Source organism: Diadema setosum, chromosome 4, assembly GCF_964275005.1.
Source record: "Diadema setosum chromosome 4, eeDiaSeto1, whole genome shotgun sequence".
Classification (NCBI taxonomy): Eukaryota; Metazoa; Echinodermata; class Echinoidea; order Diadematoida; family Diadematidae; genus Diadema; species Diadema setosum.
This window is the reverse complement of record NC_092688.1, coordinates 25,925,991-26,214,348: the sequence shown is the minus strand read 5'-3', so window position 1 is coordinate 26,214,348 and position 288,358 is coordinate 25,925,991. Positions and strand designations below refer to the sequence as shown.

At 38.2% G+C, this 288,358-nt stretch overlaps 4 protein-coding genes and 1 pseudogene across 7 annotated transcripts in view; 1 reads left to right on the top strand and 4 right to left on the bottom strand.

Annotated features, from left to right (window-relative positions):
- Positions 1 to 9,448, bottom strand: part of LOC140227051 (TBCC domain-containing protein 1-like) — a 19,800-nt gene extending 10,352 nt beyond the window's left edge. The window contains exons 1-8 of the mRNA XM_072307484.1: positions 9,336 to 9,448; positions 8,485 to 8,609; positions 6,007 to 6,098; positions 5,124 to 5,232; positions 3,789 to 3,852; positions 3,270 to 3,439; positions 1,294 to 1,360; positions 419 to 539 (exon numbers count right to left, since the gene is read on the bottom strand). Coding sequence (XP_072163585.1) covers positions 419 to 539; positions 1,294 to 1,360; positions 3,270 to 3,439; positions 3,789 to 3,852; positions 5,124 to 5,232; positions 6,007 to 6,098; positions 8,485 to 8,609; positions 9,336 to 9,428 — 841 coding nt within the window. The 5' untranslated portion in view covers positions 9,429 to 9,448. The remainder of the gene's footprint in view (positions 1 to 418; positions 540 to 1,293; positions 1,361 to 3,269; positions 3,440 to 3,788; positions 3,853 to 5,123; positions 5,233 to 6,006; positions 6,099 to 8,484; positions 8,610 to 9,335) is intronic.
- A 14,814-nt stretch (positions 9,449 to 24,262) lies between these two features.
- Positions 24,263 to 39,086, bottom strand: LOC140227050 (TLC domain-containing protein 2-like). Its single transcript, XM_072307483.1, has 4 exons — positions 38,899 to 39,086; positions 32,538 to 32,620; positions 25,563 to 25,645; positions 24,263 to 24,761 (listed from the first exon to the last, which is right to left on the bottom strand). The coding sequence occupies exons 1-4, from the start codon at positions 39,084 to 39,086 to the stop codon at positions 24,372 to 24,374; spliced, it is 744 nt and encodes a 247-aa protein (XP_072163584.1). The 3' UTR covers positions 24,263 to 24,371.
- A 12,379-nt stretch (positions 39,087 to 51,465) lies between these two features.
- Positions 51,466 to 76,752, top strand: LOC140227049 (uncharacterized). The gene is made up of 20 exons (XM_072307482.1): positions 51,466 to 51,655; positions 52,464 to 52,630; positions 53,694 to 53,867; positions 55,039 to 55,104; positions 55,815 to 55,919; positions 56,352 to 56,462; positions 57,332 to 57,514; positions 58,351 to 58,516; positions 59,749 to 59,804; positions 60,342 to 60,441; positions 61,276 to 61,327; positions 63,120 to 63,297; positions 63,739 to 63,963; positions 71,540 to 71,634; positions 72,174 to 72,358; positions 72,904 to 73,204; positions 74,063 to 74,304; positions 74,800 to 74,889; positions 75,395 to 75,535; positions 76,448 to 76,752. Exons 1-20 carry the CDS (start codon positions 51,466 to 51,468, stop codon positions 76,522 to 76,524), a joined length of 2,904 nt encoding a protein of 967 aa, XP_072163583.1. The 3' UTR covers positions 76,525 to 76,752.
- Positions 76,753 to 92,356: 15,604 nt separating this feature from the next.
- LOC140227048 (galactosylceramide sulfotransferase-like) lies at positions 92,357 to 265,569 on the bottom strand. 4 transcript variants are annotated; one of them, XR_011901013.1, is made up of 6 exons: positions 265,468 to 265,569; positions 242,147 to 242,201; positions 239,020 to 239,204; positions 225,216 to 225,352; positions 224,320 to 224,466; positions 223,194 to 223,580 (listed from the first exon to the last, which is right to left on the bottom strand). XR_011901013.1 is itself a non-coding variant. In XM_072307481.1 (4 exons), the coding sequence occupies exon 4, from the start codon at positions 93,934 to 93,936 to the stop codon at positions 92,866 to 92,868; it is 1,071 nt and encodes a 356-aa protein (XP_072163582.1). In that variant the 5' UTR covers positions 93,937 to 93,967; positions 239,020 to 239,204; positions 242,147 to 242,201; positions 265,468 to 265,569; the 3' UTR covers positions 92,357 to 92,865. The 4 variants fall into 4 exon arrangements, 2 of the variants coding, with proteins under 2 accessions (XP_072163582.1, XP_072163581.1); XM_072307481.1 differs by lacking the exons at positions 223,194 to 223,580; positions 224,320 to 224,466; positions 225,216 to 225,352 and adding an exon at positions 92,357 to 93,967; XR_011901012.1 differs by lacking the exons at positions 239,020 to 239,204; positions 242,147 to 242,201; positions 265,468 to 265,569 and adding an exon at positions 227,949 to 228,017.
- Positions 265,570 to 282,604: 17,035 nt separating this feature from the next.
- On the bottom strand, positions 282,605 to 284,975 carry LOC140227766 (zinc finger MYM-type protein 1-like; annotated as a pseudogene).
- Between the last annotated feature and the right edge of the window lie 3,383 nt (positions 284,976 to 288,358).

The window sequence follows — 288,358 nt, the reverse complement described above, 5'->3', positions numbered from 1 at the left end:
CCTCAGGAAAAGGTCCATTAGATTCCTTCTTTGCACTCAAACAAAAATGTTCCCCAATTCCTCCATCCCCATTCCTGCTTACAGACCTGAGTTACTCCTATTTGTTGTAGCAGGAACTACCATTATTCCATGTATTTTGCAAGTACAATACTTTGCATATTGGGACTTGTAAGATAATTTTGCAAGTGACCTAACAATCAAGAATTACACTGAAGAAATGAGAAAGAATTATTCCTCAGTATTTCTCTTCAAGAGAAAAAGTTTGCAATTTCCAACCTCTGCGACGATAATAGGTGTCACATACAAGCAATTCGTAAATTTTGCCGCAAGTGGTTGACCTGCTTATCTATACCACATATACAGTACTCATACATGTACATTTAAGTCCTTATTGCTCTATATGACTCTTGATACTGACCTGCTGTTGACCATGATAGTCTGTGTCCTGACTGGATGCAGCCTGTGATTCCAAAGGGATTACTGCCAAGACTACTCCTCACCCACGACTCAAATGTCTTGAAAGAGAATGCCTGGGTTATCTGCTCAACACAAAGACAGAGAAAACAATCGTATCACTTATATTTATTATTGTGAAAGTAGTAATACGAGAAAAAGAAGTAGTAGTAGAAATAGTAGCAGCAGGAGCAGTAGTAGTAGTGGTTTCAATAATAGCGGTAGTAAAAGTATGAAGGATAATGATTATTACCATCAGCAGCAGCATTATAACCATTATAACGAATATTACTAGTATCATAATTTATTCCAGGTACTGTCGTGCTGTTATTTTTGCAAGGGTTTAACTTTCGCAAATTTCGAGAAGTACTGTTGGACCGCAAATTCAACAACACACGAAAATGTCACAATGCACTAGGGTTAGAGTGCACGTACAATAGCCTCGGTGTCAATTCGTGAAAACACCTCGCAAAAATGTCTGTGACATCCTTATGGGTGCAAATATCTGTAAGCAAAAATAACAACTTATACAGTATGCAAGCTACTCACATCAGTGTGCATTTTTCATCTCATTTATCCTATTATATTATAAGTAAATACATATGATTTTAAATGAATTTCATACCGCTCCTACAATAGGGATAAAACAGAATGAAAAGAATAAAAATATTTCACATAACCAACACATCCAGTTAAAATTGTAACATCATTTCAAACATACACTGGATTTCTACATAATTTTTACAATATGGATAAAGCAGAAGAAAAAGTACTTAAAAATAATTCACATATCTAGGACAATAGGGTCAGACTATTTAAAATCTAAACTGGATTTATCACCTTAGAATATCCACTCCTTGACTGCATCTGCTGATGTAGAGCTATCTGATGCACAGGTTGGATGGTCCTTGGGATAAAAAACAAACAAACATTCACCTGATCAATCTCTTTCATGTCTGAACACCTTTTTTCCATCAACTTTGTGCAGCCAGCTTCGGAATATATCTTCACACATTGCTTAAGTGACGTGCTCAAGCTACAACTGCTGATGCCTTTGACATATGACACTTTGTGTCACCATAAAAAAATTGCCAGCAAGATGGCATCCTTCTTGGTTTATTACATCACAAACACATGGCCAGTTTATGACAGGGCAATATGACATTGCAAATTTGACTTAACAATGCTATGTAGAGTTTGTCAGCACATCAGTGAAATATTTCCCTTATTTCCTTTGATGTATTTGGGATAAGATAAATAGTGATTTCAATCACTCTTGACACACTTTGCAAATATATTCTAAAATATAGTCCATGGATTATGCAAATTTCATCTGCATCAATCCATGTTACATGGTGCCTATGCCAACACAAATACAAAAAAGAATGCACACTGACATACATGTGTGTGCAAGATATGCGTACTATAAAGTGGAAGTTTTTGCATGAGTATTTTTTTTTTTTTTTTGCACTTGGCCTTGCAAAATAAAGTTCGAGTATTCTTAACTATGCGGAATCAAAATATAAATCAAAACTAGATATATCGCTACGGCTACTGATATGCCTCCGCCATAATGCATGGTTCTCCTAATAGGTCTATAGTACAATGTCTTGACAACGTGTGATGACAGTTTCACACAATTGGCAAAATATTAAAATGACAGGTTTGACACAAATGTGCTGAATGTTCACTTTCTTAGAACTAGGTTCAATTGGATGAATGATTAAAATGTCAGAGTGCAGGTATTTGGGGAACTGATGATATTTACTTGACTTTTGACCCTTTTATAAGTTTATGCATTGAGTAATTTTCAAGGTATTGAGAAAAAGTATGATTTCAGTATCAAATGGGAAAATAGCATTATCTAAACCTGGCCTTTGACCTTTGACCTCACAGTTCTAAAGAGAATCACTGTTAGGTTGAACATGCATAAATATGTAAGTTTCATGATGATACCTTGAGTTACTTTCGAGATATGGAGGAAAAAGTGCAATTTAGCACTTTCACTTGACCTTTGACCTTTTGACCTTTGACCTTTTGGCAAGAAACTTCCCCAAAAATATATATTGGGTAATACATGCCATACATCAAGTTTAAAAAAACAAACAAACCTTCAGGCATATTGCATTTTAAGGAAAGTAGTGATGTTTTGAGGAGTTGACCTTGACCTTTGACCCCCCTGACCTTTGACCCACGACCCCCAACTTCCCTAGATAATCACTGCCCAGCGGTACAAGCATATATACTAAGTTCCATGAAGATACCTTGAACCATTTGCGAGATATGGAGAAAAACATGAAATTTCAATTTTTTTCCCGTAAAATTACCTGTGACCTTTGACCTTTGACCCTGTGACCCTAAAATCCACACAAAGTATTATCCCCCAAGGATATACCCTCATACCAAGTTTGATGTAAAACCACCACAAGGTTCTTGAGATATCGACAAAAACAAAACGGGACGGACGGACGGACGGACGACCCGAAAACATAATGCCTCCGGCCACTTCGTTGCGGAGGCATAAAAATTTTGCCTGTTTTCATTGTTGGACTAGTTTTATGTCGTGCAAAATGTGCAATAATTTCCGCATTTACAGTATTTATTGAAATCCACAAGCAACTTTACCTCATGGATTTGTTTTGATATGAGGTCCACCCTGTGTGGCTTAATGGAGTGGGTTGTTTGGACAGGGTGCATGGTCATGACGTTTGTGTGCAATGCTCACATTAACAATCATATCATGCACAGCCATGCTCTTTGGGAGGAAAACAGCTGGAATTAAACTACAGCTGAAATTAAAAGATGGTACGACTCACTTGTTTTTGTTCGTGGTCCCTTCGAAGAGAAAACTCAGAGCCTCGACCGACTGGACCGAGAGAAGGACATCATTGGCCGTGCTGGAGTAGGAGTCCGCTTCAGCCAGTAGGGCTAGGATGTCGCTCAAGTAATTCAACACAAACACAAGATGGTTGCTCTCATCCACATTCTGTGGTAGAAATCATAAATGAGGCATAATAGGGTCTTTCATTTCTTTATTTTGTTTTCCAGCAATTATCAAACTGTATTCATACAAAGAAGAGAGACAGGAAGGTTACAGAATGAAAGAATCTGCTTGTCAGAGTAATCCTGTGAGGAGAATACAGTTTATGTATGCATGTCAGGTGTATAGTACTGGGACTTTTTGGTTCTGAATGTCGGTGGAGCACAGCATGCCACACACAACATTCACAACATCTCATTCATAAAGTCTCATAGCCTTGTTCTGGAAGGTTCCAGCACAGCTAAAACAAAAAAAAAAGGCACACGATCATCACACAGATTTCATCAACCCTGACCTTTGTTGATGACCCTGGTGATGTTCTTCCATCAATGTCCGGCGATCTTGACCTTGAAGGCCATCTGAGTTTGTTTGGTTAAGGTTTACATTTAACTGGATATGGAACATTCAGTCATGTATAATGCCTCTAGCATCATTGCATAGTAAAAAAAAAAAAAAAAAAAGTTTAACAAATATTCCTTGAAATAACTATCAATTCATATATATCAAGGCTTGTCACTATCATTTGTTTTAGGGGGCTTGTTTGTGCCAAAAGAAAAAAAAAATCATCAAATTTCATTTTTGGTGCCCCCCCTCCCCCCCCCCCCCCCCCCAGCAAGGAAAAAAGAAAATTAAGCAAAACATAGAAATTAAAATCATACAATTAAATATTGAAATACTATAAAGATAAAGCATTTGGCAGGTATGATAAAATGCTTCAAATAGCACATACTGTGACTACAAAGAAGTAAGAAAGAACATTTACAGAATGAAATAAATGTAAAAAACATTCAAATTATTTAAATACATGAGAGTTATGTGAAAATTGAGATATGATAAAGGGCTTCAAATATCACAAACTATGAAGAAGTTTACAATTAAATTGTAAAATATATTAAATGTTTGAATCGAGGCATAAACATGATTTTCCATGTCATTGCAAAATTTAAAAAACAAAACATAACATTATTATATTCATTTTAGGGTACACCTATGTAATTCCACTATTGGATAGATAGAATTTGGCCATGAAATGTGGCAGTGAAAAAAAAACAACAACATAGTCTTGCAAAATTTGGCCGTTGGTGGCTGAAGTTACTGTAGGTATCAAGCACAGAACTGCAAGTTATACACCATTATTCTGGATGAGAAAAACACATTCAAACAATGTGCACACTCGCTAAAAATTTGTGTCCTGACTGGGCCACCAAAACAGAATTTCTTTATGTGATTTCTTTTAGTGATAAGAAGATATTGGGGGTATCACAGTGGATAACTACATTCTATAATGAAATAGTCACAGTCATTTTGGACACTTTCATACCACCTGTGGGTTCTCTGTTCAGGCACCCACAGACACCACAGGATAGTCATGGGCACACAATACTACCTCCTTGCAGAGATGCCAATGTGATGTTTTTTAAATTAGATGGGGCTGCCTGTTGGCAAATGCACATGAAACAGGCCAAGTGGTAAACAATATAAAAATACACAGATACCTGGTGGATGTGTATAAATGTACCCTCAAGTGATTTTTTTTTTCTTAGATCTTAAAGCCTCTACAAAGACACAGAAGTTTATACTTAATGAAATCTAGGTTGTAGATTAAAAGCCACTCATGACAAAAGGATACTCTTCACCAGCCACAAGCGATGACCTGAGAGATATCTTGTGGAGTTGTTGTAGGAAGAGGTAGAGAAGAAACTGGAGCGTGTCCACCGACAGTGAATTCCTCCACACATCTGGGTGATCAAGAAAAGGTAAGTTTGCTCCACTGATCATCTTATTCACAACAAGAACATGGAGTCCATTGGAAGTTACAATGTAAACATGTAAGCAAAACACAGTTGTTGTTTTTTTCTTTTAAAGATATATTCAAATAATTCTTGAAATGACGTCTTTTTCTTAACTTAAAGATTATTTGACATAATCTATTGTCATTTGAGGTAAACTGCATTTTTCATGAATGTAGAGATCAAAACTGTATTACTCCTGCAGCAATATAACTAAAACTGAAGTTTTTCTCACTCCACATCTTCTGATACACCGAACCTAATATAATGCTTCTATTCCTATAGGCTATATCACTGATGTTTGACATACAAACATAATATCCTCATTCTAGCACAGGCTACTTAGAAAAATCTGTGTCATTCTCCAAAAAGAGAGAAGGAAGAAGAAATAAAATGGATCTCCTTCATGAAAAACAAACAAACCTAGATATTCCTTTTCCTATTTAACAGGGGTCGCACATAACTTTTTTTTTAACTAGCCAGGCGGACTACTTAGAATCAATTTTGACACTGAAGCAATATTTTGGCTAGCCAGACGGACTAGTAACTTCAGAATTTTTCGATTTTTAGCTAGTCCGACGTGATTTCGGGTGGCCAATGGCCAGCAGTCCATCGCCAATTCCGAACCCTGTTTAAGGTCTTCACAAACATTTCTGACATATCTTTGTTTGGTTATGTGTCACTTCCATTCTTGTATACAGAAATAATATCATTCAGAATGACCTATTGCCTTTGAGTTTTGCACAGCCCCCTCGTGGTACTGTAGCCTCTCCTCCGGACTGTGTTCGGTCAGCAAATCAAAGCCCTCAAAATACCTGTTAGGAGAAACAGTAAAACAAATTCCAATCACTATGTGCTAATGACATTGTAAACATGGTAATAGTCCTCTTGTGGAAGTTCACCCAGCTGTCGAAACTTATTGCGGCTAGGAGGCAATGGTTTTAGAATGTGCTTTGTTTTGCTATTTTTGATAAAACAGCAAACTACTATATCAAAATGTGACACAAGCACTACAGTTCAATGTAATTAAAATGCTAAAGGTGTCTCCATATTACTGAAGAAATTAAAAACACAAAAAAAATCAAAAGACCAAGTGAACTCATTACCTCCTTCTGTTAATGTTACATGCCACTGAATCTAGAGATACATGTACATTTACAGTGTACCGTATGTCCCAAAAAAAATTACCCAACGCGGCCCTACACAATGATATCTTTAAAAATATTGCATCAATCTAAATACAAATTCAGGGTATGAAACTATAACTCATTGCCCACATCTTACAGAAAACCCCATTCGATTTGCTTCAGTGGTCAAAGAGAAATGAGGAATTTTGTAGAGGATGTCGGGAATCTCTTTTGTCCACTGAAGTTCTGTCTATTGTTCACACACAAAATCATCGGAGTGCTAAACTCGGAAGAATCAGACTCATGACATGCTTTACTACAATCCCCATCTCTCTGTGACCGCTTAACCAAATCGAATGGGGATTTCTGCAAAATTGAGCTAGGATGTTATATTTTAAGACCCTGAAGTAGCATTGAAAAAAAAAAAATCATATATTGGATGTTATCAATGCGAAAATCTGATTGTAATTTTTGTGGGACATACTGCAGTATGTCCCTCAAAAATTACAATCAAATTTTCGAATTGATAACATCCAAAATGTCCGACCTGTCTAAGTGCTACTTCGGGGCCTTGAAATATAGCATCTTAGCTCTATTTTGCAGAAAACCTCATTCAATTTGGTTAAGCGGTCACAGAGAAATGCAAATTGTTGTAAAGCATGTCATGAGTCAATTTTTTCCAATTTTAGCAATTCAATGCTCTAGTGCGTGAATAATAGACAGAACTTGGACAAAAGAGATTCCCGACATCCTCTACAAAATTCCTCATTTCTCTTTTACCAATGAAGCAAATCGAATGGGGTTTTCTGTAAGATGTGGGAAATGAGTTATAGTTTCATACCCTGAATTTGTATTTAGATTGATTCACTATTTTTAAAGATATCATTGCGGGGGTCCCGTTGAAATTTTTTTTGGGACATACTGTATGGTACATTTGCCAACAAGTTGTTGTCTAAGTCACAATAAAAGGGAATTTCCATAAAAATTGAAGGTTACTACCTTCAAATTGCCATGCTGCTGGCAATTTCAAATTACTTTAATTCATACAAACAAAATATCTTTTGGAATAAGTCCCTGTTTTTGGCCCTTATCATAATTTGAATCTTTGTAAAAGTGTTCTGTGCTGGAATTTAAAGGACAAGTTCACCTTCATTAACATAAGGATTGAGAGAATGTAGCAATATTAGTAGAACACATCATTGAAAGTTTGAGGAAAATCAGACAATCCGTTCAAAAGTTATGAATTTTTGAAGTTTTTGTGCAGTCAACGCTGGATGAGAAGACTACTGCAGTGTATGATGTCACATGCGTACAACAATATAAGGAAAATATAAAGAGAATTTCACAAAATTTCATCTTTTGAAAAAAGTACACATTCCCTCGACTTGTTACTGACATATGTTATGGGTAATATTATTCCAATTGCCATTAGAAAGAGGCAAGTCAAGTGCTCTTTTATTATGCGAAAAAAAGTGAAAATATGTTGAATTTTCTTTACATTTTCTTTATACTGTTGTACTCATATGACATCACGAGCCTTAGTAATCTCCTCATCCAGCGATTCCAACACAAAAATTCTAAAAATTCATAACTTTTGCATCGATTGTCCAATTTTCCTCAAACTTTCACTGATGTGTTCTACTAATATTGCTGCATTCTCTCAATCCTTATGTTTATGAAGGTGAACTTGTCCTTTAATCGATGATATGACACGCTTATTATGATAATCATAATATTTGCTTTATGACAAGACGCATCCATGGTGTTCATACCATTCTTACACTTTATCATAGCTTCGATTACTATACATTGTAATTCAACCTCACCCCGACACATTCTACTCTCTAACAGCTTTCAAGGCAGTCCCAGGTGCACTCACAGTAAATCCAGTCATAATGTCTGTGACTTCCCACAAAATACCCATACATCAGGGCAATAGGTGAAAGAAAACATTGTGGATAACAATTAAAGTATTTTGCTACTGGCTCCTCCCCCCGCCCCCCAGCCCCCCAGCCCCCTTCTCTCTCTATTTCTTGACTGAACATTTTTCAGTATTGCAATTATGAAATCTTACATCCACGCCAGGTCCTCTAGTAAACCCAGCTTATTGCAGGCGATGTGCTTCCATGTTGGATAACTCAGTCTCGGACATCCAGCCTTGCCTTTATTACGAGCATAGTTCGCAATCTTCTTTAGATACTGCAGAAAATGAAGAATGAATAAATAGATAAATAAATAGATAGATAAATAGATAAATAAATAGACAAATAAATAAATACATGTTACAAATAAATAAATAAACAAACAAATAAATAAATAAATAAATAAATATCTTTTTTTTTCTAAAGCCTCACCACTGCAGTTTTCAGATGCAAACTTTGTTTTATTGATACAGAACTACCGGTATGCCTCAGAATGTTCATGTGATATGCACAATTTATGGGTGCACAAAATTTATTAGAGTTGTTATTCTTGTAAGAATTTGATCCACACCTTGCTAATAACAAAATGATAAACGCAATGACTCATATGATACTAGTACTACATACTCTCTCAGCTAATCATCAGATTGGACTGTAACATTAGGAAGAACCTGTATTCATTACTTGCTATGCTTATTAACACACAAACTCTTTCAAGCAAAACTGGTGCATTTGTATCTGATCATCTTAATGTTAGCAAAATACATGTAAGACTAAATCTGTTGGCCTGAAAAGGAGAGAAAATAATTGAAACATATGTGATTATTTTTATAATATCTTTAAAAAAAATGTTTGTCTCCTTGTGAGAGCAGTATCAATTAAATGAAAAGATATATATATATGAGATATATTTGTATTTGATGGCCATATTTTAGCAAATTTGAAATTGACATACATATTGGTTTTAGCATATAAACCCAATCTTCATGAACAAAATACTTACATGTAGGCTGAGCTTTGGGTGAGGAGGGACAGGAAGAATGCCTATGTTGAAGGAGTCAAACTTCGGCCATAAGTTGGCAGTTGGGTGAGCCATGCTGAGCGAGACCTAGGCTCTGCTCGTGGTGCCATTCATGTTTGGAGGGAAAAAAAAAAAAAAAATATATATATATATATATATATATATTTGCCGTATTGTTAATTTGTAGCAAATTTACAACTGTACGCAGAACAAAATTAAAACATCATATTACATGAGATGACAGAAAAAAAAAATCATGTTACCCTATTACATTAAAGAAATCTTGAATTGTTTACAATATATGCCCATACTTGCATTATACAAATTTGTTTATTATTATATGGGCCTTCAAGATGACTGATCTTTAATTCTTGTTTCAGGTAAAAAACCTGCACGAAGGTTCGATCTCCCATGTCAAAATTCAACAACACGCAAAAGCACAGGTTAAAAAAAACAAACACACCAACCAAACACCAAAAATAATCTTATTATTTTTTTTTTCAACACAATATCTCAAATTCTGACCAACAACCACACGCGTGTGTCTTTACCATCCAGCCACACGAGTGTGGTTGTAGCCATGGCCCTAGTTGCTGGATACAGCCACACTCGTGTGTATAATGTACTGTACTATGTACATATCCACAAACGCGTAGCGGGAATGTGTGTGTGGCCGGCCACATCAACACGCGATCATGCACCACTGCAAAGCAATGAACATGAACCTGCCTCCTAGATTAATCCCATTTAATATTATCACACCATCTAGACAAATTTACTTTTTTTTTAATTTTTAACTTTATTCTCATTTTCTTGATTTGATGAGGTAAATTTAAAGTTATAATTGATTTTGATACATCGTGTCGTTATTGAGACTTCGCCTTCGTATCGTTCGTTCGGGTACTCGCAAATCGCGCATCCACGATCCAGCGAACACAGGCAGCCGGCGCGCGAGTCCGGGTCCCTCCTGGGGCAGGCGGCACAACTGCGCTGGCTAGGCTGCAGCTGCACTGAGCGATCGCTAGCACACCACCAGCAGTTTAGCGATGTCAATCCAAAGTCCCCCAATTTAGCGGCAGCTGTAACTTTGCTATTAATTCTAAACCCATCATATCAAGCAAACAAGATGAGAATGGAGCGAAAAATGTATTTGTAAAATAGCAATATTAAAAGGTATGAAAATGAGGTTACTTTCATCACTTTGTGAGCAAGCTGATTGTGTGGCGTTTACGTGTTTGACATGCACGCACGGCGATCATCTTCTCCGTACCGTGTGTGTACATTGTATCCCTATGTACATGTACATTACACACAAGTGTGGCTGTATCCAGCGACTCGGGCCATGGCTACAACCACACTCGTGTGGCTGGATGGTAAAGACACACGCGTGTGGTTGTATACACTGCCATTCTAAAATGTTGACCCAAGGTTGTCTAGTCAGTAGTAGGCCTAGGTCTAGACCTAACCATTACTTGGTTTTCTTCTTTTTTTAAGACACTAACGTTAAAATTAAGCGTTAGATTCTATCTATATTGTATTACTATACATTCAAAACCATCAAAATCAAAATCCTATTCTTCCAACTCCACAAAATGTTTCTGCGTCACACTAGTGAGTGTCTGTTAGTGCTAGTAGTAGTGACACATGACACTATAATTTGCAAAATGATGTTATGAAAATGTCAAAAACATTAATTACGCGTATGTTAATCTTGTCCTCGATGCCGAAAACATAAGATAAGATGAACTCCATGATCGACAGCCTAAATAAACGCGCTTTACCATTTACAACACCAAGTAGAAATTGGTGGTTACCACAAATTATAGTGAACATAACCAGCTGATAACAACAACCTCAATATGTGGGACTGTTAAAAATGTGGTAACTACCTATAAACAATTGAATGCTTCACTTCACACACATGCGACAGATAAAATCGATACTGATTTGACGCGATCAGAAAGATAAATCATTTGATGCATCTTTATATTTCTCACCACACACACTTAGGCCCACACTTACATTTTTTCCACGAAGCTCCGAATGTAATCCGCTGGACTACGGAACTGCTATCTCCTATCTCATAATCTACTCGGATCCCGATCGCGATACTCACTCGCGCTCATGCCAACTGCCAGATCAATCGTTCACTCACATGAAGTGTATCTACTGTGATAGATGTCGATCCGCCCACTCGTTTGACACTACCGGTACTGCGCGACACCCCACCCACGGCCTAGGAGTGCAGTGGAGCTTGCTGGGCCTCCATTCGTAAATCATATTATGGGGAATGAATCCGAAACAAAATGCAGCATGCAGTGATACTAGTGAAACACATCAGCAAAGTTTGAGGAAAATCTAACAATCTGCTAAAAAGACATTTAAAGTTTGGTTGCAGCCAGGTGCATATTACTGGATGAGAATACTACACAGTCCGCACATCACTGTACAATGATATGAAGAAATATACGAGATTTCCACAAAATGTTCTTTTTTTATATAAAAAGTACACATTCATCCCTTGATTTCTTACTGACATATTACTTATTTAAAGGGCAGTATAATTCCCCCTATTTTTGAAAGAGGAAGTAAGTGCCCTTTCACTATGCTAGAAAAGTGAAAATGTGTTGAATTTTCTCTCTAACATTTTCCATCAGGTTTTCCATACATAATAGGTACACATAAAATGCTGTCATAGTCTCCTCATCCAGTGATGGCTGCATGAAATATTCTAAATTCATAACTTTTGAGGGTCTGTCTATAATTTTCCTCAAACTTCGCTGATGCATTCTAGGGCATATTTCTGCATAATTCACATGAACTAGATTTGGGGGTTTCATCATTCTTCTTTACAGTCAATTTCCACATTGAAAGATATCAACATCAGGGCTGCCAACATTGGAAACTAGCTGAGAGTGAGACTCCCATAGGCCAATGCTATAATTTAGGAGTCAAAATGAGTGAGATCAATAGAAGTGCATGCAAATGAAATAAAGTTTCAGAGTGAGAAAGGACCAAAATGAGTGAGTCTCACTCTCAATGAGTGAGAGTTGGCAGCCCTGCAACATCAATCAAATATTTCTTGGATTTTATCATTTTAAGGCATAGGCCTATATGAGAAATGCGTATTATTGCCCATTTTGCTTTTCATTTCCTGACTTTGTTGATTTTGTTATGTTTGAGCATCAATGGTTTTTCTAGGCCTGATTTATACCTACTCTCTGTCCCTTTATTTCAAATTGCAACACCCACTCATTGAAACATATTCATAGTGCTAGCTTTTTTTTGTTGCCTTATTGATATAACCTCGCTCATTTCACAAATTGAACGTGAATATCCACTCATTGTCATTTCAATATATTTAAATCCATTTCCCTGACAAAACAAACAAACAAAACACACACACAAACGAAAAGCTACCAACACAGACTAAACAAACACAAAAACTGTTATTATAATATCTATTTAAGTGAGTTACAGGCTATCAGAGGGCAGGCTATTAATTGATATGCAAAAATGAAATACATGTGTATGTCACACCAAAGTTATTGAAATACCCTGTACCTCGCTGTAGTAGCCCGACCAGACGTCGTGCAAAGCACAGCCTCTGCCGTGGGTAGCACAGCGACAGGGTTGTGTATACAGTTAACCCTGTACATGAATCTTTGCACTATCAGGCAAGTCCCTTGTATTCATACTTTCTGAATTTAAATAGAGTATACTAAAAGTTATATTCATGGGTATATGTATGCACTTAGAGCCTAAATGAAACGGTATCAATTCTTGAAATTTAATACTTTTTTTTTTATTCAGTACCAGCTGAGAGTCCTTGTGTGTGAATATTTACTTTGAAGTTAGAATATTAGAAAATGCATCATCATTCAAAGCATAAAAAAAAAAGAAATCATTACCAATACTACTGTAAGCACCAGTCTGCAAGAATCTTCAGGCTATTGAAGGAGGCAGACTTAACCAGAAGAAGAAGAAGAAGAAGAGAAACTCACATCCTCCAAGATGCCTATTATGTATACTAAAAATAACAAAATAGGCCAACCCAAATAACCACTATTTTTTCTATCAAGTTCCAACAATCTTTATCCTGTGATGTAAATTTCCACGGCAAACTCTACATCGCATCCACTCACTTCCACTTGCTACATCACGCAACATATTGGACACAGCTGCACAGAAGTTTTACTCAGTTTGTTTTTTATTTTATTTTTCATTCACAGAGGAGAAGAAGATGCCATGCGTTTCACTGAGACCTTTTCCACATCATTCGTCACTAGAAATCACAAGGATGCAAAACATGCAAAAGTGGATGTAAAAAAGAAAGAATACACATCTAATAAGAATTTGCATTGCAGTAACCCTAATGTAAGAGCAGACAAAGGACAGAAAGGAAAAATTCCAAACAAATATAATTCCATCTCGGATGGATCAAGCTACCAGGTGCTTCAAAACAACAATGCTTGACATTACTATGGTATTATACAATCACTCACATAAAAGACAATCAGTTGTACAATAAAACTATGGTACAGTTTACAAAATGATGATGATGACAATGAAGATGATGATTCTTCCATAACTACAGCTAATAACAAATCATACATGAATATCTTTCACTCATCATTTTCTTGGTCATCAGGGCAGTCTGGTATGTTGCAAGTGAAGAGTTGTTCTACTCTCTCAAGGTTGCCACCACACTGTGCCATCATTAACTCAAGAATCCAAGAAATCCACCTCGTACTTAATCTCTCTCTCTCTCTACAACAGACAAGCAAATCACATAAATTACCCAAACATTTCTTGTACAGACAGAGACTTTTCTCTGTGAATGCTCATACACTGCACACAAGTATTTCCAAGGCATGATATTACACACTTTTGGAGTAAATAGAAAAATATCCATGCAAATTTGAAAAAAAAAATAAAAGAACAAAATCTCTTCAGAAGCCTAGAAATGATGTAACCACAAAACTATTTATAATGTTCTGTGCAGAGCAAATCAGCTGCATCATGCATTTTTTACCACTTCAACAGCACATATTGTCCAAATTCCATGATGATTGAGTATGACAATTATAGTAATAATACTAAGACTGCCAGTTATAACATCATTGCTTTCATAAAAATTATTCACACGGGTGCAATGTTAAAAATTTCCAGTGAACACAGTCACAAGAAATCCATTACAAAATTTCACCTTTTCAAAACTAGGACACGTAAATCACCAATCCATGCATACCATGAACATGTTCAAAACAAAGCAAAATAATTTATCAGATATTATGAAAATACTCCGCAACATGCATTTGATTGCACACATATTGTCACTTCAAAAAGGATCCATGCAAATTTTCTTCTCTTTTTGTTGTTGTTGACAAAGTACACATTCTCAGAAATAGTGATTTGTGTATCTTCTCTCCATCTCCACACTAGCCTTAGAACAGCATCTGGACTCATCACACTTTGTATTGCAGGAAGAAATTTTGACTCAACCAGATGCTCAGTAAAAACTCTTTGGAGTAGTTCAGTGGATGTGAATAAAAATCAAATGGACTAAAAAGACAACACAAGAGATGTCTTAATCCCTACCTTCCAACTTATAAAAGCATATTTCCACATCTCAAGGTGCTAGAGTTTCATATATTCATGCAAAAATGCTTTGGATATTAACACTAACAGTTTTCCTTCAGTAAATAAAAAGCAAGACTTTTTTTTTTTTTTTATTTATGTTAGCAAGACTTTGTTTTGTTGATCACTGGCACTGCTTTCCTGATTCCCACAAAATACTATAAAGGACTTATGACCTATGTGCACTTACAGCACTTATCCTGTGTCCCCAAACATTCTTTGTAAAAAGCATATTATGTGTTTACATGACTGTGTACTGTAACAAGAGCGATATGATCACCTGCAAATTTACTACAAATCATTCATGTTTACACATACAGCGTCATTTCAGCAAAAAATTCATCATGGATGGCAGCTTCTGATACATAGTAGATACATGTGTAACAGCACAATCATACGATTAAACAGAAAGCCGTGATCAGAACTTGTCCAGACAGAAACAAATTCATACAAAGGTACTCAAGATATTTTCAATTTGAAAATAAAATGGCAACTCTTTGTTTCTGGTGAGACAAAATGAGAAGAAAAAGATACATGTGGACAATAATGTCTCCTTGAGAAAAATGGAAGATCTTGGAAAGAAAAGAATGTTAGGGGGGAAAACAAACACAATACGTGACTTATTCATTCCCTGTTATGACCAATTTATATATGAACCTGAAGTCAATCCATGAACAAAATAGATGGCAGAAGGTGATATAACTTATCACATAACTACAAAGATTGTACTTTGAATCCACTATGACCACCACTGACCTATCACAAACAATGATTTGTACAGACATTGCCCTAAAACAAGATCATTCAATAACTGCAAACAGACTCTCTACGAGAAAAACAAAATGCAGACTTCTCATATCCCACACAAATTCTAGTCAAACCTATACTGCCCTTTTCTAGAAGCAAATTTCATAGAGAAAAAAAAATGCCAATGGAATATCACAACAAATTCCCTATCACTGAAAAGTGAAAAAATGACCCTGATACACATCCAAATCATGACACTGATAAAGGCAAAATCATACACTGCATAGCATCACTTACATTATCTGCTTATAAAGATATCTTGTGCATAAAATGACTCATGGAAGCTCAAGAACAGAAAGTTTTTAGCATTAAAAAACAAAGAAGGCAAAAAGAAAAAAAAAAGACAGATATGGCTCCATCTGTCACCATCACTCAAATTAAATTACAGACTGTATGTTAATTGGTCCAATCTGTCTGTCTTAATTTCTGCATGCATGTCACAAATCTAAATTCTTTAACATTCTGCAAAAACATTTCACCTGTATATCAGCATCTCTGAATGCAGAAAACTGAAATTTCTAGATCTGGTCAAAGAATGTACCTGCTTGAGTTTTCTACCGGTAGAGTCCACAAACCAAGGTGATATTATGTCATGTTTTAGACTCAAACAAAATAAAAATAGGACTTGTGAATAAATGTAACTCCCTGGAGTCCATCATAAAAAAACAACAACAACAGATTATAATGCTTTTCTAATGTGCAATCAGGGCAACAGAGAGCTGAAGCAAGCTGAAGCAAAACTGAGAAAAATGAACATTGTAACATCAGGAAACCACAAATCTTGGACCTAAAATGTGCTGGTATACTGACCATGTAATCACTTGTGTGGAGTTTCCCCATTTGCCATGTCGGCACAATTACAGGAAATACAGTGCACTCCCGTTACAACGAACACGGTTATAACGAAATTTCGTTATAACGAAGTAAAACTTCTGGTCCCAAAAATTATTACCATTAAAGTTTATGGTACAAAATTCGCTTATAACGAACACGGTTATAGCGAAATTTCCGTTATAACGAAGTCTTTTCCGAGCGCCACAGACAAAGAAAAACAAGAGAAATGTGCTCCGTTATAACGAAATACGAATTGCTTTCGAAAATACGTAGCAGAACAAGCATTTACAGCGTCTCTGCATGGGCGAATGCTTCACATCACTACGTGTTCGCTCCTTGTGTCACGCACAGTTTCTGAAGGGAGCGTTTAATATAGTAACACAATAATCCCAAGGCACATTTTACATAGCTTTCCAGTGTATGCTAAGGATTCACCAAACAGAATATGATATATATGCATGGTTTCCTTGTTTTCGTTATATATTGTATTGTTCGGTTATAACGAAATTTCGTTATAATGAAAGAAAACTGCCGGTCCCGAGCATTTCGTTATAACGGGAGTGCACTGTAGATCATTTTCTCAAATTTGTAGAAAGGACTTCACTTCCTCTGTTCTGAATGAAGTGAAAACTTCCTCCAAAAATCAGCCATCTTTGCTGTCTCTTACCAAAACCAGCTTTTTAACACTTTTTTAAAAAAAAACATACATAGCAGTTTAGTATTATGACCTTGCCAACCCCTGAGTTGCTAACTGAACAGCATATCAAATTAAGACTGACATTATTTAAATGGTTACATGTTTCTGAACTATTTGTCTGATTCACAAATATCCATTTATCGCTACTCTACATTTTAGGGCATGAGAATACTCAAAATTTGACTGCTGTTCTTGAAATATACGACAATATTTTCCATCAAAAGCACTCTATCACAATACAAAAGTGTTGGCTACACCGCTTTTGCAGGCATTAATTGCCTCAGTACGTACAAAATGGGAAGATTAGAAATGTATACTGACTAGGTGTGTAATTCACGCAAAATATCTTTCCCGAAACAATTTGACAATATGACTGAATAATGCTTGGTCTGCCTGATCTACACTGTGTAGGACAAAACACATGGCAGTAACCAATGAAACTTCTAGGCCCCATTTCATAACTTAGCTAAAAAAAGTATCTACATTTTGAATGGCATCATGCTGTAAAATCAATGATATATGACCACCATGTAACTTTTGAGCATACTTCTTTATCTCAACATACAATAATTAAACTCACACATCTTTGTACTCTGTATGAAACCACTGCCAATGCAAACCCTCGTATAAAAAATAAAATACACAGCAACAAAGGCAAACACATCCTTTGACAGTAAATGAAAGCATGCACACACAGAGGATAATAATGGAACAAAGTTCCAGATCCACAAAAATGGAAAAATATGAAAGATCACACCCTGCATGTTGTTTGCTTGTTGTAAACATGAAATAATATAGCCAGTTCAGAACAGAATGAATTCGGCTATAATTTCTTTTTATGACATGTAATACATAGGTTCCTTCTTAGTTGGACACAATATTCCACAGCAAATTTGAAAGTTCTGTGACATATCACATTCAAGGTCAAAGGTCAATTCGTGGGCACTCAAATTTTTTGCATAAAGCAATGACAATTCCATTGTCTATTCCCCTTGGTGCAGACTGCTAACTTTATATAATTTCATAAATGTAGATACCTATAATCATCATGACACTGTGCTATTTTGTACATTATTTAACCCAAAATTTAGAATTTGAATGTTTGAAAAAATATTTGGCTTTTTCAAAGACATTTTATGCATTTCAAGGTTTTGTCAATGATTTTGAAAACAAAACAAAACAATCAGTAAACATATTTAGCACAGAAAGACACAAAAATATCAGGTTTTAAGACAAGCACTGACTGGTAGTCATGGATATCAACATGTGGGGGTTATAACCCACATTCAAGGTTCAGTGTTTGTAATTTCCTTTTCCCCCATTTCAAGGCAGCTGGGGGATTTTGAAGGCATGGGTTATAACTAATTGCAGGTTCAAAGGTAACAGAGAAGGTGGCAACACATGATAAATCTGTGAGTGCTTACAGCTGAGTAGTTATCAGAAACATATTCCAGCCAATCAACTTTTTTTCAAATTCTCCCTATAGCATAACAAATGTAAACATTTTGTCACTAGGGTCCTACCCTTACCAACAGACAATGTTGGTGTGTACATAATTACATGATCCCTCACATAATACATGCATATTAACATATGATTTAATAACTCAAATTATGAGTGTATATCTGATTTCATACCCTATCATGGCAACACAAGATATTCTCTGATCTTACACAAGAAAGTGATTAGCATTATCATGTTTCAAATTCCATCATAAAGATACTTTTAAAGTGCAAATACTGTCTCGTTATTAGAACTTCTACAAAATATTATACCTAGGAGACAATGGCACAAGACCACTGGCCCACTTTAACAAAGAAGACACTCTTTAAAGGTAGGGGATACCTTTTACTGACCTCCCAAAATGCAGCAAAACATTAAATATGAACCTCAGGGGACTTGCTTAGGCCACTGCTTAGAAATTTGGAAGTCAACAGTTATCTAAAATTTGAATAATGCACAAAACTCAACTACTCAGTAGTTCTGTCAGTCAGCCACACTTACGCCTTTTTGTTGCATTCTTCTGTATTTGTGATCTATAAACACAAATCTAAAAGTACAAGAGCTGATGTAATAACATATAGAGTGTGTGGCAAGAATGTACATAGAAATGTTTGTAAGTGTTGATGAACTTTCTTCACAAAATATACATGATGGACACACATGCAGTACATGGGTCTGCAAAGGTAGCCTAGTAATGTACTGGAATTTACGGTGAGCCCCGAAAACAATTCAATTCAAAATCTAACGGGCAAAAAAATGTACTAAATGTTACCTTCCACTTTCAATACTTTATGGGAGTTTCTAAAATGATACTCTCTTCAACATACCACTGTATTTATAGAACTCTTCATTTAAGGCATGCAAATGGGATTCCCTACCTTTAAATCCTAGAACTGCCATTCATCAGTACTGGAACAGAATACTGCAAGTCTAAACCATTTGCCTTCAAGAGTGAAGGATATAACCAAAAAATAGATTAAAAAAATAGAAAGAAAATGAACTATTTCCCTTCTTTGGCACTCAATTTCCCCATTACTGGCTGACATTGTCATGGAAAACAAACCTGATATGAAATTTCTGGTACATATTCTACTCTAGTGTTTGGAAGAATCATTATCAAAAAGAAAATTATGAGTGTATATAAAAACATGTAAAAGTTGGCATTTAAGAAGATTTAAGAAGTGACATATAAACTGTGCATTGTCAGTAATAATTAAAACAAGATCAAATGAGCTAAAACAAAATCTTGATATCTTAAGTATCATTACATTATTCAAGGTTTCTGGAAAGGGACACCTAAACATAACCATGGTAATCCTGTGACTAAAAATATATCACCTCTGATATTCACTGTTCATCTCTTTTGCATATGGACAGGTGAGCAGATGATTTTCACTTTGTTTGACTGTACCTGTAAGTACAATTTACTTTAATCAACTTTAGTGCAACAATAATTGGCAGTAATGTACAATGTATGCATCTGTAATGTTGTAATCACCAAAGCAAATACATCTGATGTTTACTTTATATTATTGGTCTGTTGATAAGAAATCCTTGTGGTATTTAAATTTTCAAGAATCACATTCATTATCTATATTGGAAGAAAAAAAAAATAATTCATTTATATTATCACAGAACTTTTCAGACCTAAATATTTCAGGCCATAGAGACAGGAATGCATTATTGATATAGTGCATATACTGTATGTATATATTACGCAAACTATGCATTAAGACATAATAAAGATTGTGATATTGCAAATGGAATTTCATTCTTAATCAGACAGTTAAGACTAAACAGGCTATTCAAGTAATTAATTTGAAATTGTGTCATTGACTCTCTGGAACATTCAAAATGTTAGCATTATATTGATATTCTTAAATGTACAAAAAAAATACAGTCTGTTTTGGAGATAAAGTATACCGTAAATGGGATTTTGTATTGATTTCCTGATTGAATTGGAAAGGAACACAGTTAAGATATCCTTTCCAGTCAAAGATCAAGGAGTGATTATCCTTCAATAGCAGGTAGCACCATGATTTGGAAACATGTTAACATGTTATAGGGAAGACCCACACACACACACAAAAAAAAAAAAAAAATAAATAAATAAAAATGTATCTTTCAAAGTTGTTCAAGGTAAAGCATGACATCTTGAGATTTTAAACATTTTTGCAGTTTTCGTAGAATCTGCAGGAAAAAAAAATGAGATCAAGGAGTAGCAGTAGCACCATGATTTAGAAACACTCATTTCCAGAGAAGGCCCATATACAACAAAAAAAAGAAAAGAAAAGAAGCTATCTCTTTAGTAGTTACATAAAGTGAACACAGCATCAGATTTCTCAAAATTCTACAGTTTTAGTACAATTTGCAGGGAAAGGGTAAAGTAACAGTTGAACAGGAAAAGAGATGGCAACAATGGACTAAGTGCACCATCATTGATGCATGCGTACATCTCTGTTTGTTTGTCTGTTTGTTTTGTTTTGTCGTCTTTTTTTTAATGGATTCATAGTCAACAGCTCTGTACATAACATACTAGCAGATCTTATTCACTATGTCAACCTGCTGTCAATGCTCTGATTCTTCTGAGAGGCTGAAGTACGCAGAGACTCTTTTATAACGGCAAGGGGCTAAACAAGAAAGGTTCATTTTTCTTTGAATAATTACTGGCAATTATACGACTACATAAAATGTTATACATGTTCCTCTAACTCCCTGCATCACATGTCTGTTTCCTCTCTATTTCTTACTTCCATATTCTCAAGTCCTTACAAACATTTTTCCATCTCCTCTTATACTACACTTATTTTATGTAGTGTTCATTTTCTCTGTAACTTTAGTGAATGTAATGTCACTCATTACACCAATAAAAGTAACTTCCCTCATTATGAACTTTTCTAGGCAAGAAAATATCACTATCGTCTATTACACAACCTGATAAAAAGAGTTTAACTATTGAACTAACTTCACTCTGTGCTAAATATGGCTGAAGTCTCTGTCCCTATATAAACATCTATCAATTTTGGCAGGCATGCCCCTTTATAGGTATAATGAAAGAACTGTGTAAACAATTATATTTCTATAGTGCACATTATAAACTTGCAGTGAACTCACAAGGAATATCATGCACTTGTACTTTGACTGAAATACAGCATACTTTTGAATTGTCTCAGTTACATAAAACATCACATATTCATAAACACAAACTCATGGTTACACACACACACACACACACACACACACACACACACACACACACACACTGCACAGTACCCTAATATGCACCAGATGAAAATGAGAAAAGCTACATTTAGTTGAGATATAGACCACAGGGACATCAGGCAAGGCATTTTGGAAGAGTGTGTGACTATACTATGTGTAGATGAGTATACACAAAGCTTTATATTTCCCTGGGTATATCTCTTTTCTGGCTATTGATACACATTCACTAATGGGACATTTTTCTATTTCAAACACCATATTTGTGATGATATGGCTAGATGCTATTTTAAATAGAGATCAAAGTAAATTTGGGGTGCAGTCTTTACATTACCACATCCAAATTATGTTCTTTTAATTACAAAATTGAGATGCAGCTTCTATGATGCTGTGACCTTATCACCAACAAATATGGCACTCTATGTTTCTGTCTAACTGCCGAGCAAATTCTTCTGCTATCATTGATCTTACGTTTTTGGATCAATTTTTCCTGTCTATTGAAGAATGGAAGACCAAAATACAAACAATTGCGACTTAATTCTGTAGAGCTTTCTTTTTTTTTTTTCTTAACAGGGAAGGACATCACACAGATATTTTCCTGATATGAATGTGACTCGGCTGGATGACATACAACGGCCACTACCACAGCTCCAGCATCGTAATGCTTTCATAGCTGTTGGTTCATATCCTGAAGGACCAGGCCTTGGTTATATTCCATACAAAATATGTATTTGGCACGATAAAGAGGTTTGTTTGTTTGGGTGGGTGTTTTTTTTTTTTCTTCATGCACAATTTGTCAATAAACTTAGCTTGTGTTCATGACCATGCAAAACAACACAGGTCTAGTTGCTCATAGCCTTCATTGATGATTCACTGTTATAGGTAGGTCATGGATTCAAGCCCACATTATGATACTATCTTGGGAAATGACAATACACATCTATACAGCTCCTCCCTAGAAACTTGCTAGTATATGAATGGTCACCAGTGAGGACGTGAAAGTCATTCAACACATGCCCACACACACACACATTACCATTCTTTGCCTGTCCACCCACAGCTCATATGCAATACTGCAAGCCTGGCACTAGAGATCTTGCCATAAGGTGCGCAAAGCCTGTAATGACATGACCACAGGTTACAACTTAGTTTGATACTGGGATGTAGCATCTTGTTGCTAACATTATCAATTAGTTCATGGCCACAGTGCAATGTAGGCTACATGCAGGAAAAGGCCATTTCTGCTTTTTTCTTTTAACTCCACTCTGTCAGAAAGCACACATGATATGCAGAAAGAATTCATCATGCAGGTGGCAGAGTAGGGAAAGGGGGTGATAAGTTACATAATAATTCCCAAAAGTCTGATAATTTTTACCCTTCACTGCAAACCTTTGCTTAAGAGGTCTATTCTCTTACATTTTAATTCAAATAGATCAGTCATGAGTTCGTTTTTGCAGAAATGCTCAACATACCTGTATGTTTTTACTGTAAAATATGCTGCTTTTTTTTAAGAGTGTAATTGTGTCGAATATCTGTAATGAATTTCATAGAATTGTAGCATTACACATTGTCCCACAGAACAAATGCTTTAGTTGCATACTAGGCTTTTCTGTCACATGTTATAATAAATAAATAAAATTGATGTATTCTTTACTTCTTGTCAAACAGCATCTAGAGTACTGAACCCGCACCCTGATTTGACCTTAGTGATCATCTGTAGGATTTGGTGACCTCTAAGACACCTAATGTTGTGGCAAAGCCCTTTCCTGATCCAAATTCTTTTATCCCTTGTAACTGGCTCAAAGTTGTTGAATACTAGTGCCACTGCATAGATGGTATAATGTTAATTTGGCGAAAGGAGACTAATCAATTCACTTTTTTTTTTGTTAGTTTACTCTTCAGCAGGGTCTACAGTATGGGTCACAACTGGACACGAGCACCTGGGCACCATTTCTTAAAACTCTTTACAACTACTGTTTCCATGGCAACAGCCATGCAGCAACCAATCAGATGTTAGTTTTTGAGACACTACCATAGTGACTGTGATCTCAGCAACATGTTTCATTGTACGCTCCTTTATGAAATGGGCACCCGGTCTGTGCATAATGAAAATTTGGGCTAACTTTAATTTTCCTTTCTATAGAATTAAATGCTCTGCATACTTTCCAGATTGAGGGAGAAACAGAAGAGTTGTAAGTCAAAGCTGAATTATATCACATACATGAAGAATTGATTGGAAGCATAGTGGATACCAACATTGGATAAATATGTTATTCAGCCATGCAGTGTAGTATACGCCTGTTGACGGCGACCCGCTGCTACGAATCCATGATGTCGACGTCGTGCCTGGGGGTCGCGCTCTTGCGGAGGTAGTCGCTGAGGATGAGGCGGTAGAAGAGGATCTGGTTGATGACGAAGATGGCGCCGAGGGTGAAGGGGCCGGTCTTGCGGATGATCGGCGGCACGTCCTGCGAGGTGACGATGACCCAGACGCAGAGGAACCCCATGGAGCCCGAGCGGCACACCACGTAGGTGAGGACGTTGAGGGCGGCGTTGATGCGGTAGACGATGTCCTGCTTGGAGTAGCCGTACATGAGGAGGAGCTGGCGAGCATGCAGGAAGATGGAGTTCAGCTCCAGGATCATGGCGATGTTGATGGTGGCGTAGAGCTGCCGTAGGGAGAGGATGGTGAAGCACAGGAAAAGAACCTGCAGAAATGCCAGAGAGAGACAGACAGACAGACAGATATAAATCATATCACTCAACATTACTTTCAAGCAGTATGGACATTTCCAGTTTCTTACATAATGTGATTCAAAACTCTGACTACAAGTTTAACAAATGTTTTTTTAAAATACAACCAGGATCATTTCATCATCTTTTCTCAATATGGATGTTGGTGTGTTACAGCTAGACGACACCTCATGGTCAACACGGCATTTGTTAGGATCTAGAAGTGCTTTAGATAATAAATTATGTCTATAAAACTCACAGTCCTCGAGATATGTTTGAGAACACAAAATCAAAACCCTCAACTTCCTCAAAGCAAATGGATCAATTCATTAACCCCTGTACTGGCAGATCCAGTCTTACCAATTATCAGTCTTGACAATCAAAATTTCAAAGTTGGGCATGCACATGCTACTGACATTCAGCTCATGATGTACTCCTATAAGTTTGATGCAGTATATTTGTATCAAACCACCTCTGTAATATACCATGTTTCTATGGATCTTTCCCTTGTTGTTCTTAATCTGTCAAAAATTAGTCACAAAAGTCATTAAACAAACCAAAACAAAATTAGTTTGAAATGTTGGTCATCTTACCAACAGATGGTGGGTGTGGAGAGGCCACAAGATAGATATGTTGTTATTTACCACTTTGATGGTAACTTGATTTGAGGTCTAGTATGTCATACACAAAATGTCATTAATCTTATAGTTTTCAATTTGTCAAAATTAGTCACAAAAGTAATAAAAAATAAAATTTTGAAACTTGGGTCATCTTACCACCAGATGGTGAGTGTAGAGAGGCCAAGAGGTAGAGAAGGTGTTATTGGACATCAGGTCGAGTGTGTCGTACATAAAGTAGCCTGGGGTGGAATCACACAAAGGAAACATATTAAACAGAAGATCCGATGGCTGTTTTAGCACATAATATGTACATAACTTGTTGTTACAGATCACTTTTCCCTTTAATGTACAGAGAAAAGTTGATTTTTCTAGTAAAGAAGAAAAAGCACTTGAAACATGCAATCAAAGAAGCAAAACTCAATTTAAAAAGGGACAAAGTTTGGAAACAGCATGGTTATATGCATATCAAAGCACACACTAGGCGCGGTCAGACTGGCAACAGATCGAGAAGTTTAAGATCGCGAAGTTTTGGCCATTGGTACGCGCGCAAGCAAGAGTGCGCCGTCCGATGGCTAGTGATTGTGACGTAACAATGCACATCTGTACATGACAATGGCCTCGCACTTCGGAGGCACCGCCCGCAAACAGATCGAGAAGTTTCGCGGGAAGTTTCGCAGGAAGTTTGCGGTCACACTGGCAAAACTTTGAGATCTTAAAGATCGCGATCTTAAACTTCGCAATCTTTTGCCAGTCTGACCATGCCTTATGAGAACTTTTTAACCCATTCCATACTGAATTCTGAAATGCCCATAGACTCAATACACAGGTCACCAGGTTCCCATACGAAATGGGTTAAATACACAACATTTCTTAACAATGATTCTGCTGCCTCTTTTTACTACCTGTCAAAAATGCAATATCATTCATCTAGACACTTTGCCTGTAGATGGGCACATGATTGGTCCTAGCCAAAGTCTATTATTATAGGGATTTCAAAATTCTCACAGACAGGTTAAATTCTTTGCAAGATAAGAAACAAAAAAGAAAAGGTGGTTTATGACACAATTTCTCTCTTACATAACCATATTTTATATCTTCCATTCCAGCAGGATTTCATGCTAGCATAGTATTGACACACAGCTGGAAGTTATTGTTCAAATCTCTTTCATTCTTTTTACTCTTCATCACTTGAAGATGATTTTGTTTTCTCTGCAGCAAAACTCTTGTGTATAAAATCAGCACTCATTCCAACTGGAGTTTGATCAAACCTGTCACTTTGTAAACATGGAATCTTAATCTCATTTTTTTTTGTTGATAAAATGCAGTTGCTTCAATCAATCATCTCCATTAGCAGAGGGACCCATACAGCCTCTATCTTCAAAACACCTTCTCAGCTAGCACAACCAGAGATTGTGACCTAGCATCAGACTGATCAATTTATACACATTTATGTATATGAATATCATACAAATATTCTCAGGGAACAAGGTGACAGCTGATATAGCAAGTAAATAGGATACTTGCCATCGAAGGACATGCAGGTTGTATTACAGCAAAGGCATTAATAACAGAACGTAGCGCTTGACTGATAGCCTAAGTTTAGTCATAAACTTGAAAGGATGAAATCTGAAAGAAATAACCAGTCAAATGGCCTGAAATGCACTTTCACTATCTTTTTGATTTAAACCTTTGTTTTTCATTTTTATTTCCATTCATCTGTTGAGTGTGTGTGCTGGTGTGTGTATGTGTGTGTGTGTTGGGGGGGGGGGTGGGGTTGAGGAAAGGCATGAACGTTATAACCATACACTTGACAGGGCACAACATCATTAAGACATGGCTTCAGAAACATTGTTTGCTTCTTTTCTTCAACCCATTGAGGATGGACTGATTTTGCTGCAACATACATTTCCCACAGACACCTGCCCAAGTACACTCGGGACTCGTCCTCAACAGGTTAAAATTTATGTGTACATACAATTCAACAACGACATACTGTATCAATGTGGTATAACATTTAGATCATACAAGTTTCGTAACATGAGAGTTTATAAGTATACCCTAACTACTGGAGGTCACACTAAGATACAACCATGAAAGGTTTTTTTTTTTTTTTTTTTTTTTTTTGCGTTATTTGTTTGGGTTAGTACACTTTATGCTTTGGGATTTTAACATGATAGAGCTTCCTTCATCTGTACTAATTGAATGCAAAGATTTGTTTGAGTACTTCCAAAGAGGTAAAAGGGACTGTAAACATGGAATGTTGCAATGCTGCAAATGTCAATGCTCTATTAGAAAATATGAAAACAATGACCAACAAACAGATTTGGAAATATTTAATTTAAAAAAAAAATTATAATTTGCAAAAACAAACAAGGTCATTAAAATTGGCTCAATGCTTGAAAGATGAAAAAAAAATTTGAAAGTTTCCACTTTCTGATATTTATGACTTCAAACTGTGAGCCATCAGTGCAACAACAAATTAATTTTTATGTTCTTACAGTGTAATGCTTGGCTACTGAAAGAAATACAGATTAGCTGGTTAGTTACACTGTAGATATAAAGATTGCATGCACCCTTCCTTGTTGAAAGGTTCTTGCAAATTAGTCTGCCCCATTCATACATGGATATAACCATGCACAGTGTAGCTTGATGGTCACACACCATTCACCATTCACATCATTGAAGTTTGCCTCTCCCGCCCAAACATGATCTTGTTATCTTTACGTCACATCACTGTTAAGTACTTGTACATACACCTGCAATGATTAACTAGATACTCGACCCGTGTACAAGTAGGTTGTGTACACTGGTTCCTCTCAGTAGATGCATTACTTCAGTGATTTGTAAAATAGTTCTGTTACTCATTCATTCGAACATCTGTTCCCTAATACTCTTGATATTTACCAGACATATTTTCATTATATCACATCTGCTTTTGTTCATATAGAGACCACATAGGGAGGAATGCGGTCATTGTCAATATTGGGGAAAAAATAAAGTAGAATAATGTACTGTACATCAAATAGTCACAGAAACTTTCAATGCCGACTGTTGAATTGAATCGTAGACAAAAGGGATTTTGCACATCATGCTGGTACTTCAAATATTACAGTGAACTATCAGATGATCATATTTCAGTGCTGACATACAACGTATTTGAATTCAAATGAGGCTCTTACCTTGGTACTGCTTTCATTGAGCAATGATATCAGGTTGCAATGTTCAGCATGAAAATTATATGGAGTCTCGATATCATTAAGGAGGTTCAAGCCCTGTATTTCCAACTGGCTATTAAAACAGTGAGCTCTGTACAATAAATTTCTATGGATGGATGTAAAGGAATTCTGGCAGAGCATTTGTGCCTTTGATGATCAGAGTTTGAAGCCACCGCCTCTCTGCAAGGAATCTAAAGATTCATTCTGAATTTTAACGTAATGTCAGGAATATTCTGCTTGTCAATTCATCAGTATTTAATAAATGAAATGTCACCTAATGTTGAAACAGACAGGAAATGTAAAGTCAATCCCATTAACAGAAGAATAAATCAGAGTTGTGTGTTGTTAAAGTGTTTAAAACTGCACCCTCCTTAGATGCAAATTTTTTAACTTTTTCCACTTAACACAATAAACAAAACTGACACTTTGCTTGGGTTGCAGCTAACACCAGTAACTGTAAACTTGGTGCAAATATTTTTTACTGTTTATATCCCAACCAGCTTCAGTAAGTTCATATTGAATTCAAGAGTCACTCAAACATCATTGCAAGCTACAAACAGAGATTCTCATTATTAAACTTTGTACAGATAATCTAGAGCTTTGATAAATGAGGGGGACTTTAAAACATGATATCTAATATTTGGAAGCAAACAAGAAACAGAAACCAATACTCAAGGATCACACCCACAAATATCTTGAACCCCCAATTGACAGAAATCAAACAATAATGAGCACACTGCAACCAATCTCGTTTCACATCAAGCGTGTGTTGTGATGCCCAAAACAAAGTGACTGGGATACACTCATAATCAAACATGCATTGCTGACCCACATTTAAAGGGTACATACAGTACACTCCGTTACACTGCAGTTTTGGTCGAATGCAGATTACAAGTCTGTGTCTCAGCATTCCATCTGATATCAACTTGAGCATCATTATATTCAAACTATCAATGCTACAAGAATTATCCTTTAGAAGTGCCCAGAGAAACTTTATAATTATTATGATATTGGTACAATGTATCTTTCATTCAGCATTTTTCTTGCTTGAACATAGCCTATAGATGTATTTTGTACACAAAACATTCTTTATATTTCGCAATTTCATCTATCCGATCAATTGACAAAAGGGCATCTTTTGCATGCTGCCTCTCTGCACTGGAGATAGCTAGTATTGTGGGATATTTCTATATTTATTAAATCAAATTTTGCAACTTTGATTTTCAAAGACTATTTCCTTTCATTCTATTTATTCAGTTATTACATCACTCACAATATTCAATACTTTTTGAAACAGAGGATGGAGTATTAAGGAAAGACATTTCTTACAACAAAGCAACATTATCAAATCCAAAATATAGTACTTGGAAGGGCCCAAAATTCATCTTCCATCATTTGGAATTTCCTTCAAATAAATTGAAAGGGACTACAAAGAAACTTACCTGGCTGACGTGATTAAAAGTGCAGAATAATTTTGAAAATCTGTACATTTGCCAAGTCTACAACTTTAGGGACTCCAATGTGGCCAGGGTGCAGGGCCCGCTGAAGGGCCGCGGAAGCTCTATGGTTGTATCTATGCACTCTGGTGCTAACTTAAGACATATTTTGATACATAAGGCCCGAATTCACGAAGGTGGTACAATTGAAACCATGGTTTAAACCGTAGACAAAGACCGTAGTTTTGTATGAGGCACCACATGTCGCATGGCCTATTTCGTTACGGAATCAGTCATTTTGTCATGTTAACATTTCGTAACGAAATGAACATTACGTCGACGAAATGACTGATTTTGTAACTAAATAGATCATGCCACACTTGGCGCCCCATGCAGAGCTATGGTCTTTGTCCATGGTTTAAACCATGGTTTCAATTGTACCACCTTCGTGAATTCGGGCCATAATAACAATTTTATGTTGGGTGGGAGAAAATACATCTTGTGTGGGCGAGTGAGAGGCTTTGAGAAAATGGCCTCAAAGCGGGAATCTCCCACCTTAAGCAGGACAGTTGGAGTCTCTCCTTAACTTCTTTATCACAGAAATGTCACTTAGTGTACTAAACAATTGTAATCTACACCAATTACACCTATCAGAGATTAAGGACTGCAAACAAATTCTTGGTAACTTTGATACTGAGGAGTTAATCCTTGAACCGCTAACTTGAGATAACATCAACACTTAGCAAATCTACAGTTTACATGCACATCTGCTTTGAATCAATATTGTGAAACTTGTATGCAATAGCGACTCAAAGAGTTGGGATAAATTACATCATCTTTTTGCTTCATTTAAATTCCTACTCTGTCCAAGATGCATCTTTAAAATTCTGATTTTTTCCTCCTTCCACTTGTTTGAATGATCCTTGATCACTGCACAGGAGAACTCAGGCATTATTTGCTCTACTACACAGAAGTATTTTGTGTAGACCTTGAACAGTGTATGTCATGTTTACCATGATCAGTATTCTTTAGGTTATCATATCTGTTCAAATGATACAATTGTGCAACTTGGAGAAAAAACTGAATTTTCTCCCTCTCCAATACAATGAATATTCATGTATATACTCTGTAACCTTGGCTCTGCTTGGCTAGTGTAGAGGGTGTAATAATTATGATGATCAAATGGTCAGTGCTGATTATATACAGTGCAAGTCTTGTTCCAAGGCCAACAGGAAAATTGAAATGCAAGATTTGGCACAGTCAAGTTCTGTATTGCCCATGGGAATTATACAAACAGTTGAATGTGCATGTATACTTCTGGTGCATACATTACACAGCCAACGAAATTATTCTGTACAAACAAACAAACAAACAAACAAACAAAAAATGTGTGCTACAACCTTCATCATCAGCTGTGAACATTGTCATTCAATAATTAAAAGCCTATAATACAACTGACTGGTCATCTCATATGGGGGGGGGGGACAGCAACATTTAAACAATTTTGTGAAGATATAAGTTTCAAACGAGTAGTTATTACATCTTTCTTTTGTGAAGGTATTGTGTCCACAAAATATCAAGGACATGAAAACCACAACACTTTAGCAAAGGATAGAGTCATGATTTATGATGATGATGTCATTGAGTCACAACTTGCCATACATGCATTTATAGTTTGTACATAAAATCTTGAAATTTCCTACTTTTTGTTGAAAAGCAATTACACCCCAGTCTTAAATCCTAATATATCTGACTTTACATTAGTTTGGAGTTATTCATCCTGGAATAACATATGTTCTAAACTTTTTAGTTCAAGAATTGCACTTTTGTCACCTTTTTTTTTTTTTTGTAGATGATTAATGGAAAACTGGGAGGTGATTATATTGTCAGCTCACTATTTGCATATTATGTTCATATCAACTGTTCAAGAACTGTTTTGCAGAAATGTGCAAATCTTTAAAATTTCACAACTTCCTAACTCTTACTCTGATTTTGATCAAACTTTCACTGTTATGCTTGTCATTTTTTCTTTTCTTTTCAGAATAACTTTTAGTCCATAATTCCCCTTACACAATTAATCCGTTACTGGTGAATCTGGAAACAACTATTTCCACATTCTAACTTGACTGAGGCTACTGTGGAACATACATGAACTTTTTCATGGGCTGACCTATTTCTTTTGCCCAAAATTTGTGCTAATGTTGATATGATAAACAGTAGAAGTTCACACTGCACAAAAACTCCTGAAGTGCTGAAAGGGTTGAGCAAAATGCAAACTACTTGTACGATAATATTGTACAATCAGCTTCAAACTTCAAACACATGACATTCCTGGCGGAAATATGAACATGTGACAGTATCGTCACGGTCAACGTTCATAGTAACAAACAGACTTCCTCTCATGGCCTAGTTAGTCCATGACAGGAAATGCGGTAAACCTTGTTTGGCATCTCTTAGAATGTTTGAATAGGAATACTCACCGCCAGAAAGAGCTATGATGACCTCAGAACCCAGGGTGTAGCCATTGACCAAGTCTTCTTGTAATTCTGGGTTGGAAAAGAAGCTAGATCATGGAAAGAGATGAAACAAGCAACATGATAGATTTAATAAGAAATAATCAGTTAATTACAGAGTGAATGAAAGAATGAATACTATGAACAAAAGAATATGTGAGAACATTACATGTAGTTTTTTTCTTCAAATTCATGGCATAAAGCAAATATGACGTAATTTCATATATTTCTCCTAGAGAATTAACAGACTTGGGGGAAAACAGTAACATAAGATAGGATTAATGAAAGCATTTCCACGAAAACAATATATGTATTTTCTTTCAAATTGTTTTGCTGAACTAAAACATGAAATACACACAATTTTGCATATTACCAATTTAAAGTATTCGATAGCAAAGGATAATTGATCTGATGTGAAGATTTGTGAAGAGCATGGATGAGACTTGCTGATATGAATGTCTCATTAAGCTTCTTTCCTAACTCCCCATGCTCACAAATTTCAATGACTGCTAGAATTTAGTTTTAGAATTGCACTAGCCAGTTTTTTCATCAGATTACAATCGCGTTGGTTTGACTTGGTTTGGTTTTAATTTTTGCATATTTCAACATTTCACTAAAAAATAACATTGCTGATTATTTTTCAACATTACTGACACCAGAATATACGATGTAAACAGAACTAGCAGATTTCTTATCAACAAAGACTACAATCAATGTCAAATGAAAGGAATATTCATGAAGGGAAAATGCAACACAATGCACATCGTAAGCCTAGATGCTTGAAATGACGGTGGCCTGAGAATGGGGTAGTAGAGCATTTGAGAAATAATAGCAGTAAACCTCTTTGTACATATTCTTTTCTTTCATTTTAGTTCAGTTGTGGGGGGGGGGGTTGTTTTATTTTCTGTTCTTTGTTAAATTTTTCCTCTTTCCTTTTTTTTTTTTTTTTTTTTTTGGGGGGGGGGGGGGGGGGTAAATGCCCCTGAGATGTCTTCACAGCACATGAAAACAACCTGCTTGTAAACAACATTTATACACAGGGCTACCAGCACTGAACAGGGAGTGTGAGTGAGAAAAGAAAAGGGTGGTAGACAGGCTCTTTTATTATCATGAAATGGTGTGCAATCAGGTGTGTACCCAAACAGTGAGAGGAAGAGAACATGATAAATGGGTGAAGCTATGGACTTGGCAGCCCTACATTGTACACATGGGACACAAAGCATGACAGTGGTACCTCACTGGCCTCAATCAAGGCTACATTTTCGTCACAGATTGTCTATTTTGCAGATGACTGGCTACTATATAAGTACTTTTGACCTGGATTTGAATAAAACTCAAACTGATGCACTAACATTCCCCTATGAAAATGCTGATAATACAGAATGCCTATACCACTAATACAGAATCAATCATACCACTGACCAGGGCCCATCACACATGGTGCAAGGGGGGGGGGGGGGAGGTCGCACGTCTGAATGCGATCTGTGGAGTGTCTTCGGGTTAAAAAAAATAAGAAATGACAAACCATCATCAACCAAATCTCAGCAAACTGCACTTTACACATATCTCAGGGATTGCTTTTAAACAGGAAAGAAACATGTTTCTTTTTAACCCATTGAGGATGAGTCCCAAGTATACTCTGCCGAGTATACTCAGGCAAGTGTCTATGGGAAATGCATGTTGTAGCAAAATCAAACCATCCTCAACAGGTTAACTCTTGATGTGCCACGTTCGCACCTCCGACTCAGTCGACGGCATGCCAACTTCGCATATTATTCCTCTCAAACGCACAAACCCGCCCAAACTGATCGATAAATTGCCGAATGCCACAGTACAATGAAAGTGTTTCTCACGATTATGTTCATCTCGTCTATAGCTTGCATTTTATGTGGTGATTGACTAACAAGCAGTGTTTCATACTGGATATGCCTGTAAATTCTAAGTTTCTGTCACTGCTTTGTGCGCAAAAGTCATATCATATTTATGATAAATGTAGCTACTGCGCATTTGAAAGAAAAGCAACTACATATTTGTCAAAGAATTTACATCGATGCCAAGTTTGGCATTTTCTCTACAAATTTGCTCACTTCCTCTACTATTCAACATAAATCTATCCAAGTTATATAGATTTGAAAAACAGAATGTCTTCTCAACGCATGCCTATGTTGGTGTCTCAGAATAACGTGGCACACGGTGGGTTTCCACCATGGCACATAAAAGTTAAAGATGCCTTCCCTTCGGGGGTCTCCACTTTTCATTCATCACTGATGTTTTTGATTATCCATTTCTTTGATAAAAGATTTCAAACTAAAAATCATTCTTTCCTGATATGGCTTTGACCTATAAAAATGAAAAACAAACATTGAGAAATGTGGGGACATTGCCATCAAGGGTTGCTGAAAATCATTGGTTTTTTACTTGTCATCTTTTGTTGACAGGATCAATTCCTGCTGGTTCCTCCCCCCCCCCCCCCCATGTTTGTTAAAAATGTACTTGAGCTGTTGTGATCTTACAAATTTCATTTGCACAGAGGGCCTTCAGACAGAATGAAGAAAACTCACACACATCACATCTTCCCTTCTGCTTCATAATCTAATATTGCTCTCATTTAAAATCAAAGCTTCTTCCACCCTCTATATTTGACTTTCATATAATGCTGTACAGTGGACTTTCTCACAACAGAATGGTTCTTTCACACCTCTGCTGCCTTTCTGGTGAAGCTTCAATTGGGATCACTAGGTGACAGATTAAGAAATCACAAAATGACATTCAGAAGCCACACAGCTATCGCTGAGCATGCTATTGACACTTTGGGTGGTCAACAACAAAGGGAAGGATGAAGCCTGGATAATTGACTTGGGAACCTACTTTTGGTCAAGGAAGGTCAATTTAATATAAAGAGATCTGGATCAGGAGGACTAATCCTACTTTGAATAGGGACTCTGTATGACACATTTATTGTCCCTCATCTCTTCTCCAGTGATCTCAAATGCATCACTCTGAAATAATCACTCAGCTTCAGAAAGTTCTTAGTCAACAAAAGCTAGCCTGTTGTTTAAAGGGGAAGGCTAGTAACTGATCAGTGGGAATCAGTGGAAATGCTGGGAGATGATTGTTCCAATCCTTATGGGATTCATTCAAGAGTTCATTGTATATCTATTGATGTGTGAAAATGATTTGCTTCAGAATGGTCTCATATTCAAGTAATGTGCAGTTTAATGCTTCCAGGTTAGCGTCCCTGGTCAGTGACGGAGCATTAATCTGCACATTACTTGAATATGAGACCGTTCTGAAGCAAATCATTTTCACACAACAATAGATATACAATGAACTCTTGAATGAATCCCACAAGGATTGGAACAATCATCTCCCAGCATTTCCACTGATTCCCACTGATCAGTTACTAGCCTTCCCCTTTAATCATGACTTTATCTACAAAGTTCAAGGCAATGTGGGTAGAACTTATACCAGGTCCAGCATTTCATTCAAAAGGAATCACAGGGTAAAATGTATACAGATATTTCTTGAAAACAGAATAAACTAGGTAAGTTATTGGACTCTACAGGTTTTTCCATATTTTCACAAAGCAGGAGTATCACCTCCACAAGACTAGTTTAATTTGATAATTTTCTGATTTTCTTGAAACTTCCACTATTCTGTTCAAGTTATTCTTCATTGGTTCTTTGATCCTCTAAGACCCCGTTTACAGTGCGAGGCTCGGCCGCGGCTCAGCCGCGGCCGTGCCCAGCCCCGCTTCAGTGTAAACGCGCAAAAGGCCAAATGCGAGGCCAAAATTGGCCTCGCATTTGGCCTCGCTCTGGAGGTGGTCTCGGCCGTGGCCGAGCCGCGGCCGAGCCCGGCCTTTTCTTGGTGTAAACGCAAACTGGGCCAAATGCGCGGCCAATTGCGCGGCCAATTTTAGTCTGGCTTCCAAACCCTCTGCATGTATATTTTGCTATTCAGAATATTTACCCCCTCAACGTCGAAAACTAGTATAGTTTAAGGTGGTTTTGTCCTGCAAAGGATTCTTTCCTTCGGCAAAGGCCTTTGCCCGAACGGCGACTTCGTCGCCACGGAATTCATTTGGCAAAGGGTCTGAAAACCAGACAATACCAAATTGCATTTGTTTACAAGCAGAGCGCCACTACGACAAAATATTGAAAGGTTTGAATCAAAAGCGCGGCCGAGCCCGGCAGTGTAAACAGACAAAATTGCGGGGCCCGGCCTCGCAATTGAGGCTGGGCTCGGCCGCGGCTTGGCCGCGGCTCGCCCCAGCCCCGCACTGTAAATGGGGTCTAAGTCAATGGGACTATGGAGTCAAATTGCATTTCAAACAATAGGGGAATGAAACCTGAAAATACATGTGGATTGAGTAAATGCATAATAATGGTAGAACACATCATTGGAAGTTTGAGGAAAACTGAACGATATATTCAGAAGTAATGAACTTTTAAAGAGATAGGCCCTAGTCTTGGTTGAGACCTAACTTCAGGTTTCTAACATTTTTTTTTTTTGTGTGTGTGTGAGATAATGAGAAACCTCTTATGAAATATGAAAGAGCATGTAATTCCAAGAGGGATTCAACATTTATTTCATGAAAATCGGTTTTGAAATGGCTGAGACATCCAAAGCAGAGCAATCCTAATAAAAGGTGGGTCCCACCATCCCTTTGTTTTACTTTGTTTTTGGATGTCTCTGCCATTCCTAAACCGAGTTCCATTAAATAAACTTTGAATTCCTCTTAGAATGGTATGCTCTCCATTATTTCACAAGTGGTTTATTGGTATCTCATGAACAGTTAAAAGCCTAATCCTCATCTCTACCAATACTATACCATCAGTTTAAAGTTTTGGTGCTGCTATTACTAGATGAAAAGACTATACTACAGATTGGGATGTATGGATAACGATATAAAGAAATATATATATATTTTTAATCACAATATCCAATTTCTGTTTTTCATAAAAAGTACACATTCCCTCAACTTGTTACTGATTTTATCCTGTATGGTAAGGGTAATATCATTCTCCCTGTTTTCTAAAAGAGGCAAGTCAAGATTTTTCTTTATATTTTCTTTGAAATATTTTCTATTTATATGCAAATACATGAACTGTCGTAGACTTCTCATCCAGCGAAAAATTTTAAAAATTCATAACTTTTGCATCGATTGTCCAATTTTCCTCAAACTTTCACTGATGTGTTCTACTAATATTGCTGCATTCTCTCAATCCTTATGTTAATGAAGGTGAACTTGTCCTTTAAACTTTTGAACGGATTGTCATATTTTCCACAAACTTTCACTGATGTGTTCTTATAATATTGCTGCATTCATTCAAACTGATATCGACATGTTCATTTGCGTTTCATTCCCGTAAAAGGGAAACGACAGCCAAATACACAAGTACAATAGCCGACAGCAAAGAACACAGCCACAGAACAATTCCTGCATGTCTCCTTGTCTTGTACTGGATTACATTTCAATGCTTCATGTCTACTGTTTGCCAATGCGGAGCTGTTTGTATATTGGGGGGGGGGGGGGGGAATAGGGAGCGGCAGAGCGTGGGCGTGAGGTAGTTTGTCTACTATTGTAGACATCATAAAAAAGGCCAGGTCACATTCTGGGTGACCTCCACCCAACCCATGATTCGCATGAAGAATATGTAGGCTGAATGTGTTCACACCATATTACAGGGCAATTATGTACCTTCTAATTCCTCCCACCCCCCAAATACTGGTTAGTGAGAATTAAAGGTTAGAGTAAACTCAACATGCCACAGATTAGGGCAAAGGGTTAGTCATTAGGGTTATGATTTTGGGGTTAGGGTTAGGATTAAAGGTTCAGGATTAGCATTTAGGGATAGGGTCAGGGGGAGGGTCTGGGGTAATTGTCCTATTGTATGTCCAGGGGTATTTGAACTCCCCAGAACCATTCACACATATCACATGCGAATGATATGATTGCATTGGTAATACTAAATAGTGGAATGATGTCAACATTTGCTATTCCGTTGCCATATAATTGAACGTTTCAATGTAATGTGAAACGAGTAAATTTTATCGCCAATAATACCGTCATAAGACTGAAGAGAGCTGCTGTTAGTGTTAAACACAAAGCAAATGAACACATGTTTTGTCAGCCGCATTTCGAATGACAGCATAGCTGTAAGCATTGAAAGAGCAGTCCTGGCTTAGGTACTAAATCATTCCACCTCTGTTGAAAAAGAACAACCAACACTATACTAACAGTCAGCTCAGTAACCCCTCAACACGTACACGGTGATAGATGCATAGATGCAGGGCCGCTCAGGCGAGGGAGATAACCACTTACCAGTACGTGCCGTATATTCCGACAATCAGGGCGTGGACAAGCGAACACATCGCGTTGCGCCATTTGTGTCGATTTTTGTCGGCATATTTCGCGGGTGGCGAGACATAATTCAGAGACTTGTTCAGACAGAAGAAGCCGAAAAACGACAAGCACGAGGTGGCTATGCTGACATCCGAAAGGATCATCATTTTCGAAATCGAAATGTCTTGCCCCGCTCCGTGCTGTTCCGGATGGAAGATGGTCATATTCCCACGCAAATGTTATGTAACGGAGATTGATGATCGCTGATCGCATGAGACTAAACTTCCGCGCCCGGACGGCAGTAGACGGGACGGGTGCTTTGATATCTGTCTGGCACTGGTCTGGGAGAGAGCAACGGGTGCACACCGCGTCTCTCCCCTGTTCACACTCGATCGCACACTCTCGCCTGACATAGATTGTTCGGTTTAAGGTCAAAGGATGGCGTGATCCATCGGACTCGCTGTCAGAACTGGACTGAGTGAAGTTTCCGAAATTTCGATGCAGGAAAGAGTCAAAGGGTGTTGCAAGAGAGAGTCAAAGGGTGCCGCAAGAAAGTCGAGTTGCAATCAGTTACAAGATTTGCGATTGATTTTGGGGAGTTGCAATAGATTGAAACCTTCTTGCAACATCCCCTAAGTAACAAAGTCAGATTTTGGGCCTAACCTTGATTGACCGTCCGCCCGATCACGATGCTTTCTGAGTATTGTATCTATAGGAGGGTGCTGAATCTGAATCTAATCCTGGATGATGCAACTCTTTCATTCTTGAGGACTTTTTTTTTTTAGATATAAAAAGGGATTAAACAGTTTTAGCTTGAGGTTTCCAACGTTTTACCGATGATTCCCTCCCCCTTTTTTTGTAACAGATAATGAACATCCTTCTATCTAGCATACAATTTCAAGAGGAATTAAAAGTTTATTTCATGAAAATCGGTTTTGAAATGACTGAGATATCCACGACAAAAGGGATAAAGATGGGACCCACCTTTTATTAGAATAATTTTTCTTTGGTTTGGATATCTCAGCCATTTCAAAATTGATTTTCATCAAATAAACTTTGAATTCCTCTTATAATTATCTTCCAAAAAGTAAAAGCTGAATTCTTTCACACTGCAACACAACTGCAAGCAATACTATAATTCATCCCTTCAAGATGGCCGCCAAAAACATTAAATTTCCACATCTTTCCTAATAAATGGTGAACAAATATAAACGACATGTTTGTTAAATTATGTCGGGATAATGATTAGATAATATACCACCATCGAGATTTCGGAGGTTGGGTATCAAATTTTGCTCCAACATTGTCCAAGTTCATCGTTTGACCATGGAGCTACTTTTGGTAGCTCCATGGTTTGACTGCCGGCAACCAGGGTTAACCTGGTAGTAGTGTCGGTGGCCGGAAAGCAGTAGATCACAGGTTCGAGTCCCGTGGTTCCTTTTTCCCGACATGTTTGTTAAGTTACAGATCAGCAGTTGCGATCTTACAAATTTGATTTGTTAGAGGGAGACAAACTGAAGAGAATTCACGCCTCAACCTTCGCCCCTCTACTACTCTGTTGCTTTCATTATTGTGAACCATGTGAACCAAGGGTTACGGATAGAATACAACCTTCTTGTAGATAGTTCCGAGCACGATTGGAAATATATGAAATGAAATGATCTAGGTCAGGGGCCGCAGAACGTTTTTTTTTTCTTTTTCGTTTTTTTTGTGTGTGTGTGTGTGTGTGTGTGTGTGTGTGTGTGTGTGTGTGTGTGTGTGTGTTGGTGTTGTGGGGGGTCTCTTCGGGGGAGGGGGGGGGGGGGGCTCCTTACCCGTACCCCCTTCCGCTGCGCCTGTCCATGTGAACATAACCTAGAAACTAAGCTGAGAAGTCTGCATTTTAATGGTGGTCGAAATACTTTAGTTCTTGATGTAATGATGGTTTTCTTGCTTCACAACACGATGTAATTATATGGATTAAACAAAAATCCGGCATGTGCATTAATACAGTTAAAAGTTGAAATTTTACTTCTGCATTGATAATCAATATCATGATAATGATTAACATTTGGAAGAACATATATCAGAGTACATACCTAATCTAGATTGATTGGTTGATTGACTTTACTTCATCACGGATAAAAGCCTGTTTTCACCTGTTTGCTGGTTTTGTGTGTTTTTTTAAAACAAAGTAACAATGAAAAAGATGTGATCAGAACGTGTAACACGAAAAGTTTATGCAATAAACAAAATAAATCAAAATGAGAACTGGAGAAAAGGATAACAAACAGATATATACAGAGATATGAAAAATGGGCAAGTATATGCCACAATGCAAATAGGTTAAAAGGTTTCAAAATAGCTAGTAGACTAACGTTTAATGAGACACGGGGTGGACAAATGAAACGACGAGAAAAGAGTGCAACTAAAGGAGGCAGAAAGATCAGTTTCTGTAGTATTGAACTATAATTGAAACCCTCGAATCTACAATAATGAATATGAACACATTCTATAGCGAACAGCGGGGTTTTCGTCTTATTTCGCATGAATACAATATTATCGTTAACAGTTTCTCACTATTGCCTCTTTAAATCAATCACTCCCGATACAAAGAGAATGACAATCTCTTCGATCACTCTTCACGAAAAGAGCAGCAGATAACACTACTGTACCAACACAAAAGGGTTTGATGCACCTGTTTTGTGTTCACTGCGCACCTTGACAACGTACCTCTTTGGGGGCCCCCGGGGGTGCGCAAAACTGGTATGCGGTCGCTAATTCGCTAATAAGTTCCTATTCTCCTACTAGTACAATGTATGTGTCTATCGCGAGTGTGAACTTGTTGCTTGTGCGAAAACCGCAAACTTTCCCACAGTATCAAAACTTTTGCGAAACTCGAGGATCATGGTTGCTTGCTGTTCAGTTGTCGTTTAGGTAGGTAACGGTGTCAAATGATACAAAAAATCGACAAAATATTTGTTGTTGATTTGATTGATGCGCATACTACATCTCTTGATTACTATGAAGATTTTGGTAGTAATCGCTAACTCAATTTTTATCTATGACGGTCGGTGAGTGTTGTGGTGTGACGTTGTGTAGCCCCACGCATCTAGTTCGATGGGAGTTTTGACGAGTTCGTGCATTGCATTGCCATTGCCATTGGACGCGGACATATATAACGCGAAAATCGCCTATGTAATGACATTGTTTTTTTATCAGCTGCCTATTCTGTATCCAACGATTAACAGCCGCAGTGCACAGTGCTCACTTAACGTTAAACTATTTTTTAAAATAGATTCTGAATAACTGGAATGGATTCTAATCATCACTGATCATGTTGAACTGTAAACTGCACTGTGTTCTGTGTGGGTCTTCTTGACCAACGTCATCGATTCTCATTAATCTAGACAATGGCAAATGCATATTCGACTATAACTACACGCAGCCGCTGTCGCGAAGTGACGCGGCTGCACCTGTATTCCTTCGCAGACGTTGTCATTTTTCAGCGTGGTTGTGCGACTCCTTCATGAATATCTTTATCGATCATGGAAAACTAAAATACAAGGAATTATCGTAATCTATGATAATCATTCAATAATCGGTATGCGATTTTTTGTTTAATTACGTCAAAAACTCACCGAAATTTGTGGCTGAAATCAGGTCTGTAAACGTCCTTATTGCTTCACTCCTCATCTGCGTGTTATTTGAATGGCATTCACTCTCGTATACTACAACGTACAACGTAGGTAGTTGGAGAGCTAGAGGGCGCCTCTCCGACTACCTACGTTGTACGTTGTAGTATACGAGAGTGAATGCCATTCATAATAACACGCAGATGAGGAGTGAAGCAATAAGGACGTTTACAGACCTGATTTCAGCCACAGATTTCGGTGAGTTTTTGACGTAATTAAACAAAAAATCGCATACCGATTATTGAATGATTATCATAGATTACGATAATTCCTTGTATTTTAGTTTTCCACGATTGATAAAGATATTCATGAAGGAGTCGCACAACCACGCTGAAAAATGACAACGTCTGCGAAGGAATAGAGGTGCAGCCGCTGTCTCTACAGCGGCTGCGTGTAGCTAATTCGACTAGACATCATCATCAGTGTCGGACATCAGATCATTTGTGACCCTGCACCTCAAAACCAACAAAAAGTCGCCAGACATGGATTTTTAGTTCATTAAAGGACAAATTCTAAAAGAGTTAAGAGTGGACTTTAAAGGATATGTACAGTTCTGGTTGAGGTGAGGATTTAGCTTTTAACATTTTGCAAGATATTCAGAAACCACTCTATGAGATGTCAAAGAGCATGCAATTCTAAGGGGTATAAAAAGTTTATTTGATGAAAATCTGTTTTGAAATGGCTGAGATATCCAAAAACACGGTGAAACAAAGAGATCCTAATAAAAGGCGTGGCCTGTCACCATTTATTATTTTATCACTTTTTTGATATCTCAGCCATTTGAAAACCAATTTTCGTCAAACGTTGAACCCTTCTTAAAGTCGCATGCTCTTTCATATTTCATAAGAGGTTTCTCATTATCTCACTTAGGAATTTTCAAAACATGAATCCCCACCTCAACCACTATTTATGTACAGTCCCTTTAAGTTTTTGAATACTGTAAACTCAAACGGACTCTCCTAACCTGTTTAACCCGTTGAGGACGGTTTCATTTTGCTACAACACGCATTTCCCAAAGACACTTGCCCGAGTATACTCGGGACTCGTCCTCAACGGGTTAAATATTGAAAAGAAAACACATCACATAGTTGACATAGTTTCTACTGTGCCTATGGAAAAATGTTTGCTAAGAAGAGAGGCTCTAAAGTACACGGTCTATCTCAAGTGCTTCATCTTAATACCAAGCCGTGCTAGCTGTCTGTGCAATAAATGGGACAAAAAGATGTAAAACTCCGCAGCAGCAACAACAACAATGAAGAGATTGTCGTAGTAAAGCCGAAATTGATTGTGCTTTGTATCCATGACTACGACCAACTTTCAAAGCAATAGCATCATCCTTTATAGAGTTGATAGTGAAGAGTGTGTAGAGAGCTTTTGCGAAAGGAAAAGGGAACTCTAAGTCTAAGACACACCTAATCACACTATTCTACAAAAAAAAAAGTGTAGGAAAACTGCTAAAAATGCAATTTCCCATTCATTCTATGATCCTAAACTTTACCATATAAATGTAGAAGAAGTCTTGCTCTTTCAGAAAATATGAAAAACTCAAGATTGACTAGGTTGACCCATTTCACCTATTTTGAGTCCTGACACAAAATCATTGTGTGCGACTTTTTGTTGGTTTTGTGATGCACAGTCACGTTTAGTCAAGCTATAAATAAGCCTAATGGTCTAGGTAGTCTAGACTAGTTATGATTTGCAAATAAATGTTCAATGCTAGAGAACTGCGTCTAGTCTAGATCTACATGTACAGGTACAGTACATGTACATAAACTATCCCTGATCTGGCCTATGATAGATCTGAAGCTGTAGTATTTGTTCCTCTCTTAATTTAGTCACACTCTGACTTGGTCTTATCCAGACAGTTTCAGGATCAGGCATTGTGTCACTCTGACTCTGAGTCTGATCTTTTTCTTTTTAATATTTGTGTTTTTTTTTTCCCTCATGAAAATGCAAGAATGATGTCTGACTGTTAACCTTTTACATACACTACTTACTGTTTATACACTTACAACTGTAAAGCAAAAATGCCAAGGTTTGACCTCCCCTTGCCAAGATTCAATCGCACACAAATGCATAGGTTTTACATGTAGCAGGTGGTCGAATTTTGGACGGCGTTATGATCGAATCATGGGCAGCTTGCTTAACACTTATTGTATTCTGTTTACCAATGTCTTCTTGTTTACCTAATTTTTTTTAAACACATTTTATTTACTCTTTTTTTTTTTAGCTGAATGTTGTCAGTGAGAAGGCAACATGATCAGAGAGTAAATGATGTCGTATTGTTGTTGAGACGTACACTGTAGGTCCATAGAGATTGTACTACTACTTGATATACATATTATAAGTGCAAAGGAGGTTGTCGGAAGAAAGATAAATTTTGGGTTTGGAATTTGGGAGTTGAAATTTGAGGGTTGAAATTTGGAGTTAAAGGCATAATTTACCATTTGCAGATGAAAGTAAAATGTAGTTCTAAAATGTGAGTTAGGGATAGAAACAACCAATTTGAAAATTTTAGCCAGTATAATCAATGTTAAGTATTGTTGAATATACAAAATGTGAAAAATAGTTATAGAATTTAAAATGTTTCCAGACTAAACCGTCTACAGTTACGGTTTAATAAGAAAAATAGTGATATCTCCTTACATTCTACTTGTAGGCTTTATTGCAAAAATTCTATTTGGAAGGATGTTTTGTGATGCAACTGACCTACACATAATCTACATACTATGCATCAAAAGTGATATCTTGAAAATTAAACAGGACCTTTAAAACTTGAATAAGTTGAAGTTGAATTAAATGCAATGACACAAGCACTTGGTGATGTAAACTCTGCTTTTACCAGAAAGTTTGTAGAGTGTACAGTACATGCCATTCACTGCCCATCCATTCATAGTGTATGCATACATGGTCATGATCCAGCAACAGTCTTGTTGTAAGTGCTAATTTGCTGGGATGTGTACTGATTAGATGCTAGTGACTGTGTGTAACATTCTCTTAGCCTTTATGGGCAAGTTATTAAATCAATCATGTGTATGAATGCTGACCTGTAATGTAAAATTGTTACCTAGTTGCAAAGGAAGGAAGGAAGGAAGTTTTTTTTTGTCAGGATTGGTTTGATTATTTGTCTGATTACAAAATAACTTCAAAAGTTGTGAATGGATTTGAATAAGACATACAGGAAAAGTCAATAATGACACAAGCAGCAGATGATTAGATTTTGGTAGTGATCCAGGAATTTTTAGGAATTTTTGAAGGATTTGTTTATATTTTAGCAAATAGGGTCAATGAATACATTGTGGGAGTTCAAGCTGTGCATATTTGAGGTTTGCATAGTTATACATGCGTACTAAACTGCGTGCTCTGCTCAAGGAGCTGCACAGCTGACGAGGTTTAACACAAGCTTCTAAGCTTTTGGTTTTTTTTTTTTTAACACATTGGGGGAAATTGGGCAATGTTCAGCATGTGTGTATGGTGGGAACGAGCTGCTTGGTGGAGGTGTGTGCTCTCAGAGTGTTTTTCTAGTTCTATATCCAATCTCCTCAAATGTTGTAAAAGCTGTAAATGAATTCATTTTTTTTTTCCTAGGGGGAGATTGGATGTCTTCTTTTCCATGTTAATCTGCATCCTTCAGTCTTAAAGATTCTAACTGATATCAGCCAGTTTTTGTCTGTTTTGACAACTTCATGGAAATTTCACCCTGCTCTTAGTGAGAGAAGTGAAGTGGGTTCCTTTAAAGGTGCATAGTCCCAGTAGTGTAGAGGGCGCTGTTGATGACACTGCCGATCACCGTTAGCGTTAATACGAAGATTGCCAAAGTTGAGCTGTCATCAAGAGTAAAGCGCGTAGGTGTTGCTAAGTAACATTGCCTTTGTTGTCTTCTCTGCGCATCATGCAGTCTGTAGTAATGCCAGGGTGCGTGCATATATTTATGACATCACAAAAGAAGTTTGCTAAAGCTGTCATCTCCTCACCCGAATCATGAACCGAACTGTGATCGGACCACTGGCTACAGTGGATCGGACTTCTTCGGACTCGGGGAAGTGGGCCACAGCGTAAGTGCTAAAGAGGAGTCGATAGCGTAGGTCTCTATAGGAAACTTGCACCATGCACCCGCATACGCATTTGACTAAACCGCCGGGACCATGTACCTTTAATAGGGTATAGCTCTACTACATGTATACATGGGACCAACAGCTCTTAAAGCTCGAGATCCCCCCAAAAATGAATAAAAAAATGCGAAATTTCAGAATGCCATATTATATCTTCCTTATTTCATATCCGATTTTTGCTATTTTTGTATCATTCTGAAGGAAATATTTTTCTCTTTCTCTTTAATTTTTTTTTTTTTTTTTTGTGAGGGGATGTCCCTCCGAAAGACTTGGTAAAAAAAAAAAAAGTAAGAAAAAAAAAGTGCCTTGGCAAAAGGCACTTCTGCTGGGCTGGGGCTCTAACTCTTACCAGCACTGATGCCTGCAATCCTATCTGTGCAGTGTCACTGCTCAGTTTTACATTACAATTGAGATGCGTGCTTTGTGTGATAGATTATGGCATATTGGTATTTGTTTTGCATCATCCTCTGAATGCCATCTTGTACCAATGATTTTCCTCGCCCGTTATGCTTTTACAATATACGTCATTATTGCCATGAATTTTTGATTGTTTATGTGTAGGGCCCAGTGAACCTTGAACCTTGAATTAGTAGTCCCTTGCAGCAGCTTCAGAAAATCTAACAGGGCCCTGTTTCATAAAGCTGTACGTAAAGTTACACATGACTTTACGAACGACTGGAATATGAAGTGCCAAAATGTGTGCCCATTTTAAAAATTATGTATGACTGTATTCCATGTCAAATACACTTTCAACTGAAAATGTGTGTTAACATGACTGTAAGATGAAATTAGTCATTATCATCTGCAAATTTCAACTTCAATTATATTGAAATTAACAATGAGTAGGAAACCAACTTGGCTTGCCATATTCGTCATTCGTAAAGTTGTGCATAACCAAGGAGTTATCAGACATAAACTCCTTTGCATAACTTTATGAACAGCTTTATGAAACAGGGCCCTGGGATGGTGTGTCGAACAGTGCAGACATACTGGTACAAGAGAAATAGAATTATGTTCATATAGTGGTGGGCAAATGACTACCAGTGCATGATAATTGGTATATTGGTGATGTTTTGATTTATGATGAAATGTGGATTACTTTAAGTCTGTGAAAATAGTCCTACAACACCACCAGTTCAATGTCTTATCCAAACAATAGAAGATTAGAACTCAATTCAAATAAATGTCATTGAAAGTAGAATAACCATAATTTATTTGCTTTTATGTGAAGTAGGTAGGAAAGTCACAACTTTGTGCGGTCATAGCACTATTTGGTTCCCTTAGCAACTTCTTGGAGTGAGAGCCAATCAGGAAGTAGACTTCTTCTCATTTCCATGACACTTGCCATTGTGGCAAGAGTTGCTGTCACAACAACTATCTGATGCATGGAATCCTTAGGATTTAAATGATTTAAAATGATTTAATATGTGACATGGCAATGCCGGAGTGAATTTTATGGCAGATATCTCTGGGAAAATGGTGCCTAAAGCTGTAAGTGGATATAAAAACGAAAACATTATTCACTTTTTTTTTTTTAACTTATGCATTGATTTATGGAGGTATTTAACTACAAATAATTGTATTTTCCTTTTGGAATCTACAGTTGTCAGATACAATTATACATCTCCATCTTCAAAATGTATGCTGTATCCATATCAAAGTCAAGTAATTTTCTCTGTAATAGATTATAAATATAGTCTGGTCATGATCAACCTGCTGTGTGCAGTGCCATCATACAGTGTTTTGTACATGTGGTAGTATTCAGATCACTAAGAATATATTATTGTGGACTATGGTCCAGATAAAAGGTGAAGGGGGGGGGGGGGAGGGAATCCTAAGACAATACAGTCTTTGAGTTAACTTCGAAAACTTTTTGTTCCTAATTTCATTAATTAGGAGTTTATTCAGTAAATGTCTACAACATTTGCAGTCTTTTAGTATCAATTCATTAGTCACTTTATTACAACAGGGAATATTCTGTCCAATTGTAATCTCAAGGCAGTGACATCACAAGGGGGGGGGGGGTAGAAGCAGTAAATAATGGGGGATTTGCTGCAATCAGAACTTTTTACTGCCTTATCCCCATACCACCACACAAAAGACTGTAAAGCGCTACTTTTGTGACGTTATCACCATGCAGCATGCTTGACTACACCCGCTAGCCATAGAGAAGGACTGCGAGAACAATGCGTCCCATTGTTGATGTGTTGAGCCAGCTTTTGTGCCCCGATTCTTGGAGAAAAGAACTCTGGCAAACAAAATAAATTCTGACAAAGTTTCTGTGTGCCTCATATGGTGTATAATGCATGGACATGGAGGAGTTTCTGAGATGTCATGCGTGGTTTCTCTCAATGATGCACGCGATTATAATTGCCACGTCTAAGGATTCTGCTTATCAGAAGGCAGTGAAACTATCATAGCAACCAGTTCATTGACTGAGCGAGACTTTTGGAATGAGAATACCATGGAACTCATACACTTTAGAAAACAGTGAATGATTTTTGAAAGAGCTGCTGCATCAATACCTCACTGTTCTCCTGCTTGAGAGGATATGTGCCATTGTGTTGTACAGATGCATAGGAGGCTTCATACATTGGATTTGTTATTGGTTTAGGCACACGTCTTGATACATATGTATCTTCATGTTCTCGTGTTTAGAAAAGAAGATAGCCTGGCCTGTAAGTTTTGTTGTATCACAGAATGTTTTGAGAATGTTTTCTGAATGCATGATATTGGTGATGGTGAAGTGTATCTTCATGCGAATGGATTACCATGTGCACATTGTTGCATACTTGCCAACTCTACCGCATTTGGCGGTAGACTACCGCTTTTGAAAGATTTTATCAGCATTCAAGCTAGCGCTGCTCGCATAGGCATCCTGGATTCTACCGCTTTCTCAAATGAAAATGTTGGCAAGTATGTTGTTGCATTGTGCATGCTTACAGTGTAAATGAATTTATTGATTAAAAAAAAAAGATATGATATTTCCAGTTATCTATAATGCTTATGGTTGCTAGATTTACTCAAGATTTTTCCCTTCAGAAATAACATACCAGGGCACCTTGTTAAAAATTCTCATTCTCTCTCACTATTTTTGTTATAGCAGTACCATGTATTTTGTTCATGTAGATTAATGATGGTTGACTCTTAATACTCTTTGGATATTTGTGGGGGAAAAAAAAAAATCAAATTATCATCATGAAAAATGCTGATTCTTGTTTAGGTATAGCATGTAAAAATCTGTGATAACACAGGGCAGAAGAATGATATTAAAGATTGATTTTATTACAAATACATGACATATATTGCATTTAAGATGTCAATAGTATGTATGGTAGCCCTACTACATATCGACCACCTTCTTTTAAACTGACCGCGTATAATTCGCGCACTGAACACTTAGTACGCACTTCTCTGCGTGCAAAGCACATAAAAATGGATCGGCTTTGAATGTAGATGAGGATGGTGTGGGAAAACGCGATAATTCACTGTTCATTAATGGTTTTAATCAAGGACAAAATTTCGAATGAATATTTTCACCGAATTGTAATGACAGCACAATGTAATGTCTATGGAAGTTTCTAAAAGGCTTCTAAAAAGCTTCGTACAACACGGTGTTCAATACAACTCGGTTTACGTGCATTGTCAATGCAAAAACAGCGGTCGATCCTAATAACGCGATTTACCGCGGGGAGCTGAAACGAGGCCATGCAAGTTCGTCGGCGATATTTTTGCACTGAAACTTCAAATCGAAAAGGGAACAACGGCATTTGATAGAGCTGGATTTTCTCAATCATGTAGGTCAAGTTTTTTACGTGAATTTCAGTGTTAAATATTCTTATCAAGCAAATAAACATTCGGCGGTCGATGAGTAGTAGGTCCAACCATACATGTGTACTGATCCTGAAAGGGCAAAAGAGTTGTGGAAGCACATGCTTATACATGTATCTGAAAAAAAAAAAACAGTACACATGTGATGTACTGTACAGACTTTGATTTACAAAAAAGAAGAAAGAATGCGCAGTCATGTGCTATCTGAGCAAGAGAGGAAAAAAAAATGGATTTGACCTTGTTTTAATTTCATAATGATGACAGGCTCTAGCTCTGATGACTTTTCTACAATGACAATCACATGACTCACATCAGACTGAAGTGTGAAGTGAGTTGTTGCTTGTTAACCCGTTGAAGACTAATCCCAAGCATACGGTACTTTGGCAGGTGTCTATAGGAAGTACATGTATGTGTTACATGTATAGGAAAAATGCATACTGGTCAAAAAAGAAGAGAGAGAGAGAGAGAGAGAGAGAGAGAGAGAGAGAGAAGAGAGATCTGTACTTGGTGGACCTCATTCTGTATCATCTGAAAGACTGAAAACACAGTTGAGTGATTTCATACCTTCACTGGAGATGCCAACTGTAACTTTCCTTTTTGGCTTTTTTTTTTTTTTTTTTGATGGAGGGAGGGGGCAAAAAAAAAAAAAAATCCTGTATGTTTCATGGAAAATACTGTTTTTCCCAAATTGTATCTCTACATATTACAATTGTATGTCAACCGTAGGAAAAGTAGAAATGCTGTTTTTCTACCAAAAATGCCCCCTTTTAGCCCTGTCAAAAAACTGCAATGCTATTTACAAGCTTGGCACCCCTGCTTCACATGTTCGGCTTTTTTTTTTTCTGTCTGTTCGTTTGTTTTTTGTTCATCTTGAATATCATCGTTCCCTCTCTGTCCTCTTTGTGTAGAAAAGGCAGAAGGGAGAAGTGATGCAGGTAGCAGCGCCCTCTACGGGGGACAAGACCATACCTGAGGTGAGGGGACAGGTTTCACTGGCCCACAGGACTGGTGTCATGGACTCCAGCACCTCCCTGCAGCGAGAAGTGTCCTCCCCAGCCACCCAGATCCACGCGGCCGCCGTCAACGGGCAGAAAAATGCCCTTGTGAAAGTCCTTAAAGGTTAGTCAGTGTTGTCTCAACAGTGGGCAAATTGCTGTGCACAAACCAGTACAATGTATGTATTCTAGGCACACTTGCTGACTATTGCAGTGAATGCTTGTGTTTAAATGATATTTGTCAGTTTCCCCATAGGTAATTATTTTTCCCATTTGTATGAGTTTAGATAAAACTGGTAATTTCAAAGTCTGTTGCAAACAGTAGATTTTTTTTTTTTTTCAGGAGTAAGCAAGATACATGAGACTGTATACATTGGATCTCACTTTTAGAGTCAAGGCTTGTCCACTATTGCTTCTTTGTGCTATCCTGTCTTAGAAAGTTAAGGAACATTTTCAGAAGCAGTTTTCAATATAAAATTCAATGCTGATATTGAGGAGAGTACATGATAACCACCCCCGCTCCCTTAGATGAGAAGACTCTAGAAATGGAACTTTAGAGAAATATGTGTGTGGGCATTTTTTCCCCAGGTTTGTTTTGCTATGGATTTTAAATGTGTTTCTGTGTGATAATGATTGAGTGTGTGTTTGCTGTGGTGATACAATATTTGCTCCTATGACAATTGTTCCAATCTTATTTTACTTAGGCTTAAGGGTAGGGTTGTGATAGGTTTTAGGTTTAGTTTGATGTGAGGATTAGGATTAAGGTTAGGGTTATATTTGTGGGTAGAATTTGTGTTTGGTTTAGAGTGCAGATATTTCATTGGAGCAGTTGTCGCAGGAGCAAATGTCATTGATCCGTTTGCTATAAATTGCATGGAGCACTATGTAATCAGATCCTATTCACATTGTTTATGTGTTCAATCCTGAAACAGCCTATCCCAAGCAGGTGGATCAGCCGGACCAGTTTGGGCGAACGCCCCTCATGTTTGCCGTCCTCGCTGACCGCCTTGAGTGTGCTGAAGTTCTAATCAAGAAAGGTGCAAATGTAGACACCAAGGACAATGGGGGAAGGACGGCCCTCCACTGGGCAACGTACAAGGTCAGGAGATACACTGTACACCGTACCTGTAGGCATCCCCCCCCCCCCCTTCTATTGGAGATGAGGTCATCTCAGAGCATTGTGCATTTCATTACCTCCGCTAAGGAGTTATTTTTTTTGTTTTTTGTTTTTATCTGCATTGGTTTGTTGTTTGTTTGTCTGTTTGCAAAATAACTCCAAAAACCAGGGAAGGATTTTAATGAAACCTGCAGGAAAAAGTTGATAATGGCACAAGGAGTAGATGATTGAATTTTGGAAGTAATCAGGGGAATTTTTTATGAGTTTTTGAAGGATTTTGTAGCTTTTAACAAATAGAGTCAGTGAACTTTGGAGTTCAAACTACAGGTACATGGGGTCTGCATATTTGCACTAGAAGCACATGTTCTGCTCAAGTTGCCTTGCAGCATGCAGGAACCTGATGAGGTAAATAAAGGCTTCTTTATCATGAGGAAAATTTGATGATTTTCAGCATGCACGTGTCATGGGTGGAAATGAACTGCTTGGCAGAGGTCTACACTCTCACATTGCTTTTCTGTTTTTTCTTTAATTTCTGAAGACTTTAGCAGTCAGGAAATATTTGAGAGCAATGAGCCAAACCTGTCTGTTTATGTGTGTGTCTTTCTGTCTTCTCCTTGGGTTAACTAGAATTAAGTGTATTCTTCATTGCATTGAAATAGGCACCAAAGATAACTTGGAAAAATCTGTAGTAAATTTTAGAGAAGCAGTGTGCAATTTAAATTGGTCTATATTTCAAAATGACCAGAAAGTACCCTTTAAATGAAGTTACTTTTTGTAGCATGCAATAACTTTATTACTGATTGAGAATCGATAGTATATTGCTATTTTTAATGGCTATCCTTCCTCTGTACTTTCCTTTTTGGAAGTACAAATGTAGCTCCTCAAATAACATACATCTACGTTATATGCAATATGTAGCTTATTCCTGTAAAATGCAAAGCACTACTGTGGCGTATTCGTAAGGAATTCTAAGGACATGTTCATTGTGTTTGTGACTCGTGCTGCCACCTCATTAAACTCACCTGTCATGTCGGTGGTGTTACAGGGGCTCTTCCGACTGTGCAAGCTGCTGGTGTCGAAGGGAGCGTACTGGCGGGAGAAGGACAACGACGGTCAGACGTGTCTCCACTTTGCCACCAGACACAAGGACACCCGATGCCTGGCCCTCATCATGAAGCAGCTCTTGCCCGGAGAGATGGACGAGCAGGATAACTCCAAGGTACAAAGGGAAATCAGATGATTAGAGAGCTTTAGATTTTTTGCGACGGGGATGTTCAAAGGGGAAAAAACTTGTTCTGAGCATGTGCAAAATCGCTTATCAAACTCGATCTATTTATAGCTCACGTCATCTGAGCTTTCTAGGCTATTTTTACATCCGCTCAATTCACGACGCAGAGAGCTACTTGATGGACTGATCATATGGGGGCGCCATTTTATTTTTTATAGGTTGCGTCTCTGCGTAATCTAAAGCTACTTTTCAACAAAGTAGGGAGAGAGGAGAACGTCCAATGCAATCGTCATCTCAAATGTCCACGCCGCAAATCTAAAGCTCCCTATTATTGTGTTTCTTGAAGGTATATTTCGATTTCAACCACCCGGTACACTCGGTAACTTGGGGATATCGTGAAGTGGGAAGGCTGGCCTGGCTTGGATATATTAGACAATCCCTGTAACGAATTATGTACAGGATTATCACTGATCTCTATTTAATTACACACAACCAAAGAATCTCAACTTGAGTTGACTGTTACCGATCGTCGTACACTTTGATGCACACATTCATAGACACGTGGCTAGCCTTTCGCAAAAGCAGCTTGCAATAATTTTTGGACTCTCTCACAGTGATTGCTACGGTACTCCCTACGCTTGCTATGACTGTGCACGTTCTCAAATTGTACCACCCATGTTTCCCTGTGCTAACAGGTCTTGAAGCTGTTGCTTTGGGTACGGTTTGTGCCAGCTGGAGTCAGTGCAGCTTGGTAATGTGCATGGATTTTGTATTTGCCTCACCAGATTAATTCATACAGGCCCAAATTCAGGACAGTAGTTTGTGGTTTAAGTTTAGTCCATGAACTAAAACAGACATGAAATAAGTGTACCTTTCATCTTGCTTGTGCATGTGTCGGCATGCTTTCTTTACTGGATGTCTGTTGTCATATGCATTCATTGTGTCATGCTCATTGTGCAGTCAAAATTTGCATAATCCATAGGTGAGATTACACTTTCTTTTGTTAAGTGCAGCTGAAGTGAATTATGTTCACATGTCTTGAGGAGAAGGGGGGGGGGAGGGAGGTAGGGTTCCAGTGATTTGATGTAGATACAATCAGACAGACTCTGGTTTATGCAGTAGTAGTATCATTTTTGTTTCTCCCTTTCTTTTCATATGACAGAGAACTGCTCTTCACTGGAGTGCTTCCTATGGCAATGAGGAAGCAGTGAGGATGTTGATCAAACATGTGAGTGATCTTAACTCTGTCTGTACCTCTAACAATAATACTGCATAGAAAATCAGTTGTTTATTGATGCAGGGAAGGTTTGAAGGGTTAAAACAATTCATGCCCTGAAGACAATAACTCTCAACCTCATGCCATCTTTTGTTACATGTTCTAGCATTTCACACATCCTTAGGTCCCATGGAATGAATGGTTGGAGCACAGACGGCAGTGCGGTTCATATATAGATGCCACTCTCAAAAATGATATGAATGCCTTAATATTTTATTTCAAATTATATAAAATGGACAGTGCCATCTTGTTGCCATTGATAGGGACACGTAACAGCACAAAGTGACCATTGCAGTGCCCAAAACATTGTAACTCCATACCAATATAACATATCATAATTGAATGCACAGAACCACCAGCTAGCCTTAAAATTCATCTTAATGACTAGTCAGGAGCAATCACAGTGATATAACTTCTGATAATTAAATGTTATTCTGTTCATATGACATTATGACAACTGCATAACTGCGTGTCCCCCTCACCACTTTGACAGCACAGGTATGTGGATAGTGATGGAGAGTGCCATGTCTAAACTGATGCCGAGGATAGTAGTTCAATTTTACTGGAACAATGTAGTTTGCGTTAGCTAACTGTTAAAGGTCACTAACTGTGTGACCTGTAATGTTTTTCTTCTTCTTCTTCTTCTTCTTTGTACATGCCAGAGCTCCAACATTGGCATCCCAGACACGGATGGGAAAACCCCTTTACACTGGGCAGCCAATGCTGGGGATTCTCCTACTGCCATCAGCACGGTCCAGCTGATATTGGTGAGAAAATCTATATTTTAGCAAGTGTGACTGCGAATGTGAGTTTGTAAATGTATGTGTATGTGTTTGTATCTAGGTATGTGTGCACACGTAAACAGATTTGGCAGCTAAATTTAGTGTATACCTCCTGGATGTAATATACTTTTTTCCAGGAATCTGTTCCAAATTTAAATAAAAAAGATGAGCAAACCTTTCTAAGCAGTAGTATCACAACATTCTGCATCTAATATATAGATGAAAGTTATTTACAAACCTGATTAGCAGAATAATTTCTATCACGAGGTAATTTTCATAGCTCCTATGTTGAGGTATCCTTTATGATGCACTGCTGTACAGCCTTTGATGTATGTCATAATCAGGGTCCAGTGTTGGAAAATTGAGCCAAATCTTATTTTCTTGATAGTAAATCATCTTGTATTTTATCCCCTGTAGGACACTGAACCAAGTGTGATAAATTGGCAGGACTACGAGGGCAGGACAGCGCTTCACCTTGCCGTTGCCAATGGCAACACCTCCGTTGTCCAGCAGCTTGTTGATTTCCAGGTTAGTCAGGAGCATTAAGATGGGTGTCAACATAAATGACTCCTTTTCTATAAAGAGTACATCGAGATCTGTAGTGTTGTGTTTTGAGCCTTACTTTTTTTTTCTATTTTTTGCTAAGACTGGAGACTGAGTGTAAATGAATAGAAATTACCTAATTCCCTAATCCCCATTCTGTTGTCATGGCCTTTTGTTAGGCTGAGGTACATTGCTACACCTGAGTGGGCTTGCTAACTTTTACAGCTAGGTCAAGTTTGGTTGGATTACCGAGTGCTGATAGAAAAGCTCGACAAGCTAAGCTATTAGTATCTGGGCACAAAAAGGGTTCACAGGACAGTCATGAGGCAGTGACATCATCGCCCTAGTAATTTGCATATTACAGGGACGGATTTTCCTCTTTTGTAAAGATATGGGAAACTTGAAAAGATAAGATATCATGACTTTTATTTTTCTTACCTAATTTGTGTGGAACTTTCTCTTTTCTGTTTGTTTGATTTTAATCCATGTTATATGAAAGTCTGTGTGAACTTAGAGTGGAGCTTTTCCTTGAATTCTTCATTTTTTCAATTTTCATCTGACCTGGTGGCATGGCTTGACACTATTTTTTTTTCTTTTATCAGGCAACTAAAAGCTTTAAATTTTACATTTTGGTGGCACGAAAAAAAAAAGAAATGTATAAGCCCGATAAAATGAGGAAATATAACAATCTTGGTTGCCTGATACGGCCACCAACAGATAATCTTTGTGGAAATTTGGTGGCCCGACAGCAATTTTTAGTGGCCTTGGGCTACCGTTCCACTGCTAATGTTGAGCCCTGCCTATTGGTCAGGTATTCAGTTCAGATCCGGTTACCTCATATTCCTGATTTGCAGACACCCTTGGTCAAGTGTAACATCTCCGTCCTGGACAACATGTTCCGCACCCCGCTGCACTGGGCGGCGGTCCTGGGCCACACCCACATGGTAGGCATACTGCTGGACAAGAATGCCAACTACAGCTGCTCAGACTCCAACGGCGCCACGCCCCTCCACTACGCAGCACAAAACAACCACACAGTGAGTGTTTGTCTACACCGAGAGTGAAATGCTTAATGAGAGGGGTTAATTCCATTTACTGTCGACAGTTTTAAACTGTCGACTCGCAAAACTTTTGCAAAATCTAAACTGTTTATATTTTGCAAAAGTTTTGCGAGTCATCTACTATTTGCAAATTTAAAAACAGGCGAAAATATTAACTCTTATCCTGATGCGAAAGCAACATGAACGCGTACATGTACTGGTACGCAGTACACTGTACATGAACAGGGTGCATGACAATTGCTGTACGTCATGATCGCTAATCTAACCACTTGCGAAATTGTTGGGCAGTTCTGATTAGTGAAATGATTGGACTTGCTGAACATATGGTGTATAAAGTATGTACTGGATTGGATTTATCTGTTGAGAAAAGTTTTTGTTTTGCAGTATATTTGTATACCATAAAGTACAGTCTGACTTTCTTGCATGCTTGTCTAATGTTTGATTGTAAACCATCTCTGCCAACTCCGGAGATGCCAATCATTCCTTTTTGTGGCATTATTTGTACCGTGTTTTGCCAAAGATACTGAAGGTAGCATGGACAATGATGTTTGTCCCAAATTATAATTAACTACATACATCTATGGCAGGAAAGGCAGAAATAACTGTTTTTTCACCAAAAATACAAATTTTTAGCCCTCAAAATGCTGCAATGCTGCTTACAAGTTTAGCATCTCTGCATCTCGGGGGGAAGGCTAAAAAGAGTAGCACTACTGCCATTTAAAAAACAAACAGACAAACACATCTTCTAACTGCCAGAGTTTTGCCAGAGTTTAAAGCCATATGATGTTACTCTCTCTCTCTCTTGTTGCTAGGAAACGGTGGAGCTGTTCCTCCAGAGGGAAGGCATCACAGACGAGCCGGACCTCGAGGGCCGGTCCGCCCTGATGTGGGCTGCGGGCAAGGGGGCCGATGGTGTCCTGGAGGTCATGATGAGATACGGACAGGACATCAATGCCACAGACAAGACGGGAGCAACAGGTGAGGGTTGGTGGCGAGCAGCCTGGGATTGATACTACACTACAGTCCTAGCTAGTGTCAAACTTGGTCGAGTTAACTCTCATAGACTCACTCATAAAGTGCACAGTGGGTGTATGACAATAGGTGCAAAGTTTTTGCCAAAGGGAGGTGTACACTATGTGTGAAGGGGTAAAAGTGTCAAGTGTGTTCAAGACTGTAATCATATGCATTTCTATTTGTATTATATGAACGTGTTAATGTCTGGCGGTTTTTGATATTATATCTGTGTTTTAGAAATTGAGCTGTAGAATGAATATGCAATTATGTTATCATATACATATGTTCTGTAATGTAAGTCTTTTTTTTTCATAAGCAATTTGTATGTGATATTGTTAATCTTATGTTGTATTACTGTGTAAACTACCTCAATTCGGCCTGTTTTGGCTGCCATGGTAGTTTTCTTTTAAACCATTAATAAAAGCAAATAAGATAAAAATAAAGACATTCTTCTTCCACATATCCCTACACCTAAAACAAAAAATGATATCAGGAGAGTGTGCATTTGCTTGTGCAGCTCCTAAACTTTGGAATGATTTACTATTAGAAATCAAGAAATCTCCAATTAATAGTCTTAAATCAAGACTCAAAATGCATTATTAAACACATCTTTATGCCTCTTCCTCAAAGGGTACCTGAGGCATTATGTTTTTGTTCTTTCTCTCTGTTTCTGATTATGGTTATGAGAGCCATCGAGTCATTTAGACTCAGATGTAAGAGTAAGCCTTGCACACAACCCCCCCCCAAAAAAAAAAAAGGAAAAAAAAAAAGATTGAAACCCCCCCCCCAAAAAAAAAAAAAAAAAAAATCTCAAAAAACAGAAATATTAAGGACCAGAAGTACTAATTTATCATTTGCTTATAGTGAAATAAATATCAACAAATCGCTAACATGCAAATTATTTTTTTTATCTATCCTTATTTTCAGTGAATGATCTTCTACAATCAAGCTTTTTGGCTTATCTACAATCAATCTTTTTGGCTTGTCTGAACAATCCAAAATCTATGCTGACTTTATGAATATCATGATAAACTTTTAAGTAGTGGAGATGTCTAGTGAAGTATGTCATGAATAATCGATTCAAGAACCAAACTCCAAGGCACTGCAGTGGACAGATGCAGAAGAGAATGTTGACTCCAAATTAAAAAAAAAATCATGATGATTTATCCCCCTTCTATTTGTTTTGTTTTGAACAGCTCTGCATGCAGCTGCCATGTCAGGCCATGCCAGCACTGTTGGAGTTTTACTCAGGGTTAGTAGCAATGAACAGTCCTATCACTGTTGTGTCATTTAGAGCATTACGGATTTTCTTCCTTTTCGGCTCTCTCCTAAACCCCTTGTTGTTAAAAAAAACAAACAAACCCACAAACTGTCTGATATTTGAGAATTGTCATACTGCAAGATCTATGTGGTGACATATTATTTTACAACATGTTAACTAATATTCTTGACAAGTTAAGTTTTGAGGAAATGATCTTTTGGACACAAACATCTTTAATGATTGTGCAAATAAAAATTGGAATTGATGTGTATGAATGACTCATTTCACGGATTCCCTTTTGTTTTTGGCTTGAGATATTCACTTTAATACCAACATCACCATGCTTTCTAAGTCTTTGTATTACAAGTATCCAAATTCTGTCCAACTGTACCATGGTACAGATTCCAGAGTCACAGAAATCCCAAAATGTTGGTCATACAAGAAGGAACTTCTTTCCCATTCAAAAGAGCTGAGGAAACATCTGAGTATTTTGATCCATGTGATTGCCTTTTGTTTCCAACCTTCAAGCATGAAGCTGCTGTGGATGTACAAGACCAGACGAAGCACACGCCCCTCTTTAGGGCAGCTGAGATGGGTCATCTGGAGGTCATGAGGTCACTGGCTGAAGGTAAAGTCAAGTCTTATGCAGTAATTTGCTGTTTAGTGAAAATCACAGTGAAAGATTTTTGCCAAAGTTGTAGCTGCAGAACAGCTTGCTTTGTTTAGTTTGAAAAAGTTCAAGCATAATTTTGTCATAATAGTGATTGAATATAAGGGCATCATCTAAGTCATCTATTGAGCTGTGTACTATTGTTTGTGTTCTGCTGTAACACAGCTATGCAATGTTTGCATGAGGGCAAAACTTGCTTGTTTTCTTTCAAATCAACCATGAGGTCATTGCAAGAGATATTTCTCCTGCTAAGAACACGGGCAACAATTAACAAGCAACTGGAATTCACATTACTTACCCTATGGAGAGTTTTAGCAGCCCCAGGCAAGGAAATAAGTGGGATTGTAGTACACTGTCCATCAATAGGACCCTCAATTTTTGAAAGGTGATGTAGTGAGCTGTGTGATGCAGGCAAAAACCAATCTTGATGGTAGTACTTTCTTCAAGCCATTCTGCTTTACAAGCACTTTCTCATATGCACAGCACTGTAGCTCAGCTGAGTTACAAATTATCCATATGCAAATGTGCACGTGACATCACATTCCTTCTGCTGCACCATGGCTTCTTGACCAATGCTGCTGTGGCCCATTACCATTGTAAATTTGAGTGGATGCAGGATTTCAAACTCGTAACTGTGCCAACTGCCAACATTTTCAAAAACCATGCACACTCTGACATCTGCATTACCACTGTGAAAGCTCCCTTTTTACTCAATTGATAAATGAGAATGTAAACTAAATTGTGTGCTGTTGTTGGAACTCTTCTTGATTGTTGTTTTGATCTATGCTCCAGGGGGTGCACAAGTGAAGATTGTTGACCAGGAAGGGAGATCGCCTCTCCATTGGTATGTTTCTTCATCTTCAAAATGTAGAGTATAATAATTAAAAAAAAGAATGTTAGAAACAAATAAAAAGCAAGAGAATACTAGTTAGAGGGGTGAAGGTTGAGATGTGAATTTCCTTCAATTTGTTTCCCCCTACAACTGCTAATCTGTAAATTACAGATCAGCAGTTGCAATCTTACAAATTTCATTTTGTAGAGGAAGACAACTTGAAGGAAATTTGCATCTCAACAAATAAAACCTATAAATGAGAGTATGTTGTGTCAGCAAGTCGATGTGTAGTGTAATATGAGACCCTGCATCACAAAACAAACAAAAAGTCGCCAGACATGGATTTTTAGTTAAAAATAGATTCTGAAAGAGCAGACTCTAAGCTTTAAAATGATGTATAACTCAATTTGAATGGATTCTCCTAACCTATCCAAATATTGGAAAGAAAGGACACACTCTGGAAAGTGTGAACTGAGAAAACAGGCTCTGAAGTACAGGGTGTATTCAAGCACATAATCTTTACCAAGCTATGCTAGCTGTGGGATGAATGGAACAAAAAACAGGATGTTGACCACTGGAGCAACAACAATGAAGGGATTATCAGATTAAGCTGAAATTGGACATGCTTCATTAGCACATTCTGTACATGATTAATGCCAACTTTCAATGTACTGTCATCATTCTTTCCAAAGTTATTGGAGTTGAAAGTGAAGTGTATGGACAGGGTTTTTTTTAGAAATGGGAAGAGGGTTCCATGAGAAACAACTAATCACACTAGTCCACCAAAAAGTGTTCGAGGAAAACTGCTGAAATCACAAGTTCCTGTTTGTTTTATGATTCCAAACTTTAATATAGTATAGAAAAAGACTAAGGTCTTGCTTTTTCAGAAAATATGAAAAACTCAAGATTAATTAGGTTGACCCATTTCACCTATTTTCAGTCCTCACACAAAATCACTGCGTGCGACTTTTTGTTCGTTTTGTGATGCATGGTCACATATGGTACTGAACTTGTGAAACTAATGTTCAAATTAGGATCCTGACTATGAATTGCTGGTGATTTGTCAACACCTTGTAATAAAGGTCTCGGTGATGTTACAGAGGTCGTTGACATAGAAAGCACAAGCCAATGTGCTGTTGAAGAACAAGTCCGTGCTTTATTTATTTTTCATGGCACTGCATGAAAATTGCAGTGCCACTCTCTTTAGTTGGAACAAATTGAAATCACATAATTGCACAATAGAAGATGTAAAGGAACGGGAGTGCTTTACAGAGAATTAAAATAGTGTCATATACCGTGTCAAGTTGCACTATGTTTAGACCAGCAGCAGAATTAATTGTAAAGGCCTTTTTACAGTATGGGCAGAAACTGTAATTGCAAGCTCATGGCACAACATGAATGTTTGAGGGCCTCTCTTTTCCTTGGAACAAATTTGAATCAGGTAATTGCAAAATAGAAGCTGTAAAGGAGTGCTTTTCAGAGAATTGAAGTAGTGTCATGCATCATGTCAACCTGCACTATATAGGCTAGTAGATATAATTGTGATGGCCTTTTCATAGTACGTGCAGAAACTGTGTAATTGCTGTCTCAATCGCACTGTTCAGTATGAGGAGTATGAAGTGATGAAGGTGTTGGTAGTCTTATCCAATTATTATCTCACCATTGTCATGCCTATGATGACTTTTATAGTCTTATACTTATTATCACCATTGTCATGCGTATGATAACTTTGCAGAATAATTTATGAAATGCTAATCTGAAATTTGAGACCTGCAACATCTGTGTGCTTTCCTCTCTCACCCAGGGCTGCCTTAGGTGGTCACTCCTGTGTGTGCCACGAGCTCATGCAGCACGACATCACCCCAAACGTGCAGGACAACGCCGGACGCACCCCGCTCCAGTGTGCGGCATACGGGGGCTTCATCCGCTGCATGACGCTCCTCTTAGAGCAGGGCTCCGACCCAAACCTTCAGGATAATGAGGTAACCATGGCCGTATGCCTCTTTCCTATGATTTGCTGTGTCATTTGAAATTATTTTATCAAGATGTTTTAAAATAAACATTGGCAGCATAGCTGTAGGTAAGACTTTGATGAAGAAAGTGCCAGGAAAAAGTGTGATGGGTACAGTAGACCCTGGATAGATTAATTTAGTAGCTGTTTTCACAGAATGATTTTACTGAATACGCACATATTGATTTTAAAAAAAATTGCAAGTTCACAAACCATTACCAATACTTGAAACTGTATGACTGTTTGAATAACAGTAAGTTATATAAAGGGAACATTTAAATGGCAGCTTGTCTTCATTTTTAGACTATCCTGAGACTCTGGTTTTAGGGTCTTATGAAGGCTTTCCCCCAAAAGTTCAGAAAAGTTATACAAAGAGCACAGATGAACTAGCTAGCTGGCCTTCTACCCACAGGGCATGACGGCTCTTCACTGGGCCTGCAGCACTGGCTACCTGGATGCGGTCAAGCTCCTCCTTGACCACAGGGCCTTCCCCAACCACATGGAGCTGACCGAGGACCGCTTCACACCGCTGGACTACGCCCTGCTCAACGACCACCATGAGGTCTCCCAGTACATGGTGGAACAGGGGGCCCTGTCCATCACAGGCATCAGGGACATGGCAGCCACGCGTATTCAGGTATTAAACTCTGCAACCGCAATGTTTTGGAGAGTGGAGTTTGGGGTTGCTTGGGCTTGCACCGGGATAAGAATATAATGAACATGGAAATAAGAACAATAGTCACACATGGCTTTTGTTCACTGCAATATTGTTGTTGGGAGATCATACTTACTTACTTACTGCCCGTTATGCCGATTGGCATGTAGGGCAGTAACAAAGGTTCTCCACCTCTGCCTGTCTTGGGCCATCCTTGTCATCGTTCTTCAATTTTGGGTTAAGGTCTTTAGCTCATTCTCAACCGTTTTCCGCCAGGTGTTCCTGGGCTGTCCTCTCCTACGTTTGCCTTCAGGTGTCCAATGGAGGGGCTGTGCGGGTAACATTGTCCTTTTTCTGTCTAACGACATGCCCTATCCCAGGGCTGCACACTAACCCATTTTTTCTGCCGGTCCAACCTGTCTCTGTCGGACCGGTAAATGCCCCGTTTTAACATTTTTTACCGGTCTGAACGGAAAATTTACCGGTCAACAACGACAACCTAAAAAATAAACTTATTTTCTTGTTTTTTATGGACGTACCCCCCCCCCACCCATGTACATTTTACAGATTAATATTTTTTTTTTTAACTTGCATTATCTATTGCACAAGAAATTAAAAAAAAAAATGGGAAAAACTAGAATGTTTGTTTGTGAATTACAGTGTAAAATGATAATGAACAAAATTAGATTGTATCAAATGCGTTTGTGACTTTTTCTAAACATCGGCGCACGAACTTGCTGCGTAACCTGCTCTTGGTGGTCAGTTGGATTGCGACGATTTAATGAATTATTTTAGCTGTGAAATTTTCTGATGTATGCGCTCCAAGGAGTTCTTTATTTTTCGCCCGATAATCTATTCGCATTTGTGCATGCGTTCTTGAAAGGCACACGACATGCAGGGCTGAATTTGCAATCCTTTTTGCGCCCATTTCCACCTCAAATATTAGCGGGATTGTGACGATTTCATAAATTACTTCGGCTGTAATCTTTTATGATAACGCGCCAAAATGGGTTGAAAATGTGTCCTTCATTTTTTCCCGATAAACTCTTCGAATTTCGTAAGTGCGTTCTTAAAAAGATGCACCACATGGCCGAATTCATGATACTTTTTGCGCCTATTTCCACCTCAAATATTAGCGGGATTGTGACGATTTCATAAATTACTTCAGCTGTAATATTTTCTGATGCAAGCGCCAAGAGGTTGAAAATGTGTCCTTTATTTTTTCCCGATAAACTCTTCTAATTTCGTAAGTGCGTTCTTAAAAAGATGCACCACATGGCCGAATTCATGATACTTTTTGCGCCTATTTCTACCTCATATAATCAGCGGGATTGTGACGATTTCACATATAACTTCGGCTGTAATCTTTTATGATAACGGGCCAAAATGGGTTGAAAATGTGTCCTTTATTTTTTCCCGATAAACTCTTCGAATTTCGTAAGTGCGTTCTTAAAAAGATGCACCACATGGCCGAATTCATGATACTTTTTGCGCCTATTTCCACCTCAAATATTAGCGGGATTGTGACGATTTCATAAATTACTTCGGCTGTAATATTTTCTGATGCAAGCGCCAAAAGAGGTTGAAAATGTGTCCTTTATTTTTTCCCGATAAACTCTTCGAATTTCGTAAGTGCGTTCTTTGATGCACCACATGGCCGAATTCATGATACTTTTTGCGCCTATTTCTACCTCAAATAATCAGCGGGATTGTGACGATTTCATAGATTACTTCGGCTGTAATCTTTTATGATGCACGCGCCAAAATGGGTTGAAAATGTGTCCTTTACTTTTTCCCGATAAACTCTTCGAATTTCGTAAGTGCGTTCTTATAGATGTTCCACACAGCCGAATTCATGATACTTTTTGCGCCTATTTCTACCTCAAATATCAGCGGAATTGTGGCGATTTCATGAATTACTTCGGATGTAACTTTTTGTGATGCACGCGCCAAAAGAGGTTGAAAATGTGATCTTTATTTTTCTCCCCATAATCTCTTCGCATTCCGTACATGCGTTCTTGAAAGGTATACGACACGGCGGAATTCACGATCCTTTTTGCGCCTATTTCTACCTCAAATATCAGCGGGATTGCGATGATTTTATGAATAACTTCGGCTGTAATCTTTTATGATAACGCGCCAAAATGGGTTGAAAATGTGTCCTTTATTTTTCCCGGATAAACTCTTCGCATTTCGTAAATGCGTTCTTAAAAGATATACGACACGGCCAAAAATCATGATTCTTTTTGCGCCTATTGTTTCCTCAAACTTCAACGGGATTGCGATGATTTCATGAATTATTATTCGGCTGTAATCTTTATGATGCACGGGCCAAAAGGGGTTGAAAATGTGTCCTTTTTTTTCTCCCAATAATCTCTTCGCATTTCGTACTTGCGTATACGACATGGCCGAATTCACGATCCTTTTATTGTCTATTTCTACATTGAATATCAACCGAATTGTGGCAATTTCATGAATTACTTCAGATGTAATCTTTTGTGATGCGCGCACCAACTAATAGAATGGTTGAAAATGCGTTCTTTATTTTTCTCCCCATAATCTTCGCATTCCGTACATGCGTTCTTGAAAGGTATACGACACGGCCGAAATCACGATCCTTTTTGCGCCTATTTCTACCTCAAATATCAGCGGGATTGCGATGATTACATGTATAACTTCGGATGCAATCTTTTATGATACACGCGCCAAAATGGGTTGAAAATGTGTCCTTTATTTTTCCCCGATAAACTCTTCGCATTTCGTAAATGCGTTCTTAAAAGATACACGACACGGCCAAAAATCATGATTCTTTTGCGCCTATCGTTTCCTCAAACTTCAACGGGATCGCGATGATTTTATGAATTATTATTCGGCTCTAATCTTTATGATGCTCGGGCCAAAAGGGGTTGAAAATGTGTCCTGTATTTTTCACCCAATAATCACTTCGCATTGCGTACATGCCTATACGTCGCGACCGAATTCACGATCCTTTTAGCGCCAAATATCAGCGGGATTGCGATATGTCATTAATTATTTCGGCTGTTATCTTTTTTATGATACATTCACCAGAAGGGTTGAAAATATGTTCTTTATTTTTCTCCCGATAATTTCTTCGCATTTGTGCATGCGTTTTCAAAATTATACATTGCATGCAGGGCCGAATTCGATATTCTTTTTGCGCCTATTATTGTTTACTCAAATTCCAACGGGATTGCCAAATTTTCATGAATTACTATTCGGCTGTAATCTATATGATGCAATCGCCAAAAGGGGTGAAAATGTGTCCTTTATTTTTCTCCCGCTAATCTTTTCCCATTTCGTACATGCGTTCACATTCACGATCCTTTTTGCGCCTATTTCTACCTGCAAATATCAGCGGGATTGTGGCGATTTCATGAATTACTTCGGATGTAATCTTTTGTAATGCACGCACCAGAAGGGTAAAAATGTGTTTTTTATTTTTCTCCCGACAATCTCGTCGCATTTGTGCATGCGTTTTTGATGAACAACACGGCATGCAGGACTGAATTCAAGATCCTTTTTGCGCCTATTGTTTCATAAAATTTCAACGGGATTGCGTTGATTTCATGAATTGTTATTCGGCTGTAATCTTTTATGATGCACTCACCAAACTGTTTCCTCTATTTTTTTTTCTCCTCTATAATCTCTTCGCATTTCGTACATCATAAGCTTTTGAAAGATACGACGCGGCCGGTCGAATTCATGATCCTTTTTGGGACGATTTCTACCTCAAATATGTAAGCGGGACTGCCATGATTTCATGATTTTTTTTTTCTCCGTAGTATTATCTCTTCACATTTTGTGCATGCGTTCTTAAAAAGTTCACGGAAGGGCCGATTTCGTGATCCTTTTTTGCGCCTATCTTCATTATGAGACCATTCTGAGCGAATGAAAATATTCATTTGTGAAATGACTGTGTAAAATGAAAATAAACGCAATCAGTGCCATTTACTGTATCGCTGAATATCGAATGTGTTTTTACTTTTTCTAAAAATCGACACTAGTATATTAGTTCTAACATAACTGCCACGCTGCAGCGAAGCCGGGATCGGATCGATCTTGCGTTAAAAATCATGAGTAAAATGACCCAGAAATGCGTGCGCTTCTATCAATGCTTCTTGTCTGGCATGACCGCCGATCGCAAGCAATCGAAAAGCAGTTACACTGTATACATGCTTTGCATTGCATGCAGTGCGTGAGCAACGCCAAATGCGCAAGCTAGCGCGACTGCGATAACTGGTCGACTGCTAGTGCTCAAAACTAATCCCGTTTACTGTACAAATTGCACCGGTAGACATAAACGAAAACTTGCGTAAAACTTGTTGAACAGTGCGATATCTTGCATTCTGTTTCTCCCTGATCGGGGCTGCTCTTTTCCTTTCTACTGACCCCACCAATGTTTTTTTTTTTTTTTTTTTTTTTTACTGGTCATGTCGGACCGGTAACTTGTGGATTTCCTGAAAAGTTACCGGTCCGACAGTGACTTTTACCGGTCTTTGACCGTCGGACCGGCGCCAGTGTGCAGCCCTGCCTATCCATCTCCATCGTCTTCTCTTGATAATCATTCTGATGTTTTCCATTGTGTTAATAACTTTTCATTAGATATCATGTTTGGCCAATGTATACGAAGAATTCGCCTTAGATTTTTTTTTTTTTTTGTGTGTGTGTGTGTGGATTGTCAAGAGCTTTGTAAGACCACTATCAGTCATCCTCCAACATTCTGATCTGTAAAGGAGAGCCATTAATACACAGCTTTGATACAATTTCAGTTCGGTCTTTTTCTATACTGTGATGACTGCCACACCTTGTTTAGTATCCTAAATACATTTCTGGCTTTGTTAAGGCTGTTCCGAATGTCAATGCCTACTCCTCCACCACATCTAACTGTACTTCTCAGGTAAGTAAACTGTTCTGTTGTTGACAATTCTTCTTTGGGAACATGGGTGGGTGAGGGGTTTGGAACATTTAGCATCATTATCTCAGTTTTCTTTTGATTTATCTGCAGCCCAACTTGTTGTGCATATCTACTGAGCCGTGCTGTCTTCTCTTGCATGTGTCTGTGCGTGTGTGAGAGCAGTGCTAAGTCGTCTGCAAAATCAAGGTCTTCTAGGTTAGAGAAGGGTGTCCACTAGATTCCCCTTGCGTGGTCTTCTGTTGTTCGTCTCAAGACCCAGTCAATCGTAAGATTGAAGAGTAACGATGACATGGCACATCCAGTCTTCACTGCGAAACTTAGGTTGCCATTTCCAACTCAACACTTGGAATTGCCATAGAAACTTTTGATGTAAAGAAGAACAAATTCCCCTGGGATGCCGTACATTTGTAATATTCGCCACAGACTATCCCTGTGTATACCGTCAAATGCCTTCTCAAAGTCCATGAAGGTGATGTACAACTGCCTCTGCCATTCAGTACACTGCTCTATAATATTCCATAGTGTGAATATCTGGTCTATGCAACCTCTTCCTTTTCGAAATCCCGCTTGTTCCTTTCTGAGCTCTTCATCTACTGCGCCTGCTATTCTCTGTATGATGATTTTCGCTAAGATCTTACTTGGAACTGACGGGAGTGTGATACCACGCCAGTTATTGCAGTTACTTAATGCTCCTTTCTTGGGGATTTTAACAATAACACCTTCTGTCCATTCTGCTGGTAATCTCTTTTCATTCCATATCATTGCAAACAGCTGTTGAAGTACTTCTGCTGCAAACTCTGAGTTTGCTTTAAACAGTTCTGCATTCAAATTGTCTTGTCCTTGGTGCTTTCCCATTCTTGAGTGATTTTATAACTATTACAATTTCAGCTTTGCGAGGTGGGGTGGTATCCACTTCCAGGTCAGTTTCCGCTTTCTGTATATTCTGCCTCTTCTATTGGTGGTGGTCTATCAAGGATTTCGTTGAAGTGTTGGGAGATCATGTTTCTAAGTTTTTCGTGCTGAGCAGCAAAGACAACTTCTGAAAATATCATTGTGATATTTACCCACTTATCTATTCCTCTGTATTCTCTTTGATGGAGGAGGAGGGGATCGAGAGGTGGATATTTGAAGGGATGAAGTTGGAAATTCCCCTTTCCTGATCTGAAAAGCGTACAGTATACAAATGATGCACAGGATAGAGTGCGTTAGTGGAGATGTAGAGCACTCGAGGGTATTTACAATTGTGAAACATGCACGAGGCGAAGCCGAGTGCATGTTGCACTACATTGTAAATACCTGAGAGTGAGCTGCATCTCCACTTATGCCACGAAATAATCCTGTGCATCATTTGTTTTAAAAAATGGGTCGAAAACTAACAGCATTTTTCACGTACCTTTGTGGGTCAATACCAGTCAGCTACATGTAGCACTCTCTCAAGAGTCAAGATGTCCGAAGATGTTCGTCCCAAACATTTACGCACGTCGCACTCGGAAATCCAGCATATATAAGTACTGTATTACGTATAAGAGTATACGTACGCCACACACGTTATGCACACAAGAAAGGCCGGCCGGCAGCCCGAACTAGAAGTTGTTGACAGGATTGACAGCGCGTATAGTAGCGCGCGACGCACTTGTAACAACTGATTGAGTGCGCACTGCTAGTGTAAACATTGTAACGTCAGGCCGTGCATGTTAGTGAGAAATTAATGTATGCACACGTGACTCATTTCAGCGCTTCCAATTGGCTACATTCTTGCACCCATTTTATAAACTGTGTAATTGAATGCTCATCTTACGCTCTGTGGGAGTTTGCAATTAGTTTCATGTGAGAACAAGTACAAATGCAGTATGCTTGCGTGATTGTTTATTTGTTGGTTTATTTACAAATCTAATTCTCAGTAGGAATAAATCTGTTGTCATGTTTCGTGTAGGTGTGATCTGGAACTTTCCAGAAACTTGAAGAAGATCTTGTGGACGGATGCCCGAATTGTATGCAATAAACTGCAACGACACTCTATATATATGACCCCAAGTGTGTATTCACATTATGCAAGCAATCTTGGGAATCTTAAAAGGAACCAGTCAGTAATCTGAATGGAAAGGGAATGTAAGAAAGCATGAAGCAACATGGTGTCCAGGAAGATGAGATAAATCTAGAAGTAGTAGGTCTCCCTTTTAGCTGAAAAAGATCACAGGTCAAAGGCACAGTTAGACCATAGTTACTGTGTGAAATCATGTTGTCCCTTGTTTAATGCGACCCCCCCCCCAAAAAAAAAAACAAAAAAAAAACAGCAAAAACTTACAAGTCCTTGTTGCGAGTGCATCACAGCGTTAGCACACAAGCATGCCATGTCACTACTCACAAACAGCAATGCAACAAACCCTTTGAAGTGTGGACTATATCGCACTCCTGGTAACAGGAGAATAATAATGACCCCTGCCCAGCCGTTCTGCCCAAGGTGATAAGGTAGCAGACTGTGCTACCAAGGCACAATGTACCTTTAGGCAGAGCAAAAAGAAAAAAGAAAAAGAAAAAAAAAAAGATAGTAATAATTAGAAAATAAAAAGAGGATGCCGCAGATGGACATTTTCTCCACTATTTTAAATTCTCGTTCCACAGGCCCGCTTCCGTGGCTTCTGTGTTCGCAAGACTTTCGTGGAGAGGAAGATGCTGCTGATGAAACATGAGCAGCTCCGGAAAGACGCTGCAGCCAAGTAAGAGGCTGCCTTTGGTTTTCATCATTTTCATTCATCTGCTTGCCATGTGCCAGCTGGGTGTTATTGTCAACTTCATTTTTTCGACTGTCCCATATGACTGGTTATAAAAAAGAATTATGCAGTATAAATTTGAATTGAGAGTGAAACATGCAGTTATGGTCGTCATAGTCATGATTGATTATACTTTTCTTTCCATTTCTTTTCTCCCTCACATTCTTCTTTCTTTTTCTTTTTTTTTTTCTGCTTAGTCTTGATATCAGCATTATTCATATTTTAGTATTTGATATTATTGTCAACTTTTCTGTAATTGTTTTGAATATCATTATCATTATGGATTTTTTATGTAGCAGAGAAGCAAATAGTCATGCAGAAGGGAAAGAAAATACAATATTGTGTATTGAAATTTGAGAACGTATGTATTATAAATGATAGAGAGTCAGTGATGATAAATGGATATTCAAGCAAACAATCATCTTATTATTTGTGAGTCACATCACAAAAAATTAAACCAACTATCATTTTTTTTCCTATATCAGGAAACGTGAAGAGCTGAACAAGAAGACCGATTCCCAAGATGGAAGCTACCAGGAGGGGAGTGACGGAAGGGGAGGAGGTGGCTCGGAGCACCTTACCGGGTCCACCCGGTCCTCAGTCAGGCAGAATGGATGGACAGCTGGTGGGGGCGACAACCTAAATAACAACAACAGCAACAACAACCATGGTAAGTATTAGCAACAATGCAGCTGGATGGAAGATGTGCTCATACCATAATCTTAAAGGAAACCAAAGCCCAAATATAAATGTGGATTGAGAGAAAGCAGCAAAATTAGTACAACCTGTCAGTGAAAGTTTGAAGAATTTTTTCTTTTTGCTTGTGATACGTACCACGAGGTACTGTCTTAATTCTGTGGAATTAAAGACACACAAAATTAAATTTTCCTTGGCTCAGCACTAAGAATAATTACTTTTGCAAAAATATCCACTTTTACAGTAATCAGTCATGTGGCCACTCATTAACCTGCTGGATGTTACAGTTTTTTTTGTTTTGTTTTGTTTTGTTTTGTTTTGTTTTTTCATGAATAAGAGATTACATCCGCATATGAAAACCAGCATTTGTAGATATGAGCAACATGCAACTATTTACTGCTCTGTGATGATGTACAAATCATCAGCTGTTTCCCCCACCTTGTATAGAAATATGAAGAGCTGGGTGTTACAGTCCCGTAAAGTAATTTCTCTTACACTTTGTGACTTGGACGGGTCCAGGACGTCCAGGCGGGATGGATGCTTACTCAGAAGACTTTGAGCACACCGAGTCTCTGCTGAGTGAAAACCCATCTCATGGGATGGTTGATGGAGATGGGGTTTCCATGGCAATAGCCCCGCCCCTCCTCTCCGGGAGCAGCCACAATCCGTGCTCGCAGCCGCTGACAGAGGCCGTAGGGGACGGGGACAGGGCGAGGCTGCTGGCCGGCAGGAAGGCGGTGGTGGGTCGGGAGAAGATGAGGCTGGCCGACATGAGGAGGAAGAGGAAAGCGGCAACCGTCATCCAGCATGCATGGCGCAAGTATGCATTATACTGTATACGATGAATATTTTTTTTTTTTTCTTTTTTTTAAATTTCGCGAGTCAGGTGCTATTCGCAATATTTAAGACACGCAAAAATATTGACTCTGATCCCGATGTGGATGTGACGTACGCATGTACATTTCTCTGTTCAGTACAGGACTCCACGATTGCGAATTTAACCACTCGCGAAATTGTCGGGAATTCCCAATTTGTGAAAATTTAGACTCACGAAATATATGACGTATACAGTACTTCTATTATCAAACATGCCTGTGTGTTTAGTTCTGCGTTTATGGATCCATTAAGTGTTTGGGTGTTATATGTATGTATCCATAAGCCTCTATAAATTTGGTATAATCCCAGAAATATTTATCTGCTTACGAACAAATATGATGTATGAAAATCGGTATGAACGTGATATGAGCAGTATTGTATCTACAAGATGTCTGGATAGATAAAAGAGAAAGAGTAGTAAAAGGCAGATTCAGATAATATATGACTCACTCTCGGGTTTGGGTATCTTTCTTTTTTTCATCAAACTGATGACATCTCGGGGGTAAAGATATGATGATGATGATGAGTATAATATTTTCTGTTGTTTACTTTGAATTAGTGGTAGTGTGTGCTGCAAGTATGAGGGAAACTTGTGGATGCGTGATGACCGTTTGATTTTGGAATTTTTCTTCCATAATGTGTTGTAAAAAGCCTTCATATATGTGGAGCCTTATCATTAAGCCAACTTTTTAACTTCTATTACATTTGAGTCATGTATTTGACAGTAGAGGATGACAAAATTTGCTGACCGTTGAGTGATGATGATTTTTGTCTCCTACTACCTCCTCCTCTGCCCGGTCAGCTACCGGCAGCGGAATACCAAGATGGGCAAGACGGTCAACGAGGTCCAGCTGCGGCGGCTGATGCAGCGCGACGAGAGCAACTGGGAGCGGCAGGTGGCTGCCTGCACCATCCAGCTGGCCTGGCGCCGATTCTACCGGCGCAAGCTCCTGAAGGCCCTGGGCGGGAACCGACCGCTGGTGCATACCTACGACCCCCAGGTCATGGCCCTCAGACAGCGCCTTGTCCTTCAGAGGGTGTATGGTGAGTACCAGGGTTTCCAACTGTCTATGAGTGTGTGAAAGCTTTGGAAAAAAACAACAGCAACAATCTTTGCCAACCAACAAACAGAAACAAAAACAAATATGAATGCAAAAAAAGCAAAACAAAGCAGAAAGGATGTTTTGAAAGGGTCCAGGTGGGAAATGTGAAAGGTGAAATGCAGAATGCATTTGGAGTAGCAGCATCTTGCGTACAGTTGTGTCTTATAATTATCACTTTGTCTGTTTTTGATAAATATATGTACATTATCTCATTCAGAGTTATCTTATATCTATAATTCAATCATGATAAATGGCTGTTATTCAGTGCTTGTTAATGGGCGTTATGATGGCATGCTACATTCTTTGCTGAGTATACAAGTCAAGCATACTACAACGATAAGGAAAGATGTCACTTTATAGTAGGCAAGGATCAGCTTTTTGTCTGAGTCTTGTGATAGTGAATCATTTCCTTCCTCTTGTTGGTTTGTTTGTAAAGGAGAATCCATGGAGGCGATGGAGTGGCACCCGGGGCCGCCAGAGAAGAAGAATCGTCCTGATTACATGAAGTACATCCCTTCCCCTGCAGGTAGTGGTCATGCCTCCATCTTTGCTTGTCTATGCTCAAGCCTTTGTGTCTTAATTATGTGTGCTCATATATTAAAATTACCAGGGTTTGGTCACGGTAATGGTAATAATCAAAGAGACTGCATATATAAAGGGGAATCAAACCTAAATATTCATGTGGCTTGAGTGATTGCAGCAATATTAGTTCAGTTCAGTTCAGTTTCATTTGGTCAAATACAGTATTCCACAAAATGATGTAGTATTAGTTGTCGAGTGTAATAAAAGAGCACTATACTTTCCTTTCAGAAAATGGGAATGATATTAGCCGTAATATGTGTCAGTAATAAGTCAAGGGAATGTGTACTTTCCATGAAAAGCAAAATTTACTAGTCATAGAATTCTTCTCTGAAGATAACTGCTATGAAAATGAATTTGCAGGGTAGCGCATAAAGCCCATCTGCAATGTTGTGGCACATGTAATATTAATTGCCAGTGAGATTTGTGCTTTCCTCTTGGTTCTTTTGTAGCCTTGTCCTACAACTTTGCCGTGGAGCAGTACAAACCGGCCAACCACTCCCTGGCAGCCAGCAGTCTGGACTTCATCACCCTGCCCAGAGCTGGAGGGTTGTTGCACTACGACGACTCCACTGCCGTCACAGAAATGAGAGGTGAGTGCTACTGTGACCAGGGTCTTTGTTTGTTAGGATATCAGTCCTTTGCTTAAGTAGCGACTTCTTTTAGCAACAGCCAATCCTGTTCTAACCATGACACTTGTCTTTCCAGCAAGAATTGCTTTGATTCATAACAACTTTCTAGAAAATGAAGCTCAGATCATTTGCTGTTGCAATGTGTGATGTGTGGGTATAAAAAGAGTACTGTAACGCAGCACAGAGTCTATGGAGTTGCCCCCTTTTGGCTCTCACTTGATGACTCTGCAATGGTTGCTTTTTGTGCAGGTCCTTGGTATTTTGAAATCCTGACAGTGAAAGTAAAACAAAGGAGGAAGAGGAACTGTTTGGCAAATGAAGACAAGCAATGCAGTGACAATGATGCACACATTTAACCCAAACTATGGAAAGTCACACTTTCTAACAGATTGTCCAGTTTTTTGTCAAACTTCATTGATGTGTACTACTAACCCATTGAGGACGAGTCCCGAGTATACTTGGGCAGGCAACTATGGGAAATGCGTGTTGTAGCAAAATCAAACCATCCTCAATGGGTTAATATGTCTGCAGTCATTGTATCCACATATCATGTACTTAGAGCAAATTCCCCTTTAGCCGGCACAAAAGTGGAAAAGAACAATTAAGTTCATAAATGTTTGACTAGGTAGCTGTCACAGTTCCACTAAAATTTCCCAGATAAATCTTCTTCTTCTTCCTTTCTTCCTTGCCCATAACAAAGGAGAAGAAAAAGGGGAATAAAGCAACTGCAATGTGTTACGATTTGATGGCGATAATTGCAGTGTTTTCTGATTGATTTCTAGGGATGTTTACTGTAGACGTTACAGAATATTATTCTCTTATGCTGCATTGCTGTTGATTTATTTATTTATTTATTTTTTTTTGTTTATGTAGAGATGGACTACCGGCAGCAGGTACCTGGTACTTTGCCTCAGTCTGGAAAAAGCTTCTCCTACAACTCCTATGACTAAAAGCCACTGCACAGACCGGAAGTGTGACATCACCAGCCTTGCCAGTTTTCAGTCATGTGACTGATTTTAGTTCCAGTCGTAGAGATTTGACATGTCCAATTTTTATGACCGGTCGTGGGCTTTCAGCCAATCACCCTACAGTGTAATGTGCTGAAGTCAGAATGGTTGTAAGCCCAGCTGTGTAGTCTGATCGTATAGTGTGCAGTGTCGAGTCGTGCGACCGGTTGTATGACCTGGCTTACCTCTCTAGTCGTGCGACCGGCCTCATCATATAGCGTGCGATGGGCTTAAACAATCCATGTCTAAAAGAATCAGCAGGATTTCTTTCCTTCCACAGTCCAGGAATACCGCTTCTTAGCCAGACATTAACTTCTTTGTGTTCCCAACGAGCACAGTACCAGCCTGATGGGATTTTAGTCTACACTGTCCCTCATCCAAAGCAGAGCTCGTCATCCACAAGATAAGCTGTGCGAAGAAGTTGACTTTTAGGTGATTCCACTAAATCCCCTCAAGCAGGCCTTATGGGATTTTGCAGGGTTAAGATTTATAATCAGCTTACAAATTGATGTATTTTATTTGTAAATGTATTAAGTGTTGCAGTTATTCAAGCATATTTAAGTACATTTGCTGATGCCAATAACAGCAGTGTATCTCGTGTTATATCAGGGCTTGATGCTAACTTTTTTCTCTGGTAGCCTGTGGCCATTTAACTCTTTGAATTTGAAATTTTGGTGGCCTGAAAAAGAAATGTATTGGGCTGAAATAATGGGAAATGTAACAATCAATTTTGAATGGTAGTTGCCCGATCGGAACACCGAAAGGTTAGCTTTTTGGAAATTTGTTGGCCCAACATATATTTTTAGTGGCCCCAGGCCACCAGGCTACCGCTTTTTGTCGAGTCCTGATATACATATGTACATTGTGTGTATGATACATCTTGTGGTATGATTTCTCCAAGGCCAGATACGTCTCCTTGAGTTACCTCATATGAAAAGACTGTCTTCTGGACCATCACAAAAGTATTAAGTCCCTTAATTAGACCCTGGCAAAGATTAGTGTGAAGAAATTCATATCATTATACGTATGTGATGCAGAAAAGATGTCTGCCTAGCAGTGTGTGCAGATAGGATGACTGTACATCATTTGTTCTCGCTGACTTAATTCAAATCTTTGCTTAATAGATGCAGATTAACTCTGACATACTCATTGTGTATTCCATGTCGAAGACACTTATGCACATACCAGTAATATGGCCAGACATGGTATTTTGCCAAATACTATGGTACTTCCACACATGTATATCTCTCATAATGATGAAATTCTGTAAGATTGGACTACATAGACCTATGTCACTGCGCATTAAGTGGGCCAACATTACCAAAGTGTGACACGAAAATGTAAGTAACTCACATTTTACATCAGATTTGACTGTAAATTAATCATGTTTTTACCATACAGTTTTACAGTGCACAGTAATTATCCATTGGACATTTATGGAATCATTGTTGAAATAAACATTAAATGTTATATTTTGAAATCTCATAATTTTTTTTTCTTGCAAGTATTTAAAAACACTATATTTTTACCATCTTTTCTAATAGCAAGTGCATGTTCGGAATTATGCTGGATTTTGCACTGTGCTAAAAGATAACATTATTTTTGGAGGGGTTAATGATTTTTCAAAAATCAAAGAGAATAATCCACATAATTTTTGCAAATTTGTAGCTTTCAGGACTTTGCGAGTAACTAGTGCTATTGATTAATTATCTATAATTAGCACTATTGCTCAAATTAACATCCTCTGAGGACAGAATTCAGAGCAAGGAAATGAAAGAAAACTGTCCGGTGATACAATGACACTCCTATGTATGTATGTATGATCTCTTCTCTGGTTTCTTCAGTTTGATGTCAAATCTGTCTTCAAAGGATAAAAGTCATAGTCCTTGTCTCAGCAGTCACCTTGATTAGATCCCAAGCTCATAATTACATGCAATTGAGAAGTAAACCATAATGTGTATGTGGTAATACGTTACTGCGAGACGGAAACTGAAATGTACCTATGAGCAGCATAGCAGCTGGAGTATGTGTTTGCAGAACAAGAAGTTAGATGTGTAAATTGGGAACTACAGTATGTACAATCATGTCATGTATATGATATGTATATATATAAGTCCTGTATACGCCAAATATTTCGCGAGGGTTTTATTTTCGCGAATTTCGCAAGTCGGGTGCTATTCGCGAAATTAAAGACATATATGAGAAATATTGACTCTGATCCCGATGTGGATGTGACGTATGCGTGTACATTTCTCCGTTCAGCACAGGACTCCATGATCGCGAATTTAACCACTCGCGAAATCGTCGGGAATTCCCGATTCACGAAAATTTAGACTCACGAAATAAATGGTGTATACAGTATATCGTCGCTGGGGTGACAAAACCTTGTATTTCAAATATTGGTGAAAACTATTTTTTTGGATCAATGGTCAGATAATCAGTAAAGTGATGTCCTGTCCAAATCCTAGCTGTCTTACCCCCAAAAATGAAGCCTCTATGGCATGTCAAAAGAAAGGTCATCCCATTGGATTTTGTGTTTTGGCTGCCATTTTTTTTTTCTTTCTTGAACATTTGACATTATGTAGATACGAGGTCTTGTAGCCCAAGCGATGATATCTAAGCTTTTAATTTCCAACATTGACAAAAGGCTGTTCCCAGGCAAACTGTGTGTGTGTGTGTGTGTGTCTTTGTGTGTTGGTGTGCGTCTGTGTATCGTGATTACACTGTACAATGTAATTCAAAAGTTCTACCTTGAAGAGTGCTAAAAGTACTTCTAGATCTGTAAGTGGCTGAAATTGCAAGTATTCATTCCATATTGGTAGTTCCCAACTCATTGAGATGGTATACTGAGCTAAGTCAGTTTCATATTCCTTGATGGCTCTTGACATCACACACTTATAATGTAGGTCAAGGAAATAGACAAGTGATAATGAAAGAGTCAGGCGACAGTGTTAAGGGCTGTAAGTGCTTGTACACAGCTGTGTGTATGGTTGCTGCATTACTGTCTACTTTCTTTCGATGGGAGTTGTCAGGTTACTTGTGCTGTGTGAGTTATTGGGTTTCAACGCCATATTGGTGTGCGTCTGTGTATCGTGATTCCACTGTACAGTGTAATTCAAAAGTTCTACCTTGAAGAGTGCTAAAAGTACTTCTAGATCTGTAAGTGGCTGAAATTGCAGGTATTCATTCCATATTGGTAGTTCCCAACTCATTGAGATGGTATACTGAGCTAAGTCAGTTTCATATCCCTTGATGGCTCTTGACATCACACACTTGGGTCAAGGAAATAGACAAGTGATAATGAAAGAGTCAGGCGACAGTGTTAAGGGCTTGTACACAGCTGTGTGTACTGTTGCTGCATTACTGTGTACTTTCTTTCGATGGGAGTTGTCAGGTTACTTGTGCTGTGTGAGTTATTGGGTTTCAACGCCATACTCATGTACTGTCTTCAGGCACTGCCAACTTTTGTCTGACCATGCTGTGAGATGATTCTTTTAATGAATTTTGTAGGGAAAAAAAAAGATAAACCAGATACAGGGACACCTTATTGTAATGAGGTTGCCCAAACCATCAATTTTACCTTGTTATAACCGGTGCGTCATTCTAAGTGTACTTGATATGGACCAGTTAAATGCAGTAAATGGAAAATTTAAACCACCAAATTTACCTCATTTTAAGCGGTATACTCTACCTTAGTTTCTGTACAGTGCATTCATCTCTAAAAGCTGTTTGCACAAATGTAGAATATCAGCCTCATTCAAAGAAAAAAATTAATATTGGTAAAGTATGATATTATACAGCTGTGTTTGTTGAACATGTAGATCTGTCAACATTATCCTCCAAGATGTATTCAAGATAAAATGGAAGAAAAATTGAATGAGTGCTGCTTGAATTTTAGATTTAGATTTTTGAGTACTTGTTTGAACAAGATCTCAGAATGACATGCCACTGCAAACTGAAATAGTCATCATTAACAACAGGCTGACACTTTCTATGGAGCAAGCTTTCATTTGTTACAGGCAGTCACAGCTTCCATTATTAAAAAACAACAAAAATGTTTCAAAAGAAGCTGTCTTGAAAGGTAACAGTCAACTCCACATTCAGCCAACTGCGCATCTGTCGAATGATATGCTGAACTTGGTGAAAATTAGAAATGCCGATTTATATCCATAGCAGTACGCGAGTATTCCTCTGTACACATAAAAGTCGAATATGGTCCAAGTTGAGGCGTTATTCTGTCTGCCTGTCGTTAGAGTTCTGTCGAGATCAACTTGCGCAGAGTTGACTGTATTTCCATCAAGTCTGCAAGTCAGTTTGAGGATTACATAGCTCGTATAATCCATCAAATGTCACTAATGTCACTAAAGCGAGGTCTTTTGAGTTTGAAGGCAGTGCTTTTCAAATAGCAAACTAATATTTATCAATGTGTCTAAAAATGGAAATGATTCCTTCCTTCGCATGTAGCCTGTGGATAATAATAATAATAATAATAATAATAATAATAATAATTATCCCGTGAATGTGTCTGGATGTTCACTTTCAGCATTCATTGTAGTATTCTGGTCTGCTGAAAACTGTTATGCATGAATAATCTATGCCACTTATTATATCTCTGCAGAGGCTGGTAAGAGTTATGTTTTGTGAAAACATAGTATTTTTTTTTTCATTCTGTATTTTTTTTTTCGTTCTGCATAAAGCCATGTTTTACAATGATTCTGTGTGCATTACATTCTAGCATTCTTATGTTCAACATTGTTTGGTGATGTCCGTGATATGTGTGTTGGTAATTAATTGTAGATTACAGATTTCGCATATCATGTTACCACATTTAAAGGACAAGTCCACCTTCATATACATGTGGATTGAATGAATGCAGCAATATTAGTAGAACACATCATTGAAAATTTGGGGGAAATCGGACAGTCACTGCTGGATGAGAGGACTACTACAGTGAATGATGTCACATGCGTACAATGCTATAAGGAAAATATAAAGAGAATTTTACAAAATTTTGCTTTTTAAAAAAAGTGCACATTTCCTCGACTTGTCACTGATGTATGTTAAGGGTAATATTATTCCCCCTTGCCTTATGAAAGAGGGAAGTCAAGTGTTCTTTGTTATGTGAGAAAAGTGAAAATATGTTGAATTTTCTTTATATTTTCTTTATATCGTTGTACACATGTGACATCACAAGCTGTGGTAGTCTTCTCATCCGGCAGTGACTGAGCAGAAACTTCAAAAATTCATAACTTTTAAACGGATTGTCCGATTTTCCTCAAACTCTTGCTGATGTGTTCCATTAATACTGCTGCATTCATTCAATCCACATGTCCATGAAGGTGAACTTGTGAAACAAATGAACGAGATACACGTGAGAAAACAGAGAATGAGAATGAAGGAAATGATTGAATATGAATAATACAAAGTAGGAAGTTGAAATGGTGAAACCAGAATGAAAGATGAATGATAAAGAGAACAAGAGAGAGAAAAAGGAGAAGTATATTAGGAGGAAATTAAAAGGAATTCCATGGGAAGCTGGATGGAACCGAGGTACATCTACATGGTGGTTTGTTGTTATTTTGCATTATTGAGACCAATGGGTCCGACCTGGTCCCGTTGCATAAAACTTTTTTAGCAACCTTAAAAAATTCAGGTTGGGATTTGCCCAACCTGAATTTTTTAAGGTTACTAACCTAAGAATGTAAAATCCGTTGCATAAAAACTCTGGTTGGGAGCTTCCAACCGGAATTTTGTGATTTCAACCGGAAAAAAATCCGGTTGGAGTTTTATGCAACGGGCCCTGGGCCTTTTTGCACAGAGCATCGAGTTGCAACTGATTGCAACTTGGATCAAACACTAAAATACAAAATGCACCTCGCAGTAGATCGCAGGTGGCGTCGTTTCACTTTAAAGGGGCATTCCGGACGATTTTCATAATTTCACATCATGTAGTACATAAATCGACAGCTCCATGTATAGATTTGTGGGATTTATTGTGGTCCTTGAGCAGAGAAACCAATAAATTGAAAATCTTAAACAAATTACACTGAACAGTATTGATGACATCAGAGCCTCATATATTTCAGAAATGTAGCAGTGTAATTCCATTACAATACCGCTTGCTCAACAATTTCACCTGTGAAAAATCTATGCATGCCTTCTTCTTTTGTTCTGCTTCCTTGAGCCCCAACTCATGCATTGTTATGGTGAGGCTGCTATGTCATCATCCTTGTTCATTGCAATTTGTTATCGATTTTGAAAACATTCTCATTCCTCATCCCAAGCACTAAAAATTCTGAAACTCTGTATTCAGTTTAACTAATTTATAGTTGTTCAAATGTAAAAGTCTGAAAATCACCCGGAGGTTCCCTTTAAGGGATAGATGTATACGGTACTATGTACTGCAAGGGACTTAATGCTCTATTACCCTGCCTTCCTTTCTCTCTCTCTCTCTCTCTCTCTCTCTCTCTCTCAGACACACAGACACACACACACACAGACGCACACACAACACACACTTCTTGCCCGTCTCAGTTGCAATCAATCATAACTTTGCCTTGCACGGAGTACCAGATGTCTGCCCCCAATACCACGCTGTGCATCACACCCAGGGTAGGGGGTCAGCACACTTTCGTAGTTCACTGCGTACCCCGGATGTGATGGCCTCACTTAAGCCTCGTCTGACTCATCACCGCATCCATACACAAACGCATAGGGAGTGAGGTGACTGTTTGCAGTGAAAACATTATCAACATTGACAAAGCCTGACCCCAAAAACAGAAATCAAGAGAAAACATACCAAAGTCAACAAACAAAATAAGGAAGATGAAAACGGAAGCCTACGCGCACTTCCCTATCTTTGTCCCAGGGCATTGCAGGGAGGAATAGGACATACATGAATGACCGAAAAAAAGAGAGCAAAGGTAACATATCAGTTATAATTAGACACATCGCCTCTCCACTGCAAATTAACATCTGAACTATTAAGCCATAACGCAGGTATGACTCGACATTGCATATTGTCCTCACTAGTTACTCTTGCGGTGCACGAAAATGACGAGATGACATGATAATCGTCAACGGGGGGAGCGAACTCAACGCGGACACGCTCTATCTATCTCGGGTAAATTGTTTTGTCATTGCAGCCTCGTTTGTTGTTGTTGTTGTTGTTGTTGTTGTTTTTCATGCAGGTGGAAATGCGTCATAAATCGCGACTGCGAGCGACATCACGTCATCCGGCGAATGCATTAGCGTCTCGAGTTGTAAAGGGAATCCGTGCGTTCACGATCTCAAGACGCTCGTCTCACGCGTAAATCATGGATCATTCTACATGTAATTTAAAATTCAGTCAGATTCTCCCCCTTCTCGCTTTTGCTTTCCAAAAATATTCATCTCACGCAACAGCACGCAATTATGGGGTTATGTCATACGAGTTACTTATCTTATAAACACTAGGAATATAATCAATTTCGCCTGTATGGAATATTCAAAAAGGCCGGAGAAAAATCATTCGACTCACGTGAATTTCAACTTAAGACAAATAAGTAGAAACAAGTAACACATGTTTATATTGAGCGGTAGTATTACTGGAACACAACATCGAAGTTTGAGGAAAATCGGACAATCATTTCAAAAATTATAAAGTTTTCAAGATTTGGTGCAGCCATCGCTGAATATAATGAAGACTACAACACTTTGTGAAGCCAAGTACGGAAAATGATGTCAATAAAATACAAAGAAAATTCAACATAGTAGGCCTACATTATTTCACTTTTCTGGCATAATGAAAGACTCTTTGTGGACATGATATTACCCTACACATGTCAATTAAAATAATGTCGAGGGAATGTTTACTTTTCGCTACCCCCACCCCAGAAATTAGTTTAATGCTCTTTAGATTTTTTTATATTGTTTTGCATATACGTGACGGCACAAACTGTAGTAGGTTTCTCACCCAGCCATGGCTGAAAATGCAAAACTTTCGAAAGAATTGAATTTCCTCAAACTTTGGTGATTTATCTACTAATATTGCTGCATCCACTGAACCTTATACTTATATGGGTTTCAGTCCCCTTTAATAGCGGAACATTTTGCAACGTTCTCCAACTGTGGACAAAACATTCTCCGGCCTGTTCTATGATGGGAGAACATTAATGAGTGTGTGTGTGTGTGTGTGTGTGTGTGTGTGTGTGTATGTGTGTGTATGTGTGCGTGTTGATCAAGCAGCTTGGTTACATTATGGGATTTACGCAGAAGTTTAGATCATTTTTGAAGGCATGGTATGATTTGCATAATTTTTTTTTTTTGTATATTAAAAGAAAAGAATGTGATTCGACAGCATCATTGTGAAAATGATGCTGATATTGAATGAAAATAAAATAAAGAACATCATAAAAAATGTGTGTATGTGCGTGTGTGTGTTAAAATGTTATTCTTTGTACACTTGTACATATTTCCAGTGGTGACCAATTCAACACTCCTTCAAAGTGTTTCTTGTTTTTGTTTTGTATCATTCGTATTATCTGTTACGGAAAGGTTGCACTCCAGAAAAAAAAAAAAAAAATCTTGTGTGCAAGAATGCATGAGGTAAATCGAGTTTATATCTTTATTCATTAAAACAAATTACTTTGGCCCCCAAAAGTTGGATTTACAACGACACGAATTGTGTGAGATTACACCAGGCTGCATTTGTACTTACGCGTGAAAGAACAAAGGACTGATCAAACCAAAACACCGCTGGACTATGATATGTTCAAACTTTATTCACACCTTTAAAACACAAGTTGTTCCTGACAACAAGAAAGCTTGGCCGAGCCTTGCCCGACATAGCAACAACTATACTGCTGGCAAACTCGTTCACACATGTTAAAGGGATGGTACAGTGTTGTAGGAGATGAGAATTGGGCTTTAAACTTTTTGCTAGATACCAAGAAAACACTTATGAAGAAGTACAGAGCATACCATTTTAAGAGGAACTCAAAGTTTATTTGATGAAAATCGGGTTTGGAATGACTGAAACATCCAAAAACAAAGTAAAACAAAGCGATCGTAATAAAGTGTGGGTCCCACACTTATTAGAATCGCTCTGTTTTTGATATCTCCGCCATTTCAAAACCAATTTTCATCAAATAAACGTTGAATTCCTCATGGAATTACATGCTCTTTCATATTTCATAAGATGTTTCTCATTATCTCACCAAAAAATGTTAGAAACCTGAAATTAGGTCTCAACCAAAACTATAATTGAATGACCCGTTGCTAAGCTGTGCGTGCGTAAGAGGGGGGGGGGGGGGGTCCATGAGTATTAATTGAGTACATTAGTTTGTCGGTCGGTCTACAATGCATACAACGCCTCACCAGGAATTACTGATGGTAACATTTTCCCTTCTCTTTGGACACTATACTATGGTTGTTCTTATGGATGAATCGACAACGAAAAATAAAAATGCACGTTTAACAATGTACGAGTAAACATTAGAATATAATCATAAAAACATTTTCTTAAAGAAAATACATGTGTCCGACACAACTAATCAAAATTACAGTATGAATATTGCCAATGTCAAAGGTTACACACATTCACGTTAAACATCGTCATTTGCACAAAAAAGTCAATCAATACGTCTGCATAAGCAATATTCCAGAATGACACAACACGCATGAAAGAGGAAATGTTCAATTTACTTTTTTTTTGTTTTTGTTTATCGACTTTTCACAAATAAGTTCCACAGAACCTTGATCATTAAAGTCACAGCTTGGCACAAGAATTGCAATACAACGAACATAGCATACATATTATTATGCACTGACGAAATTGACAAAAAAACAAACAAATATCTTATTTTCAAATTACGTCAAACATGACATTTTTCCTTGTTCGTCTTTGTCTCGATCAATGATTCAACTGTAAATGTTTAACCTGTAACATTTAACAAACTTGAAAAGCCTCAATATTATTGTTGATCATCAGACCTCGATAGCCTCCAATTCATCCCATTATCATTTTACAGGTATACTTCGTAAAGACGACGTATTACAGATATACAGTGGGTGATTTCAAGTTCGGTGCTAGTGCTAGTGCTAGTGCTAGCCCCCGAATAACAGCGCTAAATCGAGCTCCAACACCGACGGTCAGATTAACGAGGCGATACCGATCAAAATTATCGATCACCAGCAGTAGGTGTTGGATCACAGCACCGCGAGCTCCGCGGGAATTGCGCGACGAAAAAAGTGATTGCGCGTGATTACAGTCAAATATTAAAAGATGTAGCCAAAATTGTTTAGTTTTAGGGACATAGTGAGGAAGACAGATTAAAATGCCACAAATTTCATCCACTCCCCAAAATACAACTATCTTAATTTTGCTCTCAGGCTCAGATTTATAAAGCCATGTCGAGAGTGTTCGTGTACGTTATGTGGGCGACCACTGCATTAGCATAGACTTTGCACGTAAAACGTGCATCTATTATGGACGTGAATATGAGTCTCGCACGGCAACGCTAACACCAGCACCGAACTTGAAATGAAGGAAATGATAATCCCTAGGGGCTAGTGTTAGTCAATGGCGAAAAAGCGCGTAAATCGCTAACACAATCGGCGGAGCTCGGTTCAGCAGACGACATTCAACACCGAGCCTAGCACCAGCAACCGGAAATACGTCATAATTTTGAGGTCAACTCCCAACACCGACGTGATTTCAAGTTCGGTTTTATCGCCGGTGCTAGTGCTGATATAGCACTAGCACTAGCACTAGCACCGAACTTGAAATCACCCAGTGCACTCCTCTCATAAGAATGCGATTATAACGAAATTCAGGTTACAACGAAGTAAAAATTTAGCCCCTAAAATAATCAGCCATAATATCTTTACATAATCTAATTTTATTTGTTCGGTTATAATGAAAATTCAGTATAACGAAAGAAAACTGCCGGTCCCGAGGACCTTGTTATAACGGGAGTCGACCGTAGTAGTTGCTCTCTGGGGACCGCTTTCTCCCATTAAGGCCACACACTGCGATGCACACGTTTTGAACAGCGTTTTGCGCAGTGCTTCCCGAGACTGAACAGGGTGCTACGTATCAAAAAAACTGATAAACCATACGTTGGTTATCATCAGAACACCGCGCAGACAGTCGTAATGACTTCATCGACAGTGATGAGAATAATAAAGTTGACGATACTGAGAACGTGAGTATACTTGGAAGTGATGTAGAACGCGCTTAAGAAAAACTTGACGATGAACGTTTTTGCTCCTCTTTTTTGTGCGTTTGTCATCATCGTCTTCCTCCGCTTAGTATCATTATCAGTATCATCATTCTAATTATTCCAATTATTATCATTACTAATATTATCGTTAACTTCATTACTATCATTATTATCAATATAACAATCGTCATACTTTGTTTTTGTAGGTATTACAATATATGATTATGATTACATCAATCATGGTCACCACCACCGCCGCCACTATCGTCAGTCTCACCCCGTCGCAATCATCATTAAATATACATCTAATTAGCGTTGCTATTATCTCATTGCACTTAAATACACCACCGACTACAATCAATTCTATATATTTCAGAAGCTAATATGGGAGATCGCCTCGCAGCGGTTGGGGTGGCTCATCTCTCATTTTTAGGTGACAAACACACAAACAACAACAAAAGATCGCCAGATGAGATTTTGTTTCGTTTACAAGTTCGTTATAAAGTAAGCTTCATATATATTATATGTTATCTTATCATTCTCTCTTGAGAGGTCCACGATTCACCAGCAAAACTTTTATTGGATCTCTTCATTTCCATCGTAATTATCAACTTGTACTATGGTTTATAATTACATTTTTTTTTCATTTCATGAAGAGAATACTGTATTTCGTATGTTTTTTCTTCTTTTGCATATAATTTTTGTTACATGTGCCTGTTAAAATGATATACATTGTTCTATCATTCTCTCATGAGAGGTCCATAACTTACAAGCAAAACCTTTTATTGGATCTTTTTTTCATTTCCATCGTAATTATCAACTTAAACTATATATATAATTTTTGGTTACATTTTTTAAGCTCATGAAAAGAATACTGTATTTCGTATTTTTTTTTTTGTCACATGTACCCGTTAAAAGATACATTTTCATTGTTGATAGAAAAGAAATAAAGTTAATTCAAGATGATAATGCTGAGGGCTGATTTTTCAAAGGGGAGATTAACAGCTTTAGAATGAAAAATCACAATAGAAAATGCTTATTCTCATCAACCAGATGTATATAAATGCTGGAACATTATAAGCTCTTGGAATGTATACCAAGTATTGAGATTATGCAGGGTTTAAACTTGTGGTTAATAACCGACCTTATGGAGGCAAACAGGGAGAGACAGTGTATATTCGATGGTATAAGTTTACTCAAATAAGAGAGAAAATTGCAGCGATTTCAGATTCTGTAATGCTGACTGCTTTAAATGGAATGGAATCGAAAATTGTGCCTCGAGCAGATATTTCATCTGTAGAGAATGTTCATGAACATATAAATTTTACATCTACCAGTGTCTACGAAACATGAAATTTGAAGAGTCGAGACGAATTGTGTCTTTTCGTTGTCTTCTCCCCTTATCGGAGGAGAATTGTGTTGAGTCTCAACTCGTCACATGTACATCTTATCGAAATAATATGACATTCGACGTATGATGTTTCATGCGTGCATTATCGAGTCAGCGGCATTCTCTTACTTACTACTTGCATAGTTTAACATAAGCTGAAGCTCATTAATCGATGTTCCACCTACCACGGGTCTATATACCTTTGTTCATCTTTGTCGCAATGTATCTATCTGTTCGCCTCTACACTTGAGCTATACATTCATCTAGATCTGTCTTCTACCTGCTTCTATATTATGCCAGACACGGTTCAGCCTATCGCTCTCTCATTTCAGACATTTTGCTGTGCACACATAGGGAATGCAAGTTCTAAATCCGATCGGGTGTGTCGAGATATTGCGATCAGAAGATCGCGATCGAGCTATCGGACGGATACTTGGACGGACGATTCGCGAGCCAGCGAGCCTTGCAAAAAAGGCGCTCTCGCCCTTGCTAGCGCCGACAGTAGTCGCCGTTGACTCGGCTCTAGCTCGCGTGGAGACCCCCTGCTCGCTTCACTTGCAATTGCTATAAGGAGAGAGAGGGCCTTGACAACGCTTATCTATTAAAGAGTCACCAAAAGCACAACAACTAATGACACTGACGCAAAAAGAAATAGAGGAAAACATTTTTGTTTTTTTCCTATTATGATACGATAATATAACTTTCTGTGACTGGAAAGTCAGAGGTTTCATCTTTTTTTTTTTTAATTGAGGTCCGTCAAAAGAACTGCAGGAGATGGGGGGGGGGGAGGAGGGGGTGACGATGGAGCTACAACACACCCTTGGTGTCATCAACTGTCCGCTGAGAGGGGGAAAATCATTTCACGAGCAGCACCCCTGTTTGTGTATCTATTTGTGCGTGTGCTCAGTATCCTCGATAGCAAACGAGGAAATAACGGTAACGCCCTGTCAAAAGTAAAAACATGGAATAAAAAATGATCTGTTGTATCAATATCATGATACGTACAGGCTGACATTTGTGCACAGCATGTTAAAAAAAAAAACGAAAAAAAAAATGTTTTGCAGCTTGTGACGGCAGGCCACAATGACCGATTCGTTGGCATTATTATGATGAGCGTCGAGAGGTCCCACGAGCATATGACGCGTAAAATATTCCTATCGCATGTGAAGAGCAAAATATCTACCAGCATTCTTGCGAAGAATCAGCATAATCTATGAGCTCTTCGCAGTAATTCAATCAGACATCTTGACGTGTTCGTGACGCAACAATAGCATCTACTACTGCGTACGTCATGAACATATAACATTTTAAATATTACCACACGGAAACAACAACAACATCCGCTCAAAGGCAAATCAAGTCGGCAGCAATGAAATAAATCAATCGGTAACAAACAGTAACAAAGAGCACCTTCGGAAATCATGTCGACACTCGCCAAGAGCTATACATTATCATTGATTCCCTCATTCAGCGTATGCACCATAAAAATATTTGGCCCTTAATAAAGTGGGAAAAGCATAAAACACGCAGTAAGTTCGTATCCCGTGACTGACCATGGCTAATCGGCACGAGTATAAATCAATCCATCAATAAAATACAGCATTATAATCGTACGTTATCCACCTCACTACAGTACATTCTGCAATGACTGCGTCAAAATACTGTTCTGCATTTCTGCTATCAATATTTCGTTAAGCTCCGAAACCATGCTTCGTCAGCAGCACAAAAGATCCAAGTTTGTCCCCAGGTCAAAAGGGAATAGCTCCTTATAGTTATAGGGTTATTGCACCCATTTCAGGGGCGGATCCAGGGCCCTATTTCATAAAAAGATGTTAGGATAGCAACTTTTGCTGGAATGGCAACTTCCAATAGCAATAGCCAATCAGGAAGCTGGATTCTTGTCTATACCATGACAATTGCCACTCTAGCGAGAGTTGCTATCATATCAACTTTTTATGAAATGGGGCCGTGGAATTCCGTAAAGGGGAGGCGCCTTTACAAAATTAAAGCGGGAGCGCACGCGCCCCCCTCTGGATCCGCCACTGCATCTACTCCTTCCATGTGAAAACGAACTCTCTGACATACGAGATAATGTGTCAGGAAGAATGGTGCAACTAAGGAGGTACTTGGTGAGACTAGTACACGTGTACTTCCTTGTAGCAACTAACGGCAACCCACTAAGCATCGTCACACGGTGTCCAAATAAGAATTTTATTTCTTTTTTTCCCCTTAAGCCAACTGGGGGACGCCTAAAAAAAAAAAAATTGCTAAATAAGAATTCAGAAGGGAATTCCAAAAATTCAATTTGGATCCGTGAAAGTTTCATTCGGAAGAGACAAAGAATATCAAGGTAAGACAGTTATGGCATTTCAACATTTTACAAATACAGATTAGGCGATGATTTTCGCTTTAGCTTATGCAGAAAGAACCAAATAAAATCCCTGTTTGTTTGTTTGTTTGTTTGTTCATGTGTGTGTGTGTGTGTGTGTGTGTGTTTTTTTTTTTGGGGGGGGGGGTCAATGATATCGCAACTATTTCGAAACTATTGCAACATCACTTATACAAAAGTGGAACGATTTGATTTGATATGAAGGATATGATATATTCTATTCTGAATTTACTTTATATCAAGAAAACTATTACCCCCTTCTGGGCAAGCCAATTGAAAACTCATGAGGTCATGTTATAATCGTGATATCATGATATCGTCACCTCTTCTCACGTAGATATGTGATTTAGACATCATAGGCCTATCATTCTTTCGACCTCACTATTTCCAACCATCCAAAAGGATGGTCAATTTTGATTAGTCTTTCTCTGTTCTGTTTTGGTCATTGTACTTCAGTTATTTCTGTTAATGAGAACGTAATGTGGAGTGCCACTGTACACAGGGCAAGCATGCTCCGCCGTGAGTGAAAAACAACAACAACAACAACAACAACAACAACAAACCTGAGGGCGATTCAATGCAAACTGTCAAAGATGCCTTGTAGCGCCAAAAATCATGTTATAATAAATGGTAACTGACTCGCATTGCGAGTGGTTGCTTACATACGAGCGGCATGTTGTAAGCGAAAGAAAACGTGTTTCTTCATTTTTTTCTTCCAAATATTACTACGCAGACACCTTCTTTTAAAATGCAGCTTTTTGCGTTTCGTAGCAGAATACACAAGGAGGAAACATCAGTGAAGTTTATTATTGCAACAATATAAGAACATGTATAGTAATGAACAGGATATCAACTTTATTTGATACCTCTATACCCTCATCCATTAGACATAGTACGCTTTCTCTACTGGAACAGACAAACCAATGGCTTCAATAGCATGAACTACATTAAAGAATGCACGGTGTACTTGTTCTTTAAAGTTCTTTGGCATAGGACTCGTAGCTTTTAAAGCACTCGTTAAAAACAATCATCTAAGATCTATGGCGTCTTCTGGATTTGACGCTACAAACCGTTCTTGCAGACCAGAAGCACATTCACATATCGCCTTCGAGGAAAACGGTCATTAACGACTTCCACATTCACATATCGCCTTCGAGGAAAACGGTCATTAACAACATGGAAGTGAATAGCGCCATCTTTTGTTGATCAGCCGGTTGCAATACGCACCTATTTTTTCCCCCTCTCCTTACTGGAATTCAGGAGGCAGATTATATCTGCAACACAGTTTTCTTCAGCATGTTTCAGGAATGAAAGACAGAATAATACACGTCTCGCAGATACGCTAGAGAAAACTTTGACGAAACTTCTCCGTTCTCGCGCATGCGGTCCTGTATAAGTGACGTGTAACTGACGTCACCGCGTAGAATGTCTCTGCATCTCGAGCTCGCGTTCGATTTCGGTTTGTACCTCAGTTCTCGCCCGTCATCGACTGTCGCTGTGAAATCGATGCACTCTTGTGTCACCTCAGTCTGCATGCGCTTGAACGTGGCAAGATCCTTGTAAAAACTTGGCCCGTATTCCTGGACCTTCTCCCAAAAAGTCCTGTTGAAACGCTCATAGAGTTTAGCGTCTGCGCAATTCCAACTTCGAATCTTCGTTCGAAGCTCGGGTGAGAGCGAATACCTGCGGCTGGGCACGCGAACACCGTTTGATAAGTAAAGAATATCATCGAAATCCCAGCACAGGAGTTTTTTCAAGAGTAAGAGCGACTCGTGATAATACTCTGTGATCATCACGAGGTCGATCTCTTTGGCGAGTGTCTCAATCTTGTAATCGACCATGTATTCGTCGTCGTGGTACTTGTGATCCAAGCCCAGGTCGAATAGCTGTTGGTTTCGCATGGCCTGCCAATAGTAGTCGTACGCTCTCATATTCAGGTACGTTCGTGGTTGCTTCATGAACTCTTCAATGGGTTGATCGTACTTGCTGAGGCCGATTTTTTCCGCCACCTTGAAGTAGCTGAACGCCGACTCGAACTGCGCAACGGGTTCCCTGATGATGGTCACGTATTTGGCGTGATGCACCACGGCGTCCATTTCGGGCCGGTTGTAGCGAGCGTGGTTTGTCAGCATGTCGAAACCCTCGCCAACGTTGGAGCAGTTTTTCGAAGACAGCGCCTCCTGGTCGGCGACAACGGAGCGATCAAAGAGGGAATTTTCAGTGAGTATGTGTCCAGCCGGGCGGACGGCGAACGAGAGGTTGTGGAGGTAGCCGAAACGCTCTAGGATGGAAGCTGTGGTGCTGCTCGCCGTCTTGTGTGTCTTGACAAAGACTATACGCCGCTGCTGAGAACACGTGCCATTTGATGACATCACATTTCTCTCTTCCTTCGTTTGAATTGCCCTGGACAACATGAAAGATAGAAAAAACAACAACATTCAGACGTGACTATATCTAGGCCCCATATCGTAAAAATCACATTATTAATCATATCTTAATGAGAGGCATTATGAATGACCGAATTTCGTGCACATAAAGATTAAAGGGAAGATAAACCCCAAGAACAATGTGGATTGAGTGAAAGCAGCAACATTAGTAGAACACATCAGTGAAAGTTTGAAGAAAATCGGACAATCGATGCAAAAGTTATGAATTTTTAAAGTTTTGATGTTGGAACCGCTGGATGAGGAGACTACTAGAGGTTATGACGTATGAGTGGACAACAATACCAAGAAAATATAAAGAAAATTCTGCAAAAATCCATTTTTCATGAAAATTACAAATTCCATCAACTTGATATTGATATATGTTAAGGGTAGCAATTATTCCCCCTGCTTTCTGAAAGCGGTTGGTCCATTGTTTTTTCATAATTCTAGAAAAGTGAATTTTTGTTGAATTTCCTTTGTATTTTCTTTGTATTGTTGTCCACTCATACGTCATATCCTCTAGTAGTCTCCTCATCCAGCGGTTCCAACACCAAAACTTTAAAAATTCATAACTTTTGCATCGATTGTCCGATTTTCCTCAAACTTTCACTGATGTGTTCTACTAATGTTGCTGCTTTCACTCAATCCACATTGTTCTTTGGGTTTACCTTCCCTTTAAAGATAGGAAAAAAAATATTCAGACGTGATGTTATCTAGGCCCATATTGTAAAATTCACAAGATTAATCATATCTTAATAAGAGGCAGACCAAATTTCGTACCCATAAACCAACAGGTCATGGTATAACAGACGACACATTGCTGTCCGAACACGTAAAATTTCAAAAATAATACCATGTGTACCAAAATTGCTCTCTGATCGACGCAGGGTTTATCATAGTTTACTCCGCGCTTTTACGCACACGTTTATGCGCGCATAGCGAAAGTCGAGTTCGGCGATTTCGGCGGTGAGCGAATTATTCCATGAACTTTGTTCACCAGTGCAGGTCTTTCTTTGAAAAATAAGAAGCATGCAGTTGTTCAAGTTATTAAATACTTAAGGAAAGGGTCGTTGTGCTCACAAGGAAGTGAACGAAAAATGTTATCTTTCTAGTTCCCTCTATTAACGGCTGTTTGTAAGAGAAGTCAGGAACCTTATCCTCTCCCAGAGAAGAGGATTTGTTTTCAATCAATATAGGGATGATAAGTTGCTTCTTTATTATTACTGGGTCGTTAAAGGGGATGGCTAGTAACTGATCAGTGGGAATGCTGGAGGATGATTGTTCCAATCCTTGTGGGATTCATTTAAAAGTACATTATATATCTATTCTTGTGTGAAAATTATTTGCTTCAGAATGGTCTGATATTCAAGTAATGTGCAGTTTAATGTTTCCAGGTAAGCGTCCCTGGTCAGTGACGGGGCATTAATCTGCACATTACTTGAATATGAGACCGTTCTGAAGCAAATGATTTTCACACAACAATAGATATATAATGTACTCTTAAATGAATCCCACAAGGATTGGAACAATCATCCCTCAGCATTCCCACCGATTCCCACTGATCGGTTACTAGCCTTCCCCTTTAAAGTTGCTTGCATATATCTGTATGTGACATGCTCCAACACTAGAATGCAGCACGTGACTGTGTTATTATTGCATATGGATTCCAGTGTCCACTGGTTTGATGCGGTATCTCTTACAAGCTTTTTGTAACAAGGAGCTGTATCAAAGTAGGCCTCATATATTCTAAAACGCCAGGATGCTTCAGTCTTTTCCATAGGACATTGTCACATCTATTTACACAGCCAATGACTTCCTTTTGTGACTCATAGAATAATATACACTTCCTCATACCGCTTGTATCCCACGAGTATCCGATTTTATATCTGGCATCTTTAGTGTTCAGAAAGACGTAAATCTCGATTCAGTAGCGTCTTCGAAAGATTTCGACAATAGATTTCTACCTAAGTACGACATCTCCACAATTACAGAGACAGCATTGTTATCGGAAGGGTTCGTTCCCATCACCCAAAAGAAAACAAGATAATGATCAGCACTATTTTATGACGAAGCAAATATTCCTGAGGTGCTGTGATTGTAACAAAAATTATATTTTAGACTTAGATTATGAGCAACCATATATATAACCAAAGAAACAACAACCCATTGTCCATGGCATCAATGATCGCGGAAAAGTCCGAGCCTTGATTTACTAACATGGGAACTATAATAACCAAGCCAAACAATGCACCCCAAGTTCGGGCAGATTCGATCAGATCTTGTTGGGAAGGATACATAGACCTTTACGATGCATTCTAGGACATGACAGTATATAAATTTCTTGTTAAGCATGACACCTCCATAGAGAGACAGCATCATGATCGGAACCGGTCGTTCCCATCACCCCCCCCCCCCCCGAAAAAAAAAGAAGATAATGATCAGCATTAAGTTAAGGACTAGTGGAGTATACCCAAATATTCCTGGGGTGCTGTGATTGCACGGTGCTATATCCAAAATGGAATCTAATATCCAGATGAAACTTTGAGCAACCACGAGTATACTCTTCAGGAAATAACAATCAGCCAGTGAAACAACAACCCATCGTCCATGTCAGCAATGATCGCGGAAAAGTCCCGAGCCTTGTTTCAAGAGAAACATTGGAACTATGTCAAGCCAAACAATGAACCCAAAGTTCGGGAAGATTCATATCAGATCTTGTTGGGAAGGATACATAGACCTTTACGATCGATGTATTCTAGGACATGAAAGTATATAAATTTCTTGTTAAGTATGACACCTCGATCGTATGGAGAGATAGCATTATGATCGGAGCCGACCGTTCCCACCACCCCTCCCTCCCCCCCCCCACAAAAAAGATAATGATCAGAGATACCCAGATATTGCTGAGGTGCTGTGATTGCGCGGTGCTGTAACCAAAATGGAATCTAATCCAGGTGAAACTATGAGCAACCATAGGTATACTCTTAAGGAAATAACAATCAGCCAGTGAAACAACAACCCATCGTCCATGTCATCAATGATCGCGGAAAAGTCCCGAGCCTTGTTTCAAGATAAACATTGGAACTATATCAAGCCAAACAATGAACCCAAAGTTCGGGCAGATTCATATCAGATCTTGCCGGGAAGGATACATAGGCATTTACGTTGTATTTTAGAACATGACAACGTGGTCGCAAGGTATATTGTTCTCACAATGGCATAGTGAAACAGTTCGTAACTTCTGAGGACTGATTGGTACCAAAATGTTTCCAAAGATCAGTTGACTTGATCGATTTTAGAGCATAAAGGGATTGTATAGTATTGGTGGAGATGAGAATTGGGCTTCTAAGTTTTTGTGAGATACCAAGAAACCACTTGATGAAATAGTACAGAGCAAACCATTTTAAGAGGAATTCAAAATTTATTAAAGGAAAATCGGTTTTGGAATTGCTGAGACATTCAAAAACAAAGTAAAACAAAGCGATCCTAATAAAAGATGGGTCCCGCTCTTTATTAGGAATGCTCTTTTTTGGCTATCTCAGTCATTTTAAAGCCGATTTTCATAAAGAGAGAAACCATAGAATCCCTCCTGGAATTACATGCTCTTTCATATTTCATGAGAGGTTTCTCATTATCTAAAATATTAGAAACCTGAAGTTTGGTCTCAACCAAAACTATACGATCCCTTTAATGAAACAGGCCCTAGGGAGTTTTGTTATCATATATATATATATATATATATGTGTGTGTGTGTGTGTGTGTGTGTTATATGTTATGTTGTAGGTATGATGGAACACAGCAACAATAACCCACAGTGCAATAAAACAGGCTTATCTGTGACACGAAGAGACATGGTATGGGATACAACGACGCCGTTATGAGAAGCATGGTCATTGGTCATAATTATCATAGACTATCGAGGTTCAAGTCTCGGTTTGTTTGAGTTTGGTTTGTTTGGGATTGTTTATCGGTGTAATGGCAGCAGGGCTCCCGATAGAATGAAATCAGCAGGTATATAGCAATGTTGTTGAATTGTCATGACCCGAATGACATCCATCATCAAACCAAAGGACTTAAAGAAATATGCCTGGGAGTTTGGAGGACAGAACAATGGTGGAATGTTTGAAATCTTTGATATCCATCAGAACATGATTCCACAATACCGCGTCCGTTGTTCGCCAGCCGTTATCACGTCTAGAACGTTCAGACGTCACAGTTTAGAGAGAGTGGGTATTGCATAGCCTTGTCTTAAGGCTGCAACGAGTTGTTGTCGTCTGCAGCACAGTACTAGTAGCCTGTGATCTGTTGTGAGAAGACGTCCTATACGACCTCGGAGAGTCATGCCTCGGCTTTTCTTAAGCTGCACGTGAAATCTGTGAGAGACATGACCTCCCATATAGGGTCACGCCATTCATTCATTCTTCATTCATTCATTCATTCATTCATTCATTCATTCATTCATCCATCCATCCATCCATCCATCCATCCATCCATCCATTCATTCATTCATCCATTCATTTATCATTCATCTATTCATTCATTGATTTATTTTCCATCTCCAACTTGATAATACACAATAAGGTACGTGATATCAAGTTGCATACATTATGCACACTCGATTCGTGAACGCATTCCTGTGAGAAGTGTATGTGTGATGTGTATCTCTCAAACACTGGGGAGGCAAATTAATTAATTTTTCTTTTCTTCTGATCAATCACACAAGGATGATGCTGCTTCCGCCACCGAGTGACGGCCTTTTATCTTCTTCTTTTCCCCACAAGTCTCTAACAAGTGAAACGAGGCTTCACTGCGTACGCCCATTTCCCATTTACACCAACTGTATCATGCGTGGTTACCGCAATTAGCCTGTGGCTGAGATCACTAGAGCACGGAGATTTACATAATTGCATCTCCAGTATTTGCCGACAACAGGTAACAAACACATTACAACGACCACTTCTGTCGTGAGAAGATTATTCTGCACTTGATCAAGAATGTAGAAGTGACACCGGTCTGCTAGCTATGTTTACGGGAGGAGGTGGCCTTCCGAGAAGAAAATTTGACGGCAGAAGTTTAATTCCTGCTCTGTTAATGAAAACAACTTAATGAATAAAAATCCCCCAAACAGAACGGCAGCTGAAGCTTCCTTGATATTGCTTAAAAATAACTAAGTTAGAAATAAAAATCGTTGTTTCACCTGCTTTAGCGTAACACTATAACGTCGATAGTCACAACATTATGAAAATTATATGACTTCATCTCCTATTATAATAGCCGCCTCTCTAAACATAATATTTCAGAGTAATATTTTACTTTTATATCTTGGTACAAGTCTACAATTACCTGACTCAATCACTGATTGGTAGCTCCTATTTTGTTTTCACTGTAAACTATCAAATAAAGGGAAAATGAGTGGAGTTTGGTAGGCAGGTCGATGAGAGATTAAATTCGTGGGGCGATGATCTTACCACGTCAGCATCTTAAATTTTTGCACATCCGACTTTGACAAACATGAAAAATATCACGGTTTCCGGTAAACGTTTACCCATGAGTTTCATATCTTTTTTTTTTTTTTTTTTTTTTTTTTTTTTTTTTTAAGTGAGCTTTTTATAACCCTATGTATGGATTTTTGCAACTTAAGTACCATACGTTTCTTGTATACGATTATAATGTTTGCGTCCATCCAGATGCAATTTCACGCATATCATAGACATACATGGGAAATGCACGGTATGGAATCACTACTAGTGTCCCCGAGCAACAATATAGAAAATATACAGATAGAAGGACCTCGATTATCCGGCCATGTCAGGACCGACAAGCGTCCGGATAATCCCTTGCGCTGGCCGGATATGCTCAAATACAAGACTTTCTTACATGTCATGCTATAGGGGTAAACACATCATGTTTCATACTTCAGGAATTGATACGGAAATAAAAAGAAATATACGTAAAATATCCCTTCATTTATTGTTTGTGTGATTGATAGAGACCGACGATGAGATAAATATCGCGACTCGTCGAATACTGCCGCTGCATTGTACTGTAAGTACTGCTGTGCACTCAGTGCCAGTGACAAGAGCGGCGCCAGTCTCTGAATATGTAGCGTGATGTAATCGTACGCTGTATTATGGTTGAACGTGTGTTTGTTATGAGTGAGATTTGGCACTGTATGAAATACATGGAAACATTAAGAAGAAGATGTCAGCAAGTCGACGTCCGGATAACCGATGGCCGAATAATCGAGGTCCTACTGTAATTTATAGGAACGGAGAGCACATCGAATCTCGATTGAACGAAACACAAAATTTAAAGGAACTATACAGCAGCATAGCATCTTCATGTGAATGACTAAGGGGGAAAAAAAGTCTTCCTCTTTTCTATACTCTGCACATGCTACGTCGTATATCAAAATGATAATGATACTCAGGAAAAGGTTTTGATGCTCATTAGTGAGGTTTCACTCTTCTGGGATAGGACAATCAGTCGATATATTAAAGAAATATTTGGAATACTGAGTGTAAAAAGTGTAAATAACCCTTCCACACATGTTTCTCAAGGTGAGTATAGGGTAATGACGAAGATATATCAAATTCGACGAAATCCTAAGGTATTATATTAGAGAAAGTTTTGTTAAAACGCATAATACGAGGAAATCATTTGAATAAACAATCACTGTCAAAAACCGCACTGCCAATATACGTTCCTCAAGTCGCCATAATTGATTCCTTGTGCATTGATCACAGTGCCATATAGCCATCGGTAAGCTTTCATCAGTTGTTTGACTTTATCAATAATGTGTCCGTATTAAAAAAAAACAACAAACAACAACAACAACACCCCCGAGTCAGCGCAAAATGCATTTCTCTTTTAATGTCCAAGTGGTGCAAAGAAAAGGGATCACGGTACAAAATCCAGTCAAGGTACCTACTATGGAAAAAAAGCATACTGTTAACGTGTCAAAGAAATGCAAATAGATAGTCCCCTTCAGAATTAGACAACCGTTATTAACACCTTACAGCACATGTCAAAGAACCGCCTCAGCAAAGTACGCCAGACAATAATGACCGCCGCCGATGTCTGCATGTGACTGTGAATGCCTGATGAACAAAAAGACAAAGCCAGAGTCAGCATTCTCTCCAGAATTGACCTCCACAATAATAAAGGTGTGTCAATTATCTTTCCAACATTGAGCACTGTGCAAATTGCACACCATGCTCAAGTTGGACTTAATTAAACATTATGTTAACATGTCCAATCTACCTGAATATAACCATGGCTACATTTTCTTCCTGTTTACATGAAAATTAACCAAAAAAAAAAAAAAAAATGACACGTATTCTTCAAATCAAAGTAGTGTAGTCTTGTAATGACCTAGCAACGATGACAGTGGGGAAGGTGATTTACAATGTTGCTTCCTGTCGATTAAAAGAGAAATGTGCTTTTGTATCTTTGTGCAGCAAAATGAGCGAGTTGTTACATGATGACATCAACGCCTCTTCTCTTGGAATTTTCTCATTCAGTTGCGAAAATATGATTTCGGTGAAAACACGCGAAACTTTAAAATGACATAAACTCGACCCTGTTATCTATTTGATTTTGAAGAAATTACAACGCTGTTTGTGTGAATTTGTTGTGGTGTGGAATTGCCCATAATGGGCATCTGGGGGCATTTCAGTAGCCTTATATTTGCCATGATCAGATAATACTGATGACGTTGGGGTCATACCAATGATGATGATGACGATGATGATGATAACGATGATGATGACGATGATGATAATGACAATGGACGTCATGATGACTTCTTGCTGCTAATACAAACTAATTTAGGTTTTCCCGGCCAATTTCGCACTTTTGTCAGTCCATTTGATAAAAGGTTCATTCAATTTAGCGAAAATCCTCGTCACTGCACATTCTGTCATTCAAAATTGCAACTTGTTCGTTCAATTTAGCATTTCGATCAATGAAATTCGCACATGTGCCTTTCGAATTCGTAAAACGGGCATTCAAATTGGCACGTGCTCTTCAGTCATTCAAATTCGCCAGCACTGGCGGAAAATGGTATTTCAGTCATTCAGTTTCGCGTATGGGCAGTCAAATTCCAAACATTCAAATTCCATTCATTCAAACATTCAAATTTGCGTAATGTTATTTGAAAAGGTGAGAACCGTGATTTATTCGTATTTAAATGTGAATTTTTGTTTCATCCACTGTTAAGTACATAGTAAAGGTATCTTTGACCCTAAATAACTAAATTTTGTTGTTCTGTAACGCCCCTCTTCTTTCATTCATGTTATCAGAACTATACATGTACCAGTACCATACATTCACTTCACTTCCTTATGTCCAGTTATGGCAGCACAAGTTAGATACAGCCGTATCTCTCAAGAAGACAGGGAAAGAATCATAGAAGCATTTGAGGGTAATAACCTTGACAAATTGATGGCTAGAGCTGATCCAAGAACCTTATTCCAGTGATGATTAACGCAATATGGCACCCACCAAATGAAAATAATGAAACATGCAGATGAAAGAAATAATCACGATGTTAACTGAAATCTCCTTCTCCCAATTAATGTCAAAACAAATTTAAAATTAATGTATCTGTGAATGAAATAATGCTATCGAACATTATAAACACATACACATAACATTATCTTTCAAGTACTGTTGCAAAGATGATATCAGAATAACGAATGAATACGAATATATGAAATGTTATGATTCTTACAAACAATACCTATGATGAATGAAAATGAAAAATAAAGGAATAAGAGCATAAACGTGTCTGCTAAATTGACTGCAGTAAATGCGAAATTGGATGCCCAAGAATGAATTCGAATGAACGAGCGCAGCGTATACGTGATCACGTGACTATATCATGCTAAATTGAATGAACGATTTGCGAAATGGTGCTTGTCTTACGAATTTGAACTGAAAAAGTGCTGATTCGAATGATGTTAAAGGTAATTTGAATGCTCCAAAATGAATTTGAATGAAAAGATGATAAAATTGAAATACGGAACATGCCATCTACGCTAAATTGTGCTAAATTGAATGCAGCAATTAGGAATAAGACTGAAGAAAGTGCGAAATTGGCCGGGAAAACCTATAATACAATGAAGATGTACTGATTGCGATATCAAAATGATGGATAACTCTGATGTCAAAATCATACACAACAGAAATACACATCTCACTCTTGGCTTTCGACCTTATGAGCCCCATGCATGAGAGTGAACTAGGGTTATTCCTGCGTAGCAAATGTTGATCCCCCCCTGAAAAAAAAAAAAATGTAAGCTGATCCTCTCGCCCAGTCCTGTCTCCCATTTCCTTGACGACATGTCTTTTAATTTTCTCGTCATTCTTGATCTCTTTCTCGCCTTTCCATTTTCGTCTCGTCCATGGTAATGTAGTCTGGCTCTCACGAAAGCGTGTCTTCGGGACACGGCCCTGCGCTGCCCCCTGTGTATAAAGAGTACGAGTAATCGATCCGCTCAACCAACCCTAATCTCGCTCGCCGACTGCAAACGGGTGCGGACCTCAAAGGACCACTGTTCAGTGACGCGTTTGTGATACAAGCTGTCTCCCTGCCATATTCTGCATAGATGCCGTCCTTATCATGTGATTCCTCAAAGTTTCAACATTCAAGATTCAACTTTATTTTCACTTCCATCAAATAAACAAAATACATTGCATACTTATGTACAGGATATTTGTAATACTTGCAGAACGTAATTTGACAATGTACATGTGAAAATGAGAAGTAGATCCAATTACATCCAATTATACATAAAGCGTATAATACAAGTCAACTAAGGATGAGGATGGAAGTGGAGGGTCCCACTAAGAAGCAGACCTTGTACGATATGGGACCCTCCGAAAATACACAAGACAGCAATATAAAACAAAATAAAACGAACCGATGTCAACTGACATCAAGACGATTGGGAAGGGAAAAAGAAAAAAAAAAGGAAAAAAAAAAGAGAAAAAAAAAAGAGAAAAAGGAAGTGGAAAAAAGGGGGAAAAACTACAGCACGTGCCATCGTGGACGCAAGCAATCTAGATTCCATAATGTGAAATAAGTGATGAAATACAAGCTGGACTGAATATAATGCAAAACATTTTTTATACGTAATTATGTTGATAAATAAGAATGCAGGCGAAAAAGAGAATAGACACATCGTTATATTTAGAATACAGACAGGAACGTAATTTTATTGAAGGAGGACTTAAATGTAAAAAAGAGTGATGACTTGACTGAGATGATAAAGGGAAACTAACTCGGTTGGATGTTGTAAGATTTCAATAAAGATAATTTTAATTTAATCTTGAAGGAGTTCAGAGATTGAGCTGTTGTAATATTGTTGTGAAGTGAATTCCAATACTTTGGCCCGTCGTAGATGAATGTGTTTCGAGCCAACAAAGTTCTCAGAAATGGCAAATGGAAGTAATTTGATCGCCGTGTTGGATAATTGTGAACGGGTTGATTTCTTTGAAACATTGTTTCAAATATGTTTGGAGGATTATTTTTGTTATATTTATACATGAATTGTCCTAGATTAAACAAATACAAATCGTTAATTTTCAATATTTTATGCTCATAAAATAGTGGGTCAGTATGGGACAAAAATGCAGTATGACATATGACACGGAGTGATTTCTTTCGCAATAAAAGTAATTTATCTAAAAATGTTTTACATGTATTTCCCCGCGCGAGAATACCGTAATTTAGATATGGCAATATTAAGGATGAATATAGTACAAGCAGGGACAAAGGAAAACAAAACTTAAGCTTATTAAGTATACCAATATTACGTGAAATAATTTTACATATACTGTCAATATGAAATTTCCATGAAAGCTTATTGTCAACTGTTATTCCGAGAAATTTTACATGGGAAACATTTTCGAGTGGAGTACCATCTAAAACAATATCAACAGACAATACCTCAGTAGAATTACTAAAGAGCATATATTTTGTTTTTTGAAGATTAAGAGATAGCTTATTTGCTTTTATCCACTGGGCAACATTTTCTAATTCTGAATTTATTGTATTAACAAGGGTAAGAAGATTATTGTGTGAAAAAATAGATTTGAGTCATCTGCAAAGAGAATAAAAGAAAAAACATCTGATGATCTACAAAAATCATTTATGTAAACATTAAACAACAGTGGACCTAATAAACTTCCCTGTGGCACCCCACATTTAATATTTAACATTTGTGAATTACAACCATTTAGAGAGACATAGTGTTTCCTGTTCATAAGGTAGCTCCTGAACCACTCCAAGGCCTTCCCGCGCACTCCATAATGATGTAATTTGTTAAGTAAAATATCATGATTGATGGTGTCGAAGGCCTTGGAGAAGTCCAGGAACAAGTATTTACTCACCTATCAGATGAGAAGATTTATTGATAGCATGTGCCACTTTTTCTATAAAACTCAATAATGCATGTGTAGTGCTATGTTTCTCCCCATTACCACAACTGAGAATTCGAAAATATATGATTGAATTTAAAGAAATTAATAGTTCTTTTATAAATAATTTTTCAAGAATTTTTGACAATGCACATAACAAAGAAATTGGTCGGTAATTATTTACGTCTAATTTGTCACCTTTTTTTTTAAACAAAGGGATGACTTTTGCTTTCTTCATACTTTCGGGGAAGGTGCCGTTAAAAAGGGATAAATTAAACATATGAGCTAAAGGATCCGCAATTGACGATATTAACCCCTTTAAAAGAAAATTGCTGATGTCATCGTGTCCAGCACTTTTTTTTTTTTGGCACTATCTCCTGAGTGTATGTTGGATTAAAAAATATTGAACTAGAATTTGGTGGACCAAAAAATTCGGAAAAATGTTTTGTGGAGGGAGGAATATTACTTGTCAGGCTTTCCCCAATTGAAGAAAAATGATTATTCAAAATATTACAAATTTGATGAGGATCTTCAAAAATTTCGCCATCGAATCTAATTTTTGTAATATTTGACTCAACATTTGATACATTCATGGCTTGCTTTAAAACTTTCCATGTATTTTGCATATCATGCCTGTAAAATTGTAACTGATTAGTATAATATTTTTTCTTTTCTATGCGTATAATTTTCGTCAAAAGTATTCATATAACTAGTTTATTTCAACTTTGATTGTTGTCAAGCGCTGCTGCACTGCGTGCTGGATATCGCAGAAGTGTTGAGAAAGCTTAAATTATAATATTATAAAAGGTGTTCATGTCCCCAATGACAGAAAATTACATTAGATTAGAACAAGGCTTACGGTAAAACATTACAAAATTAAAGGCGTCCCTTCAAGAACACTTAGACTCGATCACTTTTTGTGGATTGATAAGAAAATGCCGCTTGTATTGTTTCGAGCATGCGCGCTTTACCTTTCATGCTTTCTCCTTTACGAACGAATAGATTGAATCAAATAATTCCCACATTCAAGTCTGTATTAGGTGCTGAGCTGAATGAGTTACTCGCATCTGGCGTGACGTATTAGACAAAACCGCTACCTGTTATGTGCGCACTCGTTATTCTATCGATACACCAGCGTCAGGCACGTCAGATGAACGCCTCGTGAACGACGAAGTAGTTTTGAATATCAGAATATGCTGTGTATTTGTTGGCAATTCGAAAACATCAGGGACGACTAAGTATTTCAAAGGTGGTTTGAATCTAAAACATTTTGAACAAGAGCCAGATATACCGAGACCATCACGCATCTTCACTTTCAACTTGCGATGAGACAGAAGAAATGCTTACAGGGAATCAAAGTTTAATTTTTTTCCCTGTGCTGCTACAGACCTATAATAGGTAAAATTAATGTCATCTTAAAAGCACCGTTTAACAAGGTTTCTAGGGTGAAAATCGGTCTATAATCATTCACTTTGTAAAAGTGAAGCTATATCGTGATGAAGTTAAAGTGACAGTTAAAGGCATTGAGGTAACAAGTCCCTGTGTGACTGGATTTGCCATATATCGATTTCGCAAAGACAGTACTGTTATAGCATAAACACCTTCTGTTAACACGGTCTTTTGTTCAAAGAAATCCCTTTCACGGAGCACGCGAACGATTTGCGAAGGACGCGAATGGCAAAATCCAGCATTCGTATTTTGGTCTGCAAAAGATCGCCAAACGAACGTGAGGGTTCGGAAGCGTCGTCAATTGTTCGCAAATGTTGTTTTTACTTCGGCGAAAATTTCAAAAAAGTTTGAAATTTTTTGCGAACCTTTTCCGCACACTTAGTCGTGATTTGCTCCTGAATTGTTCTCGAAAGTGTCTTTAAAGCCTCGTCATATGCGCAAGACCTTCGCAAGACACGCGCGATGTTCGCAAAATGTTCATGAAACCCCAGACTCCGAAACTTTGGAGAATGTCTCGCGTATGTTACGCGAAATCTGCGAAGTTTTTCCGATCATTTTACGACGTAATCGCAAACTGTTCGCGTACTTTTTGAGACATTCTCGCGAACGTTTAGCGCACGTTTGGGGGATGTATGACCTATATGTTTTCTACAAATAAAAATCGTAGCATACATCTAAACATCAAGCAATTATTAACAACTATAGCAACAAAAGAAATTAAAGACTAGCAAAGAGAAAGAAATGTTTGATCTACAAACAAAATCGCAGAATACACTTAAAATTAATCTAAAGTATGTAAAATTTCATTTGAACTATAGAGATTATGTGTTGGAGGAACTGCAAAAAAAAAAAAAAAAAAAAAAAATCCAGTGCTTTACTAGTGGAGATAGGTCCTAGGAAAAAACAAAATGTAGGCAAGCACACGATGGAGAAATGAGAGAAAAAGAAAGGAGAAATAGAGGAAAGAAAAAAAAAATCAACTCAAGACAGCTTCCACCTCTCCTTGGGTACATTTTCTCCTATGATGATTGAAAATTTTTCGGTTTTCGCATTTCCGTCGCGTGTTCTTCGTGTACGTAACATGCTGTACTTTAGCAATGATACACACGACATTCGCACATACGTCGTGGAAACTTCGCACAAATTGCGCAAAGAATAGTTTTCGGCTTCACTGTCGGAACGCATTCGGAGAAAAACTTTTCCGAATGTTGGATTTTGTCCTTCGCGTCCTTTGCAAATCGTTCGCGTGCTCCGTGAAATCCCACCCTTATGTGAAATGTGAGTGACCAGGGGCCCGTTTCATAAAACTTGTCATCAGTGACAAGCAACGGAAATCCTTGCATCTGATTGGCTGAGAGCAAATTTGTCATAGAAATGTGGCAGTTGTCACTGATGACAAGTTTTATGAAACAGGCCCCTGGTCGCCGTTTCTCACATCAGTCGCTTTCATGGGTGCATGAACCCTATTCTAGTGTACAAAATGACCCGATGGGGAGGCGGATATTACAACGAATGGTCGCGTAAAGTCAATTGGTACATGTGACGATTCGTTACGATTATGACTCGAAGTGGTCCATCTATCTCTGTCATGTCGCATGACGTTGCAACATGTTTAGACAGCATGACCCTCATTGCATGTCAACATTAGTTGTGTTGCACGCTGTACTATTCTGTTTTTCAGTATAGTTTCTTTCGCGGTATGCCGCCTATGCCAACAAAGGCTGTATCTGAGAGGACAGGAAATAATGTTATTTAATTCTCCTACGACAAAAATGGGCACATTGTAAAGCATCTTATTTTGCTTTTGATCTCTACACACTTTACATAGGCTTGGGTGATAGGGTGAACGGCTCAAAGCAGAATCCTGCAGTACACGGTGATTGATTTTGAAGTGCAGTTTTATACTAATTCGAAAGAAATGTTTACAATTAAACTGGCTCTCTTTTTAAACAGCATCATTTTTTTTATGGTCTTAAATGTATACAATATCAAACATGCATCATTAGATGCTAACAGTGATGTTTTCAGATAACATGTATCTCTGATAAGCATGATAGATATGCCCGATGTTCTTCGAACAAAGACACGATCTTGTGTCTAGTGATTTACTGTACATACAAAATATTATAACAGACATGAATAGATACATGCCACGGAAACAATTTTACTCTTTAGACTTAGAAGCTTAAATTAAAGAAATATTCTATTTCATGTGCACTTTGTTTAAACCCGGAACAACATATATTATATCTCAACTCAATCATCAATATACACTATTTATGTTAGCCAAGTATTTTCATACTGTTTACTGTTTAGACTGTGAAGTTTAAATAAAAAAAAAATTATATTTCATGTGCACCTTGTGTAAAGCAGGAAAAACACATTACGCTTAAAATCTCAATTCAATCATCAATTACATTATTTATGTTAGCCAAGCTTCCTCAAGTATTTTCATACCATGAATAAAAGGGTGCACTTTGTGTACCATGTGGTTCTTTTCTTTTCTAACATCACATATACATGGAATTTCTTGGTACTTTATGCCAATGTAAATACAACCTGTAATACACAATATCTTTTGATTAAGTATGACTTATGGACCCCATTGCAAACCCTAAACATTATGTGAATCATTGTATGCTGACCATTATATGATTGATCATACACAGAAAATATCTTGTGATCAAGGGCCGAAGTAAATTAACTATTGAAGCAAGCAGAAACATCTTTATAGAGGAAAAATCCTCCAAGATGTGAAAAGCAATAGATTCACTATTTAATATTAACGATTACCTTCGTTTTCTCATACTGATCATTCACTTGAATACTAGCAATATACTTGAAGGCAGACCTTGGAATAAGTTGTAATAGCATGTTAGGTTTTCGATAAAATACTAGTAGAAAGACTGCGTCCGTGCTGAATTATCCAGTGTGTTATCTCTGTTGATTTAACTTTACTAACCGCATTGGAGTCTTCAACAACTTCAAGAACTTGAACTGTTACCAACTCCTTAAAATTCTTTTTGAACCGAACTAGAACATTTCTTCAATAGGAATAACTAACGTAGTTTATCTTCCCCAGAAGCATTCCACTGTATTACGACAGAGACGTGTATGCAAATAGGTATTTGCATGATTTTATAGGTTACCAAACGCTCTTGGATGAGGGATCGAAAAAGCCATCACTATCTTTCAACAGCTTTTCTGTTTATAATGCACTGCCATTTTATACACGAATATCCTCATCACATAGGGTTACCATGAGAATGTCAAAGTTTGTCAGAGATGTGCCCGAAGGCTGTCCATGATGATAATGATGATACCGATGACATCCCAACAGGCAATTTACCTGGAAAAAAATACAATCGCTCGCAATAAGGCTCGTCATTCTCGTATTACGACGGGGAGTATAATATATAGGACGGAAACATCCATATATAGATGTATGATGAGATTGGCTGCAAGCAAGGCTACCAGGTACGATGTGCAGCGACCGGCGCTGCGCGTCAACCAGCTCCAGTTCAGGCGGTATCGACGGCGTGACGATTCGAGAAATTGGGTGTCGCGTTCCGTCGTCAGCATCGGCTGCGGCGCTGAAAGCATAATTTGCTTATCTATGCTCCATATCTACAGTATACAAAATGACGCACAGGTCTGAGTGCGTCAGTCGGAATTGTGTGCATAATGTAACTATGGAATGCTTAACCCACGAGGCGAAGCCGAGTGGGTTTTAGGCTAAATTCCATAGTTACCGCATGCACACTATATTCCGCCTGACGCACGAAAAGACATGTGCGTCATCTGTTCTATAGAATGGGTAATTTTCTTGCCAAAAACCCACTTTTCTATCGTGTTACCCGATGACAAATTTACTGGATGCATTTCCTTTTGGCTTGCCATAGACGAGAGCCCGAAAACCATGCATCAGTTTTTACTGGACGCATGTAATGGTTTATCCTCAGAACCCTGCATCCAGCACAGTGAAACCCCGTTATACCGAGGTCCGTGGGACCGGCGATATTACCTCGTTATAACCGGTACCTCGTTATAACCGTCCGCATCAAAAAACAAAGAAAAACAAAATGACGTCATATACCCATCAGTCAAACTTAAGAACATTCTTTGCGTTGTTATTACACAATTATGGATCATTATTATTGAGAGAATAGAGGGAAATTATTTGTGAATTGATACAAAAAAGACGAAAAAAGTAGGGGTTGAAATGCGTTCATTCTTTATTTTTGTTCAGAAAATATCTTCGCATAATAGTTGCACATTATGTTCTTGACAAGTAGGCCTATACAATGTATTACATTCGTGATTCTTTCTACACCTATTTCTTCCTCTTGTATTGAACCATTCTGAAAGAATATTTTTCGTTTGTGAAATACAATGTAAAATGACAATGAACAAAATCAGATTGTATAAAATGCGTTTGTTAATTTGTCTAAACACCGGCGCAAATAGAGTAACGTACATGCGTTGTTTATCGTAACTTTCGAGGTATTTTACGCTGTTGGTGCCCAGCGGGAATGCGATGATTTCGTAAATCATTTCAGCTGTAATCTTATATAATGTATGATAGTTGCGCCCGAAGGAATTAAAAATACGTTCTTTATTTTCTTCGGAAAATCTCTTCGCGTTTTGTACATCCGTTCTTGAAAAATATGCGACAGGGAATTTGGAAGGTTATGATCCTTTTTACGCAAATCTGTGCCTCTAAAGACCATTCTGAAAAAAAGAAAAATCTTCATTGTGAAATGCAGTGTTAAATGATAATGAACAATCCCAGATCTATTCAAACTGTTGAATGCGTTTGTTTCTTTTTCTGAACACCGACTCAAGTAGATTAACATGCATTACTCAACTATTTTTACGCTCATATACTGCCACCCGGCGGGATCGCGTTGATTTGATTAATTATTTCGGCTTTAATTATACACACTCATATTTACACTATCATTTGTTAAATGATAGTGAACAAAGCCAGATCTATTCAAACTGTTAAACAAGCGTTTGCTTCTTTTTCTGAACACCGACTCAAATAAGTAGATTAACGTGCGTTTTTCAAATATTTTTACGCTACTGTCACACGACGGGATCGCGGTGATCTCATTAATTATATCGGCTTTAATCATACAAATCCATATATACTAACCAGCAAAACAAGTGTAAGTCGGAACTAAAAATGGAAAGGATATAATGATGAGTTACATACGCATTCCAATTGTCCATTTTTGGCCACGTTTGTCGCTACATGAAAAGCTTTTTAATGCGTTATTTTTTTTTTCTCTCTCTCTCGTTTCAATGTGGTCTGACCTTTTATCACGCCACGTATCTCGCGAAAAAGAAAATCCAATTAGTAGGAACATCGGAAGGTATTCCTGTGTCTAATCGCGTGGGTTAGAAGATAACATGAAAGGAACGGAACTCTGCAAAACGGGAAATAGTAGAGCAGATAAGCCGAAAAATTTTGCAAAATTTGACTTAAGCATGAAACTTTCACCAGTGTTAGCACATGTTATAAGATTCATTTTGAGATCGGGAGGTAAGTCTGAATTGAATTGAAATGACCTCCAAAGGTCAATGACCTCAAAATTTGATAAAAATAGATATTTTGTGTCATTGATGAATGTTAAATATGGTAATGATGTGCCAAAAACTCATTTTTTTTTTTGTTACAGTGGAATTGTCTTCATGCTCCATACAACCCTGACAGGTTTCTACCTTTGACAACTGATGACCTCCAGAGGTCAATGACCTCAAAATATCAGAATATTGATATTTTGTCATTGATTAATGATAAACACGCCAATGATGTACTAACCCCCCCTTTTTTTTTAAACAGTGGAATTGCCTCCATGTTCCATGATCCCTGACAGGTTTCTACCTTTGACCTCTGATGACCTCCAGAGGTCAATGACCTCAAATTATCAGAATTTTGATATTTTGTGCAATTGGTTGATGATAAACATGATAACGATGTCTTAAAAATTAATTTGTGTTACAACTGAATCGCTTTCCTATTCCTCAGATCAAGGGAAATTATTTACATGTCTCTGCCTTTGACCTCTGAGGACTGTGACAGGTCAATGACCTCAAAATATGAGAATATTGATATTTGACGTATATTCAATGGTTAACTGTATACCTGGTGTGCAATCATGCATTATGCTATTAGCATTTATGCTACAATAGAAGTGTCTTCTCATTCCACAGAACATTGGTCATTACCCTGTGTATATCCGACTTTGACATCTAAGCACAATGTGAGGTCAGACTTTTAGAATATCAAAATTTGTGTAGGATTACATATATTGATGTTTGGCTTCATTGGTTTAATCCTAAAAGTTTAATCATGTACAAATCGCGCCTTGACGTTATAATCAAAGCATGTATGCATATTCCACAGAGCATTGGTTCATAGTAAAAGGTCTCAGGAATGTGAGCGGTCAATTACTTCTGAAATGAAGCTTACGTGTCTTCAGTGATGGCAGTGACCTCAAATATAAAATTTATGTTTGGGTTAGTTATGCAGCCTCGCTTGCATGAAATTAGGTGCAACATTATCCAATTTGCACTGGACAAAATTTGTACGCTTTAACATGGAAGGTGGGGAGAGGAGTACCATATTTTGGGTAGATGCTTAATTGTTTGTGAACTGGCATATGGGAAAGTCCCTTGAACTGGACGAAAGGGTGAAAGGTGCTAACCAGAAAGCAACAGGCCCACCTCATCGGGTGTATGTCACAACTCAAACAACCCAAGAGTCGTACAGCCCATGAGTTACGCAGCCCATGAGTCATACATTCTGTGACCTAAACACTAGATGATCAAGGTCCATGAGCTCGACATCAAATGTATAGGACCACAAGCTGTGCGGTCCGCAAGCTCGACACTAAAGGAAAACAAGGCCCACGGTACGAGATTAATATATGTATTTCAGAGAGCTTAATCTATTAAGTGTATGTCTTGTGGACCCCCCCCCCCCCCCATGTGTCGGACTCTTATGGGCCTGGTATGCCTATGCTTAGTGTCAAGCTCATGGGCAATGCTACCTAGTTTCGAACTGGCGGGCCTGTGTTGGCCAGTGTCAAGCTCGTGGGCTGTATGGTTCCGATGAACGATTCATGGTCCTGGAGCATACAGTGACGTCATGGACCATCTGGAAAACGACATACTGTGAGGCCTAACATGCATTCCACATGAACTACTGTTGTAATCCTGTGTCTTGCAACTTGCTATTGGTTATCCAGTTAAGTTTAGGTCATTAAGTCAGGCAACTTGGGCATTTTTGATGACATCTTTAGGTACCTCACTTCCAAATAGGAGTGGAACTACTATTTGCTCTAATTGTCTTCTTTATACTCGATACTCCTGAACAATATTGGGCCTGGCCAAGACTTGTGCCCCCATGCCCAAATATCGCTTGTTTCCAATATGGCCGCCATCCGGTTTGCATCCAATGTGTGAATCAGGGTACGCTGGCAGCGGCTAATATCACCTGAATGATCCGGTTAAAACTCTGCCAGCAAGTGATGATTCAGTGTAACCTCCTGCTGAAATTGGTCTATGATCTATACCCTCAATCTCTTTCAAGACAGGGCACCATCTGCGTCTTCAGTGAAGCATGCGGTGGAGCCAGGAGACCTCCCTGATGGAGCTTACATTGCACAGATCGGCACACAGATCTCCACCACGACTAAACTGGATAGACATCCTGAGGTCACACCATTATAGCGTTCTTACAGGTGCACAGTCACTGTATGCGATCATCAGAGTCTTCCAATGGCAATATCTACACGGTTTGGGTGAAGGCAAGCTTGTCTCTATGATGGGTGCATTGCACATAGAGTACTTGATCCACGAGATGATGTCGGAAAATGCGAGGCTGTATTGCAGGTGGCCTATTGCATGTGACCTTCAATTTGTTTTTCACATTATATTGACATGTTTAACAGACTGTAACTCACCAAGATGCCTCTTGAAATGTTTTGAAAAAACTTCTGCTTGACATTTCACATGAGCGGATGATTATCAGTTGTCTTTCTGCTATCATCGTGTGTGAAACAAAGTATACTCGGGCGCCATTGACGTGAGCAGACGTGTTCTTTGCTTGCTCTCCAAAAATCATCGTAAAATGATCTAATAGAACTTCAAATACTTAGTACTCGGATTCTGTCAAACTACAATGCATGCTGTCACATTATGAACACTATCTGGTACTCAGTCAAACGCAAGAAGGACTCTCAACAAGAATATCGGTATCTATTTGAGGAATCCAAGCCACCAACTTCACCATGCCAACTACGAGGTCCAGCCAAAGTGTGGATTCCAATGGTCCTCATTCCAATCTCGCGTCCGGCAAGTCAGTTGACCACAACCCGCCAAACGCACAGCACATAGATAGCAACGGAGGACACCGAGCCGCCTACTCAACTGGCGACATTGTTGAAGCAATAATTCAAGCTTTCAGCGACCACAAGTCTTGAGCAAGCTGATTCCAGCTCTCACCCAGGCTCTACATGATGGTTTTATCATGGAATTGGAGATAAGAGACAAAACGATCGAGAAACCAAGTACGCAAGGAAATGGACCACACCCAAGCCAAACTGGAGGAAATGGAGCAGTATTCTCGACGAAATTGTTTGGTCGTTCACGGGGTACCCTAGACACCAGGTGAAAACACGAATGCCATTATCTGTGACGTAGCAAAAAAAAAAAAAAAATAAGCAGGACATCGCCACGACGGACATTGACAGTTCCCATCGTATTGGCCAGCGAGGGAAAAGCGACAGGAAGGGAAGACCCGCAGCTCGCCCTATAGTCGTGAAGTTCAGCCGATATGATCCACGAGCGCTCTTCTATGCGAACAGGAAAGAGCTTAAGGGTATGAACATCTATGTTCATGAGAGTCTCACCGGTGAAAGGAAAGGATGGCTGAACGAAGCTCGAAAATCGTACCCAACACCTACCAACAAAGTGTGGTCACAGGATGGCAAGATAAAGATCCGAACTCAAAACAACAGACTTCTGACGGTCGTGTGTAAAGCAGATCTCAAAAAGCTGAATATCACATAGAAAATCATTGACTTACGGAACTTTGAACTCATGCGCGTTCCAATCCTAAAAGTGCATAACATTTTTCTTTCTTTGCACTTCGATAATTACTCAATCCTTGTAACCACTGTAATTATCCTAAGAAACTCTCAACTTCCTTTATTATTTGTACCTTTTTTTTTAATGTCCGTGAGCCATAATGAAATGTAATATATGTTTCAAAGTAGTACGAAACAAGAATGATAAGTACCAATGCATATGCGGCACTGTGTGCCATGAAAATTTTGTTTCCGATGTAGATGCCGAGAAATCGTCCTCTCGGACATGGTTATGCTCCTTCTGTATGGCAGCAGAGTTCCCATTTAACCAGATAGTAGATGATGATGAATTCCAGTGTACACTGGAATCTTTTTTCGTAGCAATGTTGACATTGATACCTCCAAACTTAGTGCCTCTATTGTAAATGTCCTCTCATTTGATGAAAAAGGATATTGAATCTGATTGCAATTTGGAAGATTTAGACAGTCCCTGTCACTATTAATTCAGTGACACAAAGTTTCGAATTTACAAATGCCAAACACCTTATCACTTTTTCATTTGAATGCTCGAAGTCTTGCCTCAAAATTCCACCGAGTTCAAGATTACCTCCAGACTTTAACTCATCAATTCAGTATATATGCATTCACTGAAACATGGTTTGAAGAAAATGTTGCTGCGATGTACAATTTAGCTGGATATAACTTTGTTCATAAAGCAAGAGAAAAGAGAGGCGGTGGTTATTGTATGTATATCCAAAATGATTTCGCCTTTAAAAACCGATCGGATGTGCAGTTTGATTAGGAGAATGTCGATACCCTCTTTGTTGAGATTGAACAGGCGTCCAGAAAGAATGTCATTATCGGCGTGATTTACAAAGCCCTAAAGAGATGAGTTCTCGACATGCTACGCCTGTGTCTAAGTAAAACAGCACGTGAGAATAAACCATGTTACTGAATGGGGGACTTTAATTTTGATCTTTTTAAACATTCATGCCACGGTGGTACTAATGAATTGTTGAATGTGTTTAATTCATTCTGTTTTAGACCAATCATAACCAAACCCACTCGTGTAAAAAATCATTCCTGTACATGTATTGATAACATCTTTACGAATGTAACTGACAAATTATTTTTTTTTTCTGGTGTATTATACACCGATATTTCCGATCATTTTCCAATTTTTCAGTTCACTCATGATGGGGTTAATGTTAACTTTGTTAAATCACCACGTGTTGCCACACAACTTTGTATTTCATCCCTTACTGAGGAACTTATAAAGTCAGTTGACTTTACAGCTGTTACAAACCAGTCAGATGTTAATTCTGCGTATGATACATTTATAGATATTTTTACCAGTGTTTGCAAGAAACATACTAAATCTAGATATAAAAGATAAAGACAAGAAACGGGCAAAGAAACCTTGGATCACATCTGGTATTCTCCGGTCCAAGAATACGAGGCAGAGAGAGGTATTTAAAAACAAAACAGTTGTATGATCACAAACGTTACGTGCGTTTTCGTAACAAGTTAACCGATGTTATGAGATTCTCAAGAAAGTCGTATTATGCACGTCTCCTGGAAACTAATCAAAACAATTTGAAAAAGACGTGGAATGTTCTGAAAGAGCTACTCGGTAAAAACACACACAAACCTTTGCCCTCTGTTGTTTTAAAACACAATAAAAAGTGTTCAGTGAAAATGAGATTGCCAACATTTTTAACGATTATTTCAGTCATATTGGTAAAAATGTTGCCTCACATATTGAAGCCTCAGAAGAACACTTCACATCTTTTTTTTTTTGCTCAGATAATATTATGTCATTATCTATGTATCCAACTGATGAATGTGAAATTTTGAAAGTCACCTCTTAAATGAAACTATCTATGTCCACAGGTACTGATGGTATTAACTCCAGTGTTATAAAAGATGTTATATCATTTATGTCGATTCCTATCACACATAATTGCAATTTGTCTATGTCAACTGGTGTTTTTCCAGAATCGATGAAAGTCAGTAAAGTAGTTCCTATTTTCAAAAATGGTGATGTCAGTGCTTTAAGTAACTACCGACCTATTTCCCTTCTTCCAACGTTGTCGAAAATTCTTGAGCGCATTGTCTATGATAGGCTGTACAACCCCCTGACCACCCACGAGGTCCTAACGAACAAACAGTTCGGTTTTCGAGCTAACCATTTAACTGAGTTGGCATTGCTCTCAATATATGCAACTGAATTGCTCAATTCATTTTATGATGAAAAGAAACTAGGACTGGGTGTTTACATTGATCTCAGTAAAGCTTTCGATTGTTTTGATCATGAAATCCTTCTTTACAAACTTAAACGGTATGGTGCGAGAGGAAGAGCTTTCAGTGGTTTTCAAGTTATCTTTCAAACAGAAAACAATGTGTCCAGGTTAAAGATTCTCTATCTACCTTTGCACCAATTTCAATAGGGGTCCCCCAGGGAAGTATTTTAGGACCTCTTCTCTTTTTGATCTTTGTCAATGACCTTCCGAGAGTCTCAAAGTTACTCACAATGATACTTTACGCGGATGATACTACCATCTTTTTCTCTGTTTTTTGTTTGTTTTTTGCAGATACAAGCTTAGATAGACTTTTGTCTGTAGCAAATACTGAGTTGGAAAAGGTTTCAAACTGGTTTCAAGCTAATAAATTGCAACTCAATGTATCAAAGACTAAGTATATGTTGTATAATATAAAGAATAAAACTGCCTCTGCAGATGTAAAACTGAAACTCAATAACGATGACATTTCACAGGTTGACAATGTCAATTTCCTTGGTTTAATTATTGAACAGAAATTAGCCTGGACCAGTCTAATACAATACATTTCCCGCAAGATTAGCATGAATATTGGTGTTATGCATAAGCTATACGTACCATGTTACCATTAAATGCCCTACATGCACTTTACAACACCACTATATTACCTTACTATAACTACTGTAACCTCATATGGGGTCGTGCATCTGCCTACCTTTTAAAGAGACTAGTGGTGTTACAGAAGCAGGTTATTCGTCTTTGTACTGGCTCACATTATCGTGCGCATACACATGATCTATTTCGACGCCTCGGCGTCTTATCCCTGTCTGATTTGGTTTTGTATGATAAGACTGGAATTTTTATGTATAAGTTTATTCACAATAAACTTCCATCTGTTTTTATGGATTATTTCAAACGTTGTAATGAAATTCATTCAAAAAACACACGGTATCAATCTAATATTTATCCATTTTGTTTCCGAACAACTCGTGCCCCAAAACAGTCCATAAGGTTTCATGGATCTAATATTTGGAACTCCGGAATTCTGGAAAATCTTTGAAAGCTGCCTCTGCACAATTTCAAGAAAAATTTTCGATATGCTTTTGCCTTCTCCTCATTTTAGTCAAAATAGGAAATTTGAATTACAGTTTTTATTATGTATTTTACATGTGCTGCTATCGGTAATGCTTTCTCGTACTATTAACACGTATATTTGTAGTCTCGTTCTATGCCATGTTTTGTTTGTTTTGTTTGCTTTGCTTCATGTGGTGTTACTTGTTTTGTCCTCTGTCTTAGCAAGGAGGTTTTATACATGGAGTTCCAACTGTCTGTAATTATTCAAACAGTTGTCAGATTTCTACTGATGTACAAAAGACTTCCACAGGTGCACTTGTGCCTTTGATGATCGATATTCCAAGCCGCCGTCTTGCTGAGCAATCTGAAGATATTCATTTTGAACGTTATCATAATGTTGGCCATATTTTGCTTATTTATTCATTAAATGAAATGAAATTTCACATAATAATAAAGCATGTAAAACAAAAGTCAATTCCGTTCAGAAATTTGCGCAAGAGTGTAAATCAGAGCTGTATTATGTGAAAATGTTTAAAACTGTACCATCCTGGAAAGCTGGTTTCATCACTTTTCGACTTAATTTCCCCAAATGAAACTAACAAGTAATAATCTTCAAGTATAATTCCTTATTGATAGATATATCAGATTAGTGCCCGCGTATGCCCAGTCGAGTAATTTTCATCTTCATTTCAGCATTTTTTCCTCAATTTCTGTTCGCGCATCCTCGTGTCTGTACCACCTAGCTCTTATAAGAAGGGATAGCGAAAAGTAATTACCATCACAAAGACATATCTTTCTTTGAAAGTGGCTGGTGATATATATGCGATGAGACACGAGTCAATTGTCTTCGTATCGGCGCGGCAGATCCTGTTTGGCACATGCTTCAAACATTTTTGAGCGGCGGCCTCGAACATAGATCAAAGGGAATAACTCTGTTGTTACTCCATCTCTTCAACCTCCTTGGTCTTAGTATGTTTTATTCTCTCCATGTTCCCTTGATGTTATCGGTATTTTTGTAAATTTTGATTTTGTGCTTGTTATAATATGTTTTATTCTCTCTGAGCTCCTTTTATCATTTGGTATTTCAATGTTTAAATTGCAATATGTGTATGATTTGTTTTCAAGGGTACATTCTTTTTTAACAAGCCTCCTTTTATTACTGATGCATGAATTGAATTGAATTGAATTGCTTCTCTTCAAAAGATAGCGTGGCAATTAATCTGAACTTACTGATGGTGCTCTATATAAGACATTCCAACCCACCTCCAGCATTGAAATCCGTAGGCGTTGTGATGTAGAGCGGGATCTGCGCGTCTCTCATGAAGCGAGACTTCTCTTTTCTTTTCTTTTCCCCACTAACAATGTGAAATAAAGTATTGTTTCTCTTCAAAAGATAGCGTGCCAATTAATCCGTACTTACGGTTGGTGCTCTATAAAAGACATTCCAACCCACCTCCAGCTAAGTATAGAGCGGTACTTCTCTTTTCTTTTATTTTCTTTTCCCCACTAACAAATAAGTTTAGCAGGAAACATAAAAGCATTCGCACATACTGTTTACATTTCCCATCAGATGCTTTTTTTTAACATTGGAATTTTCATGTACACATTTTCCCTGGAATTTTGCCAAGAACTTTTCAACGCAATAGATGTTCAAAAGAAACCATTTGGTTCATGCATAATTTGATTAATAGGGACCTACTTTTCACCGTCCACGTACTCGAACAGTTTTCGCTGAAGATGCAAGCATGTTTACAAGAATGCAAACAATAGAATGATTTGCCCCTTAACAAATCAGACTACATCTCTCGAATGTCTTCAAACTTAAATTAAAGTCATTCTTATATAATATATATATATATATATATATATATATATATATATATATATATATATATATAAACCTACTGTCCTTCTTTAGCGGGGGGGGGGGGGGGGGGTTCGACAAATTACTCAAATCTAATTTATTGATGTTTTCCTGGATCGGGGCGGATCTTGCATTTTGTTTTGTTTTGTTTTTTAATGAGATTGATCCGGACACCTTCACGCACAGTGACGAAATTAATCGATAACAGGCCACCGGAAGATGCCTTGAAAGATGCATTTTCTTTGAGAAAGTATACTGGATGAATAAAATCATTGAATTATATCAGGGAGGTGAGCACCTCCCTGATTATATCAACTTTTGATAACAAAGACTGAAGGTCTGATTAATATCTGACACTGTTGAAACTGATCCATCTTTATTTTTCTTGAAGTTTGTGATGTTTCTTTCTATGATTTAGTTATCAGCCGTTTACTGATCTCCAAGTGGAGACATGGTATAGTATGACGGTGATTGATGCATTTGGCAAAACTGATTATCTTGACGATCAAGCGCGCCGGAACACTTCTGGTTTTTTGGGGGCAAAATCTCAACGGGGGCACAGTGAGATCCTCGGCGCGGGAGCGAAGCGAGTGAGCGGGGGGGAGGGGGGGGGGGGGAGTGGGGGGAGGAGGGGTGGGTGGAAAGGGGATTCCCCCCCCCCCCCACTGTAGGGAGCTTTTGTAAAACAGGGTACAAAAGTCGCGTTTATATAGACCATTTAAAAACAAATTTCTAAGGAATTAAACATAGTGAAAAATAATCAGTGCGAAGGACTATAATTGTTACATACGGGAGTACATAATAATGTGATGGTGTGAGATCCTCGGCGAGGGAGCGAAACGATCGAGCGGGGGAGGGTGTGGGAGGGGGGATGCCCCCTCGCACGGTTTATAGGGACTTTTTGTAAAAACAGAGTACAAAAGTCGCGTTTATAGAACATTTAAAAGCAATCTACTATTAACATATTGAAAAAAATCAGTTTGAAGGACCATGATCTTAACATACGGGGGTATATTATGTGATGGTGTGAGGTCCTCGTCGAGGGAGCGAAGCGACCGAGCGGGGGAGGGACCCCCCTCCCACGGTGGGACTTTTTGTAAAAACAGAGTATAAAAGTCGCTTTTATAGAGCATTTTGAATCAAATTTCTGAGGAATTAAACATAGTAATTGAAATCACTGCGAAGGACTATGATAATAACTTATGAAAACTTTTCATTTTACTATAAGTACGGGCAGAACGAGCGAGCCACTTTCACTTTGCAATTTATCTGAAATGTACTCATTAAAAGCTTAAGCGTGATCGCATCGTTCGAACAATAAAAAATATTCTTATACTGCTAGAAAGCAAAGAAGAAAATGAAAAATGTAAGGTTTACTAAAGGTATGTTTCAGCGGGCATACTCGAGGACACGAGGCTACCATCTATACACTAAATTTACTCATAAGTTACTATTAGTGTATAGATACAATAATGTATGTTGTTAGTGAATTATAATTGTCGCCCCGTTAGGGGCGAAAATTTTTGCATTTTCAGTTATGAAATTACAACATTTAGACAAGAAATATGCCTTTATTGTTCATTTTGGTCTTTAAATCAGTGATTAATTATTTGTAACAGGGGGCACTGGGGGGGAGGGGGGGCAAAAACTCGTTTTGCCCCCCAACATTTTGTTTGGTGGGGGGGGGGGGGGGGGCAAGTGCCACCCCTGCCCCCCCCCCCCCCGCTTCCGGCGCCCTTGTTGACGATAACACATGTAACTGCAATAATGAAAAAAAAAAACGGTTATGAGAGCATGAATTATATTATAAGCAATATTAGTATTGAGATTGTGCTATTAGGGCCTATTCAATTATCATCAAAACAATCAAACTAATAATACCATACGTTATTTGTAAAGCTGTTATCTGTAAATGTGATCAATGCGCATCTGAGACTTCTCCCAACTGTATCTACATGTATATGGCCGGCTTGATTGCTGAACAACTCAGGCCTCGGCTGCCGACGTACATTTTGAATAAAAAACATGCTGTAAATGTAGACAAGGAGAAGCACTTGACGACAGATGGTATCTATCTGTATCGAACATCAATCTTTATTGCTCATTAAAGTACTTAAAACGGCTGAAATTCTCCTGAGGTGGAGAAGAGTTTGGTAACGATCATAAATTGAATCAAATCCCACCTCAATTAAAGGGCGAGGGGAGATAAGTCAGCGCTCGTAGGTCTTTCCCCGTAGTTCTAGACAGTTTGGCGTCACAGATATACGTACACTCAAATCGTCTCGTCATCTGTCAGCCCCACAAAATAAATCATGGTAATTACGCGACGCGCCCTGAAATGAGGTTAGACAAACGTTCGTCCCGCACTGGCGCGATGTATCGTAATGCCGGAGGGAGAGGTTCAGGAGACATCCAGTGAAAACACGTGTGAATGTCTGGTATGCTCCTCCTCTTTTCCCTGCACAGTCCCAGTGATGAGCTGGGGAAGACTGTAAGATAACCTGGGAAATTTTCATACTGGGGATTTTCGTTCATGCCTCCTCAATATTACGGAGGAAGGGCCGGGGCCGGAACACAAAGGGAGGGTGTGGATGGCGCAAGCTGCAATGATTTCAGAGTAATAAGAACCGGGTGCAGGTGAACGCAGAAGCTGCAAAATGCGAACTTCGTTGGGTTTTAATCCCGCCGTTTTGAGACGCAGGATAGAAATCCCATAAAATAAACAATTTATGGCTACCAAAGGGTGCACATTGAAGGGAACGTCCGTTATTCACAAGTACGAGGGGTGAATCCTTAAAGGACAAGTTCACCTTCATTAACATAAGGATTGAGAGAATGTAGCAATATTAGTAGAACACATCATTGAAAGTTTGAGGAAAATCGGACAATCCGTTCAAAAGTTATGCATTTTTGAAGTCTTTGTGCAGTCAACCGCTGGATGAGAAGACTACTGCAGTGTATGATGTCACATGCTGTGTGTACAACAATATAAGGAGAATATAAAGAGAATTTCACAAAATTTCATCTTTTGAAAAAAGTACACATTCCCTTGACTCGTTACTGACATATGTTATGGGTAATATTATTCCCATTGCCTTTAGAAAGAGGCAAGTCAAGTGCTCTTTTATTATGCGAAAAAAGTGAAAATATGTTGAATTTTCTTTACATTTTCTTTATACTGTTGTACTCATATGACATCACGAGCCTTAGTAGTCTCCTCATCCAGCGGTTCCAACACAAAAATTTAAAAAATTCATAACTTTAGCATCGATTGTCCAATTTTCCTCAAACTTTCACTGATGTGTTCTACTAATATTGCTGCATTCTCTCAATCCTTATGTTTATGAAGGTGAACTTGTCCTTTAACATTTCGTATCTGGCTAATTTCTCTCTCTCTCAGCTCTCTCTCTCACCTCCCTGACTGATTCTTGTTCGAAATGTTTCTGCAGAGCAGAGCTCGACTGGCGAGATAGATGCTGTCTTGTATGAACAGAAACTTGCAATAGAGTGGCGTCGAACAAGGCTGCATTCCTACTCCGACTCTCTTTGGGATCTTCTTTGCCTTGCTCCTGAAGCACGCCTTTGGCACAGCAACAGAAAGGATCTGCCCTCACCTTAGATCAGATAGCAAGCTGTTTAACCTTGCCCGCCTTAAAATCACAACAAAAATACAGGAGGCTCTGATCAAAGACATGCTACTTGCAAACGATGTATGCTGTCGCAACCCATGTAGAGCAATATAAGTTCCATGCCCCAATGCATCGTTTCTCCCATGTCTGCAAGGACTTTGAGCTGACTATCGGTCTGAAGAAGACGAACATCCTGAAGAAAGGCGCCTCCATCCATTACTGAGTGATGACTACGAGCTAAGAGCTGTGAACCAGTTCATATATATACCTCGGGTCCACCCTCTGCAGCAACCTTTCCCTGGACGAAGAGCTCGACAGGAGACTCGAAAAGGCAACGAACACTCACTCGCCTCACCACACGAGTGTGGGAGAACACTATACTTAGGTCAAATCAAAGCCTGCATACATACTGCTCCACGGGAGCAAGACGGTGACGATCTATGATGTCAAATAAGAGAAGAGACGGATCAGGAGGCTATCAATTTGAGGTGTATCTGTCGCATATACTCTACATCTCATGGAATGACAACGTGCTGAATACCGAAGACCTAAACATCTCGTGTATAGGCTTTCCAAGCATGATCATCCTCCTCAGGCAACGCAGGCTTCGATGTCTAGGCAACGTCCACCGTGTGGAGGATATGGCCGAATACCTAAATACGTCTACTATGGACAACTGGCAATTGGCGTGAGAGATACTGACCGCCCTCTGGTTCGCTGTAGAGATGTGGTCAGACGGACTTGAAGGCTTCGGAGATCAACACAAAGCTGTTGGAGGAACCCGGCACTGGCCGCTCGAGCTTGGAGCAGTAGCCTGGCTATGCGGGTGAAGACCAACTGATGACTGCAGCAGAAGGGAAGCGGACCTGCAAGAAAAACCGCTGCTACTGTGTCAACGCAGAGACGAGCCACATGTGCGACTTATGTCATAAAGACTGCCACTCGCGCATCGTCTAGCTTGTTCAGCCACTGACAGCGTGGTTCCAGCAGGAAAAGCAGCTAGGATTCGTATTCTGGTCTTCACAAACCGAAGGAGGCCTTTGTGGCACAGCACACGCTGAAACTGCTACATGACAGTCTAGGAGCGACTTTCCTGTTTCAATCTCATGAAAGTTTATCGGTGAAAGCTTTAGAGGCTACTCTAGATAAAGAAGACCATATTATCGTTATCATCATTACTATTATGATTATTATCACCTTTATCATCATTACTGCTTTTGTTGTTAATATCACCGTGAATACAATATTGTTATCAGCATCATCATGAAGTGCCATTATCATTATAGTGACACCGTGAAGAGCAACTTACCACCATCCATCGCAGACCGAAAGGGTATGTGATGGCTGGATCAAGCGATTCCTTTTGATCCTTACAGTAGAAAATGTATACGTGTACTGTCATTTTTTTTTAATGACATATTGTCATCAGTGTGCCCACAAAGAACAAACACGCTGCAATTAAATAATGCATTGCAAGCATTTGCATGTATAGTATTTCACGAATGTTTAAATGTTATTGAAGAGGAGCGAAGATGAGAGGTGTCATGTCCTTCGGCATGGTGATATTGACAAGTGTCATCAGACTACTTGTGACGTGGCTTAAGTGGCCAAGAACAATCGAGACTATAACGTTTAAGCGATCACTCCTAACCTGACGTACAGTCATGATATACGGCCACCACTTAGTTATCACAGAGTCTACCAAATCAAATCCTCAAGATATCTTTGATGTAAAGTTTGCTGACAGTTTCACTGTGCAATAACTTTGCACTTGTATTTTCTGTGTGTGTGTGTGTGTGTGTGTGCATACATATTATTTCCCTTTAACGCTCCACTCTCTCGCGAAAGAAGACACTTAAATGGTTTTCCATCCAGTAAGCGTGACGCAGACATGCACGTTGTATGCGATTCTACTCTCAGTAGCAAAGCAAGTATACCGGCATGTTTCCACACCTAGCACATGAAACCAAGGTACTAAAGAGGGAAGACAACCCTGAAATGACGACATCAAGCATTAGCCGAAGTCGTCAATGTGACAGCCGACAAACGATTTCATTACAAACGCAGGCTTGCTTCAGAAGGAATACTCTAAAGCGCGGCTTGCATGATTGTATTTAAGTGACACGGCGCCCTCAGACACTTAGAGGGATTTAGTGTGCTATTACGCGATAATTCACTTATCGAATCAAGAGACAGCATGGTATCTATCCGTGTTAGACAGGTGAATCTGTGATTTTCTTTCTCCAGCATCCAGGGTTGAGAAACGACCAAAAAAAAAAAAAAAAAAAATGCACGAACAGGAACGCGGGTCAACGGAAACACACACTGACATACACATTTTCCAATGCTCTGGCACATTCATATTCAACGCGCAAGGATGATCATATTATATATTATTCAAATCATGTTTTTAAGCATCACGCAGCATAATGCTTACCGGATATGTAGGCCTATATTTTTGGCATAAGCATCTCTTTCAATCATTTTTTTTTTTTACCTTGTGTGACAACCAAGAAGTCTACCAAAACTTAGGAGAAGCCTGCCCTGTTATTACAAAAATGCTGGAGGCAAAACAACATTATCATCATATGTCAGGGTTATCAAAGACAGACCTCTCCTTGTTGGATAATGGAGCCCTTATGTTAATTAATGGATTAGCCGGTTTGTCGCCCTTCTTTTTTCTTTCGCAAAACCTCTGTGGAAAGCAAAATTCCATTCCATGTTCAAGGTGACCCTATGAATACAGTATAGAATCAAGCAGGACGTCAGAAGTTTCAGCTGAAAATCCAACTTGAAAAAAAAAAGAAACATTATCATCATTATAGCAATATAAATTTCTCATGCTTTCATGAAGCAGCGATTGTCCGTCATAATACCACGTGTAATTAGATGAGTGTTGTGCCAACGTATCTCCGATTATATCCTCCAGGCAATTCGTCATTCAAATTCAAGTCATGTCTTCTTGAATTGAAAAGACAGCAAGGTAAAATGTTGCGAATTTGTTTCTAAAAAATTGGGAGAATTGCAGTTTAGTTGACAGTAAGTGTACATTCATACCTTATCGTGGTGCAAATTGTAGAATTATTGTGAGGCAGTGATGTCACCGTGTCAAAAATTTACTTATGAGGCTCCTGCCTATATCTATAAATGACAACATGTGAACCTTCAAAATCTAATCTCAGTCTATACCCAATTTCAATTACGTTTCTATCATTCCTTTGGGTTTTACTACATGTATTATCGTTACATGTATTTATCTATTACAGTGAATTTGAAAATACAGTGTAATGTGAATGTTTTCTTTAAACATGTCAAATCGCAGGAAGATAAGGATAGGGAGCTTACACTAAATCCCACCCAGCCCCAAGTGAAATAATTAGCATGTTTTTATTTCACATCCAAAAAAAAAAAAAAAAAGGTTCTTTTTTTTTCCTCCCGGTTTCACGGCCCCTGATAGCATAGGATTGACAACGACTGTGCAAGAAAATCATAAGGTATAAAATCAGCCGTTACTACTCTGGTAACTGGGGAGTCATGTTTGAGCCTCACAGCATTTCGGAGGGAATGTACTTCTAGGCCTGCTGTATAGGGGACCAAGACTGAACGAAGAAACGTTTCTTAACGAAAAATCTATAGAGAAAGCGACAGCTCGCTATCCTCAGAAATGTGCCTCCCGGATGTGTCTTTGTTTCACTGCCCTTATATTCACTTGTCTGATTCCCGTCAATGTGTTCAACGTTCTCCACTTTAAGTAGTCAAGTTATTTCAAATGCCTAATACCTTTTAGAATCTGTAATTTGACCTTTCAGACAGCAAGCATCATCATTGTACAGTACAATAATCATTTTTTTTTTTAATGATTCATGATTCATCATTATGGGTTGCATTCAGTGTCAGCATGACCCTTGACTTTCGACCCTCGCATTTCACACCTGACCCCAAACATGTAAAGTTTATCGTCATATTAATGAGTCTTAAGAAGACAGAATAACAGACTTTGAGTGTTATCGAAAATACATGATCAGTTATAAGTGATCATACTATCATTTCAAACTCTAGACTTGAAACATCTGATCCCTGACATCTGAACAAAAATCTTAAACCGCTTATCTTGGTGTGATCGCACGTACTTATACACCAACAAGCTACACTGAGTAGCTCTATGGCTACCATGACAACATGCAAGATATAAGCCTTCTCGCACTCACGCGGGCGCCAAAACTATACATTTCGTCTGGCACGAGGTTACTTACTATGTCGCGGAGGTATTATATGAAGTCGATTGAGAATACGAAGAAGAAAAGGAAATAAAAAAGAAATATGATGGTTGCAAAGATCATAAGCAGTGATGAAAATGTCGGAGGATCAACACAAAATTCCCTTAGGTCCCCTCTACATGTATTTTTGGAGAAACTAGGATATAACTGCTTAAACATTCTTAGCAAAGGACTTGAACGCGACTATACCATCCACCTTCTTCCCGCGGCCTAAACCTCCTAGAATCGTATAACGTGTATTTTAGTAATAATGACTCACACAAACAGTCGAAACTGGAAAAAAAAAAGTTCAAAGGCATTATCATTATCATTTTGCTGTGATCGTGAAACAGTATACAAATGTGTGTGTCAGAGAATGTTTTTGTTTGTGTGTGTGTGTGTGTGTGTGTGTGTGTGTGTCTGAACGAGTAGTTTGGCCGGGTGATGATGCACTAGAAAGAAAAAAAAGGGGGGGGGGGTGTGGCGAGGAGAAGGGTGAAATAAAATGAAAATTATTTCTAAACATTTTGCCACAAGGATGGCATGGTTGAAGAATCTAGATCAAAGTCAGAAAGAAAAAGGGGGGGGGGGGGAGTTCGTATACTCCGAATGAATTCTCGCAGTGCCAATAAAATTTACTCGAGTGAAGTACGCCTTTTCGCTAATGCTAACGGAGAACAAGCATTATTAGTACCTAAAACGTTTTAAATCAGTTTAGTCATGTTAAACAGATCTAAATGCGGCAAATTCATGTTCTTGCAATAGCTCTCAAGTCACTAAACGTTAAACATTCGACGTGTAAAATTCTGCACTTTTCATATAAGGCGAGAATTAATTTTCCAAATTTCAGCGGTTTATCTTTTACATCCTCACTAAACTTAGCGTGTAAAGAAGCGTAACGACAAAGATAGAGCCCTTAAAATACTGTCTTGACATTGCACAACTTGACCCCCCCCCCTCCAATGAAAGATTAAGTATTAACTTCTTTTTTTGTTGTTGTCTTGGCGGTAAGCGAGCCTTTCGGCATCCCGTAATAAATGCGGATAGTGGTTGTAATACGAGTCAGCACAGAGTCATATAGCTCCACACGAGGTAGGAGAATATTACTACTGACTATACGGAGGCCGGTGCTCTCTCTCTCTCTAATGCCCTCCCTTGCCCATTACATCGGACGGGTATGGACGCCAATGACGGGTGTCAAAGGTACTATGCATCGATATGCCAATCAGCTAGTGCCTTGCATGTCGATAAGATGTGGGACCATGTTGCCTCTTCCTTAGAATGCCTTGCCACGGATGTTTAATGTGACGTGGGAGTCCCCGCGGCTGCAGCAAACGGCGATGGGGAATCGCAAAGTGCAAGTGGCCGTCTTACGTTGCTGTAAGCGTATACCCCATGTCCTTTTCTTTATGAGAAATTGATTGAATTATCTTTTATTTCTTTCGATTTCGATGAAATGCTTTCCCCCGTGCCTTTATAGCATTGTCGAGGTCAGTTTATCAGCATTAAGGTCAAAGGCTGTATACATTGCGATGCGCCGAGCGATTGTCAATAGAAGTATAGATACATGCTTTATCAGATCACCATTCTCGCCGAGGAAGATATCAAATGCCCATAATGAATTCCTTTAAAAAAAAGAGAAAAGAATGAAATTTAACGAGCGATGCTGCAACTGGAAAGACTTGGAAGCTAGACAAATGCAAATGAAATAAAAACGAGCACAGCGCCCTTGTCTCGATACTTCAAACATTGCGGGGCTGTCGGATTAAGGTTATGTAGGGACGTTCGTACACTATCATCTCGTAATGATCTCCTCATCATCAGATTTAGGTTCACTAATTGTTATTGATTTGTCGGTAGTCCGGATCCTTCGGCTTTATATGAGACTATGACAGACGGCATGCTGATACTTTAATCTGGCAAGATATCTTAATGCTGGCAAGATCTCGCTGACGCAAAACCGACTCATTGGCTTTCGGCATTCTCCTTCACATTCGATGAACTCGTTGTGACAAACTAATACATTGTAACTGACGTGAAGTCGAGAATGTTATCAGAGTAATATCATTGGTTGTCGATTGAAACCCATGAAGAGTTGTGTTATTTGCGATAAAAAACAAACCCACCAACAACACCACCAAAAAACAAAACAAAACAAAACAAAACAAAGTGAAACCATACACATTCCCATAGAAGTGCTTTTAGAAGTTCTTTATTGTCATAATTATCCTGAAATTATTAAACGCATGCAAGTGACTGAATGACTTGATTTTCCAGATTTCAAATTAATGGGCAATTATTGCTTTATAGTATAACTAGACTAGAAATGTCGTTATGGCGACTGGTGTGCTTCCGCTATAATGCATGGTTCTCATATAATAGGTCTATGCTGTAGTAGGTCTTGACAATGTTGAGATAAAAATTTCGTTTCATTGGCAAAAAAGAAAGAAAGAAGAAAACAGGCAGTACATATGCACTAAGTTTCATGAATATTCCTTGAGCCATTTCTTAGATATAAGTGAAATTTTAGCATTTTCAATTGACCTCGACCTTTGACCCAATGGTCTAAAATTTTCCTCAGAGAATCTTTATTGGGTAATACATAGGTTTCAGGGAAATGTCTTGTGCATTGCATATAAGTGGTAAATAATGAAAATTTGAGCCTTTGACCTTGACCTAGCTCTTTCACCTTGAGCATGTGCAACCAAACATTTCTATAGGCATAGGCACAATTTCATCCACTCATACATAACTATACACGCCAAGTTTCATTTGGATACCTGAAATGATTCTTATAAGTTACGCTGTCCGTAAGATTCTGGAAAACATAATGCCTCTGGCGACACTTCGTGGAGGAGGCATAAAAATACTCGGACAGCAATTTTCTAATGATGGGAATCCGTTCATAACTTTTTGTAAAAATAGTTATTTTGCACACAAGCGAACAAAAAAAAAAACAAAAAACAACAACAAACCAAAAACAACCAACGCCGGCAGAAACGTAACCTCCCTGACGGAGGCGATTAACCACTTTGAGGAAACAGTTTACTATGCCACGGCATTTTTGATAAATCTCTTGAAAAGAAAGGAATAATTTGTAGATCCTTTCTGCTTAAGCGTTTCTTCATACAGTGATATGACCATCATTATGTCTATAAATCTGTAAAGTTGTTTTTAGTTGAGCCATGTCAATATCATCGAAAGTGTCTGTAATGCAGAAATGATTTTATGATGGCCAGTAAGGACACAGTTGGAACAAGGCATCCAGACTGTTTCACGCAATAATACTGTCTTCGAAATGATAAGTTATGTTTGTCATACAGAATTAGATGAGAACACGAGTTTACCGCCGCAAAGCTATTTTGAGACTAAATTATAATGAAATGGGCTTCTTAAACAAACAAATCATCAGACCGACAGACACACAAACAAACAAACAAAAATCCGACTGGCGATGGTGATATGCCATGCGACTCTATAGGTATTATAAATACTTTAGCGAAATAAGCTACTTCTATTCTGGATCTTTTGGCTTTACCAGACAGCTAATGCCTTTAGTCATAATTACTCTCATGCAATACTCCCGTAACAAAAATTGCGGAAATCCATGGCCTTCCCATTGTCGGCTTCGGGTTCAGGCAAAATGAATAATATAACATCCACTGAACGCAAAACGGATTCTTATACGATGCAGTAGGATTACAAAAAAAAAAAAAAATAGAGAAAAAAGATCCATTGCTCCTGTCATTACTGTGTGTGGTTACTCTGCATAGACAATCATTCTGGAATTTGAATACAATGCTGATCTGCTGTAGATGAGAACATACTTGTCTCACTTTTCATGTCGGGGAAAATGAGCATGGCAAACCTCGGAAAAACATGGAAGACCTTCAGGGCTTGCTGCAGAGGTCTGTGTTCAAATGTTCTTGTCAATGGAAATACTCGTGTAAAAAATTTAAATCCCGTGATAGGCGAAGCCTATTCGGTCATGAGTAAAGCACATTGCGTCTTCATAAGAGAGGGAGAGAGAGCGGGAAGAAAATAAAAACAGCCAACAAAATCGGGGGGGGGGGGGGGGGGAGGAGGAATCCATCGGTTAAGCTATGAACTCAACAGCGCGGCTGTAACTGTTTCAGTCAAACTAGCGGTTTTGTGTAAATTTGAGCTGAGACAAAATGAACACAATTTTTTAATTTGTTATCTTGTTGATGAACAAATACAATCATTTGCATAAAAATGTGAGGTGTCAATTAAAACACAGCATGTAGGTCAACGGAAAAGTCATCTTTTGAACATTTTGTGCACCGCTATCAAAGGGTGATATGCTACATCATCATTATTATCGTTATCATTGTTATGATTACATGTACTATTATTAATACTATTCATCGTTCAAACATTATTGTAAGGAAAATGTGCTCAAAGCATACCATAAGGGATGTATTCACCATAAATTCGTCGATGAAAATGAAACTGTGTGGTAAATGTTTAAGCAGATACAAGGGATGCTCCACGTACACTGTAGCTGACAAACGGAAAATATTCTCGGAGGCAGAGCACCAGTTTCTGTATGGTCCTAATCACAGTGAGCTTTTATGGTTACATCGCAAAATTTTTATTTCATCTACGTTTCAATTGATTTAGTCTATAGATACGAGGAAGGAAAGTGATCTCAAGGCGCGTATATTTGCATGTTACCGTTAGACTGATAAGAAAGTTAATAATTACATATAAAAAGTGAAAATATGCAAAATTAAAACAAGCACTGATGACATTTTATGATACCGAAAGAAATGAAAGAAGAAACAGTATCAAGCATACGTACAATATGTCAAGTAAGCTGACTCATGTCAGCTATACTCAAGAGTAAAAAACAGCGGTTCTGTTGTGAATACACCAGAATTACGACCAAAAAAAAAAAAAAAAAAAAAACCCGACTGCCAAGAAGAACGAGAAATATTGAAGCTAATTATGCGTTTTTAATGTTTTTTTATTAGATGAATAATTATCGTTGGACACGTCATAAGATAATAACTTTTTAACTGTATTGACATTTTATTCATGTCTTGTTGTTTTGTTTCTTTTTTTTTTCTGCAAAAGATTGTTCCTGTCAAAATCTAAACCGTGCTTTACCAAGACTTGCTTTGACCTAGCTATGACTATCGCTTCCAGAAAGAATCTCATTCATTATGTTCAGAAAAAGAGTTATAGGCATGAAAACAGAGATTTTATCTCTAGGCATATGGACGGAAACCAAACCATATTACCGGGTAATTATTTATTCATCTAAACACTTGCTCTCTATCAAGAGGCTATTTCCATCGAATGAATATATATGAACAGGTTATAAACTACAGCGTAATTTGGGGATATCTTCAGGCACACCTTCAAGAGTTTCGTGGATATCTTAGAAAACTTGCGAGGTATTTCGAATCACAACATGATTAAAATACGGTATAGACAAGCTTGTCAGCACAGACTGGTTTTCTACCGATGCACGCTTAATACATGGTCGCCATACCTTTAGAATCGAGGTGTGTGTATGTTTTTTTTTTTTTTTTTCCTGGTAACCTAACACACTTGGCCCGAGGTCCGTCCGACACAGCCAGGAATCAATGTATGCAAACTTTATGGATCTGAAGTATTGATAAATTAACTTAACAGGAATAGGCTGACGAATATAAACTCCAGTTTATCAAATGCCCTTAGGGAAACTATATAAGCCATAAATTTGAATGCTCGTGGTTAGTAAGCTGGCCTACTCGTTTGAAATGCATTGGCTGCTAAAGTGAGATGAGTATAACAGACCTTCAAGAAAACCTTCGCAGAGAAACAGGGAAACCTTTGTCACTGGAATGAAGAGGGTGATCACCATCAGTCTCACAAGGGTCAAAGGCAAGAACAAAATATATGATGTCATATTTCAAAAGTGAAATGTGGAGTGAAGAAGTCACATCCGCCGGTGTAGTAAACAAACATTCATCATCCTGTTTGCATCTTGTTCTTGGACCTGACATGTGATTTACTACTCCAGCGGCACGGAAGGAATACCAGAAGGTAGAAAAAAAGAAGAAGAAGAAGAAGAAGGAATAAACAAACGTACACTATACACAACGCTCAAATTTCGGCCATGAATTATGCTGCCATGGGACGGGACGAGTGCTCGCATAGCGCTACGCATGGGATGCACTCCATGTCTGATGACGCATACAAGGTGCCTTAATAATCCTGTGTCATCGCCGGCCCTCCTTGGTATATCAGTGCCTGATGTGAACATTAATGACTGCATGCACTGCGCAGTCAGGCAAGTTGTCGGAGGCGGTAACACGCTATAATGAAGGTAATCCGATAAGACTGGCGTAGCTGGAGTGAAATATGGCCATACTGAGTGTGATAATATTATGGTCGAAATGAAAGAGGCAATACCAGAGACGTTGTACTAATTGAACGCTTTTGCTCAGGACACGCGGTTTCTTGTTTTTGTTGTTCTTCCCCACTTGATACGACGATTGAAGAACTACTTGTCTCAACATTGAAAACCTAGTACTCCTTATTTTTCTCTCAAACATTTATAGGTCACGTGACCGTTTATACTTCAGTGTTATGATATTTCTTGAGCAGGACTCGGATTAAAGTCATAATACAGCGCAAGGTCGAGGAAGGATTATGGGCATGTCACGGATTAGCCATGGATTCAACGGATATCGCTTCGCAGAGAAATAATGCGCCTGAACTCGATTACCAGCTAAAGATGGGTGTACCGATAACAAAACGAGGGTGCATGGCGAAACTTCCACGTCGAGCATGCAGAGCTTTACATATTATAGCAATGATGAGGAAAACAGCACGCACTCTAATGAAGGAAGAGTCATCTTTATTGTAGGAGCTCACAATTCGTATTCATCGCGGCTCTGAGCGGGAAAATGATTCTCCATATATACCGATTTAAATGAAGATGCAGGTATAAAATATTAAAAAATTCGGCTATCCATAATAAATGGGGATCAGACGTAATTACTGAAAAACGGGACGACTGAGAATACCAAAACCAGCGACATTTCATTTCATCAGATTTCATGTAAATATTGTATTCAACAAAACAACATATTGAGAATATATCAATATTAGAACCATGCAAACAATGACAAAGTAAATGACAGAGTAATATTGGCGTATGAAAGGAAACAAGAAATATTACAGGGTCTTCGACTCTAGCTGTTTGCTTGTTTTTTCTAATTTAATTATTGTAGTTTTTCTCGAAATAATCAATGCAACATTGTAAAACATAAGATTATCTAATGATGTTATATAGATGATGACTGGCGGGGAGGGAACATACCGAATGTTCCACCCGAAGGGTTTGTTATGCTATTGAGGTAGACTTATAGCCTCCCGAAATAGCATTTCAAACCCTGAGGGTGGAACGTTTGGTACATGTTCCCGAAAACAAAAGTCATCATCTGTTATATCATATGGGTTAGTCAAATACGTCAAATACGTCAACGTCAACCACCAGCACAACGCACTCGATCGCTCGCGCAGAGCCAAATTCACTGTGCGCGGGTCCTTCTGTCATTTGTTACGTGAAAATGTTTTCCCATGGGCGAACATAACGAATGTTCCTCCATCACGTGACTGTCTTTAGCCAATCACTAACCGGTATTTGACTAACCCATTTGATATAATCAACTAAAGACTGGAATGATGACAGATGAAGATAATAGAAAGCAATTTACGTCGACATTGTGGGTAAAAGCAGGCTTGTTTGACTGCAAGTCCTGTTGAATAAATGATGTAATACGGGGAAAGATGAAGAGCGACTGAGAGAGAAAAAATAAAACGAAACAAAATCAGCTAACAATGGAAGAGCTAGCAGCTATTAAACCATCAGAGTATAATGTTCCGCAAGTTACATAATACATGCACATTAAAATAATGAAGCAATCACATTCCCTCTACGTTGGCAAATTAATTAAAGCGCACGTGCAAGCCAAAGCTCTACCAATGGTACTCGTGTTTCATGACCGATACACGCCACTTTACATTCACGTCTAATGGAAACGATATTGCATAAATACTGTAATATAGCATTAACGATTAACAGAAAGTACATTTTGAAAAACCAGCCCCAACTTTGGCTTCGTCTTCCTCATTGCATTTGCCGAAACATTATGTTCGTGTCTGCTCGATTTATTGAGTTACTGCCAAGTCGGGCCATTTGAAAATACAGCTATGATCTTTGACCTTGTCCTTTCACACACTAAACCTTCTCGAATCTAGAATTTTGGTTACACAGCCGTACACACCACACGTACAGCGTAAATAGTGCAACTCATATACTATGTATACTTTATCAAGAGGATGGACTTCATGGTACCTTTCCATTCCATTTAATAGACTTGTTATTCAATTATTCTTACCGAGAAATCTGGAATATGCCAATCATAGTATCAACTTCGTCTTTTGTCGATCACTTTCAAACAAAGTCTATTCAATTTAGTGATTTGTCACACATTTTTCGTCATTTACAATTCAAATTCGTTCGTCACACTTGCAGCACACAAAACAGCAAAAGCAATTTTGTCTTTTAGCGATCATTTTAGTCAAATTTTCCTTCAAATTCGTCTTATACCTTTTTTGTTGTGATTTCTTGGTTACGAAGTTAAGTTTTCCTGCAACGGTTGATTTTTTTTCCACATTTAGCATGTTTAGGAGTAAAATATCCACATTTAGCATGTCTAGGAGTAAAATATACACACGTGTACCCCACCTCCCATCACAAAATATATGATACACAAATACACAAAAACACATCTTAATCAGAGTATACACACGGAGACAGACATGTACAGTTACACAAACGTAAACAGTCATCTACAATTTCCAAGCACATGTGATTGAAGACATTTTTTTTTTTTTTGGGGGGGGGGGGGTATAGAGTTAAGCCCGTTTTAACGTTGAAAAAATAAAAGGCATAAGCTCCGTTTTAGTTTTGCGTGTTTGTAATGTGTGCGCATGTGTGTGTGCGTGTGTGTGTGTGTATGCGTTTTTAGTGTATGGAGGCGGGGTACACGTGCGTTTATGTTACTCCGGAATGTGGATAAGTGAACGGGTGCAGGAAAAAGGAAATAACCAAGAAATCACAACAGAAAAGATATAGAAGAAAGAAAGATATATGAAGATGAGTATATATATATATATATATATATATATATATATATATATATATATATATATGTTATATGCATATATATGTTATCATTACCATTGTATTTTTTTATTTGTCATTATCAATCACGCTTTAATTCCTCGACTCGAATTAACGATTCCCCCGCTGACAGTTAAGAGTTGCTGCTATTATCATTATTAATTCTTCAAACAATAATTCAGACGGTCCCTGCATTATAATCAATACTTCGGTCGATTAACAGGAAAAATCGATTGTATTATAGATACAAATTGGAAAAAAATGAGCGATCAAAACATAAATACACTTCATATGAAAATACTCTAACTATGATTTTACGTTCTGAAATGAAAAGATATTATTTTAAGCAATTGCAAAGATACAAGTTTGATATGAAAAATACTTGGAATGTGTTAAAGCAAGCTATGAATGTTTCGAGTAAAAAATCTTTTATTGACATTATTAAGTTGAATGATGAAACCATTAGTGACCCTGTTCACATTGCAAATGCTTTTAATTCTTATTTTTCAAAGATAGGTGAAAATTACGCCCAAAGTATTCCTGCGTCAGAGCATCATTTTACTGAACATTTAGGCCAGCGTAATTCCAATTCTTTTTATTTTACTCTAATAGACATGAGATTATTGATATTGTATCTTCTTTTAAGAACAAGAGGAGTTCTGGGTATGATGATATAGATAATTTTATTTTTAAAGGTGTTATATCTTCAGTTGCTGATCCACTTGTTCACATTTTCAATTTGTCAATTTCTAACGGTGTGTTTCCAGATAAGATGAAACTGGCCAAAGTAATTCCATTATTTAAGAAGGGTGATAAATTCGATGTCAGTAATTTATCGTCCAATTTCATTATTATCATCGTTGTCCAAAATGTTAGAGAAACTCATTTATAAGAGAACCATTAGTTTTTTTGAAGTTGCATAATATTCTTACTTATTCCCAACTCGGTTTTCGAGAGAAGCATAGTACAACTCATGCTCTTTCATATTTCATTGATAAAGTAGCTCACGCAATTGATAATCACTCTCATTTAATTAGTATTTTCTTGGCCTTCTCCAAAGCCTTCGACACTGTTGATCACGATATTCTACTCCACAAGTTATCACATTATGGAATACGTGGGAAGGCCTTGGAGTGGTTCAAGAGTTACTCGGAAAATAGAAGACAGTTTGTTACAATCAAAGACAATTATTCAGTAACAAGAGACGTAAATTGTGGTGTTCCGCAGGGAAGTTCATTAGGGCCACTATTATTTATTGTTTATATTAATGATTTTTGTCAGGCATCTTTCTTTCATCCATTTTGCTAACGATACCAATGTATTTTTTTTTTTTTGCCCACAATGATGCTAATTTTCTTGTTCAAAAAGTTAATTCTGAATTACAAAAAGTGAGTGATTGGGTAAGAGCCAATAAATTATACTTGAATGCCCCCAAAACGAAATATATGATTTTCAGTAATACTGTTGATACTCTGAGTACAGCTATAGTTTTGAATGATATTCAGTTAGAAAGAGTTTCACATTTTAAATTCCTTGGAATTATTGTTGACGACAAACTTTCCCGGAAGTTACATATTGATTATATATCCAACACAATCTCGCGTAATATAGGCGTTATATAAATAGAATGAATTTGTATATTCCACAAAAATCATTACTTATGTTATATTCCTCATTGATATTGCCTTATCTTAATTATGGTGTTTTAGTATAGGGTAACACTCATCAGAATCTACTGGATAGTGTCCCTTCTACAAAAGAAAGCTCTCCGTGTCATCTGTTATCCTTCTATACCCTCCCACTCAAACTTGTTATTTTCCTCCAATAAGCTATTAAAAATTAAAGATCTGTTTTTATATAATTTGGGGCAATTTATGTACATGTACAGCAACAACTCACTCCCGTCCATTTTCGCTTCTATGTTTCAAAAAAATCAAGCAGTCCATGAGTATCCAACTCGACGCTCCAATGATTTTCATTTACCTCTTTTACGAACGACGTTTGCTAAGAACACACTTATTTACACTGGCCCAATTTACTGGAATTCCCTGAATGATTATATAAGAACTGCCCCCTCCATATATTCATTTAAAAGAAGATTAAAGTTTTCTTTATTGCAATTTTATGATCCCACAGAATTGAATTAGCCTGTTGGCTTATTTCAATTCCTTTTCGAAGAACTTGGATTACAAATAATATACTGTCACGTATTTTCTCGTCCCTCTTGTCCTGAGACACTTACAGAGTAGATTTCATTTCATTTATATTATTTCTGCATCTATTTCTCTATACTTTTCTATATTTCCGTATCATTTTCACGCATCCCATCATTCTTTTTCAATGAATTCTGTCGAGGATCACTGGATCTGTTTTGCCTTTCTGTCCCTTGTATTGTCTTCCTGTTATGTTAGTCTTGTCTCGTTCTGTCTTGTCTATGAGTCCCCCTTTATTAGTTTCGTCGTCCAAGTCTCGTTTTATGTTTATTCGCCTGAGTATGTGTGTCTGTTTAATACTCTATCTTATAGTGGGCTTCCAGACTTTTTTTTTCTGACTTTATTCCCAGTCTTTCTTCCTCTTTTTGCATCAGTTCAATTTCTTTTGACATTCTGTACTTGAGGGGCCCACATTCTACAAGCATTGTCTTTTTAGTGGGTCCCTCCATTTTTCGATGTTTTACGTTTTATATCGTCTTTACCACTTCAGTCAATTTTCATTACAACGTATTTCTTATCCCAAGGTTCCTCGATTATATTTTTCACAATTTACTTTGTTTTGACTATGCAACCTTATTCTCTGTTACCAAAGAAAGTGAAATGTTTATGTTCTTTTCGAAAAATGAAATAAAGCATGAATTGAATTGAATTGAATTGAATTAGATATCCAGTTTGTTTTTGTGGCTATGTTTGCTATCATTTCTCGTAGTTTCTTATTTAGTCAGATCCCAATAATAGTGTATAAACAGATTCATTATATTTCCAGCCCATAATATTAAATGGTTACGCGACGAGCAATAGACTTCCTCCTATCATGCCTATCTTAATACCTAACCCCGGAAGTCGAGGTATACACACACACGCACTGGCTGGTCGCTCCCCTCGGGCAAATCTTGGACAAAGCTTCAGGGCTGTCACAGATAATCTCCGTGAAGGATGTACAACTTTACAAAATTCGTGTATGTTGCGGCATTGGCTTATAATGACTGTGTCATAATTACATGTATTAGTAAGACAGGTGAAGTGTTGAAAGCAGGGGTAGGTACATCGCACTGTATTTTAACGCATACATACATCCATATATACATACACACACACAAACGCACTTCCTAAAACACGTTTACACACACGCATTTTGTACACAACACACGGTCTGCATCTTATGCCACGGTTCACTCTATCACCGGGCTTGGGAATACACCGCGGGAGGTAAATTTGGCGTGGGAGCGACGGCCGCCGCATTATGATGGCGTTGCATCTCAAAAGCACTCGCTCGCAACATCGACATCCCATACAGATGAGAGGAGGGCCATTCCTCCAAGGAGTGGTATCTTCACACTATGCGACATATAATCTTAACTTATTTATTATTCTACCCTCATTATGACTTTCATCTCGCCTTATATCGTGTTATTGTCAAGCATACCTGCGTAAAAAATCATATTCTTTTAGCAAATAATTCATAATAATTTATAATTCTTTTAGTGTCTAAAGTATACCAAATTATTCCTCATCATTATGCTGGTGACACCGTTTCACTTTCATAAGAGTTTTGTCCCCATAGCTACATCCTTTAGTTTGAATTTGAATCGCAGATCTGTCACTTCAATGACCTGATGAATGGCGATGTTAGCGACCAATGTCCAAGAAGCATTGCACAATATCATTGTAAAGGTTCCTTCAACGTTGAAGACAGAACACAATATTTGTTCGCCGTAACAGTTCTGAGGAAACCTAGCGAAGTCAATATCACTAAATAATGCAGGTCATGAAGACTCTCTTACAAAGTATTCAGAGCAATCATGAAGACGCATCAATCGATTTCACTGTAGACGGAAAAGAAATGAAACAAGAACAGACTTTGTTCTATCTTTCACGCAATTAATGCAGCTATATCAGCAGGAAGATCCTGATAGCAAAAGCCCCTTAAGCCTTACATCGACGACGACGACGACAACAACGACAACAACAAAAATCATCATCAACTACAACAACAACAACAACAAACCCAAGACAAGACAGTCCGTTACGAAAATTCAGCAGGGGCGTGTGTTCTTTAGCGAAGAGAAGCAATTTGATGAGGTGGTCATCTTGTAATACACGGCTAGAATGAAGAAGAGAAAGGGAGGGGGAAGACTCACAAAAGATGCTTATTTGAAGTTAAGTGTATTCATACCTTTTTGCCAATAAATATATTTCATTTACTAGTACAACATCTCAATTTGGGCTCTTACAATCTTTACGTCAGAAAAAGTTACTCATTCACGATTTTTGCTTTAATGAGTAACTATCTGAACGAAGTAACCGTGTAGATTCCCCCCCCCTTTTTTTTATATACTGCTGGTCATGCTGGTGCTGCTGTAATGTATCAAAACTTTGGGAAACATCTCTGCAGACATTAAAGAATTTAAAAAAAAATATAATCACCATGATGTTCTAAAATGCACTAAATTTTGAACATATTCCAGTCTCCGCGAAATAACAAACAACCATTTCACCCTCTTCACATGAAATTCCTTCGCTTGTTACATTCACATGGGTTGCTATTTTGTCAAATACCCACACGAGCAAATGCAATGTCACGATTGGTGTTTCTAAGGATGCTGACTGAGTAGCAAAATAACATCAAATTGTTAATAGAAATGTCACTGTTAAACGTGATTAATGCTCCAAATCAATATCGATATAAACATACTTTCCGCTACCTTACAAATTTATTCTACACAACTTTGCTATTCGTCAAATACCCTAAATGCGCAAATTGTAATATCAACGCATTTCCACTAGTCGTAAAATAACGCATTTCTACTAGTCGTAAACTGTCCTGCACAACTTTGCGTGCCAAATTTCTTCTTATTTTCGTAAAAACTGGTGAGGAATTTCAATATGCGAGGTTTTCATTTTTCCTGATTTGGGGCCTGCTGTTACTGTGGCAACGCACTTTCCGGTTCTCTTGAAAAATGTGTCTTGCGCAACTTTACATACAAGCTTAAAGGTCCAGTTTACCTTTGGGAGCAGTGATTTGAAAAATGTTCAAGATATCGCCTTTCATGCATTTATGTGTAGGTCTGTTGTACCACAAAACACCCTCCCTTATACAATTTTTGCAATAAAGCCTAAAATATAACCTGATGTCAGTATTTTTCTCAATAAACCGTAACTGTAGACGGTACAGTCTAGAAACATTTTTATTATAACTATTGCTCACATTTTGTATATTTAACAATACTCACCATCGATTTTACTGATTCAAATTTGCGCAGTGGCTGTTTCTATCTGTTACTCACATTTTAGAACTATTTTAAACCACTAATGCTGGGTTTTTGTTTCATCTGCAAATGGTAAATTATGCCTTTAACACGTGTTCAAAATTTCATTTGAATTGCTTGAAAACTGGAGAAGTCAAAGACCGACCGCCCGACCAATATAACCCCACGCTGATAAACCTATATGTCCCCTTCAAACTTCGTTGGGCGGGGGCATGCATAATGCACTATATAACTGCGTCATTTTCAGAGTTATGTGTTGATGGGAACAGGGAGGTGAGCCTCACCTCCCTGATGGGAAGAAGGGAATGGGATAGGGGGAGGGGATCTGAAACTGAAGTATAGGATGTTTACGCAATGACTAAAACGGGTGTATATTACCTTACTTAAATAATTCATGGTCAACAAAGAGAACATTCATGAAAATAGTGCATAAACAAATCATTTTCACCAGATTTGTCAGAAACATACCGATTTCATTTCGTCTTTATGATAGTTTGTTTGTCATTTTCTCGTTTTTCCCGTACACACCTCATTCATTTTTGATCAATGTAGGCCTAGCTTACGAGCTGATTCAATGGCCGGGTGACGGGCCGTAGATAATCCTTTTAGATCTCCAGCGAGAGCAGAGCTAGTAGACTTTAGTATGCACATCCACGATTAGAGTATAATGTAGCCATGGCACTGCAACTATTTTGGCGGTGTTGCGGGGATCCCCAGGGAATACGGCGAGGCGTAATGTTGTCTTCATAATACAAGGTCATCGCTAATTTTGTTGGGAAATGATCCTCTGAATCATTACCTTTGATCAGTCCTAATCAAAGCCTGTCAAACTTCATAAGCTGTTGCACGTTTGAAATAACAGATTGAGTTGTGTTTTATTATGCCTATGAGCTACTGAGTAGCCATTTGCATCCCTGAACCTAAGTTATTGTTTACCATTTCGATCAGTGATTTTAAAAAAGTGTTCAAGTTATCACATTTGATGCATATGTGTTGATCAGGTTGTACCATAAAACATCCTGCCATATGAAAATTTCGCAATAAATTCTGAAATACAGGGAGATATCACTATTTTTTTCTCAGTAAACCTCAACTGTAGACGGTTTAGTCTGGAAACAATTTTATCATAACTTTTGTTCACATTTAGTATATTTAAGAGTACTTAACTTTGATTACACTGATTAAAATTGTTACATTGATTGTTTCTATCCTCAACTCACATTAGAGCTATTTTGAAGCATTAAAGCTGGGTTTTTGTTTCATCTGCAAATGGTAAATAATGACTTTAATGCCCTAACACTATATAGTGTTTGATTTCGTGTGGCAAATAAGTTTTCTGCAAGAGATCCACATAATATCACAAGAATCGATTGTCAGTTAGCTAATTCACTTAAAAAATAATAATTATGTCTTTGTAAGAACAAAATTAAGAATTGTATCATGAGAATAATTATTGTATCATACGTGATTCATAATATTTGCCCAATGCTGTCAACATAATGACGTGTCCAGAAGACCATTATACAGGAATATTTTACAGTCGGAAAATGAATAATTGAAATTTGAATCTAAATTGAACCGAAATGATTAATTCAGGATATGGACGTGATAGGGATGATTTATAACTACTGTTGTCGCCTTGATGTATTATATGTATCGATTACTAGTAGCTGTCGCACATCGTTGTATAGTCTAGGTGCCAAAGTCAGAATTTGGGCCTAACCTGTTTTACCGTCCGCCCAATACTTTTTGATGAATGGTTTTCCCCTATTTCGAAAGTGCTGAATCCCAATCTGGATTATGCAACTCGTGCATCCTTGAGGGTTTTGAGATATTCAAAATGGCCGCCAAAATGAGAAATTCCAATATTCCCTTAAATATGGTGAAAAATCGGACACAAAATTTAAGTTTAACCGCATTTTGAGGGTACGGAATCCGAATCTTGGTGATGCAAGTTTTGCATTCTCGAGGATTCTGAGATATTCAAAATGGCCGCCAAAAATTTAATTCCTGTATTATGTCCTTTTAGATGATGAAAAGTTGGAAAGATTTGATGGTTTTATCCTATATTTCGAGGGTGCTGAATGCGAATATGGCTGCGGCAACTTTTGTATCCCTGAGCGTTTTGAGATATTTAAAATGACCGCCAAAAATGGACACTCAAGCATTTCCGCGGTTTACGAATTGTACAAACTTGAGACGAAATTCATGGGCTGCTGGTTGATGCAACACTTGTTTCAATGAGGATTTTTTAATACATATTCAAGATGGCCGCCCCAAAAAATTGAAATCAATTTTAATTCAAGTATTTCCTTACAAAATAAAAATGGTGAATAAACACGAAAATGATGGTGTTACCCTTTATGAGGGTGCTGATTCCGAATATGATTGATGCAACTCTTGAATCTTTGAGGGTTTTGAAATATTCAAGATTTTTGATGTCCATTTTGGCGGCCGTCTGGAATATCTCAAAAACGTTGAATCAACCAGATTCGGATTCAGACACTCTCGAAATAAGATAAAAACATCCATTATTTCCAATTCATTCACATTTTCTCGGGAAATACCTATATCAAAACTTTAATTTTGGCGGCCGTTTTGGATATCTTAAAAAACGAAAGGGATGCAAGAGTTGCTTCATCAAGATTCGGCTTCAGCACCTCCAAAATAGGTTAAAACCATCAAATTGTTCAAAAATTTTTGCCGTTAATAGGAAAACACGTGCAAATTTCAATTTTTGGTGACCATCTTGAATACTGCATGCAAAAGTTGCATCATCCAGATTCGGATTCGCCACCCTTTAAAGAAGATAAAACTTCATTTCTGTTTCCAATTTTTCGCTATGTTATATGGAAACATACGAATTTCAGATTTTGGCGGTCATTTTGGCAGCCATTTTGAATATCTCAAAACCCTCAAGGATGCAAGAGTTGGATCATCCAGATTCGAACTCAGCACCCTCAAAATAGAGTAAAACTAAAACAACAACACCAACAAAAACGGGCAGACGGTAAAACAAGGTTCAGCCTCTGGCACCCAAACTATTATTTCTTATTTATTTATTTATTTATTTATTTATTTATTTATCTATTTATTTATTTATTTATTTATTACCATTACATTTTTTTGGGTGCTTGGCATCGTAGGCTATTTGTGTTGTTGTGTTCTAAAGAAACAAGAGAGAGAGAGAAAAAAAATGGGGCCCTATAAAACATAATTTGCGTCAGGACAATACTGACATGAATCAAATATAATAAATCTTAAAGATACCAAAACATGAATATTAGATATATACAAATGTCTCTACGAGGGAGCTCATAAAGTTTCCACGAGAGAGCTCATATTGGAAGTCTCCGCAAGGGAGCTCATAAATTCTCCGCAAGGGAGCTCATAAATTCTCCACGTGGGAACTTATATTGGAAGTCTCCGCAAGGCTACATTATGTGCCCTTCCACTGGAGTGATGAAACAAGGATGTGATATGTTTACCAAAGAAACACAGAGAGGAGAGTGTTCTTCTTGACGCGGCCAGTCAGCAAGGAAAGATATTGAGAGTGAAAGACAGATGTTACGAAACGACAAGTAGACGACGCTTCAACTACAGCAATAACAACAAAATAACGACAATAAGAACGACAACAACAAAACAGGAGGAAAGCAGCAACAAAGTCAGTAAACACCTACCTCTCTCTAACACACATACTCTCAAAAGATCCATCCTGGTATGAACTAGGAGGCCATTATTCTTTTCTGTTTTGTTTTTGTTTTTGTTTTTGTTTTTGTTTTTGTTTTCAACAGAATGCCGACGCTCTTGGAGCAGCTATTTAATCCCAACAGAAGTTAAGCAACGAAACAACCACTTCACGAGCACTGTTTAATATTCTCGCTGCATATAGTTGTTGTCACCAAACATGAAGCGTTACAAGCAGCCAAGGAAGTTGTGTAACTGCAATATTGCATGATGAGCCACTCATAGTTTTTCGATTACTCGTGTATGTCTGTTCTATCATCGCGTTCTTCTCTTTGGAACGCTTGATTCTCGCCGACAAAAGTATGGCTCATTTTGAAAAATAACTACATCGTGCTTGAGTGCCTCTGAGGCTTTCGTGCTAACCACTTCAGACGAGTGGTAGATTTGATTTTCATCGGGCAGTGCCGTCGCAAGTTTCTGGGTGTTTCTACATTTTGTCACTCCTACGTGTACTGAAATTGAGGTTACGTGACTCGAGTAACAAACACAAGTTTGTTTATTTTTTTTCCATACTGCAAATATACATGTGTGCCTCCCCAGGGTTCACTTTGTATTCGAGACTTTTCGTAGTTCTCGAGCGAGTGCACGTGAACATGCTTGTGATGTAAATTTGTGCGTGTGTGTGTATGTGTGTATGTGTCTGCGTGTACGTGGTGTGTGCGTCTCTCTCTCTAAATTTATAGTCGTGCGTTTGTTTGTTTTTTCATCTGCACAGCACGAGCAACATCATACTTAGAATATCCTTAACGCATGTGATTTACGATCTCAATTTCAGTAGTGTCTCTGGGCCCGTCTAGCTCGTGTTGTTGTCGGGTTTTTTTTTTTTTTCATTTGGCTAATCTAATACGCTACTCTAATGCATAAGGAATGTATAAAAAACGCTGCGTCTGGGAATCTTCCCTCTTCCTCTGCATTCGAAAGCGTCCCTAGTGTAATATAAGCATGCAAACATTCGCAGCCACGCACCACATACACCGTTATGGGTAATAAAGTGTGTCCGTGGGACTGTACATCAAATAAGCTATAGATTTGCAACTTTCTAGTATGACTATGTCTTACCGTTCGTTTTTTATCTTTATTTATTCATACACCCATTATTAGCATATCAATAACGTTGTTATTAATTCATTATACAACATAGTATATAAAGACTCTTGCGATCCGTTTTGCCAACTGCTCATTACGTGAAATTACCTAAAAATCATTGAAGGAAGATATTTATGTGGTGTAATGATCGGCGGAGAGACATAGCACGTGACTGGTGGTGTACTTTGCCTAAATGCCAAAGTTTATTTTCAACTGTTATGTTAGCGTAATACACGTCATGACGATCACTAACAACCGCTCATCAGCATTCGGCTACGTTTCTTGTGATTTGCAATTTCATTTTTTTTCTTCTATCGTTTCTGTCTGCGCTTCAGTTGGCTTGAAGCTGATCCTCGGCTGGAATCTTGCAAAAATGGCTTCCGCAGAGTTTAGATCATGTCATCATGTTATAAAACAAATAATGCGGTTTTTGGGCATTTTGTTCGGGCATTAGTAAAATATTGTCCACCCTCCGTAATTTTTGACGGTCAGAAACACTTGGCTCCCCCCCCCCCCCCGTGTGTTTCCGACTGTTCCAAAGTTACGATCGGGATGATAATTGTCAAATATAAATGACCCTCTGCAATGTTCATTTTGTATACCACTGCACGCTGTCGCTGCTTCTGTTTTGACGAGCAATTTTAACATTATCCCTTCACATTTGCTCACATGATATACGGCTCTAAATCAACTCGTAGTTTTGCACCATCGCTATCCTGAAGTCAAAATATATAATTATTATACTTTTTGCAGTGCGCACTCATTTCATTTACTATTTTTCAATCGATCGTTTTCTCGTGTAACAACTGCGAATACCATAATACAATAATTTGAAGAAAAAAAAATGGTTGCCGTTTTTATATTGTATTCGGGAATCTGTGTGGTTCACATTCGTTGACGTTCGAAGCATGTAAGTATAAAACAAAATAATTAATAGTGAATAATCCTTATTTCTGCAATGGAATAGAATTTCTCTTTCTGTGAGATACGGGATACTAGTACATATTTCACTCGGCTTCGCGTCATTGAATAGAGCGTCTCATCTTTCACCTCGTGCGAAATCTCGTATCGTCGCACCATTCGTGGTGACCATTAACTCTTTGTATACAATTATCAAATAGCACGATACTCCCAACGGGCGTCAACCTCGTTAGAATGATAAAAGGTCTTGGGACCTTTCGAGATTTTTATTTGCAACTAAAAAAAGGACAAAAAGAAAAAGAGAGGAAACTTCACAAAAACTGTTTGTTGATTCACTGTATGGCTACGAATCAAAAGCAACGTATATAGTACTATTGCATTTCAAGGATTTCCTGGGGTATTCCAGGAGAGGTAATATTGCATTTCCAGGATTTCCTGGAGTATTCCAGGAAAACCACGTATTAACGGCCTATCTTGACATGTCTTTTACGATACATGCGAGCTACGGCACTGCCCGAATACAGCGTCTTGCCGTAATTGCCTTGGGAGTGGGAGAGTCAACACCTTGCGAAGATTTCCCTATAGAGTCAACTGCAAGCCCTGTATTTCTTATCATACACCAAAGGTGCGTTTTTAACAAGTTTTCGCTTTCTGTGCCTTGTAACCTTTACGTCACAGTGATGTGATGAGGTGATAATGAAGAGTATATTCTTCAGCGTCCCTAACTTTCACGGTCTAATATTCTTCGTACAATACCTTAACACACCGGTATCCTCGGAGCGCCTCTTCTTTTTTTTCGCAGTCATTTACATGCCAAGGAATCCAATAGTACACACATGTCATTTACATCATAACAGTGTAATGATAATGTATACTGTATACATTATAACATCTACAAGGCCTGTATAATAATTATGGCATTTTATACAGGAACAGATACATACAATGTGCACCTAAGTAGTGTGAGTAATTTTGTGAATACAATAATAGTAATGATTATGATGATGATGGTAATGGTGATAATAAAAACAAGGAAAAGTAGAAATTACGCGGTGCGTAATATATGTCCCCGCCGGAAGTAGCATTTAGTAGCAAAATGTACAATATAGGTAAAAAGATGAAGGTCAAAGGTCAAAGAAGTCAAAGGTCAAAATTCTATGTAGAAGTTTTGAAGCCCTCACCTAGTGCCATCACATAAAGCAAACGGAATCGAAATTGGGTTAGAAATGGCGAAGGAGTAGCATTTTGTAGCCAATGTACAATATAGGTAAAAAAAAACAAGGTCAAAGGTCAAACAAGTCAAAGGTCAAAATTCTGTGTAGAAGTTTTGAAGCCCTCACCTAGTGCCATCACTTAAAGCAAACGGAATTGAAATCGGGTTACAAATGGCAAAGGAGTAGCATTTTGTAGCAAAATGTACAATATAGGTCAAAAATCAAGGTCAAAGGTCAAAGAAGTCAAAGGTCAAAATTCTGTGTAGAAGTTTTGAAGCCCTCACCTAGTGCCATCATATAAAGCAAACGGAATCAAAATCGGGTTAGAAATGGCGAAGGAGTAGCATTTTGTAGGCAATGTACAATATAGGTCAAAAATCAAGGTCAAAGGTCAAAGAAGTCAAAGGTCAAAGTTCTGTGTAGAAGTTTTGAAGCCCTCACCTAGTGCCATCACTTAAAGCAAACGGAATTGAAATCGGGTTACAAATGGCGAAGGAGTAGCATTTTGAAGCAAAATGTACAATATAGGTCAAAAATCAAGGTCAAAGGTCAAAGAAGTCACAGGTCGAAATTCTGTGTAGAAATTTTGAAGCCCTCACCTAGTGCCATCATATAAAGCACACGGAATCAAAATCGGGTAAGAAATGGCGAAGGAGTAGCATTTTGAAGCAAAATGTACAATATAGGTCAAAGGTCAAGGTCAAAGGTCACAATTGAAATTCTGTGTAGAAGTTTCAAAGCTCCCATGTAGTGCTATCATATAAAGCAAACAGAATCAAAATCGGGTTAGAAATGGCGAAGGAGTAGCATTTTGAACATTTTGATCACACACGGACGCACACACGGACGGACGCACGGACGGACGCACGGACGGACGCACGGACGGACGCACGGACGGACACACACACGTACGGAGCCCGTTTCATAGTCCCCTGCTCGAACTCGTTCGGCGGGGACAATAATGGTAACAATAATAACAATAATAATAATAATAACGATAATGATAATGATGATAATAATGATAATAATAATAATAATAATAATAATAATAATAATAATGAAAATACATTCATATAGCACTTAATACGGGCTTTTCTAAGAGTATACAATGTATTTGATGCAGAACAGAAAAGTTGAATTAAATGGTAAGTATAGCATGGAGCTCAAGCTCCTGAACATGACATGACATAGGCCTATCTGTGACAACGGAATAGCTGTGACATGCACCAATGGACGTCGCTGTAAATGCATTAGCCCGTATAATGAACTTTTGGGCCTCGGCCCTTCGCAAGATCTAAAGCATATCGCAACGACAATAAGTAAAAAAAAAAAAAAAAAAATACTGTACGTTTCATGAAAGTTTGACAGCCAGTGACAGTATACAGTTGGAGAGAGAGAGAGAGAGAGAGAGAGCGAGCACATTTCAGGCACATACGTATACAGACATAGTCTCTTTCGTATGAAATTTGAGTATGAATTTACATATCATAATTATAGGGCCTAAATGTTTCTCTCTTTTTCTCTCCCTACCCCCTCTCTCTCCACATACTTTTATACATAAACGCATATCGATGTATATTAATACACGTCATTCTTTTTCAACCCTTTATCAATACTCGCAACATTTCTGGGTGGGCACTGTCACCATCTTGTAGAGAGCTGACATAGAAATATTAATTTAATGCTTTGTCTAATTCTTGTGCAGAGGGTAACATTAAGGTTAAAAGAAGCTTTTATAAAAAAATATTTTCATTATCATTGCCATCTCCGCATAACCAAAACAGGAGTTCAACAAATTATCGGCGAAGGAGTTGTTTTGTACAAATTTTTGTTTATTTGTTTGTATGTTTTTTTTAATTATTTTTTAAGGGGCCTTATGCGTGCTGCGGATTTCCTACGGCCGCATCGATGTACGGCCTTTTGTGGACGGGCCATTGTTTCGCTAAGACGTCTGTGCGAAATCATTTTCTTTCAAAAGACGTCCTAGTCAAGCTTTTCATAGCTTATGACGATCCACACAAAATGTATAATAACATGTTTCATGTACAAACTATGTACATATTTGCGAATAATGTATGTATAGGTCCTATGCATTTTGCGAATAAATCAAAATCAAAATCAAAATCAAAAGCCCGCTGATCAACTCTTTCCCATTTTTGCTGCGCGGCGTTTTTGAAAGTGCCGACCAGAACCAGAAACCGTGTTTCGTATACATCCACGTCAATGTAGAGTCATCCGCGTTACCCTTCAACTTTCAACTTTCAACTTTATTTTTTTTTCATTTTCATTGAATAAACAGGGAAAATTATATGCAATGCATTAACAAAACAAATTTGTAACAATTTAAAAACAAAACAAAACAAAACAAAACAAAAACGTACATAGAATGATCACGAGTAACAACATAAATTCATTACCTAAGGTATATACCTATGCATAATACAAGGATTGGAATGGAAATGGAGGGTCCCACTAAAAAACAAAGCTTGTAAGGTATGGGACCCTCGGAAAATACATAAGAGAACCCTTAGCCAGTGTTGCCAGGTCCCAACAGAGCAAAATCACCAAAAGTCATGTGAAAATCACCAAAAGCCGTAAAAAATCACCAAATTTAAAAAAGCGTAGGTAAGGCTTCAATTTCAAGACAAAAATGATGTCAATAAACCTTTTTCAAACACTATGCGCAAGTCTCGGTGCAATTTACGGCGTGCCGTAGTCACACACACAATGCAAAATGTGTACGAGGTGTATGAGTGTTTGTGTGTGTTGAGTGACAAAAAAGGGGCACATGTTATGTTTTTTACAGGAAATAAGGGGAACACTTTGGGCAAAATGCATTTTCATTTTCAGTTAGTGTGATTATTTTTCATTGGTCTCAAAATCACCAAAAAAAAAAAAAAATTAGCAAAAATCACCAAATGTTGATATGGTTACCAGGCTAAATTTTTGTCACCAAACAATTTCCAAAATCACCAAATTTCACCCTTTTCATTTTTTAAACCGAAATCACTATCTGGCAACACTGCCCTTAGCCCGACCAGACGCCGTGCGGGCGACTGGGCTGTGTATAGTTACGTTACCCTTTGAATAATCTTTTATTGCGTCACCAGGGTACGTCTCCTGTTTGCCTCATCGTTTCACATGTACGTTCTTGTTTTGATTTTTCCATCTGAGAAGGTGGCTGGATAGCCCATATTCAGCTGTACTAGCTGATATTCCATGGGGTTCAGTTGGAAATGAGGCGCGGGACCACTTCACCCGGTTATGCACCCTGCTCTTTGCGATGAATGAATGAAGTGGGGTCTTTTACGTGCATGAGGTGGACTCTATCACGCACGGGATCTCCGGTTTTAATATGTTCTGTTAGAGGGACAGAGTGTTTTACCTCTTATTAGAGGAGATGGTATGATTACTACACGACAAACACAGCACATTGCCCATTTAGACTCAGAAATCGAGAATCCTTTCGCGGTAATGCATGAATGTACCAAGTTTGTATACGTCGAGTCTTTTCAAAGGTATCGAAAAAATATTAATGAGAATCTTTTTCTGGTAATGCATGTATGCACTAAAGGTTTCATGAGAATACCTGTCAGGTACTGAAGAAATACGAAAAAAAAAAAAAAAAACCCAGCAAAATTTTACCGTTTGACCTTTAATTGCCGAAGCTATCGAAGAGCTATAGGAAGGGCGAAATCGGAAATATGAATGCAATTTAAACATATTTAACCCTTAGAATAATACAATATATATGATTATTGCAATGAGACGAACGCAAAATGTAAGTGTACGTTTCCTATGTTTAAGTCATCACGCAAACAGCATGTTTATGAGGGAGTTCAGAACCATCATGCGAGGTGCTAGCTTGTTTCATGTCCGACAGGTTGCCTTTGACGCCTTTGGGAACATAAGTCTTTGTGATGCATTGATGGGGTTTTGAAAAATGGCCCTGCAGACACCGGCAGACACTTAAAATCATGACAATTTTATACGCTCGGGTACCTCCTGCTATTAACAGCGGCGTTTCAAAGGACCGTTCAAAGGGCCGATGATCGGCGTGGTAGCCGTCTCGCCGCGTTTAGTTATCTGCCTAGGCGCCTTACAGTCATTTGTTCACGGTTTGTTGAGCCAGATACTGGAGTATTGTAGCATCCTTCGGCTCATCCCCCACAAAAAAAAAAAGGGGGAGGGGCATAAAAGAAGTTATAAAACTACTTTCTGCCTTTTTTTTTTTTAATTGGCGGGGGGATTTACTAATGATTTGATGGACATGTAAAACATTCTTACATTTCTGACTAACTATAAGATTATACTTCTTACGAGCGGCGCGGCGGTGAGATGCACAGCCCCCTCCCAATCTATCTCTTGATGAAGTCACGTGATGAACAAGAACGACAAAAATATCTGATAAACGCGACTTGCACAATGCTGTAAAGTTATCACATTGCCAGTATATAATCAATATAAGCTCGGCAACACAAACTACGCTATATGCAGAAACCTCATGTTTAATGTGAATTAAGTATAAATAATGGAGGACAAAGAAAAAAAAACGCCTAACGAACGAGTGCCTCATCTGGACAAGGGCACAATAAAAAGTGAAGTCCAGGCGATTTTCATAATTTCACATCATATGTAAGGGTACATAAATCGACAGCTCCATGTTTAGATTTATGGAATTAATTGTGGTCCTTGAGCAGAGAAACCAATACTCTGAAAAATCCAAAACAAATTACACTGGACGAGGATGATGACATAAAGCTTCACCATAAGAATGCATGAGTTGGGGTTTATAATGCATGAGTATCGGTAAAAGGCTCAGATATTATTCAGAAAATAATTTAATACCGCTTGCTTAACAAGGTCGCCTGTGTAGAATTAATGCATACTTTCTTCCTTTGTTCTGCTTCCTTGAGCCCCCACTCATGGATTCTTCTGGTGAAGCTGCTATATGTCATCATCCCTGTTCATTGTGATTTGTTATAAATTAGCTATTTTGAAAACATTCTTATTGCTAATCCCCATCACTACAAATTCTGAAACTCTGCTAGCTGCACCCAGTACATGTATAACCATAGTTATTCAAATGTAAAAGTCTGAAAAGCATCCGAAGGTCTCCTTTAAGCACCACATGGCAAAGCTTTGAATGTAGGAAAGTCTAGAGTGCGCACTTGAAGGTGGCGACTATTAGACATAATGCGAAGGTTATGTAAGTTCAAATCATGATGTACGGCGCTGCCCTAACTCTCCAAGGACAGACGATAACAGACTCCTATGTGGAATGGCGCAAAACATCCTTGAAACATCATCGTTAGGCCAAAAAGTAATCTTCAAGCAAAATTCTCACAGATCTCTGTGGGACCTTGAAGACTGCCAAATGTTCACGGAGAAAACATTAAGACTAATGAGAGATTACTGAAAAGGCCATCTGGCAAATACTCCTGAGATCTCCGAGAGATCAATCTAGATCTCCGAGAGACTAGTCTTTCAATGCTCCCTTAATGATCTCTAAATAACCTTTCAGTGATCTTCTCTGAAAATGTGGCAATTCTTGAGACACTGTCAAGAGATAATTGAAAGACTCGAAGGCCGTTGAAAAAAAGAAAAACTACGTCCTGAAAGATCATTGTCATGGGAAACTACCAAAAGATTATTTTGAACTTCTTCATTTTTTTTTTTCAAGACCATGGGGACCAGGAAATTCACAGAAAGATCACATAGGAATCATGAAAGACCTCAGAATGCATTGAAGGTTCACTTTGCTTAAAGATCGTTGAGAGATCTGTCAAATTTTTGGTCTTTCAGCGGTCTTGCCCTATATTATGTGGAATGAGGTGTATAAACTTGTAGTCGTCGAGCTCCGATGATAACGGCGCTCTAGGACCTCTATCTTCAAGTTAGAGACTGAATAAACGGAATTCTTAGTGACAGAGCGGCGTTCCAGAAACAACAAGAAATCTTAGGGTTATCTGTTTATGTAGTGATCAATAACTAGGACATACTGCCGGAGAGTCATGCAGTTACTGGGCCCACGTGAACGCAGTTTGCAACGAACTTATGGGTAGCATTCTACTGGTGACCCATATGAGTGCTGAATCACTTCCCATTGGGTACAGTTCTGGTCGAGGTGAAGATTTAGCTTTTAACGTTTTGCGAGATATTCAGAAACCACTCTATGAGATGTCAAAGAGCATGCAATTCTAAGGGGGTATCAAAAGTTTATTTGATGAAAATCGGTTTTGAAATGGCTAGGATATCCAAAAACAAGGTGAAACAAAGAGATCCTAATAAAAGGCGTGGCCTGTCGCCTTTTATCATCATCACTTTTTTTTTTGATATCTCAGCCATTTCAAAATCAATTTTCATCAAATAAACGTTGAATCCTTCTTAAAATTATATGCTCTTTCATATTTCATAAAAGGTTTCTCATTATCTCACTTAGGAATGTTATAAACATGAATCCCCACCTCAACAAGTACTGTACAGTCCCTTTAAGCAATATACTATGTATGAATATGGGTCATTGCATGCGGCGCACTGTTCTACCGGACTCTATTATCAAGTGCAACTCCCTGTTAACCTATAGACACGAGTCGTCACTATATCATCGATAATAAGCACATCGTGAACGTATAACTCGTAGTTACAGGTACCTAAACAATGGGGTATACCTATGCTGCTAATGTCGTCGAAGTGAGCAAAGTTCGAATCCATTAGCTTTGTTCGGACGGGTTCGCGTGTACCTAACTCTATACAACGAAATATATGTTGAAAGAGAAGGAGAAGAAGAAAGAGAAGACTTTATCTAATTCAATGTAATTTGTGTTAGACGATGGAAATAAGATAATTGGATTGATTTAAATTGAATTGAATTTAACAGATAAGGACGATTAATTTCTGGGGAGGGTGAGAGAACATTCAAATATCTAGAAACTATAAACCTCACTGTGAGCGGATTTTAGTTTGTGTGTTTGTTTGTTTTTGTTTTTTGCTTGATTTGTTTACGAGTGTTCGGTGTAACGCATCATTTTTATCGAAAAGAATGGGCTAGACTATTTCTTTTGAAAATCCGATTAGGAGGGATTAGGATTAAGTACATTAATAGACAAATATTAATTCTTGAAATGACGTATACGATGGAATAAAAAACAAACCCCGGTTTAAAAAAAAAAAATCGCTGTTTGTCTGGGATGAATAGTCGGCGCCATGAACGAATTCCTCATGCTCCGTTTTTAATAAGAAATGGTACGCATAAGGAATTCCGTCGTTGAGACGGGGCTCTCCAGCGTCCGTGTATATTACAGGGCAAAGGAGGAATACCATGTCTGGAGAATAAATACTGGCTGGCTAGTTTTTAAGTCAGAGTTCGATTTTTTTTTCATTAGTTCAAAATAAAAAGTTTTTTAATACACTCCATCTAGAATCTAAGTCTATTCTAGACCACTAGAAATCTCTGTTGCCAGAATTATGTGTCTCTTTTGTAACTTAACTGAAGTCTGTATAGCATATTTTCGGATCTAATGTGACGATGTATTGCTGTTTGGTTTACAACAAGTAGCAGCTACAAGTAATTAGCACGACAGCACCAATTGTTTTATTATTTCATTGTTATTTTTGCCGCATCACTTAAGAAGACCATCATTGTGAGTATAGACTGATTAATCTGCCTCGAGTTGGGGGACATCTTGTTGACTGTATGGTCTGTCCCAGACATGGACAGATATTTTGCATTCACTCTGCTATCCTGTGCCGACTTACTTTTGATACATGTGTAGGAAACATTATAAAAAATTACAAAAAATTGTGCTCCGATCTAGTGTAGTTCGAGTAAAAAAAAAAAAAAAAAGGTTAAAAAAAAGCATCGTGGTTGCACAAGACTTCCCACGAAAAGAAAAAAAAAGAAGAAAAATCCATGTCTTGTGCGGCCTTGAGAAGTGTGACCAACCGCATGGGAATGATTATTGCTTCGTACACCGAATACCGTCTTCCATCAATAACTCACGACGACAGAGAAAGAGGGCTCTCCACGGCTAAGCATTACCGATGCAGGGCACACCCATAGGGCAAAGAACCGGGTGTGTGTGTGTGTGTGTGTGTGTGTGTGTGTGTGTGTGTGGGGGGGGGGGGGGGGGTGCAGGGTTTGCAGCAGTATGAGGGTGGTCGTGGTTCACTTGTTGTTCCATCGCCAGGGGGAAAAACCCGAAAAAACAGTTAGATGCTTGAATATTCCCGAACCCATTCCGTCACTTATGAAATCATGGAAGTGGAATATTGATAATTGGTTCCTTCGCAATCACAGCAGATTCTACAGCAGAACCAAAGTGAGAAACATGGTTTGCAGGTACGTGACTCGACCTGAGGATTCTTATAGTACACTTAGATAATGTTGCATTTCTGAACAGGTACATCGCAAGCTCAGGTGTGACATGTTAATATTTGTATGCGTAATGCATATCTTCATTCCCTGTTTGTTATAAGGTTAGTGTAAGAATTATGTTTACATTGCTCATGCAGGTCACGTGCCATTGCATGGACTTTTCGAAACATTTTCTTAATTTACCAGTCTTTGTTCTTTTTAATTCAAACATGAGTGGCATTACTGTTACCTGTTGCTTTAGGCCCATAGAGTTTTGCAGAAGCAAAAAATTGCATCGTGCATGCGTCCTCTTGTCTTTTCACATTATTTGAAGCTACTTTCATTACGTACGACTGGGCACTCGAAAAACGATGGATACTCCTTGATGGCACTTGTCAAACATTAGCGACATCTTGTGTCGTAACGTTTTTGGTGGATCAGTTTTACTCCCCCTCCTCCCCTTCTCTCTCAATGACACTTGTTCATTAAAAAAGACGTAACTCGCCAAAAGAACAAGAGGGAAATAGGGTGAATATCAACCTTTTACGGTAGCTGAAATCTAAGTAAGATGTTGAAGGAGTCTGATGTTGCCAGTGGAGTTCTTGTGAAGCCAGTATTTCAGAAGTTTCTCTCATGCTCATCTTATCAAGAAGCAAAAGTTTATGCCCCTCGAACGTGGCGGGCAGAGGTGATGCACATTTTGTCTCCTGCATCTGACATTACCCTTGGGCAATAAGTTTGTGTACAAGGTCATTAACAGCTGGGTATGATATCAGTCCCAAGAGGGTAAAACTCATTAATACGTTAATACTCTGGTCAGTGCGGGAGAACAGGCTAGCTGAATGAAGGTCACGACTCAAAACGGTATCGTTATGGGCATGAAGGTTTAACATATACAGTGCTGTATGCATGTGTGTGTGCGTATTTTGTTTGTTTGTCTATGTGTGTATGTGTGTGAGTTTAATTTGTTGCACTCCACTCTGTACTACAGTGGATTATCAACAACCCTTCCGCGATGACACTGACAACACCTTATTCGGCCGCTGACAACATGGTCCACGGTGATGTTAAGACACGAGTTCCACTCTGTGATCTTTCATGCGAAGGATACCGCCATACAGTGATCGATGGGCTTCAGAGCGCCTAGCTGTTCATTAGACCAATTTGCATCGGGCGGCCTATCGTAGCTTCTTACAGGTGCTTTCCGCGTGTCCGAGCGAGAGCATGAAATCCGATAGGCAGGTAGTCGTGCAGACCGGCGGAAGATAAATGACTTGCGCTTATAGCGAAAGACCGTACAATATACGAAACGCGCGTATAGGCAAAGTTTTGTTCGAGGTCACTCTAAGATGAGGCTGATGTGGCGGACATCCTGCCTGAAGACGAACGGTGACAGCGTAGGGTAATGCGGCAAATTGTGTGATGCCGCACACAGTACGTTGTATTTTTTCCCCCAAGCGAATTGATCTGATAAGAAAGTTAAGAAAAGGAAAAAGGGAGGGAGAGAGAGACACGGAGAGGATGGAAATGCAGCATGCGGAGTAGTGTCACACAGAATTTCGAGAACGGGCTTACACACGCGCACGCACACACACACACACACACACACACATACTCACTCAAAGAAAATCAAAAGGAGAGAACAAGAAAAAGGGTGAGTTGAGTGAGAGAAGAGAAATCCAGTTAGCAGTGCTGAAATGATGTATGTGGGATAATGATTTTTGTGTTCATCCAAAAATGCATTGCCTTTCTCAACCACGGCTTCGGAAACCACTGATCGCCTAATTTGATGGCGTCTCCGCAGTGATTTCCTAACCACATGGTATATCAACGGACAGAGCCGCCTTATAATTCGCCTTTATCATTGAAACCTCTTATAATGCAATGATTTAAGACTATGTCAAGCGTGATAGATAACTGCTCAAGTAGAGAACAAAAGGAAATGCAGTGCTTAAAGATTGCCAAGCCACAAACTGTCTAATGTGTAGGTAATTTTTCTGAAGGATTTATCATGTTGCCAATAAATAAAGAGCTTGCTTCCAAAAGGTGCTAAGTCCATTGAAAAATGATGGATTTAGCGTCTTTTGGTAGCATACCTATAGCAACTCTGAATTCCACTGCACATGACTGTCATTGGCAAGAGTATCGGTTGACGCACGAAATAATATGCACAGTCATCAGAGCATTTTACGAAAATTTACCCCTTCTGGCCCGAATTTACAAAGGTGATACAAATGAAACCATGGTTTAAACCATGGACAAAAACCATGGAGCGCCAAGTGTCGCACGGAATATATCGTTACGAAATTGGTCATTTCGTCGACAAATAACCGTTTCGTTAACGAAATTATCATTTCCAGGACGAAATGTTGATTTAGTTACAAAATGTTGTCATTTTGTTACAAAACATTCATTTCATCGACGAAATGACTGATTTTGTAACGAAATATTCCATGCGACACTTGGCGCTCCATGGTTTTTGTCCATGGTTTAAACCATGGTTTCATTTGTACCACCTTTGTAAATTCGATATTCCAAAGGTGTGTGGCCAAGTTTAAATTATTATTTTTTTTTTTACATTCTGCAAGTGAAACTTTAGAATAATGATAATAACAATGATAATGACAATCATCATCAACGTCATATTTACCATACAAATATCATTATTCAGACTTGATAAGAATTAACAAGAAAGGGCTCAAAATCAAAAATGATTTTAACTGTGCCTTTGATACAGAAACTCTTAAAAAAATGACTGTTTAAACAACCATGATAAAAGGATATGGCCAGCACCATATATACCTCAGAAATGCAGTTTTAGACCTAAATGGGATAACAGGATGAACTGCCTGCGGTGGGTATGACTAATTTCTCTGCATTACTTTTGTCGCTTTGTTGCTTCTCTCCACTTAAATCTAACTTTCTCAAGGTTTGCAATAAAACTACGAGAATAATGCAATAACATTAAATCTATTGAATACATATATATATATGAATAAAATGAAGAAATATCTTATGTCTTATACTTAGATCAAGCCTGGCATGCGGCCCCTTGAATCCATGCAACATCTCTGAAATGTCAGCTGCACTCAGAATAAGCTTCAGTTCCCCTTACCGATGTCCCGCCCCAGTGCTTTTCATTAACGCACTTGAATGGACTTGTCACATGCACAGGCGAGACTCGGGAGGTCGTTCGTTGCCGGACGGTGGGACGTGAGACTCGGGAAGCTTGTGTCATGCTGCACAGGCCACAAATTGGGCAGAGGCTGATGGAACGCATTGGGTGATTTCAAGTTCGGTGCCAGAAATCCCATGTGACTGCGTTTATTAATAAAATATGTAGCTCCAACATACACGGTCAGATTAACGCAAAATTAATGATGCCGATCATGATGATTTTCGTGGCCCCAACTCCAGTGTTATCTTAACACCAGTGCGAAGTCCGCGTGATCGCGCAGGAATTGCACACACACACACACACACACACACACACACACACAAATCATGATTGCCCTGCGTCTCAACTAAAATTGAAATATCATGCCGCCCTGAACAATGCTGATTGCTTTGTTTTGGACAGTGGTGTGGAAGGAGGATCGAAATACTACAAATTTCCTAACATCTCCAAAATATAGAGATCTTAATTTTGCTCTAAGCCGTAGATTTATGTGGCCATACTCAGAATGATCGCGTAGTTTCCATGGGTGACTATTGCATTACCATCTGACCATTCGCTATGCACGTATCGGTACTTGATCTGTCGATGTAAATAAGAACGACGGGCAATCATGGACGTGAATGCAAATTGGTCTTACCCATATCTAATAACGCTATCATCAACACCGAACTAGAATTGAAAAACTTATGATGATCCCTATAGGGCTGGTGTTTCTCAATGTGGAAAAAGCACGTAAATCACCAACAAGAGTAAAATGGAGCTCGAATCAGCAAACAACACTTAATACTCCACTAGCAAACGCAACTATACGTCATCAGGTCAACCTACTTTAAAGGCCCCTTTACACCGAGTACGGGCAACGGGTCGGGTTTTTGCTGTGGTACGCCAAGAGGAACCATGTCTGGCTCTATTATAATATCACTTCCCTACTAATAACTTTGTTACAAAATTTATATTTTACTGTTGATTTTGTTGCTCTTGATTTTGACATAAGAATAACATTTTCGATGATTTTGTACCGAATTACTGATTTTTTTTTTTTTTTCAACAGAACCAGATATGGTTCCTTTTGGCGCACTATAGCAAATACCCCGTTCCGTGAATCGTGCCGGATTTGGTAAAAGCGCAGCTTAACACCGCGTGGAGCTACGGCTCAATGGTAACACCGACTGATTTCAAGTTCGGGATTTTTGCTTGTGCTATAGTTGAGATAGCACTATTTAAACACCAGCACTAGCACCGAATTTGATAAATACATAAACAGCAGAGTCCGCGGAATGTGTTTGTATATGTGTGTGTGTGTGTGTGTATGTGTGTGTGGTCATTATTTGCGCGGGTGTTCATTTTGTGCGTTTATGTGTGTGTGTGTTTTATCTCTTTATGTGTGTTGATATCGACGAAACATGCGCACATACGGATTAGGCAAAAAAAAATGTTGCATTGGCGTAACATAAGATTTTCAAATAGGGTCGGGCGGGCGGATTTTTTTTTTTTTTTTTTTTTTTTTTTGCTACCTGTATTTCACGTGTAAAACTCATATCTAACAAAACCCCATTCGATAGAGGGGTCTGTTGCATCCAAAGTTTGTTATATCACCGGTTTAAAAGTAATAAATATTAAAAGAGAATCATATTTTGGACATGGAAAAACACCCTGGCCCCCCACTCGAACCCACAGGAGACCTCATGCGTGTTCCCGTTTTCAACGTCTATCTACAGTAGATTTGTCCCTATAAATTTATGAAGGGGGGGGGGGTGTTTTTTAGTTATCGTGCCCTCTCTCGGTAAAAACGATGTATTTCCTTTTTTTGTGTGTGAAAAGTTCAGGGTCGGGTTTTTTTTTTTTTTTTTTTTTTTAGGGTCGGGCGGGTTACGCCAATACAACGATTTTTTTTTTTTTTTTTTTTGCCTTATGGTGATCAGTAGCAATTAGCTGCACCGGCTAAACGGTGACAACACTGGCTAAATGGTGACAACATTCCTTTCCAATAGTATCATAACACACTTGAAAGTATAATCATCGACCAAGGAAAGAGTGAGTAGAGAGAAGAAATAACTTTGATATTTTGAAGATATTAACGCTGTAGATATCCCCCCTCTCTCTCTCTCTCCCTCCGAACAAATTTATCGAGATTCACTTTAATTTATGATTCAAATTATTATTTTTTTTTAATCCCTAATGACAAACAGAATTTCCCTCTCTTATATTGCACTAATAGCAGTTATAATATTCTGTTTGCTGTGCACAAGGAAAAATCGTATGCTTTTGTGATTTGCAAGTGATGCCATCGTGCCGACAACAAGCTTTGGGTTTTCGGAATGGAACTAAGTAGCCTCCATCATTCTAAAGTAATGAGTCACTGAAATATGAAATTTTCTCGTAATGAAGCAAATTAGCGGTAAGAGCCGTTATGCATACCATCACAAAGCAGCATGGGCAATCCAGAAAAAAAAGGAGGAATTCTGCAAGCTAATACAATGTGAATGGCTAAACGCATCGATGGCTCATGATTATTCCACGTTATTACCATTAGCAGCCAATATTCACAGTGGATATTTTAAAATTGCTGATTTCTATACAGGCTACTGCAAGACGCCACTAACAACCCCATTTCCCGGAGATAAAATAATTCTGTGACAGTTTTATTTCGTTCTTCTTTCAAGTATCAATACAGGAAGAAAGTTGCATGTGGTTTTGTAAGCCTTTAAGGGTTGATTGTGAGGCTATGATTGATTTATTTCCGTTTACGTTCGGCTTGTATATAACCACGAAATTGAAATTGAAACTACGGGTAAGCATATGTCAGAGAATACTTCGATAAACAGGATACCACAGACATTGTTTGTTTGTCGGGAGAAAGCAGAATGCACTATCACTGCAGGGTTGGATATGTAACTTCGGGAAGGCGTCAGTCCCTCAGCGCTGCGTCGGGACCGCAACCTCCTTCAAATGCCAAAGTCATTTCATATACCTTTGATTCGGACTGATATCCATCCCCCCAGTAATTACCTCTATGATATCACTTACTATATTTCGTTATGGGATGTTATGTCATGTCATGGTATATGATTCTACGCAATCTTGTAAATGGTGGTACTACTAGTATATGATGTGCAAGACACTCTGCTGAGTTTAACGTGTTTATTTATGCTGAAACAGGGTGCGTGGCTGAAGGAAACATGTGCTTTTCCACTGTTGAAAGCCATCCTGGAGAGAATTGAGGGTGACCTATTCCGTATTCAGAAAAAAAAAAATCATTCTTTACTATTTTTATACCACACATGCTTCCATGGTTCGCACATTCTACCATAGCTCGAAGGGGACTTGGATTGTTTTTGTTCTAAAATCTATTTATCTATTATCATCATATATATATATATTTTTTTTTTTTTGCTCGCTTACTTGCCGAACGAATGCTGACCCGGTCAGACGTGGCATACAGAACTTCCCGAGCAAAAAACAAAACAAAACAAACAAAAAAAAAAACAAAAAAAAAAAAAAAACAAAACAACAGAAACACGGGTTAGATCATGCTTGTATGCATCTTTTCCATTAAGGATCACAGTTTTGATTTTTGCAAACCGCAGAAAGATGTTGCAGGCCTTTATAAAGAATTTCTCACGAGAAAATTCCCCGTATTTGAATAATTAAGTTTATTTCTCGAGCGCAAATTGGCAAAAAGCGTCATCTGATGATATACCCCACACTTGCAATTCCGACGCTGAAGTGCACATAAGGCATGGAATTTTGTAGAACTTGGAAGGATTGTTCATAGGAATCCCGACACAAGCATTTGTATGTCACATGTGCATGTTATAGACTGGGAGCTATTTTTTTTTTTTATGTTTTCACCTATATATTTCGAGGGTGCTGAATCAGATTCTGTACGGCAAAACTTTTTTTTTTTTTTTTTTGTACAAGACAAGAGTGTTAAGTGTTATACTTCAATAATCTTTGGTATATTATTCGTGTCTCCATGTATTATATGGACGTATGTTAAAGGCGTAAGTTACCATTTGCAGATGAAAAAAAAAAATCCAGCATTAGTGCTTCAAGATAGTTCTAAAATGTGAGTTAGGGATAGAAACAACACCTGTAAAAATCTGAATCCGTATTATCCATGTTAAGTACTGGCAAATACACAAAATGTAAACGATAGTTATAATGAACAATATTTCCAGACTAAACCGTCTATACAGTTATAGTTTATTACGAAAAGTACTGATATCTCCTTACATTTTAGGCTTTATTGCCAAAATTTTATATGGTAGGATGTTTTGTGATACAACAGACCTACACATATGCATCAAAATAATGTGATATCGTGAAAATTTTTAAAATCACTGCTCCCAAAGGTTAACTGGACCTTTAAGGCGTGTATATAATGCAATTGTTATACTAATGTAATACTATTGTTTGTTTTATTTGCTTCATGCCATTCTACCCTCTTGTACAAATTGTCAGTGTTACTTTGCATTAATGTTGTAGTATTTATAATAGATAGAATGAAAATTAAATGAAATACTTAAGGGCATTTTAGCAAACATCATCCAAACTTAGATAAAATGAAAATGAAATGAAATACTTTAGGGCATTTTAGCAAACATTATCCAAACCTATAGATGCAAGAGTTGCATCATATACATTGGTATTCAGAAGCCTCGTAATATATCATTAAAAAAGATACAACACAATAAAGAGAGAGAAAGGAAGAGAGAGAGAGAGAGAGAAGAAAAAAAAACATTCAGGCAGACAGATAAACTAGGTTATCCTAAATCTGACTTTGGCACCCAGACTGGCACCCAGACTGTCAAAATAATGGACCAACTTTTCCCCTGCCCTCGAAATCCAACGTCTGCCCCGAACAAGCGTTAATTAGACTATACCTGATCGTGCTGATTCTCCCCAAAGTGAACTTGTCATGCGATAAGCGCAGAATGCATGCATGTGTTTCATAAGTTCTGTGCTAGTTTTACTGTTCCTAGAATATCATTGTCAGATGCAAGCAACTATTCCCCTGTGCTTCTAAATGAATGTCAAATTTTATCTGTAACAGCAGCATCATAATTTGAATTATTATTATCATTGGTGTTTTCATTAATCACAATAATAAATACTATGTGAAAATCATCATCTACAAATTTAACAAACATCATCTTGTTTTTCATTTACGTCAATGTTGGGCAATTCGTCAATCAGTTGCATCAGTTTGTTTGCAATTTAATACATCATCAGTGATCAATGTATGAGAGCAGTTATTGCGTAAAGTATAATATTGATAGGCATTTCTTTATAATACTTTATTGTTCTGTTCATATTTGTTGTGTATAGTTTGATGCTGTGTTGCAGTAAGCGTCATCCGAGACGAGGAGTTTTCAGGCACGTTCATGCTTATTAATGCGGCCGCATATCATTATCGGTCGGGTACAGGCACATGCATGTACCGGGGCGGGAATATCGGAAAAAGGGTGCCGAAACAGTAAACGAAAAAACCCACCTTCGCGCCCTTGGGCCATTGCGGAGGGTGACTTCACATCTGAGTGCGATGAGAGAAACATGAGGTAGCCCACTGCTGTGGTGCGCTTGCCTCGCATTTTTTTCCTTTTCTTGTGCATGGCGTGCAATAGGGGGGACGTAATCTACTTATTACCCTGCCAGACGTGCGCATGTATACGGCTTGCTCACGGGAGTTCGGTTGCAATATCGCCGCGTATTCACTATACGACACGACGATGAATCTTCGCCTCCCTCCTCCCGCCACCCAACCTTCTCTTTCCTCCCATAAACCCCCTCCCATCTTCCCTCTCTTCCTCTTTTCTGAACAGGGAGTGTTGGTCTATTTCGACAGTGAGTGTAATAGAGGGCAGATGCGTGTATATTGGCAATATGGAGAAATTGACAAAGTTGTGTGAAAGTCTGACTATGTAAATAGTAATGGCAATCGCTGTTTCTCAACAGCCCAGGATGTAAATGTCCCCTGTATGTTGTCAGTAGCTCTTCTTTTTTAGGGGGGGGGGGGGGTCCTAGTAACTAATGTGCTGATCTATGTGTATGATTTCGATTACTCTTCACACGTCACATAATGTTTGTGCATAGCTAACATACTTACATAACACTCATTATGGTACGGATCTCGGTTGGTGTGGGACCCTTTTGCCGGTACCTGCCGTATATATTTCTATGAACTGTGACGTAGGCATTGCAGCATGATGTTTCCATTATGATATGTTTATATACGCATAAGGTAAGCGAAGCGGTGATTAAAAAGTAGAGGAGAAATCATGCAGTTTTCAGAGTACTTTCATCTTTGCACATGAGATTATTAATCGAAGAGACACGGTAATCCCTCATAAACTCATTGACGGGGGGTACAGTCTAGCGGTTACATCGCATAGAGAGGGGGGGGGGGGGAGAAACCTGAAAAAGCAAAGTCTAAAATGCTGACGGCAATAAACTTAAAGATCAACTGCTAAAAATAGGTGATGACTGAAGAAGTGTGATAGTGATACATTGCGTAAAATATCACCACTGTTCAGTTCGTTGTATACATGTACTCGTGTTCCGCTGAAATCAGGTCTGTTTGTGAGGCACAGTGTAGCCTCGCATTCAAGCTATAGGAACGATCCGAATAGGCACTAGCTCTCGGAAAGAATGAACGTCGCACTCCCTAAGCGCAGTGCAAGCTGTGCACATTTTTTAAAGCCCGGTGTGCCTTCTCTGCATGCATAGTGATACGTACAACCGGGCAAGCGGCATCTGGAAATCAGGGGTAAATCAATCGAAGATCGAATTCCATCAACCCCTTCGCCACCGGGTGCTGTCCGACAGACTCGGCAGGCCCACTGCTTGCAAATCGTGCACTGACCTACTTTACATCGTCGGGGACTTCACGACAATAAATTAAATCACCCTCATACTATCCAGCGCGTACCGCTCTTTGCATGTGCACCGGTTGAGAGGAATCAAACCCACGACTGCTCCTGTTTCTTTGTCGAATGCTGCACGAATGTAGGATCGACATGCATAATAAAACAATATCATAGTGTCGATCCAACCGACAAGTGAAGTTCCCCCGACACAATAAATACATCAGAACAAAGAATTATTGAAGGAAGTGAGCATGAAGAATATATGCAGAACTATAAAAGGGCTGCTTGTGATTGGCATTCTTATCGCTCAGATTAGCAAGGTAAAGAAAAAAAGAAAGAGATATATCAAAATGCATGAAGGGGGCAATATAATCCACAAGGTAGCGTAACGGTTGCGTGAAGCACCTTTACTTAAATTACAGTTATGTTCATAATTCATGACTTGAATGAGTGGCGTGTTCCATTGCACTTCTTATTTTTCAAACGAAGCAGTGTTAATATCATCAATCCCTTAGAATTCCTTATCTGGCGTCAAACTGTACTTCGTATAGTGAAATAAACCATACATGCTTTCGTTTTGAGCATAAGATTTTATATTGGTTCGACAGTGACGACAGGTACATCATAATAATGTACATCAATTTAAATGAGAGATATCGCTAGATACATTATCTAAAATCAACGAAACATTTTTCGGTGTATAAACTGTAACTTCCTTCAGAAAAAAAAAAAAAAATTCCACTAATTGATCTTGAGCCATGGCATAAATCCTGTGTAAGAAATGATCCGATGTATAACAATAGTATTATTGTCTTGAATGAAATCGACATTCCTCTCTTCATGATGTCAGAGAGCTCCCCCCCCCCTCCCCCCCCCCCCCCCTCCGGCAAGTAGAATGTCTGTGAAAGAGGAAGAGGTGTAAAATACGTGGTTCCTTCAAATGAACATCCGTGAGCACGCACAGGCACGTGCTGATAATAAAAAACAAAAACCGACCGTTACAATAAAAAAAAAGCTTTTTAGAACTGATGCTTGGACATAGGATTTCGTCTTTCCAGTTAGTGTCAAGTTTCAAGTTTTCAACGTGTAATGTCGTAAACACGACTAATTAATGACAAAACTCACACAATATGCATGCAGACATCACCCCCCCCCCCCAAAAAAAGCAAGCGAACAAAAAACAAACAAACAAACAAACAAACCGAACTGAATGCATACACATCCAATCATTCCAGATGGTGAAAGAATACGTAGGGAAGGGAGACTGTTATGCAAGGGAGTAGATTTGGTGATTTTTGCAGCCTTAGGCCTTGAACGAGCAGCTATTTCTTATCAAAGACTGTAAAGATTTAAAGTTTATGACAACCTAAGGGCAAGGCGTGAAAGGGGGGGGGGGGGCTAAGACAAACGTAGAATAGAGCCTGGGAAATGAGGGCGAGATGGGTGAGGAAGGAAAGGGAAATTAAGGGTGAATACGAGGCAGAAATTAAAGTGTAGCATTTTGTTGATAGCTCACGTACTTATGACATGAGATACATTTGTATTTCACCCATGATATTCTTCTAAACGCGAACATGCTTACACGTATACCCTCGAAGCATACCCTACTTAACTCTATTTATCTCAGTGGTGGAATTCACGACAATCCTACAGGGTACCAATTATAGTAGCTTTTCCTCTATATATTGCTTTTATGACAGAGTTTTTTATTTATTTATTTATTTCATTATTTGTCATATGTCAAATGAGATACATTTGTATTTCACCCTAGATATTTTTCTAAACCCTAACATGCTTACACGTAACCTCGAACCATATCCTCATACTTAACTCTATTCATCTCAGTGGTGTAATTCATAATCATACAGGGTACCAAACATAGCAGCTTTTCCTCTATATCTTACATTGCTTTTATGACAGAGTTTTTTTTTAATTTATTTATTTCATTATTTGTAACTTGTTGTCATTTGTTAGTTCGTCTCACAGTAATATAGGTCTCCCAAGAATATTCTCACGGCTGAAGATATCACCGCCTATAAACGCAAGGATACAATATATTCATAACATGAAGTCATCGGAACCCTTCTTTTTTTTTCTGTGTCTGCAGCCCGTAGGGTCCTATATAAGCGGGCTAATCGACTACATTAGTTCTAATTTCACTCATTAAGCTATAGTAATAACGTTTGGCCTATACAAAATTTATCTTAGAAATGAGAACGGATCGTGCACAAAATACCGTAGCGAGCCAAAGACTTTCGGAGCGAAGTTGTCTAAAATAGGGATCAAAATAATGAGCTACAATTAACATTTACAGTAGAATTATGCTTTATCCCTCTGTTACACTTCCATGACGGTCATTAACCTCATTTTCTTTCCCGAATTGCAAGCTTTTTTTTTTTCCACTGAAAACAACCACTTATACACACCGTTCAACATGATGTATACACAGATAATCGCATCTGTATTTTACTTTCTGATGTCTTTCTCGTAAATGTTTAATAATCAAACTCCGTATATTGCATGCGAAGACGTTGTAAGGGAGCTTTTCACGGAAGAACTGATGCATCTTCATATAGCAGTATTGTAAGTTGTACATCTTTTCGCGGCTTCTGATTTTTTTTTTTTTTTTTTTTTGCCATCACGGCCACGTGCCTGTAAGCGCTTTGACACGATAGTCTTCGTTGATTATTAATGATCAAAATCCGCACCCTTATACGGTCCGCACCCCAGTGGACCCAAATGACTACTAGTTCCACAGTATAAGAAGCAATTCAGAAATACATTATACAACAAAGATTGTTTTAAATTATTAATCCTCCTGCTTGGCCTCCTCCCCTAGCTCTCCATCTCTTTTTTCCCCTGCCCATCTCAACGCGTCTCGTCTACTTCCTTATCTTTTTTCTTTCTCTCTATTTCTCATTCTCATAAGGGGAGCTGCAGTTTTGTTTTTTTCAATTTGAACCATTTTTGTAGACTACATGCTTTTTCACACGTCCATTTACAGCTTTGGCCTACGTAGTACAAATTGGCCTTTATTATACTTAAATTCCATCACTTCCGTTCTAATTTGTGTTTCGTATTATAAAATTAGCTGCTAAAACATACGTTTTCACTACCTTTCACTTTACGACAAAGAAAATGCCACTGTATTGTTACGATCATTGTAGTTCAGTAGTACGTTTGTTTCTTTTTCATTGTGAACACAAGGGAAAAACAAATTTCAACCAATCAAATCACCCATAAAAACAAACAAAAACAAACTCTTAAATGTAGTATTTGAGAAATAGTATCAATTTTTGTGCAAAACTATCTCTTTAGTCTCTACGAAGGGTTCGAGGGCCTTGGACACGTCACGAATAACATAAAAATGATAATGATGTATCAATCTGTAAAGCGCGCAACATCTAACTATATGTTTTGAGCTAGAAGAGCTCCTATAATGTGCTAAACAATTATGAACAGCTATCTTTAAAAAATGTTTCAGTCTTGACTTAAAGAACGCTGTTCATTAAATTCTGTTTTTAAGACGTACCAGCGATTGTTGAACCTCCTAAAGCGAGTGTAAACACAATTATGTACGCAGAAGATACCAACCCATGGATAACTACATTACACACTAAAAAATAAAGGTTCAAATCTGCACCCTATTATTTGTCCCTATAGCAGCACCCTGCGGTGCACAATTGCACCTTTTATTATGCAAGTAGAAAATTAAATCTCTTAATATTTATACTCGTACCTACAAAGATGCAGACATATCCATCAGAGTGTAAGTTTGATCTTGCGAGTAAAACCTTGGTACTCGTGGTCCAAATTTTCAATTCACAGTGTATTAATGTTTATGGTGCATGTTTGCACCCTTGATTGGCACAAAACTGAGGGTACAAATTCGCACCCCTGCAGGTTAAAAATTCAGCGAATTGCACCTCTAAGGGTGCAAATAGCTTATTGGGGTGCAAAGTTGTACCCTATAGGGTGGTTATATAGCGACAATTTGGGGGTTCAAATTTGAACCCGTATTTCTTAGTGTGTACACACCTTCGTCAAAATCGCGTAATGACTACTTTCTATCATATTGGACGTCACTATATAGCAAAAACATTGATTGTATACAGACTTTCGGGGAAATGCTACGGAACACTTTCCCCACTTTTACCAACTCAGAAAATCATAACAGGCACTCATTTGGCTCCTAATGACAACCATCTTCATAACTCTCAGGTTCGTGGATCCTCCCCATCCCTTAACCTGTGAAATGGTGGAATATCTTTAGGTAACACAGGATCTGGTTATAGAAAGTCCATTTTTTGATTTAAAAAATAGTACAAATATAAATTCAACAAATGTAAAACCCCAACATAACACCTCAACACGAAATGAAACAGTTTTCTCTATTAATGTAAAACAGCTACTTTTACTCTCATGTTGAAGTGTGATTGTATGGATAGCTCTTTCAAAAGGTAGAAATCACCTTTAAAGGAGCTGAATTCCTGTCCAAAGAGGTTAATTCACACAAAAGGAGCGAAAAAAAGTAAATGAAACAAACCATCCAGTTACTTCACTCGGAAAGGAACGGTTTCTACATTCCCAGACAAGTAAGTTACGTGAGACATGTCTGAAATGTGATAGGGTATTGATATCATCATAATAGTTACTAGTTTGGCTTTACCTATAGACATATAACTAACCAGCCCTTGATTTATTTTTGTGCAACATTTTGGAGTCCGCTTTATACGTCAAATCAATCCAAACAACATTCTGTCGTATTAATTGTGTAAACGTACCACATGTCTTGGTAATTTTTATCAATGTGGGAATGATTATCATTCACTTCGTCTGCGTTATAAATCACGTTTATATACATTCTGTTAAAGGAATTTCCGCATTCACATTCAAACAACTCTCCGTTGCCAAGCGGTAAAGAGCTATGTCAGCACGTATAATACGATAAAAAGTAGCTATATTCTTGTCCGTATTTGATTCACGCTGAATAGGACTGGCAAACGTGAAGAAAAACTTACTGTGCCCCAAAACAAACAAACAAACAAACAACCGAACAAATAAAACAAAAGCAAAAAAAAAAAAAAAAAAAACTCCCAAAACAACAACAGTGATCAAAAGAAAAAAATCGTGGCGATTTATTTCGCTATATTTCATGAAATTGCATTTTTGCAGAAAACGGAAAATCATGCGCTGGAACATAAATTCAAACAATTCTCACGCTCATGATAGTCAAGTTACGTACACTTGTGTAATAATTTGATGTGCACGTTTTAACCAATTAAAACAAAAGACAGAAAGATTTAATGAGGATTTGAAACAGAGTGAGAATTCTGAGCGGACAATATCACCTCATATCATTTGCACGTATTTGTATTCAATAATACCCCTTTTTTTCGGGGGGGGGGGAACAAGTAAATATGCATTATGTGTTTTTACAACCTATTGTATCTTGTCTATAGTGTTACATGGGTGGTAGATGTTGTTTTAATAAACCTGTCATGCAAATAAACATATATATATATATATATATATATATATACATATTTGGAAAATGACAATGTATAAATAAAAAGATGATATGAAAAAGAGCGTAATAATTTTCTTACTCTTTAGCTGTCTAATTTTAGTCCGAAAACTACGAATCTTCTACTGTCTTGGTTTTATAGCAAAAAAGAACTCAACTACCCATGTCTCGCCGGAGGAGAGAGCAGCAGATTGTGAAGACATTTTGCCTTAAGCGCTTCGAACAATTTTGAAATGGTGAGAAAGTCACACCGTTATAAATTGAGCGAATTTCGTTGGAGAAAAAGTGCTCAATTGCTTCGCGCGTTATACTGCTCTTACTGTTTTGATTTCCAGAAAAGGAAAAAAAAAGAAAAAAAAAGCGGGGTAGCAATTTTTGAAATTGAGCCAAAGATGGGCCAAGAAAAGGGTCGCACTAAAGTAAATCCGTAAATCGTTTTCCAAAGTGATAACTAGCAAAGCAATCAGGGTTGCAGTTTATTTTGATACCACTGAGAATGGTTCAGGTGGGTACCCTTCAAGTGCTATGCCACTTTATGCCTAAGTCGACTTTGATGAAATATAATTATGATATTGCGTAAAATCGAACAAACAAAATGGTAGAAATGCATCCGGTTCGATGCCGATACCGTTTTCTATTTTCAACCCACGATAAGGAAAGGACACATCTATTTAATTAAGGCTGGTGTGCAGGCCCATGGGAAAGTTCTGAGCCGATGGCAATTTCCTCGTCCAAGTCTCGATTACTGTGGTTACGACTTTGACACTTTATTACCGTTACATGAAAACATGAAGAACGGTTGGAGTCTTTTTCTTTCAGTTCATGATCAGTTTTAATTATGACTTTTAGAATTTTATTTAAATTCACTATTTCTTTTTTAAAAGACAACGTGAACAAGGAGTGTTTTAAATGGATGCAATGCCTGTAAGGCTATAATCTTAGTAATCTTAATAATCTTAGTAATCTTGTAATATGTAGGTGTTTATGAGACGAAAATCTAAGGCTGCCCGCTGATTTGAAGAAATGTTAAGAATCGGAGTGCCTTTCTGCAAGCTTTTAACCCAATGCCTTTTTCACTACTTTTTTTTTTTCTTACAAAGCAGAGCATAGTGAGCACAGTCTACCTATATAGGAAGCATCAAAATGTTGCGGGCACTTACTCTCTAAAAAAATCGAGTGAAAATTTTCACTCTAAAAAGAGTGAATACAAAAAAGAGTGAATTTCGAGTGAAATTGGAGTGAACTTTGAGTGAAAATGCTCATTTTCACTCATTTTGGAGTGACGTCAAGGATCACTCGAAGATTTAGGAGTGATCCCTGACGTCACTCCAAAATGAGTGAAATGAACATTTTCACTCAAAATTCACTCCAATTTCACTCGAAATTCACTCCTTTTTGTATTCACTCTTTTAAGAGTGAATATTTTCACTCGATTTTTTTTTTAGAGAGTAGCATTTCCCTGTTGGCTGCAATGTATAAAGCTGCATAAGATCACGCCTTAGCAAAATCTTGGTCGTAATTTGATAGACACTTGCATAACAGAACCCGAGCATTTACAGCATATGATACATAAATGACTATTGTGTTATGAGTGGATCACCAACCTTGTGTCTGAGGCCTGACACAGCATCGTGTTCGGAGATGCCACCAGCTGCCACGAATGTCGTCCCCCGCCAGTCGGACGACGTCCACACGACCAGGACAGTTAACAGAGTCGCCAGGGACCAGAAAACATCGCACGGGCTTCGAGGATTTGGACGGTTCCGACATGGTGCAGCATTCGACGTCCTACACGGGCCCCCCGACGGTGTCGCGATTCGGCGATGGGTCGACCCTACACACCTGACACACAAACGGGTGGTGCGCTCGCTACAACGCCATGTCCTCGAGGCGTTCGACAATGCAGCCGCTCTGTACACGACCTTGGAAGTAGAATATTGCCCGATTGTCAAGACACTTGCGTTGACAATGATATGACCAACGCTGATGCGTAACACAGCTGGCGTAACGTCCGCCCTCCTCTCCTAGTGCGCTCACAGTGAGAAGGAGAATCTTGCGTGCTTTCGTCTATGCTTCCTCAGAATGACGCACTCTCGTGAGCAATCGAGACTCCTGTCAGGGAATCTGAGAAGGAAAAAAGGAAGAAGAGAGGGAGAGACAAATGTGAGAGATAGGAAGAGAGGGGAGAGAGTGAGAGAGGAGGGGAGGGGTGCAAAGCGGTAAAACAATGGCGGTTAGAGACAAGCGGGAGTGGAGAGGGACTGTACGGCTCGAAATAGGCATTGCAGTAAGCTCCCTGACGCACATTTTCTTACTTCGGAAGTGAAGCAGTCAGGGGGTGCAGATTGGATGCAGGCCTACATCGTATGCGCACTACGTGTTTGTGTGTGTTTGTGTGTCAATGTCTGTGTGCGTTTGTTCTCATCCTACTTCGAATGTCGGGCGTTGAGATGTCACAACACTATCTTATCCGCACTTTAAACTGAAAATGACAGTGAAATGACGAAGGACACGGCTGTACTCCCTCATTACTCAAGGCACATTCTCATCTTACGCACTTGGTTAGTGATAGTGCGCACGCACAAACGTACCTTCTTGCTATAGCAACGCACTGCAAAGTATTAGTATTCGAGCAAAGTGCTCATAACTCAACCTGATCGAATTCACAAATTTGGAAAAGAAGCCATTTATCTCATCAAGCATAGAATAATGAAAACAAATAAATGATAATGCTAACAATACTGATGATAATAATATCAACAGACCTTCTTATCAAAACTTCTGGTTCGTTAACCAATTTGGAAAACTGTTAGCCAGAACGAATGAAATTTCCAATATTAATATACATAAATATTATGTACCAAGTTAAATGGTGATGGACGGAAATTATTATAGTAATAGAAACCAACACAGCAAACACACAACTGATTTCCATCTTTGAATTGTATGTTGGTAAGGATACTTCTTCTCTCTACTGCTCGCTGCCTCATTCCCGCGTCAAGTTTCCTGGAATTATTTTGAAATGTAATATCATGGATCCTTACAAAAATCAAATGATTAATATGAAGCTATCACGTAACCAATCACATTACCCGAAGGCCTAGAGTTATTTTCCATGGGAAAAAGAAAACTTTTTAGATATTTTCTTTTCTTGATAAAGTGAAGCTACATCTTCACAAAGCGTGAGATGTTTAAAGGGATGGTACAGTATTGGTGGAGATGAGAATTGGGCTTTAACTTTTTGCGAGATACCAAGAAAACAGTTATTATATAGTACATGGCATACCATTTTAAGAGGAATTCAAAGTTTATTTGATGAAAATCGGGTTTGGAATGACTGAAACATCCAAAAAAACAAAGTAAAACAAAGCGATCGTAATAAAGTGTGGGTCCCACACGTTATTAAAATCGCTCTTTTTTTGTGGATATCTCAGCCATTTCAAAACCGATTTTCATCAAATAAGCGTTGAATTCCTCATAGAATTACATGCTCTTTCATATTTCATAAAAGGTTTCTCATTATCTCACCAAAAATAAAATAAAAAAAGAATAAAAAAAATGTTAGAAACCTGAAATTAGGTGTCAACCAAAACTATACGATCCCTTTAAAGCCGTCTTGATCAAGTTGAATAAGAATAAAAAGGAATCAGCGTAGCATCAAAACTACAATTTTCTATCAGTGACACGCTAATTATTAAAACGCATCTGAGTTGGAATGTGATTCTCCTGATAGTTTACAGATTTATATAATATATAATGTTATATATATATATATATATATATATATATATATATATATATATATATATTCCTTTTTGGTCCATATGGTGACTTATTTCTGCAAAAGGGCCGTGCAAATATTCTAGAAATGAAATTAGATGATTACGAGGTCCACAATGATGAAGATGGAATTCGATATGTCATCTTTAGATGGGATCTGACAAGGAATAACCGTGAGTATAACGGAGTTCCAATAATGGTGTCATGTATGAAATTCCATACAGGCAGTGGAAAATATCCTGTTGAGACCTTTACCAAATATCTTTCAAAGTTCGTCAAGAAATACACCTAGCTGTTTTACGCAGAAACCGAACCCCTTCAAAGCTGCCTGTCCTACCAATGCCTACGCCAGCCTGGATAAAATCAAGACGGCACTTTTTGAGAAAAAAAAAAAAAAAACTATATGGCGGGAGATGATAACTCTCTTAAATCAAGAAAAATGCATGTGCAGTTGTACAATGTCATGCATATTGGGAAATCATTACTCAAGTATAATTTCATTCGCGAAATGCGTGTAGGCTTACTAAACAAGAGAAAGCAAATATTTAGGCGAGTTAATTGTAATATATCCCCCCCCCCCCCATTTTTCGCACATTGTTACTGGGTAATCACCGACAGTGCAAAACGGTAGACGACATGTACAAGGCCTATGTCTTTATCATGCAACGTTACATACGTGTCTACAATGTCCACTTCTGTAATTAATAAAACTTTTGTGGTACAAAATTTGTTAGGTTTTGAGCCTTGCTCCTCCGTATCATCAGCAGTGGCGTACCGTGGGTCAAGACATTGGGGGGCACCTCATGGCAGCAACATCAGAATTGCATAACGGTACAATTAAATGCGAGCGAGTGGAGCGAGCGAGCTTCAAAATTTGACATTTTACAGTCCCCAAACTGCCGTTTTTAGCTATATATATATATATATATATATATATATATATATATATATATATATATATTTGTTTGCTTTTGAAATTAAGGGGGTTGCACCGGGCGCAACTGCTGGCAGTTGCTGGCAGTAACATCAGGAGAATGGCATAACGATTAAATGCGAGCGAGCGAAGCGAGAGAGCTTGAAAATTTTGACATTTTACAGTCCCCAAACTGCCGTTTGTAGCTATATTTTTTCGCTTTGGAAATTAAGGGGAGGGGGCGCACCGGGCGCAACTGCTGGCATTAATACTGGCAGCAACATCAGGAGAATGGCATAACGATTAAATGCGAGCGAGCGAAGCAAGCGAGCTTTAAAATTTTGACATTTTACAGTCCCCAAACTGCCGTTTTTTAGCTATATTTTTTCGCTTTGGAAATTCGGGGGGGGGGGGGGGGCGCACCGGGCGCAACTGCTGGCATTAATACTGGCAGTAACATCAGGAGAATGGCATATAACGGTTAAATGCGAGCGAGCTTGAAAATATTGACATTTTACAATCCAAAAACTGTCGTTTGTAGCTACAATATCATGTATATATATATTTTTTTTTTCGCTTTGGAGGGAGGGGGCGCCCGGTGCGCCCCCTGGATCCGCCACTGGTAGTCAAGGGTGTCGGTTAATGTTCATGATTGGGGGAGGTATGACCAGCGAGGGGGCGTCGAAGTGACCAAGCGGGAGAAGGATGTCCAAAATCTGCACTTTATATAGAGCATCCCCTAATTGCTTGTGTTTGTGAGTGTGTGGTTTCACATACATTGTAGATGGAAAAGTTAGGAAATAGCCAAAGTCAAGTCTTATTATTGGCAATGCAAGGCATTTTAATATAGACGAGTATGTAAAGCAACACTGCAAAATCAATAATCTAGCTTTGATAGCAAATGTGTACAACCTACATCACATTGCGCAACATTGCAGCGACTCTTTTTGCCGTTCCGATGTTCTGAGTACACTGCGCACATCCTGCTTATATTCAAAATACCAACCAGGAATCAAGCTGAATCACAATCTTTTGTCGTCTCCGGGCTTTTTGAACAATGTTTCACTATAAGTACCTCATTAATTGTATGGTTAAAAGAAATCTTAGCAAAATATCTTTTTGCTTGATCACCCTTTCATGTCGATTTCAAAAGCAGTTTACTAACCCTTGAATTACCATTTTGGTAGTTTTGTTTTCTTCTTTTTTTTTTTTTTTACCAGCGGATGGGGGGGGGGGGGGGCACGTGCCCCCCCCCCATGCCCCCCGTAGTTACGCCACTGATCATCAGTGTTTATTCAATAGGTACGTGAATCTGAAAAGGCACCACAACCAAACAAGACCGAAATGAGGTAAACGGTTCTTTTGACAGTGACGATGCACGATTACATTATCGTCATTGCCCAAACGTCTGAATGTACTCGTTAAGATGCACATAATCAGGTGGCGGCGGTGATAATGGGATCAAAGAAAGACATCTTGTTCATAGTCCATGAGTAGTAGGTCCAATGCTTAAAACTATTCCTAGTATATTATTCCTGACGTCAGGAAGTTCACTAACAATAGATTCTCATATCGCTACCTTCACAGGATGAAATACCCCCGGAAATGTCTTCTTGGACGAATACTTTTTTAATCCCGTAAATATGTAGTGAATATCGGTGTATATACAGGACAAGAATAACAAATTTAGATCTACGGACACAGATCTTTGTGTGCGAGTTTAAAGTTGAGGTTTATAATTCTATTACAATATTCCAATTTCTCTTACATTTCAACATAATTATGACCTTGAAATTTCTGTGACTTCAACTTTGAGGACACTTAAAAAACATTGTGTGTTCTCATGGTCGGACATCCGAGTATTTACCGGCGACTGGAGTGAAAACAAACCCACGATCTGCGTAATGAAGAGCTTCTTCCAAAAGGCGCTAAATCACATTTTTATTCATGGATTTAGCGCATTTTCGTTTAAAGCGCTTCATATGTATCTATAAATGATATATATATATATATTTCTTTTTTTTGACATGAAATTATCTACCTTTCTTCCGTAATTAATAGCTTTGAAATTCCATGAAACTATTAGATATGGTTCATCTTAACATTTCCGATTGCAACAGAGAGAGAGAGAGAGAGAGAGAGAGAGAGAGAAAGAGAGAGAGAGAGAGAGGGAGGGAGAAAGAATATATAATCAGGCAATCCTTCTGACACTATTATACAAAGAAGACCTACACCCTAAGTAAAAATAGGTTTAACTATGGATCTTTACCAGCGACACACTGGGAGCACCTTTTATACTAGTGCAACTTTGCACCCTTCAACAAGAAAAGTGCAAAGTTGCACCCGTAAAGGTGCTCCCAGTGTGACAATGGTAAAGGTGCAAAGTTAAACCAATTTTTCTTGATAATAATAATAATAATAATGATAATAATAATAATAATGATAATAATAATAATAATGATAATAACAATAATAACAATAATAGTAGTGGCTACTTGTATAGCGCACAGGTCCACTTTTCAGTGCTTATGGCGCTTCAAAAATGAAAAGATACAACTATAAATTACATGCATATACATGTTCAAACATGTCAACAAAGAAGAAAATGGCAAACAAAAAACAAATATATACCAAATAAAGCATACAACATATACCAATTAAAAATACAATATTGTTCTGAACATTAATGACATACAGAAATTACAGTCCTCAGTGTGAGAGGAACAGATAAGTTTTAAGTTTGGATTTGAATGTAACATCTTGGAGCATACTGATTCTTTGCATACAATGCAAGAGAATTTCTTTGAATGGCATATCTTTCATATCCTTATTTAGTATATAATTTTTGTTCTTACCGCAGTTTGCAATTCCTAAACAATATAGTGATGTCATATGAAATATGACAAGATCTGCACTGTCAAACTTAGATGAAGCATTCAAAGTGACAATCCCCGCAAACATATATATATATATATATATATATATATAATTTATTATAATTTTTTTTTTCGAATCTGATGTCCTATCCACGAGATTTATCTAGCGATCCACGTCCCACAAGCTTTGCTTTTTAGTGGATCATTATTTTCCATAATCGAATCTATTTTCCGCACGCCCACGAAGTACATGTGTATTGTTCCTCCTAATTATTGCATATATATATATATATATATATATATATATATATATATATATGTTGTTATATTATTTATCTCGGATACTACATGAATCTTTTGCAAATGTTTGAACAATATTATTTCATGACATGTATACTTTGTACTATGTTTTGATTTTTGTTGATTGGAAATAAAAAAATGATTGAATTGAAAAAAATTGAATTGAATTTATCTTTTTTTTTTCTTCAAATCGAATGTGTCAGCAGAAGGTTGTGTAAAACAGCCAGTGATGAGAACGTTGGGTCCATTTGCACCTCTTTCTGGCACTGGACACGAATGATCAACGCTCCACTTTTATATTCACGGTAATTGGTTGGAATTGCGTCCAGTCAGGAATTCACTTGACAACAAAACAAACACTAGTTCTACGTTTAATTGATGAACATCCTGACTGCAGACGGCGAGTGACAAATTATCCAACATTATCCATCTTGTCATTGACTCTCTCTCTTTTGTGTGTGTGTGTGTTCGTTCGTTCGTATATATTTTGCTTCTCAAATCAAATCAAATAAAAAATGAATAACATCAATGTGACAAATTTAAACCAAACGTAACCAAATGACAAAGGAGCAATACAAAACAAAAGTGCAGTCTATACTACATGCATAACAAAAATCTTTGTAAAACATTGATAGTTACATATAATACAAATAAGGCAGTACATTTTTGATTAAATAAAGAAGCAGGAGTGTGCGTTTGTGTGTACTCTCCATTCACAATTATTTCTAACCATTGCTTGCAACATTCTCGGAAAAATAGGTTCAACTTTGCACCTTTACCAGTGTCAGACTGGGAGCACTTTTACCGGTGCAACCAAAATAGGAGCACCTTTAAACATGCAATTTGCACATTATAGTCTGAAAGGTGCAAAGTTGCTTTGGTACTACGTGCTGCAAGTGTGACATTGGTCTGCTCCTGCAAAGTTGAACCTATTTTTCGTAGTGTGTGTAGAACTGACGATTGTTATAGATTAAACAATCCAACCTGCAAAATTGGTTTGTCTGTAACAAAACCTTTAGGTGAAATCCCGCATTGTTTTTTTTACACACCCACACGCACATGCACACACACACACACACACACACGCGCGCGCACACGCCACGTTCACACACACATGCACACATACAACACACATATTTATAATATGAAGTTGCATCACAAAACCCACAAATCGTCACATTGGTTGATTTTGCAATATAGATACGTATGCCCGAAGAGACGCATTCGTTCGTCAACTCTGACAGAATATTTGCACCTTAACCGTTTCTAAATTTAAAGTTGAAAGCATAGAATTAGGAGAAATCAGTGTTTCTCTAGCAAATTTTCTTGGCTTATTGTCTCCCTGTCAAATTTCTCTACAAAACGTTCTGTATGTGAAGGTATGCGTGAAAACAATATAGAGAAGCTTTTAAAGCAGTTGGTAGGTTGCCTTGATGGATGGCGTATCTGTAAAGAGTTCCCATAGTGTTATGTACCTGCTAATCTCCTCACAGGCGTTGGTGTGGAGCTTAAATCTTCTTCTTTTGTTTCAAAACCTTCACGGTCGTTGCCATAAAGATTTAATCTATTCATGTCTCCACGAACAATAAAGGGTGCCTTCGTGCGCGCGAATTTCTGTTTTCTCAAATGTAGCATTCCTGTAGCTGCACTGAGTTCCATTAGCACGTGTTTAGGAGGTTTAGGAACATCTGCATGATTTCACGAGTTTTGAATCATTCAAAAGCTGACAGTCGCCTCTTTTGGAGTTTGACCTTAACTGAACCATAAATTGCTGTTATGAAATAATGGCATTACTACTTCCACGCCACCACCATACAAGCTATAAAACTGGATCCGAAAATGGCGAATGGCTATATAAGTATATTGTAATTCATATCGCTGCACACATTTTCTCCTCACTGGTTTAAGAGAAAATAAAAGGGGTTTATACATTTACAAGGGAATTAAAAACATGTATTACTTACTGATAAGCATCAGTAAACTTCGAAACATCGGGGGTTTTATTTGATCACTTGATTAGATTTTATTTCAGCTGACATTGCTTTTTAGTGGACCTCTAAGTTCTCATTTTTCCCCGCTAAACATAACTTTGTATTTTCCAGTATGTATGCATATCTTTATTAGTTTATTGACTATCGTTTATTTTTCGTACTCTGTAATGTACATATGCTTACGATTTCTGATTTATTTTGTGTTATGTTTTGTTGGAAGAAAAATGAGAATGAAAAATAAATGAATTGAAATGAATTGAATCACGAATGATAACGACTGCAGCATGTGAGTGGAAAAAATATCTTAATAAAAAGTTAAGAATAATAAGTATCATTATCATATATGTATATTTTTTTAGACCAGGTATAGAGAATAGGACATATAATATTGATCATAAGCATTACAAACATGAAACTGAAAAAAAAATTACAAAGGAATACATTGTATATTGTACTCGTAACCTAAAATGATATAGGAATAGATGGTGACAACATGAATGACTATGGGTCAGGGCACACAAAAGTAAAGGTATTTACTATTGCCCATATAGGCATCCGAACCAACACAAGATGTTGCCCCTGAGGAACATTACCAAGACATGCAATTTACAGACTTAACGTATACAAATTTAATTTCAAATATAGGTTTTCCCGGCCAATTTCGCACTTTTGTCAGTCCATTTGATAAAAGGTTCATTCAATTTAGCGAAAATCCTCGTCACTGCACACTCTGTTATTCAAAATTGCAAGTTGGTCGTTCAATTTAGCATTTCGATCAATGAGATTTGCACATGTGCCTTTCGAATTCGTAAAACGGGCATTCAAATTGGCACGTGCTCTTCAGTCATTCAAATTCGCCAGCACTGGCCGAAAGGGGTATTTCAGTCATTCAGTTTCGCGTATCGGCAGTCAAATTCCAAACATGTTCATTCAAATTAACGTCATGTTATTTCTTTTTTTATATAGGTGATAACATTTAAACGCCTATTTCTATGTGACTTTTTTGTTTCATCCACGCACTATTTAGCAGTAAAAGTATCATATTTTTGACCCTATATAACTCGAGTTTGTTGTTCTGTAACGCCCCCTTTCTTTCATTCATGGTATGTCATTTTAGGCCTACATGATGTACCAATACTACAGATTAACTTCATCTTCTTACAGTCATGACAGCACAAGTTAGATACAGACGTATTTCTCATGAAGGCAGAAAAAGAATTATAGGAACATTTGATGATCATAACCTTGACTTCCTAGAACTGGCCGACACACCCGGAATAAAGCGCTCAACGGCCAGATAAGTTGTGGCCACATGATGCACTATCTTCGGACTGGAAGACTCACTAAGCACATTGAAGAAAAAAAAAACTGTTGCCAAAATCTCTAAAATGAGTACGAAAATATGAAATGTAATGATGCTTTCAAAACAATAACTTTGTTGGAAAAAAAAAAACTAAAGAAAGAACCAAAGCATAAACATGCGTGCTAACATGACTGCAAAAGAGAATTTGAATGAACGAGTGCAGCATGTCCGTGAGATCACGTGACTATATCATTCTAAATTGAATGAACTAATAACGAAATGGTGCTTGTTTTATGAATTTCAATTGAAAAAGTGTTAATTAGAATGAGGAGAAAGGTAATTTGAATGCTCCAAAATGAATTTGAATGAAGAGATCATAAAATTGAACTACCGAACATGTCATCTACGCTAAATTTTGCTAAATTGAATGCAGCAATAAGGAATTGGACTGACAAAAGTGCGAAATTGGCCGGGAAAACCTATATTATACCGTAGACATAACTAACCTATAAACTACAAATCATATGGAGTGAAAAGCAGGCAAATAAGATTCACGGTTATAATCCTGAATAGACAAACAATGAAATAAAAGACCTGTGTTACACGGAATATATAACCTATACAAAATAATGTCACTATGGTGACGGGGTGTGCCTCGCTATTAGATGCCCATGCAATTTCAATGTTTTTATCATCATGATGGACATGAACCGATCACGGCGTAAAATCAAGTATTCATCTTAAATTCCAACGGTAGACACCGCAAGAGTCCGCAATATCACTATCCAGCCATGTTTCCGTAATACAGAAGATGTCAAGTCTAGATGTGTTGTACAAACATCTCCAGTTCAGGATTTTTTTTTTTTTCTCAAACTCCTTGCAATACGAAGGTAATATGACATTATGTATACCTCTAGCAGGGTGCTTCTGGTTCAGGTGTGCATTACTAATATTTCGCTGTCCATCAAGACCAGGGTTGATTTCCACATCTCCGGACAAGAATTGGGAGGTATAGTAAAAAAAAAAAAAAAAAAAAAAAAAAAAAAAAAAAAAAAAAAAAAAAGGTACACAGACGCCTGAATCCAGGCAGGAGTAATGGTCTATTGGTCGTAACAAAACGAAACTGGAAGGTGGCACTGGGGATTGCATAGTATTGCTTTCTGCGACCAAAATGTTTGCCATGTTGGTAAAGCGCTGTATTACCACTGTGTGCAGTATTGTATCTATAAGCACCGTGTATAGACGAAGGCTGTTGAGTGGCATGTCAACACAAATAACACAAAAGCAACCAACTTGAAGGGTCCCATCGTGACAGGCGGACTAATTATTGTGATTATCAATGAACCTCGCAGTCATGTGAACTTGACCGTACATTGTATCATGAATGATGGCTCCATTTGCTGGTCATGTCGGTCAGCAGGGGCATCGATCCCGGAAAGCGGGGGCAGGGGCAGTTACGAGATATTACATTTGAATTCTAAAAATATAACAGATCCTTCGTGCAGCCCAAAGTAGACACTAGATCGTTGAATTTCAATTCTAAAAATGCAAAATCTCCCTCGCGTGGGAGGATACCCCCTCCCACACCCTCCCTCATTATGTCGGCTCAATATAATAAAACGCTTGGGAGAATGACGAATTTACAAATATTTCAGCAAAGAGTGTGCACCACATCTTTCACTTCAATAAAAAAAAAAAAATAGATAAAAGTTCCCTCATGTGGGAGGCGGTTATCTTCTTTCAATTCACCCCACTCCAATCCAGAAACTTTGTTGAGAAGACTGATAATGTTAAATGTATGATGATGTTATTTTCCCTAAATGACGGAGGAATATGAGGAGCTCATCTGCAGTGTTTGCAGTGTAGTCTATAATCCTAATAATACGCATCCGGTCAACAACAACAACAACAACAACAACAACATCAACAAACAAAACATCTTGTCAACAGACGTAATGACAGTGCATGAATACAATCTTGACGAGATTCGAACTCGGGATCTCCGATTGACAGCCACCTAGAGTCCTTTCCTATATGCCACAGTGCCCCTTCAGTTATACATAGAGGAGAGGAGACTTTACATCTTACATCACACAGGTCCATCGGACACTGCTTTATTTGAAGACACGCTTTTGCGTTCTGCATGCCATTGCCACAGCTTACCTGCGCTTCTCAACCCTTATTAAACCCGAGGCCCCCTTTGGCTTGCACATTTTTTTTTTTTTTTTCGAGGCCCAGTGAGATCGGATACAAATACTGGATGTTTTCAGTTTAATTTTTGGCCAACATCACGGCCCACCAATGGGCCGCCGCGCCGCCCACACTTTAGATATCTCATATGATAATTATTATATCATAAACAATATATACAATCATCATATAACACAACAATAACTGTGATAAACATACGCATATAACTGGTATTATCAGTATTATCATGATTTACAACACTATTAATCGGTCTATTGCTGTTTGATACCCTCTTAAACTCATCAAAATAGCCCTTGAGCAGATTAAACCAATATGTCATAACCCCAGCATTGCCAAATATATAAAACATGAACTGTCTGCACCTCATTCAAGAGGGACTTTGTAAGTTCAACCACGTTATAGAGCTTTTACCTCCTTTTAGGTTTAACTTTTATATGCAATATCTCATGAAGAACAATCACTGGTCTTGTCCGGAAAATACTAGGCTTATTCCATGGTACAGTCGACCTAAATCAATAATGTGAAATGAAAGAGCTTGGTCAATGGAATTAAGTTTCACCAAAACGGGACATTAGAGCATAGGAAAATCATGGCACTCTGTATGAAAGTCTTCAGTGCAAATTCTATGACACTCGATACAATGTCTTCTTCTTGTTTCATCAGAAAACAAAAATAAAAAAGGAGAGAAATGTGTTATGGTCAAATAAAGTGCCAATGAAGATTGGAGAATGGCGGGCAGTAGTATGATAATCTCATTTACCTCGCACAGTATGGATGGTGATAATTTATTATTCATTCCAGAGAATATTTTCGTTTGTCGAATGTTCTGTTATTTTCTTCTTATTTGAAAGGTGTGTGCAACGTTTCATGCCAACACGGGTGTGAAATGTTGCTCAATGTGCGTTATCAGTCATTCCACAAGAAGTTAATCTTCCTTTTCTCTTGATTTAAAAAACAAAACAAAAACAAAAACATTTCGTACAAGGCACGCATGTGGTTTGCCGATGAGAAACGAATATGTTGCATTTCAATATGAATGTTTTCGGTTGAAGCGCTGATTTCGTCTTCAAAGAGTTTGCCTTATTCGTCTTGACAGTTTGTGTACTGAAACATCTCTCTATTTGTCATGACAAGTGGGTTCGGAAGATGTTAGAACAGAACACGAGTACTCCAAACATCTTTCTCCCTATACGATGTTCTGCGAATAGGAATAACTGATATTGAAATGATGCAGTGTATATTGCGTTATGATGGAAATACAGCTAGGCGATCCAATAAACGTTCGTGGAAAGGTCAACAGAAGTCACTGTCATGCCCCTGCCTTCCGTGATATCTACAGCATACTGAATTTACCGGGTGACTACGTATTTACAGAGTCAATAGGATCATTATCTCTTTTCATCTTGTTTACCTTCTGCGAAGGATCACTGCCAGAGAACACCAACATGACCAATGAAAACAAAATATGAGGGACATTATCTCTTCATATTATTTTGTTACCCGTCTTAAGGATCAGTGTCAAAGATCACCTAAAAGCAATATAGGGGCTTACATATTTTTTTTTTTCTAAAATCGTATACTAGTAAATTGTATTTTGTATTAGCATTTTATTATCGACACGGATTTGCCTTAAGAGCGGGTATTTCATTTAAATCAAACATAAGTAACGAAGCACGTACACACACACACACACACACACTCTCTCTCTCTCTCTCTCTCTCTCCTTCTGCTCTCTCCCACTCTCTCTCTCTTGTACACGTAGAATTCCTATTTTCGTTTTATAAGAGATATTTATTACAGACTCAACTTTGCGAAATTATTATTTGTAGTTTCGAGGCATTCGCTATTTCATTTGTCCACTTTGTTTTTTTTTTTTTGTTTCATTTGTAGGCACTGCATTGTAGATTGTATAGTTTTCAATTCCGTATAGATAAAAAGAAACATTAATAAGCGACTTTATTTTAGAGATCCATATTTTAGGGACACCGTGTTCATGGTGTCTTCCATTTCCTGCACGTAACATTTTGTTCATGACAAATGATAATTGTATAAACCTGGCCTTTGGCACGATAAATCATATTCCATTATACCAATGTGCCATTATGGAAATCCGGGGAAACACCTTGGACTGGTTCTAAACTGCAGCATATATATTATCAAGTTTTATATACCTCACACTTAAATAGATTCCTCTCATCTGATTGGTTAAAAGTGGAGTCATGAAAATAGCTGTGCCCCATTTTTGATCAAAATGACGTCATGATTTACTGTGCCGGGGCATAGAATCAACTGTGCCCTGTAAATAGGTTTGGAGACAGTCGCAACCCCGTACACATAGATCACTCATATGTACGCACCAATGATACAACCGCCGCGCTGTCGATCAGCGTTGATTACGAGTGCTGTAAAAGAGACTGGAATCTATATTTTCGGTATCTATATTTCGGAATCTATATTTTTGGTATATAAAACAAATAGTGACAGCTTGATATTCGGGGCACAGTTAAAATTATGTAGGCCCTCGGTGATGTGAAAACCATAACCATGCCCTCAGCTTCGCTTCGGGCATAGTTATGGTTTTCACATCACCTTGGGCCATAATTTTAACTGTGCCCCTCATAGCAGTCATTATTTGTATATTAATTTCCTTGTTTGTTCTAAAAACAATAAAGGGTATATACCTAGTGCCTTCTGTGTGTTCAAAAGCAGCAATTATGCATTGAGTAACAACCTGCGCGTATTTCGGATGCTTATAGGAACATCTGCATTGTTTTTACGAGTTATGTATTATTTGAGATGGCAATCACTTCTCTCGGAATCTGGGTGCCATTTCATAAAACGTTGATACGACAGCAACTCATGCTGGGATGGCAATTGTCATGGAAACGACAAGAATCCAACTTTCTGATTGGCTATTGCTACTGGAAGTTGCCATTCCAGCAAGAGTTGCTATCCTCACATATTTTATGAAATGGGGCCCTGATCTCAACTATTAAGATTCTATTTAGTTTTGTGAATAAATAATGACACCACTACTTCGGCGCCAACACCGCCAACGAAGTCAAACAAGCAACGACGAATAACTATGTGTATTACAATTCGTTGTTACTGCTCGCACGTATTTTCTTTTTTTTCTCATTGGGTTTATAATAAACTTAAAATCTCTTTACAAGGGAAATAAATCATGTCCCTGACTGATAAGCATCAGTCAACTCCAAAACACCAGGGACTTTGTTTGATCACGAATGATTACGACTATAGTTTATGTGCGTGCATGGGGAAAACGAAGATCCGCATAACTTTAATACATGAAAATATAATAATAATGTGGTCTTGGGTATTCACGGTAGCATCCTCATTGTTACCCCTGGTCTACCAGAGGGCCCTGCCGTGATTATTGTCATGGCATTTACCCATTTTACACCTGCATGGGTGGAGAGGGACATGGTAGGTATAAACGTAGACACTTGACGGTATTCGAACTCGGGACCTCCGATTGACAGTCAACGAGTCCTACCCACTTTGCCACAGCGCCCCCACACGGGAGAAGATCTCACATCTCACAAATGTCTCCAGGACGCGATTTTTTTTTCCGTAACCCTAACGCGTCGAAATTGCCAATTGTGGCACTTGAGCAAAGACTATCAGAGTACTAGTTGGTTGCGATACTTGTGTTGCTTTCTTGTATACAGTACCATGGTCCTCTGCCAACCACAGAATCAGATTAGAATGTGAGAATGGCACGCCGCCTTGTGAACTGTCATAACAACGGCTTTGTGTGTGTGTGTGTGTGTGTGTGTGTGTGTGTGCGTGTGTGTGTGTGTGTGTGTGTGTGTGTGTGTGTTGTGGATATGTGCGTGTTTCCATTTCGCCATCGGCATCGCGTTCTGCTTTGCCGTCTGCTGGTATTCCTGTGGTTTTGTTCGCCGTCTGCTGACACTTTCCCTTTTGTTTAATGATAATAATAAATATCATTTATAAAGCGCTTATTACAATGTTTCTAAGCGCTGAGCGTCTCGATGAAACATTAGAAAAGAGAAATTCAGTCATGGAGTACAAGATGCAAACTCGAAGTTTTCATCAATATCTTGCAAAAGTAGATTGGAGATCTAAGCTTGGAATGAATTATGATATAAGTATAGGCCTATGTAGGCGTACAACTGCAGCAATTGCTATTGTTAACTTTGATCATGTTAAGCCACGCAGAATCAGATTCGAAGTGGGCATTATGTCTAATTGGGTAACATGAATACACTACTTGGTTAATTTGGGTTTATACTTCTCCAACCTCACGATGATTGTGTTTTAAAAAGAAATGATTCAGAAAGGCGTAGTATAGGCTCCTTTTTAGTTCAGGTTCATGTAGATCAGATATGATTAAATTCTCATGCACTAACATCCAAGATGAAGATGGGGGAGGGAAGAGAAGCTGGGGGAGAGTAATCATTGATTTCGATCGATAAAATCTCTATATTGATATATTAATTCAATTAGCTTTTAAAGGCATTTTGAAACAGCATTTATAAAGCAAACAGCAACTCATTTTCATTTAAAATTCTAATATCACGTATACACGATTTGAATTGATCTATCAATATAAATATATAGGTCTATATTTTTGGATGTTCACTTTATCATTGCCAACCCTATAGTTCTCCTCATCAAGTGCCTCGTTACCTCTACCAAAACGACCATCAGTGAAGGAAACCCAAACCCAAAGAGAAATGTGGATTGAGTGAAAGCAGCAACATTAGTAAAACACATCAGTGACAGTTAAAGGAAAATCGCACAATATTGTAAAAGATGCAAAAGTTATGCATTTTTAACGTTTTGATGTTGGTACAATTGGATAAGGGGATACTTGAGTTCATGATATCATGTGTGGACAACAACATAAAGAAAATATAAAGAAAATCATAAAACATGTTTTCACTTTTCTTGCGTAATGAAAGAACATTTGACTATAAAAACCGCTTTCAGAAAGTAGGGGGAATGATTACTGCCTTTAACATAACTTATGTCAGTATCAGTTAAGTTGATGGAATGTGTAATTTTCATGAAAAATGATTTCTTTGTAGAATTCTCTTCATGTTTTCTTTACATTGTTGTCCACACATGACGTCATGGACTCTAGTAGTCTCCTTATCCAGTGATTACAACACCAAAACTAGAAAAATGAATAATTTTTGCATCGGTTGTCGGATTTTCCTCAAACTTTTACTAATGTTGCTGCGTTCACTCAATCCATATTTCTCTTTTGGGTTTTGGTTTCCTTTAATATCAAGCAATCATCACGACCATCATTGCTTCAATTAGATTATAAAACTGAGGGATCGATCACAGAAAAGAGTTCTGTGGGATCGACCATAAACATCATTACTATCATTTCACAACTGGATATCATCTTATCATCATCATCATCACCATGATTGCTACTCGTATTACCATCGCATACATATTTCCACAAGCAATTATATCCTCCACCATATTGCACTATCAATACTTTTTTTTTCATGTCACCAATCCATCAACAACTTCACGAAATCTCGTGCATATTTTCAGCTTCATCATTATCATCAGTCTAAAAAGCATTGCGACTATCAATATATCCTACTCGATCCCTCCCTTTAATGCCAACATGGCCTAGCACCCTTATTGTAAGTCGATTCAATGAAATGATGAAGATAATTCATGATTGAATATTAAAACACTGATTTGTTTGTTTGTTTGTAAGAACACTAGCCGCATTCACACGTGTTAGCTGGTTACCGAGCGCGCTCCAAAACTCGAGTTCTTGTTATACTCGTAACTTTTTATGAAACTTCATGATCGATATATTATAGAAACAATCACCTGGCATTAACTGGTATCAGATTCCCAGGTGGGTTCATGAGTTTATGAGTAATAATACACATTTGTGGAAGCGACTTGAAACGATCGTTTTATAATGTGTTGTTATTTGGCACAAAATTAATTAATTTCATTTATTCTAATGGTGAAGGATAACCAAAAGAAAATTAATCTACCTGATATTAGCCAAATTTAAGGTCTTTTCATTAAGTTGGAACATCAAGCATCTGTTCAGAGTCACAGACGCTACTTACGCGATTTTATGATATGCATTTATAGGAAAATGATATACGTTTAAACGATGATAGCCATCATGGTCACCTATATAGCTCCATACCAAGCCTGGACAAAAGTACGGAATCTATCAGCAATGTTGCAATGTGTGTGTGTGTGTGTGTGTGTTTTCTTTGCACCGAAAACTCGAGGGCGGGCGCCTGAAAGTGCAATGATTGCACCTTCTATGCACTTTGTGTGTGTGTCTTTGTGTGTATGTGCGAGTGCGTGCAATGTGTGTTTGTGTGTTTATGTGTTTGTGTGGGTGTGGTAGGTGTGCAGTATATCGTTACTTGCAAAGTTTTGTGCATGCTAACGTAAAAAACGTATGATAATCGCGAATGATAATCAAGAGTTATTCTGAAAGAAATTGAAAGGGAGGTCACAGCTGGTCGTTGTTCACGTCTGAAAAAGTAAACATTCTGGTCATAATCATTAAAGTGTCAGAAATTGTGCACTCTATTGTTAAAAAATGTTTGTTATTCAAACTTCAGCGTGTTTTATGAACACATATTTATATATTTCAAGATTGAGCCTGCTGTGACCTAGTTTAGTAACCATGTCATAAAGCATTACAAATTTTTCCCCTTAAAGCGAAACGTGATACAACAGTGCTAGCAACTATATATGAATAGGTGGTAGACGTAGATGTAAGGCTTAGGACATTTGCAGGAGTAGGGTAGGTTAGATTTTTATCATGATTGTACCTTGAGGTGCTCACAAGCGCTTTATTAGATCTTAAACTGAAATACTGATAAACCAACTGGCCACGACTTCAAAATGACGTCAAAATCACGTCCATTTCCCTTGTTCTTGAAGAAAAGGCGTCTTTCAGATGTATTCCTTGTTTTCTTTTCCAATATAAAAAGTCATGAATTGACGTGTAAACGACGTGCTCATGACGTTCTGACGTACATCTTGTCTTTAGAATTGTGATTTACACGTCATTAAGACGACTCTTATATGACCACCAATGACGTCTTTTGGACAACTTCCATTTGAGCAAAAATACGACATATTGACGTCAGTTTGAAACGTTGATATGACATCAAGTATCTTTGTTTATTTTCGTCTAAAAGATTTTTTTTTGACGTCAGTCTCGTCTTTAAATTAGTAATTTACACGTCTTTATGACGTCTTTGTATAACAACCCAGACGTCAGAAAGACGTCACAAATATGTCGTCTTTTAGACGTCATCCATTAGAGCAGAAATACGACTTTCTGGCATCAGTTTAAGACGTCTAAATGATGTCTGCTTTCTTTGCTTATTTACGTTAAACAAACGACAATTATTGCGCCTTTCTGAAGTCTAAATAATGACGTCATCTTTATATCTTCCATTTGAACAAAAATTCGTCTTATTGCTGATAGTTTCGACGTCTTTCTGACGACAGTAATGACGTGAAAATGTCGTCATTCTGACGACAGTATGTCGCATAGCAAACTGATATAACTCTATAAAACTCTATAATTAGTAGGCCTAACTATATGACGTTATAAAGACGTCGAAAAACTTACGTAAGCATAACGTTAATATGTCGCTTATATATAATAACGTCATAAATACGTCGCAAAACAACGTAAATTTAACCCCATAATACGTCATTAATATGACGTGATAAATACGTTGCAAAACAAACTGATATAACTACAAAACTATAATTCGTAGGCCTAATTATATGACGTCATGAAGACGTCGCAAAACTGACGTGAACATAACGCTCACATGTAATTAATATAACGTCACAATACGTCGCAAAACAACATAAATTTAACGTTATAATACGTCATTAATATGACGTGATAAATACGTTGCAAAACAAACTGATATAACTACAAAACTATAATTCGTAGGCCTAATTATATGACGTCATGAAGACGTCGCAAAATTGACGTGAACATAACGTTAATATGTCGCTAATGCAACGTAATAGATACGTCGCAAAACAACGTAAATTTAAAGTTATAATACGTCATTAATATGACGTAATAAACACGTTGCAAAGCAAACTGATATAACTATAAAACTCTATAATTCGTAGGCCTAATTATATGACGTCACGAAGACGTCGCAAACTGACGGGAACATAACGTTCACTTGTCGCTAATATAACGTCATATATACGTCCCAAAACAGTGTAGCCTAAATTTCACGTTATAATACGTCATTAATATGATGTGATAAATACGTTGCAAAGCAACGTAAATTTTACTTCACTTATGCGTCGTAAATACGACGTGAATAATACGTCACAAAATTGGCTTGAATTTTACGTCTTTAGTTCGTCGCTAATATGACGTCATAATTACGTCTCAAAACTGAAGAAAATTTCACGTTAATACGTCGCTCATATGACGTCATAAATGCGTTGTAAAACAAAGTATATATTACGGTATTAAGACGTCATTTAGATAACGCTATGAATACGTTGCAAACCAACGTAGATTGCGTCATTAATACGTGTTTATGACGTAAAAATTACGTCGCAAAATTGACGTAAATTTTACGTCATCAATATGTCACCAATATTAGGTAATAAATATGTCGGAAAACTGACGTGATAAATTCGTTTCAAAGAGACGTTGAAATCACGTCATTTTCTAGTCATTTTAAGACTTGCGACAACTTTGACCATGTAGTTGCAACCAAATTGAGACGTCTTTTTGACCTCCGTCTGCTAGCTGGGATGTTCATAAAGTTTGTTCCATCCCTTTCTCCCAATTCAACCGCTCATATGACTATTAGTGCTATATGTTTTTCCTAACCAATTTCTGTGCATTTTCTGCACGCATCCTAATGCATCCAGGCTGTAGAAATCGACAACTTTTGCTGATCTGAGATACAACGTCAAACGTTGAAATAGATGAATTTACATGTCTGTGTTTGGAACCTAAAGTAAGGGGAAGTCCAAACTAAAGATAACTTCTTTAAAAAAAAAAAAAAAAAAAAAAAAAAAACCTTGGCAAATAAGAAAATATTATTGGTTAAGATTGAGGAAAACTTTCTTAAGAAAGGCATCATTCTAATTTTCAACAAATTATAATCGATCAAGAAAATCAGGCATTCTATCACGTTTCCAGCGACTTCCTATACAAGAGAATAGAAAAAAAAGTACATGTATGCAAAATTTCATATTCTAACGTAAAGGCATCATTTCCTTTTGCATATGAAACAAAAACCCAGCATTGGTGCTTCGAAATAGTTCTTAAATGTAAATGTAAATATTTGAACCATTATCATCGATGTTATGTAAAATGTGTACAATAGTTATAATAAAAACGTTTCCAGATTAAACCGTCTACAGTTATGGTTTAGTGAGAAAAATAGTGATATCTCCTTATATTTCATGCTTTATTGAAAACGTTTTATATGGTGGGATGCTTTGTGATACAACGAAATGACCTACACATAATATGCATCAAAAGTGATATCTTGAACATTTTTTAAATCACTGTTCTCAACGGTAAACAGGACCTTTAAAATACATGTTTCTAGTGTATTCCATTTTAAATTCATCCTCTATAGTAATCACTCCAAATATTTTACAAATAACCTTTGTGACATCAGTTCTATCACTTCATCAAAACATCATGGAAAATACATTTCAAATAAATTTCTCAATGATTTCTTTACAAATTATCAAAATACTCTTCATAAATTAAGTGACGAGCACATCAAAACACCACTTTTCTGCGAAGGAGGGGGGCAGAATGAATTTTTGAACACTGTGTAGGTGATTAATTCCTAGTGGAGTCAACATCTTGGTTTCGAACCAATGTTGGCTCAACCTTATACATGCACATAGTTATGTCGTGCCACGCTTGACTTACCATTCATGTAAACGTCACATGATCGATGTTGGCACAATGTTTCACTGAATACTGTCATTGCTTTTAACATCTTTAAACCGTAGATTTTTGATGTTATACAACATAATGCGATCCTATACACTAACCCTTCACAGACAGCTGTTAACGCCATCCTAACAGTTGACTAGCAAATTACTATATCATACAGCATCTTAGCTGTTGTAAAACAAAAGCGAAAGAACAATCGTATGGATAGTAATTTATACGGTTTTGTCAAAAAACATAGACTTACATTTTTGTACGTTCACACACATATACACGCACACACACGCACATAAATAGCCTTCGAGATTTTTAATATCATCACTTATTTAGACGTAAAGATGTATTGATTTATATTGTTCAAAAGTTTTACATAGCTATTATAAATCTGATACATGTTTACACACTTGTGTATGTTAATGCACACCACACCCAACACAACGTTGATCTATACAGATTAATATTTCTTTAATGTTATATATTTCTGACATTGACATTGTATTGCATTGCTGTATATCTCTTGCGTGTTTATCATGTGTATCCATGTTAAACGTGTGCTCTGTATATTGTATGTATCGATGTAACTTGTATGCATGCTAACAAAACAAATTTCCAGAAACGGACAATAAAATCGAATTGAATTGAATTGAAATGAAATTTCTTTTACCTCACGGCCTATGTACACATCATTATATCATGCAGCACTATTATCCTACTCCTCCCCCCCCCCCCACCAAAAAAAAAAAATAAAAAAAAAATCATTCGTGGCTTGTCAACGGACACCACCTGACGCTCACTCCACTTTTGAGGCTGCCGCGTAAGGCAGCCCATAAATAATCTGAACACAAGTGATCGCTGTCAGTGAAAGTGACCAGTGATTTGTAACTTTGATTGAAAAAGGCACCCTCCCGTGTGCCAGGGAGGTGAGAGAATTTTAGTCTCACCTCCCTGCTAATATACCAGCAAGGTGAGTCACTTCCCTGCTTATGTTGTACACGATATACCGAGTGCTGAGTTTTGTAAAATGATATACTTGCTAAACGGCTTGCTCATGTGAAACGTCTTCGAATAAAGCTCCAATTTACCATGTACGACTTGTGCCCTCACTTCTCATTTTCCTCTGGAACTTCGATTAATGGGAACGTGTTACTGTTGAGTGTATACTTGCAGTGCCAACAGAATAATACACACAAAAAAAAATTATATTCTTTATTAGAATTTCATCGATATCAGGCCCATGTTTACAATGAAATTAATTTGAACAAAAATAAGCACCTGAATTCTTATCTCTTGTGCTTCTAAATCATATTTTTCTCACACACAGTATACAATATAGGCCTATATATACAAATCATACCATACGTAGCGTGTTACTTGACATAGAATTCTGCATGAATATCTCAGAAAAGGCTTTTTGATTACTTAGTAACTTCAAGCCAATCCATATCTGCCTTACGCACACACTTGTGCTACTGAATCACCTTCTTTTTTAAACACACACACACACACACACACACACACATACGCACACACACATACACACACACACACGCACACACACACACACACACACACACACACACCTACACATAAACCCGTTGTTATGTTTGAAGGGCGTGCCATTCACATTCGAATCTGATTCTGTGTTAGCAGACGACCATGCCACTGGTATATTATGTGTACATACTGTATAGCAGTACAGTATGCATAACGAAGTCCAAAAGCGCATGCGTACAAAACCAGCCAGTACACTGATAGTCTTTGCTCAAGTGACACAATAGGCAATTTCGACGCGTTAGGGTTACGGAAAAAAAAATCGCCTCCAGGACGCTGTGTGAAGAGTATTAGTGGAGACATACAAAATACATTGCAATACACTTCTGCGTTCCGCCATTGCCATGGACAGCTTAGACCAGAATTATACCATAATAATCATTTTTCTATTTCGGTAACTTGCATCATCATTATCGTCACTGTTCGAAGCATATTCAGTTGGTCTATCGATCTTTGATATCCTCTTAAGATTATAACATGAGCGTTTTATGTTCTTCAAAAAGGCCCTTGAATTATCATCACCCAAGCACTGCCAAACATGCCAATTAATACCCATTGTTTGGAGCATTATGAGTCCACCATGCTATGAAGCTGTATATCCCCTTTGTCATGTTCCAAATCAATCATCTCATCAAATATGTATTTAGTGGACTTGTTTGGAAATACCATTATATAATGCAGTTGACTTGAATCAATAATATGAAATAAAACGACAACTTGATTCAGAAAATGCTTATCGATATATTATTACACAGGGCCGTAGCAGCCGGGGGGGGGGGGGGGGTCCCATGTTTGCATAATGTATGATGGTCTTACCACTTGTCCCCCTCCCACCTTTTTTTTTTTTTTTTTCAGGCGTTTGACTTTTTTTCTCTCTCTCACTCTCTTTTAACCCAGGAAGTGACAGCAAGAAAATGTTTATTTTTTATCTATTTATTCATTTTTATTTTTTTATTTTTTTATTTTTTACTTGTCAGCCGGTTTATTCCCGGAAGTGGCTCCAGAAAAATATAAAGCCCCCCCCCCTTTTTTTTGCTTGTCACCCGATTTTGGACAAAATTAACTGTAATCCAAAAATATCTTCCTACCCTTCATCCTCAAAATGAATCGACGACCCTGTTCCCATAAACTGGCCCCTTCACTGGCCCCCTCGACAAAACGTTGCGCCGGCCCCGTTACAACAATTATAATGAAGCATCTACGAGATTTCTGTCTTTAGCAGACTTCTGTCAACGGAAGTCTGCTTGTCCGCAATGGTAAATCTTTTATAGCCGCCACAAAGAAGAGGAAGAAGAAGAAGAAGAAGAAGAAGAAGAAGAAGAAGAAGAAGAAGAAGAAGAAGAAGAAGATATCGTCCTTCTGCAGGACGACTCACAACCCAGACACGTACAAATGCCCGTCAAGTCCAAACGCTAAATTAATGTCACTACTCCTGCGCCCATGACTCCGGGCCCTTTGCAGCGAGCTAGAGTCGTTGGATGTCCAAACAACAAGAGAAAAACTAAAATGAACGAAACAAGTCCAAGAAACAGAGGAATCAAAGTAAAATTTCATGCCGGAAAATGGCGCCAAACCAGAGGCACTCCCCTAAAATTCGAGTGAGTATACTACAACATATTATGCAGAGTCACTTTATCACTTATCACTTTATTTTGTACCTGCGAGGTATATGACAAATCACGAGTATGGTCTAGTTGCTAAAGTACGACATATACCTTTATTGTTTTTTAATTATGACATATTATCTCATTCATTATACGCTTTACCTGAACCTCAATGCATGCTATTGCATGGTATTGATCAAAGCATGCGTATGGTTTATGCATACTTCAAGCCCGGTTCACACCACACACAGTAAAATTGCCTAAGATTATTCAGAGATTAAAGTTACTATTGTTGTTAATCTATGAAAAGTCCAAAGCATATTACCCCATTCAGTGTTTGCCTTACAAAACAAACTTGTGTTTGTAATGTGTGCTAATATAATATCGTTGATGCAATTGATTTTTTTTTAATGGTCACTGTAGTGCTTTGCCCCAATTTAAAGGTATATATATATATATATATATATATATATATATATTGGCAGCAAAACTTGCACATAGACGTGGCTGATGTTGGGTTGCACCCCTTTAATCAAGCTTTCGGGCGAAATGCCCTTCTTCAGGATCTACACAGTCAATGACAACAGCGTATAAACAAAATCAACCTTTATAGATGTAAAATCATACTAAACTTAACTAGCCTTCAATATTATACATTCCAAAATATACTCGACATAACAATTAATACAAAACATACAAAATTACAGCTAGGTTGATTTTGTTTATACGTTGTTGTCATTGACTGTGTCTTAATGCATAAGCTCGTCCGACGTAACAATTTATGCAATTCATAAATCCCATTCAAACACAGAATGAATTTGCGTAGACATCCGTCATATAGCACATTGGGAAGCATCCATCCATTATTTTTCCTTGAAGGTTTGCTGTCAGGTGGATGTGCTGACAAGCACCATTTGCAAGGATTATAATGCCATGATAATCATAACAAATCAGATGCTTATCTCGATGAATGACAAATGACATCTTTTGTCTGCTCATGCACAAAGTGGAACTCTGAACTGGATTATTAGACCAACATACACACGCAAAGATGCATGTTATGTGAAAAATATACAAACTCGACTGATCGGGACTTCCCCTGACTTGTCAGTAGATGTAGTGAGCACATTAGATTCTCTTCTCCCATACCTCCGGGCTATCAAAATGGTGGACTGTAATTCTTGTTTCTGTCTATAGGCTGTGTAGGGGGTGGCACCATAAAAATGTGGTTGCATTTGTCATCATCATTTTTCTTCAGCTGTTTCTTCCTCTATCCGTTCCTTTGATCAGGATGTACACACTGCAATACAATTCGTATTCCTAATATTGCGTGACACTTGGTCTATTATACTTGGTTGAGTCCGTCATCAGGACAGATTGCCTTCTGTTCACGTTCTCATATAATAAACCCTGAAGTACCTTTGTTCGTCGGTTGCACGAACCCCCCCCCCCCCCCACACACTCAGGCGGTCAACCATACGTCTATGCTTCTTCCAACTAAATTGTTCCAGATTCTCAGAGATACCCCCTGTAAGAATGGGAATGGCTTAGGATTTTGACCCCCTATCACAGGCTTTTGCAGGAAAACTAGCAATATATGACGCAAGTGTGGCGCATGTGGCAAAATGTCCTGTGAAGAAAAGGCCGGCCCGGCATCACATCAGTTTAGGCACACCCGGGAGATCGGGCAAACACCAAGAAGGCAAACTACCCTTAATTCTAAACGAACCTTCGGAATAATAAACCTTATTCTATAAATTTCCGCATTAACGAACCTTCGAAATAACAAACCTTATCTAATTTTTGTAATTACGAGCCATTGGAGAAACGAACCTTGGCAAAACGCCACAAAATGATCCGATTAACAAACCAGGTAGACGGAATTTATGTGTTTCGGAATAACGAACCTTAATTCGGAATAACAAACCTTTGGAATAACGAACTCTATTTCTTTTTCGGATAAACGAACCTTCGGAATAACAAATATCACCCGAATCATCACAGGCCCCTAATCATTTAGTATAAAGCATCATGGGCCAGATGTCTGGAGTTCTTTTCATCCCAGTCTAAACAGTGTACATCTCTGTTCCCGTTAAAAAGTGAAATAAAAATCCTTTATCCCAATACTTGTTTGATACGTAGATAGATATTTGATACATGAAACAATGAATCTAAATCGCTTACGGTTATCATCAATACATCAGAATACTGACAATAAGGAAATTCAAATGAATCTAGACATTTACTGACGTTTGTTTCCCGTTAGATGCTATTCTATGTACAGTAAATGATAACAAAAGAATGGTCAAAATTCAGATCATAATTTATATGACGCATATACAAAGACCAACATTTCCATAATCGAGAGGCACTAATACATTATCGTCAGCTACACGGTCGAAAACTTCCAAACAGACACAGCACTGGTATTATCTCGAGGCTGTTTGATTTTCCCACTCTCAAATTTCCAACGCTTCATCAAAAGCGGGCGAACTTAGCCTTTAAAAAGAAAAAAGAAAAAAGAAAAAATGCCACATGCGTACGGGAAAACGATCCCTGAAACTTATTGGTGTGTGTATATGGGTACAGCTTTGTAACAGATATATTTGAGACAATAATCCTTGACTATCATAATTATGAGCTGATGACAAGAGTATACGCGCATTTTTCCAAAGACGGGAATATTGAAACTTGTTTTGCCCCATAAGCCCACGTCAAATTTACTTACACCCATTTATAAGTGGGATAATTTTTTGTATGTCCCATAACTTTTCAAAACGACAGAACTATTCAAACCATGTATTGCGTGCACATCGCTGGTAGATGATAATGATCTAAGAGACAATAGTTTTCTATTATTTCATCATATGACCTCCATTTCTGCCTATTCAGCAGATATTGTATTTTTTTTCTTTTATTTATGCACTTTATGTCTCAATCATGGAGTGTCATTTCACTTCGGGAATCTGTCATGAGTACCAAAGGGATGTGAAAGCAATCTTAAAGCACAGTTAAGGGCCTAAGGGCTCAAAATGGGTTGTTTGGTTCAGATTCTTCCAAAAGCACCAAATTTGGCTCATATGTCCCTTATACACTGTACCAAACTCTTTCGATTTTTGATGGGCGCCAAGACTAAAAACCCTTGGGGCCGCCATATTGGTGAAATCCAATATGGCTGCCATCCGGGTTAAAGGTCAACTGCAGTTATAGATTTGAAAGGTTGATTAAAGTAATGAATCCCATGTGGAAGGTTTTACGGGGTTAGAGAATGTGATTTTAAATATCATTTCTGCAATTCAAGGTCACTATCACCTCTCAAGGTCACTTTCAAGGTCAAATAAGGGTCAAATCAGGCATTTCGGGCATTTTTCGAAATGGCGTCTGTGAGCATTCAACTGCAATTCACTGGTACGCCTATTTTGTCCCATTTGTCATCTCTTCCATACTTCTTCAATGGTCAATAAGGGCCAAGAGCGGTTCCATCCCCTACATATCAATAATGATTATGACAAATAATCTAATGAAAAATTACATTTAATATATATATAGCGAAAACTTTGAGCACAGAAAATGGGTTTCCATCGGTTTCATTTTCTTTTTTCATTTTCTTTGCTCAACGTTCACTATTTATCATTTTTTTCTGGTCAGTTTTCCTTTTCTTTTTTTTTTCAATATATACATAATATATGTATATATATATATATATATATATATATATATATATATATACACATATATGCTTAAATACGACCGCCATCCTATTCCAAGGTGCTGAATCAGGGTGCAATGGCAAAGAGGGTAATAAACACACCTAATCTTAGTTTTTCTTCATTTTTTCTTCTGACGAAATGGCTGGATAGCCCGTATGCAACCACAGCTGGTCTGTATAGCTGGCCAGTTGTATGTACTTGGGGTGGACCACTTTACCGGGTTATGCACCTTGAGTTTTCCGATAACGGAATGCCGATTCGGGATCTTTTCATGTGTCTGGGTTGTGATTCTTTCACACACGGGATTTCCACTTTTTTATATCCTAGTGCTGAGGTGCAAAGTGTTGTGCCTCTACTATAGAGGGGATGATATATGACAACTCACACCATTGCTCAGCTAGACTTGAGATAAGTGGGATTCGAACCCGCGCCGGAACACAAGTCTTTAGACTGCAAGTCATACGCTACCGACTGATCCACCTCGTCTCCTTTCATGGTCAATATACAACTTTCCAGCTGGCAAGCGATATTTTTCTCCTCCTGCTGAAATTAGTACTAGTATATACCTTCTCTCCCTTGACAAGACAGCGTCTGCATCTTCAGTAAATGAAGCAATGGTCGAAGCTTAGATTCCAGGGAATCGAGCTCCTCAATCCAGGTCAGACAGCATTCTGGGGGCAGTTAACTACATGCGATCATTTCAATTCAGTTCAATTGATTTATTTTCATACTTCTCATTTATGAACATTACAACAGAAATAATAGTACAAGTTCTTTTACCTTGTAAGGTGCGACGGAGATTTTGTGTTAGGGAGATATCTTCGTCGCGACGATATAATATGAGACAATAAAGATCGTCGCCAATCGTTCCCGACGATCCAAGTTTTTGGCCTAATGTGCTCATTACTGCGCTCTTTTTGGCTCATTAAAAAGATCAACAATAGATAGTTCCGACGAGTCGGAACGAAGACGTCTCTTTTCGTCGCGACTAATCAATTAAGGAGATCTTTTGTCGATCGGCGAGGCGTTTCAATGATTGTTCAAACGTCGCACATCGTCCCCGACGATTGCGTATTCAACTTGACTCACCGTTTTGTGAAAGGTTTTGGTGATGGTTTCGCGTCGCACATCGTCCCGACGATGCAATGTGCAATGTGCAGAAAACAAACAATATACATGGTGATAACACAGTAATTGTAATGATAACTGGTCAAAGTCGAAATGGGGTTGAACAAAAGAGAAGTATGACGGGAACAACATGAAAGCTAGCTTGTTTGGCTGTAAGCAGGGCCAGATAGTATCGTACTATCGGTGGGGCTAGCCCACTTTGGCAAAAACGAGTGTAAACAGAAAGTGGGCTAAGGATAGTCCCATACCGACGGTGGGGCTAAGGCCCTCCCTTAGCCCCACCGTTGGTCCGGGGCTAAGCAAAAATTTACAAGTGTAAAAAGCCCTTAAGATGCGATCTACGCAAAGATATCCTTACGTAGGATGACATAATGTTGCAGAGCATTTTCTGAAAACAGTATACAATCGCACGGATGAGCATAACATCACATTTCTTTTGGTAGTCTGTTGTTGTTGTTGTTGTTTTTTTAAATCGCTTTGATCTGAGGGAGTTACGGGTGGGTCCTGGTATTGGAAAGATAAAGGCCTTTTTAGCTCTTTCCTGTACAACATACCTCTCTTTCAGAGCCCAACAGGCACTGACAGGGTGAGATATTACTTCAGACTTGCTTTGATGTGGCATGCAAAATGCCTAAGTAGTATGGGTCAGCAAACCAGAGCTCACTGACACATTAACTACACAGATTTCAACCTGGACCTGAGCTCGACGGTTCGAGTCCGTTCACATGCAACGGGTAGAACACTTTAATAATCGTGCTCATGTGCAGCAAGGGCTGATGAGCAACAAGGATTGTGGTGCAGTCAGCGTCAACGAGGGTAGGCATCATCTCGTCATAACGTGGGAGCAGATCATCAGAAACCACTCTATCTGCTCAAGAAGAGGCGCTGTATCAACATTTCGAAGATGAGTGCTGCTACAAGCGAGTTTCTACTGGAATCATGACAGCATGGGTCATGATGTGATCCCTGACTTCAGGGAGTGGAGGTGGAGTAAAGATGGCACAGGTACATGGCAAATGACTCAGTACCAAATTTCATTCTTCTGCATTACAGCTGTTTCAAGGCATGCATTGGGAGGTGGAAAAATGGAAATGGAAAAAGAAATGAATGAAATGAATGAATGAATGAATGAAGGTGAAAATGCACAATGTAGAGCAGGTGTCAGACCAGCCATGATCAGTAGTTTGATATTGCTGCAAACTTAAAAAAAAAAAGGGGGGGGGGATTGAGGGCTTATCTGATGGGAGGAGACATTGTCGCAATGCCAGCGTCTCGAAGAAAATTATTTCCTACTTTCTATTTTCTATTTTCGCTGTCACAACTAACGCGATTTCCAGGGCGACATCCGAGACGTCTTCAAACAAAGGGACAACTTATTTGCTTGGAAGTCACGGGGATGTCGGCACGGCCTTTCCAGTCGCAGGGAATTATCAGAGATGTCTTTTCTCAGCGACTTCTCCATCTCGTCGCTATTAGGTTATTACGGGTCTCCACAAGATCCAGGGACACCTCGGAAGATGTTGCAGACAAATTTAGTCCCCATGACATGGCCACAGTGATAAAGACTTCACGGAGACGTCTCCGAGACAAGCTGGAAGCCGGAAATAGTCTTAGTAGAGCAGATAAGCCCTCAAAATCACGTGAATTGTGCAAAATTTGACTAAAGCATGAAACTTTCACCAGTGTTAGTACATACCATAAGATTTATTTTAAGATCGGGAGGTAAGTCTGATTTGACCTCTGATGACCTCCAGAGGTCAATGTACTTTAGATATCAGAAAATCGATGTTTTTAGCCATTTGCGAATGATATATGTGGTTATGTTGCACTAAACATGCATTTATACCACAGAGAAATCATTTCCAGATTCAACAGAGCACTGACAGGTTTTTACCTTTGACCTCTGATGACCTCCAGAGGTCAATGAACTTTAAATATCAAAATATCGATGTTTTTAGACATTTGTGAATGATATATGTGGTTATGATTCACTAAACATGCTTCTATACTTCAGGGAAGCCATTTTCTGATTCCACAGAGCATTGACAGGTTTAACCTTTGACCTCTGATGACCTTTGGAGGTCAATGACCTCAAAATATTATATTGATCTGTGATGTCATTGGTTAATGGTAACCATTGTTAAGATGTACAAAACAAGCATATCTGTCTTACAATGAAATTGTCTTCATATTCTAAAGAGCACACAGGTTTCTACCTTTGACCTCTGATGACCTTGAGAGGTCAATAACCTCAGAATATCAGAATATTGAAGTATGACATCATTGGTGAAAGGTCAAACATGGTAAAGATGTACAAAACAAGCATACCTGTGTACAATGACATCGTCTTCATATTCCAAGGCACACAGACGAGTTTCTGCCTTTGACCTCTGATGATCTCGAGAGGTCAATGACCTCAAAGTATCAGAATAGTTTGGCATCATCAATGGTAAACATGATGATGTTCTAGAGAGCACTCGTAGGCCCTGTTTATTAACGAGCCATTACCGTTCACCTATGAAAATCACACAAGGTCAAATACCTCGAATGAAATGTGAGGATGTTAATATTGATATTGCGATAGTTAATAGTTAATAATTGTTTATGATGTAGGGCTTACAAACCATGCATTTCTGTTACCAAAAAAGTGGCTACTCATTCCGCAGAACTTTTCAGGTAATTATCTAAGTCGGGTATGTGCACAGAGCAAGGGGTGTCGATCTGTTTTCACGTGGGGGGGGGGGGAACTTGGAAAATATGTAAAAGCATAAGTTCATGGTGCAAAGGAATGAAGCGGAGGGGGAGGGGGATGTGGGTGGGGGATTGGATTTTTGCAGGTTTAGACCTGAAATCAGTGATTCAGTGTAGCTCTTGTTTAATGTGTGCGTCATCACTTATACGGAAGTTGATGGGGTGTGGGCGCATCTCACCTACCCTCCTCCCAAAGACAAAGTTGTTTGTTTTTTTTTTAAGTATGTGATGCATACGTTTTGGGGAATATTTGGAAAATTATGGATCACCAAGGTGTACCAAGTCTATATGGATGGGAACCCAGCAAGCGCAGCGTTGGCGAGGGTAGGGTATTCCACTCCCATTCGAGAGAGCTCTTGTATTTTGAGAAATGAGATTCAACGACCTGGCACACAGGCACTTTTGAAGGAATACCTCGAAATTTGTGTCAAAAAGGTGTAGTAAGTCAGCCATCTATGGAGGGAGACCAATCGACAGAAGGATGTGGGTGGAGGTATCCCCCTCCCACATGATGGAGCTTTTGCATTCTTTTGTTTGCAATTCAATGATCTCGTGCCACTCTTGGTTGAACTACCATTTTGAAAAAAAAAGTCCATATCCAAATGTGTAGCCATAATCAATGCATGGAGGAGAGGTTGATACAGCGAGAGGAGGGTATGAAAGGGGCTGTCCCCCAATCCTTCCCATGCGAGGGAGCCTTTGCAGTAAGAATAGAAATGTAAAAAAAAAAATCTAGTATACACATTTATGATGGAATATTTGGGAAATTATCAGTAAAAGGAGTGTACCAAATATAAGGGTAGAAACCGAGGAGGGATTGTTAATTGAAAGATACACTACCCCCTCCAACAAGAGGGATTTTCTTTAATATGTCGGAACTGAAATTAAAGATCTAGTACATACTTTGTGATGATATAGAACAAAAATGGGACAAAAGCACTGAGCGTATATGGAAGGGGACATAACGAAAGATAGTGTGGGGGAGGGGGTATGAAAACGAGATTCTGCCTTTTAATCTGGTGCATACTATAGCTGAAATGTTCAGTGACAATTCATTTTCTGTCAAAAAAGTGAAGAAAAAAAATCTCCATCTCAGGAAATTCTTGGAGGCAAAGTTTTATGTCCCTACCATTCCCCCTCCCATATTTTCTCGGGAGGCGGGGCAAATGCCTCTTGCCCTCCAAAATGAACAATCGTGCATATATAGGAAAGCCTTTTCATCTTTGGAATTCAAATAAAAATATCTCTTAAAAACATTTTTCATAGAATAAGGGAAATTATCATTCCCCAAAGTATGTTATATCTGTGGAAGGAACCAAGCAGGGGGAAGGAGTCTATCGAAAGGAGATATCCCCTCTCACAGAAGGGAGATTTTGCATTTCAGAATTAAATTTTAACAATCCGATGCACACTTAAAGTGAAAAACTTGAGCAGTTTTCTGTCTAAAAAGCAAAAAGCAAAAAACAACAACAAAACATAGTCCACATCTCAGAATTTAATGGGGTGGGGGTCAACTATCCCTGCCACCACCCCACCCCTCCTCCAAACTGATGCCCCGGCATGTGCATGCGTTTTATTCCACTTGTTGAAAAGAAGAGAGAGTTTTAAGAAACAATATTGTTCAGTGGTCGCTATCCCAGTCAAGTAAATTGTTTATCAATAAGGTGATTTCCTTCACCTGTATACCTTAAGACGTTTGCCTTGCACTTTATTACATATATTTCTTTTTTAGTATTCTCGTTTATATATTGATGTGAAAGTTGTTTACTTTGCCACGATTTTATTTGTACATAGAAAAAAAATAATCCAAGACTGAAAATGAAACTGATACAATATTAAATGATTGACATGATGCAAATATTGTGTATTTCTATAGCAATAAAAGTGAGCAATTCAAAAGGCGTGTACTCATTTCACATGAACATTAGCGATGATCCTCTGACCTCTGGAGGATATTGAAAGATACGCATCAAAATGTAAGAATATTGATGTCTGGTCTCATTGGTTTGTAATGGCCAGCTGCTTATGAAATAATAATTATATTTTTAAAAAATGCATTCTGTGTGTGTGTGTGTGTCCAAAATTGTATGCAGAGTATTCCACACACAGTTCAATTTTGACTTCCATCTAGGACAATGAGCGGTTACTTTTTTCTCAACTACACTGTAATATCAAAATCTATTGAAAAAACACGGTGGCGGCTGGGTCTAACACATTATCATTCCTTTTCGTTGGAGATCCATGCGGGATGGTCAAAACAAACATAAAAAACAGATATCTCAGACCTAATTGTTATAACAAAGCATCATATCCTCATATACCCAACCCAACCCTCTATGCCCAGACAATGTAAACCACCCCATGGACTTACTTGGAGCTTTAGAATATCCTTTGTCAACAGAGAGAGAGAGAGAGAGAGAGAGATCCAAACCTTTGCAGTGCCGACTAAGTTCTGCCATGGAACTGATTGGTATTGGCTCTGCATCATTGACAGCAGATCTCGTTTCCTATTCTCCTTCTTCTTCTTCTTCTTCTTCTTCTCCTTCTTCTTTTTCTTCTTCATTATACTGTGTAATCTTGTAATATTCTGCCATGGAGCCTTTTCTTAATTGGTTAAAGAAGGTATCCAAAGAGCTATATGAAGCAAAAAACAACAAACAAATGCAAAAACAAAAAGAGAGACATATGTATCTTTAATAACAGAGCTGAATATTGAGTATCTCTCTCCTGAAGTGTTTCAAAGAGATACAAGAGACAGTGGCCGAGAGTAGCCGTCACCTTTTTTGGGAGTAGGCCTACTTTGTGTTCTTGCAAATGATGCCTGATATTTTTGGTCATTTGCCCTTTTTGAAGAATGCAGCAATAGAGCCACAACTTCCTGCGGAGTGGATATTGTGGGGTTCTTGATGCAGAACATCATCGCTGAATTTGCCTGTGCTGTACTTTCTTACAGGGATTGCCATTGTAGTTTTGTTTTGTTTTGCTTTGTTTTGTTTTTCAAGTGTGGCTGTAACACTGCTTGTTTTGCATATGATGGTCATTGCAGCTAAAGAGTGCATATCTTCTCTGGATCATTCCAAACTTCATGATGTTTCACCTGGGTGAATGGATCCCAGATGATGCATGCATATTCCAGGACAGTCCTGAGCGGCATGGAGTAGCAAAACACCTGAACTTTATGATACTCGTATCTTCGTCTTGAGAGAGTCTTTGGTTGAAGTATAACCTTTTTAAGCTGCTGTGGCGATTTGATTCCAGCTGAGCCTCCTATTGGAACTCCAAAATATTTTGCACAATCCGCTTTCTCCATGGTTTGCCATGAATGCTTATCTATTCCCTGGGTAGGTCTCGGATGGCAATAGCTAGTTGCAATACACAGGATTGCTTCATGTGGAATGCATGTTGGGCCTCACAGTATGTCGAAGTTTTCAAGATGGTCCATGATGTCGCAGCTGTGGACTGTATACTCCAGGACCATGAGTCATTCATCGCAGTCATACTGTAACAACCCACCAGCTTTACACTGGCCAATACAAGCCCACAGCTGGAAACTATGCAAATATTCCCATGAGCTTGACACTTAGGCAAACCAGTCCCATAATGAGTCCGACAAATGGGGGAAAAGATCTATGAGACTTACACTGAATAGATTAAACACTCTGTATATCAGTCTCGTGGGCCTTGTTTTCCTCGAGTGTCGAGATAATGGCCATATTTGCCTATATTTGCTAGTCTACATAACTAACCCAAACATAACAGTTATATTTGAGGTCACTGCCATCACTCAAGAAACTTAAGCTTTATTTCTGAAGTAATTGACCTCTCACATTTCAGAGACCTGTTACTATAAACCAATGCTCTGTGGAATATGCATACATACTTTGATCAAAACGTCAATGCGTGGTTTGTTCATAATTAAGCATTTACGATTACACCAATGAAGCCAAACATCAATACAGGTATATAAGCCTACACATGTGACCTCAGTGACCTCTCATTGTCCTGAGAGGTCAAAGTTGGATATAATGCACAGGCTAATGACCGATGTTCCATGGAATGACAAGATTCTTCTATTATAGCATAAATGATTGTACATCGGGTATTACAAAGTTGACCATTGACTATACATAGAATATCAATATTCTGATATTTTGAGGTCATTGACCTGTCACCTTCCTCAGAGGTCAAAGGTAGAGACACGTGAGTAATTTCTCTTGCTCTGTGGAATAGGAAAACAATTCAATTGTAATACAAATGAATATAACATCTAAATCATGTTTGTCATCAACCAATTGCACCAAATATCAATGTTCTGACATTTTTAGGTCATTGGCCTCATCATAGGTCATCTGAGGTCATCAGAGGTCAAAGGTAGAAATCTGACTCGAAAGGCTCAGTTGAACATTGAGGCAATTCCTCTTACAAAAATTAGTTTTTAGTACATAATTATCGTGTTTCAGTTATGAGTGACGCATTAAAATATCAATTTTCTGACATTTTGAGGTCATTGACCTCTGGAGGTCATCAGAGGTCAAAGATAGAAACCTGACAGGGCTCTGTGGAATATAAAAACAATTTCACTGTGACAAAAATTAAGTTTTAGTACATCATTACTGTGTTTTATCATTAACCAATGATGCAAAATATCAATTTTCTGACATTTTGAGGTCATTGACCTCTGGATGTCATCAGAGGTCAAAGGTAGAAACCTGTCAGGGCTCTTTGGAACATAAAGACAATTTCACTGTGACAAAAATTAAGTTTTAGTACATCATTACTGTGTTTATCATTAACCAATGACGCAAAATATCAATTTTCTTAGATTTTTGAGGTCATTGACCTCTAGAGGTCATCAGAGGTCAATTCAGACTTACCTCCCGATCTTAAAGTTAATCTTATAGCATGTACTAACAATGGTGAAAGTTTCATGCTTTAGTCAAATTTTGCACAATTCTTCGGCTTATCTGCTCTACTATCTCTGCAAAACTCGAAAATGTTCGATTCTCCTGCGACTCCTGGAGATTGTGCTCGTCTCCAGGAGACGTGCGTCGTGGTGTAAAGATGTTGCGGAGACTAGAGTTGCAACCTATAGTCTTCAGACCAACGAGATACCAACTTATTAAGTCTTGTGATATCATACCCATTCGCGTCCAAGCACTTTGAATAGATTCTTAATAGACCCTAGACGGTGTCATGAAAGTTGTACTATAGCATATCTAATCTGTACCCCGTTAATGTGTCACTGTGGCACTTGTGAAATATGCTTGTTCCCTACATGGCGTCACCAGGACCGTCATATTCTCTAAATGACATATTTAGCTGTGGTGGCACATAACATTTCCTATAAGGACTTTAGAATCGAACTTTCTTACACAAGTTCGAAAATAGCAAATTGATGCCAACCTGATCTACTAAAAACTCTCTTAAACACGACATAATTATTTTTTTTTTCATCCAGATTGTAAAGAGTGATCTTCATAATTATTATTCTATTGAATTTAAATCTGAATTATGAAAATCTATTGTGATTGAGGATCCCTTAACTGCCACAGAAAAATAAAAACACTTTTTAGTGGCAACGTCAAGGACGCTGGTAAAATAGAGAGTACCCCCCCCCACCCTTGTTGCTAAACCATTAATGTATTAGGTAGCAATAGGATTCTATTTCTCATATAAGTATGTTTTTTATCGCATTCCTTGCAGATGAAGATGAAAATGATAATCCAATAATCAAAATTTGAAAACTCTTTGAAAGGGCATTACCCATAATTCTAACTAGCTCTTTTGGCTGTCATTAAAGAGAATGCAAACATATTGAAAAAGAGAATGCAAACATATTGAAATCCGCAAATATGACCAGTCGGTGAGGGCCTTTCCTCTTACGCCTGTAAAAAAAAAAAAAAAAAATGGAATGATTGTGACATGAACTATGATATTTCATAGTTTTTGACAGAACCTCACTTTAAAGCTTGTGTAGCCATATAATAATAGGCCATAATTGAAATGATGCAGAAAAAAATTACCGTAAGTAATCATTGAAGGGTGACCAAGTCTTCAAAGTAAATTGTGAAATAAGGATCTGAGTAAGATTCCTAGAACCTTATTACTCTCAGAAAAGGGTTCATATTATCATTCATGAGTGTATACCTTGTGTTTGAAATCTTTAACACGAAAGCAGATATATTGATGTTACTCGTGAGAAAGCCCACCCCTCCCTCTCCCACAGCCCTAACAACTGCAATTTTATTAGCAAGGCTGGCATTCCTGCTGTATTGCCTATAGACAAGTTATTTTTAAATTACCTATTGTGAATATAATGGTTTGACCCAAAATGACTTTTAGGGTGAACTTATAAGGAAAAGTTGACTTCAGACCATAAAAACAACTTCAGAATTGAAATCCTTGACCCAGAACACCTCTAAAGCTGACTTTTCAAATTATTGTGACACTTTTAAGGTTTTTAATTGTTATACTGGCCTTTAAACGTAGGTGGCGGCCATATTGGTTTTTGCAAATATACCGCCCCGGAGGGCGCCCTTCACAAGAAATATGCCTTTTTCAGCCGTCGGCAACTGCAATTCTATTACCAAGGCTGGCATTCCTGGAATATTGACCATGGGAAAGCCATTTTTAAATTACCCGTTATGAATACAATGGCCTGGCCCCTAAATGACCTTTAGGTGGTAAAAGTTGACCTCGGACCACAAAAACAACTTCAGATTCGAATATCTTGACCCAGCAAACCTCTAAACTTGACTTTTTAAATGATTGTAACCCTTTTATGTTTTCAATTGCAAGTGACCTTTAAACCTACAATGGCGGCCATATTGGATTTTGCCAATATGGCCGTCCCAGAGGGCGCCCTTCTTTGCGTTCATCAAAAATCGAAATAGTATGATTTGGGCTTGGGATTTCAACCAAAAAGTCCCTTGCGCCCCCTCCCCTCCCCCACTAGAAGCTACAGTGCTGTGTTTTGGGGTCCACAGGCCTGTTACTGCATTTCCCCCATTCATTGTCTCCGCCGTCTCATACGGTAGAAGAAAATCTCTTTAAAGCCTTTTGTTGTTCATCGATAAGTCATGATGTAAATTAATAATTTTGTTGAAGCCATTTAGTCAGTAAATCCATAGCGGATAAAATCGGCAACACAGGTTGATCCAAGACAAATTCCTGTTTCATACGCTGTCTGCGGTAATGAAAGCACTTCGGATGAATTCCGGAAATTCCGCAAAGTTTTTACTAACGTAATAACATGGGCAAATCTAACAGCAGCAGACGACGTGTCACAGCTAAAACAAATATCCTGAGTACATTCATTGCTATATCACAACTATACTAAGAAGAGGTTGAATTACTTCGAATTAGGCTAACTGTGATATTACAATCAAGAGATTACAATCAATCCAAAACTCTGCTGCACGAGTGGTATCCAAAGTCAAAATTTCACCAGTTTTAAGAAGCTTACACTGGCTTCCAGTGAAAAATGGGATTCAGTTTAAGATACTGTTATTAGCATTTGAATGTTTCTATATGTTTGCTCCACATTATTTAAGGGAGCTACTTCAAATCTACACACCAGAGAGGAACCTTGGTTCAAAAAGTAAAGATTTATTTGTTATTCCAAACAGAAGAACCACATTTTACAGAGCACGAACGTTTGCTTTTGATGCCCCTACCTTATGGAATAACCTAGCTCAGAAATTAAGACAAATCAATGATATAGATTCAAGTCTGCTTTGAAAACGCATTTGTTTACAGTGTGAGCAAACATGAAGCTCGGTACCATCACTGTAATTGGAATTGTATGTTTTTGTATAGTCTTTTCATTTTTTGAGCGCATAGGGACATTATCAATTTGTGTTATGCGCTATATAAGCACTGTCAATTATTGTTGTTATTATTCGAGAGAAAAGGTAGCACAGAATGTTATTACACCATTAACCAGCTTAGAAACCATCGCTTAAAGGCATATTTACGTCTTCAGAATGCAAGGGCATTTACGAGTTTGACGCCATGTTTGAAAAGCCCGCCTAACGGTGAATGTGATGGAACAGAAAACCACCCGGCGCGGCTGTGTGGCTGAATGCACAACTCAAACAATATAGCAAGGCCAAGCGAATGCGACGACTTTAGCCAAAGTGTTCGGGGCGGGCAAGTGCAGGAGGGACATGACATTTTACCTTTTACTACAGTATTTGATAGGTTGTCGTTACTGTTGATGTTTTTAAAGCAGATCATTAAAATGACACGGAAAAGTGTTAGATTCACTTTGCATTGGTATGGCATTTATCCCGGCTAAATATCAACACAACGTTCACCTTGGAAAACAGGTAAAGGCCCCTACACATTTGAATCTGTGCACTGTCTACAGTATAGTAAGGGTACTAGGTCTCGCGCAGGGACTGAATGATCGCGCATAGCGTAACTGCGTATAGCAAGCAAAATTACGCGTAGGACTATAAAGCGCAAAATTTGCCGATACGCCCATGGAATAAACATACCTGACAACCGCTAAACATGAGAAGGAAGCAGGTAAGAAATTTTGATTTCAAACAAATTTTTCACTTAATTTCCCATTTTTTTGGAACAAATTTTTCACTAAATTTCCCATTTTTTACCTTGTAATTTACCTACCTTAGCTTAAAATCTTTTTTAAGGATGTTGTAGCCTAGACGTGTCGTCTCGCTTGTCTCGTTCGTATGATCGTAGCCGATAGAATTCGTAATTAGTTCGATCGATCGTTTATAATATTCTACGAAAGCCGAAGCACGTTACAGCCGCAGAGAGGGGCAGACACTTTCACACATGAAACTACATAGGGCAGCTGCGCGACCTTTACATACCCCGAGAAATTGAACGCATAAAATTAAGTCCGACATAAACGGCGACAGCGCACTACTCCGTCATCGTATCATCAGGAGATTCTGGGAGGTGATTTTTCTGCATTTTCGTGATATTTACGATTGTGGAATAATTTTCATTATTAGAGCAACACAAATTTTCGTGCGCGATATCTAGACCCCTCAACCATACATACTAGTAGTCTGCTTTTGCTTGTTGAGTCCATTCAGTGACGTCACAAGTATCAGGCGTATTCGGCGAGTTTCGGAAGATTTTCGAAATAGCAAGGACAGTGAAGGAAAATAGATATTTTTTCGCTGTATGTTGCTCAAATCTTTTCCGCGAGGTTGGGAATTGTAATACACGTATCTAGGGCTGGCTCAAACTCTATTGGCAATTTGAAATAATTATTCATGTTTCATACTTTGAATTTACAGTCTAACAAGTCCAAAGTACAATAATTAGTCTAGCAGCCAGAAAGGGTCCCCGTGCACCCCCCACCCTAAAACAAAATTCTACGATATATTCGAAGATCGTCAGAACCTGTATTTTCCGAATCCGGTTGTCGCCAGCGGAAAAAAAGGTTGCGCGCGCGTCTTATTTGCATATTTCTAAGATGGCCGCCGCCCGTTGCTAGGAGACGGATTATTTTTGAATAACTTTAGTTAGGAATAACAAATTACCATAAAAATGGTATCATTTTGAAGAGAATTAAATTTCCTACAAGCTGATACCCCATTTGATGGGATAAATAGATGTTGTCATGAAATATTAAGGAAGGAATTATTTTTTTTTTAGCATTTTTCTAAAAAGATACGGAATTCGGTTATAATGTTCTAGTCCAGTCAAAATACGGTTTCACCCACCACTAATTGCAACAGTTGAACTGCAGTGCAACTTGTTATGGGCTCCTTAACACCATACTAAAAGTCCCAAGAAATCCAGGGGGGCAAAGTGGCTAAATTTGCATAATATGCAAATTAGCTCCCATAATGATAAAAATACAGTGTTTTCAGGAAAACTAGGCTTTTAGGTTTCAGATTGGAACACAGAAAGTGTTGAAACCTATGTTAACAATGTCAGTTAGTGCGATGCAAACATTTCCATGTACATAATCTGGGTCATTTTCATATATGCAAATTAGCTCCCATAATGATAAAAATACAGCGTTTTCATGAAAACTAGGCTTCTAGGTTTCAGATTGGAAAACAGAAAGTGTTGAAACCTATGTTAACAATGTCAGTTAGTGCGATGCAAACATTTCCATGAACACAATCTGGGTCTCATTTGCATAATATGCAAATAAGCTGCCATTATTATAAAAATGCAATGTTTAAGAAAATTATGTTAGGTTTCAGATTGGAGCACCGAAAGTGTTGAAACCTATGTTTACATTATCAGTCAGTGCGATTCAAACTTTCCATGTACATAATCTGGGCCTCATTTGCATAATATGCAAAATTAGCTCCCATAATGATAAGAATACAGTGATTCCATGAAAACTATGCTTCTATTGGTTTCAGATTGGAACACCGAATGTGTTGGAACCTATATTTACAATGTCAATTATTGTGATGCAAACATTTCCCTGTACATAATCCGGGCCTCATTTTCATAGTATGCAAAGGGACCGAGCCAACAGAATATTCAAATGCATCAAGGTGCCCGATATGAGCATATTAATAGTGTTAAAAAATGATATTTCAGTTTCTCTTCACCAAAAACAAACTTTACAGCAATAGTTACCTAGCATGAATAATATTATGCAAATTAGAGTTTGTTATCAGACAGATAATGATAGCTTATCCATAAATTACGTAGAATCAAAGTACGAAATTAAACAAGTGTTAACATCTATAACTTGTCCAATTTTGTAATGATAGGAGGGTAGTTCATTCGTTTCTTGATGATTCAGCTCTTGCATCCTTGAGAGTTTTTAGATACTGAAGATGGCACAAAGGAAACCCTGTGGGTAGTGCCCAAAGTTACCCCTATCGATCATTATATCCCCACGATTATTACAAAACATGCATCAACAAACGCGAGTTCCGTTGTTCTAAGCGTACAAGATTTTTTTTTTTTTAAAGTCGTTTGGCCGTCTAGCAAATACTCTTTTATTTCCATGAAATAGAATTGGCATTGACAGCGAAGACATTTTTCTACAATGTTTATATCTTCAAAAAAATGGTGCACAGTCAAAGCGACTCGCAGGGAGGCACCCGAATTTATCCCTATTATACCCTCGCGGCATAGTACAAAACATACACGTGAATACAGCTGTTTGAAGCGGAAAAAAAAAAAACTCTATAACGTCCTTTTCGTTTCATTTTCATCAAAATTCAGTGGAAGTTACAGAAGAATCATTGTTTTACAATATCTATAACATTGTATAAGGTGAAAATGTTTCACATACGAAGGCAATCGCAGTCTAAGACTTGCAATAATCATGTACCAACGCAAATACATAATTATGTTCTATGGGTACATGCCTTTAAACAATCCTTCTGGTCCTCTAGCAAAGAAACTTTTATTAATGAAATTCAATAGGGTTAACAGAAGATATATTGCTCTGCAATTTTGACTTACACTGACATAGTTAAAGTGGTGACCATTCGAAGGGAGCCTACTCTGGGAAGTGCCCACATTAATTTCCTCTATACAATCATGACCCTGATAACGCAAATATCAACGCAATGACAGTCGTTCCAAAAGAACATGTCTCAAAAAAGGTCGTTCCTTGAGTTTTATGACTATGAATAATTATCGCAAAGTGCTACAACCGTTGTTCATTCTTTTCTGTTACAAAAAAAAAAGAAAAAAGTGATGTCTATTTGAATTGCTTATTGAATTGAATTCCTGCCATATCAAGACACTTTTATTTCTATAAAAATTGCCGGGGTAAAGATAAAAAACAACATTGATCTACAATATCCATACAGCTCAAAGGGTTCACTTGCAGAGACCACCTTGTGGGAGGTGTTCAAAGTAACCCCATGCATCCTAAAGGCAATGAAAAACATGCAGTATATACAACCGCGAAATATGCTCCATGGGTACATACCTCGGAAAAGTTCTTCCGCCTGTCTAGCACATACGATTTTATTTTCGTAAAATGCAATTACGGTAATAGAGGAGACATTGCTTTGCAATATCTATTTTTTCAAAAGGGTGGACATACAACGGCAAGCCCTTGGGAAGTGCCCAGATCACCCCTACCCTTACCGTCGTGGTCCCAAAACAGGTTAACAAAACATGCATTATTTGCCCAAGCAAACTCAGGTGTACATGCATGTAGAAAGTAGTTTTGCCGGGTGGTAAATAAAAACACTTTACTTTTCATGATTTTTGTATGGTAGAGACACTGCTTTACAATAATCATATAGTCAAAGGGGTACACATTCAAAGGCAACCGAGTGGAATGCGTTCAAAATCATCCAATCCCCAGGGCAATATAGGAAACATGCACTACCATAATAATAGCACGAATATGTTCCAATTTTCCATGCCTTCACATAGTCGTTACAGTTGTACAAAAATTGTCCTTTTGTTTTCAATAAAATGCAGTATAATTATAAGAAGAAAAATTGCTCTATATTTACCATATTGTCAAAAGGGTGAACATTCACAAGCAATCCCTTGGGAAGTGTCCAAAATTACACCTCCGCTCAAGCCCCGTAATTACAACACACGGGTACTATGAACGCAAATACCGACGCTCTTGGTGCATGGTTTTAGAAGTAGTTCCGGCAATACAGCTACACACTTTTATATCAATGAATGTCGTGGAAATGATAGAAGAAACATTGCTTCACAATATCTATTCAGTAAGAGGATGCACATTAAATGCCAATCCTGTGGGATGTGCCCCAAAGTACACCACTCTCATGGCAATATAGAAAACATTGAATATCATTAACGCGAATATACTATATGTTCCATACGTACATGTTTTCAAACTTCGATCGTGCTGTACATCACGGGCACTTTTGTTTAAAAAAAAATGCATTGTAGTTCATAGAGAAGACATCGCTCTACAATCTTATCCATATTTTCAAAAGGGTGAACGTTAAAAGGCAATTGGGAATGGTCCAAAGTTACACCTACGCCCACTCCTCCTTGATACTAAACACAGATATTAGCAACTCAAACACCGTTGTTCTAGCGTGGACGGTTTTAAAAATAGTCCCGGCAGTACAGCAAATACACTTTTTATCAATGAAAAGTCATGGACATGATAGAAGAGGCTTAACTTTACAAGATCTATACGGTGATATGCCAAAAAAAAAAAAAAAAATACTCCACCCTCACGGCAATATAGAAACATATAATATCATAACGCGAATATATATGTTCCCAACGTACATCTTTTCAAAATTCCATCGTGCCGTATAGCAAAGGCACTTTTGTTTCCAAGAAATACAAGTAATTAATAGAGGAGACATTGCTGTACAATTGTCAAGAGGGTGAACATTCAAAAGGAATCCCTTGGGAAGTGTCCAGATTCACACCTGCGCTCACGCCCCCTTATTACAAAACACAGATATTAGCAACGTTAATACCGTTGTTCTAATGTGAACGGTTGTAAAAGTAGTCCCGGCAATACAGCAAATACAATTTTCATCGATGACAAGTAATGGAAATGATAGAAGAGACTTAGCTTTACAAGATCTATATAGTGAAGAGGGTGCACATTAAACGGCAACCTTGGGGGATGTGCCAAAAAATACTCCACCCTCACGGCAATATACACTCTAAAAAAATACTCCTCAAATTTGAGTAGAAACTTGTCAAATTTGACAAGTTCTCCGCATCCGAGGGGCACTTACAAGTTTCTTATCAAAATAATAAGTACTAACTTGTCAAATTTTTGAGTCGGAGTTCTTCTCAAAATTTGAGGAGGAACCTTCTCATTTTTTGATAAGAGTGCCTGCTCAGAATTAGTAGAAACTTGTCAATTTAACAAGCACTTCTATTCAAAATTAAGCTGGCAACTTCTCAAATGTTAAGAGATTGCCTTGTTAAATGGAATAAGACACAGACAGAAAAGCATGCATACATTCCAACACACACACATTCAAGAACACAATATCACGTGGTCTTTTGAAAATTTTTTAGTCGAGTTATACACTATGTAATGATACTTGCGTGGTTCTTCATGTGTGTATGGCTATACCCCAACTCATATTCAGCGTGCCCTATTTCAAATTTGTCACATTGTGTTGTAAAGATTACTTTAAGTGGGATAAAATAAGATATCTATCATAATGCAATGAAATAATTGCTGACATCTTTGTCTATTACAAATTTAACTGTCCCTACAATGTGTTGAAGTCACACAAGTTAAATATTCCAAACAGTCAAATGCCATTCCACATCTTTCATTCTTTTTTCTTATGTTTTTCATTTCCCAAAGCCAAATTCTCTGTGTGAAAAGCTTTTTCTTCAGTCCAAAAAGATTTGAATTTGATAAGCAGAGTTCTCTGGATATTATTCTCTTTACACACTCTCATTTCATCAAATTGATGGTGACAAAGTGGCAAAACACGGCTAGAGAAGCAACATGGGAAATGTCATGTACTTTTGATTATTTCATAAGCAAGAACTTTATTTGAATTTTGATTCTAAAATCCTGCAGACATCACAGGTGTCGTGAAATTTATAATTTATAGCTACTGAAAGAAACATTAAGTCTAGTGGGCTGTAGATATCCAAGGTGGTGGACAAGCTGTTCCTCGCCTACTTTGCGGATTTTGTCCATGCTACCATAGCAGGTCATCATAACGCAGATCTTGAGGTTGTTCATGGTGTGTCCTGGTAAACTGAAATTGTAGGCTACGGAAAGTCCTGGTGTTTGTAGCCTTATGGATTGAAGATGTTTTGTTGTGCAAATGGCCAGTCTCCATTTGGTTTCTTCTATGTAGATTTTGTAGCTGGCTGTACATGTGATCGCGCAAAGGTCTCCAGGTACACTGGGATGTTTGTACTGATCTGTGGATTACAAAATGAATATGTAATGACAAATAAAGAACATAATAATGATACAATTGTCCACAATAGCATTGTCCACAATAGCATACTAATACTATTGCCTCAATGTAAGATATGGATTTGACTTGGACATCACAGAAACTTAGCCATCAAATACTTCATACAAGCAATATCTAATCGATTATGCTACTTTACAATCATTCTGTGTTATTTGCATAAGAAAACAAACAAATGGAAAAAATGAAACAAATATTAGAATATCTACCAAAATAATTATTTTTTTAATCTTATTATTATTATTATTTTTTTTTTTTTGCAAACGTATGTTGCACTGGACTGACATCTGTGTACTAACATATGAATGTCAAATGTTAAATGATCATTGAATATTTTTTTGTTTTGCAACTGCATGACCGTATACTGAAAAGAAAAAAAAAAGGGAATAGTAGAATAAAATGAAATGAAATGAATGAAAGTATCTAAACTCTTGGGACAATGAACAGGCCTGGTAGGGAGTACAATATATCTTGGTCTACAAAATGAACAGCTGCATCAGCCAAAATTTTAACAAATTTTGAGTTTCCCTCAAAATTCTTCAGTAAATGTGAAATAACATGTCTTAGACTGAAATAGTATGCTTGTGGAGCATTTAAGTACTATAATCACAAATCAAAAAAGAAAAATATTCAAGTAATTTGGCTGATCCGCCGGTTCCATTTGCAAATAACAATATGCTAACCTGTTTCCAATATTCCATACTAGTTGAGGTAGTTCCTCCAGTCCACCTGCTTCTCGGCGTATCTCAGGATATCTCTGAAAATCATGGCCTCTTTGTGATGAGCTGTTGGGCTGCCTGGGGAGCCAAGATTTCAGAATCCTGTCCCACCTATATTTTAAGTTAAAAATTTGTAGACCAGGAAAGCACTATGTATTATTATGAGCAGGTTTTAACTTCTTCACTACAGTTAAATGTACTGAAATATGTAAATGAAATGAAAGAAACTTATCATTTAACATCAGACCTTGATCTGCAATTTACTTACTGACCATGTTCATCTATCAATTTGTGATACATTTTCACATGATCATAATCACTAAAAATATGCGAGTAAATATAAGAGCTTTATGAGCTACCTACTCACCTTTCATGGGGCAACATGCATGGTATTACGTTCCTCATCTACGATTAAAGATATCAACATAAAACATTTTATAACTGTTTCCTTTCTGGATCTGATGACGATGTTTCAAGCCTTGCCATTTGGGAGAATGGGGCCTCCCCCTATTCTGACTATGGGAATCCAACATTCAACACACAGACACAATCTGGGATATCCTACCCCTTTGGAAGATGGTGTTTCTATTTACATTTTTTTTTTTGGGGGGGGGGGCAAACACATGACGACAATTACTGTTTGATCATGTTTGGTTGAAATCCATCATCTAGTTTTGCAGAAGACATAATGTGCAATAGAGCATGAAGGGGGCAATGCTAAACATGAATGCCATAAACAATCATCACTTTACTTCCAATATAGTACAAGAGATTTAGCTTTAAAGTACAAATCATATACCATCCGGTCTATGTCAATCAATCAGGGAAAATGTTGAAAAAGATCCGCAGTTGGCACTTACTTCTCAGTACGATGTACTGCCCTGCTTTTGCACCTTTCTTTCATCCAAGATACCACTTGACTATTGGGATGATCATGGCAGCTTAACCATGCAGTTCAATTTGGCCGTCGTGTCCTAGTCGTCTTCCTGCAAGTCATCTGCTAACCAAAAATTCAACTCAATGTCAGGTTTGAAGAAAGTTGACAAACTTTTATGAAAAAGATTCAACAAAAGCTCACTCATATTTTGCTTAAAATAGAACTGAAAGTAAGCACAGGAGAATACCACCAGTCACACTAATTACACTGAATAAAATGTACCGAAACTGCAAGTAAATGCACAAGAAAAACATACACAGCCCAGTCGCTGTAAGTAGCGCTGTATCCGCACAGCGTACTAACAGCGTCTGGTCGGGCTAAAGAAAAACCAAGCCCTGCAGTTCACAATGGAATCATTGGCAAAATCTGAACAAGGAAATCAAGGACAACTATAGTACTTTCAACTGTATCTAACCTACGTGCATGAAACAAATTCTAGCAAGTTGTATGGAAACCCTGGACTTTCTTCTCACTTCTGATGTACACCACCCTGGAAAATGCTACCCAGGACTATAGAACTAGTACCGTACGTAGGAGTAGATGTACAGTATGTAGTTCATCGTGGACTACATGCAAAGACGAACATGTACAATATGTTGATATGCAATAGCACATCACAGTTCGGTACATTGTATTTGTAGACCTGTAGGTTCTTGATCTACAGTGTAGATCTACCCTACTTAGGAACCTGGTACTCTAGTCTCTGGCTACACCCCAATGGTTACACATGTGTCGCTATATGAATATTACAGCCAAACCCAAAAACTATACAGTTCTAGATCTAGATCTAGACATCTAAATGTTAGACTAGGTCTAGACATAGAGTAAGATCTAGACAAGGATTTCTAGATCTAGGGTCTAGAACTATATTTCTCTAGGCATATTGAGGACCTAGATTTTGTTAGATCTTCTAGAACTGTAAGGTCGACTACTACGGTACGGTATTAGACCTTTGAAGACTCCTAGCTAACACGTTAGACTCTAAAGTCTAACTAGTTACTAGTCTGTCTATTATAAACACAAATTGTACATAGACAATCTGCTGTAGACTAGAAGTTAGGTACCGGTACCGGTAGGCCTATATTCGCCTATATCAAGAATTCAAAAATCCGGCAGATACAGCTAGGTACAATGTGTAGGTCTAACGGTTAGGATTTAAACTAGAGTCTAAACTCTAACTTAGATCTAGTGTAATGGTCTTGATTTTCTACGTAACAGTAGGCCTAGAGTCTAAATGTCTAGATGATAGGTCTCACGTTGACGTTAGATCTAACAGTAGGCCTACAGGTGTATGGTTAGATTCTAGTAGATTCTACTAGAGCCTCTGGCTCTAGATAATCTTAGTAGAAATCTAGATCTATAGAAAGTCTAGTATAGATCTAGGTAACGTCAGAATCCTTAGTTTTGTTAGATCTAATATTTTACGCACTAGATCTAGAACCTAGATCTATAGTCTAACAGTTAGATCTAGGCCTAATTGGAAACTAATCAGATCGAACAGTTAGCCTACAAATCACAATGCACGTAACTAACGTTGGATCTAGTAATGTATTTTCCAACCGTTTAGAGGCCTGCCCCGACTACGTAGACCTAGAACCTATTTAGTATTGGCCATGTACCATACGTAACATGTTAGAGTTCTACGTTTCTATTATAAGTGTCATTAGACTAGAAATTAGGCCTAATTTCTTTTGAATATCAGACATAACAACTCAGCTGTTATAAAGTTTTGGCTTGTTCCCTCATCGTCTGGTTGGGAATTGAAGTGCTCTAGGCCCTACATCCTACTTGACTAAGACTAACAGTTAGAACACTGCAATTTATTGTTAATGTTAGAACTAACGTTAGACGGGATCTTTAACGTTAGAAATAGAAGTCTCATGTGAACTGTTAGGCCTGTTTAGTGTGATAGTAATACTGTTGATTCCAACAATACTCCAATAGTTACATCTAACGTCAACAGTTAACGTCACTGGTAGTGGTATATGATAAGCATACTTAACTTAGCCATGTAAAAAGGCACCTAAACTAGTGAACATTAAACCTAACACACGTAACAGTAACACCAGAGTTTTAGGTAGAAAACCCTATCGTGCCACAGACGGTCTGATATAGTATACTAGTAGTAATAACGACGTAGGCCCTAACGTACGTTTGAAGTAGGATACCGATACTAGAAATAGGACATCTGTTAACTGTTACAGTACTGTACGTCGTTACTCCTACTAGAGGGTACGTACTAGATTCTACTGTAACTGTTAGGCCTAGTATCCTAACATTAAATGTTAGAGTCTGTAACGTTAGAATCCATAAATTAATACTACTAGTACTGATCTAGATCCTCTAGGGAACAGTAGGGCCTACTAAATGTTAGAATTTCTAGTAGACACTTCGTTTACCTGGTACTGTGGTAGGCCTACCGGTACAGTAGTTATGCAGTATGGCACCATCAGCAGGCCTGCCATGTTTGTTAACAGATACAGTGAAACCTTGCACACCAGACATAGACAAAAATACGTAAAAATTGCATTCATTCCTTTCAAGAGACAACAAGAGCAATCTGATTGATATCTATATATCCAACACTATTCATTAGACTCAAATGTTTTGCATATTTGGTCTTCAAAAAGATGATAAGAACGGATTAAAAACTTACCCAAATCACGTTCGCGAACATCATCTGCAGCCAAAGAGATTTTCCCCAGTGACTGCTAGAGTGCGGAGTCTGTACGCCCTGTACTATTGTTTTGTGAGCGCAAGGGGAGCATGGATGACAACGAGGCGGTACAACGGTAGGCTCACCCCTCGTGCTAACACGCTAGCAAAGGAGCAACCGAGGAGCAGCCAAAATCAAGTGCGTACTCGCGTAAAAGTTGAGAAGTTCGCGTAATACGCGCTGTAGAAATGTATACATCAAAGATAGTAGAGATAATAAGATATGAAGGCGCGCGATAACAATGGACACAAAATGGCTACCCTACATGACGATACAAAAGAGAGCTAAGTACAAACTCAGTACACCTAGGAACATCATTCATTTCCAAAGGTAGTGGTATCTTTATTATCTTAAAAAGATTTAAAAATTATAGTCGTAGCTTTTTTTCGATGAAGGGGATTATTTTGAAGAACGAGATTTTAGAGTAATAAGGATTATTTCGTGGAGGTAAAAATTTGGCAACAACATGATCTCACAATCAAAACGCTTGATAAACAACAACAACATCTGCAAAGACAGCGCGTCTCAGGCAAAGACACACATCACCTGAGACGCGCTGTCCCTGAAGCCGCTGCTGTTGTTTGTCAAGCGTCAAGGCAGCGCGTCTCAGGTGATGTGCGTATACGCTTGAAGACCGCGCGCTGTCCATTTGTTTTGTACAGGATTAGCGCGCACTTTCGTGTCTTATCTATTAAGCGTCTTTGGTATACATAGTACGCAAAGTCCGCCATTGTTAAGTGAGCTATGGCGGCCCCCATGAAATCACTGACTCCATTGTAGAGTCCGCCCTCTAGTGGTGGGGAGGAGAAAAATCTCTTTGTCTGCAGCCAAACTTCCAGGATTAGCGAGCGAGCGCAGGTCACTGCGCATGCGTGCATTACTTACAAGTAAACGTGATACCCGGCCCCAACATTGACGAATAAAAACGCTCCCTGCCAATGACGTGATATGAGACGGCCTTCTACTCAAAATTTCGGAGCAACACCAGACAAAGTTTTGGAAATGAGTACAATTCTACTTAAAATAAGTAGAACTTCTACTCAAAGTGAGTAGTTACGACTTAAAAATATTTGAGATGGTGTTCTACTCATAAAATGACAAGTTTGTTTTTAGAGTGTAGAAAACATAAAAAATTATATAACGCGAATATATGTTCCAAACGTACATGTTTTCGAAATTCCATCGTGCCGTATAGCAAAGGCACATTTTTTGTTTCCAAAAATGCGACTAATCCATAGAGGAAACATTGCTCTACAATAACTACATTGTCTAAAAGGTGAACATTCAAAGGTAATCTCTGGGGAGGTGCCTAAATTTACACCTACGCTCACGCCCTTTATTACAAAATACGGATATTAGCAACGCAAATACAGTTGTTCTAGCGTGGATGGTTTTAAAAGTAGGTCCGGCAATACAGCAAATACACTCTTATATAAATGAAAAGTCATGAAAATGATAGAAGAAGATTTGCTTTACAAGATCTACACATTAAAGAGGGTGCTTATTGAAGGGCGATCCTGTGGCGCGTGCCCCCAAAATGCCCTTTATCCTCTTGGCAATATAGAAAACATACAATATCATATAACGCGAATATTATATGTTCCAATCGTACATTGCTGTCAAAATTCGATCGTGCCTTATAGCAAGGGTATTTTTGTTTCCAAGAAATGCAATGTAATCAATGCAGGAGACATTGCTTTACAATACTTACATAGTAAAAAGGGGTGCACATTTAAAGCGGCCCATTGGGAGGCACCCAAAGATACCCCTCAACCCCGCGTCCCCATACGCAAAACGTGCATTATGCCAATGTGAGTACTGTTGTTATGAATGTACTCTTACAATTACCGGTAATTTGCATTTTAAGTAAATTATTTTTGTACGACCAATTCGAAAAGGCATCCATCGTGTTCATTGACCTATAAAACATAACTTTATACATTTAGATCTTTAAAATTGGATAACGGGAAGCTGAGATCTGTCAATTTTCTCTCATTACAGGTGCTAATTTGCATATTATGCAAATTTTACTATTTTGCCCCACTGGATTTTTTGAGACTTTTAGTATGGTGTTCAGGAGGCCTCAGCGACTTGCACTGCAGTGAAATTCCTACTGTTGCAATTAGTGGTGGGTTACCCCCTAAAAAGCGCTAGATTGACTGGACTATTCTTTTCCATACATGTAATATGCATTTACAAATAACATTTGAAATTTCCTGAAATTATCCCCCAAACATAGCTATTATCATGTGAAAACGGCTTTCCAATACACCAATTCCTTTAAAAGTTACACGACATTAAAGGGGATAAGGTTCAATAGGTTTTACAGCAATATTTAAGGGTTATAATGTCTCCGCGCGCAATTGCGTAGGTTCTGTATGTGGGGTTTGTTGTAGATCACTGCTATCTATTGATCAAATCTCAAAAAATACGGTTTGAATGGAAACAATGTCATTATCGTTTTCAAATTCCCAGTGACAGGGCATTTAATCTTGTTGCTTTCGCGTGGCCTTTCTTATTATAATATACAAGAAGTAAATTTGTTATTGCTTTCAGCAATAACAAATTTGGGCCCGTTTATCTATATCATGACGAACTTCCGGAATAACGAAACTTTGGGGGAAAAAAATGAACCTTCGGAATAATAAACTGTGACCAATATTGTTATATTGTACAAGCTTTAACGCCGACATCTATTAACCTATACTTGCACTCTTTGAAAGGAAACACGCCAACAACCAACGACACAACAGGAATGGAAACAATGCCATTATTGTTTTCAAATTCCCAGTAACAGAGCATTAATCTTGTTACTTTCGCGTGGCCATTCTTTCTATACAAGAACTAAATTTGTTATTGCTTTCAGCCGGCAGCAGTATAGCTTTCGATGGTTTGTGATATCATTAGAATTAAAACATTGAGCTCTCCATAGCTGACAATTGTAAAGTAGTAGCCCGCCAAAGTTGGATTACCTTTTTTTTTTTGATACGCACTGTATAACCTGAAAAAAAAAAAACAGATTTATTGGGTTTTTATCAATTGTACATTATATAGCCACTCAAATAATGATGTATTGTCTGAGTTAGTCTTCGTACACCACTTAATTACCAACTGCTAATAATAGTCGTAATCTTCGTTGTAATATTAAACTAGAAATGTCGCTATGACGACTGGTATGCCTCTGCCATAATGCATGATTCTCCTAATAGGTCTATAGTACATGTGGACAATGTGTGATTACATTTTCACAAAATTGGCAAAATATTATAATGGCATGTTTGTCACAAATGTGTTGAATGGTCACCTTCCTTGACCTAGGTTTAATTGGATGAATAGGAGAGCATGTATTTCACTTGATCTTTGACCTTTGACCTATCGTAGATTTTTTTTTTTTTTTTTGGGGGGGGGGGGGTGCACGGGGACCATTTCTGAAGAATTTATGATGTAACCCAGTATGGGCCGACATGAACTACACAGATACTTCCCTTCATTTTGTTATGAAAAAATAAGATAGCCATGTTTCATTTTAAACTCTGAAAGGCCATTTAACAAGTTCTTTATTTCTTAGCGCTTTTAGCATAAGATTCTTCTTTTTTTTTCACTTTAACCCGTTGAGGACGGTTTGATTTTGCTACAACACGCATTTCCCATAGACACCTGCCAGAGTATACTCGGGACTCGTCCTCAACGGGTTAATCTTCCAATAAGAGGAAACTGTCACGTAATTTTTTTTTCTTTAACTTTGTAATATCAGATAAGTTGTGATTAATTTCACGTTCTTGGAGGGAATCCAAAAAGACAAGAAACTGTTCATATGGGAAGCTGAATTGATTGAGTTTGGTAACACAGAATAGAAAAAAAAAATTTTTTATTTCATATAAGGAATAGAAAGTGTAATTTTTCTTTCTTTCTTCGCCGATTTCGATGAGATTTGATAAATAGATAGCAGTGACCTACAACAGAACCTACGCAATTGCGCGCGGAGACATTATAACCCTTAAATATTGCTGTAAAACCTATTGAACTATATTCCCTTTAATGACGTGTAACTTTTAAAGGAATTGATGTATTGGAAAGCCGTTTTCACATGATAATAGCTATGTTTGGGGAATAATTATAGGAAAATTCAAATGTTATTTGTAAATGCATATCAAATGTATGGAAAAGAACATTATAACCAAATTCCGTATCTTTTTAGAAAAATGCTAAAAAATATAATTCCTTCCTTAATATTTCATGACAACATCTATTTATCCCATCAAATGGGGTATCAGCTTGTAGGAAATTTGATTCTCTTCAAAATGATACCATTTTTATGGTAATTTGTTATTCCTAAATAAAATTATTCAAAAATAATCCGTCTCCTAGCAACGGGCGGCGCCCATCTTAGAAATATGCAAATTAGACGCGCGCGCAACCTTTTTTTCCCGCTGGCGACAACCGGATTCGGAAAATACAGGTTCTGACGATCTTCGAACATATCGTAGAATTTTTTTTTTTTTTTTTTGGGGGGGGGGGGGGGTGCACGGGGACCCTTTCTGGCTGCTAGACTAAATCTCTCCCCAGTGTAAGATAAAAAAGAAATTCAGTCGTGTCAAATGTTATGCAGACAAGATAAATTTTTCGTATATGGCAGCAAAAATGTTGATTTTTCTCTCTAAATATACACAAATGCGTGAGAAATGTGTAAATTAATGTTGTAATAACAGCATTTCAGCTGGGTAACCAAGAAAAGCGAAGTATTAGTCGAAACCTTCGGAAGCACTACAATTTCAGAACTTACAAGGTCGTGGTTGTTTCATAATTGGATTACATCGATTACAAAATATCGGGCCACCACAACATCAATTTCTCACGAGAGCTTGTTTTACAGGCGATTGGATACTACAGTAAGGCTACGGTCACAACTCAGAGCGGCGACCGACCGATTTGTAGCCTGCTCGGTCGCTGCTGAAATTTTGGCACCGCTCAGCAGTTTTTGGAGATGCTGAGCAGGCTGTAAAATCCTAGCGATGACCGAGCAGCGCCCTGTCGATTTCCCGTCGGTCACCGATCGATTTCAGTAAAATTTTGGCGAAATGTGGGGATCTGCAACGAGCAGAGTCCGAACAGTCACCGAGCGATGCCCCATCGGCAACTGGACGATCTCCCACCGGCCACAGGCCGATTTTTACGAAATTGCTCAGCGACCGACGGGTGATCGATAGGTCATCTACCGGTGACCCGTAGGCATTTAATGAATGATAAGGTAACCAAACCATATTTTACTACGTCAACATATCGACACTAACTTTTAGCTTTCATCTCTTTTGCCCCGAAGTGGTTGCCTCTGACTTCAATGTCCCTCATGTCGGTTGCCGAGATGTTGAGATGCTGATATGTTGGTGGGGTTTCCTTGCCTCTTATCCCTCCCCCTGCTTCTTCCACATTGCGCTAGATTATCTTCTCCATCTAGGCCCTGATTTCCTTCAGTGCCTGGTAGCTGTCATTTTTATCTTAACATTTTTAGTCCCCAAATCGTTCGACGGCGACCGCTCGATCTAGGTTTTCTTCTGTGTTGTTGTCATTTTTGTCTCTATTATTTTTGTTCCCTAAATCGCTCGGCAGCGACCGCTCGATTAGGTCAGTACCTGGGCGGTTCCTGCTCGGACACCGAGCGTATTTTGGGCAGCGAGTGAAAACTGGTCGGTCGCCGCTGAAATTTTAACCCCGCGTTAAAACTTCAGCGGCGACCGACCGATGCCCTAAAAATCAGCGGCGCCTGGTCGGTCACTGGTCGGTCACCGGTCGTTCTCCGACCGGTTTTAGCTAAAAACTCGCCGACCGGTCGCCGAGCAGGCTGATTTTGGGGGTTGTGACCATAGCCTTACTGCTTGGACACGATTCGATCATCACAATCATATAGCAGCGTTCTGCGTACTCAGCCAATGAGCAGGGAGGGCTCTTCAGGAATAAAAGTTGGTATACCGACTTATATCATTAAAACTATTTTTCACACTTTTGATCTCAAAATACTACAAAACAACTCACTATCCAGGCAAATCGCGTCAGCCAGACACGTTTCTCTATAGAGCTTTTCAATATAGGCCCTATCGCCAGCAATTTCGAATTGGTGAAAGATAAATTTTGAGCCATTACATTAGTAGGACCTACGATGCTTTTAGCTTTAAATTTTTGCAGCGAAATTCTCATATTATATACAGGACTGGACGGGTCAGCAGATAGCGACTGAAATTGTTGCAAATTGCGCACGGCCTACCACGTAGGGCCTTAAAACGATGCCTTACAATAGGATTGCAATGTGAAAATCAATGAATGATCTCCACAGTCCATTTATTGATGGGACAATACTAACGTAGTCCTAACTCAGTACAGACAACAAACTACAATGTCTTTTCTAACAATGTGACGCATGACACATTATAGGATGTAATGGTACCATGATTTATCCAACTTGGCTTGCAAGAATACCTCAATCTGTGCATTTTAATGTAGGCCTAACCCTGGCCTTGCAGAATCAAGAAAGTCCACTGTCCTCCATCTTTGTACCAAAGTCTGATAAAGGGCTACCCCGGAGGCCTGTCAAAGAACAAAGATTACAGACAAGAAAGGCTGCAGAATAAGTGTTGCTATATTAGACGGTTCCTCAAGATCACGGACCCTTTACACCTATAGCTACATGCGTGAGGTTTTGATCGATTAATTTTTTTTTATTGTATTCATAAACAAACTGTGATCCGCAGATTTGTTTTTTTCGACCTACTTAAACACCTATTACAGATGAGTACAATAGTAATTCCGGTACCCTTGCACACACACACACACACACACACACACGCCGTAACATGGCCACGCGCAGCGGAGGGGGGGGGGGGGGCAACCCCTTCTTTTTTTCAGCCCCTCTTTCTCTCCCTTTAGACTTGGATACTTCCCTCACACACACGCACACACACACACAAATCAGTAAATGAAAAAAAAAAGTCGCATAACAATTGCTAAATAATCTAGTTTTTTTTTTAAAGCTTTAATTCCAGTTTACAATACATCGTCCATGGCCATTGTTTTTGTATATTTATGTGTTTATTTCTCTGAACCTTTTTGATCGAAAATTTCCAACTAATCCACCGGGAGTGAGAAAAAAAATATCTATATAAAAATTTCAAGTCTGCAAATTAGTACAAACCCTCTCTCCTGTGGGAGGGGGACACCTCCCTTCAACACCCCTTCCCTTGCCCTGTCGCTGCATTCCACCAGATGTTGAACATAATATTCTTGCCTTCCCCTAGATATACACGTAGCAGCGTACGACTCTCCTTACAAACATAAGGCCAGAAGGAGGGGGAATACTGTAACAGTAGTTGAGCTGTGGACAGGAAAAACTGAACACAGCACTACAAAGGCCTGCTGCAAACAGAACGCGCTGTTGACATCAGCTTATATACGCATAACCGGAAAATGTAATTTGTACCGTTCTCGACTTCTCCATGACTATAGGCAATCCTGTATTTTTCTTATCTGATTTAAAGACACAACCGTCTGGTTGATAACTCTATGCTTTTATTTTCAGGTCAGCTTTTCGTGTCAGAAGATCACGGACAACGGTGAACGGATGGACTCGGAGAAAATTGTAAGTTGTTAAGAGTCCGTACTCTGATGTGGTTGAAGGTCTGGATGAAAAGGGGGATTGCATGGTGTGAATCAGAATTCTTGGCTAAATAACGGCTGTGATATAACATGCACGAGTGTAATAGTTACGTAATGTTCACTTCAAACAGGATGCTTGAACACACACACACATGCGCACAGAAACACACACTCATTAAAAAAAAAATAACCTCAGGACCTATTGTAAAAACTCGTTACACTATATGACGTCAGAAAGATATCTTAAAAAGGAGACCTCTGGATGATTTTCAGATTTTTACATTTGAACAACTATAAATTAGTTATACGGGGTACAGAGTTTCGAATTTATAGTGATTGGGACGAAGGATAAGAATGTTTTCGAAATTTATTATTTATATATTAATATATTTTATTATTTACAAATTGCAATGAACAAGGATGATGACATGGCAGCCTCATCATAAGAATGCATGAGTTGGGGCTCAAGGAAACAGAACAAAAGAAGAAGGCATGCATAGATTATACACAGGTGAACTTGCAAGCAAGTGGTGTTGTAATGGAATTACGCTGCCACATTTCTGATATATGCGAGGCTCCTATGTCATTGACACTGTTCAGTGTAATTTGTTTAAGGTTTTTCAAAGTATTGTTTCTCTGCTCAAGAACCTCAATAAATTCCACAAATCTATACATGGAACTATCAATTTATGTATCACATGATATAAAATTATGAAAATCGTCTCGAATGCCCCTTTAATCAACGTGGTATGAGATGAACATATTCAGGTGACGCACGGCACACTGTTTTTTCCACACAAAAAAGAAAGAAAGAAAGAAAGAAAAAGAAAAGAAGAAAGAAAGAAAGAAAGAAAGAAAGAATCAATTGAATTAAAGCCCAATCGTCGCGACTCTCAATACATGCACCATTATTGAGTAATGGTACCACAGAATTTGTTCTCCCTGTCCTGTAATCCCAGGTCAATCCTTCACAGATTTGTTCAGTTTATGCCTTTCTTAAAACGCAAGAGATTCACCGAGATACTCCTTGCGTGGAAAAGTAACACGATGGACCTCTAAGTAACACGATACATCTAAAATTACAAACATTAATGTACAATATCTTCCCCTTTGTCATTCTACGACAATAAACCAGTTCTCTATAAGGTCGATAGTGCAGTTGCCAGGATTCATCACCAGCTATATCTATATTATTCCTGAAGTGAAAATGTGAAATGATATGTTTCTGTTATCAATAATTATTGTTGTATGTAGTTCCCTGGCCAAATTTGGCTATGTGTGCAACAATAATTAAAATCAGTAATGCAGAAATCTCTGTGCTGATCCGAGTTATTTAGATAACCTCTCATTTTTCAGACTTTTACATTTGAACAACTATTGATTAGTTATGCTGAGAACAGAGTTTCAGAATTTATAGTGATTGGGATGATGAATAAGAATGTTTTCAAAATTTTTTACATATTGCAATGAACAAGGATGATAACAAGGCAGCCTCACCATAAGCATGATAAGAATGCATAAAATGACAAAGAGGCCATACACGCATAGCTTTTGCCCTTGTCAAAACGAACGAAAGTCATCAAGGGATACGTCTTTGCGTACTGTATTATTTATTTCTTAATTCTATAACAAAAAAAAAAAGTTCACAAGATTATTGTGTGTCGTCAAGAATTCATCACCATTTATGAGGTAATATCTTTTTAAATGGAAACTTGATGCACGTTTCTTATATCAAATTTGCTGCAGCTATGATAATAATACTGAATGTATAATTTGACTTTTTATTGACGTTGCAATATCGGTTAAAGCCAGATGAATGGCAATTTCTGTGCCGATCCGATTTATATAGGTAGAAAGCGGGTACTCTTATCTATCGTCAGTTTCCTCTTTTTACATTGTAGTTTAATGCGAAGTATAATGCAATATTCTATGTTTCGTGTGTGACCACGCACCACAAAACTCATAAGATTGGTCGCATAAGGGACTATTGTCCATACACGTGAAACTATTTGGCGGGTATATACTAGTACACGTCAACTGACATTTTCCCCCCTTTTTTATAGGGTGATGTCGTTTTAACTTACAGTTACTTCTTTTCTACCTATATCTCTGAAGAATGGCCGCACAGAATTAAGTATGTTATGCGTACTTATTTTTACTTCTTTTGTCCAACCCATGTTTTCACTTTCATTAGTTAGAGGATGGTGAGGTTTGCCCCGATCATGTATAATTTTTCACGATATATATATATATGCATCACTGTAACGTCGGTTAAATTTTGCAAGACCCGATACCACGTTTTTGGAAGCTTAGGTCCATGCATCATTTACGTGGTTTTCGAGATAATTCAGATATATAGTAAGCACTAATAAAATGATTTGCCCTATTATGAATCTTTATCAATTTATTATTGATTTAAAGGTGATATGAAAAACAGACATTTTCCGTATAGAAACCAAATGACTTATTTGCACGGCTCCAGTATCAAAAGATGCAGCCTCCTAGAGGGTTCTTGATATCAGGTTTAATGAGGGTGTTTCGCTGCACCCCTGGTTCCTCTATTATAGCCTAGCTATCCTATCATTTGGCTGGTTAGATTTTAAACTATGTTTGCAATATCGATTTAAGTTCGTCCATGTATGTGATCTTTACAAATAACAAAGAGTGAAATAGATAAACACATCTGTAAAAGTTCTGTCACAACGTTAGTCGGACACAAGATAAGATTGTCATGTTATACAGACCCATGTTTTTACATAAGTAAGTGCAATATGATCTCACCATGGTAACGAAATCAGCTGGAGTAAGGTCTCCCAATGGTTTGCGCATAGAACAGTACGGATGTGTGTGTGTGTGTTGGGGGAGGGGCAGGTGGTGGGAGTTGTAGGATAGGCCCAACAAGGCAAACGTTACACGAACACCACCGACCGCTTTATGCGGCACGCTTCATATCGACTAATTCTTACGTAATAGCCGGCAACGATACAAAAGAAAACAACCGACAATAGTCCGTCATATTATTTGCCAACCACACGCAAAGACATCTGTCAACCATACGAAAAAAAAAAAAAAAATCAATCCTCAAAACGTCTCTATATTCACTCCTCTAGTATATAGTATTTGTATTGAATGGCACGGTTGATGACTACATAAACTATACCTCTATAAGTAGCAATACATACATATTTATGTATGCATAAACCCTATTATGAGGCAATTTACTTATTTCTTCTAGTGTGCGATTTCCTGAATCAGCTATAACGTTTGGTATCGCCTCGACCCTTTAAAAAAAAATCTTTACAACATAAAACCGTGCACGAATGTTTGATGCAAGATTTCAAGACAGGAAATTGATGGTATTACTCACCCTAGCCCAAGCAAGGAGTACACGAGAGCAATGCGGCGTCAAGGCGAATCCTCCGCTGGAACTTTCTGTCCGTTAACCGTCCAGAAGCTCGTCTAGCCAACTTCTGCTTGAAAGGATGTATATATAGACCGACTGCGGAGACATTGTTGTGGACGGCTTGTGTATAGCCTTTTTGCCAGGCGGCCCTAATATAATAACGAGTATCGATTCGTCCTACCTCAGCTCTCTACACCCATTTGTTTGTAAACGTGCACAGAACAATGGTCCTATAATGATGGTCTCCTGTATTTGCTATTATAGCATTGTTTAATTTGTCTTTTGAATCGTAGATAGGCCTACATGTACTAATAAAGTTTGAGCACAGAATAACACTTGCCTGCTCGTCTTCATGTTGCATAATCACTTACCTGTTTCAACTAGCCGTTATAGATTCAAGCAATAGTTGATAACATTAATTGACTTCCTGTTACATTAACGTATGTAAATTAAGTGTAGAAATAAAATCACTCAATCAATTAGAGGAAGGAACAGTTTCGTTTTTTCAACGCATTATACTCGACTTTAGATGAAAATGCCGAACAACCCAACAACAACAACAACAAGCTGGTGAACAGAACAGAAAGGGCGACTAGCCAATGAAAGATGAGTGTGTTCACCGCGTTCACTATCTACCAAACACACATGCGGAAGTACTCGTCAAGCCAATAACGATCACTTCCACCCCCATAGCATAACAGACCTTGTATACTGTACTAGTGCTTGCCGACTGCGTCGAAAAATCCAATGGTGCACATTGATGATCTCAACCTCCCCTCTGAAGTGGTTCCGATCGATACTACCCTGTAAAAACATCGGTGTTAGATTTAACACCACGGTTGTTAAATCTAACACCGATCAAACTTCAATAAAGGACCACACCCACAGGTGTTAAAAATGCACTGTGATGGTGTTGAAAAGTGTTCACCTGACACTTCGTGGTGTTAATTTGACACTGTACCTGGTGTTATTTTGACACTGTACTGGTGTTAATTCAAAAATGACACCACATGGTGTTGATTTGATATTTGCTGGTGTTAATATCAATGGTTTAACACCCGTCCAGCTTCAATAAGGGACCACACCAGCTGGTGTTACTTTGGTGTAAATTTATTTTCACATTTTTTCAAAATCTAGTATTTTAATGTAAAATTCTTGATCGTCTTGTTTAAATTAAAAATCAACAAGAAGTGCAGTTACTAAGAAACTCTTCAAAAAACAGTTTAAAATTTGGAAATGACACCCGTAGGTGTTAATTTAACACCATAAATGAGCACCGAAAATTTAACACCAGCTCGGTGTTCACTATTCAACACCGGAGTTTTTGCAGTGTAGTAATATGAATTTCGCTATGATGCACTGATTGCTCTTGGCAAATGGTAATGTAATGTGTCAGGTCTTAAATAAGCATTCTCTTTGAACAACATGATAATCCATGATTTACTTTGTGTAGGGCACAGACACAGTAAAAAAAACAAAACAACAACAACAACCCAATAACAAATAAAGCAATAATAAAAACGTTCCAAGGGCAAATTTGACAAAGTAATGCCTGTGCTGTATTCCATTCAATATTCAATAGTAGATTTATTTCCATCATCAAAAAGAAAAGAAAAGAAAAAGTTGACATAATCCAAAGAGATAAAATTTTTTTTTTCATTTCTCTTACACTCGTCTGATAAAGGATTTTTTTTTTAATACAATATAAAGTATATATACGAATGATGTCGTAAAAACAGAAACAATGCACTTTGCCATGGCAACAAAAATAGTAAATAATCAAAATGATGGAAAACCATGTAAGACCATGATAAAAACAGACAGACAGACAAACAAACAAACAAACAAATAACTTAGAGGTGTACAGTAGTCATATATTATCTTCAACATTTTAAAACGGCCATCCAATTCACCGAACTGGAGGTGTATACACAAAATGTTCTTCACATAGGGTTTTCGTCTCATTCTGATATCGGGTGTAATCTCAAGATTTGATAGAACTTAAGAGTACGATATATTCGGTACTGACATCATTCTGTCCTTGGCCTTTAGCTCTTTGAACATAAGAAACGGTGATAATAGAATTACTTCTGCGTATTCGTCATGTCTGCATGCAATATCATTTGCCTTTCCGTTTCGTTTTTGTGCACTTGCCTTGATATTCATTTTTATCATCTTATTTCACATTGGTAGCATTCATTCAGCGAAATCTCTTTTTTTCTATTATGGGTCGCATCACAGAAATATTATGAAGAATAAGTGCACAAAACTAAATCATTGGAAAATATCGAAGATACAATGAAAAGTACATGATGTCAAACTATTGAGGTTAAGCATTAAAGCTTCCAAGAATTTACAAAAAGAATTCAATCAAGTTATGATGATGCAGTTTAATATGGTTTCATTATTCTTCCAGTCTTTACCACCCCGTGAGCAGTATATAGAGTATAGTTTATACGATTATCAACTTCAGATCAGTGAAAACAACAACAACAACAACAACAACAACAACAACAAAAACCATCCGGATTTACATTGGTCCTCGGGTACACGTTTCAGTCAAACTGTTTCTCGGAACGCCGTTAAAATGACACACTTCCTTTGGTAAAGGTGCGGATAATCAGATACCAGGAAGTACTCTGGGTGGACGACGCACACTGAAAGGGATGTCGTTGCTTCCCGCCACTTTTCAATTGCACGCATTGTTATCGTATCATATAATAAAACGCGTTAAAGAAAAAAACAGTAAAGACTACTCGAGATATTAATGGTAGGCCCTATTCTAACATTTTAGCATATTTTTTTTCTTCTCTTTCTCTTTAGTGTCATATTCAACTGCAATCAAATTTGATATGACAGAAATCGTATCACTTTCAAAATCTTGAAGTCATAGCTAATTATTGCTATACTTTGTGACCGTCAATTTGGGGGGTTGAATCCAATTAAGAAGTAATCGCTCGCCACGTAATCACAATTCTAATTTTGTTCTTTCAGCCTCTGTACGTGCTTCGCTTTCTCGTCTGATTAACAACTTTTCTTCAGAAAACTATTCAACTTCAAACTCGACAAGGTAATCGTATGTGGTACTCACACTACTCTTCCACTTCTCCAACAGGACTCCCTCTGTAGCCCTCTTATGAATTTTCCTGTCGGTGCAAAAAAAAAAAAAAAAAAAAATAAAGCCCGTGATTACAAATGAAGTCTCCAACAGGCCATCAACATCACAATGTGCACTCATGTACACTATGTACACTATCGGCATATGCACGCATGCAATTTAACACGCTCACATTATTTTCTAAAACACGTCCACACAACAGTCAAAACACACTGTCAAACCCGCACCAACAGTCTGCTTACTCTTCTTGTCAGTCTTTGCTCTATTTATGAAAATATGAAGGGCCAGCCGTGCAGTCTGGTCGAGAAATATACACAATTGCCTTCGTTTGCTTTCGAATGTTCATTTGTAAGACCATTCCATGCTGAAGTTGGATAATTAAGTTGGAATGTGACGTCTTTTACACCAAATTCGGAGACATTTGACCGGGGGGGGGGGGGGGGGGTTCTAAATGTGATTTCATTTCTGCCAAAATAGATGCTTCATTTCATTTCATTCACTTTATTTTCATTTCCAACAAAGAATATAAGTGTCCTAAATATATCGTGCAAAAAACAACCCCCCAAAAAAGCACACACAAAAAAAAAACCCAAACAAACAAACAAACTCCCGACAAACATATGGCCCGAATTCACGAAGGTGGTACAAATGAAACCATGGTTTAAATAATGGACAAAAACCGTGGAGCGCCAAGTGTCGCACGGAATATTTCGTTACGAAATCGGTCATTTCGTCGACAAAATGACCGTTTCGTTAACGAAATTATAATCATTTCGTGGACGAAATGTTCATTTAGTTACAAAATGTTGTAATTTCGTTACAAAATAATAATTTCATCGACGAAATGACTGATTTCGTAACGAAATATTCCATGCGACACTTGGCGCTATATGGTTTTTGTCCATGGTTTCATTTGTACTACCTTCGTGAATTCGGGCCATAAAATGGAGTCAAAATGAAATTCACAGATAGATACAGACTGTTTTTCAGCATTGCTCCATTCCTGGGTCCCGTTGCATAAAACTTTTTTAGCAACCTTAAAAAATTCAGGTTGGGATTTGCCCAACCTGAATTTTTTAAGGTTGCTAACCTAAGAATGTAAAATCCGTTGCATAAAGACTCTGGTTGGCAGCTTCCAACCGGAATTTTGTGATTCCAACCGGAAAAAAATCCGGTTGGAGTTTTATGCAACGGGCCCCAGATCTCCCAATCTCAAGCATTGCATAATATAGTGGAATTAAGCCTCTATACGGCTAGACACCTTTGCTCATAGCTATACCCCTATCTATTTCCTATAGTCTTATTGACAAATGGTTAATTAATTTTTATCAAATTATGTTACCATTGGTTATTCATATACATTATAAAGCTGGTGTTGTTGCTAGGAAATGGCACATTCAACTAAAGTTTAGTGACCTCTGACCTACAACGTCATTATTTCTCACAAACAACACATTGCCGTTTTTTATTTCTATTCTTCTCGCCGAATAGATTATAAAGACTACCACTGCGCATTCCCAGTTGACTTTTGATGGCACAGTAATATGGTATTTTTAGCCATAGTTCAGTAACCTTTTATCTTGAGGGACTTGGCCACCTCAAGTGGCATATAGGGCTCACACGGGTAAATAATTCCCCATAGAGACGTGTGTTTAAAAAAAAATGTAAAATAGCTGAGAGAAATGAGGTGTTTCATCTTCGGTAACCTGAAAAGGTGAGGTATACCCTTTCATCTATCAAATTTCCAAGGGGGGGGGGGGGGGGGGTTCTTCAGCTCAAACCCTGTCCAAGGGTTCGCAAAGCCAGACTACGAGTTCTTTTCCTCAAAAAATCATATATTTTCTGTCCATGCACCCAATCAAATATAGTCTCTTCAAATTCCATGAGAAAAGCTTTCATCTTCCAACCAAAATGCAGTGTGTGGAGGAATTCATACTCAATATCTACAGCTATTCAGTTTTTTTTTCTTTTTTTTTTTTGCCAAACTGCATTTCTGATTTTTAATCAATTTTTCTTTATCTATTTCAGGATCTTTGGTACGATTTTGTGATGCGGTCAGGGATATTCCATTATACACCACAGGCAAGGTATCGAGAACAAAAACAAAAACAGTAACAACAACTGAAACCCCCAAGATATCCGCAGATCTTCAGCGCTCACTTCCGAGGCGCTCTTCGACTGCTGGTAATGATAATGATAATGATAATGAATAACATTTATATAGCGCTTAATACTGATGTTTCTAAGCGCAACAATCCGGAAAAAGACAAGAAAAGTATAACATAAAAGTAAAATACAGCATTATGTACATATATATGATACAACGACAGCAACAACAACAACAGAATTAAGGTTGTGTAAACAGATAAGTTTTCAACAATAACTTGAACCTATCAACATTTTCAGCATTACGAATATAAAGAGGGAGTTTATTCCAAAGAAGTGGGGAAATAACAGAAAAGGCCCTATCACCGTAACGGGTACAGGTGCGGGGACCACGTGATAACTGGAGAGTGGAGGAAGAAAGAAGAAGTACATCCAAGGAGCTTCCTTGAAGCTCCTTTGTACATCGAGGTAAAATGTTATGTATGTTGTTCATTCGCCGTGTGCTATATCAGGTAAATGTAAGACTAGTCAACCGATTAACTCCCTTCACCATCTATTGAAGCGCTCCACATTGTTCTCGATAGAAGAGATAATTGAGCCAATTGTTATTTGCTATACGGGACTTGTCCTAAATCGATAAGCTATTCTAGCAACGATGCCAAGAATCAAACATTTTTATTTTTATTCTTTTATTTTTTTTGGTCTTCCCCCGTGAACTCCGTTATCTTTTACAGCTGGGAACTATAATCAATGAGCATTTCGTATAGTACGTGTTGGGATTAAGGTGACGATGTGTATTATATCAAAATAGCTCTTAAATATCAAAACAGTGTAATTTCGCTTTGAATAAAATAATTTCACAATAGCCCCCAAACGTTTTGTTCTGCTTATCCTTTTATGTCTTCATAGAAAGAAATGTATTTATCTTTTTTTTTTTTTTTTTTTTTTTTTTTTTTTTTTTTTTTTTTTACTCATCGTTATCTTGACAGGTGTATGGGGGTTAATATGCATGACTAACTGAATGTGAATGCGGATGTTTCCTTCATTTTATTTCATTTTTTTTTTTTTTTTTTTTTGGTGGGGGAGGCATTATTCAAGGGAGTGTCAATGTCACGGTGTCATAAGCTCACGTTTGTCGGGGTTTTCCCTCTGTATTCATGATTAATGTTTCAAATTGAGAGAGATACGGGGTAAGGAAGAATGACAAAAAATAATTGTGTCGACCGCATCTTCGTGACAAAACCTCATTACAGGCTTCTTTTGTGAGCAGGTGGTTGCGAATGCTTGCAAGTTATTAACAGGATGTGATGGAAACCTCCTTTCCATGTGTGCGGTAACTTACATAGAAGAGGTAAGGATACGTCAGACTAACAGAATCGTGACAATCAGACTGGAAAAGGTTACGGAATTTGGGTTTCTCTCAGCAAGCAATATATTAGCTATTGGTATTAACCATGTTATATAAGATCTGCATATATGCGATATAGATAATTGTAAACTAGCAAGGGCGCCGTTTCATGAAACTTATTAGCTCTTGCAAGTTGTCAGTCTCCGACAATGTAACAGTCAGTGACCAGAGTAACTCAGCCAATCAAAACCAGTTAGGATTTGAACTGAAATTGTCACAGACTGACAACTTGTCAGGGCTGACAACTTTCATGAAACGGTGCCCAGGATATGATGATATATGTATTTGTATTTATGCAGATGTAGGGTACGTAATTGCGTAATTGCGAATGCGTTAAGCAAATCTGAGATTTCTAATGATGCAAATACGATTACCTATAATCAAGCATTTTCTTGTGCGATATAGTGACTGACACCAATGCCTCGTAAAAACATTATATAGGCATATGGATTTTCAAATTCCATAGACCTGATGTGTGATTGTCCATGGGGGAAGGACCTGTGAATGGATTGTATCTTGCCTAGATACATGCATATAGTGCATGCAATTTTAACTGATCTCTGCATTGAGAAAGTTATTTTTATTCCAAAAGCATATTTCTCGTATCCTTTACCCGATTGCAATTTTTTTTTTAATCTTTGTTCCACTTATCTAACAGTACTTAGTATTCAAATCTCATACGTGAATGTGAAGAAGAGTTTCCCTGTAACAAAATTCGTGAGAGTAGTAATAAACTAAAGGAGTGATATCATGTTTAGGGTATTCAGAGTGGCTAACAATGGTTATAGGAGCCAACGTGTAAACGACAAAACAGTAATTGAAAATCCAACATACGATCCGCGTGGTTCACTAAAGATCCCCAAAGACTATGATGGTCCATTAACTTTGCTTTGAATATGGAAGCGGCTGCCAGAATTAATGAGGCCGTATCGTATTACCGTATTACACTTTCATCATCATAATTCTCACTGACACTTTTGTCATTTTTTATGACGGAAGGTTGTAAAATTATTATCTGCTTCTTGCAAATGCCGATGATTCGAAAAGTTGTTCATGCGCTACATATCTTCCGTCTCTCTTTAGAAAAAAAAAATGACATTGATGAATGATTGATCACACTATACTTCAAGTTGACAAATTGAAACGGAAAACTTTAAAACAGAGATTATCCTTTTAAATTACGAATGTTATTTATTTGTTGTTGTTGTTTTTTTTTAACACAGTTTTACTTATTTCCTCTGTTTGGTTGAGTATCTTACTTTCTCGGCACGCAAGCTTTCATATTGGCATCAGAGAAGACTTAAGAACTGTGGCTTGAGAATTGTTTGCAGTCCAAGACCCCTGACAAGAGGAAGTAACGACAGCTTCAGTGTGAGCACATAAAGGATGAGGCTATGTGCAGTTGGTTTTACCAATAACGATAAAGATTCATCTCCCAAGCTATGGACTTATGTATTTTACTTTGCCATTCATTTTTTTTTAAATAAATAAGCCGTGCATAGGGACTACATACAAAATAGGATGCCCTCCCCCATTGATGATTCCTATTTCCTACCCAAGTTCGGGCAAATTTCAACCACCCATTTTTCAAGAAGATGAACATGTGAAGATGTTGAAATGTAACTTAATCGAGTTTATGGGGATCCCTCCCTCCATCGACGATTCCTATCAAATTTGGTCAAAATCCATCCACCACCATCCCCCTCCTCCCATTTTTTTTTTCCATTATGAAGAAGATGGAAATGTGATTGTGAACAAGTTTATACCCATGTCGGACGACGACACACGACGGTCGACGCAAGACCGACATCGGATGGTTCATAATCATATCTTCCAAGATCGCAAAAGCTCTCTCAAGCCATCTGGCTATAAAGGTGTGCTACAGACATATTTTCTCACCTTATCCTAATGAATAAAAGACACTACTACTTGTACACGCAGCGGCAGAGCCTAGGCTTCACTGGTTGGCAGCCCTGCCCTTGTAGGCCTACACACGCACTCACGCTAGCTCTCATTCATGCCATCGCGGCTCTGTATAGGCTCGCAATGTACTTTGCAGTTTCCTAATCCTATTCTTATTCCCTTGTATGTTTTGCAATCTGCATTCTTCTACTCTCTCTTTCACACACACACGCACGTTGTTTCAGCTCACAATTTATCAAAGAAATATAGGCCTACCCTAAAACAAAGAAATTTCAGCAACTTAAGACGATACAAATTCAGTTAAAACCGTTACACATTCACAGCTATTGTGAATATGAAGTTCTCTCAACATTTATCGTCCAGTGTCAACTAGACCCCCTCCCCAGCCTGGCCTAGCTAGGCTCACTAGACCTACTAGTTTTCTAGTTAGCCTAACACTAAACAGTTTGACTTTCTAGACCTAATCTAATAATAATACCCAATACATCTATCTATAATGTTATATTTTATATATCATATATATATATATATATATATATATATATATATATATATATATATATATATAATTGAAAGAAATTGGACTGAGGCGGGACGTTGCTCTCGATCTTAGTCTCCCTTTTATTTGTCAAGCTTTCGGCCCGTCATTAGGCCTTCGTCAGGATCTACCAACAGAATAATTATTATATGAATAGCCTGATGTGTCATAGGGAACTCAGGGAACTATCTCTCACACTATATATACATATATATGGTCCTGTTTCAGATCAATGGTGTAACTTTGAAAATGACTACTTATTGAACTATAAAAAAATAAGCACAAAGTCGTATTGCCTTTTTCTTTGGTGCTTTGAAAGGGCACCAAAAGTGCTACCTCCCGTAGCATAACAAACTTCTGTGGTCAATCCATCTCCTCGCCAGGGAGGCATATGTGGTCCAAAATTGCCATTCTTCAGGGACAAATTTTGCAAAGTTTTAGGGTAATCAATATTATGTAGTGAAGCTTTCCAAAATTAAAATCTTATTATTGCTGTTGTAGAAGAAGAGGAGTCATACTAAATACCTTTCACCATTGGAACACTAAAACATCTCATATGTACATGTGACACTAACTTTGAATTGGTGTTTCGGACGTGACATTTTCCGTTAACAGTTTAGGGTCTTATAGAATCAGTGGTTGGAATAAGGAAATTCACATTGAGAGCATCAAATCATTGTTGAATACATGGCCACAGATGTGTAGATTTACATGTAGCAATATATGAAAGTATCACCCATGCTTGAAAAGAAAACATGCCAAAATACATTTTTGTTAACAATTTTGTCACGTCCAAAACAAATTTTAAATTGAGATAAGTAATACCAAAAAGTGCTACTGAACAGTTTTCACCATATCTAAATCACCGCTTTTACCCTCTTGAATATATGTAAAAATTAGGGAAGTATTAGTTTTTCAATAAAAAAAAATCTGTGAATTTTACGTTTTCCGTTAACACATGTCACGTCTGAAACAGTGTGTCACATCCGAAACATCATAATTATACATGATAACTTTCAAGTCAGGTTCTCCACTTACAGACTTATCAGGCACCAGCGTAGCCAGGATTTGATCTTGTAGATGGGGGGGGGGGGGGGGGGGGAGGGGGGGGGGGGAGGGGGTGTCCCCCCTCCCACGGTGAGAACTTTTAGCATTGTTATGTTGTGGTGCCATTTGATGCAAGTTTTTTGCGTGTTTATCGACTTGAAACAGTCCCACTTGTTTAAGGTAGCAATATATTTTGATGTAGATTATTATTGAACAATTTGCCTATGAAATAGTATCATTAAAATAAACTTCTTGTATTGATTCTTACAATGAATATCATGAATGCGACCGAGCAAGAGCGAGCGGAGTGAGCGAGGGGGGAGGGTGTGGGAGGGGGTGTCCCCCCTCCCACGGTGAGAACTTTTAGCATTGTGATGTTGTGGTGCAATTTGATGCAAGTTTTTTGCGTGTTTCATCGACTTGAAACAGTCCCACTTGTTTAAGGTAGCAGTATATTTTGATGTAGATTATTATTGAACAATAATTTGCCTGTAAAATGGTATCATTTAAATAAACCTCTTGTATTAATTCTTACAATGAATATCATGAACGCGACCGAGCAAGAGCGAGCGGAGCGAGCGAGGGGCAGGGGGAGGGTGTGTCCCCCTCCCACTTTGAGAACTTTTTGCATTTTGATGTTGTAAATGGTGCAATTTGATGCATGTTTTGCGTGTTTTATCGACTTGAAACAGACCCACATGTTTTAGGTAGCAGTATATTATGATGTAAATTTTTATTGAACAATTTGTCTATAAAATGGTCTTATTTAAATAAACTTCTTGTATTAATTCCTTCAATGAATATCAAGAACGCTGTCTGTTAAGCAATCAAACAGAAAAAAAAAAACATGCACACGAGGGTGTAGATAAGGGGCATTTCTCCTCCCACATGATGGTGATTTTGCATTTTCAGACCTGAAATTCAGAGATCTGGTGCAAACTTTTGGTCCCCCCCCCCAAAAAAAAAAACACAACAACAACACAACAACAACAAATGGAAATAAATAGGGCTTTTTGAGGAAAGTGTTAATAGCTAAATCACGGAATTTAGCTCTTATTCCGACTGTGCATCATCTCTGTGTATGTACAAAGTCTAGTGAGGTAGAGCTTATGAGGAGGGGAATTCCCCCTCCCGCTCGATGGAGCTTTTGCGTTTTTAGAATTGAAATAAAGCGATCTGAAGCACACTTTTGTGGAAAATCCGGATATTGTCATGTCCTTAAGTGTACTTAGTCTATAGAAGGGACCAAGCAGTGCGAGGGTGGCAAGATACCTCTCCCATATTCGAGGGAGTTTTTTTCAGTTTTAGAACTGAAATTCAACTGGAGCACACTTTTGTTGGAATATCTGGAAATTTGTCAATCAGAGAAGTGTAGCAAGTCTGTATAGAAGGAGACAAAGCAGGAGATGTGTGAGGGGATAAGCCCTATTCCCCCTCCTACACGAGGGAGATTCTGTAAGCTCTGATTGCTGTTAAACGTTTTGGTGCACACATTATATTATTGTGGCAAATTTGGAGAACTGTCTATGCTCAAAGTGTAGCAACAATCTACTTGTATGCATGAAGGGGGACGGGCGAGCAGGGAGAAGGCGTGGGAGAGTGTTATTCCCACCATTCCCTTACCAGGGAGCTTTTGCCTTTTTAAAGTTGAAATTGAGATATCTCGTATACGCATATTTGATGGAATATTTGGGAAATAAAAAAAAAACAACAAACTGATATGGGGGAGCTGAGCGACCAAAGGGTTGATTAAAAGGGGATATTCCCCTTGTACGTGAGAGAACTTTTGAGTTTTCGGAATATAAGTGATAAGTCTTGTGCATTAAAAAAAAAAAAAAAAAAAAAAAAAAAAAAAAAAAAAAAAAAAACCTGAAAAGTGTACTAAGGATAGGGAAAGGGGCACAGAGGGGTGGGTTTGGGAGGGGATATCCTCCTCCCAAGCAAGAAAGATTTTGCATTTTTTTTTAAAAATTGAAATTCAAAGACCTGGTGCAGTCTTTGAGTGAAATATTGAAAAAAAAAATGATCTTACTTGAAAGGTTGAAAGGGAGACCCGCTTCATGCACATTTTTTCCCCGCTTTCCAAATCCCCGGTCCAAATCTTAGGGGGGGGGGGGGGGGGGGTCCTTGGCTACGCCAGTGCTATCAGGCAAATAGGTGTTTGTCCGTCTTTCATCACAACACACTGGTTATATGTACGCATGAATTATGTCAGCTCGTAATTTTGGAGCAATAAATGTAAACAAACTGTTTCGGACGTGACGTGTTAACAACCTATTTAGGCAAATGGACCAGATACAGCAATATAAATTACATTTGCTCACTCATTCTTCTTGTATCATTATCATTAAAAGGGTACAAGATGCAGAATGAACCAAACATAACATTATTGCATGACACTATACTTGCCCAGAGACACAAGTATGCCTGAAATTAACCTATTATAGGATTGGGATAACTGAGTGTCGTTCATTAACTCATCCATGAGGGGGGGGGGGGGAAATGGGGGGTAGAGTTTCAAAATAATATTATCTTCAGTATGTAACTCATATTTGATATTTTTTTTTGACATCTGCAGTTAGACTATTATATATATATATATATATATATATATATGTCTTGCTAGTTTGAAAAGCAACAGTGTTAACATTGCTTTTTACTTGGATTCAATAAAAAAATCACATTCAGTTGTGTTGTAAGTCAGTGTCATTGAAATATCAATGCAAAACAAACTATTTGGAAAAAAATTGACTTTACCATCACTCTTTTTTCTTTCTTTATAACCTTTATTTGTCAAGAAAATCCAATACATGTTTTGACGGGTGCTGTTCGTTATTCCGAAGGTTCGATATTCCGAAGGTTCGTTATTCCGAAGGTTCGTTAATCCGAAACACACAAATTCCCTATACCTAGAGGTTCGTTAATCCGAAAATGAAAAAGGGTTCGTTAATCCGAACATTTGTGGCGTTATTCCGAAGGTTCGTTATTCCGAAGATTTGTTAATCCGAAAATGAAATTTGGAAAAACGAACCTTCAGAATAACGAATCTTCGGACTGAAGAGCCTTCGGAATAACGAACCTTCGGAATAACGAGCTGTAACCGTTTTGACATGTATACTGTAATGTTCTCATTGGACATTCACATGTTATACAGCTGTACAACACATTGCACAGCAATCATTAGTGTGCTGCAGCTATATGTTTTAAGTCACTGTCATACTGATGTGCTGTGAATACTGAATCAGTTCATTAATAAATCATTGATATTTTGTTATATCAACTTCTGTAAACACACAGACTGTAGTACAGAGAATACTAAGGAAATCAAGATGTCAGATTTCTCTCCCTACTTGTACAATGAATGAGTAGGGTCAATCCCGATTTCAAATAAACTGCATCCCATCAATTAACATTTTTGTTATGAATAACCATATCTGCAAAAGTTACTATAGTATCCGGACAAGTTGCCCTCAGTCAACTACACCCCCCACCCCACCAAGCTCCACCTTTGCGCATGACCACTGCGCAGTTGAACTGGGAAATAAAGGTACATTGTAAGTACGAAATTTGAGTGTGGGAGAGGACAAAGGGCAGTAAGATACTTTCACAAGTCCCCATCTCAATTATATATGGGTCATTCTTTTCTGCAACTCAGTCTGCTCTACCAAAATTTGATCAGTCAAGTTTTACAGTTTAGTGCAGATGGACATATAATGTATATATGGAGAACAATCGAAACTCCAAATTAAATTATGGAAATGTAGACTTAAATCACATCATATACCATCTACTCCCAACTAGAAGCTGATTGAGTTTTAAAATAGCTGACAAAAATAAATGGACATACACACACTGTAAGAATAAGATGTACGCACACTGCTGTACATCCCTGAGTGAGCTGGATATTCTGTCCCAACACATACAGTAAAAGGCATTGTATAGACAGAAAGGGTAGTGCAATACAAGTTCATGTGAACAAGTAATGCACAAGTAGATGAATTTAAGTAGGCCTAATTAAAATGTAAACCAAAACTTGAATTTAATGAACAGATAGAAACACAATAAAATTATTGGTAACGAAAAGTGATACAAGTAAGGAGAGATATGTAAATATGATCTTGCCTGCTAAGTTTCCTATAAATATCGAAATTTGATGACAAATACGTATGTACAGACAGTAATGTTATCTACCTTGTGTTCCTACAGTCACAAATACCGTTGTAGTCAGGATATTTAGCATTTTATTACAAATAACAGCAGCTTTTTTTTTTTTTTTGCTTTTTACTGATGTAGCTAGAGTGCAGCACCAATTGATTCCAGCGCAGTTCAAAAAAATGTTGAGACCATGATTCGATCTTTGTCACAGATATCAAAAATATATATGACAACATTCCTTACTTTGAATTTGCATCATGCACAGCATACTTGGAAATAGTTGCATGTTGTGCACAAGTTTACTAGACAGACGTTCATAAGGTAGCTAGTATTCAGTTAGTAATCTAGTCGAATTTTAGTAGTAGAATTACCAATTTCAGCTGACAAGTAAGCCCAACTTCAGTCAAATGATGTGTTTCAATTCATCAGGAGAATGTTGTTGCAATTCATCAAATGCATACATGTATGCATTGATTCTTGAATATTTGTGTGAGAAATCATAAATAGGAGACTATAAATCCCGGTGACGCCATGACTTGCCTGTTATGTATAAAGCACAGTCATTCACTAGGACATAAAACTAAATGTATTCCTTTTTACTCTTGAAAGCTTGTATATTCTGGGTTGATTGAGTTTTTGACATCATATTGCACATGTATATCATGTACTTCAAGCTGTTTATTTCATTCTGTGTCAGGTAAACTTTAAACAGTCACATCCGAAACAACATTACAGAGTTAACTGATGCATAAAGCTTGTTGGTCTTTAATCATTATTCCTGACTTGCAAAACTGACCTTTTTCAAATGTGTCTGGATGACATAAATCACTAAATCATTCTGTATCATTATTACCTGTATTTGACTAATGCCAGGCTTCTTGATAAATGAATACTTCGCATGAATCGGCCGTTAAAGCTTTTTCTAACAAGTAAATGGGACATTTGGTAATAAATTTGCTTTTCCTCACCATTTAAATGTGGCAGAGAAGCTCGAGGAACACATGTGTGTTGCTTTCTCACCGCAATAATTTAGGTTTCGTGAAAGGCTCTGTCTTAAATATCAGAGACACAAATTTGTATAAAAATTGTGTGTCACATCCGAAACGAATGTCCCGCATGTCTACTATTAATATTTTGAATACGTTTTAACATGGTAATTATGCATTAACTATGGCTTGGCCATCATTAAGATTTGAATTGGAATGACATTAATTTTGTTATTCCACTGTAGTTGTATGTTAACTAGTGTGTCACGTCCGAAACAATGGCCTCTTGTTAAAAATCACGTCCGAAACACTGAGTCAGAAAAATATCACAAGTTATAATGACTGAAATCTGGTAATACCTATATATTATCGTTGTGTATACTTCCTAAGCATGTTTTGTATACACTGCCACTGATTCATCTTCTTTGATTTTTAGGGAAGAAATTAAAAAAGGAAACAGTAATTTTGTAAAAAATGACAAATTATTTTCAGTTTTCCTCCCCAAATATGCAAAAATTACATTTCCTTATCAAAGAATATTGACTATATTTGGAGTCCATATTGCAAGCAGTAAATATTGATAAGGATGGAAAGAGAAGTTGAATACTTTTATGCTTCTTTGTGAAGAGATGGAAAATGAATTTTTCATAAAATTAGCTCCATGCTTCATTTTGACTCTCTGTAATTTCCTTTTCATTGAAACTTTTTCCCCATTAAATACCAACCATAAGTGAACCATCCAACAACATTTCGAAGCAATTCGAAAAACAATTCTTAATTTTAGCCATTTTGTCCGTCAGTTACACCATTGATCTGAAACAATTAAGACCATATATATATATATATATATATATATATATATATATATATATATAATGTATTATATATCATATATTATAGATCTGTCTATCTATCTATCTATAATGTTTGTGTTCGGACATCTGTTCATAATGAAGGTAATAGTATCAAGCAGTATGTATGGAGGAAAGCTGATTATGCAGCTATTTGCAAAGACATTGAAGAGGTAAATTGGCAGGATGTGCTCTGCTCAGGTGATGTCCATGGTAATTGGGTCATCTTTAAAGAAATTATACATGGATTGATTGATAAATATGTTTCCTGTGAGGAAGAACAATGGGAAACATCATATCAAAAAAGCACCGTGGATGTGTCACACATGTTGCTATAAGGACAAAAAAGAATGCCTGGAGGAAATTCAGGAGACAGGTGATTCAACATGGCTATCGTACAAGCGTGCAAGAAACCATGCCACCAAATCTATCCGTCTTGCAAAAGAAGAGTTTGAAAATCAGCGTGCAGAAAAAATAGGCATGATTCGAAGTCATTTTGGAAATTACATTCGGGCCGGATCAAAGACCAAGTCTAAGTACTGTTGGCAAGGTTTGCACTTCTTCAGGTGATAAAACTTCATCATTCTGACCATTAAACAGCCGAGTCACTGAACAGTTATTTCGCAGTATATTTACAGAAGAAGACACTCAAGAGCTTCCTGTAGTTGATGTCTTACTGACTACTAAAATTTTGTCTGACTTCGATATCACTACTAAAGATATTGCACAGAAACTTAGGGCAATCTCAAAGAGGGTAAAGCCCACGACCCTGATGGTCTTTATCCTAAATTCCCGAAAGAAGTCAGGAGGGAAATTGCAATTCCTCTGCAGATTATTTTTTCGCAGTCGCTGAAAACTGGTATAGTTAGTGCCAACTGATTGGAAGAATGCTAATGTCATACTAATCCGTAAGAAAGGGAGTACATCTGATCCTGGTAACTACAGACCAGTCAGTCTGACATCATGTGTTTGTAAGACTATGGAATCCATTATTCGTGAACATGCAAACATCTTGAGAGTAATGATCTATTGAGTAATGTACAGTACCGGTATGGTTTTCGTTCGAAACGGTCATGTTCTCTTCAACTCCTGGATTGCATGGAACAGTGGTCAAGAGTCCTTGACAATGGTGACAGTTTTGATGTACTTTATCTAGACTTTTCAAAGGCTTTTGATCGTGTACCCCATAGGAGGCTTCTCCTTAAGCTAAAACACCTCGGCATTGATGGGAATGTGTTGAGCTGGATTGAGAGTTTTCTCTCTGATAGGATGCAAAGGGTCATTGTCCGTGGTGAGGCTTCTTCATGGAGGGCAGTCCGTAGTGGTGTTCCACAGGGAAATGTTCTAGGCCCGGTACTGTTCCTAATATTTGTGATTGATATATGTGTCTAAAGATGTCGACTGTAATATGAGACTGCAGACGATGCCAAATGCTGGCAGTCAATTCGTGATCCTGGTGATACACAGTTACTGCGCGCTGGATACCATCCACAAACTCACGGTCTGGTCCCGGATATGGCAGCTCAAATTCAATCACGAGAAATGTCATGTTATATGGTCAGTTTTACAGTAAAGGGTGTAACTTTCAATTTTTAGCCTTTTGGCCCACCCTGAACACATAGATTTACAGATCTCTCAGATTTTTTCCCATGTGAGTCACCTTATGAGGAGCCACCTTGGGTAGCATAATCAGGTCCAGGTATTGATGCGTTTTGTTTTGACAGTCACATATGTACCCTAAAAATGACTATTTTGTTGCACTGAAATTTATATAACATTTTTGAAATGTTAATAATTTTCTACAGCAACTACAGAGATCTAATTTTTTATGTTAAAAGCATAGTTGTATGGTCAATTGAAATGACCAAATTAGTTTGGTTTGTATCTGGCCCTTTATTTTAGAATACTATGACTTCAAATTTGAGGTTTCGGAGGCTTCATTTTCCGTTAACAATTGTTTACAAACTTTGATGGACAGTAATGATCAGTGGATATGTTTTGGTTACTTTCTTTTATGCTGAAAATAGTAAGGTACAGCTAAACTTTAGACTTACATCAAAGTTTACTTGATTCTAGGGCTATTTGAAATTTTGTGATGATTTTATTCCATCAAGTGAAATTTCCGTTAGCAGTTTTGAAGCCTCCGAAACAAAGTGTTTAGTTAAATAATATGAATATAGATAAGAGAAGCGACCTAATCTATATGTCAAAATGTAGGATATGGGGCCCTAACCTAATAGACCAAAAATAGTTAAGATCCGCCAAACTCTCTGAAAATAGGAGACAATACAAATTTTCCGTTAACACGTGAAGCCTCCGAGACGCATGAAGCCTCAGAAACAGCAAAAACATCTAATTTGACATTTCTGATAAATTCTTTGAGTGTCTGCCCCAAATTATGCCATGAAATCATCAACAGACATGGGCAGACAACAAAAATAATAAAAACATTATGATACTGCAATAATTTTTTGAGCTAATACACTTTATCGAGAAAAAGTGGTTTCGGAGGCTTCAAAGGATGTTAACACTGCATTTTTGTGATTTTTTCTGGACAAAATCAAATTAGATGTATTGTTCACCCACCCAATGATCTCTTATGACATATCTAAAGATATTTAATCACATTCAGTTTTCTGGCTGCTTTGTTTACTCACCAATATAGATTTACTATACGATTTACCTATTTTTCTTAAACAGTGCAGACGTGTCACACATAACTCACCTTTTCATTCGGCAATAAAATATTAGCAGAAGAGGATGTTGCCCCACAAATATGTTTAAACAGTGTATATCAACCAAAAAAGACACAATTTACCCATCACTATCTACATAACATACATTATTTTCATAAAAACATAAGGCATACCAGATTAATTTTCCAGATGTTTCGGAGGCTTCATTTTATGTTATCAGCATGTAAATGGAATGTGTTGATTACAATTTTGTAATTCTAAGTCTATCAAATAACTGCTTGGACTGAATGAGACTTAATGATTCCTCAAGCAAGGTGTAGATAGTTGTTTAAATGTATGAAAAGCATTTATTTTGTAGGTTTCCTTTTGAAAAAATGGAACAGGCTAGATATTGTGAGTAATGAAAGTGACTTCCAGCTTGCGTGCATGCCCACATCATGCAACAGTAGTGCAACAAAGCAAGTAGTTGTGGATACATCAATGTTCTTAAGTTGGATAACTCATTTTTACTCTTGAGAGAAGTTGAAGTGTTGTGACCATATTTGTATCACTTTTTTGACTGGTTAGACTTTGATAATGAAGACCAAACAATTACTTGATTATTTAGTGTTAAATACACTTTTTTTTTTTAAAAGAACTGAACACTATTCCTGTCCTGAAGATTCAAGGACTTTAATAGATGGTTATTCAAGAGGGAAGCATACACTTAACTAAGAAATATATTACTTTTGAATTTAAGGTTGTATCTTTTATGCATGATCCAGACCAAATGGTGGAAAATACTTTTTGGATTTTTACACTTTCGACTCACTATCATCTGAGTGTAATAGTTTCGAAACACAATCTTTTACATGTCCATTTATAACCCATTGATAAATCCATTCCATTGTTACTCACATGGCATTTGTTTTTGCCATACTAAAATCTTGACTTTTTCAGCTTTCCATTTCTTAACAAGTTCTTTGGCTTTCATTTCCAATACTTATTTGGAGGAAAATAATTAATCAATAAATTTGTGATTGGATTTGAAAATAGCTAACATCTTGCAGATTATCATTTCTGTGGTGTGACTTGGATCACAGGGTACTGTTTTGGAATTTTGACATTTGATTACTTCATTCAGACAGGTTTTCATATCAATCTGTATGTCAGATCTGAGGCATGCAAGGTGCAACACAATATTGATAATATACCCTATTTTCCATACTTTATCATGCTGGCAGTGACCACTTGACTATTTTTGATTAAACAAAATGTAACGAATTGTGTTACGAAACATCTCTTCGCATACATGTGTGAGACTCTATGACATGTTTGCGGATGTAGTTCTCAGTGCAGTAAATGGACAGTAATGGTTGGGATAGGATTGTTTATAAATGACATAATATGTCATTTATAAACAATAATATAAACAATAAATATAAATAGCCTGTTGCCATGGGGTACATGTAGTTTACATGGGTGGGTGACTGGAGAAGTTATGTTCATGAAGAACAATATTGAAATGATTGAAATCTTTATAATCTGTTTAGTCCTGGCTTTTCTGAAAAAAGTTACAAGCCCCTAACTATTTTGAAATTCAAAGGGTTAAAACTGTAGTCTGTGGGTTTATATACTATTTAAAACAAACTTGTGGGTTTCTAAAAAACTTAAATATTTAAACACATTTGCTGCTTTTTAATTTTTTTTGCTAAAAAGGTTGTCATTTTTAGAAACAGTAAAAGATCTGTTAGCAATTTCTCAATGCGTACCTTCAAAAACAGGCCTCCTAGCTGTCACAGGAGTCACACAAACTGGAATTTTATAAAATAACTATAAAAAAAGAAGTCTTTGAAGAATAAAAAAAAAAAGAAAAGAAAAATAAGATGATATGAAACAGGGGTGACTTGTATACCACAGAAAAAGAAAGTAAAATTCTAACTATCATATATTATAGGGAACTATACATTTGGTCAACATTTTTTTTTTAAAATTCAAATTCGTACACAGTCATGGGTAGGGTATGTACATTTATCTTTACAACAGGCGATTCAAAAAGATGACTGGGATCTTGACCATTTCAATTTCTATTGAGCTCCATGATGATATCACCAATATATTGATTATTCCAACTCCATTTTGATGATGACAGTTTGATGATGACCCTTACATGGAATGGCTGATCGGTGTTTAAGATTGCTGTTCTATGACCATGCTCACTGCATTTGATAGCTATAGTAGGGGATATCAGGCATGGTCATATGCAAAAGAATTTTATAAACCTTTTTTCCCCTTTCTATATTTTACAATGCTATGTTGTAATCTAACCGTCATGCCATCACATAGTCTATTTTCTATCCCTTTCAAATTAACAGTTGAAATTGATTTCACATGTATATAAAACAATTATGATGGGTGGTTTATGTCAATATACATCCCACAAACTGCACTTATAAAGCAAGCAAACATAATCTTTGCATTAAGTCTATAGCTACAGTTCTAACTCATTGAAAGTAATTCTTACTGCATTATGATGAAAAGTTTGACAAATGCATACAGCTGTACATGTATGTAGCCTAATCATGTTCTGCATTGCCAAAGTCATGGATATGCAAATACAGTGTATGTATACAACTGAGCATAAAGATTTAAAATATTTGTCTTTGTCTCTGAACATATATGTTGGAAAGTCTTTTTTCTGCATACAAATAAATACTATTTTACATGTTACAACATTGTTAGTTATTTGGAAACAATCAGCTGCATTAATGTACTTCATATCACCTTAAAATGGACCATTTTTGCATGTTAACAGTCATGATGAAGCCTCCGAAACATGCGAAAAAAAAAGATGTTCCTAATCAGTGTACTTTTATTGCTACTGTTGCAGTTTCCTTTAGAATCATATTGCCTCATGTAATGTCATAAATTCGAACTGAGCATTGCTCAAAGTGTACACGGTTTGTTATTCACTTTTGTGGAAGCCAATTTCCTTATAATAATAAGTACATTTTGTATGAAGGGTAAACATTATGCACTGCCATAAAATGTACATCTGTATACTGTTATTCACATTTTATTGATGCCTTGTTCTTATTCTAGCATGTAGTGATAGTTGCTTACTGTAGTTTTATTGTTCTAAGTGAATACAGGACTAGAACTTTGTGTTAGCAGTTTTGAAGCCTCCGAAACACACTAGTTTGTTAACTGAAGCCTCCGAAACTCACAAGTCTGAAAATTTCAACTTTGTCAAAAATAATCAAATTTCTTTGGGATTTGGGTTGATAAATGTTTGTTACCAAGAGATAATTTAGGGCTATGTTTAGAGTGGCTCTTGCTTCTAGAACATTCTTTTAACTTAAAAATAGTTTGTCAGGTACCATTTTTACCTTGGAATTTGAAGTTCACATCCAAATAATTGCAAGAGCGAATATCTGTTGGGGGAAAAGTGTTTTGATGTTTCAAATATATGTTCACAGCAAATGAAAAGTTGCATTACCTCCACCATTTATCTTCATTTGGTTGCTGTGGGTGACCAAAACATTCTTGTTGTTTTTACCTAAATTTATCTAAAATTCCATAATAGTCACTTCATTTTTTATATTTAGCCTAAGAATTAAGCTCTGGAATGACAAAATATTGAAAATATAGACATTCCTATATAAAATAAAGGCAAAGATAAAAATGGAAACACAACTTTAATTTTTGACCCTTGCCACATCAAAGTTACACCCTTTACTGTAAAACTGACCATATATGCACCATGGCCGTAGAAATGCCCTCGGTGTCAATATCAGATGCATTCAAATGACAAGAATGATAATGTTGAGGTTATTGAGACAGTCAAAAGGAAAAGGATCTGGGGGAGTACTTTTCTCCTAACCTCAATTGTACTCTTCATGTACACAAAGTAGCTGTAAAGGCGAATAAAGTACTTGGTCTGATCAAAATGACTTTTACTCATCTGACTAGGGAAGTGTTTGTCCTATACTGTATAAGGCCCTTCTAAGACCACTCTTGGAATATTGCTCTTGTGTATGGAACGAACTTTCAAAGAGCGATGCGGAAAAAGCTTGAATCAGTTCAGAGGAGAGCAACAAAGTTGATATCTGAAGTTAAATCGTTGTCATATCCTGAGAGTCTCAAGTATTTTGGGATTCCATCCCAAGAGTATCGACGTGAACGTTCAGATATGATTCAAGTGTTGAAGATTTTGCATGATATGGAAGACTTTGTGCAAAAAGAAACATGTATTGTATAGGAATAGACTGAGTGTATATAAATCATACCGTAATATTGTTAATTATAAAGTAAAGATTGTTAAAAGGAATTATCATATGAACAAATATACTTCTGCTATTAAATGGAAACATGAATAGAATGTGGAATGTTATCAATAAATTATTACACAAAAAGGACTGTAATTGTACCTATCCTGCCAAGATAACGTGGAATGATCACCCAGTGCAATCCACTGATGATATTTGCAATGTTTTTAACAATTACTTCACTGATATCAATTTTACTCTTTCATCACAATTTCAGCGTTCGAAAGACTTTAAAAAATGTCTAACAATGAATAATCACACTGCTTTTTTTTTCTCCCATTGTTCCAAAAGAAATCATTGAGATTGTAACTTGTTTTAAAAATGGTAAAAGTTCTGGGTTTGACAAAATACAGGCTGATATGATAAAAAAAGTAATTCATGTAATTTGTTATCCAATGAGTGAAATATTCAACTTGTCTATATCTACTGGTGTTCTTCCAGACAAATTAAAAATTGCCAGGTTAGTGCCTATCTAGTAAAAAAGGGGAAAAAAATGATGTTTGCAAAATATCATCCCATTTCAGTATTGCCTGTTTTCTGCAAAGTTTTAGAAAAATGTGTGTACAACAGATTGTCTAACTTTTTAAACGAATGTAATATAATAACGCCATATCAATATGGGTTTAGAAGTGGGCATCACATCCCATGCTTTATTGGAATTCATACATAAGGTGCTGATGTTTTTGACAGAAAAAAAGAAATCATGGTTGGCTTTTTCATTGATTTAAGTAAAGCCTTTGATACGAAGGACCATACCTTATTGATACGAAAATTAGATAATCATGGAATTCGCGGAGTATTATTACAATGGTTTAAAAGTTATCTAATCGACAGGGAGTAGTACATGTATGTTCAATTAAATGATATACAATCTGAACAGAAAACCATAAGGTGTGGAGTGCCCCAGGGTTCTATCTGTAGACCATTGTTATTCATCAATATGTAAATAATATGTGCAATATTTCAGACAAGCTTGAATTTATTCAGTTTGCTGATGACACAAGTGTGTTCCTGTCCGACTGTAATTCTGATATTTTACAATATATACATTTAATCATGAGATAAGTTAACTTACGGAATGGTTGCAAGTAAATAAATTGGCATTGAATTTAAATAAAACAAATTATATGGTGTATTCAAATAAGCTCATAAACAAAGATGAAATTGTGATTCATATTAATGAAAATAGAATATCACGTGCCTCTCATGTAAAATTTCTTGGGCTTGAAATTGATGACTGTCATGGAAGGAACACACTGGTGTCATCTGCAACAAAATATCAAAAAGTATCGGGATCTTAAACAGACTATAGTCATACTCCAGATCTTTGTTATTACTATTGAAAATTATAACACCCTTATTTTACCACACTTGACATATTGCATTTTAGCATGGGGGACATCTAGTGAGTATAGTATGCAGAGACTGTTTAAATTGCAAAAGCGAGCTATTAGAATAGTCTCGCATTCACCGTATAGGGCGCCTTCTTTGCCAATATTTTCCACTTTGTCTATTTTAATTGTGTTAGTATATTTACTACAGAGTGCAGTATTATGTTCTTATGTTAAAATGGTATTTTACCTGTATCATTACTTGGTTATTTTAAACTAAACTACCTTTGATCCAGCTGTTCTCTTTGTTATCAATCATCAATTTACACGCGGTCATAAGTTTAAGTTGTATAAAGGAAGGTGTCGAACTCGTAAAAGGTTGAACTATTTCAGTCAGAGAGTAGTAAATACTTGGAATAGCCTTTGTGCAGATGCTAATCGAGGCAACATCAGTAAACAGCTTCAAGTCTAAGCTCAATGATCACTGGAAGCAGAATCATAACAAATTTAATCCAGATTGCATTTAACTGATCATCCCGTGGATACATCACATGGATCTCCTCAGGCTCAGGATTGAATCCTTTGAATGGCCCTCTATACAAATCTTCAACTTAAATACTGGGTCAGTGGGTGTCATCGTAGGTAATTCAGGTAGGATTGTGTCACAATATTTCTGCACCTCGTTTCGCGACGACTTTTGTGGATTAACTAGTATTACAGTATTGTTGCTTCATCGGGACGTACTCGCGTAGCCATTCACCATGCCAACGTGATTACTGCCATGGAAACTACTGTACTACGAGAGTCTACACCCCCTAAGTATACTAGTAGGCTGACAACCTCTAGCAGTCTAACGTAACGGTTAGGCCCTAGGCCTATACTGAGTATATGTCACGGGTGCATGCTCTGGCCCAGTCTACGTCTAGACACTAATTCAATTGTTGCTATTGTTGCTGTTGTCATTTTCAATACAATGGCAAGAACATGCTTGCCGAAACGTCGGGAGTGCATGGGTAGACATCTAACCGTTACGCAGTTAGAGGGTATCACCTATCGTCACCCCAAGGATCTGCAGCTTATTTAGAACTATTCCAGAAGTAGGAGCCTATAGAACAAATTCGCCTAAGTTTTGCCTCAAAGATGCCCCAAATATTGCCGTTTCGAATATCGTGACCGAGTTTGCTTTTCGTGTCTTCGTTAATATCATTTTTATAGCTTATGGCGCTTAATCCCACGCGTAGAACCTACTCTATTGTTCTACATTGTAGTACATTTGTATACGCTAACGTTAACACTGTAAACGGCTATGATACGCAGGGTCTAACGTTAAATAAGTTTACCTTTTTGCACCAGATGTGATGTTTGTTCCTGTAGATTCTAGTCACACCTAGATGGTCTATAAATATAGCACCCAGTACGGCAATACTCTTTGACTAATATGAGAGTGATGTAGGCCTAATTGTACTTTAGTATCGGAAGAAGAAGAAGGTGCCGATGTTAAGTTACCGCTAAAGTAGAACCGGTACCCTGCCCTTACGTGTACTGTGGCCTTACCATACTGTATTGTATTCTAATCCCCTCTATAGAAATATGGTCTAGGGCCTAATCCAACTGTTAGTGTTAGACTTCCTTTTTCAGGGCCACATAGGAAATACTGTTCTATAGGGCAAACGTTAGATCTAACGTTAAATGTCTGGTATCCTACATAGACTGTAACGTTATAGGACCGTACGTCGTCTGTAACGATACGTTAACGTTAGATCTATTAAAACGTATACGGTATAGGCCTATACGTAACATACCGTGCACTGGTGCACACTCAACCCGCCACGGAAAGCTTCAAAGATTTGTTTGGGGAAAAACTTCTGGTTGCCTCCTGAATAGTAGAAATTAACGTTAGAATTCTAGTCTATTATTAATTCAAGATTTACACATTTCACTCTTACCTCACCGCTCAAAGGACGTCGGTAACTGTACAAGAGCCGGAGTTTCGAACGTGAAAGCCTAGACAGACTACAGGATTGAGACCTTGCGATGTCGTGGTAGGCCTATACATGGTGTGTAGGCCTATGTGAAAAGTTTCTAATTCTGCAGTAACTTTGTACAGTCATACATGGTACATGGCAATAAACGAGTCTGAATCGCATGCGCGCATAAACAAATTTTGTTTGACATCACACATCCCAGCGCGCGCACTGGTCAGCTGCTGGTGCTGGTCCTTTGATCATCCACACTCTTCTTCTTCTTCTTCTTCTTCTTCTGCCTCCTTCAATAGGCTGAAGATTCTTGCAGACTGTGCTATTTACATTATAATACAGTTTATTTACAGATATTTACAAGCACATAGAAAATTTGACGAAAATAACTAGCCACTGTGATCAACCATTAGTCGGTTTCGGAATGATCCCACAGATGGCGCTGAAACTATTTCTGGCGACAGGGAATTCCAGTTCCTTTATACAGTTCTTGGAAAGAACGAATGGCGATGCGATTCAGTTCACACTCACCGCTCCCTCCGTCCGAAAGCCGACCAATAGGCTATGAATTCATAAAGAGGCTCTACCAAAGATCCTACACCAAGGATCTTTGGTTCTACTTGATATTCATACAATCTATAAATGGCCTCCCATACCGCACATCGAGCACACTGCATGCATACGGTAACGTACGGACGTGGTCGGTTAGCAACGGTCCGCTTTTTTGCTATGGTGCGCAAAAAGGAACCATGTCTGGTTCTGCATCTGTATCACTACCCCGCTAATGATTCTGTCACAAAGTGGTGATTTTTTGCTGCTTTTGACTTTGACATGAGAGTAATTTTTTTTTTTTTTGGTGATTTTGTACCAAATTATCAGAACCAGACATGGTTCCTTTTGGCACATACCGTACCCTAAATAATGGCGTATTTCATATGGTACCGGTGATAGGCCTACAAACCCTACAACTAAATGGCATTTTGAATAAATGCTTCTTACACTCGGAAAATAACAAAAAGTAACTCTTTCCTGAAATGCAATATAAGAAATTCAGTTACAGTAAACAAATGCTTTATTTGATTGAATTTAGTCCACAACAGTAGTGATGAAAACAGCGGGGTAAAGTCTTTTAAATTTGAGGCCTACGAACCACAATGAACATTGAAATTTTGTTCTGTGAAAAAGGGACCCCTAGGCCTATTGTTATAATGGCAAAATTTGAAAAGAAAAACTTCCCGTTTTAAGGAAAAACGTTGACGATGCCGTATATGTCTTAAACATGACCCTTTTCGACGCTTTTTGTGGACGCTGAGTATGTACGGTACCGGTACTGAGTCATGTGGAGAGTGACCCCGAGGCCCCATGTGATGAGGGTCATCATTTAAGCCTAACTGCCTAACTTCGCGAAGTTAGAAATCACGAAGTTACATAGCCCCTTCATTCCATTCACACCGAGTGGCGACATGTAACTTCGCCTTTTTCCTTTCTCTGAGAAGTAAGGGCGATAGCAGGGGCGGCGGAACCGGGGGGGCTCGTGCCCCCACTATTTTTGCACCATACAGAGGAATACATAAGGTGTCACCACTTTGGGCCCCCACTTTTTTTTTCACCCCGGAAGTGCGTAAGTGGCACTAGAATGAAATAGAATCCTTTTTTTTTTTTTTTCTTGTTAGTCTAGCTGATGAAACCCGGAAGTGGCACCAGAAGTCTTAAGTGCCCCCCCCCCCCCACTTTTGAAAACGTGGCGCCGACCATGGATAGTTGCCCAGCAACCTTCGAGCAAAATGAGTGAGATCAGCCAAAGAGATTTTTCTCACTACCTCTTCGGATACTGGTATCACATTAAACTTTGACATCGAGCGCGTCAAACGCACGCACACCAAAGAACACACCAAACCTTCTCTTACTGATTATCATCAAAATCATTTGGTACAGACATCAATCAAGTGGTATGACAAGTGACTTAAAATGGCAACAATCAATATGTTTTCTTGTGAATCATACTGTGCAATCACTGGAAGATGGGATATAAAGACAGCATCCTGCCAAAGATTTTTTTATTCTATTTATTTATTTTTTCACAGAGGTGCTGAGCCCCTGAGTCACCGTCATCTTTCAGGTTGCCCGGACCGAAAGCAACATTTCAGTATTGAGATGGGGAGGGGGGGGGGGGGGGGGGAGGGGACATGTGCTATCATGGGCAATTCCAGCGTTACGTACATTACATTCAGATGATTTTTGTGTGTGTGTGTGTGTGTGTGTGTGACTTTGTGGGCTTATTTTAACAGCTTAGCAAGATCATTCTGAATCCATTCATCAACATGTTTATGGTTTATTTCAACCCGGTCATATCCTGATGAAGTGTTAACAGTCCGAGGTTTGATTAGTTACTATAAATAATATGTTCCACAAAAATTGCTTGCCGTTACGGACATTACGTTGTTTTTTTACACGATTATTTACCTCCATGTGGAGATGTTGAAAACTTTATGAATTGGAGCATTCAGTAAAATAAATTTTCTTCAGAAATGAGTGCTCAGGCCCGGTTTAAGTTGTAGATCGCTGGTTCATAATGTAGCGTTACGGACATTACACTTCTGGCGTTATGGACATTATAACTTTGTCCACGTTTAAAAGTCCCAATATTCATACTTCAACACAGTGTATCTAAGACAAGGCTAATATAAGTGGTTTTTGGTCCATTCTTAACCATAAACTAATATAAGATAAATTCTGAAGTGTTGATGAAAATGGAATAATGAGAGTCAAATATTGTGTGTTTGTACAAAAAATATAAAAAATGTTGCCCCAAAATGTTTTTTTTTTACAAAAAAAGAAAAGAAAAGAATGCCTAAATGTACTTCAATTGTATCAAAATACCACTACAATGAAAGGACTTGACAAGTTCTACCATACTAAATTTGTCTCTGTAGCTCATATATTTTTCAAATTATTGCAGATTTATGATTTTTAGGAAAAGTAACATTATTGTCCATAAGCAGTTGTCTGTTTTGTTATGCTCTCTCTATTCTTTTCTTTTTTGAAGGGGCACTGAACTATATTCAGTACTGGGAGAACACACAAGCGAGGAGGGTGTGTGTGTGTGTGTGGGGGGGGGGGGGGGGGAGTCTCCTCCCCTCTCAGTCATGATGGAGCTTTTGCACTCTTAAAATTAAATTGTAACGATCTGGTGCACACTTCTGATGGAATATTTGGAAAGTATTCAGTCAAAACAGTAAGGCGATAAGTTGGTTAATCATTTGTGTTGCAAGACAAAACAAAACAAAACAGACGACCAACTAAAATCTGTAATTGTTGCGTGATTTCTCATTTACTTATCAACATGATTATCAAAAGTTGCGCACGCAGCATGAAACAAGCGGGGGAAGGTGCTTAAGGAGGGAGTATCTTCCCTCCCACGAGAGGGAGATTATCTTTTAGAATTAAAATTCAACGGTCTGATGCAAACTTTGGCAGGACTATTTGAAAAATGTGGAAAATTTTGAAAAATGAATAAATAAAAAAACCTACAAGGGTCCTTAAAAGTCACCTCTATACCCTCACGGCCCTTTACAAGACACCATTATTATACACGTACTATTAAACGCAACTGCAGTTGTTCTAAGGGCATGCCTTTAGAAAGTCGCTCCTGGCCTCCTGCCATGTATCAAGGCATTTATATTTCCATCAAAATATCATGGAAATGATAAATAAATTCAGTTCAATTCAATTCAATTCAAATCAATTCAATTCAATTCAATTCAACTGAATTCAATTCATTTCATTTCAATTCAATTCAATTCAATTCAATTCAATTCAGTTCAGTTCAATTCAATTCAATTCAATTCAATTTTCATTTCCAAATCAGTGGGGTGGAATAGTCCTCTCGTCAGTCAAAGATTTGTTTTCAGAGGGGTCCATCAACCAGCAGGCTAAAAATGCAAGCATTGTAGGTCTACATACAGAATTACAAACATGTAACATACGCAAAGAACTATATACACTTTGGTAAACTTTTTATAAACACAAAAGAAAATATAACTACAAAGCATTAAGATACAACACAAACAAAAACAAGGGCATGTGAGAATGAAATTCAAATACGGGGGAAAAATCGGGATTGCTGATATATTTTGACTGTGGACTAATGAGTCCTAATGAAAAGGGTTGATTGCAAATTAAATATAGGTCTAGGACCGTCTAGGACATTGGTCTACCATGCAGTTTAAAGTGTTCACATTCAAAGGCAACCCTTTGGGAGGCGTCCAAAGTACAGTCCCCACACATGGCAATCAAACATACAATAATACCCACGCGAATATATGTTCCATGGGTCCATGCCTCTGAAAAGTCGGACCGACCGTCTAGTACAGACACGTTTATTTTCATGAACTGTAATGAAAGTGGTATTGGAGACATTGCTCTACAATATCTACATTGCCAAAAGGGTTAACGTTTAAAGGTTACCCTATATACCTTCACGGCTCTTAACGCGCAATTTGAAGTGTCAGAGGAGAAGCTGCTCAACAACATAGGGTCTACATAATAGTGAAAAGGGGTGTACATTCAAAGTATTTACTGAATATTGCCTTCCGTGAACTTTTCTTATACATGACTGTATAAAGGTCGCTCATTTGCATAGTTGGCTGCGACATGCTTAATATATTAAGTAAACATAATGCAAATCGTAAGAATTGCCTTCTAGCATTTAACTTTTTTTTTCAGTCGTCCCTGAAACAGTTTATAACAGAGTTAAGTCTTTCCGAAATCCATCCAAAACAGGCAAATTAATACATAGATTCAGTATTTTCACGAGAAAGTTTAATCATTTTTTTCCCGTCTTGCTGTTACATGTAGGTCCTACTAGGTATCATGTAGTCTGGTTTCCAGACTGTTGCGACACGGATTGTCGCCCCTACGCGGATTGTCGCCTCCTGCTCGGGGCGACAATCCGTGACGGGCGCTGGCGGCACGGATTGTCGCCCCCGTCACGGATTGTCGCCTGGCGACAATCCGTGACGCTTGTGCAGTTCCCAGTTTTTGACCTCGAAGGCGACAATCCGTGTTGGCAAAAAATTTGTTGCGACACGGATTGTCGCCCCGTCACGGATTGTCGCCCCGGGCTCGGGGTGGTTCCTCCGGGATGGGTATGACTGGTAAGTTATGCGTATATGTGTGTGTGTGTGTGTGTGTGTGTGTGTGTGCGTGTGTGTGTGTGTGTGTGTGTGTGTGTATTGTGAGCTGCATGATATGTGATGTGTATGATTTGTTGTGTGTGTGTGTGTGTGTATGTGTGTGTGTTTGGAGTATAATAATACAATATGTAGAAACTGTGCATGTGTGGTGGTTGTATAGTGGTAGTGGTTTGTTTGTCTGTGTGTATACGTGTGCCTGTATGCTTACGTGTGTATGTTGAATATAGTGGCGCTACTGTGGCAATACAAACGCCTTCAGAGTGTATGAGCACGTGTTTAAAGAATTCACACCAGAGTTGATCTAAAAATAGTATGGGTGTGTCAACCAATATCAGCGGTGAGGCGGGCTAGGTGAGAGAGATACCGAGAGAAAATACATACGAGGGAGGTACCCTCCCCAAATGTTATTTGTCTTTGTTCATTTTTCACTGCAGTCATTTTCTTCCATCAGTCTTATAAACTAGAACGTCCATACCACTATTCTTTGTCCCAGAATAGGTTTGGCATGCTTTATGCATGAGCGAATAATTTCCACACGCCGTAAAAAAAATTGTCAATCGTTAGTTGATTTTAGCACAAACGAACTGCCATTGCACACCGCTAATACATACGTAATACAAACAAACACCAACAAACACTCAAACAAATCCTCATAATGCAATAAACCAACTCAACACTTTTTTCCTTGATATTTATTGATTTCATTCAAATCATTCATAAACCGACCCATTCTGGGCGTAACATGAACAAAAAAAGTTACAAATGGCAATTCGAAACACAAACAAATCCATTTGTCAATTTATACCACAAATAATGGGCCGGATGCATAAACGCTAGCAATTGCTTGTGCTAGCCTTTTACTGGAATCCGTATGCATAAAAACAAGCAATTGCTTGCGAGCAGAAGCTCTTGCTAGTAAGTACAAGCAATTGCTTGCTGTCCGCAAGCAATTGCTTAGAGACCAAGCATTCGCTTAAAAACGTATGCATAAAACATACCTTTTGCTAGTTCTTGCTAGCAATTGCTTACGATTTTCCAAGCTCTGTAAAATGAGCTTGAGCTTTTGCTTATCTGGGACGTTCCCTTTTAAGTATCATTTTCATATTCATGGAAGAAAGACAACAATTGTGAAGGAGTGGTATAAATCTACAAGAAATTACTCTTAAGTAGAGTAAGAAAATTTTCATTTCAACAACGGGAATGTCCAGTGGTTAGCACGCAATATTTGATGAAAAACAGGTAGGATGTCTCACTTCGGTGGAGAGCAAGGAGACGTCTCTCCACGTGCGATCTGGCAGATGCGGGCTATTGTAAGCAGTGATGGGAATCAGCCAGTAATACGAGTGTGTGTATAGTTGTGTGTGTGTGTGCGTCTGTGTGAGTGTTATTTATGAGTGTCATTTCATAGCTCTTCTGCTATGTCAGGAAATGTTTCTGCACACACATGCCCTTTCAAATGCATGCTGCCACACTCGCCTTTGTTCTTGTGTTCGCACAGGCGTGACGTCCCTTTTGTTGAAAACGCAAGCAATTGCTTGTGCGGGACAAGCACAAGGTATAAGCACTAGCTAAAGGTTATGCATATGGACCTTTTGCTAGACAAGCTTGTGCTTTTGCTTGAAGCGATTGCTTGTTTTATGCATTCGGCCCAATCTCACTTCAACATAGATAACTCGATTATAGACCAACCCTATCGATACTAATAATTTCTTCACGAGAAAGTTTTGACATGTAGGGCCCTACCAAACCTATATTCCTTGATTATATTGGTTTGGATCATGTAACACCTTCTTAATTACAAGGGCATATACATAAAAAACACACAAATACATTACACAAATCTAGAATGAAATCAGTCATTAAAAAAACCCCGACCACCCCCTCCCCTCCCCAACCGAAACAAATCTAGGGCCTACATCTATCCTAAATATTAAATCCTACCAACATCTGTCATACCATTAAGGTATCCTTCTTCAAAATTCCAATCCCAAACCCACCAACCCCTGATTAAACAAAACCTAAATTATCCCACACCCACATTCACCAACCGAAATACATACATACACACACACACACACACACACACACACACGAAGGTTCGTTATTCCGAAGTTTCGTTTTTTTCGAGGCTTCATTTATCAGAAACACACAATTCCCTATACCTAGAGGTACGTTGATCCAAAAATGAAATTCGGAATAACGAACCTTTGGAATAATGAGCCTTCGGACGAATGAGCCTTCGGACGAATGAGCCTTCAGAATAACAAACTTTTGCAATAACGAAATGTAACCCCCTTCCCACATACCGACGCACACCCGAACCGATACCACATTCCTTCCTGATGAAACGATTTCCCAATGTTAATAAATAAGACATAATGGACCGTATGCAGAAAAGCAGCATCCGCCCGCACGCAAGCTCCACTCCGAATTCATATACAAATCTGCCAAACAAACTCATCAAATTCAAAGCTGCTGATAAAATCAATATCAACGTTTATGCCAGCAACAGCTTACTAGGTATCCCTCCCCACGCGCAGCTAAAAAACACATACGCAAAAAACTGACATACACACACACACACACACGAACAAACTAGTCCGGGAGCCAGCGGGGGTCAGCCTAGCTGAAAAGGTTACCAATTTTTATGTGTATAGCAATTTAGTAAATATGCCCCTGAGTATGGAAATGCACGTCTGGCTGGTCATCGGTGGTGGGTGTGGCCAGGAGGGCCACAAAAAGGACCCCCCAAAATTAGGCTAGCCTAGCTGGAAAAGTAACCCCATGAAAACAACTGGAACTTGTTCGTTACACTTACAGGATAAATGAATGACCATTGCCAGACGTTTTAAGTGGTGGGGGGTAGCCGCCAGACGCTCTTAAAGGCCCAACTCCAGCTAGGCTAGCCTAGCTGAAAAAGTAACCTCATGAAAACCACTGGAACTTGTTCGTTACACTTACAGGATAAATGAATGACCATTGCCAGACGTTTTAAGTGGTGGTGGTGGGTAGCCGCCAGACGCCCTTAAAGACCCAATTTTTTCCAGCTAGGCTAGCCTAGCTGAAAAAGTAACCTCATGAAGCGCACTGGAACTTGTTTGTTACACTTACAGGATAAATGAATGACCATTGCCAGACGTTTTAAGTGGTGGGGGGTAGCCGCCAGACGCCCTTAAGACTCAAATTTTTCCAGCTAGGCTAGCCTAGCTGAAAAAGTAACCTCATGAAACCCACTGGAACTTGTTCGTTACACTTACAGAATAAATGAATGACCATTGCCAGACGTTTTAAGTGGTGGTGGGTAGCCGCCAGACGCCCTTACAGACCAAACTTTTGCCATGCTAGGCTTGCCTTGCTGAACAAGTAACCTTGTGAATCCCACTGGAACTTGTTCTTTTTAACACTTACAGGATATGTGCATAACCGTTGCCGGACGTTTTAAATGGTGGTGGTGGTGGTGGTGGGGGGGGGGGGGGGGTAGCCGCCAGACGCCCTCAAAGACCCAATTTTACCAGGTAGACTAGCCTATATTATAGCTGGAAAAATAACCTCCTGAAACCCACTGGAACTTGTTCTTGTGATACACTCAAAGGATAATTGAATGATTGTTGCCAGACGATAGCCGCCAGACACCCCAAAGACCAAACTCTTAACAGCTAGGCTAGCCTAGCTGAAAATTAGGAAAGTAACCCCATGAAACCCACTTGAACTTGTTCTTACACTTACAGAATAAATGCATGACCGTTGCCAGACGCTTTAAGTGGTGGGGCGTAGCCCCCAGACGCTCTCAAAGACCCAATTTTACCAGCTATAAGGTTCACATATTTCAGAAATGATAGCAGTGTAATTCCATAACAATACCGCTTGCTTGCGAGTTCACCTGTCTATAATCTATGCATGCCTTATTCTTTTGTTCTGCTTCCTTGAGCCCCAGCGCATGCATTCTTATGGTGACTCTCCCATGTCATCATCCTTGTTCATTGCAATTTGTTCTATTTTTTGAAAATATTCTTATTCTTCATCCCAATTATCACAAATTCTGAAATTCTGTCCTCAGTATAACTAATTCATAGTTGTACAAATGTAAAAATCTGAGAAACACCCGGAGGTCTCCTTTAATGGGGGAGTTTCTTGAGCGCACAGGGAAACATGCTTTGAAATATCAATAGGGCAAGTGTTGAAACGAAATACTGTAGAAATATGAGAATATACAGTGCTGTGGTTTTGGTAGAAGAAATAGGGTATCTGTATTTATCCTCAGTGATAACCAAAAAACTTATTTGGAAAGAATAATAGACATCAAAAAAGAATTGCCCAATCAAACATGTCGGGATTTTTCTCAAACATCAGTGTTCTCATTTTCTTTGCAGTGTAAGAAAAAAAAAAACAAAAACAAAAACAAAAAAAAAAAAACAGGGCCGGGTACAGTATCCGGATGGAAATTGGTGGGATGGGCGTAAACCCGCGGGTATTATAACATACTGACGTGAAAAAAAGACCAAAAACTACTTTCTTTCTGTGCCCTGGGGAGAAATATTCATCAATTACATTTTGGAAATGTTGAAAATCACAACTTTTGATGAAATTGTCAGTATCTCTTCTTATATGAAGGTTTTTTTTTTTTATAATTAAGTTTCTTTCCTCTATGACCATGATAAAACAAACCCCCGGTGATTAAAACAAAAGACAATCAAAACTTGGCAAATGAACTCTTTGGACATTAGCAAAAGGGAATACATTAACAGTTCTTGCAAACACTTTATACAATTGTCTAATACTCCATCAAGCTCATAAAAAATACAATTCTACTGCAACAAGAAATCCATTCAGTAAGACTCGTCCTCGGTGTACATAACATACAAAAAAATATGAAATGTTTCTAGATATTCGTTTCACCGCAAAAGTGATGTTGAGGGTATTATAAATCAACACGGATCAACATGCATTTGGATTTCAGGGCCCCCTTAAGATGCAAAATGTTATGACAAAAGCCCCTACGTGGCTACCAGCAATTAAACATCCTTCAACTTCTTTAGCAAATGAGCTCATGTGTATCATCTTCTTGTTGAGAAGACGAAGATGAGTAATGATAAAATAACCAAACTATCAACTTTCCTTAACATGTTTTACATGAAATCAGTATTGCATTCTCGTAACGAAATTGAAAAACAAAAACAAAAAACAGAACATCTGAAATTGTTCAAAATCGCTTCTTTATAACGATGAAAGCAAAGGAAACTTAGTGTTTGTAACCACTATGACACGTGTCTACAGATCTGTCATGCTCATAAGAAACGTAACTCACAGGAATATAATTTTATACAGTAAGTACTTGGTTTGGAGGACATTTAAATGCCAACTTTTCAAGAATAATACACCAGCACTGACATTAACTGATGAAAAACAAAAGGAATGCTCAGCTTCTCTATCCAATTAGCTCATAGGTAATTCCTTGTAGTTGAAAAAAAAAAGAGTACACATAAAAATATAGACTTCCCGTAACATGTATCACAGGTCATGATCTCCACATTTGCTCCTCTTAACTTAAAAGAAATAAATATATATTTAAATTTGTTTCAAATGACCTTTAAACAATATGAAGAAAAAAAAATTATGTGTCTGCAAAGGCTTGACACGTGTCTAATACTGGTTCACGCTCATATTAAACGTAGCTCAGAGGAACAAGGAATAAAATTCACGTGTGTATAAAATAATACTGCAGAGAGGGTGCAAAGTTGAACCCTTTATTGAGGGTGCGAAAATGTTCCCTTGGGTACATCTTTCCACCCACACTAAGTGGTGCTAGATTGCACCTCTTCTTGAGGGTGCATCTTTCCACCCACACTAAGTGGTGCTAAGTTGCACCTTTCTTGAGGGTGCGATCTTGCACCCTTTACCTTTCGGCGCACCTTTGCACCCCGTGCAGCCTTTACATCTTGGTGCAACTTTACATCCTTTCGTGAGGGTGCAAAGAAACACCCAAAGTTCCAAGATTGTGCCTTGTTTTGAGGGTGCAATCTTGGAACTTTGGGTGCTACTTTGTACCCGCAAGAAAGGGTGAAAGTTACACCCTCGGGAGCAACTTTGCCCCCTTGAACAAGGCGCAACCTCGTACCTTTAGGTGCAACTTTATGCCCGAAGGATGCAAGAATGTACCCTCTCTTGAGGGTGCATTCTTGTTCCTCATTGGTATGATGTTGCACCTATGTGGTGCTTATTTGCTCCATGACTGCTGCAAAATTGCTCCTTTAAAGGAGCAAGTCAGTGTCACTGCCTGCTCCTTTATAGGGACAATATTGCCCATCATCTCAAGGTGCAAGTTAGCATCACATAATCGGGTACGATTTAGTTCCTTAACTACTCTAAACCTTGAATAGTGCGAACTGATGTAAGCCTATTTGCTATTTGCAACTTATGTTGTTGTTGCACTCTGCAAAGTAAATAGGATTAGTGTAACCTGGATCTTGTGAATCATGAAATGTGTGTGCGTGTGGAATTTGTGAGTGTAAAAGTTAACTTAGTTGTGTTTGAATAATATACTGAAACCAAAAATTTACCCAATTACCTTTTCAATAAGGTGAGCACTATATCTATCAAACAGTTAACCTTCTCGGCAAGAGTATACATCTGCATGAAGGAAGAGGTGAAAATATGATATGCAGTTGTCTGGATACGTTTTATTCAAAACGTTCTTGAATGCGTACTTATTCACATAATCTATATATAAGAATAACATATGCTTCTTACCAGTACTCAAAGCCTCTAAAACAAGAGCATGCTTCTTACACTTCTAAAGTATACACCATATCTTAAAAACAAAATGTAAGAGGATTTAAGAAGCTGTTTGTATGCATTCAAACGAATCCATATATCTATCTAAAATCTAAAATGTGTCTTGTAAAATGGGAATTCGTTTTATAATGACGATGCCAATTGTCTTAAAGTCCTTATCACGACATGTCTTGGAGTTAAGGTTATTGAAAACATGAGATTCTTGGCACGTAGATTACAACTATGGTTTAAAGAGTTAACTGAGATACGCATACCGTATACGGGCATTTCGATGAAAACATTTAAATACAAGGTACTGTAAATAATATGAAAATAAAACTTGATACCAGTCCTTATCGGCAACCAATACCGACTATGGAGGACTGCAGTTATAATTGTGTTCAGATATTGTTTTGGGTGATACACGCATGCCGACTGATTTGGGATCAATTCGAGTCCCTCAAGCTGAGATTCCGGAACTGCAATGAGCAGACCATCATTATGCATAACAAAGTGACTGAGAATAATGCGAGCACCAGTTTCTGTTTCGTTGCTCTATACACAGAAAGTTGTTTCGTTTTCCAATCCTGTGCAGGCACACAGAGATTTACAGAATTCAATCATCTTTGGCTATAACGCCATGGTCGCGTGCAAAATGAATGCAGCTTATCTAACTTAACCTGTAGTTACTGAATAGGGGACTACTGTGTATTCAATTTATACATTATTAATCGGATGATAGAACCTATTAAAGAGTAAATTGCGGATATCATATACCATTGTCAAATTCACTTTCTGTTCTATACATAGTATCAATGGATTGTTATGAACCACTTCAGCATTTCCAATCATTATTTCCCTGAAACGGCTGCATTTGTATGAGCGGGAAGAGTTTGGCATCATACATAGCAAGAGTCGTGACTACAGAACTAAATAGGGCCTACATGTATTATACAAGGTTTTAGGACACTTTGAATCATGCCCCCCCCCCAAAAAAAAAAAAACAAAAACAAAAAACAACAACAACTTAGAAATGTTGTACAATGTATGCCCTACTTCCATTAAAGGGACTGTACAGTAGTGGTTGAGGTGGGGATTCATGTTTTGAACATTCTTAAGTGAGATAATGAGAAACCTCTTATGAAATATGAAAGAGCATGTAATTTTAAGAAGGATTCAACGTTTATTTGACGAAAATTGGTTTTCAAATGGCTGAGATATCCAAAAAAGTGATAATAATAAAAGGCGACAGGCCACAACTTTATTAGGATCTCTTTGTTTCTCCTTGTTTTTTGATATCTCAGCCATTTCAAAACCGATTTTCATCAAATAAACTTTTGATACCCCTTAGAATTGCATGCTCTTTGACATCTCATAGAGTGGTTTCTGAATATCTCGCAAAACGTTAAATGCTAAATCCTCACCTCGACCAGAACTGTACACACCCTTTAACCTATGATCTTTGACCTTTGAATACATGGCCATACATTTTTCAACGAATAGGCATTTGGATGCAACGTAGGTATTATATAAAAGAAAAAAAATGTTTTAGGAAAATACATTTAACCACTTCAGAAATAATTATGGAACAAATAGCAAAATATTGACACGTTCACTTCTTCCGTAATGACATGACAGAAAACTTTCCTCACCGAATCGTTCTGCCGTAATTCATGAGCAAGTCATGGATATATACTTAGTTCGATTAAAAGTATACATTGAGTCATTGCAAAAGCATCTAATGAAAAGTATGCTTCAGAACTACATCATTGTCACTTTATTCTATAACACTAATAATATAGAGCTCGGTCCGCCATATTGCCTAACAGGTCGTTGTCCTCCTACCACGTTTGTTTAGCAAATAAGGCACAGAATTTAATTTTGCACTTGTTGCCAAAGACTCTAATCTTCTTTACCGCTATTCTGAGACATGTATGCTGGTGCTGTATGAATTAGAAACGGAAGCTTTAATATTCACCATCTAACAAGGCAAAAGCGAAGTGATGTCTCGTCCACGTATCGACTTTGTGATTACAGAGATTTTCAAATGGCATAGGCCTAGTTCATTGACTTTTTGACTGTTGACGTAGTCGGACTTCACCAATATTAACACTTGACAGCAATCATTAGATGATCTGAGGAGTGAATTTGGTGGTCATATAGCTCAAAAGTGTGGAAAGTTATTGAAAGAACACCAGAATACTATGTCGACAGCAAGCGCGCCGGAACACTTTTAGTTTTGGGGGGGGGGGGGCAAAATCTCGACGGGGGCACATTTCTGTGACAGTGTGAGATCCTCGGCGAGGGACCGAAGTGACCGAGAGGGGGAGGGTGTGGGATGGGGGATACCCGGCCCCTCCCACGGTAGGGACTTTTTGTAAAAACAGTAAGAATGCGTTTACAGAGCATTTAAAAAACCCAAATTTCTAGGGAGTTAAACATAGTAAAAAATCACTGCAAAGGACTATGATCGTAACTTATGAAAACTTTTCATTATACAGAGTGCCCTGCGGGCAAGGCGAGTGAGCACCTTATACAGCTTTTCACGTCCGATATTTGCGTGTTACGCTATCATTGGTTCAAAATAACAGAAGTCATTTTTGTCATGCAAATTCCTTTCAGAAACATACACACTAACGACGACAGCGAAAGCTCAGAATCATTGCAATTTTTCGTTTCTCTCACGTTTTTTAATTTCTCAGAAAGTAATATCATCTTAATCAGCCAGTACACATTATTCTTCAAGTGATTGTACAGATGTAATCATGTAAGGCATGTAAGGTAATGTTTAATCCAACGATTCAACAAGCAAGTGTACGTTGTAAGTACTATTCTCAATATCAAGCTTATTTAAGTAACGTCATTTCAGTAACCCCATATTGTACATGTATTTTGTCATATCATGCTTACGTGTAGCTAAAGGAAAATGTTCCTTCATTATACAGTGCGTCACAATAAAAAGAAAATCTGTTTTATCAGCCTGGTGAGATGTCTTAGATGTCTTCATTGCCACACAAAATTAAAACAGACTCCATGCTTTATCATTAAGAACATTTTCTCTTCTTGCACTTGATACCAAACAAATAATATCCCAACCAATCATGAATGAGAACAACTACTTTAATTCATGCATGTCAAAAATTATGTTGAGTTGATATAACCAAGTTCAGACTGGTAAACCCTTGCTTGTCAGACTAAGAAGTCTAAGCAGAAGAAACGTGACAAAGGAGACCAAAGAAATGCTAATGAATGTCTTTTCAAATTCAAAACGTTATTTTGTTCTGACGTGGCAGACGCCGATAAGCCATTAAACCGCTTTTCTGCGCAAATCATTTCTGACATCACTATTTCAAATGGTCCGTGCTTGTCCAGGGTCAATACATTACACATCTTGTAACTAGGTGTCAAAAGAAAGAGGATAAACTTAATTTTGTACTTATAAACCTTTTCTGATAAATCATTACAGTTTTCTGAAAAAAAACAACAACCCCGAAGTTGATTTATGAGTTTCTTTTTTCTGGAACGCACTTTTCAATGCCTCTCAAATCTTTTTAACATATTTTCAGGGGAAAAAAGTGAAAATAACTAGTAATTGATGAATATCAAATGCCAAGAAATATCCATAAGTAAATAATCATGGACTGACCAAAAACAAAAACAAACAACAAAACATTACCGCAGCATAACATTGTAGATTATGTTACGTTACGTGAGAAGAAAACAAAATACATTCCACCGTGTTTTCAAGGAAATGTTATGAAGTAGCAGTGTGGCACATCTACTGTACTTGAATGAATACCAGGAAGGACAAAAGAATGAAAAGATCACTGTTTGTCAACGGCTAATATCTAGTTGTAATAGACAATGTTATTCGGCTTGTGCAACATTGAGATAAATATATAGGCTCTTATACTTCGTCACTTGAACTTTTTGATAAATAATATCATATCACACTTGTATCTTGTTTCGTGTTGTAATTATCAGAACATGAGAGTATATATGGGCTAGCTCGCACTACGAAAATGATTCAGTTGTGCCTAAATACAACATGGACATGCCTGTATGAAATCATGGACTGACTAAAAAAACAAAAAAAAAAAATATTACTACAGCATAACATTATAGATTATGCTACATTACGTGATAAGAAAACAAAATACATTCTACCGTGTTTTCAAGGAAATGTTATGAAGTAGCAGTGTGGCACATCTACTGTACTTGAATGAATACCAGGAAGGACAAAAGAATGAAAAGATCACTGTTTGTCAACGGCTAATATCTAGTTGTAATAGACAATGTTATTCGGCTTGTGCAACATTGAGATAAATATATAGGCTCTTATACTTCGTCACTTGAACTTTTTGATAAATAATATCATATCACACTTGTATCTTGTTTCGTGTTGTAATTATCAGAACATGAGAGTATATATGGGCTAGCTCGCACTACGAAAATGATTCAGTTGTGCCTAAATACAACATGGACATGCCTGTATGAAATCATGGACTGACTAAAAAAACAAAAAAAAAATATTACTACAGCATAACATTATAGATTATGCTACATTACGTGATAAGAAAACAAAATACATTCTACCGTGTTTTCAAGGAAATGTTATGAAGTAGCAGTGTGGCACATCTACTGTACTTGAATGAATACCAGGAACGACAAAAGAATGAAAAGATCACTGTTTGTCAACGGCTAATATCTAGTTGTAATAGACAATGTTCTTCGGCTGGTGCACCACTGAGATAAATATGTAGGATCTTATACTTCGCCACTTAAACTTTTTGAAAACAATATCGTATCAAACTTGTATCTTGTTTCTTGTCGTAATTATAAGAACATAAGAATATATATGGGCTAGCTCTCACTACGAAAATGATTCAGATGTGCCTGTATAAAACAAAATAAAATACAATCACTCTTCTAACATGTATAATGCATATTGTTTGTCTCAGTCACTTCACCCCAACAGTCCCCGGGATCCCCACAGATTACATCTATGATCTAGATGAAACATAAAACAAAATAATAATGAGTTCATTTCTAATGGAGATAGCAAGAACACACAGTGAAAAGGCTAATGACAAACAAATACCAAATAACGGACAAACTTCGAATGTCGTACTGCCCACACCTTAGTCCTTTTTAAGATGAGCAAATGTATTTCTTCTCTTGCTGTCTCCATTAGAAATGAACTCATTGACAAGGTCATACATGTCAGCTTTGTCTGCCTTGTCCTTATACAAGGATAAGATCAGAAGAGAGTTCAGCCTTCGCTGGCTCATTGTCGAACGGAGATACGTTTTGAGTTGACGGAGTCTGCTGAAGGAGCGTTCAGCTGAGGCAGAGGTAGCGGGATGTATAAGATACAGCTTCACTAGCTTCATGACCTCTGGAATCATCGGCTTCATTGACGTCGCTCCAAGAGTGTCGATGATCTTGTCAACAGAAGGTGTTGACACTGTGGACAGTGTCGAGGTTTCCGACGCCAAATTCTCTAGTACTCGCAACTGCGCGTCAAGACGAGGGCCATCCAAATCATCTTTGTAGTGCTTCACCACACAATCTAGGGACTCGGATGATACCTTGTTTTTGGACCAGGCTGTCGTCAAGAGGTCTTCTGTGGCCAACAAGACCGGGATGCACTTTGATGCAATCCGATCTTCTAGCCCACTGATTACTTGGTCTAAAGCATCGAACCACACACTTCGGTACAGATCTTTAGGAGTTTTGAAGATATGAGGATCACTCTGCTGATATCGTCGTGGTGCTTTAGGCTGTCGGGGTAGCTCCGGGTCATCCTGTCCTTCCCGTTCTGCGTAGATGACTGCATTACTCCACGTTTCATCAAACGCCGTCTCTGTCCTCAGTGTCTTCAGGTTGTTGATAGCAACCTTTGTAAGCCTGACCCCCTGTCCGGCAGACACACGAGATCCCTGGATTGCCGTACTGAGTCGGTCGCTCAGTTCAAAGATAGCAAGACTGATGATGAGGGAAATCGTGAAGTCGAAAGTGGAAACTGCGTTAAGGAATCCACTGGCTCGTGACTGCATGTCTCGATCACTTGATCTGTTCTCGATTTCTGTCAGGGACTCTTTCACCACCTGCAATTGCTCTTTGAGACTGCTGAGGGCCTTGAATTTGACTGTGAATCGGGTTGGGCAAAGTGGCCTTACATGTGTTTGTGGCGAACTCAGTCCTTCTGCAACTGTTCTGACTATAGCACATCGCTTGGGGGAATCCCTGAAGAAGTTGATCAAGTCCGTTACGGTGGTAAGAAAGTTACGGAGCTTTGGCACATTCTTGACCATGTCTTGGACTGCTAAGTTAATGCAGTGCATGTGGCAGTGTGTGGTGGTGATTCTCTCATTCTCCTCTTGCAGACGGCTGGCGACACCACTCCTTTTTCCTTGGAATGTTGCTGCTCCATCAAAGCTTGCAGCCCGGCACAGAGAGATGGGGAGGTTATACCTTATCAGAGCATCTTTGATAGTCTTGTGAACTGACTCTGCGTCACACCTATCAATTGCGTACATACCAAGGACGTTCTCTTCTACCAACAATTCATCTGTTGCAACGCGAACGCAAATACAAAGTTGCTCCAACTTGGACACGTCAGTGGTTTCATCAGCAATGATCGCATATACCTTCCCTTGCATTTCTTCGGCCAACTCGCGCATCACAGATCTGGACATCATGCCAATCATTTCCTCTTGTATCTGGTGTGAGGTCCATGACGACTTTCTTTCGAGCCACCGATCGAAACCCTCAATGTCCCTACATACATCGCAGTGTCAACAAAGTATGAAAGTTGCTGTTATGGTCAGTGTGTCCTCGAATTGGTAATCCTTGTTTGGCAAGATACTGCAAAGTGGAGAAGATCGCATGAAGATACTTTGTGTTCTTTTTCATCTCTTCCTTTGCGCTATGGTCAAGCCTCTCAGAAATGTTTCTCCCATGCCAGATCTGGTTCATTTTGTACACGAGTAGGTGATGACTTTCACTTCGCTCATGCTTTTGGAACGCCTGAGTTGCCTTTTTCCAATTCGAAAACCCGTTTTTGCTGAAACTTTCTTCCTCCCTTCCACCACCAGGAATTTTTCGCAGGCATCCTTGTCGGCATACGTGGCAAAATGCCGCTCCGTCACCGTTGTTTGCAGTTTGTTCCCATTCTAACCATGGGTATGAGGTATACCACTCAGGGCGAAACCGCCTACCTTGATTGTCTTTCTTGAAGTTAGCTGAAGTCGGTTGATTTGGTTTTTCCCTGAAAGGCCCTTCGCTGTTTTGTCCCTGCTGGCTATCATCTATGGCAGGGTTTTCATGGGTTGTGTGTGATTCTGATAAATCTTCTCTTGCCCGGGTTGATTCTGCAGTGTCTGTTGGCTCTTTCTTGTTTACTCGGGGGAAATATGCTAGGAGGGATCGCGATCCTTTCGCGTTGTCTTGGAGTTCTTTTTGCTCCTTCTGTTTCCTCCCTTCTGACCCAGACTGGTGCTTCTTCATGATCAGGATTCACAGTTACAGCAAATGAGATTGTTGAAAATCAAAAAACGATGTGAGCCTCTTGAAGATTACAAATGCTGGCATGAACCAACACTGGAATGAACCAGCAAACCTGCTTCTCTGTTGATAATTAACCTTTTATCACGTTATTTTGATTGGTGTCACATATCGAATCCTTTCCCGCCAAAAGGACCGTTGCGCGCACTAGACGGGCACCACGATTATGCACAAGCCAGATCTCACAGCTGTTTACTGTGCATTGGGCCTTCGTACGTAACAGATGAAATCTAAGCGATGCAATTAGGTGTTGGAGGCATCAGTTCGAATGCGGATTGTTCTAAGTTAATTACATTATGCCTACCTTTAAATCTTTGTTCGCATCATTGGTACTGATGGATTCTTATTGATACTATGTTATATACGAATAAAACTTAGTGTTTTTTTTTTAGTAATGGAAATATTCTTACATTGCTAGAAAGCTTAGAAGAAAAGGAAAAATGTAAGGGTTTACTAAAAGTATGCTTCAAGGGGCACACTCATCGAAAAACGCGAAGCTACCATCTATATAACTACACTAAATCTACTTATGTGTAGGTACCCCGTCAGGGGCGAAAATTTCTCATTTTTCATCTATGAATTGACAATTTTTAGACAAAAAGTGCCTTTATTGTTCATTTTGGTCGTGACGTTAGATAACTGATGTATCATTTGTTACCTTTCAGGGGGCACATTGGGGGGGGGGGGGGCAAAAACTCGTTTTGCCCCCCCCAAAAAAAAATTTATTTGGGGGGGGGGGGGCAAGTGCCCCCCCTGCCCCCCCCCCCACTTCCGGCGCCCTTGGTCGACAGTGTTTATCAGGTGAGATACAAACATAGAACACGTTCCAGTGGGTTTCAGGAGGTTACTTTTCCAGCCAGGGCTATAGTCTAGCTGGTAAAATTGGGTCTTTGAGGGCATCTGGTGGCTACCCCCCCCCCTCCCCCACTTCTTAAAACGTCTGGCAACGGCCATGCATATATCCTGTAAGTGTAACCAGTTCCAGTGGGTTTCATTAGGTTATATTTTCAGCTAGGCTAGCCTAGCTGGAAAAAGTTGGGTCTCTAAGGGCGTCTAGCGGCTACCCCCACCACTTAAAACGTCTGGCAATGGTCATACATTTATCCTGTAAGTGTAACGAACAAGTTCCAGTGGGTTTCATGAGGTTACTTTTTCAGCTAGGCTAGCCTAGCTGGAAAATTTTGGGTCTTTAAGGGCGTCTGGCGGCTACCCCCCACCACTTAAAACGTCTGGCAATGGTCATTCATTTATCCTGTAAGTGTAACGAACAAGTTCCAGTGGTTTTCATGAGGTTAATTTTTCAGCTAGGCTAGCCTAGCTGGAGTTGGGCCTTTAAGAGCGTCTGGCGGCTACCCCCACCACTTAAAACGTCTGGCAATGGTCATTCATTTATCCTGTAAGTGTAACGAACAAGTTCCAGTTGTTTTCATGAGGTTACTTTTTCAGCTAGGCTAGCCTAGCTGGAAAATTTTGGGTCTTTAAGGGCGTCTGGCGGCTACCCCCCACCACTTAAAACGTCTGGCAATGGTCATTCATTTATCCTGTATAAGTGTAACGAACAAGTTCCAGTGGTTTTCATGAGGTTACTTTTTCAGCTAGGCTAGCCTAGCTGGAGTTGGGCCTTTAAGAGCGTCTGGCGGCTACCCCCCACCACTTAAAACGTCTGGCAAAGGTCATTCATTTATCCTATAAGTGTAACGAACAAGTTCCAGTTGTTTTCATGGTGTTACTTTTCCAGCTAGGCTAGCCTAATTTTGAGGGGTCCTTTTTTTGGCCCTCCTGGCCACACCCACCACCGATGACCAGCCAGACGTGCATTTCCATACTTAGGGGCATATGTACTAGATTGCTATATACATAAAAATTGGTAACCTTTTCAGCTAGGCTGACCGCCGCTGGCTCCCGTCACTAAATTATTATGTGCACGCGCACATACACACTTCCTTGAAACCTCACCATGACTTTTTACATGGCATGTTTGCATGGATGTAGCCATGTAAGTTATGTGTTAGTATTTCAATGATTATGTCCAGAACGATATTACCCAGCAAAATGTGCTTCGAGGGCGGGCGACAATCCGTGCCGCCAGCCCTCGTCACGGATTGTCGCCCCGAGCAGTAGGCGACAATCCGTGTAGGGGCGACAATCCGTGTCGCAACACCAGACCCTTTGCCAACTGGACTCCGCGGCGACGAAGTCGCCGCCTTTGCCGAAGGCAGCGAGACAAAACCATAGAGCTGTACAGCTCTCTGGACAAAACCAACCTAAAATATACTAGTTTTCGACGTTGAGGGCGTCAATATCCTGAATAGCGAAATAATATGGACAGAGGGTCTGGAAGCCAGACTAAGTATCATGGGATTTTTCACGTTGTTGCTCACAATCAGATTCGTTCACATGATGAATATTAATGATATCATAGTAGGAACTCACAAAATCTCGAAACCCCCTACAAAAGGTAATTTAACCTCTCGCGTGTCATCATTTGCATACAAATCTGCATGTTTTTTTATTCACTTCCTAATTCGTTGACTTTGTGCCTGATCTTAAGTATGAGAACACCATCAGTTTGTTCCTTGTAACTGCAGAAATAATGAAAACATTATTATGCTATTGTGCTATATGGTAACTCCTATATACTGAGCGTATTTTGTCAGTAATTTTCATGTTTATGAATATTGTGGAATGATGATGATAATAATAATGCTAATAAGGTCACAGACAGGGGTCAACAAACTTTTAGGGCCAAATGTTAAGTTTTTACGGCGCGTTTCGATTATGGCTCATAACTTTTTATCCCTTTGTCAGTTTGTGACCAAACTTGGATGGTAGATGTCCCTTGGAGAGTTGAAGGTCATCAAAAGGTCAAAGGTCACAGACAGGGGTCAGCAAACTTTAGGGCCCAATGTTAAATTTTTACGGCGCGTTTCGATAATAGCTCATAACTTTTGATCCCTTTGTCCGTTTGTGACCAAACTTGGATGGTAAATGTCCCCTGGGGAGTTGAAGGTCACCACAAGGTCAAAGGTCATAGGCGGGTCAATGAACTTCCGGGAGTTAGAAAAAAACATTAATTTCTTCTACGCAAATGAGCGAGACACAATTTGGCACTTGCCTTGTTGAAATACAAGATGCACACACATACTTCAGACACAAAAACAGTTTTTAATTTTGTTTTTTTATCAAGCCTTATACACTGTACCTATTTGCTTTAACCATCTTACACTTCACAGAGCAAAGTAAACTTGTAAAAAATCAAAGCCCTTAAATGCAAGGCTTCAGCAAAATACTTCAACTTCATATGTCAAGCATATCACAGAGATGCA

Excerpts from the sequence above, each read along its gene's own strand:
- LOC140227050 (XM_072307483.1), bottom strand. The coding sequence starts at position 39,086 with ATGATGATCCTTTCGGATGTCAGCATAGCCACCTCGTGCTTGTCGTTT. Across the intron at positions 25,646-32,537 it reads CATCATAGCTCTTTCTGGCG|GCTACTTTATGTACGACACA; the intron begins GTGAGTATTCCT and ends ATTCCACCCCAG. Across the intron at positions 24,762-25,562 it reads TCTACACTCACCATCTGGTG|GTTCTTTTCCTGTGCTTCAC; the intron begins GTAAGATGACCC and ends GCATTTCTGCAG.
- LOC140227049 (XM_072307482.1), top strand. The coding sequence starts at position 51,466 with ATGCAGGTAGCAGCGCCCTCTACGGGGGACAAGACCATACCTGAGGTG. Across the intron at positions 71,635-72,173 it reads CGGAAAGACGCTGCAGCCAA|GAAACGTGAAGAGCTGAACA; the intron begins GTAAGAGGCTGC and ends TTCCTATATCAG. Across the intron at positions 74,305-74,799 it reads TGTCCTTCAGAGGGTGTATG|GAGAATCCATGGAGGCGATG; the intron begins GTGAGTACCAGG and ends TTGTTTGTAAAG.
- LOC140227048 (XM_072307480.1), bottom strand. The coding sequence starts at position 176,284 with ATGCTGTGTCAGGCCTCAGACACAAG. Across the intron at positions 93,968-176,258 it reads TGTCAGGCCTCAGACACAAG|GGCAATTCAAACGAAGGAAG; the intron begins GTTGGTGATCCA and ends CATGTTGTCCAG.